Source organism: Furipterus horrens, unplaced genomic scaffold (assembly GCF_987537825.1).
Source record: "Furipterus horrens unplaced genomic scaffold, mFurHor1.1.pri manual_scaffold_6, whole genome shotgun sequence".
In the NCBI taxonomy this organism is placed as follows: Eukaryota; Metazoa; Chordata; class Mammalia; order Chiroptera; family Furipteridae; genus Furipterus; species Furipterus horrens.
Window position 1 is genome coordinate 42721214 of NW_028327176.1, and position 267529 is coordinate 42988742.

Sequence of the window (267529 nt, forward strand, 5' to 3'; positions counted from 1 at the left end):
ACATAATAATGTAATTCATAGCTATCTGCAGTGGGTCCATTCAGAGAGTTATCTGATGCTCATAATCCTACAGTTTTGATGCTTGTGTGGACTCATTGATTGTCCCGGTTCTGATCCTCACTCAGCCTTCTTCACAACATGGCAAAGTGGATCAGGTAAGAGAGTATGAATACTTCAATGAAAATCTATCTTTCTACTGGATAAAAAAAAAAAAAAGAACAATAATGACAACAAAACTACACTCATCAATTCTTGAGAGTTGAGCCATAATGTTGCACTTTTATATAAATATAATAGTTTAATAATTTTTTAAAGGAATTTTAAGATTAAGATTCTTTCCCCTTATTGCTAGAAGACAATACCTCATTAAGAAATAGATTTCTCACCCTGACTGGTGTGGCTCAATAAGTTGGGCATTGTTCAGCAAAGCAAAAGGTTGGTGGTTCGATTCCTGCTCAGGGCACATGCCTGGGTTGTGGGTTTGGGCCCCAGTTGTTACCTTAAGGAGAAGCAATTGATTGATATTTCTCTTCCTCTCTTTCTCCTTCCCCTTCTATCTATAAATAAATAAATACACAAACCATAGATTTCATAGATTTCTTAGAGAATTGTCTGGAAAAAGTCCAACCATTGTTAATATAACAACAACAGTTTCCACAACATCAATGTAACCGGGCAGCTAAGGAGAGTGGACTGGAATGTGCATGTGTGGGCAATGATGACTTCACTGTACCAGTGAGTGGGGGCAGTAGATGCTATTGAGTGAGAATGTGTACTGTGTGGCTGTCACATTCAAAATGACTGAGAGAATAAAGCAATGATTTTGCATAAAATTTTGCATTAAACTTGAACATCCCTCCGCAGAAACTATTTGGATGATTCAGAAGGCTTTCAGGGGTGATGCAATGAGTGCAGCACAAATAAAAGGTGGCACAAATGCTTCAAAGATGGTTGAGAATCTGTTCAAAGTGGTCCACATTTTGGAAGGCCTGCAACAAACAGAGTACCTGACAATGTTGAACGTGTACGGGCTGCAGTCAACAAAGATCAGCGATTGACAGTGCGAGAACTAGAAGTTGATCTGAGGATTCCAAAAACTACTGTATCCGAGATTTTGACATAGGATCTTGGCATGAAATGTCTTGTGGCAAAATTCATTTCATGGCTTCTGCTACCAGAGCAGGAGCATAGTGCTTCAGTTGGGAGAATTGTATGAGGTCCCACGGTGCCTATTTCGAAGGGAACTGAGGTGTCATTGTCCTGTGTACGATGTTTCTGGTCTCTTGATTCTTCTTCAATAAATGTCTCTATTTTTCATGTTACATGGCTGGATAGTTTATGGACAGACCTTGTATAAATTTGAAGTTAAATTCTGACCCTTTTTCAAGGCCTCAAATGCCTTTTAAATAGATATATCACATATGTTTTTATCATTTTTTCCTCTCAGTTATAGTTGCTGGGTATCAAATCTCTAATAACCTGGAATTGGTTTAATATGATCTGATAGTACTATTTGCTCCCATCTTCCTTTTTTTGTGGTCACTTATTCTAAAGTAATTATAACTTTATAGATTCAGACTTACTGAGTTGTACTTCAAGCTACCTGGTGAATTACTTGGTCCATTAATAGGTGAATAGATGAAAAAAAAAAGTGGTACATACACAGAATGGAATATTACTCAGCTATAGAAAAGAATGAAATCTTGACATTTGCAACAACATGGGTGGTCCTGGAGGGTATTATGCTAGGTAAAATAAATGAGTCAGGGAAACAGAAATACCATATGATTTCACTTATATGTGGAATCTAAGAAACAAAATAAATGAACAAAGAAACAGAAACAAAATTAAAGATACAGAGGACATTTTGATGGTTGCCAGATAGGAGAGGATTTGGGAAGATGGGTAAAAAAGGGGACGGGAGTAAGAAGTACAAACTGGTAGTTATAAAATAGTCATGGAGATGTGAAGTACAGCATAGGGAACATAGTCAATAATATTTAATAACTGTGTATGGTGTCAGATGGGTACTAGATTCATCAGGGTGATCATTTTGTAAGTTATAAATATAAATGTCTGGTCACTATGTTGTACACTACCTGAAACCAATATAATATTGTATGTCAACTATAATTGAAGAACAAAAAATTATTTTCAAAAATAAATATAAAAAGATTCACTAGGAAAATACTAATGAAAAGATGGATATGACACTTTTATACCCATTATTCTACTTGAATATTATTTAGTATAACGCTTCAGTATTGTAAATATACAATTGTTTTATAGACTAAGCCACCTGAAGACACACAGATAATAGCAAGGACTTCCTAAACCCATTGTATCATCCTTGTGCGTTCCTACCCCATTACTTGTAGGATCCACCACAATTCCAGTTTCCTCAGTGTTTTTCCACTCATTCTCAATGGACTCTAGACACATTCCCTCAAGCCTCTACTTCAAAATGGAGCACTGAATAAAACTCACTACACTTGCAACTGGATCTCAACAAACTTGAAAATCAAAATCCTTAATTTTTCCCAAACCCAGTATATCTCTGCCCCAGACTGGCCCCTTGTAGGTCTGTCCATATCAGCTCCAAGTTGGATTCTATCACAGGCCCAAGCTCAGATTGAATCTCCACCCAATGAGAGGTTTCCCAGGTTCCTGGGTCTTCAACCCATTCTGTAGAGACCCCCAGACCTCGACTTCTGGCCTTACCACATAGGCTCTGAGCTTTCCCTCCTCTCTGCATCATTTAAGGGCTGGCCCAACTCAGGTAATCCTCTTCTCTCCTTTTCCTTTAACCCCAAACAATTATATTTATGCCCCCAGGTTTATTCCTTCTGAATATCATGCTGAATGTTATACTCTTATTCTGTTATAGGCACTAGGTCGCCAATCCTACTTTAAAAAAAATTTTTTTTTTACCATGATCCACAGAAGAAAAATAAATTTTTAATATTGTGGCAAGGTACACACAATGCTTTCCCTAAACAGAACTCAGTCCTTTACCACATGGCAACACAACCTGATATATATTTTTATTCTATTTTTTAAAAATTCAGCCACTAAACTGATTTCACTAACAACTAATAGGTCAAGACCCTCAGTGTGAAAGCCCTTGTTCTAGAGTCCCCAGTACTTTTTTGGCAGCTTGTTCATTAGAACCTGGTCAGGTAACAGAAAGGTATATTTAAAATAGTTCCTGCCGTATTTCCTGGATTTTCAAAGGAGGAATCCATTACCGCGGAAGAACAACAGTTCCTAGAATATAAAAAAGGTGCTTTTAGTTGTTGAAAATGCTGGAGAGTTATTTAAAGTCTTCTAGAAAATATCCACAATGTGAAATTTTATTAAAGAACACAGGATTAAAAGTCAGGCAACCTGAGTCCTTGACTTACACTGCCACCAAGTGTTAGGAGGTAAATCACTCAGCCCCTCTGAACCAAGGGGTATTGATCTAAAGCAGTGGTTCTCAACCTTCCTAATGCAGCGACCCTTTAATACAGTTCCTCATGTTGTGGTGACCCCCAACCATAAAATTATTTTTGTTGCTACTCCATAACTGTAATTTTGCTACTGTTATGAATCGTAATGTAAATATCTGATATGCAGAATGTATTTTTACTTACAAATTGAACATAATTAAAGCATAGTGATGAATCACAAAAACAATATGTAGTTATATATGTGTTTTCCGAAGGTCTTAGGCGACCCCTGTGAAAGGGTCATTTGACCCCCAAAGGGGTCGTGACCCACAGGTTGAGAACTGCTGATCTAGAAAATGAAATGTTAATCTGATGATATGGAAACCCTATAAATCTAATAATTCCTTCTCTCATTTATTCACTCATTCATTTGACAAATACTTCATTAAGTATGTATCAGGTGGGTCCCTCACTACACATCTGACAATTCAAGTTGGGAGGGCCAGTGTTATAAATTTATCATGCATCATATGTGATCATATGCCTGGATTCTTTCTCATTAAATTTATGCTTCATCAGGCACCATAGGGGAATGCGCTGCTTCAAATAATCACATTACCTAGAAAGTGATGCTCATTTATATAAACCACTTAATACAAATCTCTCTAATACGTATTAAAGATTATCCTGTACCTAATTTTATTAATGGTTTAATTAGTTAACTCTAATAGTAAGGAGCTTAATTTTAAAATTTATGAATCCTTATACAACTTTAATTTAAAGTGTCAAAAAATTAATTTTTTCTCCTAATTCCCTCCATTTTCATTTTTTCTCCCACCACTGTTTAATTCTTTTAGTTTAGTTTAACTGTCACAATATCAGGTGAGTTGACACAACCAGTGGTCAGAGTATTACTAAAATCCATTCATACACCAACATAGCAATCACTTAACTGTACACAAGAAATGATTGTGAACTACATAAAATATCACGCAAAACCCATATTAAGTTCCCAACCCCCCAATATAGCATAATCCCCAAAATGTCCACACCCACCCATATGCCCCATGATGTAATAGTAAGTATGATGGAGGACAAGCTGGACTGAAGAGACAGCAGTCTTAAATGATTGCTAATTTTACAAAGATATATGAGTATTGCCACGTGAACACATCCTTAGGTACCCCCATTCCCAAGGCTCTGGAAGGGGCTTATATAAATGAAGAGGCCTGAAACTTAAGCTTCACTAGTTCATAGTAAATTTGCTTATACAAATGTCAATTAGTGAAAGAATGAATATGGTGAGCCAGTTATAAGACACTCTGACGTTAAATGTATTTGTGTTTGATTTTTAAATTCACCATTTACTAGCTTGTGATGTGAACAAATTAATTTCTCTTTGTCCCTGTTTTTTAACCTGTGAAAAGATGATGATAATATCAAACACATAGGCATGTTCTGAGATACTGAAAGAGATAATGTATAAAGTGTGTAGTTTGGTGTCTGGTAGTGGTTAACGCTAATAAATAAGAGCAATACTTGTGTGATGGTGATGGTGACAGTGCTATATTGAATATAATAAGGTAGGCAGAGGATGTTGAAGTATATAATGCTTTTTGATCTTATAATAAATGTTTTCCAAACAACTGTGATTTAAAATCTTTCAAAATTTAAGTATAGTTGGTACCCTCTGATATTTTAAATTCCTTTGGCTAACTTGGTTTTAGTTTTCAAACTTTTTCAAGATCCTGCAATAAAATCTGATATAAAATGACCTAAAGAATTTTCTAATTTTAGTAGAACAGTAATATTACAGAGCAAACCTGGCTATAGATTCCATTAGTCCCATCTGGGCTCGCCAAAACTGTTACAGAGAGAAAGGGGGTTCTTTCACATGGTGTCATGGTACAAAAAACCAACAACTAGTGTTGAGGAAAACAGGTTTTTATTTACGGTATTCCAACCTGGGGAGGGCAGTGAGCACTTCAGCTCAGAGACCTGTTCTCCCACAGGACCCAGCACTTCCCTTGCTCCCCAAAAGGCTAGAAGCCAAAAACATTCCCAGAAGTTCCCCATCCCTTATCTGTCAGCTGTTTCCTTCAGGATCTGGGGTACGATGTCATCAGCCTCTGTATAACAGTCCAGGAAAGCATGGGCTTTGCCCTTTCAAAGCCACATGGTATTCTCCCTTTCAAAGCAGCATGGAGTTCTTCCTTTTCCTTTCCAAGCCGCATGGAGTTCTCCTCTGCCCTCCTTGCAAACCGCATGGTTCTCCTCTCTTCCCCTCTAAAATGGTTGCCATCTTATTGTTAAATTCCTGATAATGGCTTGTGACACAGTGGGAGTGGTAACCGGTTCTGACCATTCACAGAACCTTGCACAGGCTCTGTATGCTCTTTCTGCACCATTCCATGGTCAAAACCCCTCCCATCTCCTTGGGGCCTTGGAAGAACTAAATCCATTTCATAACTAAGACACTAGGTACTAGCCATAGTCATGCAAAGGCATCTTAAAAGCTGTTCCCTTTCCCCTATCCCCCAACCTGCAGGCTCTGGGGATTTTTGGAGACCCCCACTCTGTAACATTTTAAGAAGCTAAAGAAGTGTATTTACTATAAGTATTCTGTCTCTGACAGCATAGACGGAAATCTCTGCTTTGGAGAAAAGTTGCCAAATGAAACCTGCAAAATGCAAACAACAAACAGGTATCCATCAATTGTGCTTGGAGACAACTGTGAAGACAGCTGCAGTCAGTTGTAATAATTTTAAAGCTTAAAATGTTAAGCCTTTCGTTCAGGGATACAAACAGAGTATAATTAGCAGGGCTATGTGCTTTCCAAGTAAGAGAGCAGTTTCTTGTTTTTCTAATTGTGAATACAGGCTGGAGTGTCCTTGAAAGTGATGGCTCATGGAAGCCACATGTGTAGTTTTGTTAAAACATCGGCTCATGAGAGATTGCAAGACTAAACAGTACGTAGGATAATGTGTAGGTCTGAACTTCTCTCCATGCTAGAAGAGAAGCTGTGAAAAAGACTTACAGTGTATGAAATAATAAAAAGTATATATGTATATTGGTCTCTGTCTCTGGTTGCTGGCATAGCACTCCTAAAACCCTTGTAATTATCTAAGTGGTAGGAGTCTTTTTTTTTTCTAAGGCAGTGGTTGGTGGGCTCCTGAATGAAGGCTGATCACTAGAAAGACTAAGCTAAGCTTGGAAATTTCAATTTCATTTCCATCCTCCAGGAAGGGGAGAGAGGCTGGAAACTGAGTTAATGATCAATCATGCCTATGTGATGAAGCCTCCAAAAAAATCCCCAGAGTATAGGCTTCAGAAATCTGCCAGGCTGAGCACATAAAGGTTGGAGGTCCCAGGAGGGTGATGTGCCTGGCAAGGGCATGGAGGTTCTGCGCCCCTTCCCCCCTCTACCTTTCCTTATGTATCTCTTCCATCTGGATGTTTATCTATATCCTTTATCATATTATTTTATAATAAGCTGATAAATATAAGTTAAGTGTTTCCCTGAGTTCTGTGAGCCATTCTAGAAAATTATCAAACTCAAGGAGGAGGTCATGGTGATGGCGGCTCAAATGTTGGAAAATTTTAGTTTCAGGTAACAGCTGATAAGCTTAGTAATCAATGTATGTCAAAACTATTATTTCAGGAACTGGAGGTATGACCCACCTCGATTCCGAGAAACCATAAGTAGTTCCACCTTTGTGCCTCAGGAGGACTGCAAGCTTTTCTGATTTCAATGGGAGCCTTGATTTATAGCCAAGTGGTCAGAAGTACAGGTGAAACTTGCAAGTGGTAAAGGGACAGTCATGTGAGAATGAACTATTAACCTGTGGGATCTGATGTTATCTCAGAAGTGAGTTAAATTGTGGGACACCCAGCTAGTGTCAGAGAATCGCTTGATGTGTGGAACACACACACAAACACGTGGTGTCAGAAGTGTAATGAAGTGTGGTAGTAGTGTGAGAGTGAAGGAGCAACCCAGGAAGTCCTTTTCTGATAGAGTGCTTTTGCTGTAAGGACTACATTGTGGAGGGTTGGGGGGATGTCTGATACTTCAAGACTCAGTAATCAGCTCTGGAAATACTCTGTCATCCATGGTGATTGCTTTATCCTGGCCATATGGAGCCAGACCACATCTGGGAATATTCAGAATATAGAAAGAGCTCTCAAAACTCAATACTAAGAAAACAAACAACACAAAATATTCTTTAATGGGCAAAAGATCTGGAAATGAAATCAGAAAAGCCGGTGTTTGTGCTGCCTGTCATCTACCAGACCCAATAAACAGAGACCAGGATTGAATCTATGGGCGCTTTACTCAGATAGTCGGTGATCTGAGAAGACAGCGGGTTTGTACCCTAACAGACTGTCTTAAGTTCCATTATAAATGGACCCTTTTAATAAGGCAAGAAAAGTGTGGGTAAGGGGGTTGGAATTCAGGGAAAATGTTAATTGGATAAAATCTTCAGCATTCCTGGCCGGTGGTCCTTGTGCCCTGGGCACTGGTTGCCTCACCCTGGAGTACAATGGCTCAGATACCATCTTGATTGCTTGTGGTCCTCTGGAGGCACAAAGGTGGAAATGCTTTTGATCTCCTGGAATCAAGGTGGGTCATACCTCCGGTTCCTGAAACAATAGCTCCCCCCCCCCAGTTATTGTTAAGATTTTATTTATTTATTCGTAGAGAGAGGAGGAAACGAGGAAGAAAGAGAAGGAGAGAAAAATGATGTGTGAGAGAAACAGCGATTGGTTGCCTCTCACATGTCCCCAACTGGGGTCCTGGCCCACAGCCCACGCATGTGCCCTGACTGGTAATCGAACTGGCAACCTTTTGGTTCGCAGGCCAATGCTCAATCCACTGAGCCACACCAGTCAGGGCTGAAACAATAACTTTTTACATACATTGATTACTAAGATTATTAGCTGTCACCTGAAACTAAAATTTTCCAACATTTGAGTCCCCCATTAGAAAGACATTTCATAGAGAAAATAAAGAGATGGAAAATAAGCCTGCTTCATCATTAGCCACTAAGGAAATGTAAATTAAAATCACAGTGAGATTCTGCCACCCTTATTAGAATATCTAAAATAAAAGACTCACCATACTAAGTATTAGCAAAGATAGGGTCAACTGGAACTTTCATACATTGCTACTGGGAATATAAAATGATATATCTGACCCAGCCATTCTACTTCTAGGTATATTTACCCAAGAGAAAGAAAAGCAAATGTCCATACAAAAACTTATACACAAGTGTTCATAGAAGCTTTGTTTGTAATAGCCCCAAACTGGAAGAAAACCAAACACTTCTGGAAAGTTGAATAGATAGGCAATTGCAGCACATCCATAAAATAACACACTATTTAGCAAAGAAAAGAACAAAGTATTGATACATACAACATGGATCAATCTTAAAATAACTATTATCAGTGAAAAAAGTCAGATAAAAAGAAGTATGATTCCATTTATAGAAAATGCAAACTAACTTATGCTGATAGAAAGCAGATCAGTGGTTGCCTGGGGCTGGGGGTAAGGGCAGGAAGGAGGAATTACAAAGAGGCATGAGGAAGACTTTGAAGGTAATGGGTTTATTCATTATCTTAATTTGGTGATGGTTTCTCAAGCTACAGATAAGTCAAAACTTATCAGATTGTATACCGTAAATATGTACCTTTTACAGTATTGTCAATAACATGTGCCAAAAATACCTGACATTAAAGCTGCTAAAATAGCATATTTTTAACAATTTAAAATTTTTTTGTTTGAGGTACAACATATATAGTATTCATCTTCCCCTTAATCAGATCCTATAAAAAGGCCCACAACCACTCCAATACCACCATAGGCAGGGAGAGTATAAATGAGTGGGAATAGTAGTAGAAATAGAGGTTTTAATTGATTGCAATGAAAACTTTTACAATTTTTACAAAAACAGACACACATTTGAATACACTGCTAGGGCTTCTCCCAGGGACCTGGAGGGGGCCTACACAAGCCAGAGACTGATGTAAACGACAAGGAACTCCTGAGCACTCCTTGCATTTGGGTGAGGTGGGGAGGAGCACCTCCATGGGCTCAGGGCTGTGGTTTGGATATTAAGCAGGTGGCCTTGTTCTGAGGTCACAAGATAGTAAGGCCTAAGGACATATAAATTACACAAGTTTTGAGAGGTCACCAGCACCATCCTCTGGAGTTTATGCATAGTCACCCAGCACAGACCTGTCTAATCACTCAGGAGATGTTATCAGTGTGCTGAGGCAGCAGGGTGTAAGGCAAGACTCCTGGATTCTATTACTGCTGCTGTGACTATCTGCTGACCTGTGACTTGAAGCACATCATATAATCTCTGAGGTTGTTTTCAAAAATAGTAAAATAGAATAGCAAGAATTACCTATTGATAGCATATACTGAGATCTTCCCATGGAAATAATTTTATCCTGTCTGAAATCTGGCTGATCTTTTCCATTATCTGACGTTTCCTTTGCAGTTAAAAGAAAGAAAATAAGGAAGTTAAAGAGAATTAGATGGCCTAGGGAGGTAACTCCAGGTGGGCCACCACTCCAGTACTGGGCAGGGGCTACTGATATCCTCCCTCATGACAAGGAGACCTCACAGGGCCTTAGAACTCAAGCCTCATTTGCATCAAGTTAAATCTACCTCTGTCTAGAATATTTGTATTACTCTGCCACCCCCCGCCCCAGTTATTTGAAGTTACCATTTATTGGGTACTTACTTCGTGCTAGCCACACATATGCTTGTAAATATTTGCTCAGCCTCTTCAATACATTAGAATCACCTGGAAAGCTTTTAAACTATACCAACCTGGAACCAACTGAAACCACATCTCTAGGGATGGGGCTTGAGTACCTATCGTTTTTGTTATTTTTTAAAAGATTTTATTTATTTATTTTTAGAGAGAGGGGAAGGGAGAGAGAATGAAGGGGAGATGACATTGATGTGAGAGAGGAACATTTGGTTGCCTTTCCAATGCCCCCAACTAGGGACCTGGCCTGCAACTCAGGCATGTGTGCCCTGACCAGGAACTGGTGGCCTCTTGGTTTGCAGCACAATGCCCAACCCACTGAGCTACACCAGTCAGCACCTATTGTTTTTAAAAGCCCCCTAAATGCTTCTAAGGTACAACCAGAGTTGAAACTCTCGGCACACAATACTATTTTATATATGTTAACTTCTTAAACAAATCTGAGAGGTAGTCTTGTTATCCTTTTATGTGAATAAACTAAGGGGTAGAGAGGTTTAATATCTTACTTAAGATCAAATCACAGAGTTGTAATTCAAACCCAGATTGTCTGGCTTCACAGAACACTTTGCTATACCAGTTCTTAACTTTATATGCCTCTATGAGGAAAAAGAAAACACCTTTTAATTCAAACTTCTGCAATTGGCAAAATGCAGTGATGAATAAAATATCATGTAATTATTTTCATAGCACACATGACCTCCTTAACTCTAATCCTGTAAGAAGCAATATAGAAAAGCCATATTGCAGAGTTTAGTTCTGAGTTGAAAAAGTGCTTTGTATCCAACAAGATATCTGATTATCTTCATTGTAGAGAAGCTTGTTGGTGAGGAAAACCCCCAGTACCAGTTATGATTGGAATGAGTCTATTTATGTGGCTTTGGAGATCCTGGATACATGGTAATTAGTAGTAACCTAAAATAAACTGTACCTCAAGCCTACTCAGTTTCTCCCTCACATTAATTCTTAAATCCTACGTCTTCCTTTCTCTTGGATTCATTGCTCACTTTGCTAGAACATCGCCAAATCATTATCTCAATAAAGATCTAAAAGGGGAACTCTTTTTGAATTTTTGGATATGCAAAAGTAACTGTAATTTGTATTCTCACTTGAAAGCTAGTTTTTCTCAGTATCATTTTTCCTCAGATCTTTGAAGATATTGTTCTGTTGTCTTCCAGCTGTGTTATCAATGAGAAAACTGAGGCCACACTGATTCTCATTCCTTTAAGTTTAGCCTGTTTATCCCTTTGGAAGATTTTAGGATTTTATCTTTATCCCTGGTGTTCTAAATTCACCAGGACATGCCTAGGTGTTGGTCTGTTTCATTCATCGTGGTTAACATTTTTGATTTGAAGACTTGTATATTTCTTAAACTCTGAGAAATCTTTTATCATTATTTCCTCCTCTGCCTTCTCTCCTTCCTTTCTAATGCTCCTATCACATGGATATTGAAACTTCTGTATTTATTTACTTTGTCTTCTGAACTGCATTAAAGAAGAATTTCTCAGCTTCTATAGTCCACTCACTAATTTATCTTTCAGCTACCTCTCTCTTCTACTAATAGATCATCTATTGATTTTTTCAAAAAATCAAAATTTTAGTTTCCAAGTTAACTCTTTAATGTGGCTCTGGAATCCTTTGACTTCACACTGAAAATGTTAATTTTGCTTATGCACTCAGAGTCTTTGTTTGTTATATTAATTCTTTCCTTGAGTGTTTAGTTCTTCTGCTTCTCCAGGACTTTTCTTACATGGGGTTGGTTTACCACAAAATTTTAATGATTCTTCTATTGTTTATCATTGCATCTCTTAATCCATAGATTCCTGCTAAATTAATTCAGTATATGTGATGATAGTTTGTCTTTCATAATGAGAGGAAAGAGATATGCCACCAGAGGCAGATTAAAGTTGATTGAGGCCCCAGGCATAGAAGAAAATATTGGGCCCCTTAAAAAAAGAGAGAGACAGACTTCTGACCAAGATGGAGGGCTAGACTGATATGTTCCATTTCCCTCCACAACTAAAAAGGAATACAAGTACCGCAAAACCATAAATAACCAGAAGTTCCAGAAAATAAAGCTGCATGAAAGTCCAATGTATGAAGTTATAAACAAGTGGTGATCATCTGGACGGGTAGAAGGAGCAAAGCTAGCATGGAGAGGTCAAGCTGTGCTGGCGGCAGCAGCTGCAGTGACGGTGGAGAGATGGAGATAAGCACAGAAACCCATATTTAAGGGGAGGCGAGAAGTGCTTGGGGAGCACCCCCGGCTGCAGAACAGACCCATCAGCTTACGATTCCAACGCTAGGGAAGGCAGACCTCCATTGCCTTGGACTGTGAGGGCCGGAGGAGGTGGGGACGGAGGAGGAGGCTCCCTGTCTCTCAGCAGAGAGTGAACGGCAGGAATCCATCTTGGACCCCCACCCCCACACAAAACGACACAGCATGGTGAGAAGGGTCACCTGGTTGTGACCAGTGTACAGGGCTCTGCCCTCTATAGCGTAGGAGGTGTGACAGCCCCACCCAGGAAGCAAAGGTAAACATAAAACTGTCAGGATGGCACAGATCATGATAGAGATCCCAGTGACACAGCTGACCAGAGAGCAAATATATGATCTAATGGACCAGCACATAGGAAATCTATCTGAGGTACATTTCAGAGCTTTGGTTATAAAAATGCTTACAGACCTAACAGCAGATTTTAAACAAGACAGGGAAGGAATGAAGACTAGTCCTGCTGAAATGAACAAACACACATACAAAACTAGTGGTGAGGGAAAGAAAACCAGGGATCAAATCAACAAATCGGAACATAGGGAAGGAACAGTCAACCAGTGCAGAAAGAAACGAAAAGTGAAGAAAATGAGGAGAGGCTCAGAAACCTATGGGACAGCTATAAGCGGGCCAACATCTGAATCATAGGGTTGCCAGAAGGTGAAGAAGAAGAACTAGAAATTGAAAAATTATGTGAAAAAATAATGAAGCAGAACTTCCCTAACTTGGGGAAGGAAATAGACTTACAGGTCCAGGAAGCACAGAGAGTTCCAGAAAAACTGGACCCAGGGAGAACCACACCAAGACACATTATAATCAAAATGTCAAAAATTCAGGATAAAGAGAGAATCTTAAAAGCAGCAAGAGAGAAGAAGAGAATCACATACAAAGGGGTTCCCATAAGACTATCAGCTGATTTCTCAAAAGAAACTCTGCAGGCAAGAAAGGACTGGCAAGAAATATTCAAAGTAATGAAAAGCAAAAAGCTACAACCATGATTATTCAATCCAGCGAAGCTGTCCTGCTTCCAGGACAAAGTAAAACTGAAGGAGTTCATTAGACCCAAACCACTGTTATATGAAATGTTAAAGGAACTTGTTTAGAAGAAAGAGGATCAAATCTATGAACATTAAAATGAAAACTGTATCACAACAACCAACAACAGATGCTAGGGAATCAAAGCAAAGGCAAACTATGTAGGCAACAGGAGTGCGAAAAGAATTATAGGTATGGGGAACATTCTGGAGGAGGTCAGCAGGGAAAGGGGAGCGCAGAAAGGGAGGGAGATGTTACAGGAATTAAACATAGTAGGAGGAAGTGGAGTAGATAGAAAGATGTTGAGAAGAACTATATGCACAATCAGCGGGCATGGACTAAGGGGAGGGGGGACAATGGGAGGGAGGGGGAATCACTGGGAGGAAGGGAACAAAGGGAAAAGAAATTGGGACAACTGTAACAGCATAATCAAAAGAGAGAGAGAGAGACAGGGAAAATAAAAATATGTGTTAACTATATTTTTAAATAAATAAAAAAGATGTACTATTAATATTTTATTTCCAATAAAATTTGAATATAATATATGTATAATATAATTAATGATAGCATAATAATAATCATAAAGTTTTGAACTAATAGTTGAACATATGTACCTGGCTGCTGTGGCTCAGTGGATTGAGCGTCGGCTTGCGAGCCAAGTATCAATGGTTCGATTCCCAGTCAGGGCACATGACTAGGTTGCACATCAGGGCCCCAGTTAGGGGCGCGAGTGAGAGGCAACCACACAATGATGTTTCTCTCCCTCTCTTTCTTCTTTCCCCTCTCTCTAAAAATAAATAAATAAATAAACAAATAAATAAATAATTTTTAAAAATAATTGAACATATGTAAAAGTATAATTGTAATTAATGAGAGTATACGTATAATAGGAGTAACAATCAGAAATTTGAACAAAAAAATCATAGAATTTTACTTGAAATTAAAATTACAAATGTGAAAATAAATAAATTTTTTTCTTGCTTTTTGTTTTGCAAACTTGTTAACTATCTCATCACAATCAATAATTAAAATTGCACATATGAAACCAAACTTGGTGTCATTAGAAAAAAGTGTAAAGTTGGGGTTTTGTGGGGCCCTTCAGAAGTCGGGGCCCAGGGTGTGCACACAGTGCTATTAAATAGCTACTGGGAAGAGTGTGTTAATGACTTCTTTTCTGAGGTGGGGTCTCCTGTCCCTTCTGGTAGCCAGGAGCTAGCAGAGGCAGCATGGCCCTCTCTCTCTGGCTTCAGTTCTCATTAGCTTATGAACAATCATTTCTGCTGCTTGCTCTCTAGTAGAAGAGTGGGAGACAGGTTGGTGGTCACCAGCCTAGTTACTTCTCATATAGTCCTTCAATTAATCACTTTGATGAATGTCCAGGGCTTGTTCTTCTCACTTGTTTTATCATTGATTCTAGAGTTTGTATGTCACTGAACTCCTATCTCTATAGCCCTCCACTCCTGCAAGTTTTTGGACTGCAGTTCCTTTCAGTGTGCCCTAACAGGAGATCAAACCCACAACCTTTGTGTAGAGGGATGATGCTCTAACCAAGTGAGTTACCCAGCCAGGGCACTATTTCTTCTTTATGACTTGGTTAGCCAAAAGGTAGCAACCCTGTGGTCACTCCATAAACATTTTTAACAGGTTTATTTAGGTATAAAAGACTTACAATAAACTGCACATATTTAAAGCACACAATTTGTTAAGTTGACATATGCGTACATCTGTGGAACCAACACCACAATTAAGATACCAGCTATATTGAACATATCCATTACTCCTGCCCCCTCACTCCCACCCAGACATAGTGGATAGTGAATAGTACCATTCAGATATACTAAAGGTCTTCCCACTTATGGTGTGATTGCCTACATGCTCTGATTTTTTTCACATTTGTTATTTAGAAAGTGATTCTCAATCTTTATTTTAGTATGCATTGGAATCACCTGGATGGTTAAGCTTATTAAAATACAGATTGGTAGGGTCCTGCCCAGAGTTTTGATTCAGTAGGTCTGGGACAGGGCCTGAGAATCTTCATTCCTGACAAGTTTTCAGGTCATGTTGATGTTTCTGGTTCATGAACCATGCTTTGAAAATCACTTTTAGAGCATTTTTTAATTTTCCTCCCCACTTCACCTAATTTCTTGACCTTCAGTCCTTCCCTCACCCCAGAACATGGTGTTCCATGACACCATGTATTTACCCTATCACATAACTTATCACAAGATAATGTAATGTCTTTTATGTGTGCATTTCTCCTACCGGACTATTATCCTCAGCACTTAGCACAGTCTGACAGACTAAGCACTCAATGTACAAGATGACTGAATAGGTTCCTTAATTTTAATACTTTAGAAGACTCAACTGCAACAATATCATTACAGTCATAGGATATTTAGAAGGGAGTGCTCCTATGTGCTAGAAATAAAAGGTGAAAACATCAAGGATTCCTTTATTGATAGGTTGAAGGAAAAATATGACAAATTATTTTTAGTTTCTTTAATTTTTTTTTCTATTGTTGTCCTATTACCGTTGTACCAATTTTCCCCCATTGCTCTCCACTGCCCCATCCCCCCACTCCCACAGTCAATCCCCACCCTATTGTCCATGTCCATGGGTCATTTATACTAGTTCCTTGACTAGACCCCTCCACTTCTTTCGCCCCTTCTCCCCCTCCCCCATCCCCTCTGGTTGCTGTCAGTCTGTTAGCATTTTCTAGGAAGTGTGTTTATTGCAATTCTTTTCAACCAAAACACCACACGTTGAAATAATGACTAACAACAAAGGTCAAGAATGCAAGCTAAGATACTTTACCCAATACTTTTTCAATAATTACTTCAAAGTCTGTACTTTGTTTTTCTAAAAGCATACTCTTTTCCCTTCAGACTAAACACTCTAAACCACAAAACTATCTCATATAACAAGGCCTTCAAGTAACTCTTAAATTGACTCCCAGAGCTGGCCAGATATTGAAATCTGAACATATTTGCTTTCATGGGTCTATAAACCATTATCTAAAATTACAAAATCCAAAATAGCTCTAGAAACATAAATTTTTCATAAGTTTAAGGCAAACTCATTAGGCAGCAAAATATGACCTGAACAGGTATGTAGTTATTACATATGTTATATAATCTTTATTTATCCTAGTGAAGGTTAATACTAATGCATTTTTGTTGCATTAATATTACTATTACAAGATATTGCTCTAGACCCTGGTTAGGTATTACAGAAAATATGGTATATGTATATATTCCTATTTAAAAATCCCAACTCTGAATTCTGAAACATCTAGCTCAAAGAGTTTTGATAATGGTTATGTGCCTATATTGAGATATCAATTTCTCTTAATCTCTATTTATTTTTTGTTTACTGCATTGAATGTTTATCCAAATAATGCCCTCTCATTCTGTATCTGAAAAACTGCTCTTACGGAAAATAGCTTTCCTCATTTTATGTTTTAATATTAGTGAAATATTGCCTTGTTTGGGTGGCTCAGTTGGTTGGAGCATTGCCCTGTACACCTGAAGTTTGCGGGTTCTATCCTCGATCAGTGCACTTACGTGAGACAACCAATGTTTCTCTCTCACGTTCATGTTTCTCTCTCTCTCTCCCTTCCTCTCTTTCTAAAATCATATCCCTAGGTGAAGATTAAAAAGAAATAAATAAAAAATAAAATACTAGCCAAATATTGTTAAAAACTCAATGTTTCTATTTATAGATGAGGTTTTCTTTTTAAATCAGGTTATAGAAAATTCTGTACTTCTTTGGGATGCTTGTGGCTCATTTTCATCAGATGAATCATTGTCATCCTCACATGAATCATCACCAGAACAAGTACAGTTTAGAACTAAAATATATGTCTAGTGGAAAACATATTATTTTGAAACACATTTGAAAGACTAATGTCACATTTACAAGCCACTGACATTCAGCAGTCTCAACTGATGCAAGTAGAGTTGTTGTAGATTAAGATGTAAAGGGGGCAACAATAAGCAGATGCTACCATTGTATAGAGCAAAAAGAAAACCTAAAATATACTTAGGAATGAATTCAACAAAAAATGTACAGGATCTATGTGAAGAAAATGCTACCAGGAAACATTAAAAGAAAACTTGGGAAAATAAGGGGCCATGTGTTTTTAGATAACATATTTGATTTCAAAAGGAAGACAAGTCATTCAGGTGAGCTTAAACTAAAAGAGTTTATATGAAAGGTTTCCCTAAGAGCAGAAAGGGCAGTAGGGCCTTAGCGAGGGCAAAGCAGGACCTGGAAAACTTTAGAAGCCCAGGCAGCTAGCTATGCCACCACCTTCCTCTGGGGCCACAGGGCTTCTTAGCTTTGCTTCTCTCTGTGCCTCTGGCTCTCTCTGCAGGCCTGGTTTCTCCATGGGTCAAATGTCTCCCTGCTTTACCTTCTCTGTGTCATCACTTTCTAGGTCAAGAGACCAGGTAAAGCTATTCGCAAATTTCTAGGAGAGAAAATGTGATTAGGTGAGCCTAAATCAGTTTTCCACCTCGTCGTCGTCGTCGGCAGCCGTCCGTCTCGAGAGACGATGGTGTAGCTTCTTAAGAGTCTATCTGCACCGCCGAGAATGGCTGTGCAGGCTGTGCAGTCCGACTCGGGAGTGACATGGTATCTGTCTCCTCCCGTGTTGAATCGACATCTTGTGATGACGCTGAAGCTACAGAGCCTGGGCAGGGTAATATGGAGGGTCTGCTGTTGCCCATGCAGCAGACCCCCCCTCTCTTCGCAGCTGAAGGGTCCAAGGGAAAGACGGAGTCGATACAGCTTGGCTTCAGGTGCGCCGGAGGAGTTGCCGGTGTTGACTACAACGTCAAACCGCCTTAGGGACTCCGGCTCCGGATTTTCTGTCGGGGTTTACTCCCTTAGCCTTTCCCCTGAAGAGGTATGCCGCAAGGCAGCGGAGGTTTTTTGGAGTCAGAGTTTTCCTTCTCTGATGTACCCTGACTGGAAGATCCAACCAGCGACACTTAGCTCGCAGGCCGACGCTCAATCCACTGAGCTAAACCAGCCAGGGCAAATTAGCTATGGCAGGGGAGGGGAGAATCAAGTGGGTATTTGCTCATTAACAAAGGATAAGGATACAGATTCCATATTGTGAAAAGGTAATATAACATAGAGGTTAAAAGCAGGGGCTCTGGGGCCAAACTGCCTGAGTTTGACTTTTGACTTTGCCACCTATTAGTTGTTTGACCTTCAACAAGGTATCCAACCTGTTTATGCTTCAGAATCCTCATTTGTAAAATGGTGACAATAATAGAATTGTTGTATGGATTAAATATGTTAACACAAATAAAAAGTACGTATTTATTATTTTTATAAAGCTGCCCATTTCCCCTAAATTGATCTATAAAATTTATGCAATTCCAACTAAAATCACAACTCTTTTGTAATTTGACAAAATGAGTTTAAAGTTACTATGGAAGAAACAATATAGCTATGGAGAAGATGGCAGGAGTAGAAGGGGAAGAACACGTAGTTTGATGGAAGTTTTTGGCAATGTCCTAGATCTTAGGTTGGCAGTTTGTTTCATATCATGTCTTTTAATTTACACATATTACACAACTTTCTTTTATATACAACAAATACATTTTTTAAAAGATAATTCTTAATTGACTTGCAGTCAAGATGGTGGCATAGGTAAACATGGCTCACCTCCTGGCACAACCACATCAAAATTATAACTAAATTATAGAAAAATCATCACTCAGAACTGTCAGAAATCAAGTTGAATGGAAGTCTGAAAACTACAAAATTAAAGAAACCGCATTTATCCAGACTGGTAGGAGGGGCAAAGACAGGATTGGGTTGGTCCCACACCCACGTGTGGTGGATAAAAATTCAGGAGGACTATCTCACGAGCAAGGAGTCCCAGCCCCACATGAAGCCCCCCAGCCCAGGGTTCCAGTGCCAGGAAGGGAAGTCCTCATAATTTCTGGCTGCAAAAACCAGTAGGGACTGAGTCAGTGGAAGAAACTTCTGGAGTTCCAAGCAGTTTCTCTTAAAGAAACCCAACACAGACTCACCTACTCAGACTCACTCCCTCTGAGCTCCAGCACTGAAGTAGCAGTTTGAAAGGTGCCAGTGGCATACAGGGAAGAACTTAAGTATCTGGCAAAAAGGTGAGAGCTGGGCGATAGCCTTCTCTCACAGGTAAAGGTGGGCAGAGGCCATTTTCCCTTTTCTGAACCCTCCCATCACAGAGCCACAGAGCTGGTAGGCTGGTGTCATATCTGAGACTCCATCAACCTGGCTAAGACTATTTGTCCTGCCCTGGAAATCCCCTGAGACTCCATCCCACTCAATTTATGTGCTCACCCAAGCTTTTCCATATGAAATGGCTCATCTTGGTTCATGCTTCACAACTTCCTAAGTCCTCTCAAACAAGCAACAGCTGGCCTCAGTGAGCCCCCAGTCCTCATACCTCTTGCTAAGTGGCCCCAGGCCCAGAATTAGCAGCAGCCAGCCTAGATTCACAGCTTGGCTTCGCCTTGAAATCAGAATAGCTATGGGGATATATAGTATAGAAAATGGAGTAGCCAAATAATTTATACACATGACCCATGGACATGAACAATGGTGGGGGGATTGCCTGAGGGAGTGGGGGGTGCTGGATGGAGGGGTAGAAAGGGTGAAAAAATTGGGACAACTGTAATGGAATAATCAAAATATAATTTTTAAAAATAAAGATAATTCTTAAGGAAATACTCTGAATAAGACTATCAAGGAGGAATTTACTGCACTAGAAATCTTAAATAAAAAGTTTATTAAAACAATATTACTGTCCAAAAACAAAAAAAATCAATGGAACAGAAAAAAAGTACATATGGAAATTTAGTACTGTATAAAGTTACCATTTTAAATTTTTAGGGATGACTGAGTATTCAATGAATGGTGTGGGGCAACCAGCAAGTTGTTTAGGAAAAAAAAATTTTTTTAAATAAAATGTTAAAATAATCAAGCTAGATTTTTCCCTTCTTCCTCATAAATTTCAAATTGATTAAATGTTGAAATATTTTAAAAGATGCCTAAAAATGCTAGAAGATACACAAAGGTAAGCATAACGTCAAAGCTGGAAACAGAGAGACTACAGATATGCCTACCTAAAAATGAAAAAAATCACAATAACAGCCTATCCGTTTAAATTTCTGACTTTTAAAAAAGATTTTATTTATTTATTTTTAGAGAGAGGGGAAGGGAGGGAGAAAGAAAGGGAGAGAAACATCAATGTGTGGTTGCCTCTCGTGTACCCACAACCAGCGACCTGGCCCACAACCCAGGCATGTGCCCTGACTGGGTATCAAACTGGCAAACCCTTTGGTTCGCAGACTGGCGCTCAATCCACTGAAACACACCAACCAGGGTTAAACTTCTACTGATTTGTACTTATGAGTTTGAATTCTGATTAATTCTATATAAACATAGTTTTTACATAGTACAAAATTGTACATAATTTTATGGTATACATTTTATATAACCATATCACATACTTTTTCTTATACTTCTTATTGTCTATTTAATCGACACATCATGTCAGTATAGTCCATTCTTCTCCACTCTGCTTCCCTCTCCTCTTTATATTGGGTTGGCCAAGAAGTCCATTTAGTTTTATCCGTAAAATACACGGTTTTCATTTTCACAAATAACTTTATTGATTTGGACATTTTGAGTATGTCACCTATCTCCCCTGTGGTATAACGTTCATTGTTCTCAATTAATGTCTCAATCTGATTGCTATCAACTTCAACTGGTCAACCCGACCATGGAGCACTGTCCAGCGAGAAATCCCCAGCAGGAAACTTTGCAAACCACTTTAGACGTGTTCGATCAGTCACAGCACCTTCTCCATACACTGCACAGTTCTTTTTTGTGTGTTTCAGTTGCATTTTTACCTTTCTTAAAATAATAAAGCATAATACGCTGAAAATGTAGCATATTTTCTTCCATCTTCAGTATTAAAATGGCTACACAAAAATTATCCAATTTTGAAAAGGTTTTTAAAAAACGCATGCTGATATGACAGCTGTCACAATGCAATCCAACAATATTGTTTCAAATGACGTTAAAGACAACTAAGTGCTACTATAGCAATCTCATGGAAAAAAAAACTTTTTGGGAAACTCAATAAATAACTTTTTTTCAAAGTTATGACCATTTATTTTCTTCTCAAGTGAATTGTAACCTTTTCTTCAGGTCTATAAAATATCATTTTTTTGTCTTTTCATGGGAACTGGTAATATACAAATAACTCAGAGATTTTCTTTACTATTTTAGTCCATCTCATGTCACATGCTCTTCCTTTTTGCTAGACTTCCCTTTTTGTCTTCCAATAAGTCTTATTGAATGTAAGCTGTGAAAAGGAAAAGTTAAGAAAAATTTCCTTCAGTAAATAAAAACGAGCCATACTAGATGAATTTTAAAATAAAAAAATTTCGTTGTATTTCAAAGGTTAATATTAGTTACATATAAAAAGCATAATATTTAAAATGAAAATATTTTAATTAAAAAATAAGGAGTTATTATGAACTGGCAATTTACAAAAAAAATGAGCCAATATATGAAATATTTTGTTTTATACTTAGTCAACAAAATGCAAGTTAAAACAAGACAATAAAAATGATAAAAGAGCCCTCAGGTTGAGGCCACTTGGAGGGGAATGGTCTGCCTGCAGTACTGGGGATGCGTCAGCACTGGGACTGGGGCGGCTGCTCCTCCAGTTCTCCCCTCAAAGCCACTGCACCAAATTCTCACCACGCATCTCTAGTCCTCTCTGCCTTCCCTCTGCTTGAGCCCAGGGAGGAGGCAAGGACAGAGACATGCTTAGAGGATACAGAAGAATGACAGACATCTGAAGACGAAGGAGAGAGGTCTTCAAGAAAACCAAGCTTGCTGACAACTTAATCTTGAGTTTCTAGACAACAGAATGATGATAAAGTAAATTTCTATTGTTGAAATCACCCCCCCCAAAAATGATAAAAGATTTTTGAAAGGTGATAAAGATCACAAAGATTAACAATACTCAAGATTAGCAAGACACAGCTGTCATCCACATAAACTGTTGGTGAGGGCTGAGGTAAGGTGATCAGGATCAACACCCGGAACACGAAACATGCCACGTGGGCCCCGGGAAATTCTGGGTGACGTAAGACACCCCATTACCTCACGAAAAATAAACACCATTTAAAAAATACCTCTTCCCTTTAACACAGTATCTATTAATCTGATAAGGCCGTTTCTATCCTCAGAAGCTAGGAGGGGAGGTTGGGAGAGTGAAGGTTTTTTTCCTTTAAAATGAAAAAGCCTTCCTCACTTCTCCCCGCATTGTCCTTCCTCTCAACGCTGAGGGCCTTTCAAACTCCGTTTTGGGAAGACCGAAACGCGGTGAGAAAGAAGCGCTAAAGCCCACAATTGTAACGGAAGCCCGCCCTAACAAGTTTACGCACGCCCGGCAGAGCGGGGTCGTACAGGCGAGGCACGCTCTGATTGGTCCACGGCTCTGCAGTCCCGGCGCTCCACGGGAGGGCGTGGCGGAGCCATGCGCCTGCGCAGAGGGATATCTGCGCCGCGGCTAGTTCGGTTTACATCCTTGTATGTGCTCCAGTCTGGAACTGGGCGGAGCGAAGGGAATGGTTCTTGCTTGTCCTGGAAAAGCGTGCGGGTTGTTACTTCTTCTCGCAGCAGTAGCTAGCAGGCTTCAGGAGTCAGGCGAGGCTTTCCTCCGAGGCCTGGCCCACCGCGGGCGTGGGACTGAGGGAGAGGCGAGGCCCAGGCAGAAAGATCGGGTCAGCTGCGCGTAGCGAAGCGCTGGGAATGCTGTGCGAGGATGACTGTCCCCCCGCCCCCCAACCTCTGCTGTGAACAGTGGAACCGCTGAGATAAAATTTGAGGAGGCGAAGAGGCCTGGGAGATAACCAGGCCCACACTCTCTCATTACTCAGGACGTTCACTTATAAAATAGACCTGATTAAGCTTAAGATTGTGTTTGCAGTGGAGGTTGATAATCAATTTTTGAATGATTCATTTAAAATAAGTGGTCGTTGAGTTTGAGGTAGCAATAGGACATACGGGTGGAAATGTTTACATGAAGCCTTTTAAGGCAATTTTTGTGAATTACCTGTAGAAAACGGGTCCCTGATTTGTTACTTCAGGATATTAAAAACAATTGGTAATGTGTTGTAAAATTAATTATGTTCTCTTTGGCTAGTTACCTAACCGTATGGTGATTAATTTATAGCTTTACTGTCAATGGCTGACATTTTGAGTCCCAGAGAGTGGAGAAGAATTAGTTTTGGAAGAGTAAAACCTATTGGAGGCCTACAAACTGGGTAAGGCCTCCAGATCAAAGATTTCCAGATGGCACGGTGAATTACCTTCAAAGGAAAAATTGAGTATGCTAATCTATACAATTTAAGACTTAAGTTCCTGTTTGTCTTAAACACAAATTACAGAATGGTGGAAACTATGGTAGAGTATATTGACCCGTTGACTACTAATTATTATAATTTAAAACAATTTGTAACTATCAAAGAGCCTTTTACTATTTTATTCTTGGAATGATATTTTAAGTGAAATGAAAGATTCTTTTCTTTCAAAAAGAAAATGCATAAAGGAGAGTTTGAATATAATTACACATTTTAAGAGACACAAAGTATAATATTATAAGTAATTGGATGTTTTATTCAGTCATGTTAGAAAATATAGATACACATAAGGGGGGAACTCTATTAATCCCACTATCCAGAGTTAACTGCTGTTAATGTTTCAGGGTTATTTTTGTTTTTTCCTATCATATATCTTACAAATATAGAATCATCAAACAGTATATTCATTAGAGACCAACCTGTGACTTTCTCTAGGGCAGTGGTTCCCAATCTTCGTAATGCCACAACCCTTTAATACAGTTCCTCATGTTGTGGTGACCGCCAACCATAAAATTATTTTCATTGCTACTTCATAACTGTACTTTTGCTACTGTTATAAATCGTAATGTAAATATCTGATATGCAGGATGTATTTTCATTGTTACAAATTGAACATAATTAAAGCATAGTGATTAATCACAAAAACAATATGTAATTATATATGTGTTTTCCAATGGTCTTAGGCGACCCCTGTGAAAGGGTCGTTCGACCCCCAAAGAGGTCGCGACCCATAGGTTGAGAACCCCTGCTCTAGGGGTTAGGGCTATGAGAGACTTCACCTTTGTTATATATTACTGTATCATTTGGAAAATATTATCGTCAACATAAGAAACATCCAATGTGTAACCAAACTGATGACAATTACCCAGAAGTAAAATCACAGTGGATTGCGAAAATGCTATGGAGAATGGCAGTTTTGCAGCTAATTTTATACATTAGAATCACAAGAAAAGACATTAGGAGGGTTACATGAACTCCACTGGTGGTAGATTAAGGAGGTGGGAGAAAGGAAAGGGGGAAAAATCTCTGGGATTGGATATAAAGTAAAATTAAGAGACACGTGTTTCTATTACATTGGTGGGTACAAGATAGTTAATATTTAAAGCACACAGAAATGGTATTTGGGGAGCAAGATAACAGTGAGGGTGTTGGTTCTGGGGTCTCCTGCTCCAGTGTGGTGAGTGTTCCCTGCGGGGTCTGAAAGAGGGGATTTCTCCGATGTTTCAAAGGTTTGTTAGATGCAAAAAAAACAGGCTCACTTAAGGTAAAGATTGAGCTTTGTCAAGAAAGCTGTAGGACTAGGACGTGATTACCCTTCATGACCTGCTTTTAGTTAGAAATTTTTATGTTCAGACCATCCTAGGTGGGTTACTTTTCAGTCTCTGAGTTTGTAGGGCCTACAAAGGCCTGCCCTGAGTTTGTCAGGTTTAGTATGTGGCCCCTTTTTTGTCCACATCATAATAAGCAAACATCTTTTTTTTATCAGGGAAAAGATATTGAAAAGAAACAAAGGAATATATTATGAACATTTTGTTAATATCACTTAAGTGTTTTATAACTATCACTGATTTTAAAAGAATTCACGATTTTGAAAATAAATATTCTACAAAGTGACTTTACTTAAGAAGAGAGATTAAACATGTTTTATCTTATTTCCCTGTGAAACTCCTCTGAAATGAGAAAATGTAAAAAAACCCACAAGGACTAAGAGTGGGAAAGAAATAATAGAGAATGAGAGGTTGGCATGTTCTTATTGGAAGAAGAAAAGGGGATGAAGAAACTGTTGGAGCTAAGAAAGCTGAATGCAAAGGAGAATGCCAATTAGAATGAAAGTAATTCACACTTCAGAACTCCGAAAAGGCTCTGTAAAGGAAACTTTTATTTTTTTCCTCTGCTTTCAATGCTCTGACACCACATGTATGAGGGTTTATCCCACACCAAGCAATTCTCAATGGACACTAACAGTGTCCTACAAATTTAACTCAATTCTGACACTGTCTACTTGGAGATAGCATCAGATCCCTGTGAGGTTAAGGACAGTGATGGTTCATTTTATGTATCAACTTGTCTGGGATAAGGGATGCCCAGATAGCTGGTAAAACATTATTTCTGAATTTGTCTGTGAGGGCATTTCTGGAAAAGATTAGCATTTGATTAAGTAGACTAAGAAGAGATCTGCTCTCACCAAAGTGGGCAAGCGTCATCCAATCACTTGGGGTACCCAAATGAAACAAAAAGGCAAAAGAAGGGCAGATTTTCTCTCCTAGGGCTGGGATGTCCTATTCTTGGACCTTGGTGCTCCTTGTTCTTGATCTTTTGGGTTCTAGGAGTGTTACCATCAGCTGTAGTTAGACTTCTAGGTTTAGAGTTTATCCCTGGGATAAACTAGAATAATATTAGCTAAATTAGAATCTAATATTGTCCCTGGGACAAATAGCCAAGTAACTAGTTCACTCCTAGTCACTTCTGTGAAATAGAAGGATTAGTTGGTAGAGAGTTTGAATCAGAGGGGTCCCAGATTCAGGGATACCAGGTCAAGGAAAAAACACTAAATGGACAGTCTGTATACTGGATAGTGAGACCTACTCCAGCCCCTTTCCACAGCTTTCATAACACTAGTAGCCAGTGTTGACATAAACTTGAACATATCAATAGTTACATTACATGTAAATGACATAAGTGCACCAGAGAAAAGAGATTTTAAAATGGACACATACACATACAAACCTCATGGACCAACATGTGCTGTATATGAGAAACTCATTTCACATATCTAAGGATTAAATGTTAAAGAATGAAAGAAGACACACTTTGAAACCTGGAATAGCTGTATTAACATCAGACAAGGTAGACTTCAGAATAAAGAAAATGACCCAGGGATAAAGAAAGTCATAATAATAAAGAAATTAGTTCATTAAGAGGACATAAAAATTCTAATTGTTTATGTGCCTAACCATAGTGTTTCAAAATACATGAAGCAAAATCTATCAGAAGTTAAAGAAGAAATACACAATCCACCATTGTAGTTGATGACTTCAATACTGTCTTGTAGTGAAGTAGTGAACAGAAAGTCAACAAGGACATAGAAGATAATATTATGGAAAATCTTAACCATGTCAACTAGATTTAATTGACATTTATAGAACACCCTACTCCAAAAGAGAATACACAGTCTTTTTAAGTACTCAGGAAAGATTCATTAAGATAGACTATATCCTGAGTCATAAGCCTTAACAATTTAAAAGAAATGTAGGTAATACAAAGTATGTTCTTTGACCATAATGGTATTACATTGGAAATCAATAGCTGAAAGATAACAAGAAAATCTCCAAACACTTGGAAATTAAGTAGTATACTTTTAAATAATCCATGGGTCAAAGAGAAAATCTCAAAGGAAATTAGAAAATACTCTGATGCGAAAAAAAAATAGTATATGAACATTTGTGAGATGCAGATAAAGCAGCACTTAGAGGAAAATTTACAGCATTAAAATGCTTATATAGGGTCTCTAATCAATGACCTATTTTCATCTTAAGAAAACTCGGAAAAGAAGAGCCCTGACCTGTGTGGCACAGTTCGAGTGTCCTGCAAAGTGAAAGGTTGTTGGTTCAATTCCCAGTCAGGGTACCAACCTGGATTGTGAGTTCGGTCCCCGCTCTGAGCACATACAAGAGGCAACCAATCAATGTTTCTCTCTCTCTCTCCTTTTCTTCCCTTCTCTCTAAAAATAAATTTAAAAAATCTTTTAAAAACACTAAAAAAAAAAGAAGAGCAAAATAAGCCCAAAGCAAGCAGAAGGAAGGAAATGATAAACATAAGAGCATAAAAATCAATTAAATGAAAACAGAAAAATAGAGCAAATAATTCAAGAGCTGCTTCTTTGAAACAATAAAATTGATAAAACTTTAGCAAGACTGACAAAAAAGAACAATAATATGGCACATATTACCAATAGCCACACTAAAATAGAGATATGACTACAGACTCTAAAGACATTTAAAAGATAATAAGAAAATAATATGAACAACTCTCCACACATAAACTTAACAAGTTTGATGGAATGGCCCAATTCCTTGAAAACAGAAAACTACCAAAACTCACCCATATAGAAATAGAAAGGGAACAAGACCCAACTCACTTTATGGGGCCATCATTATTATGATACTAAAATCAAAGACATTAAAAGAAAACTACAGATCAATGTCTCTCAGGAACATAGAAAAATCTTCAAGGAAATATTTGAACATTGAGTCCAGTAATATAAAAAAAGAATACCATCCTTACCAAGTCAGGTTTTATGCAAACCTGGATCAATATTGGAAAATTTATGTAATCTACCAGCTTAACTATCTAAAGAAAAAGAAAGCACATCACTATATTAACTGATGCAAGAAAAGAATGTGAGAAGTTAAGTATCAATTCATGATAAAAACAAAACACAGAACTCTCAGCAAACTAGATAGAAGGGACTTTCCTCAACATGAGAAAGGCATCTGAAAACACTGATCATACTTAAATGATAAAAGGCTGAATACTTCTCCCTAAACTCAAGAACAAAGCAAAGCTCTCTCTCTACTCCAATTCAACATCATACTGGAAGTCTTAGCCAGTGGAAGCAAGAAAAAGAAATAAAAGGCATAAAGATTGGAAAGGAAGAAATGGAAACTTCCCTATTTGCAGATGACGTGACTGATCATCTACAAAGAAAACTCCAAGAAATCTAAAAAAACAAAGAAATCTAGAACTAATAAGTGAGTTGGACAAGATTGCAGGATATAGGAATACAAGGTCAACACCCAAAAATTAAATGCGTGTCTGTGTAGTACCAATACATTGAAAAACAAAAATTTAAAAATAATATTTATAATACCTTTAAAAATGAAATACTTAAGAATAAATTTATCACACATAATATCTTTGCTCTAAAGTAGCCACTGTTTTAATTTGTCTGAGTTCCCCTATGTAAATAGTTTTAGGATCATTGAATATTTATTTTTTTATTCATATTGCATTTACATTTTTCACATACATTTTATTTATATTGATAAAATTATCATATTTATTATTTTAAGGGCTGCCCAACATTCTATCATATTTGTATATTAGCATAATATAGAGAGAAGAAAGTGAGTTTTTTAAACAAGTCTCAATTTAAATTCTAGTTCCCCCAAAGCTAACAGTGTGATAGAGGTAATTAACCTTTCTCAGCCTTGGTCATCAATAAAATACCAAATAAACAGCAAAGTAGCTGTTAGTAATACCATAATTTTAAGAATTTTTAGGGTCTCGATTTTAGGATCTTGATCCTCAGGCTTTTAAATTTCTTTTTTGATGTTTATCTATGGTGATTAATTAAGCCTTAGGAAATTGACTTACAAGGGCTGGTTTATAAATAAAAATGCCAATTCATTAATAAACTGAGCAATACTTGTATTGGTTGCTTAGAATGCATTGTTCTTAGTATTTTGCCAAAAACACACTTACTGATTCTTGCTTTCTGTCTCTCTACCTTGAACACCGTATTGTTCATTTATCTTCAGTTTGCATTGATCATGAGTGATACAACCTTAGCTATAAAGTATTCCAGAATCCTATTGGCAGAAGTCCATGTAGGAGGCATGAGAGCTGGAAGAAAATTCACCCAATAGACAGCCTCCAAGAAGGGGCTAGCAGTCCAAATAGAAAATTCCAATAGAATCAGTGAATATGATTCCTATCTGAGGGATCAGGGTAGTGTAACAGAAAGGATTCTGAGACAGTTCTTAGGTTCAGCAGCAGGGCAAAAACAGTGACAAGGGGGTCCATTTTGGTGACATAGGAAGAAGCCAGTCACTGAAAGACTGGGAAAAAAGCAAATCTGCAGGGAAAGTATTGACAAGATTTACAAGGCTAGGGTTCAAGGTTAGGTTCCAGTCCCAGCAGGGAGTTGAATTTGGAAACCAGACAGACTGGCCACACCTTGAGAGAAAGCTATAGACTCTTTGTTTATATAAAAGTCCAGGGTCAATTGCCAGGATGAAAGAAAGGACTGTTCTCAATCCGTCTCGTTTGTGCAGAGACAGAAGGCATTTCACCTCAAAAGTCAGCCCAAGAACTTGGGAAGATTTTAGTCATAAAATAGCTATAAACAAGAAATGCCTCCATAATGTGAATGCTATTTATAGTCAAATTGTAATATAGAATAGTGTTTGAAATTTCTTGTTGAAAATCTATACCATCTGTATCAGTCAGGATTCAGGAAACAGATGGTACCATCAAAATGAGTAATTAAGGATAGTTTAATAAAGGGGTTATTTATAAAGGCAAGGTTTAGGAAAAATAAGGAAGGATGTTGTAGTACCTCTTGACTAGTAACAGCAGGGAGCTATTTCTGCCCTTAAGTTAGAAAGGGTGATTGGAAGGAATGGTGGCTGAACCCTTCAGAGAGACCTATGTTATGAGAGCCACCTGACAGTAGTGGTAATTTTAGCAGAGAGGAAAAACCAACCTATGGCTATGTGGCAGGAAGGGAGCCAGGGCAATCAACATCCCTTCCTCACTCTCTTACCAATTCCCTATCAATACCAGCCCCACTCCACAGTTTCTGAACACAACTAGAAGTCAGAGGGCAAGGGAGCCCAGTGAAGCAGTCCACATAGGTCAGCCTCTTAGGGCACAAAGTTAGAGAAGGAATCAAAAGGGAAAAATAGTGATCTATAGTGTGGGGGTTCTCATTAAATCTAATCAAAGTGTCACTATCCATGCCTGAGTATTTTGGCTTTTTCATCCTTTTTTGCATCTGTCAATTACATCCTGGATTTTAGGCTTACTTTTCTTTTGGGCAAATGGCTCTCTGTCCACTAAACTCATAGCCTCTGTGGAAGAGTCGAAGGGTAATCACATCTGTGCCTCTGACCCATCACTTCGTTTAATCAAAGCCACAGCTACCCCAGAAAAAGAAATTTGGTTTCTAGAGTGGGACAAAGTCTAACTGGAGCTCTTCCTACACTTTTAAGCATGGTTGCCAGTAATTTAGGTGAAGGTATAGGCAGTCCTATAAAGGCCTGTGAGGAAACAGAATCATAGCTCTAGGAGGCAGTGCTTCTCCAACTGGAGAAAGTGACTGAGCATGTAGCAAACCTACCAGAGGAACTAATAATCACTCAGCCTTATCATGCCCAACTAGGTAGGTGCTTCACCAAATTTCCAATAGAGTATAACTGTCAGAGAGTATTTAAAACTGGCCAAATGGAGGAAATACTCACCATTGGCAGCTTTCTGCTGCTTTTTGGACATTTACCTTCTTGCTTTTTCAGTTTTGCCCCTGGCAGAATAAGAGATATGGTCCTGTTTTGCAAGATGAATTTTGGTGTAGAGAATTGGTCTATAAAGAACAAGCTAAGTGTGTTACTAATACATTTAAATTGCATTTTTTCATTAACACTAAAACCCAACAGTTGTTATGATTGTGAAACAATATAAGTGTGATTTAACTTCTTCATAGCCTATGTGCACATTTTCTTTTTTTTTAAATATGCTTCATCAATTATGCTGTTATAGTTGTCCCAATTTCTTTTCCCCAGTTCCCCTAAACTCAGTGACCCCCCCTCACTCCAGTTGTCCCCCCCCTTAGTCCATGCCCATTGGTTGCACATACAGTTTTTCTCAACATCTTCCTATCTACTCCACTCCCTCCTACTATGCTTCTTAATTCCTGTACCATCTCCCTACCTTTCCCCACTTTCCTGTCCCTGCTGACCTCCCCCATAATGTTCCCCATACCTATAATTCTTTTCCCACTCTCATTGTCTACTCAGTTTGCCTGTGTTTCGATTCCCTAGCTTCTGTTGTTGGTTGTTGTGATACAGTTTTCATTTTAATGCTCATAGTTTTGATCCTCTTTCTCCAGAATAAGTCCCTTTAACATTCTATATAACAGTGGTTTGGATCTGATGAACTCCTTCAGTTTTACTTTGTCCTGGAAGCACTTTCTCTGCCCTTCTATTCTGTGTGACAGCTTCACTGGATAGAGTAATTGTAGTTGTAGGTTTTTGTTTTTCATTACTTTGAATATTTCTTGCCAGTCCCTTCTTACCTACAGTTTCTTTTGAGAAATCAGCTGATAGTCTTATTGGGACCCCTTTGTACGTAATTCTCTTCTCTCTTGCTGCTTTTAAGGTTCTCTCTTTATCCTTAATTTTTGACATTTTGATTATAGTGTGTCTTGGTGTGGCTCTCCCTGGGTCCAGTTTTTTTGGAACTCTGTGGTTCCTGGACCTTTAACTCTATTTCCTTCCCCAAGTTAGGGAAGTTCTGCTTCATTATTTTTTCACATAATTTTTCAATTTCTAGTTCTTCTTCTTCATCTTCTGGCAACCCTATGATTTGGGTTGACCCGCTTATAGCTGTCCCATTTTTTCTGAGCCTCTCCTCGTTTTCATCACTTTTCATTTCCTCTTTCTTCACTGGGTGACTGTTTGTTCCTTCCCTGTGTTCCGATTTGTTGATTTGATCCCTGGTTTTCTTTACCTCATCACTAGTTTCGTGTGTGTGTTTGTTCATTTCAGCAGGACTAGCCTTCATTCCTTCCCCGTCTTGTTTCAAATCTGCTGTTAGGTCTGTAAGCATTTTTATAACCAAAGCTCTGAAATGTACCTCAGAACGATTTTCTATCTGCTGCTTCATTAGATTAGATATTTGCTGTGTGGTCGGCTGTGTCACCGGGATCTCTATCATGATCTGTGCCATCCTGACAGTTTTGTGTTTATCTTTGCTTCCTGGGTGGGCTGTCACGCCTCCTTTGCTATAGGGGCAGAGTCCCATGCATTCGTCACTACTGGGTGACCCTTCTCACCATGCTGTGTCATTTTGTGTGGGGGTGGGGTCCCAGAAGGATTCCTGCCGTTCACTCTCTGCTGAGAGACAGGGAGCCTCCTCCTCCGTCTCACCACCCCCCTGGGCCTCACAGTCCAAGGCAATGGGGGGTCTGCCTTCCCCAGCATTGGAATCGCAAGCTGACGGGTCTGTTCTGCAGCCAGGGGTGCTCTTCAGGCGCCTTTTGCCTCCCCTTAAATACAGGTGTCTGTGCTTACCGCCATCCTGCCACTGTCGCTGCTGTCGCTGCTGCCACTGCTCTCAGCACACCTTGACCTCTCCGCCCCGGCTTCTCTCCTCCTACCTATCTGGACCAGCACCACTTCTTTATAACCTCATACGTTGGACTTCCATTTATTTATGGAACTTTTGGTTATTTCTGGTTTTGCAGTAGTTGTATTCCTTCTTCGTTGTGGAGGGAGATGGAGTGTGTCAGTCTAGGCCTCCATCTTGGCCAGAAGTCTCCTGTGTGTGTTTGCCTCTGTGTCTTAGGTAGAGCTCTTGCTCCTGTTACATTGTAAGGGGTGGAGCCTTAGGGATTCATCAGTGCAGGGTGACCTGTTTCACCACGTTGTGGCACTGTATGTGGGGGAGGAGTCTGAGAAGGAACAATGCCACTTGCCCAGCACTCGCCCCTTTCCCAGGCACGTCTCCCTCTTCCATATGGGACTGGTGTCTCTCTAGCTGTTGCCCTGGCTGTCATTCCCAGAGTGGGTGGGTCTGCAGACATTCTAGGACCATGGGGGCCCTTTAAATAAGTGGACTCTGCTGAGAGACCCGAAGTTTCTGCCTCCATCCCAACCCCCACTGGTTTGCACACTCAGAAGCAATGAGGCTTGATTTTCCCTGGTGCTGGGACCATGAGCTGTGCAGTTTGGTGAGGAGCTGGGAATGCTCCCCAGGTGTCCCTCCTGACCTTTTAGAACATGTGACTGTGCTTTGTGCTGGCTTGTTGCTGCCGCCTCTGTTGCCACCACCACACCACGTCCTCTCTGCCCCAGCTCCACCCCTCCTACCTGTCTGGATGAGTATTTCTTCTTTATATCTTTGTTTGCTGGACTTCTATACAGTTTGGTTTTCTGGAACTTCTGGTTGTTTCTAGTTTTCAGGTAGTTGTATTTCTTCTTAGTTGTGGAGGGAGATGCAGTATGTCTGTCTACGCCTCCATCTTGGCCAGTTATGTGCACATTTTCAATGAACAGAATGTAGAGCTTTGTAATTATTTTCCTTTTTCTCTATGTTTGTTCATCCTATTTATTGAAATGTAAACATGAAAGTCAACAGTTGATGTTGAATGAGAATTTTAAGAAAATTTTGAGCTGTATCTGACATCTCTTGAACATGTTGAATTGTTGGAATAGATTTCTAAGAATTTTAATTTATAAAGATAGATGTATTTCCAAAGACAGATTAGAAAAAGATAATTTTTAAGGTACAGTATTTTTTGTGATTTTATATTCCTGCACAGATTTTCACAGTGCTTAAGAGAAGAATACATTTCTCAAGTCATAAAGATTTACAGTACTATTTAGTGAGTGAAAATATTTTCATCGTTTAGTTTCTACATGTATATTTTAAACTAACTGTCCCTATTTGATTAGACATGTTTGTAATCAAGAGTGTTTGACTGGTCATTGATAGACAACAAATTTAGAACTAGCAGACTTGAAAAATGGTTTATCTGAGAGATATGATGGGTTTAAAATATGTCCACAAATGTTTGAAGTTCTTTTCTTTAAGAGGTGGAGACTAATTCTGCTCCTTTGAATGTAGGCTGGATTTAGTGATTCATTTCTAGCAAATAGAGTAAGGCAGAAGTTATGGTACACCACTTATAAGACTAGCTAATAAAAGGCATTGGGTCTTCCTTCTTCCTTGCTTTCCTGAGTCACTTGCTCTGGGGGAACCCAGCTACCACTTTGTTGCTAGACTAGACTAGAATGATATTCAGAAGAAATTATTTTGTCTATAGGCCAAAAAACCAGCAACACCACCCTTTCCATGCTGAGCAGTTAATTTCTTTTCCTTTTCTGAACTAGCAAAGAAGCAAATGGATATTTTATTTGCTGATATTTATGTATAAGAAATATTCAAACTTTTTATATTATCTCCACATACTAATAAAAATCTTTAAAACTAACAGCAGATATTATCATTTTTAAAGCATTAAATATTATGTCTTTACTTAGGCAATTTTAAATTATAGTTTCCCTGTGCACTCAAATATTTAGCACAAATAGCTCCATGGAGATGACAAAATGCACTTCAAACACAATTCAATTCCTTTCTTCTCCAGTGTCTGTGATCTGTTTCCATGGAAATTTCATGTTGACTGGGGACTGTAAAAACACTATATGCAAACAGATCTCAGAAGCAAACCTTTTTGGAGAATAATCATGATTTAATTTGAGTCGCTCCATTAAAATTAGTCAAATAATAGAAAAGAAGACTGTATTCTTTAGCAGAGACCATTCTGCAATTTCCCTTAGCTCAATATATTAGTCTAATAGAGATTATAGGGACTTTAATTTGCCTTTATGTGAGAGTAAAATTAAATCTTAATGATGTAGGTAAATTTATTCATTCAAAAAAGTTAAGAACTTAGTATGAGCAAGGTATTGTTGGAGTGCTGAAAGGAATAGAAAGGTGTGTACCAACACAATAATGGTGTGAAATGGGATTACAATGTTCTCTGGGAGTGCAGAGGAGGGAAAGGATGTTTCTGTTTGGGAAGATCAAGGACATCTTCTCGGAGAAAATGGCAATTGTACTGGGTCCCCCTGTGAGGGAAATTATCTAAGCGAAGGCACAGAGATGGGAAAGCAGAGGGTGTATTTGGGGAATGATGAGATGTCTACCTTGATGAGGTATAAGGGAAACTGGGGGAGATAAAATGGAAAGGTAGGCTGTGACTAGGTTTTGTAAGGCCTTGAATGCTATGTTAATTTGAATGTTATGCTCAACACCAGTAGTGTTCAGTTACGCTATAATCATCTAGACTGTTGACAGTTGAATATTGGGTGATGAGAGATTGAGGGAAGGAAATAACTAAGAGGAGTAGGAAAGCAGCAAAGTAGCTTGAAGAACTAACAGGCTTGAAAAATGGTATATTTGAGACATGTGGTGGGTTTAAAATATATCCACAGATTTTTGAAGTTCGTTAAGAGGTGGAGACTAATTCTGCTCCTTTGAGTGTAGACTGGATTTAGTGACTCACTTCTGGCAAATAGAATACGGCAAAAATGATGGTACACCATTTCTAAGACTAGCTAATAAAAGGCTTTGGGGCTTCCTTCTTCCTCACTTTCTTGAATCACTTGCTCTGGGAGAACCCAGCTGCCACATTGTGAGAAAACTCAACCTTGGAAACAGATTCTGCAGCCCCAAGTCAAGCTCTGAGTGACATTTTTATTGTTGTCTCACAAGAGACACACAGCCAGAACAACCATCAACTAAGCTGATCTTATATTCTACAGAAACTGTGAGATAAGTTTTTGTTGTTTTAATCTGCTAAATGTTGAGGTAATTTGTTATGCAATAATAACTAATGCAGGAGGTGTGGGAACAGCATAGTGGTAAATATTTGGGGGTTGAGAAGAAGGAGCCAATGAAGGGGAAATCATATTCCAAATTATGGAGGAAGTTTGTAGGGGAGCGGATCATCAGAAAAAGGTAAAGGTTACTTTTGGAAGGTAAGAGTGAGGATCAGAAAAAAATTTCAGATTGGAAGGACAGAAGGTGAAATTCAGCCTGATGCCTTTGATTACTACAGCAAAGGAGGTCACGTCACTTGCTGAGATGAAGGAGCCTCTGGGAGAGTAAGCAAAATTGGAAGAATTGTGAGGTAACACATAGAGAATCAGGTAAAGCAAAGAACATAATTCTCTCCAGCTATGCTTAGCCCCCTGGGAAAATAAGCTGAGAAAGCAGACAGTGAAATTTACTTAGGATTGGAGATTGATAAGGCAGATATAAGAGATCAAGTGGTCAAAGGATTCTGAGGTGCTGGTGTAATTAAAGTGTCTGGGCATGTAGTCTAGACTGGGTACAAGGGCACATGAAACCATAAAGGGGTTAATGAACTGAGAATATCAAAGGTGGGTCTTCTATGGCAACTATAATCTGTACCACACATTTTGCATTTTATTCTTTTTTAATTTTTATTTTGAGAGTACATTTATTAAAGCTGGGGGCAATGAAACAAGAAAGGGCTTAGGACAGAAGATGCAACAGAAGAGAGCTTAGGTGGGTTGCTTTGGGTCACTGGAAAGTCAGAGAATAGGGGGCCTCAGAGACAGGTTTATGGCGTTAGCCCCAGACAAGTGGCTGCTGCCCATCGTTCCCCTGGTTGCAAGTCTCTTGGAGTCCTTTAAAGTTTAGGAGGTGTATGACTGTTGGGGAAGGGAAAGGTGCAATATTATTCAAGGAGGGAGAGTGTGTCCTTACATTTTATTCTAAACTACCTTAAATTATCATGTAATTTTTGGGGGAGTATGCCTAGCTGCCCTGGTCAGATCATAAACTTAGGGTAGTGACCTGGTTTATACATTTTGTACTCCCTTAGCAACTAGTACATTGCTTCCCAGGGACTCATATATTTGTTGAATCAATGGATAAAATCATTCTAGCATTCTGTGTTGTTTCTTCCTTCACAATAAGCATCTGATTGGGGCTAAAGATCTCCTCCTTTTAGATAGTTAAGTATGTTCCCTCCTTGTCTCTAAGAGCCATGATTTCTAGATGCTTTTAAGAAGCATTCTATAATTATGAAGAGAAGGACAATACCTGGTTGGCTAAAAATAATAAGCCTTATTATGTCTATGTGAAACAACCTTGAAATAAACTTGGATGATTTCTCTTCAATGTGACAAAATCAGAATAAAAGTAAAAAGGTTTAGGGGGAGAAAACATACTAACATTCTCCTAGAAAATCAGGCAAAGCAGAGGCCTCCATTTAGAGTAGTCTCACAGAAGCTTAGATCTGGAGTGAGAGCTCTGAGCGGAGCATCTGGTTTCCCAAAATTACCAGAAAAAATATCTCCTTAGCCTAAGTGGACAGCTATGTGTTCTTTACCTGGTGCACTCTTCTTTCATTGTTTTCCTGGGAACCAACAGGCTTGTTCAAGTCTGATAAAACTATTAAAATTGAAAACGGGCTTCTAAACTACTGAAGAGAGTCACTGGTTGCAATTTTTACCACCTGCTGTTGTATGTACTTCACAGTCACCATCACACCCTAATCCACCTTCCCTTCAGTTCAGGTTTTTATGTATTAGTTAATGATATTATAATATTATGAAATATTATATGATGATACAACCAAGAGTTTCAATTCAGTTTTGACAGTCATTACCTTTGTTGATGAGCTTATTTCTATAATTATTTTAATATTTTATTACATTTTGCCCTTCTCATTACAATAAAGGGAAACAAAGATGAGAGTGCTGATCCCAGTGATAACAAGTTTAGGTTTCATACACTTAGTGCAATTAAGACAAAGATGAAAATCATTGGACCATCTAAAATGAACAGAAATTAGCCATAATCAGATGATTATTGTAAAGAAAACCAATGAAAGAACACATACGAAGTGCTAGTATTAAAGTACTGAAAATTGTGTCTGAAATTGAGGAGTAATTAGGGATTTTATAATAATTCTTAAGTCTTATATCATGTTAGCTCTACTTTCAGCCAGTCAAATATATTTGAAAACACATTATGTTAGAAAAAGATAAACTGCCTATATTATATTGTGCTCCAGGAGGCCAGGTAGAGTTGCCACAGAAGCTAGGGTCTGGACCAAGGGCCAGAACAGTTGGCCTCCCACCCTGTATTAGCTTTCACCAAAACGAAGTTCCTTTTGTGCTTTACATTCTGGATTCTGAAAAGAATTTCTTTCAAAGAAAAAGTTCCCATGTAACAGAAGTCTGAAAATCACTGCCTTACCCTGATAACAATATTTATATGAGAATATATAGTGGTTCAGCCCTTTAAAAAAATTTTTTTTTAAAGATTTTATTTATTTATTTATAGAGAGAGGGGACTGGAGGGAGAAAGAGAGGGAGAGAAATGTCAATGTGTGGTTGCCTCTCGCACCCAACTGGGGGAATCTAAATATTCGTACTGTTTGGTTAAGCAATTTCCCCTCTAGCAATTGATCTTACACACATAATCATTCAAGGTCACAAAGATACACTTACAGGATATTTATTGCAATATTGTTCCTAATAGCAGAACTCTGAAAACAATGCAGACACCTATAAATATGGAATTAGTTAGCATAATGATATTCATGCGTGGGATATTACAGTCTTTTAAAAGAATGAGATGGAAAGATGTCAAACTATATTGTTTGTGTGTGTGTGTGTTTCCTTTTTTTTCCCATTACATGGTCCCATTTTTTCCCTCATTGCTCCCCCCTACCCCACTCACTACCCACCACATTCAATCCCCATTCTGTTGTCCATGTCCATGGGTCATTCATACTAGTTCCTTGACTAGACCCTTCCCTTTCTACCCCCCCTTTCCCATCCAAAGTATACTGTTAAGTGGAGAAAGCAAGTTATAAAACATTTGTAGGTCAATAAGTCAATAAATAAAAGAAACCCATTATCTTTGATGTATGCAAATAGATAACTGCTACTTCTTAAAATTATTACTAAACTTCATAGGTTTAATTGTTTTAGTTTATATATTGGATGGTATGATATTTTTATTTATGTACATTATCTTTATTCAACTTTGGGGGTTTTCATAATTGCTCTATCTGAACATCTAATGTCTTGTTCTGAAAAGTAGTCAATTAAACTTATAGAATGATGGGTTTTAGAAAATAAAAAAATAGACTTAGAATTATGGAATTTAGTCACATGGTGTGACAGAAAAATAAGTTTGATCCTCAAGCCCCCACAAAACAAAGTAACTTTTTCACATTCAAGAGAAGACTCATTTTTGTATGTTAGTATAATATGGATTTCCATAATTTAACCTTAGAGAGCTATTCTCTCTTCATTTTTCAGTCATTTGTTGGGTAGGCCAAAGACAAAAAGATTGTTTATAACAAACATGTCACAAGGAGCTGTGAGATCATGACAGTTAGTGCTGTGTGATTGATAAGGTCTTTTACACTTCTATTTTGAAGTATCAAAGACTACAAGTGGATGTCACAATGGAGCACCTCCTTTCCTCTAGTTGATCTCAGCCTCAGTACCTCCAACAGATCCACAGAAAAGAAGGTGTTCAGCAAACTCAATATTTCTATAGATATGTGAGGCAGAAAATGTCAGGGAAAATTTAACAAATCATTTAAACCAGTAGTACCTAGATAAGAACAGAGAAATAAAAATTATAGATTTCTTCCCTCCCCTCCACACCCCCACTCTTACTAGGGATTTCTGGACCCAAGGATAGATAGGACGACAACCACGCCCAGCTTGAAGCAGCTAGAGGAGCACGAGACCTTTGCCCATTGTCCTTTATAATAATATAAAGGGTCTTAAGTCTGAGAGGGGGATATTGTTAGTTTTTATTGTTATAAAAAATTAATTAATTTAATTTTTAAAGAATAATATGGGAAAGGGTGAAGCCGGAGAGCTTGTATGCATGACCTAAGGATATGAACTAGGGGGGGAGTGGGATTGCTGGGGGAGGGGAGTACTGGGTGGAGGGGAGCAAAGGGGAAAAAAGTTGAAACTATTGTAACAATATAATCAATAAAATATACTTTTAAAAAATTATAGATTTCTTAAGTCTCATACCAAATCCTAACAGTGCTTTTTAAGCACTTTAAAGACATTCTACTAGAACACATCATGGTTTTACTTCCTGTCTTCTAATTAGAAAGACTGCTGTCTCACACTATATAGTGATGATTCCCTGAGAGATTTACAATGGTGAGACCATAGAAAGAACAAAGAATGCTCATCATCTGGAAAACAATTTACAGCATATAAATTAAAGCAACTTAAAGCATAGGTAAGAGAGCTCAGAAAAATTCACAATGTTACAAAGGAACAGGCTTTACTAGGAAACTTAGACTCCAAGAAGGCGCAGGGGACACAGTGGGGCCAGGGTGCTCTGTTGGACATGTTGAAAGTGAGCATCCCAGTGAAAGGACATCCTCTCCCCTTTTGCTTTCTCTTCTTCAAGATCAAAGTTGTGAACATCCTTGTCGATGGAGTCCACACAGGCTACTTAGAATCAGGGTTTGCATGTCAACTGTCAGGAGTTATCTGAGGGAACCAGATGCCTGTATCTGGACTCCTTGGCGGCCCATGGGAAGTTGCAGCCCCTCCTAGTGAGAGGGAGAAAGCCACCAGTGCTACGGGAAGGTGAATTTGGAAAAAATAGGGAGGCTGTTGGTTACAGTTAATTCATTGTTCTGGCAACCCAGAGAAACTGCTGGGGTTACCTACAGACTGTCCTGTCTGGCACTAATTAATAGCATCATCCTTTCTATATACATTTTTTATATAAAATTTAGGGTTCTGTTTTTATTGAAATTTTAAGATGCCTGCTTCTGCCATAATTGTTTGCAAGTCTTAGAATCATTTGTAGGCTTTCCGTTTTATGTCATTTACACAAAATTTAAATATTTTAAAAGTTGGTATTTTATTAAGAATTTTAAATATACCGTGCCCTTCTGGCTTTGACTAGAATAGTTCTTTGGAGTTACTCATTGCCACCTGCTGGAGAAGAGAAGAAGTGCAGTTGAACACTTCATTCAAGTAGCAGACATGTTACCCTTTCTCCTCAGCCATGGAAATCATATCATCTCCTCAAAGGAAGTGTTCCTTATTGCCTCAGGTGAAGACAGAGGAATGTGTGTGCTGGGGACTCGGAGTGAAGTAGGTTCTCTGATCTTTCCATTCCTGAGTTGTATCCTGCCACCTGAATCCGTCTCTTCACCTCAGGGGATAGGAAGTGTGAGAGGGGTGAGCTAGGGTAACAGGTTGGTTCACTTACTGATTCTGAGCTGGGATAACAGCAAGTGAATTTACCTACTGATTCTTGCAGCCAAGAGAAGTGCCTGTGGTGCTAATATTGGCTGCTTCAATATCTACCCCTATTAGGAGCAGAGTAGCTTGGATATGTTTCTATACTCCGTGGACATGTTAGGTTTACTTACTTATGCTAATGTTATATATAACCCGAGGAATAAAAATTACAGAACGTTATTTTCAAGCCCATTTCTGTAGAGATAACATTAGGTTTATAAGAAAGAGATTTGCGAACCATAGACCAGTGAAATATTTCATGGTTCCATGAAACTGTTTAAATTTATTGTTTCTCTTAATGTTACTTGGAGAAATTATTTTTCAGTCAGCTTCCTCACTGAGCTCCAGTTCAGGTAGGTACACTGTCCTCTGGACCTGTCTCACCCCATCCTCCTGACAGGTCAGTGCCTCCAGTCTTGTCAACCTCCAATCCATTCTCTTGCTCCAATTAGAATGATCATTATAAAATGCAGATCTGAGCATACCATTGCCCTTCTTTAAAATCTTTTAATAGTTTTCAAAGTCCAGATTCTTTAATAAGATTGGGGACTCAGGAGCAGGGCACGCCTCTTCTTTTAAACCTTTTTAACATCCTCACCCCAGTATATGTTTATTAGTTTTATAGAGGGAGGAAGGGGGAAAGAAAAAGGGATGGAGAGAGAGAGAGAAAGAGAGTGACTGGAAAGAGAAACATCAGTTGGTTGCCTCCCGTATGTGCCCTGACCAAGGATCGAACCCACAACCTAGGTATGTGCCTTAACCAAGGATCAAACTTGCAACATTTTGATGTACAGAGTGACACTCCTACCAACTTAGCCACCTGGACAGGGCATGCCTCTTCTTTTAAACCTTCCCAGTTACTCTCCATTCTTGCCGTTTTAAACCACCTCCATTTCCAGAGCACTATTTTTTCTCTCACTTTTGGGTCTTCACACACATACACAGCAGTCCCTCTGAGCAGCTGACTTTTACCAATTTTTTAGGCCTCACCTTTCTCTCACAAGGGGTGCCTGGAGTCCTGGAGGCTGGTGGGGCTCTGCTCTACCTTCGTGCCCTCTGCCAGCCCCAGCAGAGCACCATCACACTATGAGAAACCATGTCCTTGTCACCATCCCCTTTACGTTGCAGGCTTCCTGAGGGCAGGGACTGGTACTTGTTTACGTTCATATTTCCTAGTGCCTAGTATGTTCCTGGAGTATAATAGGTGTTCAATAAATGTTTCATGAATAAACAAAATGGCATATTTGAAGCATATTTTTAATTTGCAAGAAAAAATATACATGCTGTCAATTTTATAGACTAAATCAAAATAAAAGTCTCTCTTTAAAAATAGGTTTCTGATAAAAGAGAAATTCACAATTTACTTTCACAATTTTCTTTTTTAAAGTATTAATGCAAAAAAATAGTAATGCAAGAAATAAAATTAAAATGTTCCCCTGAATCCACTATAAGTGAAATAAGATTCAAAGAATCATTCAAATTTTTTCTTTTCTTAGACCTGACTTTATTAATAGAACATATTACTTAATAATGAGATTTTCTACAGGGGTAAAATACTATTATGAAAAATAGGTGTGACTTTACTCACTGATTAAATTTAATTATATTTAAATAAATCCCACTAAATAAATAAGAATACTCTTCAGCACTAAAGAAGCTGTGAGAATACTTTATCTGAATAAAGCATAGGATACTTCTCTCTTTTTAAGAGAGCAAAAAGCAGGTCAAGTTTAAATTCTGGGTCTCTATGCCAAATTTCAGAAAGGCTTAATAGTGTTAAAATGACCTTATTGTTAACGATGCCTGTTTGTCCCTTCACTGTAGCGGTTCCCACCATACCAAAAGCTGTGAGGCTTCAGCTCTAGCTGCAAAGCACATTACTCTGCTCAATGGCATTTGGTAAGGACCTTGATGTCACAGCCTAGTTCTGTGATATGGAGATAATGACTCTAAGTGAAGAATGGTAAGGATTTTATATTCTGTCTGCAAATCATGATGGGATCTCTTTGTAAAAGATATAAAACAAGCCCTGGCAGGTGTGGCTCAGTGGATTGAGTGCCGTCCTATAAACTGAAAGGTCATTGGTGTGATTCCCAGTCAGGACACATGTCTGGGTTGCAGGCCAGGTCTGCTGGTTGGGGGCAAGCGAGAGGCAATCAATCGCACACATCAATGTTTCTCTCCCTCTTTAAAAATAAATAAATAAAATCTTTAAAAACAAACAAACAAGTGATTTGTTCTCACATCTTGCCTTGCCACCTCCACTGAATATTAACTTAATTATCAATGGAAGACAATTACAGTTATGAATGAGTCACAGATGTTATTACATTGATTCTTTGGAAAATATAAGTCTATTGTTATATATGAAAATAAAGTCATTGTCTTTCTTAGTTTTCCAGAAAAAAACATATATTCCAAGGAGGGAAAAGGATGAAATCTGAAGGGAAAAAAAGATAACTCCTGGTAGTCCCCTGATAAAAACTTTCCTCCAACTTCACGAACATAGGTGTAGTAGGCTTAAATGATAGTCTCCAAAGATATCAGGTCTAATCCTTGGAACCTGTAAATATTTCCTTATTTGGAAAAAAGGTCTTTGCAGATGTGATCTTTTTCAGATTTCTTTTCAGAAAGAGATTACCTTGGATTACCCAGTGAGCCCTAAATGCCATCATATACATCCTTATAAGATAGATGCAGATAGAAATTTGACATGGACATAGAAGAGAAGGTGATGTGAAGACAGAGGCAGTGATTGACATGATATCACCACAACCAAGAAATGCTAGCAGCCACCAGAACCTGGAAGAGGCAAGGAATGGATTCTCCCCTCGATCTTCCAAAAAGAGAAGGCCCTGATAGTGTCTTGATTTTGGCCCAGTGATACTGATTTTGTATTTCTGGCCTCCAGGACTGCAAAAAAATAAATTTTTATTGTTTTAATTCACCCTGTTTATGGTAATTTGTTACAGAGCCACAGGAAATTAATATAACTAGGGTTTCATTAACATCCATTACAATGAGTTTATGGGGCATGATATTTATTTTAGTGGATTTTTATGATAATCCTGAGGATTCATTCGATTAATATTCATCAAACACTGTGTGTCACTAGAATATAAGCTCCATTAGGCAGAGATTTTTGTTTTGTTCACAGCTATACACATAAATATTCAGCATCTAGATCAGTGCCTGGCACATAGCAGATACTCAGTAAATATTTTTAAATGATATGTGGTAGCCACTCTTCTAGACCCTAGGATAAAGTAGTGAACAAAATGATGTCTCTGCACTTTTGAACTTACATTCTAATGGAGGAGAGACAATAAATAAGCAAATAAATACATTACATAATGCCTATTAATGAAAAATCTATGATGCAGAGTTTAGAACACTGGTTTATAAGGATGTTCAATGAACTTAGGGGAACTGTATATGAACTTAGTAAAAGTTTCAACAAAGAGATAGGAAACATAAAAACAGAAGTAGAAAACATTAAAAAGAACCAGCCAGAAATAAAGAATACATTAACTGAAATGCAGTATACATTACAGGAATCAACAGTGGAGTGAATGAAGCAGAGCATCAAATCAGAAATTTATAAGATAAGGAAGCAAAAAAACACCCATTCAGAAGAGTAAAAAGGAAGAATTTTTTAAAAATGAGGATAACTTAAAGAGCAGGTGGAACAACTTAAAGCATACCAACATTTGCATCATGGGGGTTCTGGAAGGAAAAGAGTGAGAACAAGGAATTGAAAACCCATTAGAAAAAATAATGACAAAGAATTTTCTTAACCTGGGGAAGGAAATAGACATATAAATCCAGGAAGCACAGAGAGTTCCAAACCATATGAACCCAATGAGGACCACAGCAAAACACATCATGATTAAAATGCCAAAGATTAGAGACAACAAGAGAATCTTTAAAGCAGCAAGAGAAAAGCAGTTAGGTACTTCAAGGGAGCTTTCATAAGAACATCAACTGTTTTCTCAACAGACACTTTGCAGGCCAGAAGGGATTGGCATAAAATATTCAAAGTGATGAAAAGCAAAACCTACAACTGAGATTACTCTACCTTGCAAAGCTATTGTTAGAATTGAAGGACAGTAAAGAGTTTCCCAGACAAAAAATAGCTAAAGGAGTTTCTCACCACAAAACCAGTATTACCAGAAATGTTAAAGACTCAAGGAGAAGGAGGAGGAGGAAGAGAGGGAGGAGGAGGAGAAGGTGAAGGAGAAGAAGAAAGAGAAGAAGAAAATGAGGAGGAGAGGGAGGAAGAAGAGAGGGAGGAGAAGGAGAAGAAAAAGGAGAAGAAGAAGAAATAGAATAAGAAGAAAATGAGGAGGAGGAGGAGGGGGTAGGGAGGAGAAGAGGAAGGAGAAAGATAAAAAATATGAACAATAAAATGATGGTAAATACAAATCTATAGATAATTATTTTAAATGCAAATTGATTATATGCTCCAATCAAAAGACACAGTGGCTGAATGGATAACAAAACAAGACTCTTACATATTCTGTCTATAAAAGACTCACCTTGGGTCTAAAGACACACATAGATTGAAAGTAAAGGAATGGAAAAAGATATTTCATGAAAATGGAAATTTAAAAAAATCTGGGGTAACCATATTTATACCATACAAAATAGACTTTAAGACAAAGGCTATAATAAGAGACAAAGAAGAACCCAGTAATTCCACTTCTGAGTGTTTATCTGAAAAAACCCCAAACACTAAATTGAAAAGACATATGTATCCATATGTTCATTGCAGCATTATTTATAGTAGCCAAGACATGGAAGCAACCTAAGTGTCCATTAACAGGTGAATGGTTAAAGAAGAAGGGGTGCATATATACAACAGAATATTAACTTAGCCATTAAAAAAAGAAATCTTGCCATCCACAATACTGAGAATATTGTGCTGAGTGAAATAAATCAAATAGAGAAAGAAAATGCTATATGATTTCACTTACACATGGAATCTAAAAAACACAATAAACGAATAAGCACACCAAAAACAGACTCATAGACACAGAGAACATTCTGACAGTTGCCATATGGGAAGCAGGTGAGGGAATGGGTGAAAAACTGGACAAGATTAATAAGTACAAATTGATAGTTACAGAATAGTCATAGGGTTGTAAAATACAAAATAGGGAATACAGTCAATAATACTGATAACTATGTACAGTGTCAGATGGGTACAAGATTTATTAGGGTGATCACTTCATAAGTTCTATAAATGACTAAGCACTGGGTTGTACACCTGGAACTAATATAACATTGTACAACAACTACAATTGAAAAATTTAAAATTATTTTTTTTAAAAAAAGGGAGGTTTCACATATCCTTCTCATCTTTTTCTTCTTCCAGCATCTAATTTTTTAACATGTTACTTAGTTTTATGGATGGATGGTGAGTTTAGGTTGTCTCTGCTAGTGGGAGTGGAGCTTGGACTTAGGCTGTTAGTGGTATTGTCTTTAAGTGAATAGTATTGTTGTTCATCATGACACAAGAAAGGTGCATGAAAGATTCTGCTCAGCCCATGCTTGTTTGCTTTGTTTAGAGACTATTTAAGGAGACAGGAAATAGAAAAATTTGCTTTATGGGGTAATTTGTTTCCAGAATTCATTGCAAATACATTTGGTTATTTGCAAAGGTGTAAAAATGACTTCCTTTATATAGGAAACACTACTATGCCTGCTGTGGCTCAGTGGATTGAGCGTTGGCCTGTGAGCCAAGTGTCGCTGGTTCGATTCCCAGTCAGGGCACATGACTAGGTTGCACATCAGGGCCCCAGTTGGGGGCGCAAGTGAGAGGCAACCACACAGTGATGTCTCTCTCCCTCTCTTTCTCCTTTGCCCTCTCTCTAAAAATAAATAAATAAACAAACAAACAATTTTTTAAAAAAGAAAACTACTATGCACAGACAAAAAATGATGTGGCTCAACTATTCACATCATTGTATTATTTCCATTATGCAGTGCCTTTGTTAAAAAGTTCTGAGACAATGTTGTGATCTACCCAGTGGAAGGGCAATAGGCATGTTCCCAGAATCCCCACCAAGCCACTGCTTATAAAATTGAGAATTGGCCAAAATCATGTTATGTAGAACCCATAACCAAAAGAGAGGCTGAGAAGTCAGTATTTTAACTAGGCACTCTGTACTCAGAAGCAATTGGGCAAATAAATCACTTGCAGTGTCTGCCAAACTGGCATAATATGTCCCTTAAGGATGCTAATTATAATCTAATATTTATTAAACTCTAGAATTTCTTAGGAGGACTTAGTGTAGAAGCTCACAGGAAACATTAAATCTTTTCTGTGGGGAAATATTGAAGAACTATTAAAGAACACCACTTCAGAAATTAATGGAACTCACCCTGGCTGGTATAGCTCAGTGGATTGAGTGCTGGCCTGCAAACCAAAAGGTCACCAATTCGACTCCCAATCAGGGCACCTGCCTGAGTTGCTGACCAGGTTGCCAGTGGGGGTGTGCAGGAAGCAACCTATGGATGTATCTGTCTACATCAATGTTTTTCTCCCTTTCTCCAAAAGTAAATAAATAAAATCTTTTAAAAATTACTGGAATACAGAATCTCTTTAAAAATGTTAATAAGGGACTTAGAATAGTGCTACCAGAAGGACTCTAGGAATGTAATACATTTTAAGAAACAAAACAATAAAAACTTGTATAATTTGTATTCCCTCCACACTCTTTGTGAATTGTATTAAACTGTATCAAAATATATAATATGCAGGCCCTGGCTGCTGTGGCTCAGTGGATTGAGTGTCGGCCTGCGAACCAAGTGTCACTGGTTCGATTCCCAGTCAGGGCACATGACTAAGTTGCATGCCAGGTCCCCAGTTGAGGGCATGTGAGAGGCAACTGCACATTGATGTTTCTCTCCCTCTCTTTCTCCTTTCCCCTCTCTCTAAAAACAGAGAAATAAAATAAAAATAAACTAACCTTGTTAAAAATTAAAAAGAAAATAAAAATATATACAATATGCATAAGTCAAATTTAACTTTCAACAAGGATAAAACTCCTGATGTATTCTTTTTTTTTTTTTTCTGATGTATTCTTTGGGTAAAATTTATTAATCCCTAAAAACTTTCTATAAAATGAATTGTTTGTTATAGCACATTCTCTTGAAATAAAAGCACATTTGATTTCAGGAGAGCTAGCTTTGAGTGCCAGTTCTTCCTGTTATTAGTTGGTGACTGTGGGAGACACAGTACCTATCCCACCTTCCTTCTTTCCAATAGCACACCAATCTTGTTCAGGCAGCTACCCTGTCCCATACAACCCCAGAACTTTAGAAGCAGCCCACTCCATCCCCAGTGCCATGAGTAATCCCCTCTGCTTTCCCAGTGGTTTGATCGGGAATGGGTATTTGTCAGTATACTTAGGATTTCCATTATTAGTGGCCCAAAATATTCTAACTTATAACACTAATTTTGGATAAGTTACTGTCCAGCATCCCAATGTTCTAATCCATAAAATGGGGGTGATATTGTCTTCCCTATCTATCCAATCTAATCACTGTAAAAGTGCTTTTATTTTGCAAAACGGACTATATCCAGAAAGTGGTATCATGTCAAAAGAAACAAAATTGAGTACTGTGGGGGCATTTCCTATAAACTATCAGATTATTGCTGTACAGTATTCCCTCATCGCGGGTATTACAGTCTAGACCCCCCTGCGATAGATGAAAATCCACGAAGTAGGAACCTTACATTTATTTTGGTATTTATATATATTTTAAGACTTTATAAACCTTTCCCACCCACTTATAAACCATTCCCAGTCCCTTATTAACCTTTCCCACTCCCTTATTAACCCTTTCCACACTTTTATAAACACTACTTATGTTCTTAAACATATTCTACACTCTTAAACCTACGTAACTTTAACAACATACATATACAGTACCGCAAAATCCTGCGATATAGTGAAAAATCCGCAATAAATAATTAAATATATATTTTAAAATTCCACGATACAATGAGGCCTCGATAAGTGAACCACGATAGAGAGAGGGACTACTGTATTTGCAAGTTATAGAAACTATTTTCTTCTAAAAAAAACTATTGCAGCCCTGGCTCAAATGTTTATTGAGCGCCCACTATGCAACACAGAGAAGGAAAACTCTGATTCCAAAAAACCTCCGCTGCCTTGCGGCATACTTCTTCAGGGGAAAGGCTAAGGGAGTAAACCCCGACAGAAAATCCGGAGCCGGAGTCCCTAAGGCGGTGTGACGTTGTAGTCAACACCGGCAACTCCTGCGGCGCACCTGAAGCCAAGCTGTATTGACTCCGTCTTTCCCTTGGATCCTTCAGCTGCGAAGAGAGGGGGGGTCTGCTGCATGGGCAACAGCAGACCCTCCATATCACCCTGCCCAGGCTCTGTAGCTTCAGCTTCACTGGAGAGGACACTCCAGCGTCATCGCAAGATGTCGATTCAACACGGGAGGAGACAGATACCGTGTCACTCCCGAGTCGGACTGCACAGCCATTCTCGGCGGTGCAGATAGACTCTTAAGAAGCTACACCATCGTCTCTCGAGACGGACGGCTGCCGACGACTATGCAACAATTACTACAGTAGGTGCTGGGGGCACAGTAATTGGTAAAATGGTCACAGGCCCTGCCCTCATGGAGCTGCAGCTGCCAGTCCTGCTGCTGTAGTGCCCAAAACACATTAGATACTACAGATTCATTTCTTTTTAAAAAAATCTTTTTTAATTTTTATTATTGATTTGAGAGAGGGAGAGAGATCAATTTGTTGTTCCAGCTATTTGTGCATCCATTGACTGTTTCTTGTATATTCACTGACTGGGGATCGAAGCAACCTTAGTGTATCAGAATGGTACACTAAGCCCCAACCAACTGAGCTACCTGGCCAGGTACAGACTCATTTCAGAAGCAGTTTCTGAGGAAGGCAAGAACACTAGTCTTTTTATTTCACTGCTAGGCTTTTATTGCTAAATCAATGCCACTAGTTCGATCACCTACCTATCTCATTGTTATCAAATTACTTCTGTCAGTTTTTTAAAAAATTAACCTACTATCAAGAAATATTTGGCACTGTTTATTCAAAAGAATAAAGCCCAGCCTCAGAAATCAACTTCAATTCAGAAGGATGATTCTAAATGTTTTGATCCATGGTGGCTCAAAATATATTGAGAAACATTCTTTTGAAGGAGCAATCACTTCTTAAATAAGTATATGTTAGAATCCCGTTTAAAAACTCACATTATTTTTTAGTCCCAGTTTAAGAATCTGGTATTATAATGAGCAGACTTCAGATGTGACAGTGACTGTGGCTGTCCTCTATTATTCTATCACTGGTATTATGAAATGTGTTCGTTTTAAGGGTTTTTTTTTTAAGATTTTATTTATTTTTAGAGAGAGGGGAAGACAGGAGATGTAAGAGAGAAGCCTCAGACATCAACCGATTGCCTCTTGTACATTACCTGACCAGAGAACGAACCTGCAACCAAGGCATGTATGTTGACTGGGAATTGAAACAGTGACATTTCACTTTGTGGGACGGTGCCCAACCAGCACTGGTCAGGGCTAAGTTGTTTTTTTTTGGTTTTTTTTTAAATCTTCACCTGACAATATGTTTATTCATTTTAGAGAGAGAGAGGAAAGGAGGGAGGGAGAAACATCAATGTGAGAGAGAATTATCGATTTGCTGCCTCCTGATCACTTGCCTCCTGTACGTACCCCAACGAGGATCGAACTCTCATCCTAGGTATGTGCCTTGACTGGGAATCAAACCTGCAACCTTTTGGTGTACAGGACACTGCTCTAACCAACTTAGCCACCTGGCCAGGGCTGTTCATTTAAAATACCTGGGGAACGAGAAAATTAACCATGCCTTAAAATCAGAAAAGTTTTAATACTAATTCTGATTTTATTTAGAGTTAATCTAGGGAAAGAAGACTTTATGAGTAATTAATATTGAAAAGTTTAAATCATGCATATATATTTTTCACATGAAAATAATTTCTTTAGAATTAAAAATATTTTTATTTATTGATTTTGAGAGAGAAACATCAATTTGTTGTTCCACTTATTTATGCCTTCATTGGTTCATTCCTGTTTGTGCCCTGACCAGATATGAAAACCACAATCCTGGCATATCTGGATGATATTCTAACAAACTGAGCTACCAAGCCTCACACAAAAGCAATTTGCCTTCCAAATCTTTTTTTTTTTTAAGATTTTATTTATTTTATTTTTAGAGAGAGGGGAAGCGGGGCAGAAAGAGAGGGAGAGAAACATCAATGTGTGGTTGCCTCTCGCACATCCCCAACTGGGGACCTGGCCCACAACCCAGGCACATGCCCTGACTGGGAATCAAACCAGCAATCCCTTGGTTTGTAGCCTGCGCTCAGTCCACTGAGCCACAACAGCCAGGGTTGCCTTCCAAATCTTATTTGAAAGAATCAAATCTCAACTCTGAATAGCCCCAGCAATCTTGAGAAAGAAGAACAAAGTTGGAGGAGTCATGCTACCTGATATCAAACTATACTACAAGGCCATAGTAATCATAACAGCATGGTATACTGGCATAAAAACAGACATATAAGTCAATGGAACAATAGAGAGCCCAGAAATAAACTCACGCCTTTATAGTCAATTAATATTTGACAAAAAATGCAAAAGAAAGTGCAATGGGGTAAAGATAGTCTATTCAACAAATGTTGTTGGGAAAATTGGACAGATACATGCAAAAGCATGAAACTAGACCACCTTCTTAAAATATAAAACCACAATGAGCTATCACCTCCAACTGTCAGAATGGTTATCATCAGTAATTCAACAAACAAGTGTTGGGGAGGATGTGGAAAAAAGGAAACCCTAGTGTACTGTTGGTGGGAATGCAGACTGGTGCAGCCACTGTGGAAAGCAATATGGAGTTACCTCAAAAAATTAAAAATGGAACTGCTTCCTGACCCAGCAATTCCACTATGATAATATATCCAAAAGAAACCCAAAACACTAGTTGGAAAGACTATATGCACCCCTGTGTTCATCACAGCATTACAATAGCTAAGATGTAAAAGCAGCCCAAGTGTTCATCAATAGATGAGTGGATAAAGAAGGTGTGGTGCATTCACACAATGGAATACTACTTAGTCATAAAAAAGAAGAAAATCTTACCTTTTGCAACAGCACGGATGGACCTGGAAAATATTATGCTAAGTGAAATAAACCAGTCAAAGACAAGTACCATATGATTTCACTTATATGTGGAGTCTAATAAAATAAACTAACAAACAAAATAGGAATGGACTCATAGCTAGAGAACAGACTGACAGCTATTAGAGGGGAGGGGCTTGGGAGGCTGAGTAAAAAAGGTGAAGGGATTAAGAAAAAAAAAACAACTTCATAGACACAGACAACAGTATAATGACTACTAGAGGGAAAGGAGGGTGGGGGAGGTAGAAGAGGGTAAAAGGGGGATAAATGGTGACAGAGACTTAACTTTGGGTGGTGAATACATAGTACAATATATCGTCGTCGTCGTCGTCGGCAGCCGTCCGTCTCGAGAGACGATGGTGTAGCTTCTTAAAAGTCTATCTGCACCGCCGAGAATGGCTGTGCAGTCCGACTCGGGAGTGACCCGGTATCTGTCTCCTCCCGTGTTGAATCGACATCTTGCGATGACGCTGGAGTGTCCTCTCCAGTGAAGCTGAAGCTACAGAGCCTGGGCAGGGTGATATGGAGGGTCTGCTGTTGCCCATGCAGCAGACCCCCCCTCTCTTCGCAGCTGAAGGGTCCAAGGGAAAGACGGAGTCAATACAGCTTGGCTTCAGGTGCGCCGCAGGAGTTGCCGGTGTTGACTACAACGTCAAACCGCCTTAGGGACTCCAGCTCTGGATTTTCTGTCGGGGTTTACTCCCTTAGCCTTTCCCCTGAAGAGGTATGCCGCAAGGCAGCGGAGGTTTTTTGGGGTCAGAGTTTTCCTTCTCTGATGTGCCCTGACTGGAAGATCGAACCAGCGACACTTAGCTCGCAGGCCGACGCTCAATCCACTGAGCCAAACCAGCCAGGGGGGAGTACAATATATACACATGATGTATTATAGAATTGTACACCTGAAGCCTATATAATTTTATTAACTAATGTTACCCCAGTAAATTCAATAAAATTTTCTTAAAAAATGAATCTCTAAGATGATTTTCACATTCTTTTGTGAAAGTCAAAGTTTTTAAGTTGTAGAATTTAGAAATGACAGTGGGATGTCCTTTCTTCCAGGAGAGCATTAACCATCCTCCTTGAAAGCACTCAAGCTAATGAGGTAACATAAGCCCAGAGAACAAAAATTAAACCAAACAAGTTTGAAACTCCTAGAACCCCAATTTGAGAAAAATAATCAGGAAAGAAATTAGAATACAAAAAAATGGAGCATAAGAGGTATTAAAGTATTTTTTGTTTACATATTTAGCTTTTTTTAATCCTCACCTCAGGATATGTTTTTAGTGATTTTTTTTTTTTTTTGATGGTGGGGGGGAGAAACATTGATGTGAGAGAGAAACATCAGTTTGTTTTCTCCTCTGTACACCCCAACTGGGGATGAAATCTGCAACATAGATATGTACCCTGACTGGGAATTGAACCTGCAATCTTCTGGTGTACGGGACTATGCTCCAACCAACCGAGCCACCCTGCCAGGGCTGGAAGTTTGAACCTTTTGACCAACTTTATTCAATTCCCCTACTCCCCATTTGATCCTTTTTGTAACATTTAAGACTTTGTGGGCTTTGGCAAGTTCTAAAATGAGTGGAGAGACACACTGGCATAAGGAATAGTAGCAATGATAATCAATGGTGGATAACAGCACAGAAGATCATTAGACAGCATATACTTCCTAATGGAAATGCACACCGTGACCTATACGTATTCTTGCCAAAAACATCATATTTGAATCTGATCATGCCTAGATCTAACTACTTATTATAGGAAACACAGAGAACAGGGGAACACATTAAATGACAAAATCCAGAGTGGGATGCTCTACAGGACAAAAGACCAGTTTCTGCAACAATATTGCAGGGAATAAAAAGAGACTTAAGAAACTTATTAATCAACTAAAATGTCTGGATCCTGATTCAAATGAACCATATAAAATGAGTATTTTTTTAGTATCAAGAAAAGATATAAATATTTTTCTCTTTTCTTGTTATCAGGATATATAAATCCATGACTAGAAAGTAGCTTCCAAGAAGGCTAAAGCCTAATTTATATTTTTCTTTAATATACACGTTGAAAAGGAAAAACAAAAAACTAAGTTTTCCATTGCTTACTACCAGACTCTGTCCCAGAGGCAAATTCTATTACTATTTTTTTACACTACCATCTTTTCCATTAGATATAAGAATGCATGTTATTCTTTGACTTTTGACAGTTATACACATTTTATTATTTTTCTTCTCAACTTTTATCTCCTCTTATTGTGTAATGTCACACACACTAAAGAAATCTTTCAGCTGTCAATTTGATGGCTTTCTAAAAATAATGGTGATTTTGCATAGATAATTTGAAACTGCCAGTGTCTTCTAAGTTTGCCTCTGTGTTTACCAGATCACTGTCTTCAAAAAGTGGTTCACGCATTTCTAACAAAATAATACTCAAATCACTTTGTATCTTATTTTAATAAAAGTGTTTAAAGTTAAAAGTTTCTTCAGGAATGTTTTGTTCTCTGACATTGTCATTTGAATAGCCTAGTTTGCAAAGGGGTTTTCCACACATCTAATCCTTCCTACCGCCACCCAAGATAGACTCTTCCCATTTTGAAAGAAAACTGAAGATTGCTCCTGAACCCAAGTCCCACAACTCCCCCATAAAACTGAGACGGAACAGAATGAGGAGCAAATCCTTGAAAGCACGTCACATTTAAAATATTATAATCTGTGAACTGTGTTTCACAGGTTCTCAATAAATTACATACTCACTTTGAAGTAATGATAAGTATAATATTAAAACATATTCATCTACCTGTTCATTCAAACCTTTATTAAGTACCTATGATATACAGTCCTAGGCAAAATATTAAAGGAATACAAAGGTGAATTTTAAAATGGTGCCAACTCTCAAGGAGTTTACAATCTAATGATAGTGTCAAATAGTATAACACAAACTATGGGAAAGGAATTACAAGTAAACACTTGCTCTTGATTGGGGAAAATCACCTTAGTTCTTCATTTAAAGCATAAACTTTAATAATTGGGAAAACACTGCTATTATATACACCTTTATTAGTTCATGCTCTTTAAAGGGAGTTGATTATTTTTATGAAGTAAAATGTTTCACCCTATCACATCTTTAGAACTGATTTGGATTCTTATAACAGAAATTTGCTTAAAGAGGAAAGATGACAGATTCATAAAATCAAATTAAAATCATGCACAGAAAGACAAAGTGTTTCTGCAATAATATATAAAAAGTTGAACACCTCTGGGTCTAGTATTAAAAACGTCTGAATTACTTTGGCAACTTGCCATGGACAAGTTATTATGCAAAATTTCATCACATTTAAAACAGGGTTGATATTTATTAATATTATAATTAGATGCTATAATTATTTCTACCTGTCATACAGGTTAAAAAATAGTATAAAAACTTTTCTAATAACTTATGTATCAAAAATAATTTGGAATAAAACTAGAGATAAAAAGATGATAGTATGATAATTTAATAGTAAACTTTCAGTGCAGAAATAAATATAAATTTGGAAGTATCTATTTTTTTCTGTATTTTATTACTTCTAAAAAATGGCTCAGATAAGAAACTTAACTAGTAAAAAGAGTTTGAGGATTCATTTGTGAGATGTGTTGCAGAGAAAAAGAATGGACAAATAGTATAATTTTAAAATATTTGATTTATACTTTCCAGAAAAAAATTTCCAACGTATCACCAAAGGCCAATACAGTCTCTCTGCTCTCAATGTTAAGCAATTTTTTCTACCGAAAAATAATGAGGTAATGTATATTTTTATGAATAATCAGTTTGTGACAGCTGTGATTCTCAAACCTTTTAAAAAATACAAGTAATCTCAAAGTTGCAAACTGACTACATGTAGCAATTTAAAAAACTGAATAGGCAAAGCTTTACTCTGACCAAATGACCAATCAGCTGGATTTGGACTTTGCTCAAGAGCCCTGCACACATCAGAGGGGTTCCCCCATGTTCCTAACATAAGCAGGGCTGCTAATGCTGGGTGCTGCAAACAAGAGCACAGGCACAGAGAGAGGCCCTGCTGATGGTTTTAATCTTCAACAGATTTCTTTTCTCCACTCCCTTCATTGGCTTCATCTTTTTCCATGCAAGAATCCTGGCTGCTGGTGTCAGTAAAATAATTTTCTTTCCCATCCTCTCTTTCTTCTACATTTTCTTCTTCATTAAAGCTAAAAGAAGAAATTTATCAATCTTTCAAAGGAAAAATGATTTGGTTTAAAGGTAAACAAACCTTTTGCAATGTATATCATCATGAAGTCAGTCTTCCTGAAGTGTATGAGCTCCAACTAATAAAACTATATAAAAGTACCAATTGGGAAAGTAAATATTCTTCTGAGAGTTAATTTATTTCAAAACTTGATTGACTCTTTAAACTTCATTTGAAAGCATGTTATTTTCATTATTTATTCCAGTCAGAAGCTTAAATTATTCTGCCTTAAAAACAAAATATTTCATCACCGTGTAACATTTTGAATATGTCAAACAACAAAATATCATTTTACAACGGTTCACATGTATTTCATTAGGAAAAGAGCTTTTAAAAATATTACAGAACAAAATTTTTGCTTTCCTGCAGGTATAAATTTTTGCAGAGGTATACCATTCAGATATCCTATAAATGTTACCTTTCTTTATCTTCAGTGAAACTTTTCATCTCTTGATTGCTGAAGGACTCAAATATTTTTCCACTTTGGCCTTTCTTTGAAACAAACTCATCAGATATTCCTAGTGCTTTTAGGGTGTTAGAATAATGTTTTTCTGCAGCCATTCTTGCATTTTTCTATAGGAAAGACAAACCTTTTTAGATGAGAACAGAAGGCTTTAAATTTCCATTTAAAATGTATGGGTGGAAATTAAATCCAATAGTCACAGTTTGTTGAAAATATGCATACCCTCTGACCAGCAATTCCACTCTTACTTATATACCCAGAGAAATTCCTACATGTACCCTGGGAGAGATGTTTAAAAATGTTCAAGAAAGTACTGTTTATAACAACCCCAAACTGGAAACAACCCAAATATCTATCAACAGTAGGATGGATAAGTAAATTGTAGTCTATTCATACAATAGAGTAAAATAGAGCAATGAAAAAGAATGAACTCTAGCTATAGAACACAACATGGATGGATCTCAGAAACATAATACTGAGCAAAAGAAGCAAAATACATATATATATATATGATTCATTTACAAAAAGCCCCCAAACAGGCAAAACTAAGCTATATTGTTTAGGGATAGATCATAGGTGGTAAAATTGCAAAGAAAAACAAGGAAATGCCTGTCTCAAAAGTTAGAATGATGGTTACCCCTGGGGAGAGGGACAGGTGCACAGGCCTGGGGTGCTGGCAGTGCTATTCGTTAACCTGGGTGGTGGCCATATGAGTTTTAATCTATAATTATGCTTTACACTGTACCTGTTTTTCTACAATTTAATAATGGCTTAAGGATATCTAGAAAAATCAGCAAGAAAATAAGTTCATGTGATAGTTGTCAGAGGGTTCTTTTATGTGCCTACTGTATTTTCTGCTTTTTATAAGTCATATCTCTACTCCATCAAAGATAATAAAATCATCAGTGTTGTTATCTTTACTCTGTGGAGGAAGCAATGGATACAGTAAAAAGAACATGAATTTAGAACTGGGTTCACATCTCCAGACTTCCTGGCTTTGGGACCTGTGGAAGTTATGATGACCCTCTCATACCTGAAGTCAGTCAGAAGTCATAATTCCTGAGACCACAGAATTTACGGAGCCACAAGATGACAGGTTTACACTATAGTAGTGCCTTGAATTTAATCCACTTTTAGCTCTTGTAAGTGGATATGAACTAGTATAGAGCCAAGAATTGCCATCTGGAACTCCAGCTGAAGCAAAGTGACTAGGAATGGCCCAGTTCCAGTGGCATCCTATCCTGGAAAGGCTGTGGGAGAGCACTCACTCTCATCTCCAAATTGAACAAATAAGGACACCAAGATACTCTCGCCAACCCCACCGAAGTTAAGTCGTTTGCTTAAGGTCACAAGAATGGTAAGTAGTTAAACCGAGTCTCTTGATCCTTTCCTGGGTCAAGCTCCATGCTGCTTTTATCTAAGTAGTAGTAGTCATCCTGGAGTTTGAAGGTAGTCTAAAGCCTAACGCCAGCAATGCACCTGTCAGGATATTTGCTCAATCCAGGTACTCCAGCGTAATGAGGGATCATGGAGTCTAGTGTTCCATTGGGGAAATCAGAAGAGTAAAGACTGATTACAATGGATAAAATTATCAGCAGTGCATTTTCTAACACTCTGGAAAACTAAAAACAAATGAACAGATAGACAAACAAACAAACAAGCACTTTTAACTGTTGCTAAAATGCACCCACTGTGAATAACAACACTTTTTAGAAAAGAAAGTGAAAAAGCATCCAGAGGCTATGAATGCCAACACACAAGCCTCGAGGGAACTAAAAGGCATGGCAAAGTAAGATGAGAACTATGCCCCAAAGACTGTGAAGCAGAATAAAGGAACCCCCAACTTAACTCTGAATGCATTGAGAATAGTATATTCTCATTTAAATGAATTAAATGTAAGAGTTTAAAATTATAATCAAAGTTAGTGCTTGTAAACCTTTATCTGAATTTAGTTTAAAATTCAATTTAACATCTGCTCAGTAATTTCCAGGAAACAGAGCATGGCTGTTCTGTACTGGATCACAGGCTTACTCTGTTAGGGGATAACTCGACAGCTGCCAAGACCACAATTACTACTTATGAATGGATAACGCATAAAGTAGTGAGAGAATTTATTACATAATAGCCCTTAATTAGCCCCAATAGTCACAGCAAAATAGAATGCAAGAAAATGTACTGATTCCTGTTAACAAAACCAAAGCAATGGTGAGTCACTGCCAATCGTTCTGTATATAGAATTACCTTTTAATATGTTATATCAAGGCAAATAGTGTGTAACTGTTCCTAATTGAAATATACATTTCCCTCTTGCATTTCACCATGTAAAAGAATTATAAATATGAGATAAACAAAACACTTAAAATAACTCCATGATTACTCATTTTACTATCACTTTGTTAAAAAAAAATTGGGCTTTGTTTCTGTGGGAAACTAAAACAGGTGATGAAAGCTTGTCTACTATCAGCACCCTAGACTGAAGGGAAAAAATACTTATTTTTTATAACTGTAAGCTTAGTTTATAGTAATTTTCATTTATTTAATAATTACTAAATATTCATTTTTTGACAAGCCCTCATGGGATGTAAGAGAAGTATTTTGGGCAAATGGAGCAGCATATGTGAGGACCAAAAGGAAGAATAAATATCAGCTATAAAACTTACCTATTTAAAATTTCTTTATGGGTTAAATTTCATACACACCCCTTGTTTTGCCACATTTTCTCTGGTGCATAGAAACAGCGGGAATTCACAGCATGGAAAAACTGCTTGTTAATGCTGAGACTCATTATTAATATGTCAGGATAGTGCTCTCAGCCCGTGCTAATCCCAGAAAGAGAATAACAGGTCATTACCTGGCTAATTTGATCATCATGATTCAGTTTTGGTTCAAAAAATGTTAATATCGTCTCTGTGCCAGTTGTTGTCCTATGTGCTAGGTGCTGGGAATATAAAGATTTGACCACCACCTTTAAAAGTAACTAGCTGGGCCCTGGCTGGTATGGCCCAGTTTGTTGGAGTGTCATCCTGCACACCCAAAGGTCATGGGCTTGATTCCTGGTCCAGGCAAATGCCCAGGTTGTGGGTTTGATGCCTGGCTGGGGCGAGTATGAGAAGGCAACCAATTGATGTTTCTGTCTCACATCAGTGACTCACTCTCTCTCTCTCCCCCTTCCTCTCTAAAAAGCAGTGAAAAAAAAATGTCCTGGGGTGAGGATTAAAAAAAAAAAAAAGAAAGAAACCAAAAACTTTAAAAGTAACTAGCTGGAAGAAAAGATCATTAAGATAATCTCCACACAACTGGTAGGAGCTAAAACAGAGGTAAGCAAAGGGTAACAAAAGAATGCAGAGGAAAGGGCACCCAATCCAACCCGGGAAAACAATGCAACAAGTGATTTTACACTGACTTGAAAGAGTAGGAGGAAAGATAGGAAGAGGCTCTAGGAGTGCTCAGAAACAGCATGAATAAAGATTTCAAGTTTGAAACTAGTGGTTTGGTATGACCTGAGAGTCGTCGTCGGCAACCGTCCGTCTCGAGAGACGATGGTGTAGCTTCTTAAGAGTCTATCTGCACCGCCGAGAGTGGCTGTGCAGTCCAACTCGGGAGTGACACGGTATCTGTCTCCTCCCGTGTTGAATCGACATCTTGCGATGGTGCTGGAGTGTCCTCTCCAGTGAAGCTGAAGCTACAGAGCCTGGGCAGGGTGATATGGAGGGTCTGCTGTTGCCCATGCAGCAGACCCCCCCTCTCTTCGCAGCTGAAGGGTCCAAGGGAAAGACCGAGTCAATACAGCTTGGCTTCAGGTGCGCCGCAGGAGTTGCCGGTGTTGACTACAACGTCAAACCGCCTTAGGGACTCCGGCTCCGGATTTTCTGTCGGGGTTTACTCCCTTAGCCTTTCCCCTGAAGAGGTATGCCGCAAGGCAGCGGAGGTTTTTGTTTTTTTGTTTTTTTTTTTTTTTACCTGAGAGTAAAGGGTGTACAAAGTGTGATTTGGAGGGAGTGCAGTGGTAGATGAACTAAAGAGGTTAACAGGGATCAGATAACAGGATTTTGTATGCCATGTTCAGAAGCCGCAGAGTTATCTTCTAGGAGAAAGCAGGACAGCTTAGTGGTAAGTGTTTGGAAGTAGAATGACTTGGGTTCCAGTCCTAGTTCCATTACTTAATAACTATAAATCTTATGAATTACTTACCTTCTTTCAACTTAAGTTTCCTCCTCTGCAATATGCAATAGGAATAGCAACCCTGAAGCATTTTTTGGAGAAGTCAATGACAAGTCCTCTGACACCAGTCATTGAAAATTAGAACGAATGGTTCTGTGAAGTCATGACTGCCACTGTTACAAGGGTTAGTAACTACCTCCACAGGGTTAACATTTTCGCAAGGGGATGGGAATGGCAAAATAAAGATATAACAGGTAGCTTTGCAAAGAACAGGACAGAAAAATCAGTCAAACTGCTATATTAACTCAGCTAGGAAATAATAAAGGTTTTACCTAGCATTTCTCTATCAGTAGAGGAGAAAGGCAGATCCAAAAATTATTTAAGAAGGAAATTTGTCAGTTCTCTCAGTGACAACTGAATGGGGAAGAAAAGTGGTTCCCAGTCATCTAACTAGTGACCCAAACAAAACAGGTAACCAATGAGGAGGATCTAGTTTGGGGCAAAATGAATGTAAAATGCCAATGGGAATTCTGAATTGATACATCCAGCAGATAAGAAGACACAAAAACCTGCAGTTGGGAGCTGCAGATAACTGCTTTGAGCCAAAGTCGATCACTTTATGCCGAGTAACGTAAAACAGTTTATGATGTTTTCCCCCTAAAGTTGAAACTGAGATGTTAAAAGAAACCGACACCTTAATGACAAGCACTACCTAAAATTGTATCCAAATCAGTCAGGGGTTCCCATAACTTTGAGAGATTATAGTATGTAGATTCAACCATAATACATGTCCCTAGTCCTCAATTAGTCACTGACAAGAACAGTCCTATAATGACATCTGTCCCAGGCACATGCTCGCAGAAAGCTCCAAATGTAACAGCCTGAAATCCACAAGACAGCACCTATGACTTCCAGTGAGTCTGTCTGCTGTTAAGCTATGTCATCTATAGGAATCTCTCCCTTTTAGGTACTAAAAAGATGACCTGAAATTGACAAATTAAAGGGAAAGATTGTAAAACTTACTGCAAATCTAGTTTTCCCCATAAAAAGGAAATCCTTTCAGTAATTATTGGTAAAGTTGAAAATTATAGACTCACTTAAAAACAACTGATCAACAAAATGAAAAGGAAACCTCCTGAATGGGAAAAAAGATATTTGCAAATCATGTATCTGATAAGTGGTTAATATCCAAAATTTATAAAGTACTCATACAGGTCAACAGCAATAAATAAATAAATAATAATCTAATTTAAAAGTTGGCAAAGGACAGAATAGACATTTTCCCAAAGATACTCAAATGGCCAACAGGTACATGAAAAGGTGCTCAACATGACTAATCATTGGGAAATGAAAATCATTGGGTGATATCTCACAGTGAGATATCTTACACTGGTTAAAATAACTATTATCAAAAAGACAGATAAATGCTGGTGAGGATGTGGAGAAAAGGGAACCCTTGTGAACTGTTGGTAGAAATGTAAGTTAGTACATCCACTATGGTAAAGAGTATAGAGGTTCCTCAGAAAATTAAAAATAGAACAACTATATGAGCCAGCAATTTGACTTCCGGGTATATATCTGAAGAAATCAAAATTACAATCTTGAAGAGATATCTGTACCCCACATTCATTGCAGCATTATTTACAATAGCCAAGAAAGAAAACGTAAAAGTACATTGAAAGATGAATGGATAAGGAAAACGTGGTATATATACACAACAGAATAATATTCATCCATAAAAAGAAGGAAATCCTGCCATTTGCAACAAAATGGGTGAACTTGGAAGGCGTTATACAAAGTGCAATAAGTCGGACAGAAAGACAAATACTGTATGATCTCACTTATATGTGGAATCTTAAAAAAAAAACTTCATGAAAAAGGAGATCATAGCCATGGCTAGGTGGCTCAGTTAGTTGGAGTGTTGTCCTGTACACCAAAGGTTGCAGGTTCTACCCCTGGTCAGGTCACATACCTACGTTGTGGGGTTCAATCCCCGGTTGGGGTATATACTGGAAAAAATCGATGTTTCTCTCTCACATTGATGTTTTTCTCTGTCACCCTCCCTATCTCTCTAAAATCAATTTTTAAAAAATTTCCCCAGGTGAAGATTCAAAAAAATTATTTTTTAAAAAAAAGGAGATCAGATTTGTGGTTATCCAGAGAAACTGGATGAAGGTGGTCAAAAGATACAAACTTCTGGCCACACCCCCACTCTTATTAGGGATTTCTGGACAACCATGTCCAGCTTGAAGCAGCTAGAGGAGCATGAGACCTTCACCCATTGTCCTTTTTAAGATTATAAAGGGTCTTAAGTCTGAGAAGGGGGAACTGTTATTTTTTAATGTTATAAAAAATTAATTATTTTTTAAAAGACTAATATAGGAAAGGGTGAAGCCAGGGAACTTACATGCACGACCCATGGACATGAATTAAGGGGGATGGGATTGCTGGGGGGGCAGTGCTGGGCAGGGGGGAGCAAAGGGGAAAAAATTGGAACTATTGTAACAAAATAATCAATAAAATATACTTAAAAAAAAAAGATACAAACTTCCAGTTATAAGACCAATAAGTACTGGGGATGTAAAGTAGAACATGATAACTATGTATGGGATATTTGAAAGTTGCTAAGAGAGTAAATCCTAAAAGCTCTCATCACAAGGAAAAAAATTTTTGGTAAATATATGAGGTAATAGATGATAACTAAACTTATTGTGGTAATTATTCTGCAATTTTTATGTCAAGTCATCATGCTATACACCTTAAACTTATCCAATGCTGTAGGTCAGTTATATCTCAATTAAAAAAAAAAACAAAACACTGGCAGAAATAAATATGATTCAATTAGCCATTTTGTTTCATTTTTTTAATTCTTCAAAGACCTCCAAATCATATCATGAAGCCTTAACTTAATATTTGGCCAAGCTGGTACTGAAAAAAGACCAGCCATTAAAAACAGGTTGTGAAACTATTATTTTGCAAATGATTAGATTAGCAGGATGTTTTTGTTTGTTTTGTTTTGTTTTTTATCAAGCTTATATGCCTCATCAATAAGATTCCATGTTCAGATTTTGGCAAAATTACTTATTTGACTGATTTGTTGAAACTATCACAGAAACAGTATGTCTTAATACATTATATAGCACTAAGAAAAATGGACTGTAAATTAAGAGCTAGAGATGTTAAAAAACAAACAAACATTGACAATAGTTCTTAAATTCCAACAAACACAACCTGAGCAACTCTTTCAAATAGTAGCGGCCTGGTTTTTAATTTTTCTTCTCTTTCTTCTAGTTCTCGTCGGTATTCTCTCATCCTTTCCTTTTCACTCTTTCTAAAATCAAAGGAACGAAATTTTAAAAAGAAATAAGAGCTTGTATATATAACATTTAGCTTAGATGACAGATCAGAAATTAAATTACGAGATCATTTACAATTTATCGCCATTCCTTTTCTAGACTGGTAAATTTTTATGGAACACAGAATAAGAAGTCTAGGTTCTAAGAGTACACATTTTACATCCTGGGAGCAGTCTTTGTACTTTGAAGTTCTGAAATCTTCAAGACATAATGTATTAAGGGGCTTCAAACTGGCCTGAAAAGATGAACACAAGCCTTCTTATCTCATACATAAAAGTATAGGTATCTTCTCTTTAAGGAATTTCTTCCAAAAACAAGACCTTGCTCTTTATTCCCTTAAAGGAGATTTGCTGTAAGTTGGTGGCAAAGTTAATTAAATGGGAACAGGTCAGGGGAGAAATGAGAAGTATGGGATTATACCATATAGAGGAATAGAAACCAAAATACATAAATTCACAGTAAATGTTATTGTTATTTGGGCAAGATCCTATAATGAATTAAACATACTATTTTCTCTATGTAAAATACACTAACTCTACCAAGATAAGGTTTCATGGATTAGAGAAAATAATTATACTATAAAATGATAATTATGCTTAATCATGTATGAGTTGGTATTTAAAAAATCCAGTTTACTTTCTAAGGATGAATACTGTATTTCTAACGAATTTTTGCTCAAGTTCATCAAATTAAGCTCCTTCTAGCAATGAATTACATCAACAGCTATTATAAGAATATATACATAACAGGTTATAAAAATATAATTATATATAATATACATTTAAAAAGAAAACTTATAATTAAAAGGAAATGTAGATTGGGAGATATTTATAGATCAGGTTAAAAATTAATAAATCATACTTACCCAGCTTTGGGGAGTTATTTTCCTACTTAAACATGAACATTTTTATGTTTATTTGCAACATAAAAATGTTGCTTTGGAACACTGGTTTTCAAACCTTGTTCTGCAGAATTCCAATGTTCTGTGAATATTTTTATTTATTTATATTAAAACTTTGACAAAATGCAACACATACCTCTAAACATTAATACACGTGTTGACACATCTTATAATTGATGTTAATTAACACCAATGCATTACCATAATTTGTGCTATCGAATTTCAGGCAAACCTTAGAACAAGGCTGACATTTAAGTTTATTAAAGAATATTCTAAAATTACATGGTAAGCTGTTAAAAAAAGATTTATCTGTGTCAATCAAGATTTTTCTCAATATTGTACTGTGAAATAAAAAATAATGTAAAAATAAAGATGAAATGCTGACATAAGATTATATTAACTATGGCCACAATATAAAACATTTCTGTTCATCAACATGACTTCATAGCCCTCACCATCAGTTGAGTATACATGTTGGTTCTCACCATGAGGTGAGTGAATGTGAGTGTGTGTTGAGTATAAATAAATGATAGTAACTTGAATCCAGAAACTAAAATACTAATACTCTTCCTTAATCTGTTCATATACTGGTATCTAATGATTGAAAAAAGAAAGTTTGAAAACCAGTGGTCTGGAGGGTCAGGATTTTTTCATGATACCTGAAATATTTTATTCTGGATTTAGACATCTGAGCTAAACTTTGATGTGAGTCATAAGCCTTAGCCCGGGTTGTCAGGAGTTTCTGCAATTCTTTCATTCTTTGCTTCCGCTTAGTTAGGATCCGATTTCGTTCTTCTTCCAACATTTTCTTTTCCTCAAGTGATCTCCTGAGGGCAACAAACTAAGGCTTAATTCACTTTAAGCCAATGAGAATGTTGCTAGCAAAGATTTAACACAGGATAAATCAAAGGTTGAAAAAGGGCAATCTTTTGAGAAGGATCTGACTTTTAAATTTGGAAATCAATAGGCTAACTATAACCTTTTCTATTTACATGGATTTTAAAAAAATGGAAAATACATTTTTAGCACTCCCTCTAGCAAAATGTTCTATATTACAAAGTAAAATATATTACCAGATATAATAATTTCTTCATATTTTCAAGTTCACCAATGTAAAATCAATAGTGCCACATACACTATGTTAGGAACCATAAGTCAGTCAGTACTGTATCCTAGTAATTTACCTGGTGGCTTGTTCTCTTCCTCTGGAAGATATTGTGGGCACTGGAAGGCTGCAGTTAAAAGGCATAGGCTTTGCATTTGGACTTTTTACTGGTGATTTGTGCCTTAGAGACACATAAGGCCAATGCATTTCTTTTAAATTTTCATCATCTGCTTCAAGATCTGCCAAAAATTTCTTTCTTTTAGTGGATGCATGTGAGGCTGCATGAAGATCAGATGGTTTTTTGACTGTTAAGAGTTTTGGACATTTCTGTTCTGAAAGGTCTTTTTGATTTCTCTCAGGACGTTCCCCAAAATCAGCAGTCTGGCTCCTAGACTTGAAGTTACACATCAGCTTCTCAGCCTGTTCAGGACACTTGGGCTTCTTTGGAGCCAGACTTCTGTGAGATGGTCTACAAGGCAGAGGGGATGAATTTGGTAAAAGTTCTTGGGCTCTCAGCTGTGTCTTAATGTTTCTATAGAGCTCTTCTTTTAACCTGTCATTGGTAGTTGAATTGTAAGTAGATTGAGGTATAGGTCTGGCTTTAAATCGATTTGTTTTCTTTTTAGACTTAAAAAAGTCTCTTAGCTGCTTTTCCCGGATTGCTTGCTTCTGTTCCTCCCTTGCAATAAACTTAAATGGCTTTTGTGAGGCCAAAAGAGCTTCTCTGTTTTTCTCCTTCATAGTCCTCCTTCGTTCTTCATTTTTCTTGACTATATCATGATAAAGGGGTAGAAAGACAAATGCTGGAACTGGGTTGGCTCGGAATTTTTTCTTACACTCTAAATCTTCTTCTTGTTTTTTGAGTAGTTTGCGTACCATTTCAATATCTGATTTAGATTTCATGTTCTCTTCTTTTTTTTTCTGTTCTCTAATCATCATTTGAAAAGGCTCAGGTACTGTAATCTTTGGCACCCACTCTTTCGGTTTCCTCTTTGTTTTTTCAACTGCTGGGAGGTCATCATCTTTACTCTGAATGTAATCTTTAACAGAAAAGTTTGTCCACATGTTGTTGATGAGCTCCTCAGCATAAGTCATCATTTTGTTTTTCTTAGGATACCCTTTCTCTAAGTTGGACAATTCATCTTCAGAGGAAGACACAATCAAGGAGGAACAAGGACCCAAATCAGGTTCTGAAAGCGATGTGATTACCGAGATAGGGTGATAGGAGTTCTTTTCTGATACAGACCTAGGTGAGAATAATTAGGTTACACTTTCAGTTGTATGTGACCAAATATAAAAATTAAGAACTATACATTTTCTTAGATCGAGGTATAATTAGTTAGAAGATAGGAGCTGGATATGGCTTATAAAAATTATCACTTTTATTTAGAATAGAGCTGGAAGATGCCTATAAATTATCTAATCTGACTCCCTCATTTTATAAGGGAGGGACATGAGATAGTTGAGGCTCTCTGTGTCTAACTTCTGAATTGAATTATCCACGTTTTCCAGACACCATCTTAAAATATACATCTAATTATGTCACTCTCCTTCTTGAAACTTTTCCATGATTTGACATTGTTATAAAGTCAAGTATAGATTACAAAGTGCTTGAATATTAGCCCTTGCTTACCTTTCCAGTTTTACCTCTCACCTCTCCTTACCCCAATCACCATTCTAAGTCATAATCACTCACATGAAGTTCCTCACACACAACATGATTTCTCGTGCCACCATGCCTTTGCATATGTGGTTTTGGCTGCCTAGAAGGCCACTTCTTGCTTCCTGCATTTGCTGCAGCTACCCGTGACCCCCCCGCCCCCAAAGATTGAACTCAGATATGACACTTCAGTAGAAAATTCCTGCTTGTGCCCACTGACACCCTGACATGATGAACTGCTTTTTCCTGTGTCTCTAAAACACAGGCAGTTTTGCAATTTTTGGTTATCAGCCAGTCTTTGAGCTCCTTGATGGCATCTCCATTTTGACTCCCTAGATTCCAGGCAAGATCTAGCACACAGGAGATGAGCAATCAGTGTAGGCCAACTGGATGAGTTAAGGGACGTGCCTCAAGTTTCAAAACAAGCAAGTTAATAAAAGAAATAGGTCTCAAAATTGAAGACTATTTTGAAAACTTGAACCAGATTTATGTCTTAGTCATAAACTCTTTGTACTATATCTTTAATGAGTTGTTAATCCACATAATATAAAGGCTTTTAAAATTAAAATTTAATATCCATCATTTAAAAATGGCCCAGACTAAATATTCTCATACATGTTCAATGAATGACAGGTCAGAGAGAAAAGACGAAATGGCCACCAAATGACCCTCAAAACAAGAAGCCACCTAGTAGGTTGATAAGCCATTAAACATTCTGAATAAAATTCCTCCTCCATATATAATTAAAAATACAAAAGGATATTTGAGAGAAAATACTCTGAAATAATTTTGTTTTGCGCTTTTAAGTTTACATTTTATTTTACAGTCCACGAATAACATTATGTACAAACTTACATGGAAGAGACACTAGAAGCTCCTTCCCTGATTATCACTGGCTGAACTTCCTTTAAATTTAATTTATTCTGATACATTTTCTCCAACTTAGCCATAGTTTCCATGTGGGCAGCCTTCAGCTCTTCTAGTTTTCTGAAATATTCTTTATTAGAGTGGTAAATATCAGAGAAGTCCAAAGGGTCCTCATAGCTTATACATGTTTGTTCATCCATCCTGGAAATGGTGTTAAAATCAGTCTGATAGAAGGGAAAAAAAACTGTTATATGGTGTTTGTATTAGAAGACAAAGTTGACACTGATTCTCAATGCTGCTTCTTATTCGTGGGCTACATACATATACTAATGGGTTATAAGTTATTTGAGGGCTATGCAGATTTCCCCCTCAGGACATTTTATTAAAAACAAGAGAAAGAAATCAAGTTGCCAGGAAATGCTGTACACTATAATAGGATAGAACCAAACTATCTTTTATAAAGAGTCTCCTTCAGAGTTGTAACTGATAAATGAGATGAAGAAGAACAAAGTTCCCCTTGCTGCAAACCAAGCAACCACAGTCCAACACCCTCCTGGAGCTGGGCTCCTACAGTGTGGGCCACAAGGGTGTGCCAGGGGAGAGAAGACAGGAGAATGGGGGAATGAGGGTGGAAGAACGGAGGGAACAAAGTTCTCACTGCTCATCAAGAAGCCCTCCTGGATGTGCAGGGAAGACCTCAGGAAAGGGGTGGGAATTACTTTCAGAACAGCCGCTCCTGGGGTCAACTAGAGCAGTAGCTCTCCTGGGTGAGGGACTTTGGGAGTGAAAAGAGAACAAGAGTAGGTAGTATAATATAGTATCATAACTACACAGTGTAGTTATTCTATATTTAGGTCATGCCTGAAAGAGTCCAGCGTTGTCCCCCGCCCAACCCCCACAAGATTTTATTTATTTTTAGAGAGGGTAATGGGGCGAGTGAGGGAGCACAGGGGGATGATGGGAAACAAGGTGAAAAGGGCAAGTCAGGAGCCTCAACCAAGGCAACAGGAACCCTGAAGGATGTGAGCAGAGGAGTGACATGATCAGTAATCCTCAGAAGGATTTTTCTGGTAGCAAATAGTGAAATGAAGGAAGAATGGTTAGCAGCAGTTAATGAGCTACTACAAAGGTCCAGGTTAGATATATTAAAGGTAGAATTAAGGGAGCAGCACCAAGGAGGCTGCCTTGGTAGGTTTAGGAGGCTGAATTGTCGACTCAATAATTGGTATTGTGGGCAAAAAATTGAAGATGTCTATTTGGTGTGCTGCCTGTCTGGGTAGATGTTGCTGCTGTCATTTATCCGTCGTCGTCGTCGGCAGCCGTCCGCCTCAAGAGACGATGGTGTAGCTTCTTAAGTGTCTATCTGCACCGCCGAGAATGGCTGTCCGACTCGGGAGTGACACGGCATCTGTCTCCTCCCGTGTTGAATCGACATCTTGCGATGACGCTGGAGTGTCCTCTCCAGTGGAGCTGAAGCTACAGAGCCTGGGCAGGGTGATATGGAGGGTCTGCTGTTGCCCATGCAGCAGACCCCCCCTCTCTTCGCAGCTGAAGGGTCCAAGGGAAAGACGGAGTCAATACAGCTTGGCTTCAGGTGCGCCGCAGGAGTTGCCGGTGTTGACTACAACGTCAAACCGCCTTAGGGACTCCGGCTCCGGATTTTCTGTCGGGGTTTACTCCCTTAGCCTTTCCCCTGAAGAGGTATGCCGCAAGGCAGTGGAGGTTTTTTGGAGTCAGAGTTTTCCTTCTCTGATGTGCCCTGACTGGAAGATCGAACCAGCGACACTTAGCTCGCAGGCCGACGCTCAATCCACTGAGCTAAACCAGCCAGGGCAGAGTCATTTATCAATACAATGATTATAGGGGAGGATGGTGTTTTATGAAAAGGAAACTAATCTCTCTTAGATATACTTGAGTTCAAGGGATAGTAGAGCGGCTGAATGTCCATGAAACAGGTGGGTAAATATATGTGGAGACCTGGTAAGGAGGCTGAGCTGAAGGTGTAGATATGGGGACCACTAATGCACACACAAGTGGCAGGTGCAGCCTTGCATGTGGATGAGGCTGCCTGGGGAAATTGTGGACAATAAGACAAAAATCTGAGGATGGAAATGTTGGCAAGCACCAACACTTAAATGAGCAGTGAGAAGAGGATTAATATGAAGCACAGAGAGTGGTCATGAAAAATAAAAATACCAAGTGATATCAAACAAAGGGAGCTTTGTTTGGTTTGAGTTTGTAAGATAACGGAAGGCTTCCTAAAGGAGGTGTTATGTAAGCTGAGTCAAAAAATGGAAGAATCTGGAGGATCAGAGTATAGGAGGAAAGAGGGAAAAGGTACTTCAGACAAAAAAATGACATTAACAAAAGTGGGGGGGATGGGAGGCATGTCGAGAGCAAGATACACACAGCTAGGAATTTTGGGAGCAAGGCTGAGAAGGAAGGTTAGGGCAAACAGGAGGTGGTTTTCGTGTTTTGTCACTATTGGCTCCTAACTACTCACAAGTCACTTGGTTTCAGCCCCCTTATGACCCTCCAAATATAAAAAGGTTAGATGGAAGTTAAGTAACTTTTCAGTTTACAGCATTCTGATAGCTTGGAAGAAAGATTACAGATACGGTGTCCAATTCTCATTCAAGCCAAGGTTCTGCACTTCTTAGCCATGTGACATGAGCACTAACTTTAGAACACCAACTTTACAATACATGAAGTACATATGCCAGGAGTTCAACTATTGTCTCTCAGATCCAATGCCACCCTTCCATACCCTGCTAGGTGATGCTGGGGATAGGACTGTAAACCACGTTTCTGCTTTGCCAGATGCTGCCGGGTAGACTCTGCCTGAAGTGGGGCTAGAGGGAGACTGCAGGACTAGAGGAGGAAGAAAGGACCTATTCCTTCCTCTTAGTTCTCTGTCCACTTGTCTGCTTGAGTCACCCTGGCAGTGGTTCTTCCCTTGAACAGCAGCAGTGGCTGATTTCAGTTTGCAGTTTTTCCAATGCTCACAGAATCGCAAAATCACCTCGGGGCCTTGACTCAAATGCCATCTTCTCAGCAAGGTCTTCACTAGCTACCTATTTGAAATTACAACTTCTCCACCCACTCATTATCAGTCTCCCTTTTCTGCTTTATTTTTCACAAAAGCACTCACCATTAACTGACACTCGGCATATCTTTATTAATTTGTGCATTGTATGCCTGCCCCTTCTGAAAAGGAAGCGTCACAAAGGCAAGGATTTGTCTGCTTTGTTCACAGTGGTGTCCCCAGTGCTTAGAAAAAGTGCCTGGCTAATGGCAGATGCTCAATAAATATTTGTTGGATGAATGAATGTACAGCTAAAAAAAAATATTATTTCTACCAAGAGGAGAGGTATCCCCTCACAAAGGACTCAATCCTTCTAAGAAATACTGGCTGCTCTAAAGATCTATATTCTACTAAGTATTAAGAAAGGGGCTTATTAAAAACAAACACTAAAACAGAGAGGATATTCCACAGGACTGTTTTTAGACAAAAGCATCCATATACTCTCCATTCAATCTCTTACAGCACCCTTAAAAGAAGGCCTTATAACAATCACTTTCCATTAAAGTGTAAAGTTTATTTGGTCCTAGAAAAACTGAAAAAGATACCAAAGGATGAGTAGCTTCTGAAGAGATGTGACAGGTCTGATAACTTATACTTATGCATTGACTTCGACAATATCTGCCCCATTTCTGTTTAATACTCTTAACACTAGCCTAAACTCTTCAGATAAACTGATTCCATAGTGTTTTACCTAAAACAGAAGAATGGTTAATAAGCAAATTCTGACTCTAATTTCATCTTTGTCTTTACATGGAAGAAAACATTTTAGTAGATGAAATAACCTAAACCAAGGACATTAATTTTGAAGAGCCAAAAAGAGCTTACTTTCCCTTTAAATGGGAATGTTGTACTTGCAGCCACTAGATTAGAGGATAATCTTCCCTAGTTTGGCTTGACCCACTTAGATGACGGCTCCTTCCAGCCCATGTGCTTCATGAGTAATCAGCACTCAAAATTATCTGTGGTATACTCTATCTAGTATCATCTGCAATTCTGGAATTTTTACCAAAAAAATTTTTTTTTGCACTTAAATAATTTGTAAGAAATGAGGCAGATTTACATGTACTAACATAGGTAAACACCCCCATAAGTGAGAAGAGAAAAAGCAAGTTTCAGAACGATATGTACATATAAAATGCTGCCATATGTTAAAATATTATGTACATAGGAGACAGGAAAAAGCCCAGAAGAATATTTATCAGTTTCAAAACAGTGGCTACGAATGGGGAGGGAGGAGGGACCAGACTTTCTTTTGGTGGGGAGAGACATTAAAAAGGCCTATGCCTTATTTGTACCATTTGACATTTTAAAAGGAGAACATGTTTGCCCTGACCTGTATGGCTAATTGGTTGGGTGTCATCCCACAAAGTGAAGGGTCATGGGTTCAATTCCTGGTCAGGACACATGCTGGGGTTTGTGGGTTGCAAGTTTGGTCTCTGGTTGGGAAGTGTATAGAGGCAACCGATCGATGTTTCTCTCTTACATATATGTCTTTCCCTCTCCTTCTCCCTCCTTTCCCCTCTCTCTAAAAATAAATAAATAAAAATTTTTAAAAAATAAAAGGGAAATGTGTTCATGTATTATTTTCATAATTAAAATTAATCTAAAAAACTAGAAGAATTTTTTGTGAGTATTAAAACTAAATTTAAAACTGCGCAATCTTTAATGACTACTTTGTCTGTCTGGCACCTGCCTCTCACACTCCCCTAGCCTTACTGCTTACTTTTCCTTTGCTCTTCTACCTGCTCCCACCCTCACCCTCCAACTGCCCATAATAGCTCTTCTATTAAAAAACCAGAAACCAGCCCTGGCTGGTGTGACTTGGTGGAGTGAGCACCGGCCTGCGAACCAAAAGGTTCCCAGTTGGATTCCCAGTCAAGGCACATGCCTGAGTTGTGAGTCAGGTCCTGGGTTGGGCCCGCACGAGAGGCAGCCCACCGGTTTCTCTCCCGCTCTTTCTCCCTCCCTTCCCCTCTCTCTAAAAATAAATAAAATCTTTCTTAAAAAAAAAAAAAATCAAAGAAAAGTTCCCTCATCTTTCATCTATAAAACCACCTGCTTTTGTGTCACTTTTTTCCCCCTCCTGCTTCTGGGATGAAATGTCCATTCTCTTAGCAGCATTTGACACTTTCCCTCATCATTAAAACCAATGAATGGGGGATTTCCACATGCTTGTCACAATCCTACCACTGTAGCTAGTCCTTAATCTCTTGTCTTTTTCTCTACCTGTTAAATGAGGGTTGTTTTTTTTCGAAGAGTTCTATACAAGGCCCCTTTTTTCTCCACACTCTCCCTAAGTGACTATTCATTCCCACTGTTTCAAAAGTGATGAAAACTCCTAGATAGAAATCTTCAGCCCAGACCCCATAGAACTATAGATTCATAGGCTCAACTGCTTCCTACATATATCTACTTGGTAGTTTCACAGACATCTCAAAGTTACCATGTTCAAAACAAACCTTGATTACCACCCAGCCTCTATACCCATTCCTCCCCAAGTTGTCCCCAGTTCAGTAAATGGCACTACCTTCCATTAGGCTGGTCAAGCCAAAAACCCGGGAATGAGCATTCTTGATTTCTTCTTCTTCTTCCTTGGCCTTCACATTCATTCTTTAACAATAAATCCTATCCATTCTAGAGAAATCTGTCCATTCTTGCCACCTCTCCTGGTCTCTAGGTCCAGCCACCAACTATGGCTCCTGAATTACTGCAACAGTCTCCTAACCAGTCCCTTACTTCTGCTTTGTCACACCCACCAATCATTCTCCAACAAGCTGTTATTTTTTTAAAAATGTGAATAGGGCCCTGGCTGGGTAGCTCAGTTGGTTAGGGCATCATCTGGATACACCAAGGTTGCCAGTGCCGTTTGGGTCAGGGCGCATACAAGAATCAACCAATGAATGCATAAGTAAGTGAAACAACAAATTGTTGTCTCTCTCTCTCTTTTCCCTTTCTTTCTCTAAAATCAATACATTTTTATTAAACATTTTTTAAAAATGTAAATAGGAACATGTCAGATCTCTAAGTCTTTCAGGGACCTCCAATGCACCTACAATACTCAAATCCTTATTTAGGTCTATAAGGCCCTGAATGATTAGGCCCTGCTTACCTCTCCAATCTCATCTCCTCCCCTCACCCATACTTCCCCTCTCTTTTCCAGTTCTTAATCACACAAAGCTCTTCATCTTCCTATCCTAAGGCCTCTGTATATGCTTGTTCCCTCTGCCTGGAATGTTTTTCCCACACCCACTCTTCAAACAGCTACTCTTTTTCATCTAGAAAGCATCAAATTAAATGTTAACTAATTCAAATAGGTAACCTTCTACTTCTTTTTAAAATCATAGTAGCCTGTTCATTTCTTTCTGAACACTTCCCATCTTGTAATCATTTGTTCATTATTTTGTCTAATCTCCTCACCAGACTGCAAGCTATGTCAACTTTATTCACCACTGAACGGTCAGTGACTAGCACTTAATAAATGCTCAATATTTGTTGAAAAAGAGAAGGTCACCCCATTAGGAAAGTCAGTGAAATTTTAATTGTGTTTTATAGAGTATTGCTTTACACATGTCATCATCAACCACATAACAAGGCCTATGAACAGATATCTCCAAATGAGGCTAGATTCAAGGAACATGCTTTAAAAAAAAAAAAAAAGGAATATGCTTCAGTGCCCAATATGAGCATAGTCATGAGGGTGATGGGGGTTGGGTGGAATAGGAAGAGAGGCTTTGGGAAAGGACTGACAGGGACCTACTGTGACTGTTGATTCTCTAATCAATCTTTTGTGGTGGGTATGCTATCTGAGTTGACTATATTTTACAGATGACAAAGTTGAGCCAAATTAACCTTTAAAAATCAAAGTGAAAGCCCACGCCAGTGTGGTTCCTGCAATCTCCTTCCCTTTAAGTGCTTTTTCCCACCGGTATCCTTGGGCGATCAGACAATGCATAGCAGTTTATCAGGTCTGCTTTTGGAAGACTCGGCTTCCTTTTATTTATTTATTTTTCCTTAGAATCCTGTCCCTTTGAAACTAGCTCATTAGATAAATTAATCTTTCCTAAGGTAATAGCTTTCTAATAATCTGAAGTTTAACAAGGCATTTTGGAAACATACTGCAAATATAGAAATGACAGACTCCTTTACCACAGCAAGCCAAAGTAGAATTTAATCTTTGGGCAGGTGGCTCAAATGGCAGTCCCATTGGCAGTGGTTATTATTATTACTACTGACTTACACAAACTGTTCTTTAGATATGATACACATACTCTCATTTGGTTCTCATAACATCCTAGTGACACAAGAGAGAGTTATTGTAGTTTTTTATAGACAAGGAAACATCATTATAGTCGTAATCCAGGACTCCAAATCTTCTTTCTCCATCACTTTGTTTCCTTTGTTGGCTACTGAAATTTGTATTGAGGGGAAGCTTTATCATGAATGAAACTGATCCTATAACTCTCACCCTGGGTCATGTTCGGGGTCTCAATAGGCCTTATCCTGGGTAACCTCAAGTAGTTTATGTGTGTTGCAGAAATGCTGACCATAAAAAGTGTTGCTACAAATTTTCTCATTAAAGAGATTAGAATCCCAAAATATTCAGTGATTTCTATTAGCCCTCGATGATAATGTCTTTTTCTTTTTCTATCTGAGAAGCTTGGAAAAATGGTATTAAGCATCTTTGGGGTTTATATCTGCAGAGTGATAGTTAAAATTCAAGGTTCTATCTCTTAAGGGAATAGAACAGATGGCAGACTCCGCCCTTTACCTGTTCACACGTGTTCACGACACATGTGACACTGAAGAGCCCTTTAGGAAATAATGGATCCTCAGTAATTTGCTTCTCTGGATGCTTAACTATACCTGTCTGATCTCTCTACTGAACTCTTGATGGTTTTAAATATTGCTTCTCATGCATCGTGTTAAAATGCACTAATAACCAAGACCTTCAGGTGACAACAAAACATACCTCTGACACATAGTATGGGTTATCCTTTATGGGGTAGGTAGATCAGTCTTCCCCAAGTTAAAAAATAAAGCGAGTATCTCCTTCTGACAGATGCTGATTCATAAGGAGTAAGGTTCTGTGCTTTGCACTCTCTAGACTAAATAGAGTAAAATAAATGCTCTACAAGAAAATTTTACAACAATCACTTCGATGAAAATTAAGACTTTTTAGTGACTCGGTTTTGAGTGTTTTCCACGGGGGCAGAGAGAAGGTGGTGGGCCAGAGTTACCGGGCAGGGAGGATCTGGACAGGGAGCCGAGTTTACTAACCGGTCTCCCAGCGGAGCGGGTCGCAGACCAGCGCTCAGCCTGCACCCAGCCTGCACCCAGCCAGAGTCCAGCCCCAGCCCACGCCCCGCCCCTGCATTACCAGCGCCTGCTCCCGCCTCACCGCCTTCGGCTCTTCTTTCTCTTCTTCCTCCTCCTCCTCCTCCTCCAAGGCCACCGCCGCAGCCGCCAGAGACTCTAAGGGGTCATCACGTTCGTACTGGGCGACCTGCGCCCCGGTGTTGGGATTTACCGGGGTTTGGAGACTGGAGGCCGCCAGCTTCGCCGCTTGGTGCGAGGCGGCCATCGCCACGCCACCGAGGCCTGAGCGCCAGCGCTGGCCCGGGGCGGGGAGCTGGCGTGGCCGCAGGTTACCCAGCGGCGCCCTGCCGGGGGCGGGGGGTTACTAGTGGCACGGTAACTAGGGACGCTACAGAGACCGAGAGGGGCCAAACGTCCTTCAAATCCTCGTACGCTGCGGGAAACCTAAAGCAGGCGCCCCCAGTACAATTGGGTTGGCAGGCGGAAAAAGGCACCTCTTCCCCAGCTTCGCGCCTCACTGCCTATTCTCAGACTTCTCACATTATAGACTAATGAAATAATTCGTTTTGTGGGGGGAAAAAGCACATTTTCATTCATTCAAATAACGTTAGGAGACAGTGGTGGCAGAAGAAAGCAAGGAATGTTATTGTGTGGCGACCTCAGAACAGTAACAAGGTTTGCCTCCTGCTACCTAACATGCCCCCTCCCCTCCGAGAAAAGAAAAAAGAATGTGGCACATTCTATTCTAATTGACTTGACAGCTTGCAGAAACCGATCAACCCAAAGGAAGCTGTTAAGTAGGCGTTTACCTTGGTCTGACCCATAAAAGCCCAGCGTTGACCCACCAGTGACAATTCAGATGGGTGTATCAACCGGGAGCTTGCTGGCTGGATTCGTCCACTTTACAGTGGTGGCGTTGGAAAGTACGAGCAACCAACAGTAACTACAGACACACCCCATCTCCACCTTACCCTATCAACATTTCCCATGCGAGATTCGGACGCTACAAATAGCATCTTTCTTCTACCCCACGTCTGTTAAGAGACCTAGCTTGAAAATAGGCTGGTGCAGTCTCAGCCATCTGCTACTTAAGCTCCTGCTTCCTGAAGCTGAGGCTGCTGCAACTTTCTCTCCCTATCCTTCATTCTCCTCTTGCTCCCAGCCCTACAGCCCGTCATCATCACCATAAAGTTAGGGTATGCAGGATGTGCTGTCTAGAACCCATTTCTGAGATCTGAACGGTTCTTACCAAGCCTTTGTTGTTCACAGGTCTGGAGTGTGAGCATCTGCAAAATTCCCACTCCCCTATCTCCTTCAAGCTGCCCTTGGTTTGAGCTGAGATTTGCTTTGCACACCGAACAAGTGTGGCCATAGAAGGGACTTTCAGTCATTCACTTGCAGCTAGTTCTGTGCCACCTGGGATTTGGTATAAACCTGACCCCAAAACAGTAAGACAGGCCTACATGTTGAAGCACAAAAGGAAGACAAGGCAAGGATAGGATAGAATAAAATAGGTTGAGTGGAGGACAAATATGTGTATGTTTTAGATCTAAAGTTTCCATTAATCAGCAATATTTAAATTTTCAGATACCTAATAACATAGCCTCAAAGTATTATATATAAAGCAGAAGTGGACAGATCTATAAAAAGAAAAATGACATCTTAAATCATCATAGGAAGAATTTTTGCATTTTGTATTGAGATGTAATATACACAGTGAAATGAGATCTTAAACGTATAGTTGGATGAATTTTGACAAATGCATACACTCATGAAAGCATAACCCTAAGATACAGAACATTTCAATCATCCCTTGTGCCCTTTTGAGTCTGTTCCCCATTTCATCCCCTTGACCATTCAGGAACTCATATAAATGGAATCAAATAGTATGTACTCTTTTTTGCTCTCAGCTTATTTTGCTCAGCATACTGTTCTGTGATTCATCCATGTTGTATATATTCATGAATAGGCTGTTCCTTTTTAATTGCCGAATAGTATTTGCTGAAATAAGTTTTCCAATATTGGCAGAATTTTCTTTTGTGTGGGTGTGTGTGCGTGCTATTCATGTGACAGTTACAGACAAGGGGCATACTCTTAGTCTACACTATATTGTCTTCATCACTTATCTTAAGTTTGTCCATTCACCAATTGATGATTATTTGGGTTGTTTCCTTTTTTTTTGGCTGTCATTTTGGGTCTGTCAGGAAGCAGAGGCCAAGAAAGAGAAGTGCAGACTTATTGGCAGAAATTTCTATGCAAGATAAAGGGAGAGGAAAGTCTTCAGGCCAAGGTACAGATACCTTATAAAGGAGAAAGGGGAGGGAGAATAATCCAACCTAATAAGAAAAAAACAAAACAAAAACAACCTAATAGAAAAAAGTACAGAAATACTCAAAGTAGAAAAAATAATAAGCACAAACATTAAAGAAAGACAATTGTGCAATAGAGAAAATTTGAGCCCTTCTTACCAAGTCTTGCTTGTTCACTGCTCTGCAGTATCTTCCCCAACAGAAAAGAATGAAGCTAAAATTATTTGAAGACTAATAGACTTTTGATCAAGATGGTGGTGTAGGTAAACACAGTACTCATCTCCTCCCACAACCACATCAAAATTACAACTAAACTACAGAACCATGATTCAGAACTGCCTGAAATCCGCTGCATTGAAGTTGTACATCTAGGGAATTATGTAAAGCCACATTGAGACTGGTAGGCTGCTGGAGATGCAGAAAGGTTTGTCCAACACCCATGTGAGGCAGATAAAAATTGGGAGGGCTATCTCAGCTGCAGCGGTTCCCCTGAGGAGAAAGGGGTATCAGCCCACCAGGCCCCCACAGCCCAGGGTTCCAGTCCCAATAACTTCTGGCCATAAAAAACCAGCAGGGAGTGTGGCTAAGACAGAGAGGGCTTCTGGAGACCCAGGCAGTTCCTTTTTAAGGGCCCCACACATGGATTTACTCAGAGTCTCTGTCTCAGAGGTCCAGCACTGGGGCAACAGTTTGAAAGCCACCAGACATATGGGGAGGACCTGATTGTCTGGTAACAGGGTATAAGCTAGAAGGTGGACAGCCTTCTCCAGACAGAAGTGCTGGCAGAGGCCATTGGTCTTTTGATAAGCCTTGCCTCCCACAGAGCCAGAGACTGGTGCCAGCTCTGAGACTCCATCACCCTGGCTCACACTGTTCGCCCTGCCCCACCCAAGCTGTTTCCAGTGGGCTTTTCCATACAAATGGCAGGTTGCAGCATCTGGCTTCCGCGCGTCCCATACCACTCACCAAGTGACCCCAGGCCCAGCACTAGAAGCAGCTGGCCTTGGTTTGCAGGTTGGCCTTGCCTGGGCACCTCCAAGCCCAGCAGTAGCAGCCATCTGCAGATTGCTTTGCAGCTCATATCAAGTGGCCCCAGGCAGAACACAGGTAGCAGGCTGACCATGGCCTGTACTTCAGCCTATACCTCAAGGGAGGCCCCAGAGCCAGTGCACCCAATGCAAATCACATCAAAGCACCACCCAACCACCTCCACAAGCAACACACTCCAGGGTAAGACTCAGCCAGCACCAGATCCCCACTGAAGTCCCACTCTGTGGGGTTGGTCCCTGTACAGCTGATCCTCCATGGTAGTCAAGAGGTTGGTGGTGGCAGCCAGTCTTTGCAGCTGATTGGCTGGAGGGGGGTGGTGGTGTAAATTCTTGCCATTGATATGCCAACAGCAATTAAGGTTCAACTACAAGGGGTACACAGCCCACATACTGGGGGAAAAGGTGAGGGGTGGGCAGTGCACCTGGAGTGCTCAGCATGGGTGATTGGGAAGGTTATGCCCCTAGACTCTATAGAACACTTACTATATTAAGGCCACTCTACCAAGCCCATGAGATAAAGCAGCTCTACCTAATACTTGGAAACACAAGGTTGCCAAAATAAAATGTCCCAAACAGAGCTCCAGAAGAAGAACAAAATGGAGACAAGAAATCTACTAGATTCAGAGTTCAAAATACTGGTGATAGGGATGCTCAGTGAACTTAGAACTTCAACAGCATAAAAAAGGATGACAGAAATGAAAATACACTAGCTAAAACAAGAATTTACAGAGAATCAACAGTATAGTAAATGAAGCTGAGAATCAAACCAGCAATTTGGAACATAAGGAAGCAAAATCACCCAATGAGAACAGAAAAAAAAAGAATCTGAAAAAAAATGAGGACAGTGGAAACAGCCTCTGGGACAGCTTGAAGTGGACCAACATTCAAATCATGGGGTGCCAGGCGCAAGCAAGCAAGCAAGCAACTGAAAACCTACTTGAAAAAATGACAGGTAACTTCCCTAACTTGGTGAAGGAAACAGGCATACAAGTCCAGCCAGTCTCAAACAAGATGAAACCAGAGGGCGGGGGAGAGAGAAAGAGAGAATGCACATGAGAGCCAAAGCCCTTCAAGAGAAGTGTGCTGGAATACAAGGTGGTGTGAGAGGGGTGGAGAGTGCCAACGAATTATTAGCTGAGGCAGAGATGAGAGCTTGGCTTATACCCTCAGTGAAAAGTCTTCCAACCCATGAACATGGGATGTTTCCACTGATTTGCCAATTTTATTCACCAATGTTCTGTAATTTTCACTTTGGAAGTCTTTTATCTCGATTCCAGTCTTTTTGATGCAATTGTGATTTCCTTTCCAGATTGCACAGATATGCAACTGATTTTTGTGTTAACCATGTATTGTTACACTGCTGTATTTATTAGTCTTGATACCTTCTTCTGTGTAATTTTTAGGGGTTCTATAAATCCACAACACACAGAACCCTGTGCTGAATGCCTGATAAAAATTCCAATATAAATAATTTGGAATACAGAAGTGTTTTGACTTATGATTTTAGGATATACCTCATTCAACAGTTTCATGGCAGCCAGAAAAAGCTTATTTTAGGTATCTAAACATATTAAGACTTACATTTCCCAAATGTTATTTTAGTTAATTACTTGAGTTGTTAGATACAAAAGAAAAGCTTCAGGCTGATTGGCCGAAATCCTCCACAGATGCAATGGAGAGGCCTAGTTGCTTTTGTTTACACTCCTTGTGAAATAAGAGAAGAAATGGTGGAAGTAATAACAGATTGTGTAGGCCCAATTTATGGTCCACTTCAAAGGTCTGGCCTTTATACCAAGGCAATCACAAGCCATGAAAGCTTTCATAGAGGTAAGTGCCTAACAAGTTTTTTAAAAATCAGTAGCTACAGTGTGCACAGAACTAACGGAAGGAGGTTAAATTGAGGGAAGAGATTACTGTGATTTTACACTATTCATGATGAGAGATATGCTTGATCACGGTAGTCAATGAAGATGTTTAAAATCACTGAAACAACATACTAGGTTAAGAATCCCTTTTGTATAAATAAGATCTGCTACTTATGTGTACACTTTTATTTGCAGAAGACATCTCAACGCAACGGTGCTAATTTTTGGAAAAAGGGATTAGGACTATAAAGTATATGGAACCTTTCATTTTTTTACCTTGTATCTTTCTGTAATTTTTAACTTTTCAAACAGCATATACATTCCTTTGACATCTTTATGTAAATGATGATTTATCAGATTGGTGAGCATATTAATTTGGCCATTTTTTCCCTCAATACTTGTTTAAAAAAAAAAAGGTACTTAGGATTAAGATCCTAAGGAAATCAGGTAAATATGAATCCACCTCAACCCCACTTCTTATATAGGTTTTCCAAGTGTCTGAAGTAACAATGTTGGGGGGCAGAGGGAGGCAATAAATTAATCTTCATTTTGAAACCAAATATTTAATATTTTCATTAAACTGTGTCAATACAATTTCAAGTAAATGCAAACAGGAAGACCAGGCCCAGGAATTCAGAGGAAACAATATTCGAGAAACAAGTAACACCGGTGACCTTCCTTCCACTCCAGCTGCAATATTAGTGGCCACAAAGTTGCCAGTCAGCAGTGTTATCCTGATTACCGAGTGTTTACCTGAGAAGAGAAAAACTTGAGTTTCAAAACCTGTAATAATCAAATTTTAAAGATGGAAGACATTTTAGGCAATTTTCCAAATCACCTATTGTTACAAGAGACTGTCAAAGTGTGAACTGTTTTCACCTTGATGACTAGCAATCTATTATTTACCACCGCCACTCAAGAAATTTCTTTAAAAAATACGCCTTTCTGACCTTGAAGAAAAATTCACAATCTATACATACTTACCACATCATCAATTTTCAGGATGCTCCGGACAGTTTCAGTCGCTAGAGTCAGTGCACTAACTGAAACCAACAGAGGCTGGACAACCAGTTCCTCCAAAATGTTGGAAATACCACCCTGCAAATTAGCACAAGTTGCTTTTAGTGTTTGCAATCATATACATCATCAACTACACTGTCATTAGTACAATTCAAGGCCTTTTCAAATGCTGTTTTCCCCCAGTCTAAGTCAAGAATAAGATATTCTCTATTAAGTAAGCTCTTCTTTACACCATGTTGTATTTCAACTAAAATTTGGGGGGAAAAAACCCAAAAAACTAATGCTGGATTCCCCTAATCCTAACTCTAAAATATTCATATATTTTAATTAAAAAATATCCTGACAAAAATTAGGTACAGGATCAGAAAGATTAAAAATTACTAGATCTTTAATGCTCAAATCATTTCTGAATCCTAATTATAACTTTGGCCAAGTCTGGTCTGCTCTGCCTTTATATCTCTCTCAAATCTCACATATATATGTATCTTTCAAGATTTTATTTTTTTAGGGGGAAAGGGAGGGAGGAAGAGGGAGAGAAACATCTATGTGTGGCTGCCTTCTGCACACCCCCAACCGGGGACCTGGCCCACAACCGAGGCATGTGCCCTGACTAGGGATTGAACCAGACTCTGATTCACAGGCTGGCACTCAACCCACTGAGCCACACCAACCGAGGCTCACTTTTATATTCTTAGCGCCACTATCCTAATCCTTCTCCAAAGTATTATTGCTGATGACCATAATAAGCAAACGCCTGTGTTATGCCTAAAAATACTTTGCATTATCTTGGCCTCTTGGTTAAGAAAAACTTCAGTGGCTTCCAACTATTGAAATAAAAAACAAATACCTGCCCTGATACTCTACGGCCTTCTCATTTTAGCTTTTATCTGATCCTTCCAATCTTAAAGTCCACAATATCACCAACATATAACCTCTGCTCTAGTGAAAACCATAACTTCTTGGTCCCTCTCACCTGTAATCCACTTGCTCCTCCCACCTGAATTTTCTTCTTGCCCTACCAATGAAAGCTGCATTTTCATAAAGCTTCCACTAAAACCAGGTAGTGCCCTCCTTTGGAGTTCTGTATTATTCAAAAAATATCACCTTGTCAGTTTTTCCCATTAAATATTAAGTCTCCTCAATAAAGAGACATTAATAAAACATTAATACAAAAGGGGAAATTACTGCTGTTCTACATGTTTACTTTAGATGACTATATTAAGGCTGGTGGTCATAACAGCAGCAATGGTTAATATCTACAGTGCTTATACCACACATATTTGTAAGAGCTTTCTTCTAACACATTTAATCCTCACAACCGGTCTATGAGGGATCTATTAATTGTCCCTGTTTTTAAAACTGAGAAAAGTGAAGCACAGTAATTTGCCAGAAATCACAGTCAATGATAAACTGACAGAGCTAATGAACAAATAATACCTTTTATTTGAAACATCTTAATTCTTACTCAGTGGCATAATTATCCTGTAAGCCTTATATTTAAATCCAAGATTACTTTAACTTTCAAAGCTTTTCATTCAATAGACAATCATGAAACTTTAAAAAACTTTATAATACGAATCAACATTTTCTGCAATACTTACAAGGTTAAATCATTACCTTTCGGACATTAATGCCCGTAGTTTTTTCTCCCTGTGCATGCCGGTTTCTCAACTCTGTTACTGTAGAAATGGGATTCAGGCCAGCATTTTCAGCTAGTGTAGATGGAATGACTTCCATAGCATCTGCAAAAGCACGAACGCAGTAGGACTCCATACCACTCAATGATCGTGAATATTCAGTTAACCGTAGGGCCAACTCTATTTCTGGAGCACCACCTCCTGCAATAAGAGCTCTGAAATTCACAAACATATTTTAGATTATTTTATCCAAGAAAAAGCTAGTTTAAATAATTTAGCATTTATACCTTTAAAATAGTCAAAAGTAGATAAGTTTTAATGTTCTGAACATTACTGAGCAATTTATATTACCTCTTCTTCACTAAACAGCGAATGACACATAGGGCATCATGAATGGAGCGCTCAGCTTCTTCAATAACCAATTTATTAGATCCACGAACAACAATTGTAACTGTTTTTCCAGGGCTTGTACAACCTGTAATCTTTAGTACACAAATTCCAAATTAGGGAATTTGGAATAATGATTAAAATAAACAAAACAAAACAAAAACTCAGGCAAATAAAGCTTAATTATAACACTGTTACCTTGAGCAGTTTGCCAGAACCATCTAAATTGACCTCCTCAGCTAACTCAGCTGATCCCAGCATGTCAGCAGTAAACTGATCAATATGAGCAGCTGGCTTGGTTCCAATTGTCTGGGAAAAATTGTCAAACCCAAAACTTAAAACAACATTTGACTACTGGATATTTTCACACATACAGATGTCAGGAATATTTTACCTTACAAATGAATTCAATATCTTCTCTTTCAATATCCTTAACCACCATAATCTTCATTTTATTCAGGAAATGTAATGCAAGATCACTAAGAGCATCTCTAAAATACAAAACCAGTCATTATGTCAATGCTAGGTTAAAAAAATTGCTGTTCAAACTCCATTTTAAGGTTTTCATTATTTTACTGTTGTTTAAATGACCAATGACTCAAATTATTTGTGAAAATGATTTAAATTATGAGCTCAAAATTCTTTTTAAAAAATATTCTTAAAAGACTTAATTTATTTAGTTTTAGAGAAAAGGGAAGGGACGGAGAGAGAGAAGGAGAGAAACACTGATGCAAAAGAGAAACATAGATTCGCTGCCTCTTGTATGTGTCCAACCAGGGACCTAATTCGCTGCCTGGGCATGTGTCCCAACCAGGAATCGAAATACTAACCTTTTGCTTTGTGGGATGACTAAACTGCCTAGAGCTCAAAATTCTTAAATTAAGATTTCCAATGGATATTAACATATACCCCAATAACACTATTTGTAAAACACACGATAATTAAGTCATTAAAATAAAATACTAAGTATATCTCTGATAATTAAAACATTACTGAACCCTGTCCAGACAGCTCCGCTGTTTATAGAGCATTGTCCCAATACACAAAAGGTGGTGATTTGATCCCTGGTCAAGGCACGCACAAGGAGCAATCAATGAATGCATAAACAAGTAAAAGTACAAATTGATGTTTCTCTTTCTTTCTCTAAAAAGCAATTTAAAACATTTAAAAAACTTTGATAGTTCCTGATTTGGAATGAAGTATGATTAATTCAAGACCACAAATTTACACCTTCCCACAAATTACTTGGAATGATCCTGATAACCAATTTGATACCAGATGGGGGAATATTATTATCATCCTTGTTTTACAGATAAGCTAACTGAATTTTGAGAGCAATTTATTCAAGGTTACTACCTATTATTACACAAGAACCACATATTCCAACTCTTCATCAAGGTTTCTATATAAAACTAGCATCCACAGTACTTTCTGGCATAACAAATTAATAAACAGTACATGGGAATGCCTCTACATATTAGAAGAAAACACTGAAAAAGAAAGCATTCTATTTACTTAATATTAAGGATCTTGGTATAGAAAGATTACACATCCCACAATTAAATGATCATAATGGGGAGAGAATCCACTGTAGAGGTTTATCAGAATGCCCCCAAATGCACATTCATTAGCTGTATAGTTGTTTACCCATCTCAAATGGTTCTTTAAAAATTACTAGAGGGTCCAAATAAATTAATTAATTACATTAAAATAGCTAGAGGAGATCCAAAATCAATTATTATTAAAAGGTGAACAAAATAAACAGAGCCACACCTAAGAATAGACTTCTGTATGAGAAGTACATTACATCCTGTTTTTTTAATTTGCTTCACCAAGTTTAGAATATAGGCTCTCTCCTCTCGTAGCACTCGGTCCATCTGGACATAGTCAGAAACTACTATCTGATTATCCATCTGTTTAGAAAAAGAACAACACATTAGTAATTTGCATATGGGAATTATAAGCAAAAGACTTCTAATGAAAATATTATTACCATATAAATTCAACCAAAATCATACCAATTATATATAAACATGCATCAAAAAGGTCTGGGAAGATGAATATACACCAACTTTAATGCAGGTCTTTTATGCTGCTCTATACACCTTGTGTCATTCATATATACTACATATATAGGAACAAAAAAAAAAACAGTATTTATTAAAAAAATTATGTATTTGTTCTTACACGTTTAAACTTCAGTCACCTTCTAAGTACTCTCTGTTTGATGCAATACACTGATCGAGACATTGTTTTCCACTGCTCAAAAGTTTTTGAACTCACCGACTTCAATGCTTTTTAGTGCTGTTGTTTTTTGTTTCACCTCTTCCATATAGGCAAAACACCTTTCCCTCTGAGGACTTTTTTTTATCCAGGGAAAACAACAAAAAAAGTTGCTTGGGGCAAGATGAGATGAATAGGGAGGGTGTGGTAATGGGGGTCTTGCTGGTTTGCTCATAAGTTGCTGAACACTCAGCTTGGTGTGGGCAGGTGAGCTCTTAAATAACCCAGCATGAAATGGGCAAATGTGTGAATCTTCAAAAAAAAAAAAAAAAAAAAAAACCACTGACACTGAATGCGTCATGACAATGCCAGCCAGTACATTGACATAGTTGGGTTCCTAACTCACCTAGCAGGGGAAGCCTGTACTACAAGGAGCAACCCCCTCATGTACGCACGCGCGCGCGCGCGTGTGTGTACGCATTTAGGCAGGTACATTTTTTTGCAAGTACATTTTCATCATCAAAAGGTATACAAAATGATTATCTTGTTTCGTGAGTATTCCAATTCTCTTTATACAAATATATTACTGAAATAATTTCTCTTGCGTCCCTGTTACTCTACAGCTTATTTCTTCAAAGCATGGGTATTAAACTGGCTTAAAGTTTCATTTGTGCAAACGTAGGAAGAAGATCTGGCTGCTGCTGTGAAGGTTTCTGTTCTCAGAAAGTTAGAAAGGATCTAGAAATTCCACTGTAACTTTTACATAAGCTATTTTTATTATTTCATAAACATCCTTATTGTTATGTCTCCATCTATGAAATATATCAATGCTCCATTTTACTGTCTAGCCAATTCATGCTGTATTTTGTCATGCTTTGGCATACAATAATTTCTACTTTTGTTTCAATTTTACTAATTCTTTTGAGATATCTCCTTTTTATCACTAGTGTCACTATTTTCTATTTTTATAATAATGAATACAAAGTCTGTTATTAGAAAGTTAAACACACAAAGAACCAACTTCATCTAGTTCTACTTACATCTGTTTTGGGAGCAGATAAGCAAAATTGAATAAGCCCAATCTTAGCCTTTTCAACTCTGGTTATACCGGAATTTGCCACCTTCTGAGTGAGAACCAGTCCTTCGACCAACTCACAGTCATCGATTGTTCCACTATGAAAAAATAAAGCAAGGGGATTGTTAATAGGGAGTAGAAATCTGTTTAATAGATGTCTAAAACATTAAAAATCATGAATCCAATAAAATGTGTGTCAGCCTAACTCACATTAGTGCTCCATTCCTGAACCTATTTGATCAGTCTGCTGCTCTGCCATCATAATACAAACAAATTCTTAAGATTCCCAGATTAATACAAGTTCTTGTGAAAATAAAAAAGAAAGCTTTGTGACTTTCACCTAGGTATTTTTCACTTCAAGTTATTTATCTTTGGCAATAGTTTATTTTCAAAATTAATTTTTATTCATTGAAGTTATAAATAGATGTGCTTACCCAAGTTTCTTGACTATTTTAATATCTCTAAGATCTACACTGGTGGCTGTGGCTGGGTCAATCACTTTCATCACTGCATTTACACTCATTGGAGAAAGCAGACTTGAATATTGAGAGACAACCTAGAATATAAAAGAAAAATCAGCTCCACAATAGAAAAAGTTCTAATTCTTTACTAACAAAGATATTCAAGAAGTAATCTTGCCCTGATTGGTGTGGCTCAGTTGGTTGGGTGTTGTCCTGCAAAGCAAAAGGTCACCAGTTCGAATCCTGGTCAGGGCAAATGACTGCAGCACTGGTCCCCGGGATGTGTGTGGGAGGCAACTGATCTGTGTTTCTCTTTCACATTGATGTTTCTCTCCCTCTTTCTCCCTCCTGTCAGAACATGGAAGCAGCTAGAATGCACACATGGACTTCTGACATATGCAAATCAACCTGGTCCTAGCCCACTACCACAGAAAAAGCTGATAGACTTAGCTCTTTCCCAGAGGAAATGTTGATGGACCTAGCCCGATAAGTTAACTAACCTGGGAGGGGGGAAGCAATACGATGCAAATGACCTACTGAATATGTTGATAAGCAAACTCACCCTCCCCTAAATGTGTGTTGGACAAGTATAAAAAGGTGCCTGCAGAAGTCCAGGCAGGCAATTCCTATGGGCCGGTGTGGTGGACTGGGAGTCTCCATTCCCCATTCCCCTTGCTCCTATGGGCCCTCGAGTCAGTTCGGGAGTTGCCTCTCCCCTCCACCCCCAGCCCCCTTTTCCCTCAATAAGCCCGTTGCCTGATCCCAGAGTGCCCTTCAGGTGTTTTCTCAGAGCAAGGCTGCCCTGACACTTCCCTTGGCCCCTCTATGAGTAAGTAAATAAAATCCTTAAAAAAGAGAGAGAAGTAATCATAATCACTTTTTGGGGGGTGGTGGGGAGGGTAAGTGGGAATATATGAGAAACATTCCATACACAGCTGTCCTTTTAACACAGGTTAGCCACCAAGGGAAAAAAAATACATGTTTTGGCTCTGTCTGGGTAGCTTAGTTGGTTAGAGCATCGCCCAGATACTCCAACATTGTGGTTTTGATCAACAGTCAGGACATATACAAGAAGCAACCAATGACTGTATAAATAAGTGGAACAAATCGATGTTTCTCTTTTCCCCTCCTCTAAAATCAATTTAAAAAAATACATGTTTGCTCTCCCTTTTTATCACTAACAACTCTATAGGAAATCCACAAAGAAAATTAATTTTATGGAGGTTTCCCATATAAAATGAATTTGTAATCAAATGCTATATATGTACACCCCTAACACCAAGGGGCTGGTAAAAATAGCCACTGGCTAACATTTATTGAGCACTTATATGCCAGCCAGTGGTCTTAGTAATTTACATTCATATATTCATTCAACTTTCAGACAAAGAAACTGTAGCTAACTAACAGCTTAGTTAAGTGATGGAGCCAGCACTGAACTCGATGACCAATGCTTGTAATCATTATACTACTGTCTGTATTACTTCTGGGGACATTCAAGAATATTATCTAGCTTTCCATTTAACATTTGAGGAAAATGAATGTATCAATATAATGCTGATGAAAAGGATAAAAGAATGAATGTGTGTGACACAGGACATGACAAAACACAGGAGGTGACATAATTTACCAAGAAATTTAAAAGAACATCACTGCTTTAAATGTGATAACTAGAAAAGCAGCACAGATATTAGTTAAGAGATGGACTGTGGATGGGCAACTCTGTCCTGATTCAAATCTCAGCTCTGATCCTTATCTATGGGTCTTAAATGAGTTAACTTCACTAGACCTATTATTCCCTCTGTAAAATGGGCACACAATTTATCTGAAAGCCTTGAAGAAGTAAATTTTACTTGAATCAGTTATACAAATCACTTAGCTAGTCACTCTTGAAACTTAACATATAACTGTACAGCATCAAATAAAACTCACAGCATAAGAGCTGCAGTTCTTGACAAACCTTAAGCCGTAATTTTAAAATGATCCCTTAGTGCTTGTCTCACCTTTGAGTTCAGTGAAGTGGTTGCACTATTTAACAAAGTTTCTCTGTCACTCAGTTCCACAGGTCGAGACATGTCAGTCAAGATTTCAACACCCTTTTCCAAAGCCTTCTGGAATGACTCGGAAATGATAGTTGGGTGAATCCCTGTCATTTGTGAAAATCTAGTTAATTATAACAGATAAACTAATATTTGACACACTTAGGACTTTTCAATTCATGAAAATTTCAAAGCATACACTTTATTTAATTTTTATTTTTTATTGTTTATGCTATTACAGTTGTTCCTGTTTTTTCTCCTTTTCCCCGTTTTCCCCACCTCTACCCAGTCTCACCCTCTCCCTCCCTAAGTCAACCCCCCCATCTTGTTTTCAACTATAGATTAACTTATGCTTTAATTATAAATATAATGCATTGAATAACCTTAACTGTTAACTATGGCTCAAAATTTATTTCCATTTAATTTGAAACAGGTCAGCTACACACACGTGATATTTAAAAGTAAAAGCAAATTTTATACGTGTGAATAAACAAAACAAAACAAAAAAACCACCCACAGATCTACATAATAAGAAATAGCCCTGGCTGGTGTGGCTCAGTGGGTTGAGCACCAGTCTATGAACCGAAGGGCCGCTGGTTCAATTCCTTGTCAGGGCAGTGCCTTAGTTATGGGCCAGGTCCCTGATTAGGGGCATGCAAGAGGCAACCAATTGATGTTTCTCAATGTTTCTCTCCCCCTTTCTGCCTCCTCGCCCCCCACCATAATAAATAAATAAAGAATAAGTGACTAGAGTCACAACTATGATTAAGCACTATTTACAAGAGCAAGAACACAAACTTTTCTCCCAAATCACCATTTTAATATAGAGCCTAATTAATAACACCACCCACCAATTATTTTTGAAAAGCAAATTCTATCAAGTTACATCAAAAAGAAACTTGGCAAAAAAAGAAAAAATATCCTAATTCATATAATAAACGTAGCAAAATTTAATCTAAAAATTCCTAGTAAAAAGATCATTCCAAATTAAATCTTAAATCTGACATTACTTAATACCTTTTTCCTTTTATACAGTCATGAAGTATTTCTATGTTCCACCAACCTTTCTGGAGAAGCTTGGTACAGGAATCTAAGAGAGAGCCAGCAATGATGACCACTGATGTGGTACCATCTCCTGCTTCTATATCTTGTGCCTTAGACAACTCCACCAGCTAAGTGAACAAAATACATTAAGTTGTTCAATAAGAAATGTTAAGAACCCAGTAACAACTAATTCAAATATAAAACAAATGGCCTTCACATCAGTGTCACAATTTATTACCAACACTAAAAGATTCACTATAATTCTGGACTCCCCCACCCCCCAACCCTGCCTCCCCGACCCCTGCTCTCCATAGGGACTTCCCCTTTTCCAGTGTCAAATTCTATACTTTTGATTTGTTGTCTACCTTGGGTTTTATTATAAAATGATGACCAACATATCTGTAGCATTAAATATTCTACCTATATACGCTGTAAGAAACTATATAATTTCTGCTTCACATCGTGGGTCATAAATATTTGCTTCCAAGCTACTTAAAAGTTCCTGTCAGAAAGCATAAATAACGTTCCAGTTACCCTGTAGCCTTGGAAGCTATGAAATGGAGGAATTCCAGGATGAGAGTACAGTGTCAGGTGAGAGTCCTTTGCCAAGTTTATCTGAACTGACTCTATATAAGCATAACCTGATGCTCTTAAAAAGTCATCTTTATGTAATTAAAAGGGACTTTTTAATAGACAGAAATTTCTTTTTGCTTATATGGTGACTTTTTTTTCTTAATAATTTGTCTTATTTATTTATTTACTTTTTTATTTTTTAGAGGGAAAAGGAGAAAGAGGGGGAGAGAAACATCAATGTGTGGTTGCCTCTCACCTGCACCCCCAACTCAGGACCTGACATGCAACCGAGTAATGTGCCCTGACTGGGAATCAAACCAGCGACACTTGGCTCGCTGACTGACGCTCAATCCACTGAGCCACAGCAGCCAGGGTGTATGGTGACTTCTTGACAATGAAATTATCATGCTTCTTAGCTAAATTGGCAGTTGTTCTTAAAAAATGTCATTCTAAGTTTAGACACATGATTTTGCACACAACTAAAATTATTTTGCTGTCATCCATCTAATACTAATTAAAGTAATAATTTATACAATTTCATGTTATCTCCTCTTTTGTTAAGTGCATTGCACTTAAAAGACAGGCCCCTTGCACTGAAGAGCACAATGTTAGGCACACAATGTATCCTAAAAATATACCTGTTTTGCCTAACCAAAAAAAAAAAAAAAATCACAACGCTTAAATTACATCACAGGATCAAATAAAACAAATTTAACTGTTTACCAAACATCAAACTATGCACTTAAAAATAACACCTCATCTAAAATTATACTTACCATTCTTGCTGCTGGATGCAACACTTGCATTTGTTTCAGAATGGTCGCACCATCATTTGTAATGGTCACATCGCCTTTCCCATCTTGAATCTGGAAAGTTTTAATTTTTTTAAAAAGCCGTGATTTCAAAATTGTTTTCTTTGCCTAGCATTACTGTAACACCCTAAAAGCTCTACTAATTTTAATACTAGAGAAGTTATGCTTGTATAACTTACCACTTTAATTTCAAACTTCATACTAACACAAATCATTGTATTAGTATAATGATTTAAGACTATGCTTAACAGTCCAACTTTACTTGTGAAACAGCTAGCTTTGTTCCAACTCTATTTTATTGTAAAAAATAATAGAAGGAATCTAGAAACAAATAGGTAAAAACAATACTATAAAGGATCACTATCATTCCTGGGTTCGAATCAATAACAATAATACCATGCATCCTCCAAAATATAGCACCATAAATGTGAACACAGTTTTCTTCATTGAATGTTATTATTTTTAAAATAATTAAAAATCTTCAGTTACAGCTGGCATACAATACATTAAGTTTCAGGTGTACAACATAGTGATCAAACATTTCTATAACTTACACAACGCTAGTCAACACAATAAATTATTTTTAGTATCCTCAGCAAAGAGCAAAAAAAATGCATTACTATCAGGCAGATACAAAAATATCCAGAAAGAATAATGATCCGTGCTTCATCCAGACAGTCCCCTATGTTGTTTCCTTGTCTCACATTATGGAAGTTAATTAGCACTAAATCTGAGAGTATATTACCTGAAAGGATTGAAATCTATCTGCTTTATGCTGCCAGTCAACAAAGCTAGAACTAGAGTTGCAATCTCAGACCTATGTCAGGTCACAGAACTACATCAATAAGGAACACTGAACTCAACACCTTACACCTAGCTTTACTATACTTCCTAACAGCACAACAGGTAACTTCCTCTGCATATATACTTTCATTATTTAAAAAGCATTAAACGAACAAAATATGAATTATAGTTAAGTCCTGTTCTCCTCCCCCCAAGTAAGTAATCTATCACTCTGCAAGTGCCTTTCTAACACTTTTTACTTTTTACACAGCAAATCTTAACACTCTATGAAGATCTTGCAGTGTGGACAGTATCATTCAATAAGTAATGAATAATTCAGTTTTTACCATTTTATCCATTCCTTTTGGTCCAAGGCTTGTTCTAATAGCATCAGCAACAGCTGTAAAAGAAGAAAAAGAAATCAAGACTCTTTAAAGAACAAAGTAGTTCTCATTTTGTCCTTATTAGGATAGTGTAGAACAGTTTGCTGTGTCCACTAAAGAAAATTCATTGTTAAATAACAATATGTGGAAAACAGAATAACTTACTCCTTCAATTGTATGACATACATTTAATGTTTTGTTGTTCGAGTCACTATACATAGTTCTTATGCTCTGCCTATGGCAAAATAAATTCTGAAGATTTATCTAATCTTCCTTTAAATATCAAAATGATACTATCTAGCTCTGAATGACTGTATTCTTTTCTCCATTGTTTAAAATAAGACAAAGAGCAACAGGACAGGCTTTCTACCATACATTTGTTTGATCCCTTCCTCCAAAAATAAAAAAACCTAAACATTAACTAAAAACCACAACTAAAATCAGAGCTTCCAGTCATTATCAATGTTATTAAACATCTCGGATATATAGTCTACCATTCCAAAGTTACCTATTCTTATTATCTGTTCATGAGACTGTTTCTATTTCATTAGGCAACTTATTATTTCCTAAGAGAAATTGGAACTGATGAACAACACTTGACCCCCTTTCTTTGACAAAGTTGGGACAACTGATTAAATCTTCCCCTTTCTCACATATCATCTTAACTCCATACACACACATACACACAGGGTTGAGATTGTGCCCTAATGGTTTCTATGTACTCCACAATTTCATAATGCCCCCCCCCAATATGTGTGAACAATAATATATAACCTTAAAGAGCTTAGGAGAAAGTATTTGGTATAATTTAAAGTTGTTTCTACCTAATTATTTCAGAGTTTTGGGCTGCTGTTCCTAATTATCTAGTGAATATTATATATTAACCTTCCAGGCAATTTTAGTGGACTCTCATGGCTACGATACACAAGGAGACCAGTTCACTTTGAGAACACTCTTATAGTGCCCTGATCATCATGGCTCAAAAGGTTCCTGGTTGATTCCTGGTCAGGGAACATGCCTGGGCTGTGGGATTAGTACCCAATCAGGGCACATGCCAAGAGGCAACCAATTGAAGTTTCTCTCCCTCCCTCCCTTCTCTCTAAAAAATGAATCAAGTTAAAAAAACAAAACAACCAAAAAAAGAAAAACGCCCTCATATTAATCTACATGAAGACAATAGAAAGATATACATTATCCAAAAAATAAAAATTTTATAGACTGCTTGCATCTCCCAGAGTGTCTGAAGTTTAACAGTGTGGCAGAGAATACTGTCTGTTAAATGACTCATACTGAAGAACTACAACTACTACCTACTACTTGTGTGTGTGTAGTTTTTCACATCAACCAATGATACTATTCTCTTTTTGGGGAACATCAAAATAGAAAACTGGCTCCCTGAATTAAACTAACGATGCTAATAGTAGCAGCTTCTCTTAATCAGTTTGCAGAATTTTGATTTGGAAAGACTAATTATGTCCTTTGGCTCGGAGCCCCTCCTCACATAACCTAGGTGGTCCCTCCTTCCTACATGCATACATACCTTCCTTGTCCAGTTTCAAGTCTCTGTTCCCTGCTGTTCCAAAGGTCACCACAGTACACCCCCCCATGCTGTACCTTCCTGTTTGTTGAGAATCTATCATATAGCTCTTGTGACCCTCCAGGTGAGCCCAGAATTTATCTTAACATTTTGGTCCTAATGTAATAAACCTAAGTTTCCAAATGCCTCCTTGCCAGGAATAGTCTCTCCTGAATTTCCAAATGACTCCTTAAATATACTCCTTCGGTCATTCTGACCTTTCCAACTGATTTGGCCCAAGTTTGAACCTATTCTCTTATTCCATCATCCTTTCTCCAGTGTACAGTAAGACTTCACTTACCACCACTGACACATTCTTGGAACTGTGGCCAAATAAAACCAATTTTACCACAGGCTAATCAATACAAGAGTTAAGTTCCCAGGGCATCTTATTAACAATATAAAGTAACCACGTGCAACAAAGATGTAAAAGACATAATTTGAGGACCTGTTGTACCTATTTCTTTCAGCACTATCACAGCCTCAGTCACGTGGGATGATGGCCTCAAATATTTGCAAGGCTGTATTTTATATATGCGGCTCTTTATATGCTTTCTTATTTAATCCCTACAAGTTAGCTATTAATTCGTTCTACTGAAAAGTGATCTCTAGCCAGGGAGTTATGCCAAGTCCTTTCTAAGACACCAGGCTTCAAGACTTGGCCGGAACCTACCCTTCCAATCTAACCTTCATGCTCATCTTCTAACCTCAATGAAATACTCATTGTACTCAATACACACAGGCAAGACCTCTAAGCCTTTGTTCTCACCTTTCCTTCCAGATCTAGATGAGCTAAATAGATTTCTCTGAATCCTCAACAACTCTACAAAGAAGCGAACATTTTCCTCAGTTTTATAGGTAAGAAAACTTTGGCTATATGTTAAAGGTTACAAAGCCACGAAGTAATGGCAACAGACACTAAAACTCGGGTCTTGATTTCCACCATCACCAACGTGTTCTACAAAACCCCAACTCCAGCAAACTGTCCATGTTTCTTGATTTGCTTGTGTTTGGTTTGCACACGCAGAGGACATAAAAAAGCACAATGCAGTTTCCCACAATCATTCTCAATCTGTTCCGCACAGCCCAATACAAAGGGTTCGCCCCAAATTAGGAAGAGTTTTTACAGTTCAACTGTTGTGCGAAGAAAGCTTATTTAAAGGATATTTTTATAAGATCAAGAGGACATAAAAGTATCGTGTAAAAACATTCTACTACTGGCACCAAAAAGCAGATAAACGACAGGACTTAACGGTCAGAACGCAAGGGACCCCTGCAGGCGGGCGTTGGTCACTTTCTGGAGTACGGTGAGTGACCATGAAGAAATACTAGAGCGACTGAGACCCAGAATGGGGAAATCCAAAACCCTCCGTACTAGGGATCGAGAATTATCGCTAGAAAACAATAAGGGCCCCTCCACAAAGCTCCTTCTATTTAAGGACAAGAGGAGAATCATCTGAAAAAGCAAAAAAATAAGCCAGGCCCTCCCAAGACCAGAGCGAGAACGCAGGGCTAAACGCCGTAGGGCCGCGCGTGAGGCCCGGGGCGCGATACCTTTGGCCGCGGAAATGTTGCTGAAGCGGATCTGGGCCGGCTTATCGCGGTCCTTATAGGCGCTTTTGTTGCGGCCGCCGGCAGCCCCAACAGGCGCCCCGCTCCGGGGTGCCACGTTCTCGGGCATGGCTACCAGGGCTGGGTCTGCGTGGGCTCAGGAAAAACGGATGGACACGGATTTCGGGCGGCTGCGGTGTAAGAGTACGCGCCCAACGTCTTCACGAACCTTCCAGAAAGCGACGCCGGCTGGGGGCGGGGCGGGGAGAAGGAGAAGGAGGTGGAGAAAGGGACCCGCCTGGCCGCACGGCGCTGACATGACGTAGAAGGCTGCCCGCCGCGTGCCGGGTAAGGGGACGGCGCCGTGGAACTTCGGGTTCGCTGGAGTTATTGGCCCAGGGCACTTGTGCTGAGGGGTCGGGCAGCGGCAGGGAGGACTCGTGCGGTGGAAAGGACAACTCGATATTTTAAAGGCGGGCATTGGGGCACCCACATCTCCCACTTCCGGTCCCTGTCTGTGAGGTCCCTTAAGTAGGTCTGCTGGTTCCGTTTTCTGTCAAGCAGCATAGTTTTGTACTTTATTTTGAAAGGGACTGGGAAGAGAGAGATTTGGAGTGTATGTGTGGTTTCCTTTGCTTGAAGTGTTGGGGTTGATTGCCTCCCACTGATTGATACCAACTAGTAGTTATAGTTTTAAATACACTCTCGTTAAATACTAGAGATTAAAAAAAAAATCATTGATGACAGAGAAACATCGATTTGTTATTCCACCTGTTTATGAATTCATTGACTGAGTCTTGTATGTGCCCTGACTGGGGATCAAACCTGTAACCTTGGAGCATGGGCAGTACAGCCCTAGAGAATGTTAGAAGTTTTGGAGCTGTGGTTGCCTGCCCAAATAGGACTGCTTTGGTAGTTAGTGTAATGCTTTGGTTTTGTAAGAACAGAGTCACTCAGAAGGCCATTAAGACGCAGCGAGCCAGAAAAAAGTTTATTGGGAGAATCAGCAAGCGGGGAGGGAGCCCTACTGCGGGTGGTTAGGACTGCTTCTCTAGGGGAGAAGGGGTTTCTTTTATAGGGGGAGAGCGTAGAGGGGGATTTTTTTGTGTGTGAGCCTTGTTAGCGGTCTGGCCTTCTGGCAGCTGCGGCTGCGAGGGGCTGGTCAAAGTAGAACACGGTTTTGTTTATTTTCAGTTTGAAGCACCCCGTTATCTCCAGGCAGCTGTGGGGGGGCGGGGGGCATGGGAACCGGGGATGTAAGGTTTTACACTAGTTTCTTTTTTATTTTACTTTTTAAAAAAGATTGCTTTCCTACATGCTGAACCTACAACCCAGGCATGTGCCCTGATCAGGAATCAAACCCGTTACCTTTCCCTTTGCAAAGCGGCACCCAACCAACTGAGCCCACATGTTTAGGTCTAACACTTGTTTTTTCCACCTCACATAGCTGTAAGCATTCAGTTGAGCCCAGTTCTAAACCCTTTACATGTTTTAGCTCTTTGAATCCTCACAAAAGCCTATGAAAAAATCTCTTCTTTTTGTTTTTCCCTCATACACAGCCTCCTAATTTTACCATTTTTTTTTTTAAAGAGAGGTTCAGACTTTGTACACTGGGAGCTTAGAGACCGGCACGTAGACCACTATAGGCTTCACGAAAGATGCGCAGGTGGTTTTAAGCTGGGCTTCAAGAAGGGACAGATTTTTATTTATTTATTTTAAATTATTTGTTTTTTTGTTTGTTTTTAGACAGAAGGGAAAGGAGAGGGAGAGAAACATCACTGTGTGGTTGCCTCTCACTTGCGCCCCCAACTGGGGACCTGACGTGCAACCCCGTCATGTACCCTGAATGGGAATCAAACCAGCGACACTTGGCCTACAGGCCGATGCTCATTCCACTCAGCCACAACAACCAGGGCTTAATTTTACCTTTTTTATGTGAAGAATCTCATTCTCCAACCTAAGTGCCACTGCCTTAGACCTACATCATCAACTATTTGATTACTGTTATAGTTTAGCTTTTGGCTTCCCCCACTTCCTCCAGTATGTTTTCCACACTGCCACCACAGAGGAATCTTTTAAAAACTGAAATCTGATGTTATTATACCCCTGCTTAAAACCCTTCGGTAACTTCTCAATAACTGAGTATGAAAATAGGCATTATGTGTAAAATACGACCCAGGCCCTGTTTATCTTTTCAGCTTTATGACCCTATACTTCTGGAACCAGTTACACATTTGCTACTGTAGGACAGAAAATATCTTTTTTTTCTTTCATCCTTCTAGTTTCTTGCCTGGCTCTCTGTAATAAAAGACATATTAACAAGGAAAAGCATACAGATTTATTTAATGCAAGTTTTATGTGATGTGGGAGCCTTGATAAGGAAATGCACACCTGAAAGAGTGGTTAAACCTCAGCATTTTTACGCTAGATTTGATGAATAGAAAGTTGTGGGAAAATGAGATGGGACACAGATATGTGCTGAAAGTAGTAATCTGGAAAAACTTAGGCCGGCTTGTTTGTTCAGCTTACTCTTGGCGTCCTTTGTCTTTGGAGATAAGAATGCTCTGGGTATAAGAAGGGCATTTTTCACGTGAGGGTCTTATGACCTGCAGGAGAGAAGGGGGAGGTCAAAAAGTGCTTGCACCTGTCATTTCTAAAATTTTGTTTCTAGTGTTCCTTCAAATATTTAATATGTCATAGTGCCATGTTTTGGGGTACTGTTTCTGAACCCCATCATAGTGTACCTCAACACACTACTATTTTTAATGCCTCCATACATAGGGACATGCTCCTTCCCCTGCAACATATCCAGTTGTTTGTTTGCAACTGCAGGGGGGTCCTGCGTGAAATCTGACTCCAGCAAAACCCCCACCCCCTTCCCACAAGGAGAGCAGGGTGAGACCACTCCAGATAGGTAGGTGGCAGCTTTAATAAGCAAGGGGATTTAATGAAGCTTATCTAGGGCTGTCATAAGACAAGTAAACTCCACTAGATTCTTAACATTTATATAGAGGTTTTAACTGGGCTCAGTCATGTATCTTGTCCAGATGGTCTCATCACCTCAGTTTCGGGGCTGTGTCCTTGAATCTGCTCCTACTGTGGGAATGATAAACAGAGCATACGTTCCAAGGACTGAGAAAGGCATGATTGCCCTGGACCAGCTTGAAGGCCAACCAGTGGTCCCGTTCTCTCAATTACATTCTCTAACTCTATTCACAGTTAAAGCCTCTCTTTGACTTACTGAAGCTGAGTTCATCGTTTTTCCTTCTTCCACGACCAAATCTGAGAATTATCTCTAGGTACTAAGTAGTAACAACCATTAGTTCTTTGTTTTTAAATATTTTATTTATTTATTTTCAGAGGGAGGGTAAAGGAGGGAGAAAGAAAGCGATATAAACATCGATGTGTGAGAGAGACATCGGTCACCTCTCCCATGCTGGCAACCTAGACATGTGCCCTGACAGGGAATCAAACCGGCAACCTTTCGGTTTTCAGGCTCAATCCACTGAGCTACACCAGCCAGTTATTGTATTTTAATCATTTGTTTATGTAGCGGAGAAAATAATTTTCTCTCTACCCTTCTGAATGCTTGGCTGGGACTTTCTGTAACAAAAGACAGATTAACAAGAAAAACAAGTCTATTAACATGTATACCTCATGTATACATGCAAAGATCACTACGGAAACAAAACGGTGGTTTAGAAATCCAATTTATGTTCCATCTTCAGCCAAAGAGGAAAGAAAGGTGTCAGGAAGACCAGTGATGGGGAAGTAACCAGGAAATGCAAGGTAAATACAAGTAAGGTTTGTTATGCAGATTTAAATTAGTGCCTTTTCCATTGATAAGAGTTTATAGTTGTATCCAGGGATTGACTTCTGTTCTTGGTAGGCGGAGCAGGAGAGACACTGAAAATTTATGTCCTACTTTTAAGCAAATAGGAGGGCATGGAGTTTTTCCTGTATATGCTTCTTCTCAGTCGCCTTCAGGTCAAAAATAATCCATATACCAAAATGGCATACTTTAGGGTGGGATATTCTGCTACCTTTCATTTACATATTATTTTCCCTTGCCAGAATGTAAGATTTCAGGGCAGACTGTCTTTTTCGATTTTGTACCTCCTGGAGCTTAACAGAATGACTGGCCCGAAGCTCTCAATATCTGTTGAGTAACTGGTTGAGTGGAGAATGAATGGTAATTAAAGTGGAATTGGAAAAGTTGGACTAGAGATAGGGAGCAGGGAGAGTTTATTGCAAAACTTTGGGGACCCTGTGTTTGCAGATTATTTCAGTTAACAAAAATTTAATGTTTTCAGATATGGAAAACCTCATTAAAAAACACTTGTTGCTGGCCTGAGACCAAAGCCTGTGAGCCATAAAACGGTAATTGAATAGGGGAAGCTACCAGTTGTTTAATGGGATGTTAAATGGAAATCTATTTGGCAACAATGAAAGGAAACCTGTTTTAACAGGAGGGCTGCTATTAGGTGCTTGTAGTTTTTCTTTGCGCCAGGGTTTCAAGGTTTTTTTCTTTGCTGTTGCCTTAAGGCAAACAGTCCTTTCAATAGGCCTGTGCCCAGGTTTGTTGTCAGTGAAACAGTCTGTGTTTTGAGATTTAATACAGTTTTGTCCTCTGATCCTTTTGTTTCAAAGGCATTCTAAAAATGCAGCTGTTACCAACCTTGAGCAGTTACACAGGCAATAGCAGCCCCTGGTGGCACAGGATGATTTTCTTTTATTGATCACTGGTGTTTTGGAATTTGCTGTAGGCTCAGGCAGGCAATATATGTCCATGTATTACATACATTGGAATAGGAGTACAGTAAAACGATGATAGTGATGTACAGGATTGCCCCCCACTTCTGAAAGAATACTCTATTTCCCGTGATGATTAATTAGCACTGGGAGTGCTGAGAGGGAGTTCTTAGGGCAAGTAGAAAACTAGGAGGCTTACAGAAGGACTTCAGAGAGGTGTATTAACCCCTAGATGTAGTATATTTGCATTTTGAGGTGAAAGTATATGAGATTTCTATGAGATTCTGAAAGCATATGATGTTATCAAAACGTTTAAGAAGCCCTGACTGGTGTGGCTCAGTTGGTTGAGCATCATCCCACAAAGCAAAAGGTATCCAGTTTGATTCTTGGTCAGGGCACATGCCTGTGTTGCATGTTTGGTCCCTGGACAGGGCACTTAAGAGAGGCAGCCAATCCATGTTGCTCTCTCCCATGGAGGTTTCTCTCCCTCCCTCCCCCTCTCTCTAAAATTACATAAATAAATAAAATCTTTTAAAAAATGTTTAAGAAACAGTACGTAAGGTGCATAGCTTTTCTCAGCCATGTAGAACATATGCTCTTTTAAAGGTTTTCATTAAAAGAAGTTTTATTTTAGGATAACTACTTATTTTATGTTTTCATTACAATAGTATTACATGTACACTGTAGACATTAGAAAAACTAGGTAACCAGACAGAAGAAAATATAAACCATCCTCAATTACTCAGAGATATACTCTATAACCATGTTGGTGAGTAAACGTCTATACTTTTTCTATGCAGCTTGATAGGTTCAACTATATGAGGTCTGTCCAGAAAGTATCCAGTCATGTAGTATGAAAAATAGAGACTTTATTGAAGAAGATACAAGATACAAGATACAAGATACAAGAAACATTGTACATGGGACAATGATAGCTCAGACCCCTCCAAAGTAGGCACCTTGGGGCCTTACATAGTTCTCCCAGTGTCTCTTCCACTGTTTAAAACACTGCAAAATCCTTTGTTGGGACTGTAATCAGCTGCTCCATCGTATTTTCCTGAATCTCATTGATGGTCTGAAATCTCTTCCCTTTCAAAGGTGATTTTAGTTTTGGGAAGAGCCAGAAGTCACAGAGTGCCAAATCTGGGCTGCAAGGGGGCTGAGTCACCTTGGTGATTTGATGTTTCACCAAAAAATTCTGCATGAGACGTGATACATGAGTGGGTGTGTTTTCACGATGAAGCTGCCAATTACCAGTTGCCCAGCTGTGGCCTTTTTTCATCATATTCCATCTCTCAACTGACAAAGAACATTGGGGTAGTACTTATTAATTGTTTGTCCTGGAGGGGCGTACTCGTGATGGACAACCAAAAAGCACAATTAACATGGTTCTTAGGTTCGTGTCCAGAAGAAGGGAGGAGTCAGGTGTTCCAGTTCAAAGCCATTATTGAAGGATGTTCAAACAGGCAGGCTGAGTCTGAGCAGACTGCAGCCCCAAGGGACAGAGGGATTTTTAAGGGCATGGAGCAGACCCTCAGGGGGATAGGTCACCCTGCTGGCCAGCTCCAGAGTTCAGGGTATAGGTGTTTGCAAAAGAACAATGTCCTTAATTAGGGGTGGCTGTCAGGAGACTAATGGTCCTTGTGTCTGGGAAATGATTAAGGGAGAGCGAAAGGGGCAATGGGGTTGTAACTAGTTCTCAGCAGGATGCCGGTGGCTATGCCTTAGTCGCCTCTGTTAATAGGGAACCTTGTGATTAGGTGCACAGCCAGTGACACATACTCTCTGTTTCAGCACAGGCAGTGGCTTAGGTCCTCCAAGTCCCAGTACATTCTAACAATGGTCTTGATATTGACTGCAACTTTGCCGCACCTTCTTCTGGCATGGAGAACCAGCCTCTGTTTCCAGATCATAACCATAGACTCACCATTCATCTCCTGTTGTGACCTTTTCAGGAAATCTGGTTCATTGGTAGTGATTTGAATCAGGTCATTAGCAACTGTATAACAATGTTCTTCTGCTCTGATAGCAGAAGCCTTGGAATGAATTTTGCCACAAAACGTTTCATGCCAAGATCCTGCATCAAAATCTTGGATACAGTAGTTTTTGGAATCTCCAGATCAATTTTTAGTTCTTGCACTGTCAGTCACTGATTTTTGTTGATTGCAGCCCATACATGTTCAACATTCTCAGGTGTTCTGCTTGTTGCAGGCCCTCCAAAACATGGATTACTTTTAACAGATTCTCGACCATCTTTGAAGTGTTTGTGCCACACTTTTATTTGTGCTGCACTCATTACATTGTCCCCGAAAGCTTCTGAATCATCTGAATAGTTTCTGTGGAGGAATGTGTAAGCTTAAGGCAAAATTTGATACAGATTTGTTGCTCTGTTTGCTATCATTTTGAATGCGATGACCACACAGTACACATGTTCACTCAAAGGCCCTCACTGACTAGTACAGTGAAGTCATCATTGTTTATGCTAGTGCATGTGCATTCCAGTCCACTCTCCTTGGCTGCCAGGTTACATTGATGTTGTGCAAACTGTTCTTGCTATATTAATAATGGCTGGACTTTTTCCTGACAGACCTCATATACACCCAGGGAAAATATTGAAATATAGGTGACAAACATTAATATTCTAAGTGTATAAGGAGTTCTTAGAGATCACTCAAATGACAGAAACCCCTATAGAAAATTGTCAAGAAAATGGGAAAAAATACAAGCAGTTAATAAATGTATATAAAAAATATTCACTTTCAAATGTTAAGAAATACAAATTAAAACAAGATAATATTTCTCATGTATCAGATGGCAAAAATTATAAAGAATAATACCAGTCAATGTTAGTAAAGTTTCTTGGAAATAAATGAATACAACCTTTCTTTTTTTTAAACAATCACACAGCATTTATTGTCATTTGGTAATAACAAAAAGGCAATCAAAGTGATATAAATGAATGTTCAAGGACTACATCCACAACAAAGAACACCTAAAAAACACAAACTGTATTGCTTCTCAACAATTTCTTGCTTCATTAGTCACTTCTAGTTGGAGACACTTTGGAGGAGAGTAATATTATCTCCTTTTAGCATGATCCGACCTAGTTGTTTTCTTGACTTTGTTTTAGAATGAATTTCTTCTGCATCATCTAATACAAGGTTCATATATTCATCAAAACCAATGATACAGCCCTCTATCCGCATATTCACTTGCTCATAAAGCCACACCTGAATCCGAGATCTATTTTGCAAGTATCTGAAGATGAGGTTGATGGGCTGCACCATCACCTTCTGCACTTTTTGGCCCTGGCCGTGGTACGCCATGCTTGAAGCTGACAAAAGACCTCACTACACCCCACGTTACCTCAAAAAGCTACTTCTGGAATAAAGAACCGGAAGCGGAAGTGAATCTGAATACAACCTTTCTGGTGGGTAATTTGGGAATCATGTGCTTAATAGTGTTTCTTTCCACTCACAATCCTTTAATTTTTCCATTATGTTGCCCATTCTCTGCAACTTCTTTAGGCACACTGAACACAATGTATAGTTTAGCTCTAGGTTTGCTTTTATTGAAGTCATAAAAGCATCTTTTAATTTGCCTTTTAGAAAATTAATTCCTTTAAAAATATTTTATTTATTTTTTGAGAGAGGGGAAGGAGGGAGAAAGAGAGGGAGAGAAACATCAATGTGTGGTTGCCTCTCACACCTCCCCAACTGGGGACCTGGCCCACAACCCAGGCATGTGCCCTGTCTGGGAATCAAACTGGCGACACTTTGGTTTGCAGGCCAGCACTCAATCCACTGAGCCACACCAGCCAGGACTAGAAAATTAATTCCTTTAGGGGAAGAAATGTCTTATATCTTTTCCATTATAAAGAATGCCTCTTGACTTCAGGCTAACGCTGGGTAAACATGAATTAAAGCAATCTAGATCAGTGATTCTCAACAGTGTAACAAGGTGGACTACTTTGACAGGGTATTTCAATTCTCACAATAATAGGGGAGGACTGGCTCAGGCTGGATAGGGGCCAGGGATATAACACATGCTGCCTTTGAGGGGGCATTAATGCAGGTGAAAAATCTACCTGTTTGTTATTGTCTGAGCCTTAAATCTAACTGCAACATAAATATAAATACAGTGTATTTTTAGCATGGCTTTAAAATAAACAGAACATTCCTGGTTTGCAATTACTGGGTAAAGTGAGGGAAGAATGTTTTTTTGTTCTGAATTTTACAACCATTCTTCACATTTCAGAACAACATGTTACCAGTAGCAACCTGTCTCTCTATTTCCCCCCTCCCCTGGCGCCCCCAATATAGCACACCTGTGTTTATATTGTGGAATTCACAGGTGGTTCTACATAAAGATGCAGGCATTGGGCTACATCATATGTCTCCTAGTCACCTAGTGTAGTTGTGGCCAAACACACACTGAAATACATATATTATAAATTACTTTCCTTTTATTTTTATCCTAAATTACAATTAGTTCATTATATTGATTTTTAGATTGAGAAATAATTCACATACTCTGAAATTTTTCCTTGAAAGTGTACATTTCAGCGGATTTGAGTATATTCACAAAGTTGTGTGATCATAACCAGGACCTAAATTCTAGAACATTTTCATCTCCCCCCGCCACCCCCCCCCCAAAAAAACCGGTACCCATTAACCACATTCACCATTTCTCCAGCCTCTGGCAATCATTGATCTACTTTCCGTCTATATGGATTTGCCTATCCAAGACATTATATATAAATGGGGTCATATAATTTCTGTCCTTTTGCATCAGCCTTCTTAGCATGTTTTTAAGGTTCGTTCACGTTGTAGCATGTATCTGTACCTCAATCCTTTTTATGAGTGAATAATATGTTGAATTTTGGGAATTATATGGGTAGGCAGTTATATTATCTAAACATGTCATTTCAGGACAGTAAAGGTTGACAATTTGTTATGGAAAGGAGCATTGGATCAGAGCCACTGATTTAGCTGGAAAGACAAGTCACATGTATATGAAAAGCAAACACATTTTGTTATCAGGGGATATATTTTCTTGGACAAAAGGTGGACAGGCAAGGATTAGGCAGAAATTAAATCCGAATGATAGATCCTATTCAATCAGTGGATTGATTGGTAAAGTCTGGAATGGGATGCAGACGTCCAAAAATTAAACTGCCACTTTTATAGGATGCCATCCTATCCCAAGTGATCAATCACCAAGTGTTCTTTCCTCTGAGTGTGCCCTGGAGTAATGAAGGGAATCAGCAGAAGCAAAATGATCCTTCTGGAACTGAACTGATAGTTCAGTGGTGGCAGCCGAAGGGTCGGATTTTGCAAAGCAAACCTGCTAGCTGCCAATATCCGCCCCGGCTGCAACTTCGCTTCCACTTTCGCTCGCGCGCCTCTACCCGGGCTATTTCGGCCCATCTAGGCTGCCGTGGCGGCTGGTGCTCGGCTATCGAGGGGCGGGGCGTCCAATGACAATGGCGGGCGAGCTTGATAGTTGCAAGCACCTGAGCGGGTTGCTGAGCGGCCTGACCCAGAAAACTTTCTACGGGCACCCGGGTATTACCGAGGAGCTGCTGCGGAGCCAGCTCTATCCGGAGGTGCCACCCGAGGAGTTTCGGCCCTTTCTAGCGAAGATGAGGGGGATTCTTAAGGTACCGTTCCTCCCTTGAGCCTCCGCCTCAGAGCCCAGCCCCATTCACGCTTCCCTCAGAGTTGTTTCCCTAGAAGCCTAAAAGCTTTCCTTCTCAGACTTCTACTCTATGGACTCCTCATTACACTCCTTCAGAATCGGGACGCTCGCTCCGTCGCCTCTTCTCACTTTCTTAAGGGTGACCCCTTTCTGCTTGAGCTCCTAACCCCTCCAGCAGTGCTGAGCCGACATCCACGGCAGGGGCTCTGGGTTTTTTCTGTAGATTTTTCTCTATTGTTGTGTAGGTAACAATTGCGAATTGCCTCGGCGGATCTGCGGACTTCACACTTTTAAAAATTAAGAGCGATTAAGTCGTCAGTCGTGTCGTGGAAGTGGGGAGCGTTCCAGTGAACTTGGATAAGGGGTGCACTGGCCGGATTGAAACCATCAAGCAGACCTGTTATGGTTAAGGGAACATATTTACCAGCTTGAAGCCAAAGGATAAGCCAGCCTGTCCGATAGAAAAGTAATGAGAGTTAAATACATACTTTTAAATTTTCTAGTAGCAACATTAAAAAGTAAAAAGAAACAGGTGAAGTTAATATTAATGTTTTATTTAATCCAGTACAGTATATCCAAAGTATTCTCTCTTTACATGTAATCAGTGTACAATATTAATGATATTTTAATATAAATTTTTTCAGTGAGTCTTTGAGATATGGTATGTATTTTACACTTAAAGCACATTAATTCGGACTAGCCACGTTTCAAACGCTCCATGGCCACCGTGTTGGATAACACAGGTTTGGACATGACTATTCATAGGAATGAATCTAGTTCCAAAATGTAGAGATAAGACTGTAAAAAGATTTTCGATTTTTGTGGGCCTCCTACATGTTAGGAACTGTAGTAGATGTTTTACATTTTATTTAATTTGTTTCATGCAAAAACCATGTATGGTGGGCACCCATTTTAAAGATTAGCAGACAGGCTTAGGAGTCTAAGCAGTTAGACTAAAATCACACTTGGATTAAAGTCAATGTTAAAGTTTCATCTGCTATACTTTTGCACTCATTTGTTTTAAAACTGCTTATGCTTTAAAAAGGCAGTTCTGTTTTTCTTTTTTAAACTGCTTTTGTTTATAGAATTTGAATACAGAAAAAATAAATTATTTCACAGGAAGTAAATGGATTGTCTCACGGAAATATAAGGAATAGTGATCCTAGACATGCTAAGTAAGTTGAGTTGATATCATAAATCACTAGTGAATGCCTTCTGTTTCTATCAAATCTTACTCTTCGAGTGGTCAGAAAAGGTTTCCTAGAGAATTTGACATGTTACTTGGGTTTTTGAGGTATTTGGTTGGCCAAGAAGGAGGTGAACATAAGGCACTGCAGGCCAAGGAGTTAGAATAGCACATGTGTAGGTGTTGTCTTAGGATCTCCAAACATTGGGGGCTACTTCTTTCTAGAATTACCATATTTTTGATTCTTTTGTTATGAGATAAAAATTGCAGGATACTCAAAGAAGAGATTGCTTGGAAACTCTCCCATATTTTCTTTTAAATACATTTCTGAATAATATCCAGGTATTAGTCCTTTGCCAGAGGATGGAGTACTTAGGTTTCTGAGTGATTCTTATTGCAAGAGCGGGCATGGCTCTCTTGGTGTTGGGAGTAGAACAGAAGATTTGCTTGTGCTGGGCAGTGCAGCATCTGCACATGTGACTGGTCTGAGGTAATCGAAGGAGAAAGATTTTGATTGTTTGACTTAGCACTGAAACTATAGTCTCTAGATTACATCTGATTCCCACCTTCATTAACCTTATAAGCAACACTGAGGGGTAAACCTCTCTCTAACACTTATGATAACCTGAAAAGAAGCATGATTTTATTTTATTTTTTTCAATTACAGTTTACATTCAGTATTTTATTAGTTTCAGGTTAGGCATTTATATAATTTATGAAGTGATTCCCCCCTATAAGTCTAATACCCACCTGGCACCATACATAGTTATTATAATATTGTTGATTATATTCCCTATGCTGTGCTTTACATCACCATGACTTTTGTAACTGCCAGTTTGTACTTCTTAATCCCTTCAGCCTCCAACAAACATGATTTTTAAACCAAAGGGCTTTGAACAGAGATAGAATATCCCTCTGCAGTAAAAGAGAACATACACAAAAGAGCATGATTCAAGGAGGCTGTAGTATTTGGAAATAGAGGTCTGAGCAAGCTACTGTGGTCAGAAGAGAGACAGTTCTTTTTGGCAGGTTTCTTGGAGATGCAATTTTTGCTGTTCTTGAAAGTGTAAAGTATTTTAGACTACAATAAGAGGCAGAATATAGGTTATTCTAGGTTAAAAAATAGCAAGGGAGGGGCAGGAAAATGTAGAGCAGATTCATGAAGTGGTGAATAGTCCTATTTGACATGGTGGTATCCAATATGCAGTATTGTTGGAGGTGGCAAGAAATAAAACAACATTTTATTCTTTTATTCATACTAATTTTTATTCCTGCTCTTAGGCAAAGTATACATTGTTTTATTTTTCATTTTTTAAAAATTGTGGTAAAATACACAATAAAAATTATCCATTTTAAAATGTACAATTTAGTGGTATTAAATACATTCATACTGTTTTGCATCCATCACTCGCACTTGTATATCTAACTCTTTTTATCTTGAAAACTAAAACTTTATACCCATTAAACATTAACTCCCATAACTACTCCCCCAAAGCCTCTGGCAACCACCATTTTACTTTATGTTTTATGATTTTGACTACTCCAACTATTTTAAATAAGGGAAAGCATAAAGTATTTGTCTTTTTTGTGATTGACTTATTTCACTCAGCATAATGTCTTCAAGGTTCATCCATGTTGTAGCATATGTCAGAAATTAAAGGCTGATGATATTACATTGTATGTATATACCACTTTGCTTATCCATTCATCTGTCATTGGACGCTTGGGTTGCTCCCATGTTTTAGCTATTGTGAATAATGCAGCTGTGAACACAGGAGTGCAGGTATCTCTTTGAGACCCTACTTTCAATTCTTTTGGGTATAGGATACCCAGTGGTAGAATTGCTGGTTCATACAGTAACTCTTTTTAATTTTTTGAGGACCCGCCATACTGTTTTCCACAATGGCTGTACCATTTCACAATATATTCCCAGCAACAGTGTACAAAAGTTCTGATTTCTTCAGCTCTCTCCCCAACACTTGATTTTTTTATTTTCTAATAATAGCCGTCCTCGTGAGTATGAGATAGGTAGGGTATGTATATTTTTATATATAGAATATAACAGAGGTCCAAACATTTTTTTCTTTTGTCTTTGTGGAGTCTCAGGAATCTTGAATTCGAACTGCAGGCTAGAAGAAAAGCAGGGAAGAAAATACTAAATAAAAATGCAGGAGTCTAAAAATATACAAAAATAAAAATAGAAAAGAAAAAGAAATACAGGAGTCAAAGCAAAAGGAAATGTACTGAGGATAAAAATGGAATAGTACATCAATTTTCATTTGGTGACCAACCACACCTTTCAATCATCTATAGAAAATTAAGTTCTGTGAAGAAAGTGAAAATGAAGAGGGACAACAGTGGTAGGAAGGAAATAAAGAAGGGATGTGTAACTGTCAGCAGGAAATACAATGGATACACATGTTAATAGGCTCCTTATTGCTCACTACCTGCATTCATTCATAGACTGTTTCAGGTAGAGATGCTCCCCGAACTTCAGCCTGTCTCTCTAACCTTCACATTGTGTGACCAAGTATAATGTAGTGATTGCTGGCATTCGTACTGTTGCCTGTTTTCCATTTGGAATGGAGCTCTCCAGTCCTACTTGGCTGGGACATTGACCCCTTCTAGCTTTGTCTAGTGATAACAAAAGGGCAGCCTTTCATCTGCTTGTAGATAAAAGAAGCTGGCCATTCACTTGCTCTAGTTTTATTTTTGATAGCTCCTGAGAGACAGTGAAATCTTTGAATTTATAGAGTATTGTGTTTAGTTAGGGAGATGACATCCTATATAAATGCTCTTGTCATTTTTATCTAATTTTTTTGGCTTACATTTATAATTTCAAGTTTTTGTAGATATACGTTCACATACTCCCTATTTCTTGCTCCAGCTGTGAACCTTAAGAAGCATAACCTGGGTATGCTCCTTAATTCCACCAGACTAGAATTCTAGAGAAAGATCTTCACTGTGAGGCTAGATTGCCTTTTGTACTTAAGTTCTCTATTCACTACTGCCCTCTGCTGGTGATGATTTTGTGTTTCCTTACTGAAACTTGATTAAATAAAATATTTAATAAAAATTATATTGAATTTTGTTTTGTCTTTTGTTGATATACTCTTATATGCAGTTCTGTCAATTAAAATCTAACTTATCCATTTCTCTCTTTTCTATAATTTGAATTAAAATATATTTGGATTCTATTTTAGAAGTCTAGAAATACATGCAACACTTTATGGATTGCTCTTCCTGTTCACTTCTTCCCCCTCCAGTGTATTCTCAGCACAGCTACCAGTGATTCTTTTTTTCCCTAGGTTTATCTTCTTGTCTTTATTCAAACATCTTAAGTGCTTTCTGAATCTCTCCAGGGCCCGTGTGTTTGCTCTTCCATATTCCTGCCATGCTTTCCCCCCAGATATTATATGGATTATTCATTTGCTTCATTTTCTACTTAAAAGTGATTTCTGGTTAGGTATCCCTGCTCTATCCAAAGAGCCTCAATTTTTGTGGGCTTCCTGTGTGTTAGGGACTGTACTACTCTGCTTTACTTTTCTTCATCCTTAACACTACCTGAAATTTTATTATGTACTTACTAGCTTGTTTATTTGTTGACTTTTCTGTTAGAATGTAAGCATTAAGAGGGAAGGACTTTATTGCTGTTTTTTTTTTTTCTTTCTTTATCCCTAACACCTAGTGCGGTTTCTGCCATGTAGTAGGCACTTAGTAAAAATCTGTAGAATAAGTGAATGAATTGATAGTGACTTATTGCCATTTTAATGGCAATCTCCACATTTAAGCAAGGGAGAAAACCTACACTACTTTTGTATGGGCAGAGTTGGAAGGTATAATACTCTTAACTCAGGTGTCAACAAACTATGGCCATGGAATGCATCTGGCCTGCTGTTCTTTTTTACAAATAAGGTTTTGTTGGAAGATGGCCATACACTTACTCATTTACGTCTTGTTTATAGCAGCTTTCACTACTGTAATAATAGAGTTGAGCAGTTGGGACAGACATCCTGTGGCCTTCAAAGCCTAAACCTTTGAACCTTTACAGAAAAAATTTCAAAACTCTTAATGTTTAATATTTGGAAACAATATAATATAAAAATTATGTTTAGAAGTTGGTTACTTGATGAAAATCTAAGAAGTGGAAATAGAGATTGTTTGCTGTTACATCCTCTTGAGGGGTATCAATAACTTGTTCCTTAAGCTTATGAGATCTGTGGTAAATAAATGAGCTTTAATGTTTCTGTAGTGTTACGGCTACATAGGCGAGATTGAACACTCTGAAGCGGTGTATAAAGTTAAGCAAAGGATTTTTAATATTGGCCAGGAGTTGGGCAGACCCTGAGCAGGTCTCTAACATGCTCCAACCTACAATGGAGTCTAATCGCTGGGCTTTTATACTGGTGCAGTCTCTTTGTTTCTTCTTTGGCGGGAAACAGCCTTAGGAAGAGGGGGCTGGGCAGGACTGCAGGAATGTCTTGGCAGTAACAGGAACAGAAATTCGCAAGGCTAAACGTTATCTTCGAGGGCAGCATAGCTCTTCAGCCAGGGACGAACTCCCTGTGAGGCAATTTATTTTCAAAGGGCTAGACATTCTGCAAAGCACAACCTTCACAAATGCTATAAGCCAGACACAAGCAAGCAAATGGGAGGTGATAGAGGCTGAAGTCCTTTTAGCTTGTAAATCACTAATTGCTAAAACACTCCTTCTTACATTCCTTTTTCCAAGGCCTTTTAGCAAGTCCTTGCTACTTCTTACAAAGAACATTTAAAGCCCTTACATACTTACATATTGAAACTTTTTACAGGGAATATTTGGTGCCCCTACAGTAGTACTAAATGATATCTTAGTAAGAGAGAGAGAGCATTTTAAAAATATGCTTTATTGATTATGCTGTTACAGTTTTCCCTTTTTCCTTCGTTCCCCTCCACCCAGTGCCCCCCTGCCCAGTTTAGTCCATGCTCATTGGTTGTGCATATAGTTCTTCTCAACATCTTCCTGTCTACTCCACTCCCTCCTACTATGTTTCCTAATTCCTGTACCATCTCCCTCCCTTTTCCCCCTTCCCTCTCCCTGCTGACCTCCCCCCAATATGTTCCCCATACCTATAGTTCTTTTTCCACTCTCATTGCCTACTTAGTTTGCCTTTGTTTCGATTCCCCAGCTTCTGTTGTTGGTTGTTGTGATACAGTTTTCATTTTAATGTTCATAGTTTTGATCCTCTTTCTCCTAAACAAGTCCCTTTAACATTTCATATAACAGTGGTTTGGATCTGATGAACTCCTTCAGTTTTACTTTGTCCTGGAAGCACTTTCTCTGCCTTTCTATTCTGAATGACAGCTTTATGGACATTTAAAATTTTTATACTCCCAAAGTTATATGAATATTTTGATACCCAGGAATACACTATACCAACTCAGTCTGGAAGAATAAAATGAAATCCTGCCTTTCTTGGCGACAAAAATTCCATAGGGGACAAAAATAGCAGCAGGCCTCTAGATAAAGATATTGGCAGAGTTACAACTGAAATACTGCATTCCCTTAATGTCCAATTAAAAATGAAACACAAAGCAACAGAGTACACAGAGTATAATGCTTCTAAGATACTTCATTATGTTATTTTAAAATACTAGCAAGGAGTCATGTTTCCACTGAAATACTTACAGTGTATTCCTATAAACAACCAAAAGAAATGCACACACATCAGTGGTTATCAGCACAATGTAAATATGAACACGTCCACTTGTATCCCTTCCTCTATCCTTCCTTCTGCCCCTCTGCGGCAAGTCTAATGAACAAGTCCTGACGTCCATTTCTGAGATGGTTTAACAATTCCATGTCTAAGATGCCTCTTTTCTATCAATTATACCAAAAAGATATTTACGAATTGGTTAATTCACTAGCTCTACTTTTTTATCATATATTGTCACCTCAGGACATTTAGAAGTTCATGTTGCAAAATAAAGAGCAAACCTTGTCCACAGTAAACACAGGTACTTTACAAAAATGCACTTAGAGATCTATGGTTATAACCTAAAACTGTCTTCTAGATTTGGAGATACTAGCATAGAACCACTCCCTTCACCCTTCCTCCTCTTTTTCCTCCACCATTTCACTGACTGAGTACAGGACTACATCTAGCTCCGAGAGGTAGATTAACAAAGACACTCCCTGAAAGACAGTCCTTCCTAAAAATGAATAAACAGGCACTTACAAAGGGATTATCTTACTACTTCTACCTATAATATATTTTGGGCATTAGTATTTGTTTAAGCCCTGGCTGGTTTAGCTCAGTGGATTGAGCGTCGGCCTGCGAGCTAAGTGTCGCTGGTTCGATCTTCCAGTCAGGGTACATCAGAGAAGGAAAACTCTGACTCCAAAAAACCTCCGCTGCCTTGCGGCATACCTCTTCAGGGGAAAGGCTAAGGGAGTAAACCCCGACAGAAAATCCGGAGCCGGAGTCCCTAAGGCGGTTTGACGTTGTAGTCAACACCGGCAACTCCTGCGGCGCACCTGAAGCCAAGCTGTATTGACTCCGTCTTTCCCTTGGACCCTTCAGCTGCGAAGAGAGGGGGGGTCTACTGCATGGGCAACAGCAGACCCTCCATATTACCCTGCCCAGGCTCTGTAGCTTCAGCGTCATCGCAAGATGTCGATTCAACACGGGAGGAGACAGATACCGTGTCACTCCCGAGTCGGACTGCACAACCATTCTCGGCGGTGCAGATAGACTCATAAGAAGCTACACCATCGTCTCTCGAGACGGACGGCTGCCGACGATAGTGTTTGTGATAAAGTTTGAATAGGTTGCTTTTTTAAATTTTTTGATTTATTTATTGTTTTTCTATTACAGTTGTCCCACTTTTTCCCCCATTGTGTCCCCCCACCCAGCCCACCCCTTCTCCCACAGTCATTCCCCATCCCATTGTCCATGTCCATGAGTTATTTATACTAATTCCTTTACTAAACCCTTCCCCTACTTAACCCCCTTCTCTCCGTACCCCCCCCCGATGTATTTTAGGATGTATTTTAAATATTTAATATTTGAGTTGATTTTAGTTATAATCCAGGCCATTTGTGAAGTCTTGGTGACATTTGTTTTTGTTAGATACACATTTACAAAATATTTTCTTAAACTTAATAATTCTTCACTCTGTGTTTGATTAAATTCCAGAAATAGGGCAATTTGAAAAGAAATGGAATGTAAGCTACCATGGATTTTAGTCACTTTGTATATTTAAGACATTAATGATGCCTAAATTACCATACCACATAGGTCTGTAATTCAGATTGTTCAATGATTTCTCACCTTAAAATTTAAAAAATTCTTCTAAGTTCCTTTGAAATTTGACAGATGTTTTCCTGGATTGTGTTATCCCTCAAAGAAAGTAAGAGAAAGGCTTAAAAACAAATTATGTCAGCAGTGTGTTAAGTTGTGTAAGAGAAAAAGACCACAGATTGAAAATATAAAAATAAAGATTTTGCTATTATAAGAACTGCATTCCAGGAAGGAGAAAGGGGAGTGCTCACTAGTTAAAAGGGTGAGGATTATTTCCCCAGTTCCTCATTAGAACATCGAAATTATATTGAGTTGGCGAAAAAGTTCATTTAGGTTTTTTCGTATGATGGCTCTAGTAATGCTTAGTTGTCTTTAATGTCATTAAAAACCAGTTTTGTTGTATTGTGATCTGTCTTATCAGCACGTATTTAAAAAAAACATCAAAATTGGTGAGTTTTTTGCACAGCCATTTTAATAATGAAGATAGGCGATATTTTTGATGTATTATGTTTTATTATTTCAAAAAAAGGTAAAAATGCAACTGAATAGCAAAAAAAAAAATTTGTGCAGTGTATGGAGAAGGTGCTGTGACTTATCAAATGTGTCAAAAGTGATTTGCAAAGTTTGCTGGTACTATTGACATTTTGGCCAAGTAATTCTTTGCTGTGGGGCTCTCTTATGCATTGGAAGATGTTTAGCAGCACCCCTGGTCTCTACCCACTTTAGAAACCAATAGTGGGAGACAGCTGACATACTCAAAATATCCAAATCAATAAAGTTATTGGTGAAAATGAAAAATGTGCCTTTTATGAAAAAAACTAAATGAACTTTTTTGCCAATCCAATATTTTTCTTTTTTATAGGAAACCTTTTGTGTGTAGAGGGGGTATAGATGAGTATATTGACTTACTTACTGTCGGCAGGGAGGAGGATTCTCATGACCCTCAGGTAGGAAAGAAGATACTTGAATCTTAGGTAGAGGACATGAGATCTTGTGACACTGTCTTGGAGAAGGAACAGAGATGGAGCTGATAGTCTATGTTAGAAAACTTCAAAAACACGACTTTCTGTGGCTGAGTAGCTCAGTTGATTAGAGCATCATCCTGACAGGCCAGAGTTGCAGGTTCAATAGTTGATCAGGTCATATACAATAATCAGCTAATGAATGCATAAATAAGTGGAACAACAATTGTCTCTCTCAAATCAGTTTTCAAAAAAAGACTACCTGTTAGACGGATAAAAAATCTTTGAAAGGGAACACTGTATTTATCCCTAAAACATTACAGGTTCATTGTTTGATTCATTTTCAGACTATTCGAATGAAATGTAGCCTTATTTTGGAGGATCCGTTTTCTTCATATAAATGAAAGAAACTCAAAGTTTGTTCCACAGAATATCAGTCCCTCAAGTTACTTTTTTTTTCAAGTATATTTTATTGATTATGCTGTTATAGTTGTCCCAATGCCTTTTCCCTTTGCTCCCCTCCTCCTTGTACCCCGCTTCCCTCCAGCAATCCCACTGCCCTTAGTTCATGCCCATGTGTTGTGCATATAAGTTCTTTGGCTTCACCCTTTCCTATATTATTCTTAACTTCCCCCTGTCTATTTTGTACCTGCCAATTATGCTTCTTAATCCCTGCATCATTTTCTCATTTCTCCCCCTTCTGCCTCCTAGCTGATAATCTTCCAAATGATCCCCATACCTATGATTCTGTTCCTGTTTTGGTTGTTTGCTTAGTTCGATTTTGTTTTTATTTTCTTAGGTTCTGTAGTTCATAGCTGTGAGTTTGTTGTCATTTTAATGTTCATAGTTTTGATCTTTTTCTTAAATAAGTTTCTTTAACATTTCAAATAATAAGGGCTTGGTGATGATGAACTCCTTTAGCTTTACCTTGTCTGGGAAGCACTTTATATGCCCTTCCATTCTAAATGATAGCTTTGCTGGATAGAGTAATCTTGGTTGTAGGTCCTTGCTTTTCATCACTTTGAATAATTGCCTGCAAAATTTCTTTTCAAAAATCAACTGACAGTCTTATAGGAACCCCTTTGTAGGTAATTCTTTTTTCTTGCTGATTTTAAGATTCTCTCTTCATTTTGAACCTTTGGCATTTTAATTATGATGTGTCTTAGAGTGGGCCTCTTTGAGTCTAGCTTGTTTGGGACTCTCTATGCTTCCTTGACTTGTATGTCTATTTTCTTCGCCATATTTGGGAAATTTTCCTTCATTACTTTTTCACATAAGTTTTCAATTTCTTGCTCTTCCTCTTCTCCTTCTGGCACCACTATGATTTAGATTTGGCATGTTTAAAGTTGTCCCAGAGCTTCCTAAGCCTCTCCTCGTTTTTTTGAGTTCTTGTTTCTTCATTCTGTACTGGTTGACTTTTATTTCTTCCTAATGTTCCAAATAATTGATTTGAACCCTTGTTTCCTTCCCTTCACCATTGGTTTTGTGGGGATTTTCCTTCATTTCACTTAGCATAGCCTTCACTTCTTCCTTTCTGCATTTGCTGTACTCAAGCATATCTGTCAGGTCTGTGAGCATCTTTTATCATCAGTGTTTTGAAATCTGCATCTCTTAGATTGGCTATCTCCTCATCTGTCAGGTTGGCTATCTCCTTGTCACTGGAACCTTGATCCATTCCCTCTTTTGGGCCATACTTCTCTGTCTCCTTAACTTGACAGGCTCCTGTGTTTGCCTCTGTTTCCTAGGTAGAGCTGTTGCACCTGTTACATTATAAGGGGCGAAGCCTTAGGTATTCGTCAGTGCGGTGTGACCTGTTTCATCATGTGTGGCTTTATATGTGGGGGAGGGTTCTGAAAGGGAACAATGCTGCTTGCTAAGCGCCTGCCCCTTTTCCAGGCACTTTTCCCACTTCTTGTATGGGACTGATGCCTCTCTAGTTGTTGCTCTGGCCATGGTTCCCAGAGTGGTTGGGTTTGTGGACATTCTAGGACCGTGGGTGCCCTCTACACAAGCAGACTCTGCTTAGAGACTGTTAGTTTCTTCCTCTGCCCCAACCCCCACTGGTTTCCAAAATCAGAAGCAATGAGGTTTTTATTTTCCCTGGTGCTGGAACCGTGAGCTGCGTGGTATGGTCTGGTGCTGGGAGTGCTCCTCAGGTGTCCCACCCTGCTGTATAATGTGTGACTACATTTTCCACTGGCTGACCACAGCCACTGCTGCTGCCACTGCAGCCTCCACACTGCATCCTCTCTTCCCCAGCTCCGCCCCTCCTACCTGTCTGAATGAGTATTTCTTCTTTATATCTTTGTTTGTTGTACTTCCATGCAGCTCAGTTTTCTGGAACTTCCGGTTGTCTTCAGTTTTGAGGTAGTTGTACAGCATTCCCTCACTTATCGTGGGTATTAAGTTCTAGACGCCCCCGTGATAGGTGAAAATCTGCAAAGTAGGAACCTTACATTTATTTTAGTATTTATATATATTTTAAGGTTTTATAAACCTTTCCCACACACTTATAAACCGTTCCCAGTCCCTTCTTAACCTTTCTCAGTCCATTATTAACCTTTTCCACACTTTTATAAACACTACTTTTATTCTTAAACATATTCTACACTCTTAAACCTGCGTAACTTTAACAATATATGTATACAGTACCACAAAATCCCGCAATATAGCGAAAAATTCATAATAAATAATTAAATATAATATTTTAAAAAATCCCGCGATACAGTGAGGCCGCGATAAGTGAACCACGAGTCCCTTGCTATATCGCATATGTTGTTAAAGTTACGTAGGTTTAAGAGTGTAGAATAAATGTAAGGTTCCTACTTCACGGGGGTGGGGGTGGGGTCTGGAACATAATACCTGCGATAGGTGAGGGAATACTGTACTGTATTCCTTTTTAGTTGCGGAGGGAGATGAAGCATGTCTACTTATGCCTCCATCTTGGCTGGAAGTCCCCTCAAGTTATTTTTTAAAAAGCGTTTAGTGATCAGTTAAGATTGGAAAATGCTGCATACTATATTTCTTTTTCAGAGATGGGCATTAACATATTAAAAACACCAATGTAATGGGGTAGGTCAGACCAGAGATGATTGGAGAATGGTAGACCCAGTCTGGGGGAGCCCCAATCCAGCTCAAGAGGCTGCTCCCTCCTGCCAGGAGCAGGCAAGGAGCAGGGAGAGCTGCCTCTGTGGCAGATTGAAGCAGCCTGCCTCTCCAAAGGGAGGGGCCACTGGAGCAGAAAGATTGCTTGAGGCAAACTGTAAACAAAGGCAACTATCCACTGTAAACAAGCCATTGCTGGAGGCAGAGGCAGCTGGCAGCTCATGACTCAGCAGAAGGGAGCACGCATGACTGGAGGCTTTGCCCCATTGCTAAACATGGTGGTGGGAAGATGGGCAAAGGCAAATATGGCCAACCCTGGTCCTCATTGGTCGAAAAGCTGGACACTCCAGCTGGCTCATGGAGCTCATTGAATTCTGGGAGAGGAGTTTTAAACAGCAGGTAGGCAGAAGCTCACTCTTCTTTGGTTTTTTGGGTTCTTGCTTTGGCCTGCACAGATGGGAGCACTTCTGGGACTGGCAGATGACCAGGCCCACCTGGGGCTTAGGCCCCTTATGGTTGGGAAGTCAGCTCCCTGGAGGCAGGGTCCCACGCTGGGATGCCTGCCTTGCTGGGCTCCAGCCTTTGGGTAGCTACAACCGAGTGCAACACAGCACATGGGTCCTGGACTGCTTCCTCTCTCTTGCCCTGAGCAGTGCAGAGACTGAGAGCAATACACGGAGGTATGAACTGGGAAATTCCTTGTGTATGGAGCTTCCCCTGCATGGCCGTCTAGAGTGATCTGGCAGCACACCCCATACCGAGAGACATAGACAGAGACAGAGAGACTGTGAGATTTGGTGGCCAGCTTTAGCTGCAAAAGGACAGATAAAAAATAGTGGAGAACTTCTGGGGTGGCTTTGGTTTATGATCTTTTTGGGAGCAAGAGAAGGGTTCGGGTAGGAATGTTCCTAGCCCCCCACCCCTCATATTGGGAACCCTGTTAATAACCTATTTCCTTTCACACAAATCTTTGTGTTATGTGTATACACGGTGACAAGCGGCCAGACGCCATGCTGCCAGGTTACACTAAGACATTCTGCATAAAGAAACATGTTTAACTTTCTTTGACGCAGGGTTTCTCAAACTTATTTATCCATGGAACCTCTCTGCTCTTTCCCCCACATAGCAACCGTAATAGTTTTCTGTGGAATAAATGGTCTATAATAGTTAACACTTACATAGTTCTTACTATATGCTAGACACTATTTTAACTGCTCTACATATATTAATTTGTTAATCTTTGCTATACCTCCTATCTTCTTTTTTTCCCACTCCAACTACTAGTGCCTCACAAACATTGATCCCTAGAATAACAGGCAGTATGGTACAGACGCTGAGAAGCCAGACTTGGAGCTACGCTAACTTGATTAGATTCCCAGTTTGGGATCCTGAGCAAGTAACTTAATCTGTGCTTCACTTTTTTAAAAGATAGAAACAAACTTTCTGAGTTATTATGTGTCAGGGAGTGGGAAAATTCCCTCTACTGTTCTTTAATTCGTATGGCTGGGTAATAAAATTGGCATGATAAATGGTAATGGAAAAAATACAACCCCCCCCCCAAATCCTATAATATGAAATTGGCACAAGACCAGATTAAGAAGAGAAAACTGATTAAATATGTGGGTATGGGATAATAATGAATAATGTGCTCAGAAATGATAAACTAGCCAGCTTTTTGTACTTTTTGAACAACAACAAAAACCCCCCATTACACTTGTGAAGTGTTTTTTCATTTTTATTGAAATTTATTGGGGTGACACTGGTTGACAAAATTATACAGGTTTCATATACAAATTCCAACTACACATCATTTGTACACGTTATTATGTGTTTACCACCCCAAGTCAAGTTTTCTTCCATCACCATTTATATGCCCTATACTCTCTCCAACTACCATCATCTGCCATTCTCAGCAGTTACCACACTGTTGATCCTGTCTATGAGTATTTTTTCTTTGTCTTTTTTGCTCAATCCTCCATCCCCCATCTCAGTTGTCAGCCTGATCTCCTTTATGAGTCTGTCTCTATTTTGCTTGTTATTCATTTTGTTCATTATTTCCACATATATATGGTACTTTTTCTTTCTTTTTTTTTGACTGGCTTATATCACTTAGCATAATCCTCTTCAGATCTATCCATTGCTGTCACAAAGGGTAAGAATTTCTTTTTTCTTTAAAAAAATTTTTTTATAGCCGAGTAGTATTCCATTGTGTAAGTGTACCACAGGTTTTTTAATCTACTCTTCCACTGATGGACACTTGACCTGCTTCCAAATCTTGACTATTATAAATAACACTACAGTGAACATAGGGGTGCATATATTCTTTCAAATTAATGTTTCAGGTTTCTTTGGTAGGTTTCCAGACGTGGAATCACTGGGTCAGGAGGCAGTTCCATTTAAAAAAATTTGAGGTAACTCCATACTGATTTCCACAGTGGCTGCACCAGTCTGCATTCCCACCAACAGTTCACTAGAGTTCCATTTTTTCCACATCCCCTCCAGCACTTGTTGTTTGTTGATTTATTGATCATAGCCATTCTAACAGATATGAGGTGATATTTCATTGTGGTTTTAATTTGCATTTCTCTGATGATTTGTGACATTGAGCATCTTTTCATAAACCTATTGGCCATCTGTATGTCATTGGAGAAGTGTCTGTTCAAGTCCTTAGCCCATTTTTTAATTGGATTGTTTGTTTTTTTGATGGTGTGTTTTCTAAGTGCTTTACAAATTTTGGATATTAATCCATTATTATATGTATCATTGGCAAATATGTTCTCCCATTTAGTGGGTTATCTTTTCATTTTGTTGATGGTTTCCTTTGATGTAGACCTATTTGTTAATTTTTTTTCTTTTTTTTTTACTGTATAGTTCTATTTATTAAACTTCTAGAAAATGCTAGCTAATCACTAGTGAGAGAAAGAAGATTACCTGCGCCATGCCTGTGGGAGGAGGTATCTTTTTTTTAATATTTATTTTACTTATTTTTTAATGTGTTTTACTGATTATGCTGTTACATTTGTCCCCATTTCTTTTCCCTCTGCTCCCTGGATGTCATTCCCAGAGGGGGTGGGTCTGCGGATGTTCTAGGACCATGGGGGCCCTTTAAACAAACAGACTCTGCTGAGAGACCGTCAGTTTCTTCCTCCGTCCCAACCCCCACTGGTCTGCACAGTCAGAAGAAATGAGGCTTGATTTTCCCCGGTTCTGGGACCATGAGTTGTAAGGTCCGGTGAGGAGCTGGGAACGCTCCCCAGGTGTCCCTCCTGACTTTTTAAAATGTGTGACTGCACTTTCTGCTCGCCTGCCACTGCTGCTGCCAGTACACCACGTCCTCTCTGCCCCAGCTCCGCCCCTCCCTGTCTGGATGAGTATTTCTTTATACCTTTGTTTGTTGGACTTCCATGCAGTTTGATTTTCTGGAACTTCTGGTTGTTTCTAGTTTTGAGGTAGTTGTATTCCTTCTTAGTTGTGGAGGGAGACGTAGCACGTTTATCTTCACCTCCATCTTGGCCGGAAGTCCCCTACTATGCTTCTTAATTCCTGCATCATCTCCCTCTCTTTTCCCCCTTCCCCCTCTCCGCTCACCTCCCCCCAATATGTTCCCCATACCTATAGTTCTTTTTCCACTCTCGTTGCCTATTTAGTTTGCCTTTGTTTCGATTCCCTAGCTTCTGTTGTTGGTTGTTGTGATACAGTTTTCATTTTAATGTTCATAGTTTTGTTCCTCCTTCTTCTAAACAAGTCCCTTTAACATCTCATATAACAGTGGTTTGGATCTAATGAACTCTTTCAGTTTTATTTTGTCCTGGAAGCACTTTCTCTGCCCTTCTATTCTGAATGACAGCTTCGCTGGATAGAGTATACGTGACTGTATCTTTTTGCTTTTCATTACTTAGAATTTTTCTTGCCAGTCCCTTCTTGCCTGCAGAATCTCCTTTGAGAAATCAGCTGATAGTCTAATTGGGACCCCTTTGTACATAATTCTCTTCTTCTCTCTTGCTGCTTTTAACATTCTCTCTTTATTTTTAATTTTTGACATTTTGATTATAATGTGTCTTGAAGTGGTTCTCCCTGGGTCCAGTTTTTCTGGAACTCTGTGCTTCCTGGACCTATAAGTCTATTTCCTTCCCCAAATTCGAGAAGTTCTGCTTCATTATTTTTTTCACATAATTTTTCAATTTCTAGCTCTTCTTCACCTTCTGGCAACCCTATAATTCTAATGTTTGTTCTCTTACAGCTATCCCAGAGGTTTCTGAGCCTCTCCTCATATTCCTCACTTTTGTTTCTTCTTTCTGCACTGGTTGTTCCTTCCCTATGTTTCGATTTGTTGATTTGATCCCTGGTTTTCGTTTTCTCACCACTTGTATGGGTTTTCGTTCATTTCAATAAGACTAGCCTTCATTCCTTCCCCATCTTGTTCAATATCTTTTGTTATTTCTATAAGCTGCCTTATGAGGATAGCCCTGAACTGAGCCTTAGAAATATTTTCTATTTGTTCATTGATTAATTCCCGTATTTGCTTTTTGGTTAGCTGTGTGATTGGTATTTTAATCATTATTCCTGCCATCCTGACCATTTTCGTTTATCTTTCCTTCTTGGGCAGGGCTGTCACACCTCCTATGTTATCGGGTGCAGAGCCCTGTGCATTCGTCACTACCTGGCAACCCTTCTCACCAGACTGTGGTGCTTTGTCTTGGGGCAGGGGTCCAAGATGGATTTCTGCCGTTACTCTCCGCTGAGAGACCAGGAGCCTCTTCCTTCATCCCCATGCCCTTTGGGCTTCACAGTCTGAGGCAATGGGGGTCTGCCTTCCCCAGCGTTGGAATCACGAGCTGATGGGTCTCAAACTACAGCCGGGACTGCTCCCCTGGTGTTTCTCGCAGTCCCACTGCCTGTCGCTGCAGCTGCTGCTGGCAGCACAGCTTGATCTCTCCACCCTGGCTTCGCCCCTGCTACCTGTCCGGACAAGCACCACTTGTTTATAACTTCATACATTGGACTTCCATGTAGTTTGATTTTCTGGAACTTCTGGTTATTTCTGGTTTTGTGGTAGTTGTTGTCCTTCTTAGTTGTGGAGGGAGTCAGAGCGTGTCAGTCTAAGCCTCCATCTTGGCTGGAAGTACAGGAGGTATCCTGATTATTATTTTTTTTTGTTTCCCTTGCCTGAGAAGACATATGAGAAAAAATACTGCTATAAGAAATGTTTGAGATTTTATTATCTATGTTTTCTTCTATGATTTTTATGGTTTTGGGTTTAATATGTCTTTAATCCATTTTGAGTTTATTTTTGTGTATGGTGTAAGAAGGTGGTCTAGTTTCATTTTCTTGCACATCTTTCCAATTTTTCCTACACCATTTATTGAATAGACTATCTTTACCACATTGTATGTTCTTGGCTCCTTTGTCAGATGTTAGTTGACCATAAATGTATGGGTTTATTCTGAGCTGTCTGTTCTGTTCCATTGATCTATATATCTGTTTTTATACCAGTACCATGCTGTTTTGTTTACTATAGCCTTGTAGTATAGATTGATATCAGGTAGTATGAGTCCTCCAACTTTGTTCTTCTTTCTCAGGACCAGTTTTGCTATGTGGGACCTTTTGTGGTACCATATAAATTTTTGAAATATTTGTTCTAGTCATGTGAAATAGGTCATTGGATCTCGACAGGAATTGTGTTGAATCTATAGATTGCTTTGGTAGTATGGACATTTTAATGGTGTTAATTCTTCTATCCATGAACGCAGTATGTACATTCACTTACTTGTATCTTCTTCAGTTTGTTTCTTCAATGCCTTATAATTTTCCAAGTACAGGTTTTTTACATCCTTGGTTAGATTTAGTCCTAGGTATTTTATTCTTTTGTAGCAATTGAGAGGGGGATTGTTTTCTTAATTTTACTTTCTCTTAGTTTGTTGCCCTTGGCTGGTTTGGCTCAGTGGATTGAGCGTCGGCCTGCGAGCTAAGTGTCGCTGGTTCGATCTTCCAGTCAGGGTACATCAGAGAAGGAAAACTCTGACTCCAAAAAACCTCCGCTGCCTTGCGGCATACCTCTTCAGGGGAAAGGCTAAGGGAGTAAACCCCGACAGAAAATCCGGAGCCGGAGTCCCTAAGGCGGTTTGACGTTGTAGTCAACACCGGCAACTCCTGCGGCGCACCTGAACCAAGCTGTATTGACTCCGTCTTTCCCTTGGATCCTTCAGCTGCGAAGAGAGGGGGGGTCTGCTGCATGGGCAACAGCAGACCCTCCATATCACCCTGCCCAGGCTCTGTAGCTTCAGCTTCACTGGAGAGGACACTCCAGCGTCATCGCAAGATGTCGATTCAACACGGGAGGAGACAGATACCGTGTCACTCCCGAGTCGGACTGCACAGCCATTCTCGGCGGTGCAGATAGACTCTTAAGAAGCTACACCATCGTCTCTCGAGACGGATGGCTGCCGCCGCCGCCGACTTTCTCTTAGTTTGTTATTGGCTTATAAAAATGCATCTGATTTCTGAATATTAATTTTGTATCCTGCTACTTTGCTAACTTTATCAGTTCTAGTAGTTGGTTGGTGGATGCTTTAGGGTTCTCTATATACAGTATCATGTTATTTGCAAATAATGACAGTTTTACTTCCTTTCCAATTTGCGTGGCTATTATTTATTTTTCTTGTCTGATAGCTGCGGCTAGGACTTCCAGTACTATGTTGATTGAGAGTTGTGAAAGAGGACATTCCTCTCTAGTTCCGGATCTTAAGGGAAACACTTGTAGTTTTGACCACTGAGTATGATTTTGTCTGTGGGTTTGTCATATATGGCCTTTATTACATTGAGACATACTTCCTCTATTCTCACTTTGCTAAGAGTTTTTGTCATAAATGGGTGTTGGGTTATATCAAATGTTTTTACTGCACTTATTGATATGATCATGTGGTTTGTATTATTCATTTTATTTATGTGGTTTATTGATTTGTGGATATTGTACCAACCTTGCATCCCTAGAATAAATCCTGCTTGATTGTTTTAACCAGGCAGACTGGCATCCCATTGCTTGTTGCTATGTACACGCATAACTTAAAGATTTGTACGGAAGGAAATAGATTTTTTTGTTAACAGGGTACTTATTTTGAAGAAACTGGGAGCGTTCTTACTCTGAGCTGGCCTCATCCACAGAGCAGAGAAAAACAGCAACCCCTAGGAAGATTAAAGGACAAATCCATGCCCAGAAGTTCCCATTATTACTTATCTGTGAAGCCATCCAGTCCAGGGCTTTTGTTTATTGGGAGTTTTTTTTATTACTGCTTCAGTTTCACTACGTGTAATCTGTCTATTCAGATTCTCTCATTCTTCCTGATTTAGTTTTGGAAGATTGTATATATCTAGAAATTTATCCATTTCATCCATATAGTTCATATTTTCTTACAGTCCTTTGTATTTCTTTGGTGTCAATTATTTCTCTTTCATTTCTGATTTTATTTTCTCTTTTTTTCTTTTTTTAAAGTATATTTTATTGATCATGTTGTTACAGTAGTTCCAATTTTTTTCCCCTTTGCTCCCCTCTGCCCAGTACCCCCCTTCCCTCCAGCACTCCCACCCCCACTTAGTTCATGTCCATGGGTTGTGCATATAAGTTCTTTGGCTTCACTCTTTCCTATATTATTCTTAACTTTCCCCTGTCTATTTTGTACCAAACAATTATGCTTCTTAATCCCTGCACCATTTCCCCATTTCTACGCCTCCCTCCTCCCAGATGAGAACCGTCCAAATGATCCCCGTATCCATTGTTCTGTTCCTATTCTGGTTTGCGTAGTTGGATTTTGTTTTTACTTTTTAGATTCAGTTGTTGATAGTTGTGAGTTTGTTGTCATTTTTAGTATTCATAGTTTTGATCTTCTTTTTCTTAAGTAAGTCCCTTCGATATTTCATATAATAACAGCTCGGTGACGATGAACTCTTTTAGCTTTACCTTGTCTGGGAAGCGCTTCATCTGCCCTTCCATTCCAAATGATAGCTTTGTTGGATAGAGTAATCTTGGTTGTAGGTCCTTGCTTTTCATCACATTGAGTACTTTTTGCCAGGCCCTTCTTGCCTGCAAAGTGTCTTTTGAGAATCAGCAGATAGTCTTATAGGCACCCCTTTGTAGGTAACTCTCCACTTCTCTCTTGCTGCTTTTAGGATTCTTTCTTTATCTTTAACCTCTGGCATTTTAATCATGATGTGTCTCGGTGTGGTCCCCTCTGGGTCCAGGGGATTCTCCATGCTTCCTGGTCTTTTATGTCTATTTCCTTCACAAAATTTGAGAAGTTTTCCTCCATTATTTTTTCACATAAATTTTCAATTTCTTGCTCTTCCTCTTCTCCTTCTGGCGCCACTATGATTCGGATGTTGGCACGTTTAAAGTTGTCCACAGATTCCCAAGCCTCTCTTCATTTTCTTCTATTCTTGTTTCCTCATCCTGTACTGGTTGACTGTTGTTTTCTTCCTTATGTTCCAAATCATTGATGTGAACCCCAGTTTCCTTCCCTTCACCATTGGTTTTGTGTGGATTTGCCTTCGTTTCACTTAGCATAGCCTTCACTTATTCTTCTATGCGTTTGCTGTACTCAAGCATCTCTGTCAAGCCTGTGAGCATCTTTATCACCAGTGTTTTGAATTCTATGTCCTTTAGGTTGTCTGTCTCTTCATCTGTTAGGTTGGCTATCTCCTCATTGCTTAGTTCTCCCACTGGAACCTTGATCCATTCCTCCTTTTGGGCCATACTTCTCTGTCTCCTCATTCTTTCAGGCTCCTGTGCTTGTTTGCCTCCACATCCCAGGTAGAGCTGCCACTCCTGTTACATTGTAAGGGGCGGAGCCTTAGGGATTCATCATACAGTGCGACCTGTTTCACCACGTTGTGGTACTGTGTTGTGGGGAGGGGTCTGAGAGGGAACAATGCTGCTCGCCCAGCACTGGCCCCTTTTCCAGGCATCTTTCCCACTTCTATATGGGACTAGTGCCTCTCTAGCTGTTGCCCTGGCCGTCATTCCCAGAGTGGGTGGGTCTGCGGACATTCTAGAACGGTGGGGGCCCTTTAAACAAGCGGACTCTGCTGAGAGACTGGCAGTTTCTGCCTCCACCCCAACCCCCACTGGTTGCACAGTCAGAAGCAATGAGACTTGATTTTCCCTGGTGCTGTGACCGTGAGCTGTGCAGTTTGGTGAGGAGCTGGGAATGCTCCCCAGGTTCCCCCCTGACTTTTTAAAACGTGTAATTATGATTTCTGCTGGCCTGCTGCTGCCATTGCTGCTGCCACCAACACACCACATCCTCTGCGACCCGGCTCCGCCCCTCCTACCTGTTTGTAAGAGTATTTCTTCTTTATATCTTTGTTGGACTTCCATGCAGTTTGATTTTCTGGAACTTCTGGTTGTTTCTAGTTTTGAGGTAGTTGTAGTCATTCTTAGTTGTGGAGGGATATGCCTCCATTTCTCTTTTTCTTGATGAGTCTGGTGAAAGGTTTGTCAATCTTATTTAACTCTTTAAAGAACCATCTCTTGATTTCACTGATTTGTTTTTTTTTAAACTATTTCATTTCTGCTCTTATCTTTATTATTTCCTTCCTTCTACTTTGGGCTTTGTTCTTTTTCAAGTTCCTTTTAGTGTAAAGTTTACTTGAGATTTTTTTCTTGTTTTTTGAGATAGGCCTGTAATGCTGTGAATTTGCTTCTTAGGACTGATTTCTCTGTGCCCCATAGATTTTTGGTTGTTGTATTCTCATTTTCATTTGTTTCAAAGTAACTTTTGATTTTCTAGATCTCATTGTTAACCCATTCATTTTTTAGTAACATGTTATTTAGCCTCCACATCCTTGTGTGTTTTTCAGGGTTCTTTTTCTTCTTGTAATTGATTTGTAGTTTCATACCCTATGGTCACAGGAGATGCTTGATATAATTTCAATATTCCTAAATTTATTGTGAATTGTTTTATGTTTTAACATGTGACCTATTCTAGAAAATGTTGTGTGTGAACTTGAAAAGAATGTATATCATGCTGCTTTGGGGATGAAATGCTCTGAAGATATAAATTAAATCCATCTGATCTAGTATGTCATTTAAGCCCACCATTTCACAGTAATGTTACTGTGAATGAACTATTTGGCTGAAAATGGTCTACAAAGCTAAAATAATGCATTCATTTAATAAAATTTACTTAGTGCTTCTTATGGACAGGGCATTATACAGTTATTGTATGTTAAATCAAGCCTTACTTTTAGGCACTGTGAAATTGTCAGGTTTCATCAGAGAGCTAATTAATTTTATTCTCTTATTTTATTTTAAAATTATTTTATTATTTCTCCACCATATTTAAAAATTATAGAGTGTAGTTATTGATAATAGAATTTGAGTCACATAGAACATTTAAAATTTTTTTTAAATTTAGTTTTAGAAAGAGGGAAAAGGAGGGCAAGAGAGAGGTAGAGAAATGATGTATTACTTTTTTCTGTCATTATAGTCTATTGCATCTGCAGACATGGATTTCAACCAGCTGGAGGCATTCTTGACTGCTCAAACCAAAAAGCAAGGAGGGATCACATCTGATCAAGCTGTTGTCATTTCTAAATTCTGGAAGAGTCATAAGACAAAGATCCGAGAGAGCCTCATAAACCAGAGCCGCTGGGACAGTGGGCTTCGAGGCCTGAGCTGGAGAGTTGACGGCAAATCACAGTCAAGGCACTCAGCTCAGATACACATCCCTGTTGCCATAATGGAGCTGGAAATAGGGAAAAACGGACAGGTGAGTTTAACTTCAATAAATTTCCTTTTGTAACCTATATTTTCCCTTACATATTAGCAATACATTCAAATTGATTTTATGTAATAGGCATCTTTGCAGAAATAGTGAGAGTAATGGGAAAAGACCCTGTTTCCTAGAATCTCACTTAAGAGATGAAATTATCTAAAAATTTGGGTATTACCAATTGTGTATATATAGTGTCTGGAAACCAGCCTAAGCATTTTGGCAGCTATCTCAGTAGAACAAAACGAGTCAATAAGGTGATTGTCCAGAAGTTGGCCATTTTTGTTCTATCTCAGAATTCTTGGCATTTGGTTAGAATCTCCAAGGCAGTGATAGAGATGCTAAATAAAGACCAGGATTTGAGATTAAACAACATAGACCAAAACTATCTCGCTTAGTCATATTTACAGGCAGTCAGGGACAGGAGACAGTGTATCTTAAGTACTATAATGTATTGTTCCTAAATACCCTAAGTGTGGTATCTCTGTCCTTGAGCCCACAAGTAATTTTTTTAAAAATATGTTTTATTGATTATGCTGTTACGGTTGTCCCAATTTCCCTTCCCTCTGCTCCCCTCCATGCGGTGGTCCCCCTTCCTTCAGTTGTCCCCCCCTTTTAGTTCCCACAAGTAACATTTAATTTGATCTTGATTATTTACATGACACTGCTGCCTGTTTTTGCAGTCATTATAGCAGATGATCTTAGCATCTACATGATTTTTCTTGAAGTCATTTGGTTTATGCTCCAAAGACTGCCAGATCAGACTTTTAATGACCTGGTGTGTATGTCTTTTGGGGGGAAAAACAGCAACTTGTAATTAGGAAGAGAAAACCCAGATTACTGAATTAGCTAACCAGATTTATTTTCAGGTAAATAATGAAATATGTGCTTCTGTTACATTCTATAGTAGAAATGTATTGTTTTCTTCTAATGATGAGAGCATTTTTTAGCTGGCACATTTCCTCATATGTTCCTTTCTTGAGTTTCTTGGGGTTTTTCAGTGTCTGTAGTTTCATAATGACTTTAATTTTAATTTAAAATGTAATTCCTTTTTAAAAATATAGTTCTTCTTCAAAATACATTTGGAGGATTTTTTATTCAGTTATTGTAAAACAGTGCTAATTGCCTTTATTGACTTTGGGTTGTCTGACCCTAAAGTCCATTCTCTTAACCATTGTGTTTTATGGCCTTCCTCCTTTTGTTTCTAGACCAAAAGTCTGGCAGATTAGCAAGGTGCTAGAAGTACACTTAGGTATTTCACCAGTAATTTGTACTGGCTATTCATTTTTTATTATAGCAGTAGCGATTATTTTATTTTGTCTTAACAATTTATCATTTGATTGGGAATATGGAAACATACATATCTACTTTACCTTTCTAGAAAGCTATTATAATATTTCCTAATATTTCTTGAACTGGGGATTATATTAAAATGTGCCTTTTGATTTTAGTAATTTACACACCATCTGAACTTGGGGGGTATTGCCACAGGGATTTTTAAATCTGCTTTTAAATCTCTATGGTTTTTCTTTGATCTTGTTAGCCAAAGTGGCAAAAAACATTTTTTTAACCAGAATGATTTTTGGCAAATCAGTAAATATAAACATCAGTACAATGATGTGCCAGCTGGCTCCCAACAAATTTATATCTCCAAACTGGACTTCTCTTCTATAGAGAGAATTCTACTTAAATGTGAAAAAGGTATCAAAAAATTGAATATGCCCCAAACTAACTTCCTCATATGCCTCCCAAACCTACTTCTCCTGCATTTTTTTTTGTCATCTCAGTTAGTGGCACCTCCATTCTTCCTGTTCATATCCTATCTTTTTCTCACACCCACATTCAGGTCATCATTAAGCCTTTCTGGGTTAATTTAACAATTTACCCAAAATTTGACTGCCTCTTACTACCCTTCATTATGTTCAGATCACCATCACTTCTCTCCTTCATTTTAATAACATCCTTCTAAACTTAGATAATGCATTCATGGTTCTCATCTCTCTCTAGAGGCTTTCTGTTTCTGTTCAGGTTAATGCGCTCTCCCTTAATCAGTCTACTTGAGCTAGACCCAGTGTCTTCCTTGCTTATTCCTGGAACATGCCAAGAATGCTTCCCCTGTAGGGTTGGTGCATTAGACCTCCTCTCTCCTGATTGTTCTTGCCTTAGATATCTGCACAGTTAGATTTTCCACTTTCCGGATATCTTTTTTTTTTTTTCTTCAATTTATCTTCTCAATAGGGTTGTCAGTGACCACCTTTCTAAAGGTTTAGTTCTCTACTTCCTGCTTTATTTTTAAAAATTTTTATTAAGGTATAATTTTCATACAGTAAACTGTATCCATTTGAATTGTCCAGTGTGATTAATTTTGGCTGGTACATACACTTTTTATTTTATTGTATTTTTGCCCATTATCATTTATCTGCCTTATACCGTATTCCCCCTGCAATCACCACACTGTTGTCCATGTCCTTGAGTCCTTTTTCCTTTTTGCTTGATCCCTCCACCCTTTAACCCCTCTCCCAGAGCTGTGCCTGCTCTTTGAGTCTGTCTCTATTTTGTTTGTTGGTTTAGTTTGTTCATTAGATTCCACATATGAGTGAAATTACATGGTATTTGTCTTTCTCTGACTGGCTTATTTCACTTAGCACAATGTTCTCCAGGTCCATCCATGCCTGTCGCAAAGGGTAAAACTTTCTTCTTCCTCTTTTTTATTTTTATTTTATTTTTTTATGGCCAAGTAGTATTCCATTGTGTAAATGTCCCACAGTTGTTTATCCACTCATCTACTGACGGACACTTGGGCTGCTTCCATATCTTGGCGATTGTAGATAACACTGCAATGAACATAGGGGTGCTTATGTTCTTTCAAATTAATGTTTCAGGTTTCTTTGGATAAATTCCCAGAATTGGAATTGCTGAGTCATAGGCAGTTCCATTCTTAGGTTTTTTTGTATCTCCATACTGCTTTCCACAGTGGCTTCACCAATGTGTATTGCCCCATCAGTGCAAAAGGGTTCCCCTTTCTCCACATTCTCACCAGCACTTGTTTGTTGATTTATTGATGGTAGCCATTCTGACAGGTGTGAAATGGTATCTCACTGTGGTTTTTATTTGCATCTATCTGATGGCTAGTGATGTTGAGCATTTTTTCATGTGTCTACGGACCTTCTGTATGTCCTCTTTGGAAAAGTGTCTATTTAGGTCCTTTGCCCATTTTTAATTGGATTGTTTTTTGGTGTTGAGTTTTGTAAGTTCTTTATAAAGTTTGGATATTTACCCCTTATCAGATGCACTGGTGAATATATTTTCCCATTCTGTGGGTTGTCTTTATTTTGTTGATGGTTTCTTTTGCTGTGCAAAAACTTTTTAGTTTGGTGTAGTCCCATTTGTTAATTTTTTCTTTGGTTTCCCTTGCCTAAAGAGATATATCAGATGGTATATACACTTTTGAAACCACCACTACAGTCAAAAGACAGTGTTCATCACCCCCTAAAATTTTCCTTGTGCCCTGTTACAGTCCATCCTTCTCTTCACCTCAGTTCCTTGGCAGTCATTAATCTACCTCTTATCATAAATTAATTTTTTCAGCTTTATTTTTTTCTTAGTGTCATTTATTACTACCTAGCATGTTATATACAGTTGACTCTTAAACAGCACAGATTTGAATCTCAAGGGTCCACTTACACATAGATTTTTTTCAGTAAATATATAGTCAGTCCTCCACATCTCTGGGTTTTGCATCCATGGTTAGGAGTCTACAGATGTGAAGGGCCAGCTGTGTACGTTGTGCATGAGAAGGGGCGCTTGACACTTGTAACATTGTTCAAGGGTCAACTGTATTTTGTTTTTCTTATTAATCTTGTCAGTGCTCCACAGTAGCATATAAGGGGGGCAAAATTTTTGCTGTTTTGTTCACTCCTGTATCCTTACGGTGTAATGTCTCAAATGCTGCCTGGCAAATGGTGTTGAGTAAATATTTGTAGAATGAATAAATGAATCACATATTTCACTATTTACTAAGCATCTACCATGTATCAGGCACTGTATAGGTGTTGCAGATATGTCAATAAACAATACAGATAAGTCCCTTATCTTATGGAGCTGACAGTAAAAGAAAAATAGTAATTAGTGTAAGAAAGTATACCAGAGACTGAAGAGCCATATCAAATCTCAGAAGAGGGAATGGCTCTTTACCCAGAAAATTGAGGAAGGCAGTTCTGAAGGGGTGACATTTACATTTGATTTAACAACTTCAGCTCTCTTATTTGGAGCTGAGTGTCATGAACAGTCAAAAAGTTGGTACATGCAGTACTAATTCTCTAGAGTTTATAAATATAACTCTTGCACGGTACACATAGATGTGACCTTTGGCAATGGTTTAGTACAGGTTCCTGGTGATTGCCGTTTCTTTTTTAGTTTAACCACTTTCTACGTGTTGGTCTTTCAGTTTTTCAACCCACAGACAGTAAAAAGTATCAAGAAGTAAATTGGCAGAAAAATTGTTGCAAGAAAAAGCAAGACTCATTTAGTGCAGTGGTTGTTAGCATCCCTTATATTATACTCACCTGAGGAGCTTTAAAAAGTTATGGATGCTCAGACCCCACCTCAGAGTAAGGGGCTACCGCTTTAGTTTTAGTGAGGAAGACTTCTCTAAGGAGGCAGGCTGATCTGGCAGTGTAAAATACAGGCAGAGGGAAGAGCAAAGGCAAGAAGTTGGCCTTGGTAAGAAATTTGGATTTTTATTCTAAGTATAAACAGGAAGCCATTGGAGGGTTTCAAACAGTGCATGATGCAGTGTGATTTATGTTTGCATAGGATTACTTTGATTCACATATGAAGGATGAATTATAACATAGTCAAAAATGAGACCACGGTACTAAGATCCCAGGAAAAAAATCACTGAGGTTGGAATTGTTTGCACACTAAAAGCAACTCTCTTTTACTTCCAAATCTCTGTGTGATAGTAGTTGAAATAGGATTTCAAGATAAAAACCGAAAAAACAAAATTTTTTTTCTTCATACCGTTAGCAATGTTAAGTATCCAAAATGGACAGAGCCAAAATTAATAATCCACTTCAAAATAGGGTTAGGTTCAAAATAGAGTTCTGTTCAACAATTATGAAAATTCCATTTCTTTTTAAATTTTATCATAATGTCTCAAAATTTGTTTGTCAAGCCTAGGGATAACTAATAAAAGTCAGAATTGTGCTAAAAGGGAAAAAAAGAAAAGTGAAGCTAGGGAAACATGTAGAGGGAGCTATTGTAGTGGTTTAGGTGAAATAATATTAGCAAAGTAGATGGAAATGATTTTAGCAGTCAAAGTGGAGAGAAGTGAGCAGATAGAAGAAATGTTTGAATGTAGATGAGTTACTCTGAGAGGAATTGGAAGGGATGTGGAAAAATGAAAGTGAGAAATTGGTGATAACTTTTTTTTTCATGATCGTTAGTATAAATTGGTAATCCTAATCTTTTAACAGTTTTATTGCTAAGTTTCCCATCTAATATACAGCTTGAGTTTTTTGATAACTATAATTAGCCTTTCCACTTGGGAAAAAAATAAATCAGAAGAAATTATTTAGCATTTGGCAGTTAAAATGCTGTTTGTCCTGAAGTAATTTTATTTTTAAACTCCCAATCTATAGCGTTTATTAGCTTAAGTTTTTCCTAATAAGGCTTAAAATTTTTTTCTTACGATGTGCCCTTTTCTGTATGTATATTATACTTAAATAAAAAATATTTAAAGAGGAAGAGAAAGATATGAGTATCTTAGCAAACTTGTTGGCCCTCTGAGAGAGAACAGGGCTTTGGCACTGCTGAAGTCCTGAGCTTCTGCCTAGTGACCTGCCAATAGGCAGCCCCTTGTTTTGGACTTCTTTCCAATTTTTGCTGTTCTGGCTCTCTGGTTCTGCTCTTGTGGACAGATGGGGGTGATTGAGAGGAAGCCAGGGAACTAAGCCCTAAAAGGACTTGGAAACAATTTTTGGATGTCAGTATTTTTTGTTAAACGTAGGGTGACAGTATATCTTGCCTAGCAATGTTGAAACTGTTTGTGAAGTATTTGTGTACTGGCTGGTTGACTGTTGGCTTCATTCCATGCCACTGCTCTACTGCCAAGATGCATGTAGAAGGCCTCTGGCCCAAGCCCATTTGTAGCATTTGCTTTTTTTTTAATAAGTATATTTTATTGATTATGTTGTTACAGTAATGCCAGTTTATTTTCCATTTGTTCCCCTCTCCCCAGTACCCCTCTTCCTTCCAGCAATTTCACCCCACTTAGTTCATGTCCATGTGTCATGCATATAAGTTCTTTGGATTCACCCTTTCCTATATTATTCTTAACTTTCCCCTGTCTATTTTGTACCTAACAATTATGCTTCTTAATCCCTGCACCATTTCCCCATTTCTACCTCTCCCTTCTCCCAGCTGAGAACCCTCCAAATGATCCCTGTATCTATGATTCTGTTCCTATTCTGGTTTGCTTAGATTTTGTTTTTATTTTTTAGATTCAGTTGTTGATCGTTCTGAGTTTGTTGTCATTTTAATGTTCATAGTTTTGATCTTCTTTTTCTTAAATAAGTCCCTTTGACATTTCATATAATAATGGCTTGGTGATGATGAACTCCTTTAGCTTTACCTTGTCTGGGAAGCACTTCATCTGCCCTTCCATTCTAAACGATAGCTTTGCTGGAAAGAGTAATCTTGGTTTAAGTCCTTGCTTTTCATCACATTGAATACTTCTTGCCAGGCTCTTCTTGTCTGCAAAGTTCCTTTTGAGAAATCAGCTGATAGTCTTATAGGCACCCTTTTGTAGGAAACTGCTTTTCTCTTGCTGCTTTTAAGATTCTCTCTTTATCTTTAACCTCTGGCAGTTTAATGATGCTGTGTCTTGGTGTGGTCCTCTTTGGGTCCAGCTTGTTTGGGACTCTCTGTGCTTCCTGGACTTGTATGTCTATTTCCTTTGCCAAATTTGGGAAATTTTCCTTCATTATTTTCTCACATAAGTTTTCAATATTTCGCTCTTCCTCTTCTCCTTCTGGCACCACTATGGTTTGGATGTCGGCATGTTTAAAGTTGGCACAGAGGTTCCTAAGCCTCTCCTCATTTTTTTCAATTCTTGTTTCCTCATTCTGTACTGATTGACTGTTGTTTTCTTCCTTATGTTCCAAATCATTGATTTGAATCCCGGTTTCCTTCCCTTCACCATTGGTTTTGTGTGGATTTGCCTTCGTTTCATTTAGCAGAGCCTTCACTTCTTCACTTATGCGTTTGCCATACTTAAGCATATCTGTCAAGTCTATGAGCATCTTTTATCACCAGTGTTTTGAACTCTGCATTTGTTAGGTTGGCTATCTCCTCATCTCTTAGTTCTCCCACTGGAACCTCGATCCGTTCCCTCTTTTGGGCCATACTTCTCTGTCTCCTCGTCTTGACAGGCTCCTGTGTTTGTTTGCCTCTGTGTCTTAGATAGAGCTGTTGCTCCTGTTACGTTGTAAGGGGCAGAGCCTTAGGGATTTGTCAGTATAGGGCGACCTGTTTCATCGCATTGTGGCACTGTTTGTGGGGGAGGGCTCTGAGAGAGAACAATGCTGCTTGCTCAGCACTCACCCCTTTTCCAGGCACTTCTCCCACTTTGTATGAGACTGGCGCCTCTAGCTGCTGCTCTGGCTGTTGTTCCCAGAGTGGGTGGGTCTGCGGACATTCTAGATCCATGGGGGCCCATTAAACAAACGGACTCTGCTGGAAGACTGGCAGTTTCTTCCTCTGCCCCAACCCCCACTGGTTTTCACAGTCAAAAGCAATGAGACTGTTTTCCCCAGAGCTGTGACCATGAGCTGTGTGGTTTGGTCTGGTGCTTGGAGTGCTCCCCAGGTGTCCCTCCCAATTTTAAAAAATATGTGATTGCGCTTTCCACTGGCCTGCTGCTGCCGCCACCACACCACATCCTCTCTGCCCAGGCTCCGCCCTCCCTGCCTATCTGGATGAGTATTTCTTCTTTATGTCTTTGTTTTTTGGACTTCCATGCAACTTGATTTTCTGGAACTTATGGTTGTCTCTAGTTTTGAGATAGTTGTATTGCTTCTTAGTTATGGAGAGAGACACGGCGTGTTTATCTAGGTCTCCATCTTGACTAGAAGTCCAGCATTTGCTTTTTATGTGTAAAATATCTCGTATGTAACATAAAATTTACCATTAAACCATATTTAAGTGTACAGTTCAGTTGTATTAAGTATATTCACCATGTTGTGTAAACATCGCCACTCTCAATCTCCAGAACTTTTTCATCATCCTAAATAGGAACTCTGCACCCATTCCCAACTGTCTATGGCCCCTGGTAACCTTTGTCTACTTTATGTGTTTGTGAATTTGCATATTTTAGGTACCTCATATAAGTGAAATCATGCATTATTTGCCCTATTTTATCTGGCTTATTTTGCGTAGCATAATATCTTAGGATTTATTCATATTGTATTATGTGTCAGAATTTTATTACTTTTAAAGGCTAAATCACATTCCATTGTACATTTATACCACATTTATTTATCTGTTAATATACTGATGGACATTTGAGTTGTTTCTGCCTTTTTACTATTGTAAATAATATTACTATGCACATGGATGAACACATGTCTGTTGAGTCTGTGCTTTAAATTCTTTTATGTGTATACTTAGTGGAATTGCTGGATCATATGGTAATTAATTTTGTGTTTAACTTTTTGCGAAACTGCCAAACTATATTCCATAGTGGTTGTGCCATTTTACATTCTTTCTGACAACACATGAGAGTTCTAATGTCTGCACATTCTTACCAACATTTGTTATTTTCTGTGTGTGTGTGTGTGTGTGTGTGTATATAAATTGCCATCCTAATTGGTGTGAAGTGGTATCTCATTGCAGTTTTGAATTAAATTCCCTAATAATTAGTGATGTTGACCATCTTTTCATTTGCTTATTGGCCTTTTGTAATCTTTGGAGAAATGTCTATTCAATTCCTTTATCTATCTTTTAATCTGGTGGTTGTCTTTTGTTATCATTGTTGAGTTGTAGAATTTTTAATATATGCCTGAATATTAACCTTTTAATATATGCCTGAATATTAACCTCTTATTGGATATATGATTTGCCGATAGTCTCTCACATTCTTTGGGTTTTCTTTTCACTCTCTAGATAATGTCCTTTAATGCACAAAAATTTAAATTTTGACATAGTCCAGTATATCAATTTTTTTCTTTTGTTTCATGTGCTTTTGGTGTCATATCTAAGAAACTGTTGCCAAATCTGATGTCATAAAAATTTCCCCCCATGCTTTCTTCTAAGAGTTTTATAGTTTTATCTCTTACATTTATCTCTTCGATCCATCTTAAGTTTTGTATATGGCGTAAGAACATGCTTAGCACTTTCGTATGGATTTTTAAAAATGATTTCTCAATTGGGGAAACAGAAAGTGGGGCTTTTGAACTTGGAAGTTAGTTTCACGTTTATCATTTAACCTAAGTAGATTAGAGGAAATCAATAATAGAGGAAGTATGTAGGAATTTTAATACATCGTTTGTGGATTTTCTAGGTGTTGCAGATACAGTAGAGAAGCATGAACAGAATTATGATGATAAAGCTACTGAGAGTGGTGACATCTAACCAATATTCATCACAAAATGAATTAGACCTGTCATACTATGATACCTCCTCCTTACAAACTCCCTTAATCTAGAGAAAACAGCCTGGCCTTCTAAGAATATAATTTAAGGCTTCTGTGCTCTGTCACCTATTTATATAGTACCAAGTGGTACTGTATTTTTCATACATGCATATCCTTTCCTGTTGATACTTGGAAAGTTCTTTATCCCCATTTTCATTCACTAAAATCCTCTCTCCAGAGTCCATGTTACTACCATGAATTTCAACCTCAGTTATCTCAACTGGATCAGATAATAAAAATTCTCAGGATATTTTGAACTTTTCTTTAGCATTGGATACAACTTAGATTTAAAACAGGCAACAAAGCATCTGTATTAGTGTCTAACTTAATCAAAAAAGGGGTCAATGGGATATACAAGTATATTTAGGAAGCCCAAATGTGGTTCCTGGTTTCAGATATCTCTCGGCTTTCTCTGGCTCTGTTAATGTTATTCTGTAAACAAGCTTACCCCCTGTTGATGTAAAGTAATGGCTATCAGGCCCATACCAGTAGAAAGAGGTGCTTCTCTCTTCCCAACTTACGTGTATTGATTAAAGACTAATTCTTATTTTCCCACCTTAGAATACATGGCTACTCATGGAGAAGTCACTGTTCACAGGAATTAGGGTAATTTAAGCTTGCAGTATTTGCCCAGCTCTTTCACCATGGCAAGATAAGATGTAGATTGACTACTGATACGATAGGGAAGGTGAGGAATTTCTCAAACGAATTAGGTATATTGGACAAACAAAACCAATGTGTGTCCACTACAGTGGCTTGTTAGTTTATGCCTCCAAGAAGGCTACAATTTATCATTAATATTTTTATCCCTTAAACCCTTCAAATATTAAAGTAGGTGTTTGATAAATTTTGAGTGAATTAATAAAGGAGAGAATCCATATATTAGTTAACTGTTGCTACATAACAAGTTTTCCAAAAAATTAGGGGCCGAAAACAAATTTTTATTTTCTCACATAGGAGTTGGTATATGAATTTGGGAGCAGCTTAACTAAGTGATTCTAGCGCAGGGTTCCTCAAGTTGTACTAGATGTCAGCCAGGGCTACAGCCATCCCAAGCCTTGACTGGGGCTGGATGGTCGGCCTTCAGGCTCACTCATTAGCTCTTGTACAATAAGAGGCCTCAGTTCCTTTCTGGTTGTTGACCATACAGTAATATAGCAACTGGTTACTTCCATAGTGTGATACAAGAGAGAAAAAGCAAGCAGGAAGCCACAGTGCCTTATATGACCTAATCTCTGACTTGCACACCATTACTTCTGCTTTTTTATTTTATTTAAAGATGTTATTTATTTTTAGAGAGTGGGGAAGGGAGGGGGAATGAGAAGGAAAGAAACATCAATGTGAGAGAGAAACATCCATCCATTGCCTCTTGTAAGCACCCTGATCAAAGATCAAACCCACAACCCAGGCATGTGCCCTGACTGGGAATCAAGCCAGTGACCCTTCATTTTGTGGGACGATGCTCAATCAACTGAGTCACACCGGTCAGAGCTACTTCTGTTTTTCTTTCTTTTTTTTTAAAAAAAAGATTTTATTTATTATTTATTTATTTTTTAAGAGAAAGGGGAAGGGAAGGAGAAGGAGAAGGAGAGAAACATTAGTGCGCAAGAGATATAGCAATCGGTTGCCTCTCACATGCCTCCAAAACTGGGGACCTGGCCTGCACCCAGACGTGTCCTGACTGGGAATTGAACTGGCAACCTTTCAGTTTGCAGGCTGGTGCTCAATCCACTGAGCCACACCAGCCAGGGCTACTTCTGCTTTAAAAAAAAAAAATAAAAAAAGTAAATATATGTCCCAGTTTATTTTTGTTGGGAAATAATGAGGAATAGAGCAGTATAACAAGTATTGAATTAATGAAGTTAGCTCATACTGGTTTGTTATCATATGTTTTAGTTTTTATCTATTTAGCAAATATCTATTAGTATTTAACATAAAAATAATAATAGCTATTATTTATTATATCCTCACCATGTCCCAGGCACTGTTCTAAACATTTATGCATTAACTCATTCAGTCCTCTTATCAACCCTCTGAAATATAGGTATGATATTTTTTGCTATAGATGAACTTTATTTTTGAATAATTTAAAATTTACACAGAAGGTCCAAAGATAGTACAAGTTCCCTTATACTCCTCATCTAGTTTTTCCTGTTAACATCTTACATTACCATGGTATATTTGTAAAAATAAGAAACTAACATTAGTATATTGTTACTAACTAAACTACAGGTTTTATTTGTATTTTAACAGTTTTTCCGTTTATGTTTTCTTTCTGTTCCAGGATCCAAGCCAAGGTACCACTAAATTGCCAACTAAACCAATTAAATTGCATTTAATTGTCATATCTCCCCAGTCTCCTCTGTTCTGTGACTGTCTCTTATCTTTCATTATTTTCTATGAGCATGTCTGTTTTTTCTTTTTCTTTTCTTTTTTTTAAAGATTTTATTTATTTTTAGAGAAAGGGGAAGGGAGAGAGAGAAACATTGATCTGTTGCCTCTGGCACTGCATGTTCCCTAATCGGGAATCAAACTGGCAACCTTTTGCTTTGCAGGAGGACACCCAACCAACAGGGCCACACTGCTCAGGGCCATGACCATAAGTCTTAAAGAATCGTATCGTATCGGCAGCCGTCCGTCTGGAGAGACGATGGTGTAGCTTCTTAAGAGTCTATCTGCACGGTCGAGAATGGCTGTGCAGTCCGACTCGGGAGTGACACGGTATCTGTCTCCTCCCGTGTTGAATCGACATCTTGCGATGACGCTGGAGTGTCCTCTCCAGTGAAGCTGAAGCTACAGAGCCTGGGCAGGGTGATATGGAGGGTCTGCTGTTGCACATGCAGCAGACCCCCCCTCTCTTCGCAGCTGAAGGGTCCAAGGGAAAGACGGAGTCAATACAGCTTGGCTTCAGGTGCGCTGCAGGAGTTGCCGGTGTTGACTACAACGTCAAACCGCCTTAGGGACTCCGGCTCCGGATTTTCTGTCGGGGTTTACTCCCTTAGCCTTTCCCCTGAAGAGGTATGCCGCAAGGCAGCGGAGGTTTTTTGGAGTCAGAGTTTTCCTTCTCTGATGTGCCCTGACTGGAAGATCGAACCAGCGACACTTAGCTCGCAGGCCGACGCTCAATCCACTGAGCCAAACCAGCCAGGATTCTTAAAGAATACTGGCCTGATATACTGTAGAATGTCCCCCAGTCTAGGGTTGCTTTTCTCATGGTTAAGCTGGGGAAAGAAGACAACAGAGGTGAAGTTCCTTTCTCCTCACACCATGTTAGGGGATAGATACAATCTATGCACATGACTGTTGGTGACAACCTTCATCACATGTTAAGGTAGCATTTACCGGGTTCCTCGATTGTAAAGTTGCTGTTTTTCCATTTGCCAATACTGTTCTTTGGAAGTTACTCTTTTATTATTGTTAGAAATAAGTCACTACGTCTAGCACACACTCAAGGGAAGGGGAACTAGGCTCTCCTCCTTGAAGGAAGTGTCAAAAAAATTAACATATTTTGAATCACCACAGTACACTCTAGCCAAAATTATTGACATTGCTCTCAAGACAAAATACACTTGCCCTCTCCCAATACTGTGCAAAAGTTTCTCCTTTATAACATCAGCTTATAGTCCAGGATGTCATCATCTAAATCAAGTCTAGGTTTGGATGAGGTTCTTAGGTGTAGTTCCTTAATTTCAGCTCCTTGATTACATTACCTATCTATCTGAAGACTTGTGAAACTTAAAAGAGGCAACTTATCTGCTCCCCACACACTCAGGAAACAATGGTTGTGCAGGAATAAGATGACTACAATAGGCACTCTTGTTCAAAAAGAGGGAAAAGACTGACAGAAACATGTCATTACTTCGTATCACTTCCGAAATTCAGCTGGGCACAGATTAGTAGTTCCTTGATTAGAATTCAAAGTTTGGGAATAATGCTCCATGGTTCTTAGATCCATCTCCTGGGCTCCCCTCCCCCCCAACCTGAGGACATTTTTTTTTTAATTAATTTATTTTTTATTGCTTTGAGAGAGAGAGGAAGGGAGAGAGAGAAACATCAATGTGAGAGAGAAACATCAGTTGGTTGTCTCCTGTACCTGCCTGGACTGGGGATCGGACCTGCAACCTAGGTATGTGCCCTGACTGGGAAGTGAACCTGCAACCCTTCGGTTGTGGGATGACACTCCAACCATCTGAGCCACACCAGCTAGGGCATCCTGAGCTTTTGATTCCACATGAGTTATCTTTTCCTGTGTATGAAAGGTAGCCTGTATTTGCAGTTGCATAGTTTCCTCTACCCACTTCCTGCTTATAGATGTTTGGTAGTCTACAGAACTCTTCATTTTGTACTGTTTTTGTTCCTTGCAGTCCAAATGGGCAGTGTTTCTGCCTATATAAGTCTCTTAAAAACTTTATGGATCTCCTAAAAATCTTGTTTGGGCTCACCCCATTAGATAAAAACCATACTTAAAAAGTCTCTATTAAATAAGTCATTTTCTGTCTTGGGATTCTGCTAAGGGACAATAGCTTTTAGCTTGTTAGGCCTCTGGTGTTCGATCAAAAGATTCTGTGAGTCATACTTTTCAAATCTAGAAGGCCTCTGTCTAACTGAATAGTATTCAGAGGCTCCACCTTAGAGCTTTCTGAGGTTCTAACAAATAATTTTATAGCTATGCTCTCAACGTCATCTTTTAGATCTTGTTTTCTTGGCCAATGCCTTGGATTTGACCTTTCCTTAGAATCCATTTCTTAATTTAGTATTGTTTGTGTCTGAAGAAATTGAGAATTTTCAAAACCAAGTTCTGGTTCCTTTTGTTGAATTGTTCTTGAATGTTTATTAGGAATTTGGAAATTTGGGTCTGGGTTTCAGTGGTGTAGACTTGACAAAAAGAGATGTCTGAGAGCCATGAACATTTGTTCAGTGGTCATTGGTTCAAGATATTATCGGGGAGCTGAAGGAAGGCCAAGAATGGAACTTTGAGAAATGTAGACCTTTAATGGCAAGTGAATAAGACTCTGTGAAATGAAGAGTACAGGAACAGAGAAGTATTGACAGTAGCACTGCCTCACTTTACATGCTGGGTTTGGTGGAAAGTTTTTCAGTTTCCTCTTTATGTAAACTCTTTGAGTCAAGGACATTAATACTTTTTATATATCATAAAGTTTATGACATTAACCTTTATATGAAGATGAAGCATGAAAACACTACCAGAGATGCAAAGTATCTTTTTTTTTTTAAGTGGGTTGTCTTTTTGTTCTTGAGTTTTAAGAGTTCTTATATTCTTGATATTAAACCTTTTACAGATATATGATTTACAGATATTTTCTTCCATTCTGTAGGATATCTTTTCACTTTCTTGATACTGGCATTTGATGTACAAAAGTTTAAAATTTTATGAAGTCCAGTTTATTATTTTCTTTTATTGCTCATGCTTTTGATGTCAGATCTAAAACTCCATTGCCAAATATGAATCATGAAGATTTACTCACTATGTAGCTTTTATATTTAGGTCACTGATTCATTTTGAGTTAATTTTTGTATATGGAATGAGGTAGAGGTTGAATGAAGTTTTCTACACAGTCTACCTTTTCTTTGTAGTCTTCTGGCACTTTAGTTTGCATAACACAGTCTAACACTCAATTATATGTTCCTTTATAATATGCAAGATTTTCCACAATATGGTTTCTTATTTCCTCAGTTAAATTAAAAATTTTTTGAGTGCAGAAATTATACTGAACATATGTTGTCTGGTATCTTACACAGAACATATAGAAAATACTCAGAATAGCTCTGGTCGGTGTGGCTAAGTTGGTTGGAGCGTCATAGGGTAATTGAAAGGTTGTGTGTTTGATTCTTCGTTGGGGCACATACCTGGGTTAGGGGTTCAATCCCCCATCTGGGCAGACAGTTGATACTTCTTCTATCTCACATCAGTGTTGCTCTCTTTCCCTTCCTCTTTCCCAAAAAAGCAGTGGAAGAATGTCCTCAGGTGAGTTAAAAAAAAAAAAAGAAGAAAATGCTCAGAATATGCTTATGAATGATTGGCAGATAATTAAAGACTGCCCAGACTGTAGATTTGTGAATTTTTTTTTATAAAGAACTACTTCAAATTTTACTGTGTTGGAAACCATTGCTTATAGAAATAAAAGTTATATCTACTTTTCAAAGCCCTAAGTGTGCTCTGAAATTGAGAATTGTTTACTTTAGTGGAACCTAATATGCTCCTTGTAGACTTCCCCTTTGCTCCTCTTTTTAAAAAAATTGTATTTTATTGATTATGCTATTAAAGTTGTCCCAATTTTCCCCCCTTTGCCTCCTTCCACCCAGCACCCCCACTTCCTTAGGCAATCCCCACACCATTGTTCATGTCCATGGGTCATGTGCATAAATTCTTTGGCTACTCTATTTCCTATACTGTACTTCACATCCCCATGGATATTCTGTAACTACCTATTTGTACTTTTTAATCCTCACACCTCTTTACTTATTCTCCTACACCCCCCTCCCATCTGGCAACCATCAAAATGCTCTCCATCTCCATGATTCTGTCTCTGTTCTTGTTTGCTTAGTTTGTTTTTTTAGATTCAGTTGTTGAAAGATTTGTATTTTTTGCTATTTTATTCATAGTTTTGATCTTCTTCTTAAATAAGTCCCTTTAACATTTCATATAATAATGGTTTAGTAATGATGAACTCCTTTAGTTTTTTCTTGTCTGGGAAGCTCTTTATGTGCCCTTCCACTCTAAATGATAGCTTTGCTGGGTAGAGCAATCTTGACTGTAGGTCCCTGCTTTTCATGACTTTGGATATATCTGCTGTGCAGGGGCAGGGTGGTGGTTCTCCAGTATGGTCTTTAGCTATCTACTGGGTGCACAGGCCCTGGGGTTTCCTGGGTAGTCCAGACTAAAGTCAGCCCCCACATGTGTTCTGCCTAGGGCCACCCTGCCTGAGTTATAAAGCGGTCTGAGGTGGCTGCTACTTGTGCTAGGCCTGGAGATTCCCAGGTGAAGCCAAGCTGTGAATCTAGGCTGGCTGCTGCTAGTACTGGGCCTGGAGTGACTTAGCAAGAGGTGTGGGGACTGGGGGCTCACTGAGACTGGCTATTGCTTGTTTGAAAGGATTTAGGAGGTTATGAAGCATGAGCGAAGACCAGCCATTCATATGGAAAAGCCACTTTTAACAGCTGTAAGTTGGGTGGGACGGAGCCTCATGGGATCTCCAGGGCAGGGCAAACAGTGTAAGCCAGGTTGATAGAGTCTCAGATAAGGCACCCACCTGCCCACTCTATGACTCTGTGGGGGTAGAGTTCAGAAAAGGAAAAATGGCTCTACCTGCCTTTCTGTCTGGGAGAAAGCTGTTCCCCAGCTCTTGCCTTGCTGCCTGACACTTCAGTTCCTTCCTGTATGTCACTGGTGCCTTTCAAGCTGCTATCCTGTTGCTGGATCTCAGGGGGAGTGAGTCTGAGTAGGTGAGTCAGTGTGTGTGTTCTTTAAGAGGAACTGCTTGGGACTTAAGAAGTTTCTTCCACTGACTCTAACCCTGCTGGTTTTTGCCGCTGAAGTTGTGGGGACTTAACCTTCCTGGCACTGGAACCCTGGGCTGGGGGCCCTGGTGTGTGGCTGGGACTCCTCACTCTCAAGATGTCCATCTCGAATTTTTATCCACCACACGTGGATGTGGGACCAGCCTATTCCATGTCTCTGCCCCTCCTACCAGTCTGGATGGATGTGGTTTCTTTAATTTTGTGGTTGTCAGACTTCCATTCAGCTCAATTTCTGACTGTTTTGAGTGATGGTTGTTCTATAATTTACCTATAATTTTAATGTGGTTGTGCAAGCAGGTAATCCATGTTTACCTATGCTGCCATCTTCACTGCTCTTTCCTCTATTGGTTTAGCCGCTTTAAGACAAAGCAGAAATATCCTTCTATCACCATTTCTCCCCCCATGACCTCTTCTGTGTCCCCCCACTCACCTTCCCCTCTGGTAATCACCATACTGTTGTCTGTGTGTATGAGTTTTTTGTTTCTGTTTTTTTGCTTAATCCCTTCACTATTTTTACTCAGCTCCATAACCCCCCTCCCTTCTGATAGCTGTGGGTCTGTTCTCTTATCTATGAGTCTGTTTCTATTTTGTTTGTTAGTGTATTTCATTTATCAGATTCCACATATGAGTGAAATCATATAGCACATCTTTCTCTGGCTTATTTCATTTAGGATAATGCTGTCCAGGTCCATCCATGCTGCCTCAAAGGGATAAATGGTGATGGAAGGAGGCTTGCCTTGGTGTGGTGAACACACAATACAGTATACTAATGTTGTATTCTAGAATTGTACACCGGAAACCTATATAATTTTATTAACCAATGGCACCCCAATAAATTCAATAGAAAAATAAGGCAGAAATAAAAGTATATTACCTTAAATCTTTCTTTTAGATTCCTGGCCTGTTTATGACTTTTCTATATTTAGTTTCTATTTTTTACTAACATTAAAAAGAAACATGAATATTACAGGAAATGGTTTACTTCGTTGTTTCTTTGAAAACAAGAATATGTGGTATAAGGAGTAATTTAACAGATGAGCAAGGAAACCATAGTTTTTAGATGATTTCTCATGATAAGATATGTATTAATTATACTTCTACTCACCTTTCTCCTCAGTTATTAAATAAAGGCAACTGTGACATGCTTTTGTCAGTAAAAATGTTGAATTGGGAGTGCTTGGGAGAGGCAAGAACAGAAAAATAATCTTCTTTAAAAGCTATGTCTTAAAAAGAAGTGCCTTACATAGTAAGAATTCACATATTTGCTTTTTAAAAGTTGCCCTGCTCACAAGTTAGCATATTTAATTGTTTAATTTGAATTGTAGGTGATCAACTAGTAGATATAGTAGATATCACATTATAGGAGGGACACCCATAAAAGGATGTGACCACTCACCTCTGCAATTTATGATGGAAACTGAAACTAAAAATGTATCAGAAGAAGCCCTGGCTGTTGTGGCTCAGTGGATTGAGGGCCAGCATGAGAACCAAAGGGTCGCCAATTTGATTCCCAGTCAGGGCACATGCCTGGGTTGCGGGCCAGGTCCCCAGTTGGGGGTGCTCGAGAGGCAACCACACATAGATGTTTCTTTCCCTCTCTCTCTCCTTTCTCCTCCCTCTAAAAATAAATAAAATCTTAAAAATATATATATATCATAAGAAATTATGAATTTAGAAATTCAGCCTGTTGGGGTGGAAATATCAGGTAGGAGACTGTGATTTAGTTTGGTCCTTCTTGTTTTTATTAACAGTCACACTTAAATTATGTCAAAGAATGGAAGATTTATTCCAAGGGTGCACGTATACTGCAACTGAGGCTGGTTAGCCCCAGGATTGTTCCAGGGCCCAGTCTCTCTTTGGCCCTTTGTGTTTCTCTCTCTCTCTCTCTCTCTCTCTCTCTCTCTCTCTCTCTCTCTGTATCTCTTCTTCTTTCCTCTCCTTTCTGCATGGTCACTTTCAGCCTCTCCCTTTGGACTGGCTGTTCTTGCCTGCTCCATCATACTTGCTGTATGGGTAATTCTCATGTCTTTTCCTGCCCTTTCCTCCGTCGTAACCTTTTGGTTTAACCTCTCACTATTAACTAACAAACTCTTTTTTAATATTTCCTAAATGTTTCCCTAAGTTCAGGGCTCAGCTTATCATTTTATAATTGGGCCATATCTATCTTGACCAGAAAGTTGTTAGAGTATAAAATACATATATACATATACATATACATGGATCACTGGTAAAATATTCTCAATGTACAGAACACCAGAAATGTCTACCCTTAAATTTCTAAGGAGAAACAGTAAAAACAATAACAAAAAACTCTCACCCTGTTTTTGAATGCTAGACTATTAGAGCTTCCCCTTAGTCCCATTTTAAATAAGGAAACCAAAAGATACTTCTCTGTGTAATTAGTACATGAAGCCTAAATTACATACCTTATCATCATCTTTGTTCTCAAAACAGCCAAAAACTGTTACTGAGTGCCTGTTCTGTGCAAGACATTATTTTACATTAATTCTTTCAGTTTTTCTAGCAAGTAGGAAGCTTAAAATAACATTTCAGTATTTGTTTTAAATAAAATTTGTGTTAAACTGTTTGCAGCTCCAAGCCACTACAGCACAAACATCTGCAGCTCAGGGCCTTGGACAGAGAGTGGAGTAGGCGTTCCCTGTATGTTTAAATGATCATATCATTTTTGTATACTGATACATTTTCTTTCAAAAAGCATAGCTCATGTCTAAAAGTTTTCACAATATCTCTCCCTGCTGTTATTTTAGTACATGATTTATGTTAGAATTCAAAGCTCAACTGAAAAATTGCTCAGGCAATTGAAATACATTTTTATTGACCAAGACCTCTCTTTGGTAAAGGTTCTCAGTTCTGTATCTGTAATGTTGAGAGAGAGCCAGAGATTGTGTATTATCCGTGGCTATCAAAATAGGATAGCTTCTCAGCCTAAAGTGTAGGGAATTTTCTCCTTGAATTGACAATAACATATTAATAGGGAATCTTTTTGTTAACAAAAATAAACCTATTTGCTTTGAGTAGTAAAATGGGTCTTTCACAGCATGTAAGTTACACAATATTTAGTACTTTAGGTCATACCTCAATGTATATTATTTTATTAGATAACTACAGCAATATTGTGAGATGTAGTCTACCTATTAGATTCCCTTTTTAACCAATGAAAAGGCTAAGAAACAAAAAATCACTTGCTTTAGCTCACGTGGGTAATTTGTAGCATGGCAGGAAGAAAAAGTAACATTCCATTTTGCTATCCTTTTCTGAAACCCACCTAATCTTTAGTGTTTGGTAGTAAAAAAGGAGTGGAACTGATAATGGCTTCTCTGGAGCTGATGCAAGGGTTGTCGTTGGTTTGGGTTTTTTCCCTTGACTTTATATGATTTAAACTTTGACATCCACTCTGACTTTCCTGATGCTTTTTATAGGTGCAGTTTCTCATTGGTAGTTTTCTCTACACAGTTTTAATTATTTCCACCCTGGTTCTCTTCCAAATTCAAGGTTTATTTTCAAAGGTAAATTAAGTTTGAGATTTGTTTCTATTTGGCAGTTGGGAATAATAAACTTGACCTGCTGGTTGATTACTGCTCAACCCTGGAAAGTTTGTGCTGATATTAAAAAAATATAATACTTATTTGTTTTAGGAGCCTTGTGCCTGCCTATGGCAATAGTTCTTTGACAGAATCACAGAGTTATTATATTTTTATGGTTAACTGAGGTGGTGTGGACAGGAAGTTTATGCTATACTTTGCACTCAGTACAGTTATTTAAACCTATTAATCAAATGTTGTTGCCTCTGCTTCTGCTTCAGATGTCAGTCCATTAACAGCATATGCTGCTCACCATTTACATTCCAGAAACTGCTCAGAAACCTTGAAATAATCCTTTACTTTTGCCAACTGTTTTTCCGTTTTAGGGTTCCTAGAGCCTTGGGCTGCTTTGGAGAGGTTTCACTGACTCTTCTCTTGGCACCATCCCCCAACCCTGCTCTATTTAACTAGGACAGTTCATAAGATGCCATTCATATGAGAGTTTATTTAAAGTGTATTTGAAAACAAATTATTTGAAGAAAGGTATCTATATTTAACTTTGGAAATAAATGTTCTAGCTAATATTTTTATGTCAGAAATGTAAATGAGGTGATAGCATTACTAAAGAAATGAATATCATTTTACATATTACATAGTGCATGGGACTAGTTCATTAATTAGTAACTCCTTTGTGACCAGGATCTTTGGAATGGCACATATGGAATGTAACTTTTACTTCCATCAATATGTATTTGTGACTATTGAAGCGGTTTCAAAGAAGACTCCCCATGATGTGCCATTTTGATATGTGAACTATTTTGAGCTGAAGGCAATTGAAACCCTTCAGACTCACAAGAAACTTCTACCTCTCCCTTAAAGGGTTTAAATTGGGGAACTTGCCCAAAATAAGAAAGAACTTTTTGCGACCTATCTCTAAGGCATGGCAGACTTCTAGTGAATGAACACCTGATTTTGTCTTGAGAATTACCTTCCTACTCTCTGAAATCCCAAAGTGCCTTACTTCATTTTTAGCTTAGAGTGTCATTTATACCTCATTTTCCATTTTATCTATTTAATTTGTGGGGTTCTACAAGAGATTTATTGAAAGAGGATTCTGGGGCTAAAATTCAAAACAACCAGGTTAGCAGAAAGACCTAGGAGTTAGGAAACCTAGGATCCAGTTCTAGCAATCCCATTAACTAGTTTTGCAGTGTTAGGCAAGTAATTTTAACATATGTCTTAGTTTTTCATATGTAAAATAGAACTAATTCTGTGTACCTCATAGAATTGTTTTCAGATAGTGTAAACAATAGTAGCAATTCCCAATAACAGATATTCAAAGTGGTTCTGAATTACTACAGGCTTTCCTTTTCCAGTTTTTAAAAAAAGATGTGTTGGCATATTTTATCAAAACTTGATTTCTAATGGTAAATTTTGACTGTAAACATATACATATGCATATACAAATATACATATAAACGCAAATGCGTGTATATGTATCTTAAAAAATTTATATTGACTTTTGTTCACAGTTTCTAAGAACATAAGTAGATAAGTGAAATTTAGCGTGGAAAAAAACTTTAGCTTTCCCTGCATTCCTAAGAGAAAAAGCCCAGGATGCTTGTATTTCTTTTCAGTCTTTGAAGGGCCAGAAAATTGTGCCTAAAACTGTATTAACACATATCTGAACCTGATGTTAAACTACTCTGCTTAGTAGTATTGATGCCATTTCCTTTCTTTCTTCTTTCCTTCAAGCAGAGAATACAATCTCCATGTTTTCTTTAGGAAACCATTCCTTGCCTGTATATTTATTTAAATTCCACAGCCTGTGAAATCACAGAGACAAGCAGAAAGAATAGATCTTATTTTTAAAAAAGGCTCAATAATTGTGTTCAGCCTTAAAGAGAAAAAGCCTGAGCTTTTCTCTTTTTACCTGATTAGAGTATTAGAATGGCTTCGCTTGAAGGAGTTGATTAGCCTATTTGAAGCAGAGAAGAAATGAGAATAGCACTATGGGGTTAGGTGGTATTTGCCAATTACCCAGCTCTTGCACAGCATATGCATTTTAAATATTAGGGAAATTAAGGCACTCCTTGCATCACACCACCCAAGTTGGATAGTCCAAGTTACAATTTTGAGCAGAGCTGGCCAGTTTCTAGCAGGTAGTTATGGACTTCTAGGAAAACACAGTCCTGTCTGACAAATAATATACCTGTCGATGGAGTATTAAATGTGAGATATGCCAGAAGGGTAGTATTTGCCTATCTTATGGAAGTTAATAGACTTAAATATCTGGAAGAAAAAAGTTCTTTTTTTCCTTTGTTAAAACTTTCTACTGAACAAAAAAATTCTTAGAACCAGGAATTCCACAGGAATTAGGAAGTTAACTGGTTAGGTATTTTCTGGCACAGTAACATATTTTATTGACCAAATAATCCTCTTGGGAAAAAAGTTTAAATTCCATGATAATTATAACATTTATTGAATATCTCTTATATGCCAGTTTTTAAAATAATGTTTTTAGGTACACAGATGAGGAGGAAGGTTCAGAGATATTAAACAGTGTACTCACAGTCATACAACTCAATTCGGAGGGTTAAAGGGTTGAGCACAGTTCTCCCTAACGGTAAAACTCATTTCCTTTTCCTGACCATGCTCTCTCAGTCAAGAATCAGTAATGAAATATATCTTTTACTTTTCAGAGTTATAATTTCCCTTTACAGTTTATGTCAAGTAGATCATACTTTAATTTTTTTTTCTGGTGACATTAGACACAATATACCTAAAAATTAAAATCCAAAAGACTAAATTAAAATATTTCAGGGAGAAAGTTAAGGTTGGAATCTTTGGAATTATATGTCACCAGCATTGACTTGTTTTGCTGAGGCTTTTAGTATACTCCTGTCAGCTTGCTTTTTGTGTTATATTCTTTTTCTTTAAATATTTTATTTATTTATTTTTAGAGAGAGGGGAAAGGAGGGAGAAAGAAAGGGAGAAAAACACCAATGTGAAACATTGATCAGTTGCCTCTTGTACACATCCCAACAGGGGACCAAACCCGCAACCTGGGCACGTGGCCTGGCTGGGAATTAAACCAGCAACTTTCCGCTTTGCAGGATGATTCCCAACACTGTGAGCCACACTGGTCAGAGCTGTATTATATTCTTTAGTATGGGAATTTTCCTTGACCGTTTATCACCATTTTCCTCTTCACACTGCTATACTCCCTACAAGTAAGAGATTATGAGAATTTTTTGGTCCACACCACCAGAAACTTTGCTCTCCATGACAAATGTTGGATGCTGTATTACCTTAAGTCAGTAGGTGCTGTCATCTAACGTGATGTACTTCAGCCTGAAACTTATTCATGGCTTTTGTTATTTTAAATGAGTTCATTTTTACTCGCTGGATCTAAAATTTTGCATCCCTGATTTGTTTTTAATGAAAAGTACTTCTAGTTTTCTTTGGTAAATTACATTTGTAAAGTTGATTTATGTTTTCTTCGACCTGTTTTATTAATAAGAGAAGTTGAGTAATTACTGAACTTTTAAAATGTGTTTTATATGCTGGTGCTGGGGTAATGGTGCCACTGGTAAAAAAAAATCCTTTGATGAATATGAGATATCAGGCCAGTTAATGTTTTTACCTCTCAAAGTATTTATGAGAAATTGAAATACCTTGTCTTATTTTTAAGGCCAAACAATACTCCAAATGTATTTTTCCTGTGAATATTTTGATACTTGAGAAGATTTGTTAAGTATCTGTTAGGTTTGTGCCTGGAAGAGGGGAGGAGTCGAGTGGACCAGTTCAAAGCCTTTACTGAAGGATGTTCAAACAGGCAGGCTGAGTCCAAGCAGACTGCAGCCCCAAAGGGGATTTTTAAGGGCATGGAGCAGACCCTCAAAGGGATGGGTCACCCTGCTGGTCAGCTCCAGAGTCTGGGGTATAGGTGTTGGTGAAAGAACAATGTCCTTAATTAGGGATGGCTGTCAGGAGACTACTGATCCTTGTTTCTGGGAAATGATTAAGGGAGAGGGGAAGGGGCAATGGGGGTGTAACTAGTTCTCAGCAGGATGCTGGCGGCTCTGCGTCAGTTGCCTCTGATAATAGGGAACCTTGCGATTGGGTGCATGGCCGATGATGCATACATACCCTTTTTGTTTCAGCACAGGTGGTGGCTCAGGTCCTCCAAGTCCCAGTACGTTCTAACAGTATCTTCTAAGGAACTTTAGACGAAGGAACACTTAGTGCACAGTCTTTCACTTATTAAACACATTGTTTTATTCAAAGAGGTTAAGCCCTATCATCATCTTGAGGTCTGTCTATGAGTCATAACCTTTGGAAATACCAGCTAAACCCATGAAACTGGGTACAGCTTTAGGCAAAGGGAATAGCTTGTATCTTGGCCAGCTGGAGGTTAAACAAGAGAGTAGCAGTTACTGTTCACGGAACATGCCTCTGCTTAATGGCTGGGTGGTCTAAGGGGGGATCTCTAAATTCTCAGACTTGAGTTCACTGCTTTATTTCATATTTCTTTGTTAGCTGTCCTCTTTGTAGCTCTTTATAATTTTATTTTGTAAACTGAGTCTCTTTGGAATTAGTTTTTAATCTTGTAAGGGAAGGTTTTTAGATTTTTGTCATTATTTAGTAGTATCCTATATGCAGATAGTATGTCTGTATTTGCTCTGTCCTTACCTCTAAATTTGATTAACCTGAACTTTACTTCTGGAAATTAGGTTCAACTAAATCTATCTACCACATGATTGGAAATAGTGGCAGAATAGACTATTCTATAGTGTTCTCTGCCCTGCTCATATACAAGTTATTCAGGATATCCCAAGGTCTGAAATACAATGAACCTGAAACAAAGATGGCATCCTGGTATAGAGAGAAGGTGAAGGAGTACTATGTAATTCTTCAAATGAGTAGCAAGGAAGAAGTTTAGTTACTTAACCTGGGAAACTTAACCTGATTCCTTTTCATCCTTTTTTTTCAAGTGTTCCTTGATTATGGAAATTTTCTCCTTGACTTCCCTTTTATACTTCCCCTATTATACTGCCTTCTATATATACTTCTCTCTTCCCTTTTTTATAATGCCTATCCCATTTGTAGTTGTTTGTCTGTTATCTGTTCTCTGTTTTACCAGACTTTAAGGTCCACAGAAGTAGGAATTATTCTATTATTCATTGTTGAAAAACAGGTGCTTATGACAGTATCAGGTATAATGATACCAAATATAAACTTGTTACATTAGCAAATGAATGGTCAGTTGTTATGAGAGGCTTTTAATTCTGGGTGAGGACTTGCCTGACCATTCTCCCCAAAATTTTAGTTCTCCAAATTAAGAACTTTCCTCTAAAATCCTTGAAATAGCCCTGGCTGGTATGGCTCGGTGGATTGAGTGCTGGCCTGCAAACCAAAAGGTTCAGTTCTCAGTCAGGACACGTGCCTGAGTTGCAGGCCATTTGGGGGTGTGCGAGAGGTAACCGATTGATGTATTTCTCGCACACTGATGTTTCTTTCCCTCTATTTCTCTCTCCCTTTCCCTGTCTCTAAAAGTAAATAAATAAAATCTTAAAAAAAAAAAAAAGACTTCTTGCCAACATGGAGGTGTAGACAGACAGGCTGCATCTCCCTCCACAACTAAGAAGAAATACAACTACCTCAAAACTAGAAACAACCAGAAGTTCCAGAAAATCAAACTGCATGGAAGTCCAGCAAACAAAGATATAAAGAAGAAATAACTCATCCAGACAAGTAGGAGGGGCGGAGCTGGGGCAGAGAGGACCCGGTGTAGTGGCGGCAGTAGCGGGCAGGCCGGCAGAAAGCGTAGTCACATGTTTTAAAAAGTCAGGAGGGACACCTGGGGAGTGTTCCCCACTCCTCACCAGACCTCACAGCCCATGGTCCCAGCACCAGGGAAAATCAAGCCTCATTGCTTCTTACTGTGCAGACCAGTGGGGATTGGGGTGGAGGCAGAAACTTCTGGTCTCAGCAGAGTCCGCTTGTTTAAAGGGCCTCCACGGTCCTAGAACGTCCGCAGACCCACCCACTCTGGGAACAACGGCCAGGGCAGCAGCTAGAGAGATGCCAGTCCCATACAGAAGTTGAAGAAGTGCCTAGAGAAGGGGCGAGTGCTGAGCAAGTGGTATTGTTCCCTCTCGGACCCCCCCGCCCCCGCCCCAGCACCACAATGTGGTGAAACAAGTCACCTGTACTGACGAATCCCTAAGGCTCCACGCCTTACAACGTAACAGGAGCAGTAGCTCTACCTAAGACACAGAGGCAAACAAACATAGGAGCCTGTCAAAATGAGGAGACAGAAGTATGGCCCAAAAGAGTGAACGGATCAAGGTTCCAGTGGGAGAACTAAGGGACGAGGAGAGAGCTAACCTAACAGGTGAAGAATTCATAACACTAGTGATAAAGGTGCTCATAGGCTTGACAGATATGTTTGAGTATGGCAAATGCATAAGAGAAGACGTGAAGGCTATGTTAAGTGAAACGAAGGAAAATCCACACAAAACCAATGGTAAAGGGAAGGAAACCGGGGTTCACATCAATGATTTGGACCATAAGGAAGAAAAAAACAGGCAGCCCGTACAGAATGAAGAAACAAGATTTGAAAAAAACAAGGAGAGGCTTGGGAACCTCTGGGACAATTCTAAACATGCCAGCATCCAAATCATAGGGTGCGAGAAGGAGAAGAGGAAGAGCAAGAAATTGAAAGCTTATGTAAAAAAATAATGAAGGGAAACTTCCCAAATTTGGTGAAGGAAATAGATATACAAGTCCAGGAAGCACAGAGAGTCCCAAACAAGCTGGACCCAAAGAGGACTACACCAAGACACATCATCATTAAACTGCCAGAGGTTAAAGATAAAGAGAGAATCTTAAAAGCAGCAAGAGAAAAGTAGAGAGTTACCTATAAAGGGGTACCTATAAGACTATCAGCTGATTTCTCAAAAGAAACTTTGCAAGCAAGAAGGGACTGGCAAGAAGTATTCAAGGTGATGAAAAGCAAGGACCTACAACCAAGATTACTCTATCCAGCAAAACTATCATTTAGAATGCAAGGGCAGATGAAGTGCTTCCCAGACAAGGTAAAGCTAAAAGAGTTCATCATCACCAAGCCATTATTATATGAAACGTTAAAGGGACTTATTTAAGAAAAAGAAGATCAAAACTATGAACACTCAAATGACAACAAACTCACAACTATCAACAACTGAATCTAAAAAAAACCCCAAAATCCAACTAAGCAAACCAGAATAGGAACAGAATCATATGTATGGGGATCATTTGGAGGGTTATCAGCTGGGAGGGGGAAAGGAGAGAAATGGGGAAATGGTGCAGGGATTAAGAAGCATAATTAGTAGGTACAAATAGACAGGGGGGAGTTAATAATATAGGAAAGGGTGAAACCAGAGAACTTATATGCATGGACCATGAACATGAACTAAAGAAGGTGGGATTGCTGGAGGGAAGGGGGCTACTGTGCAGAGGGCAGCAAAGGCGAAAAAAAATTTGGGACCACTGTAACAATATAATCTATAAAATATACTTATAAAAAAATGAATGAATATGGAGGAAATCAGCTGTTTTAAAGAAGGTCTTTTATAGTTTTTCAAGGTGGGTGGTAACTTATTTTTTCATAACCACAGGCACATTTAACCATTTATTTGTAAATTTATTGTGCTGGTTTTTTTGAAGATGTATATTTTGTTTTTCTACTTCTTTCTGATTAGGCTCTACATCAGTATTTTCTTGAATACTATGTCAGCTTATTATCTTTGTGCATTCTTTTGTTTGATTTATAAAAGGAATTACAGATATATAAGTTTTTATCATATTAGCAGATGTGTGAACATTTGTGTGTGAGTAGAGACTGAAAGAAGGGAAAGAAAACAAAAGTTATTTGAATGACCCTTTAAGCCATTTTAAAAATAATAAATGTTATTGTTCATCATAGTCCTGTACCACTTACTGTGGCATTTAGGAGTATTTGCTATGTAATTTGCAGAATATTTTTGTTTCTCTAGGCAGAAAGGGGACATCAAAACATGCCCACAGAAAAATCATGTAGTAGAGTTTTGTTCTTTGCTGTCTTTATGGCCTTCCTGCTGCTAAACTCCAGGTGTTCCTTTTGGTTTTGGCTTCCTTCTTGTTGTATTAAATATAACAATAATTAAAATCTAAAACCTTTGCAAATTTTGGCAGCAAATTTGTAATCCATTTGTTTATGCTTTTTCTTCATTATGATTAACCAAAACTAGGTTTGAATTTGCAGATTTACTTGAATTTGTGGCTTGTGTAACAGATCTTCATTCTGTCCAATTAGTCTTTGTAATATTAGGTAGAGAAGAGATGTTTTCAAGGCAGAGGGCTTTATTTTATTTTGATCACCTTCTAACCTACTGCCTAGTTAATCTCTTGTTTTTTGTTTATTTCATTTTTCTGCTTTGATCCTTTTTATAACTTGCATGTTGACTTCATTTTTTAAAACTACCAATTTAAACTGGATATTATGCACAGATTTTAGAAATGTGAAAGCAGCTCTTTAATATATTTTCTTTGCATTAGCGCCTTTCCTCCAAAGTGCTTCCCGTCTTCTTGGCATTTTGCAAAATAGATTTACTTGTTTCTTTTTAAATATTTTTTCCTCAAAGGTTAAACCAAGCATTGTAGACTAGCAGCAAGTGTCAAAGAAAAGTGATAAGTGAAAAAATAGGACTTTGGGGATTGGAGTTCCATTCCTAATCCCATCACCAACCAAAGAAACAATCTGGTGAGAATGGGCTTTTGTTCATTTATATGTAGGATCTCCAAGCTCCTGACCATGAAAAGAATGACCTCTTTTTTTTTCCCCTTTAGAAACTATTAAAGGGCTTCTGTTGACACATTCACTTTATTTTGATCTGTTATACACACTTCGGGGAACTAGGATTATTAGTATCATTTTTATAGAAGACAAAATTGAATCCTGGGCCAGTCATATAACTTCATTCTATTTCAGATATCCTTTTAGCAAGTGCTAAATGTGTAGCTAATTCTGTGCTACACAGACATGCTACACAGAACTTGGTCTGGATTAAGGAGACAAGACAAACAATGTATATAGTTCTAACCAATCAAGTTTATGATAATGAGACCTGAAGTGAAACTGGAAAAGCTGGTGTTCATGCTGCCTGTCATCTACCAGACCCAATAAGCAGAGACCGGGATTGAACCTTCATGGGTGCTTTTTTCAGATGGTCAGAGATCTGAGAAGACAGCAGGTTTGTACCCTAACAGACTGTCTTAAATTCCATTATAAACGGACGCTTTTTATAAGGAGAAAAAAGTGTAGGTAAGGGGTTTGGAATTTAGGGAAAAAGTTAAAAGCTGTAGCATTCTTTCATCTGTGTCCCGAACAGTGGTCTTTGTATCCTGGGCATTAGTCTTAGTGTCCTGGGTGGTGGTCGTCCCACCCAGGAGTACAATGGCTCAGATACCATCTTGATTGCTTGCAGTCCTCCTGAGGCACAAAGGAGGAACTACTTATGGTTTCTTGGAGTCAAGGTGGGTCATAACTCCAATTCCTGAGGCAATAGCTTTTTACCTACATTGATTACTAAGTTTATTAGCTGTTACATGAAACTAAAAATTTCCAACATTTGAGTCTCCCATCAGTATCTAAAATTTCTTTTATCTTATTTAAATAGTGCCCGGAGCTGTTAAATCTTCAGCACAGATTCATTTCTTTCTTATGCTAATTTTCCATGCCAGTGTTCCTACTTCCCATTGTTATCCCATGTGTTCCAAGAGTCATAATTGGTTTGGATATAGTGGTTATTGGTTACATCATAGGTCTTAATAATTAATTTTTAGATATGATTTAACTAGTAAAAATTTTTTTCTAGTTAAAGTGGGTGAGAGAAATATATTTAAGAAATGACAACATCCCTGATCAGTGTGCCTCAGTTGGTTGGGCATCGTCCTGCAAAGAAAGGGGTTCTTGGCTCAATTCCCCATCAGAGTACATGCTTGGGTTGCAGGCTTAGTGCCCTGTTGGGATGCATATGAAAGACAGCCAATCCATGTTTTTTTCTTTTTTTCTTTTTTTTACTGTGTGGTTGCCTCTCACTCGTGCCCCCAACTGGGGACCTGACATGCAACCTGGTAATGTGCCCTGACTGGGAATCGAACCAGCTACACTTGGCTCACAGGCCGACGCTCAATCCACTGAGCCACAGCAGCCAGGGCTCCATGTTTTTTTCTTTTAAAGAAAGAAATGACAATACATGTAGTAGAAGTGATGATAGTTTAACCTAAAATTGAATACTGAAGGTATATAGTATCTCCATATTTTAGCTTATTTAAATAACATTGTCAAACACTTGTCATGGGCCAGAAGCTGCTCAGAATACAATAGCCAGAAAAAACAGACCAAGCTCTTTTTCTCATTGAGCTTTTAAAACAAAATGTGTCTATAATTTATAAACTTAGTTATACACTTAGATGTTTCTTTCTATGAAAATCCCAAATAAGATCATTGACCTATTTTAACAGGACCCTTTCTGATGGTTGTCGTCTTTCTCCATTAGTGGTTCTCACTAGGGCTTGCAGGGGACCACTCTCCAGAGTACATTTGGAAATGTTAGGGAACAGCTGAGGAGATGCTACTGGCATCTAGTGGAGGTGAGGGATGCTGCTAAACCTCTTCACTCCAGTGGCTGTAGTTGAATGTAGTAGGGGATGGTGGCTTGGGTTTGAAGTTTGGAACTATTCTTTTTTTTTTAAATATGTTTTATCGATTATGCTGTTATAGTTGTCGCAATTTCTTTTCCCTCTGCTCCCCTCCACCTGTTGGCCCCACTCCCTCCAATTTTCCCCGCCCTCCCATTAGTCCATGCCTATTGGTTGTGCATATAGTTCTTCTCAACCTCTTCTGTCTACTGCACTCCCTCCTACTATGCTTCTTAATTCCTGTACCATCTCCCTCCCTTTCCCCCTTCCCTCTCCCTGCTGACCTCCCCCCAATATGTTCCCCATACCTATAGTTCTTTTTCCACTCTTGTTGCCTACTTAGTTTGCCTTTGCTTCAATTCCCTAGTTTCTGTTGTTGGTTGTTGTGATGCAGTTTGCATTTTAATGTTCATAGTTTTGATCCTCCTTCTTCTAAACAAGTCCCTTTAACATCTCATATAATAGTGGTTTGGATCTGATGAACTCCTTCAGTTTTGCTTTGTCCTGGAAGCACTTCCTCTGCCCTTCTATTCTGAATGACAGCTTCGCTGGATAGAGTATTCGTGGCTGTAGGTTTTTGATTTTCATTACTTTGAATATTTCTTGCCAGTCCCTTCTTGTCTGCAGGGTCTCCTTTGAGAAATCAGCTGATAGTCTAATTGGGACCCCTTTGTATATAATTCTTTTCTTCTCTCTTGCTGCTTTTAAGATTCTCTCTTTATCTTTAACTTTTGACAATTTGATTATAATGTGTCTTGGAGTGGTTCTCCCTGGGTCCAGTTTTTCTGGAACTCTCTGTGCTTCCTGGGCCTGTAAGTCTATTTCCTTCCCCAAATCTGGGAAGTTCTGCTTCATTATTTTTTCACATAATTTTTCAATTTCTAGTTCTTCTTCTTGGCCCTCTGGCAATCCTATTATTCTAATGTTTGTTCGCTTATAGCTGTCCCAGAGGTTTCTGATCCTCTCCTCACTCTTATTAGTTTTTGTTTCCTCTTTCTGCACTGGTTGACTGTTTGTTCCTTCCCTATGTTCCGATTTGTTGATTTAATCTCTGGATTTTATTTCCTCACCACTTGTCTCGCATGTGTTTTTGTTCGTTTCAGCAGGACTAGCTTTCATTCCTTCCCTGTCTTGTTCCAAATCTTTTGTTAATTCTGTAAGCCACCTTATGATTATAGCTCTGAACTGAGTCTCAGAAAGATTTCCTATTTGTTTGTCTGTCAGATCCCGCATCTGCTGCCTCGTGAGCTGTGTCACTGGGATTTCAGTCGTTGTCTGCTTCATTTTGACAGTCTTGCGTTTAGCTTTGCTTCCTGGGCAGGCTATAGGGGGTGGAGCCCGATGCACTCATCACTACGCTACCCGGCGACCTTTTTCGCTGCACTGTGGCACTTTGTGTGGGGGCAGGGGTCCAAGATGGATTCCTGCCGTTACTCTCTGCTGAGAGACCGGGATCTGTCCCCCCGCCCTCTGTGCCTCACCGTCTGAGGCAATGGGGGGCCTGCCTTTCCCAGCTTTGGAATCGTGAGCTGCGGGGTCTCGACTGCAGCCAGGATTGCTCCCCTGGCATTTCTCGCAGTCCCACAGCTATCCCCACTGCTACCATAAACAGCACTGTGGTTTCTCGCCCCTTCTACCATCCGGATGAGCACTGCTGGTTTATAACTTCATACGTTGGGCTTCCATTTAGTTTTATTTTCTGGAATTTCTGGTTATCTTTTGTTTTGAGGTAGTTGTATTCCTACTTAGTTGTGAGGGAGACCAAACGTGTCAGTCTAAGCCTCCATCTTGGCCGGAAGTCCTGAAACTATTTTTTTATAGACATTACCCCAAATGTTGTGATATTATTAATACGTTATTATTGTCTCTTATTTCAGTATTTCAAAATATTTGGGTAAATCCCTGAACATGATAATGGTAGACTGACATATAGGGAGGGCTTAGAAAGGAATCAATATAGGTGTTTATTCCTAGGTGAATACTCTAGAACAGTAATTTTTAGCCTTTTTCATCTCATGGCACACATAAAGTAATTACTAAAATTCTGTGGCACACCAAAAAAAATATTTTATTTTTTGCTGATCTGACCAAAAAAAATAGGTGTAATCTTGATTCATTCACACTAGACAGCTATTTTTGTGTTGGCTGCCGTCATTTTATTATTTGCCAATCCAAGAGAAAAGAGGTCAGTGCCCCTGACTTAATAGTCAGGTAGTGCATGTTTTAAAAATTCTTGCAGCACACCAGTTGAAAAATCACTGCTCTAGAATAGCGATTTACTTTCTTGATGTGCATTTGAAATACCTGGAAATCTTACTAAAATACGGGCTCACTACATCTGAGGTGAGACCCAAGATTCCATTTGGTGATAACACTATTCTCTGACCAAAGAGGAGAAGGTTAATTTTTAAAATGCTTTCTGCTTTTTTACTTCTGTAACTTCACTTTTTAGATATAAAAGAGATAAAGCTAATATTGGAGAAAATTTGAGAAACACAAAAGAAGGCAAATCTCTAGTACTAATCTCTACCACCCCAATGAAGTTGCTAGTACTTTATGTATTTTCTTTCAGTTATTTTAAAAATATATCCTTACATATAATCTATGCATTATACTATTTTTTAATCTGCTTTTGTTGAATAAAAAGAAAGAGAAAAATTTCCCACCTTTTTTTCCTCACTTTTATTCTCTTCTCTAATACTACATTTAACTTATCACTTAGGAAGAGCCTTGCTCAGAGGGATAGAGGGTCACATGGCTTGCTGTGAAGACTTCTTTTTGTAAGCTTGACTATGTCATGTAGCAGTTAAAAATATATTTCTCATAATTGGGAAAAATGAAGCTCAGGAAAGTCAAATTAGATTTTCTTTTTTTCTTAGAAATACATAACGGATATTCTGAAACTTAACCTCATCAAGGACACCATTTCTATTTGAAATTGAACTTCTGTTTTTCTTAAGGAAATAATTTTTCTTCCTTATAATTAGAAGCTCAGTGACAAATGTGCACTGTGATTTTTCAGTTACTGAAAATCTGGGTGAGTTGAATTCTGTGATAGTGAAACTTGTTTTCCATTTCCTTATCTTACTGGTTCAGAAATGCCCTGTAATGAAATTATAAATAAATTTACAGATTGTTAGAAAAAATTACCCTTTGCTCTATGCTTTTGTTGTAGCTTCTTTATTACCTGCTCACCTCATTTGGCCTAGTATGTCTCCTAATAGGCTTCTAGATGAACAAGCAATTAGTTTATACTCTGGAGTTTTTGATTATTTTTAAGGTCCATTTAACTTAAACCATCTGAGGTCTCTGAAGTTTCATCGAACCATATATACTTCTCTAATCTCAACTAATAATCTGTAGAAAGCATCAAATTTTAAAAATAGTTGTCGCTGTAGTTTTAAGAGATTTTATTGCTGTGCTGAAAAGTGTAACATTTTTTCATATTGTGTCTTAATTGCCAATCTAAATCAGTGATTTATAACAAATTTTCTTCTCATCTTTGATCTTTGTCTTCTATAGCATTGAAATCTTTCAAGCCTCTTGATACTTTTTTATTTTTATTTTTAAGATTTTATTTATTTATTTTTAGAAAGAGGGGAAGGGAGGGAGAAAGAGGGGGAGAGAAACATCAGTGTGTGTGAGAGAGAAACAATCAGCTGCCTCTTGCATGTGCCCTGATTGGGAATTGAACCAGCGACCTTTAGGTTTGCAGGCCGGCACTCAATCCACTGAGCCACACCAGCCAGAGGGATACTTTTTTAAATTGACAAATTTCTAAGAGTGATTATATAATGTATCCCATTAGTTATTTAGCCTTGTTTTGCTGTTGAGAGTGATTGTTTCACAGATTTTTTTAGGTGTGACTCTTAAAAGGATTTTTAAGTCTCCTATGGTTATATCACAACTGATACCATTTGGGCCTCCTGGAATTCATTGAGAGTTACACTGCGAATAGTCCAAAGATTTTTAAAGCCATATGTTCAGTAAAGCATATTAATGGTTTAGTGAGCTCATGTAGTGTTATCAATGTGATTAGGCTTCATAGCAACTATCAGCATTCTGTGAATATGCCAAAGACTTAGCTCATTCACTCAGCTGGGTTAACTCTTATTTATACTATACAAACAGCTTTTAGACCTGCCTCATTATATTTCCTTTCTCAGAGAATGTGTCATCCTCTCTCAGTCTGCTTTAGTGAGATGATTTTACAGTTCATTCAAAGAGAATCTTTTTACCATCCTTTTTTTTTTTTTTTTTTTTTTTTTTTACTTATTTTATTAGTTGGGATTATGTTCAGCTGCTAGTTACAGAGATTCAAATTAACAGGCTAAAAAGACAGAAATTTATTTCTCTTTTACGTGAAAGTTCAGAGGTTCCACACAGTGTCAGAGTCCTAGAATTTTCCATAGCAGTTACAGGACAAAAATGCCACAAATTGTGTTAAATAGAAAAGTTTTTCTGGTAATTCAGACAGGATGCTTCATAGAAACAGAACATGAAACGATGAGAAGTAGGGATCCCTGGAAAAGAAATGAACACCAAGACCAGCTATGGGATTAATAGGGTTTTATACAATGAGAGGAAATGGAGTGATGTGTCTACCTTGCTTTTTCAGCAGATGGAGAAATAATGTTCTTAACTCTTAACAATCCAAATGCATTTTTGAGGCTAATGAATTGAATCTAAGGCTGGAACTTTGAGAAAAAAAGTAAAGAGAAGGACAGTTCCTTCTTTTCAGTTGTTTGAATGAGCTCAGTGAGTTTTTTGGGGATTGACTGACTTCAGCAATTGAATTTCAGGGATGACTGAAATGGTTGTCTTGGCCATAATGCAGTCCACCAGAACATCTGGAAAAACATTTGACCCAATTGCAAGGAACACTGGGCATGTCCATGGATATCACATTGATATCATGTCTTTTACCCCAGAGAAAGGAGCTTTTTATGAATGAGTTATTATGGTTGACATATTTTCTGTGTCCATAGAGTGTTTATATACTGCTGAATGTTTCATTTTAATTTTTGTCCATTGCTTTTTTAGAGGGAGAGAGGATGGTGGCGGGCAGAGAGAGAGAGAGGGAGAGAAAGAAAGATTGGTTGTCTGGTTGCCTTCAGTTCCTTAAAAAAAGATTTTATTTATTTATTTTTAGAGAGGGGAAAGGAGAGAGAAAAAGAGGGAGGGAAACATCGATGGGTTGCCTGTCACATGCACTCAACTGGGAACCTGGTCTGTAACCCAGGTGTGTGCCCTAATGTGGAGTCTAGCCTGTAGCCTTTTATTTTCTGGGACAATGCCCAACCCACTGAGCCACATCAGTCAGGGCCTTGGTTGCCTTCTTGTACACACCCAAACCAGGGATCAAACCTGCAACCGTGTTATGTGCCCTGGTTGGGAATTGAACCCATGCCCTTTCTGTGTATAGGATGATGCTCCAACTGGGCTTCACTTGTCAGCGCTCATACGGTATTATTAAAGTTATTCTGTACTGGATGGAAGCAAATATATATTCAAGGGAACACAATCAGTCTTATTATATCAATATTTGTCATTGTGAAAATATTCTATTTTTATATGGTAAGTGGGTTATGAAGTTTCCTACAACAGTACGATGTAGAAATTCAAAATATATGAATCAAAACTAACTACAACTCCAGACCACCATGATTCTGAAAATTACAGTAGTGATATTTTGTATGCAGTTACTTTAAAGGGAATCTGGAATTTAATTATTTTTATTTCAAATGCTCTTTTAAGAGTACTACCATTAGATGATGAGGACATGATGCTTACTATACTTCTTAATTTGTTTTTCATGAAAGCCCTCAGTAAAACTTTGATAGATTATAGTTCAAGGCAAAAATTAACCGAGCTGTTTCTGTACAATTCAGAGAGGAAGAACCATTTAACTGGAAAATTCTTTGTGATGACTTGAATTCTGTTATGAAGTTTGATTATTAAATTAGAATTAGAAAAGCTGTGGGGGAAAAATGAGAGAAAAAGAGAAATAAGAATGGGAAGTAGCACCCTGGCTGGTGTGGCTCAGTGGATTGAGTGCCGGCCTGTGAACCAAAAGCTTGCTGGTTCGATTCCCAGTCAGGGGACATCCCTGGGTTGCGAATCAGGTCCACAGGTGGGGGTATGCAAGAGGCAACTGATGGATGTATCTCTTACACATCGATGTTTCTTTCCCTCTCTTTCCCCCTCCCTTATCCATTCTCACCAGATTGTTTCTTTGGTTGGTGATGGGAGTAGGAGTGGAGCTCCAATCCCTAAAGTCCTATTTTTTCACTTCTTCGCACTTTTCTTTGACATTTGCTGCTAGTCTACAATGCTTGGTTTAACCTTTGAGGAAATAAATAAATAAATAAAATCTTTTAAAAAAAAGAATAGGAAGTAGCTAGTCATATGGAAGAAATATGTGACAAACCCAGTGGACTTGGTACGGTGGTTGGGTTTTCCACTTACCACTCTAGAAGTGCATCTAAATTAACAGTGATGTTTCCTGGTTAGCTTGGCTGGTTATAGGTTGTGAAACTGACATTAATCAGACTTACTTTGACTTGGTTAAGGGTTCTTGTCCCCATTTTTTTAAAGATAAAGTTGGAGAGGGGAGAACTAGATTCTTGAATTATTTATTTATAATTCCATAATTATTTCCTGAAATGACCAGCAGAAGAGAAACACCCACCTCACCTTTTTTCTTCTCTTTACTATTGGCCTTTAACTTTTACAATGATCTTTGTGTAGGATTTCAGTACCTATACCATAGATTGAGGGAGAAGAGGGCCATAGATCTGCATGAAAGTCATTATGAAAATACCTAAATTTCCAGGGGACAGTGAGGGGAAATTTTGACTACAGCTGCTTCACTCCTATAATGGCTGATCAGGGATGCAAATCAAGGCCAACTTTATACAAATTTAATGGGCTAAGTTTGTTATTGGTAAAATCCTAGGTTTAAGTTTTAATATCCAGATGTGGAGAAAAAGATGGAAACATATTCATGAGTTCTTAAAATTAGACACCTATATGAAAAATTAGAAAAAAAACATTTTATTTGTAATCTATTCAAGGCATTTTTCTATGTTTTCTCACTTGACCTTCAGTGATCATATATAGTAGTTGGTATTTTTATTCCCTCGGCATATGGAACTTTGCGACTTCAGTTCATTGATGATAAGACTTTTACTAGAATTAATTTCCATTGATTTTTAGTCCCATGTTCTATATGGGATGCTGATTACTGTCTCAATTCCCAGTTAATAAAAAACATACTGATCACAGTGTAGCACCAAATCAAAGTCATTTGGTTTAGGGTCTGTTCTTACTCCACACATGAATGAATTCAAAATGGATTAATGACTTAAGTGTTAGACCCAAAATCTTAAAAATCCTAGATGATGAGTGGAAAAAACAATGATAGGATATTTACATGATGGAATACTACTCAGCTTAAAAAAAAAATTTACCCTTGCAACAGCATGGATGGATCTGGAGAACATTATGCTAAGTGAAATAAGTCAGTCAGAGAAAGACAAATGCCATATAATTTCACTCATATGTGGAATCTAAGAAGCAAATTTAACAAGCAGACTGACTCATAGATAGAGAGCAGATGACAGCTATGGGGGTGGTGGTAGGTAGGGAGTAGAGGGATTGAGCAAAAAGGAAAAACTTTGGTTTTTTTTAATATGCTTTATTGATTATGCTGTTACAGTTGTTCCAATTACTTTTCCCTTTGTTGCCCTCCACCCAGTGACATCCCTCTCTCCAGTTATCCCCCACCCTTAGTCTATGCCCATTGGTTGTGCATATAGTTCTTCTCAACATCTTTCTGTCTACTCCACTCCCTCCTACTATGCTTCTTAATTCCTGTACCATCTCCCTTCCTTTCCACCCTTCCCCCTCCCTGCTTACCTCCCCCCATAATTTTCCCCATGCCTATAATTCTGTTCACACTCTCGTTGCCTACTCAGTTTGCCTGTGATTCGATTCCCTAGCTTCTGTTGTTGGTTGTTGTGATACAGTTTTCATTTTAATGTTCATAGTTTTGATCCTCTTTCTCCTAAACAAGTCCCTTTAACATTTCATATAACAGTGGTTTGGATCTGATGAACTCCTTCAGTTTTACTTTGTCCTGGAAGCACATTCTCTGCCCTTCTATTCTGAATGACAGCTTCGCTGGATAGAGTAGTCGTGGTTGTAGGTTTTTGTTTTTCATTACTTTGAATATTTCTTGCCTGCAGAGTTTCTTTTGAGAAATCAGCTGAAAGTCTTATTGGGACCCCTTTGTATGTAATTCTCTTCTTCTCTCTTACTGTCTTTAAGATTCTCTGTTTATCCTTAATTTTTGACATTTTGATTATAATGTGTCTTTTTTTTTTTTTTTTCGCTGCTTTTAGGATTCTCTCTTTATCTTTCACCTTTGGCATTTTTATCATGATGTGTCTTGGTGTGGTCCCCTCTGGGTCAGCTCCCCTGGGACTCTCCATGCTTCCTGGACTTGTATGTCTATTTCCTTTTCAAAATTTGGGAAGTTTTCCTCCATTATTTTTTTCACATAAGTTTTTAATTCCTTGCTCTTCCTCTTCTCCTTCTGGCAGCCCCATGATTTGGATGTTGGCATGTTTAAAGTTGTCCCAGAGGTTCCCATGCCTCTGCTCATTTTTTTCAATTATTGTTTCTTCATTCTGTACTTGTTGACTGTTTGTTTCTTCCTTATGTTCTAAATCATTGATTTGAACCCTGGTTTTCTTCCCTTCACAGTTGGTTTTGTGTGGATTTTCTTTTGTTTCACTTAGCATAGCCTTCACTTTTTCTCCTACGCGTTTGCCGTACTCAAGGATACCTGTCAAGCCTGTGAGCATCTTTATCACCAGTGTTTGGAATTCTGCATCTGTTAAGTTGGCTATCTCCTCATCTGTTAGGTTGATTATCTCATCCTCACTTAGTTCTCCCACTGGAACCTTGATCTGTTCTGCCTTTTGGGCCATACTTCTCTGTCTCCTCATCTTGACAGGTTCCTGTGTTTGTTTGCCTCTGTGTCTTAGGTAGAGCTGTCGCTCCTGTTATGCTTGCATGGTCAAAAGCAGTGAGGCTTGATTTTCCCCAGTGCTAGGACCGTAAGCTGCGTGGTCTGGTGAGGAGCTGGGAACACTCCTCAGGTGTCCCTCCTGATTTTTTAAAATGCGTACTGTGCTTTCTGCTGGCCTTCTGCTGGCCTGCTGCTGCCGCTGCTGCTGCCTCCACCACACCACATCCTCTCAGCCTTGGATCCGCCCCTCCTACATGTCTGGATGAGTATTTCTTCTTTATATTTTTGTTTGTTGAACTTCCATGCAGTTTGATTTTCTGTAACTTCTGGTTGTCTCTAATTTTGAGGTAGTTGTGTTCCTTCTTAGTTGTGGAGGGAGACACAGCGTGTCTATCTATGCCTCCATCTTTGCCAGAAGTACTATATAAATATTTTAGAATAAAAAGCACTAAATGTTAAAGTCATTCATGAGATTTTAGTTTAATATTAAAACAATGACTTATTTATCATAGCAACAGACATTCTTTTTTAATATATTGACACAGGGTATGCGGCAGAACAACCGCAATCAGTAGAAAATACAGAAACTGTCAAGAAGAAGGAAACCACCGCTCCTGATTATAATGTGTCTTGGTGTGGTTCTCCCTGGGTCCAGTTGTTTTGGAACTCTCTGTGCTTCCTGGACCTGTAAGTCTTATCTCCTTCCCCAAATTTGGGAAGTTCTGCTTCATTATTTTTTCACATAATTTTTCAATTTCTAGTCCTTCTTTATCTTCTGGCAACCCTATGATTCGGATGTTGGCCCGCTTATAGCTGTTGGATAAGTTTCTGAGCCTCTCCTCATTTTCCTCACTTCTTGTTCCCTGTTTCTGTACTGGTTGACTGTTCCTTCCTAAATTCCGATTTGTTGATTTGATCCCTGGTTTCCTTTCCCTCACCACTAGTTTAATATGTGTTTTTGTTCATTTCAGCAAGACTAGCCTTCATTCCTTCCCTATCTTGTTTAAGATCTGCTGTTAGGTCTGTAAGCACTTTTATAACCAAAGCTCTGAACTGTGCCTCAGAAAGATTTCCTGTCTGCTGCTTCGTAGGATTAGAAATTTGCTGTCTGGTCAGCTGCATCACTGGGATCTCTATCATGATCTGTGCCATCTTGAACAGTTTTGTGTTTACCTTTGCTTCCTGGGCAGGGCTATCACACCTCTTATGCTATAGAGGGCAGAGCCCCATGCACTCGTCACAACCTGGTGACCTGTCTCACCACACTGTGGCGTTTTCTGTGGGGGTCGGGGTCCAAGATGGATTCCTGCTATTCACTCTCCGCTGAGAGACCGGAAGCATCCTCCTCCATCCCCACCCTGTCCGGGCCTCACAGTCCAAGGCAATGGAGGTCTGCATTCCCTGACTTTGGAATCGCAAGCTGACGGGTCTGGTCTGCAGCCGGGGGTGCTCCCCAGGCGCTTCTCACCTCCCCTTAAATACAGGTGTCTGTGCTTACTGCTGTCCTGCTGCTGCCACGGACAGCACAGCTTAACCTCTCCTCCCTGGCTTGCCTCTCCTACCTGTCCAGATGAGCACCACTTCTTTATAAGTTCATACGTTGGACTTCCATTTATTTTCTGGAACTTCTGGTTATTGCTAGTTTTGTGGTAGTTGTATTCCTTCTTAGTTGTGGAGGGAGACGGAGTGTGTCAGTCTAGGCCTCCATCTTGGCCAGAAGTCTCCTGTGTTTGTTTGCTTCCGTGTCTCAAGGAGAGCTGTCGCTCCTGTTACATTGTAAGGGGCAGAGCCATAGGGATTAGTCAGTAACGGGCAGCCTGTTTTGCCACACTGTGGTGCTGTAGGCCGGGGAGGGATCTGAGAAGGAACAATGCTGCTTGCCCAGCACTCACCCCTCTTCCAGGCAGTTCTCCCACATCCGCACCGGACTGGTGCCCCTCTAGCTGCTGTCCTCGCCGTCGTTCCCAGAGTGGGTGGGTTTGTGGATGTTCTAGGACCTTGGAGGCCCTTAAACAAGCGGACTCTGCTGAGAGACCAGCAGTTTCTGCCTCCACCCCAACCCCCACTGGTTTGCACAGTCAAGAGCAATGAGGCTTGAATTTCCTCGGAGCTGGTACAGTGAGCTGCTCTGGTGAGGAGCTGGGAACGCTCCCCAGGTGTCCCTCCTGACCTTTTAAAACGTGTAATTGTGATTTCTGCCGGCCTGCTGCTGCCATTGCTGCTGCCACCAGCACACCACATCCTCTCTGCCCCGGCTCCGCCCCTCCTACCTGTTTGGAAGAGTATTTCTTCTTTATATCTTTGTTTGTTGGACTTCCATGCAGTTTGATTTTCTGGAACTTCTGGTTGTTTCTAGTTTTGAGGTAGTTGTATTCCTTCTTAGTTGTGGAGGGAGATGCAGCATGTCTGTCTACGCCTCCATCTTGGCTGGAAGTCCAAGAAAAGTGTTAATTCTTCAGCTGGGCGATTGGGCACCAATTTTTTAAACTCTTATTTTTTAAACTCTTATTTTTTTTAAACTCTTGTTATATGTTGCATATGTTCTTAAATACGTGACTAAATTTATTGAGAAAGACAAATGAAAGTTAATTGACTTTGAAAAGATACTGAAGAAATTTTGAAAAAACAGAGTACTGCTGTCAAAACCATTCAGTCCAACCTTATTAAATAGTTTTTGTGTAAAGCTGTAATATAAGGTAAACGTGGCTTTGTATAACAAAGGACAGATATTTATTTTATTCTTTAAGGCACTCTAAAATATGGGTTTATTTAGTCTTTATATCCTGAGAGACAGATACAATCATTTCTACTTTTTACATAGGAGGAAACTGAGATTCAGGAAAATGAAATAAGTTACTAAATAAAGGTCAGGAAGAGAATACTTGTCAGTAATAAAAATCCAGACTCTTCCTACATATCTTTCCATATTTCTTGGAGTTCTAACTTAGCAGAAACTAATCTCATAGCCTAATGGAAGAAAAAGGTTCAGTAAGAGATCTTTGAAATATGTTTAATAAAAAAAAAAAAATACACAACTAAACATAGTGAGGAAAGTACCCTGTTTTGGATACCTGATTATAATTAATTTTGGAGACTGACTAGAAACGAAGACAATTTTTCCTCTTTTCACATTTTACCACAAATAGAAAGCCTTCCGCAGTCTTAAGGGTTAAGTGTCTGAGCTCATTATCCTGAATAAATGAATGTCAATAAATATCTATTGCATAAGAATTTGTCATGTGGTTTAAAGATTTCCTTAAAACTAAGGAGATCCTTAAAACTAAATTTGTCCAATTTTTATGCCACGAGCTTGCACTGAGGGATCATGGGCAACAGGTTATTCATTTTATCTCTGCTCCACTTTTCAGTTTGTCAAATTCTGTATTATACAACACTGTGGACCCAAAGGGTTAAATGGTGTTCAAGGCCTTTGCTTTCTATGTCTTGCATTGTTCCTGAACAGCAGTATTTTAATTTGTCTTCTCTGTTTTCTCTATTACCATTTTTTTCGGCACACTGAAAACGAAGAAAAAAACCATTGCCGTCCACCCTCACCAAGTCTTTGAAGCCTCTAGTGAAGGAACTGTATTTGCTGCTTCTTCCTTCCCTCTGAACCATTAAGGCATAGATTGCAAATGGATAACATAGATTTTAGCTGACAGATATTTTATTTGGTGCACACTTTAAAAAAATTTTAAGTTATATGTCAGTGTTTAAAAAAACAAAACAAAACTGGAGCATTTACATTAATTTGAACTTTCTGGCTGTCTTAAAATCAAAGCATCATTGGGCTTGTATTTTATATAGCAATATTTGGCCAGTCCTTACCTCTCATCCCCTATCTCCATCCCACAGCTTGATCTTTAAGGAATCTCTGAGTAAAAAAGAAAAAAAAAAAGAGTTTATCTGTAATGCATCAGCCTCTGGATAGAGCCCTTTATTTGCTGTCTCAGTTAATTCTGGATATCGTCAGGTAAAGTAAACATTGTAACTCCCATTTTGTAGTTGAAAAAATGAAACCTGCTAAATGAATTTCCCAAGGCTTTGTAAACATGGAAGAACAAGAATTCAAATCCCATTCTTTATTGGTAGTAGTTCTGTTCACCTGACCCCATACCTGGTTCCCAGCCCATTCTTAAAGACAGGTTACTCTTCTTTATATCACCATTCACATTAGCCCAATGCCTATAAATATAGTGAGTGTTCCACAAATGTTTGTTGATTTCAACTGGATTTATCCAGGCAGAACTGAAAAATATTTGACAACTAGTTGGATGTTAGCCATGAGGGAAATGAAGACATTGAAGGAGACTATGGGATTTAAAGGTTAGTGACTGGAAGTAGAGTGATACTCTTTGGAGAAATAGAAAACAAAGGATGAAGAGCAAATGTGAGAGAGAAGGTGGCTAATATATGTATATTCACTGATTTCTGTGTGCTTAGGTCTTTACATGCCTTATCTTATTGCCAAGGAACTACTCTTATCTGCATTTTACAGAGAAGAAAATAGTTCAGAGAATTTAGATAATGTACCACTGTCTCAGAGTTCATAAATGTTGGAACTAGAATTTCAACTCAGGATTATGTGGCATTAGAGTTCATTTTAGGTGACAGATTAAAGGCACTAGCAGAATGGCTTTGTGGTGACATCTAGCATAAAGTTGCTAATATAGAAACTACTCAGGAGATATGTCAGGGCAGAAATTATTAATCTGAAGGTAATCTGCAGAGTTGATTGTCATAATAATGAGTTGGTTCACATTTACGTAGTGAAGGAATAAGGAAGATAAGAGATGTAAAGCCAAAAAATTGAGGAGCATCTGTTTACTGAGTGAGAAGATGAAGTGAAGATTTTTTTTACCTTTTAGGAATAAAAATAAATTTGTGTGTATTATTTGTTAAGAATAATTCTTATGCCATGACCAGTGTGGTTCAGTTGGTTGGGCATCGTTCTGCAAAGTGAAGGGCTGTCAGTTCAGTTCCCATCAGGGCACATGCCTGGGTTGCAGGTTTGGTCCCAGTAGGGATGTGCACTAGAGGCAATTGATCGATGTTTCTCTCTCACATCATTGTTTCTCTCCTTTTCTTTCTCCCTCCCTCCCCCTCCCTCAAGTAATTTTTAAAAATGTCTTTTAAAAATAAAAAAGAATGATTCTTATGAGACAGGTTCAGTTTCATATTGTTTAAACACTAGCTAGTGGTACATACTTAATTTGGTTTAAGGTAGGGGAAAATATTACTTATTGTTCCAATTTTGTAGTAAAATTACAAAATTAATTTTATTTTGTTAAGTATACTTATTAGAGTTAATATTGTAAAAGGAACAAATAGTGAACTTTAAACAAATAACTTCAGGATTAACCAAATCAATCCCTCCTTTTTATTTTGAGAAGTGACTGGTAGAGGGTAAAAAACCTCAATTGAAGATACTTATCTCTCTCAAATGGAGACTTTCTGGTATTAATGGCAAATTAGAGTTGGCCTACCAAACAGAGTTGACATTGCCATCCATGTCACAGGTAACTTGTACAGCCTTCTGCACAGATCCCTATTATTATATTTTAACTTTTGGACAGGGTCTGTTTCCTCTAGGAAACTGAAAATTCTGGGAAAACAAAGACCTAGTCTTTGTGGATGTGGTAGATGTTCAGAAACAAATTTTTTCCTTCACACTACATTTCTGGATCCCTCATTAAAAAAAAAAAAATCTTTCCAAAGAAAAGTTCTGTCTGTTTATTCCTTTGTCAGATCTTAACAGAAGATCAGTGAGAATTGACACAAGGCTTTTATGCAGCATTTAAATAAGTAGGGAGTGGTATAATATGAAGTGCTGAAAAATAAAACCTGTCTATAATCTTTTCAAAAGGACTAAAGTAAGCACCCCAAACAATTCTACATCCTGTGAAATATAAATAGTTGTGAGCCTCAGATTTCTTTGTCAAAAATGGCTGGCATTTTGTGTTATTTGCTTTTTTAAATCTACCTATCGTTTAAAGAATATGCTCCTAAAGAATGTCCTCAAAGAAGGCCAGGATGAAGATGAAACTAGCACTGTGTCTGCCTTGCTCACTGTTCTGTCCCTAGTGTCCTGTAGAGTTGGTTGTAAATAAGTGTGCTTTGATTATGTGAATAACCTGTGCACTTGGTGCATGTTAATTGGTGCCTAAGATGTACATTTGGGTTGCATTGTGGTCAGGAAAGAAGTTGGATGCACAGCCTGACAACAGTATCAGTGGAAGTTGTGTGCAATAGACTTCTAGCAGAGGAACAGGTTTATATAGTCCCAACTCTCTGTAAATAGTCACTCAATGGGATGAAGAACTCCCTTCTCAAGTAAATTTTATTTTTTAAGCTCCCTTTTGAGAATTACAAAAGAATACTTGCTTATAAAACTAGTGAAAAAATACAAAAATATTTGTTTTTAATAAGATATTCTCCAATTCTACCAATGGTCATGTTCTTTTACATTGCTTTCCTTGAAAATACAAACATAAGTATACTTACAAGGTTTTAAGGAGTGGTTGGATATTTTTACCAAAATTGGGCTATATGGTTCATATTACTCTTGACAACTTGCTTTAGCACTAAATAGATTATGGAAAACTCTCCAGTCAGTAGATATAGCCATAAATTATTCTTTTCTTAAGAGCTGCATAATCCTCACTTCACATCATAATAAACTGTTCTATTTATTGTACATTTGAAATGTTTCCACTTTGCTTTTAATTGCTGTCTCTGCCACTCCAAACCCGCAATTTTCAACTGGTGTGTGCCGCAGCAGGCACACTGGTATGCCGAAAGAGTTTTTAAAGTATGCAATACCCGACTAGTCAGGGGCACTGACCATTTTTCCCTTAGAATGTCAAATAAAAAAAATGACAACCAACACAATAGCAGTCCAGTATGAATGAATCAAAATTATACCTATTTTTTTGTTAGATTGGCAAAAAATATATATTTTTGGTGTGCCTCAGAATTTTATTAATTAGTTTATATGTGCCATGAGATGAAAAAGGTTGAAAATTGCTTATCCAAACAATCTAGCAAAAATATATCTCCTTCTCTACTGGTGCCTTTGTCTCTGTTAATAGCTATTGCTGAATCACTTCTCAGATGGTTGTAATATTTCGCACTTCTGCCAGCAATGCATAAAATTGTTCCTTTGTCTACATCTTTACCATCCTTGAATGTTACTGTTTTTTTCTTAACCTGTGCTTTAAAAAATGATACACCGTGTTGCTTTACCCTGCATTTCCTTATTCATTTGTGAGGTTGAGGCTGTTGTCAGTGTGTCCATTAGCCATCTATCTGGATTTCCTATTACCTGCCTATACACATCCTGTGCCTGTTTCTTCTATTGGATTGCTTATGATTTCTTTATCAACTGTAGGGGCTTTTTGTATTATAGGAGTTTAAAATGTATTATGTATTGCAGTTTATTGCTCTGTTTTACTTTGTTAATGGTGATTATTTTCCAGAAAGATTTTAAATTTCTATATATTCAGATATGACAATCTTTTTCTTTATGCTTTTAGGTTTCCAGATTTTTGTTAGAGCTCATTAAAAATTATTCTCCTGTTTCAGGTTTTTCTGTTTATGTTTTGACGTTAACATTAAATTTGCAACCCATTTGGTATCTGTTGGTATATAGTATAAGTTGGGCATCTCATTTCCCTTTTCTAAAGTGTCATTTAAATATTATACACCTATCATTGGACCTCCAAATTGACAGCTTATCCAGTAATTTAATATAATTTATCACTGGATGGATGAGTAAGAATTGGATATAAGACCCACCCTAAATGACCAAATTCCAGAAGTTCGTTCCATAAATTTTTGATTTGTGATGTTGAATTTTTTATTTCTCTGTTTACTGAAGAACAGAACAAATACTTTTTTTCAGTTCTGAATGCATATATGCTTTGTCCTTACTTGTACCAAGATCAAATAAATGTCCTGATATTGCATTGTTTTTTATCCCTTTAATCTAGAGCAGGGTCACCAAATTTTCTCTGATAGTAAATATTTCAGGCTTTGTGAGCAATGTGGTTTCTGCCACCCTATTCAACTCTGACATTATAGTGTGAAAGCCATACACAACGTGAAAAATAATGAGCCTATTTTCCATTAAAACTTGAATGAAAACAACAACTACTCAGAGCAAACTACCTTTGGCCCATGGGTTGAAGTATGCCAGTTTCTGATTTAGAGCTGCATTACCCTCCTGTTTTTGTGTTTGTTTCTTTGAAGAGTCTAAGCCAGCGTTCTTGTAGGATGTGTCTTCAGATGGCAACCATTTTATACATACCTTATCTTGCTAGTATTCTTTTAAATGGTCTGCATAGGTTCTATAGTTGTTGTAACTGGCCTACATCTAGATTAGACAAGCCAAGATTTATAGCTAAAGTTATTTTTTTCTTCTTAGTTTTGTAGTCTCTTCCAAGCACACACTTTAGGTAGACCTGAGGTAGGAAAAATGGCATTAGAAAATTTTCATTTATCATTGATAATTAGGATCTTTTATCTGTGCATTTCAGAGAGCTATAAGAATATTATCTCATAATTCTCAAATCACTCTCTGCAGGCAAATACTGTTATGCTAACTTATAAATGTAGTTGTGGTCTTCAAAAGGTTAGAGAGCTGCTTCACATAAGTTAAAAGCAAAAGTAGAGGTGAATTTTAAAAGCTGTTACTTAATCTTGCTAGACCACTGTAAGTCCATAGTTGCTCTTATTAGAATTATGAAGATTATTATGATGTAGTTTGAAATTTTTCTAGTCAAAAGATAAGATGAAATGGCAGTTTCAGTCTGTTCTAATTAGTGCATTTTATGCTTAACTAAACATTTCTGATGGGTGCTTATTAAATAGTTAATGATAATGGTCCTTCTTATCAAAAATATTTAAGCGTTTACAGAGAACAGCAGACACTATCTTTATTATTTATCACCTAAATGTCCTGTGAATAACATTTTGTTCTGATAGGTTCTCCAGGACTAGACAGTATATCTAGCATTCTAAACTAATTTGGCGTTCAGAGTATTAATCTTGTTAACTTTTGGATAGAGACATTACTATACATGAATGTGTGTTATTTTTACTTCAGACATATTTCTTCCTCTCATTTCCTGTTTCAGTTAATGGCATCTTATGACCCAGGCTGGAAATATCGGTGATCTTCATAACTTTTCTCTCCCTTATCTCTAATCCATTTGGTTACTTACTCCTTTATGTCTGCAGTATTTTATGTGCCCATTCATTCATTCCCATGGTCACTGCCCTAAATCAGTTCCTTTTCTCCTGGGCTCTAATCTTTACCTTTCTAGTCTTTCACACTGCTTCCTGCAATACACACCCAACCATTGAACTCTTCTCAAATGGCTTCCATTATCAGAAGTCCTAATACCTAAATATGAAATCTCACCTTGACTGTATCTCATCTACACTCTTCTTCTATTAGAATAGACTTTGAAACTTTATACAAATAATCTCTGCACTACTCCAGTTGTTCCCTCTACTCTGAAATATCCCTTCCTCTGTTTTTTCCTATAAAAATCTTAGTACAGATGCCATTTTTTTCATGAAACCCTTTAATTCTTCCCATCAGAATATTATTTCTCTTGTACATGCATTCATAATACCAGGACCAATCCTTTTATTTTTTAAAATATATTTTACTGATTATGCTATTACAGTTGTCCCAATTTTACCCCTTTTACCCCCCTCCACCTGATGCCCCCATTCCCTCCAGCAATCCGTCCCCCCCACCCCCACCCTTATTCATGTCAATGGGTCATGCATATAAGCTCTCTGGCTACTCCATTTTCTATACTGTTTTTAACATCTTCCTGTCTATTTTGTATCTACCAATTTGTACTTCTTATCCCTGCACCTTCCCCTTCTTCTCCCCCTTTCACCTCCCATTTGATAAACCTCCAAATGATCTACATATCTATGATTCTGTTCCTGTTCTGCTTGTTTGCTTAGTTTTTAAAATTTAGTTGTTGATAATTGTGAATTTGTTGCCATTTTAATGTTCATGGTTTTGATTTTCTTTTTCTTAAATAAGTTCCTTTAACATTCCATGTAATAATAGCTTGGTGACGATGAAGTCCTTTAGCTTTACCTTGTCTGGGAAGCACTTTATCTGCCCTTCCATTCTAAATGATAGCTTTGCTGGGTAGGGTAATCTAGGTTGTAGGTCCTTGCTTTTCATCACTTTAAATTGCCAGCCCCTTCTTGCCTGCAAAGTTTCTTTTGTGGAATCAGTTAATCTAATGGGAACTCCTTTGTAGGTAACTCTCTGCTTTTCTCTTGCTGCTTTTAAGATTCTCTCTTTATATTTAACCTTTAGCATTTTAATTATGATGTAACTTGGTGTGGTCCTCTCTGGATCCAACTTGTTTGGGACTCTTTGTGCTTCCTGGACTTGTATGTCTATTTCCTTCGCCAAATTAGGGAAGTTTTCTTTCATTATTTTCTTTCAAATAAGCTTTCAATTTCTTGCTCTCCCTCTTCTCCTTCTGGCACCCCTGTCATTCAGATGTTGGTACATTTGGAGATGTTGCAGAGGCTCTTTAGTTCTTCTTTGTGTTTTTGAATTCTTTTTTCTTCTTGCTGTTCTTATTGAATGCTTTTTTCTTCCTTATGTTTCAAATTATTGATTTGATTCTCAGCTTTATCCCCTCCTTTGTTGGTTCCCTGTAGGTTTTTCTTTATTTTACTTAATGTAACTGCCTGGGTCTTTTTATGCTGTTGCAGTACCCAATGAGTTTTTTGAGCACCCTGACCACCAGTGTTTTGAACTCTGCATCTAATAGGTTGCTTATCTCCATTTTGTTTAGCTCTTCTTCTGGAGTTTTATTCTGTTCTTTCATTTGGGCTATATTTCTTTGTTGCCTCATTATGCTAGGTTCCCTGTGTTTGTTTCTGTGTATTTAGTAAAGCTTCTTTGACTCCCTGTCTTAACAGCATGCCCATTATAGAAAGTGCACCTGTAAGTTGTATGGGGCAGAGCAACCTGTGTCACCACTCTGTGGCTCTGTGTTGGGGAGGGTTCAGAGAAGGAATAGTGTCTCTGCCTGAGCTCTGGAGTTTTGCCCAGGAGGAAGCTGTCTCCAGGCACTTGCCCTGTTGCCATTTACTTCAGTTTCTTCCCATATGCCACTGGTGCCCTTCCAGCTGTTGCCCTGGTGCTGAATCCCAGAAGAGGTGGGTCTGCATAAGTCCTAAGACCATTGCAGGCGCTTTAAGAGGAATCTCCTGAGAATCCTGCAGTTTCTTCTGCTGACCCAATCCCCACTGGTTTTTACAGCTAGGAGTTATGGGAACTCATCTTCCTGGTGCAGGAACCCTGGGCTGGGTGGTTTGATCAGGGACTAGGATTCCTCACTTCCAAGGTATGCCTCCTGATTTTTATCTACCGCATGTGAGTGTGGGACCACCTGTTTCACATCTCTGCGCCTCTCCACACCTCTCTGCCTCTCCATGCATCTCCATGTCTTTTTACCTCCTTCTTGTCTGGATGAATGTGGCTTTAAATCCTTGGTTGTCGGACACCATTAGCTCAATTTTCTGATGAACTTGGGTGATATTTGTTTTGTAGTCTAGTTGTAATTTTTGCTATAGTTGTGCGAAGCAGTGAAGCATGTTTACCTATGCCTCTATTTTGAGAGGAAGTCAGGACTAAACCTTTTCAATTACATCTTTGACATTTTCTTTTGAATTGTAGCTTATTGTATACATACATCTCTCTTCTGTACTACCATGAACTTGTTGTAGATGGAGACTGTATGTAGAACACAGTCATACCCTAATAACTTTGCATGTAGTAGTCTTTGCTTTCAATTTTTACTTGAATTTTATAACTCATTGAGCAGATCAATTGAGCAAGTTTAAGAATTGATTCATTTTCACGCTTATCTGAAATAGCCAACACGTCTACCTGGCTTTTAAAAGTTCTCTGTGCTCTACCTAGGGAAGCTTATTTTTCAGCTCTTCCTGAACTACAGCAAGAGGACATAGAGATGGCCAATAGATGCTCAACAGCACTAATTATCAGAGAAGTGCAAATTAAAACCACAGTGAGATATTACCTCATACCTGTCAGATTTGCCATCATCAACAAATCAACAAACAGGAAGTGCTGGTGAGAATGTGGAGAAAAGGGAACCCTTGTGCACTGTTGGTAGGAATGTATATTGGTGTGGCCACTATGGAAACAGTATGGAGATTCCTTAAAAAATTAAAAATAAAACTACCATATGACCCAGCAGTCCCACTTATGGCTATTTATCTGAGGAAATCCTAAATCACTAATTTGAGAAGATATATGTACTTCTGTGTTAATTGCCACATTATTTACAGTAGCAAACCCTGGCTGGTTTGGCTCAGTGGATTGAGCGTCGGCCTGCGAGCTAAGTGTCGCTGGTTCGATCTTCCAGTCAGGGCACATCAGAGAAGGAAAACTCTGACTCTAAAAAACCTCCGCTGCCTTGCGGCATACCTCTTCAGGGGAAAGGCTAAGGGAGTAAACCCCGACAGAAAATCCGGAGCCGGAGTCCCTAAGGCAGTTTGACGTTGTAGTCAACACTGGCAACTCCTGCGGCGCACCTGAAGCCAAGCTGTATTGACTCCGTCTTTCCCTTGGACCCTTCAGCTGCAAAGAGAGGGGGGGTCTGCTGCATGGGCAACAGCAGACCCTCCATATCACCCTGCCCAGGCTCTGTAGCTTCAGCTTCACTGGAGAGGACACTCCAGCGTCATCGCAAGATGTCGATTCAACACGGGAGGAGACAGATACCGTGTCACTCCGGAGTCGGACTGCACAGCCATTCTTGGCGGTGCAGATAGACTCTTAAGAAGCTACACCATCGTCTCTCGAGACGGACGGCTGCCGACGATTTACAGTAGCCAAGATATGGAAACAACTTGTGTTCATCAAAGATAAATAGATAAAGAAGATACGGTAATACGTATTACATAATGGAATATTACTCAGTCATAAAAAATGAAATCTTACCATTTGCAACAACATGGATAAACCTAGAAAGGTATTACACTAAGTGAAATAAGACAGACAGAGAAAGACAAATACCATATGATTTCACTTATATGTGGAATCTGAAAAGCAAAATAAATGAACAAACTCATAGATACAGAGAACAAATTGATAGTTGCCAGATGGAAGGGAGTTTGGCAGAATGGGTGAAAAAGGTGAAAGGGATTAAGAAGTATGAATTGCCAATTATAAAAAATAGTCACAGGGATGCATGTACAGCATAGGGGATATAGTCAGTAATATTGTAATAACTATGTATGATGTCAGATGAATACTAGACTTATCAGGGTGATTGCTTCATAAGGTACTTAAATGCCTAGTCACTGTGTTGTACACCTGAAACTAATATATTGCATGTCAACTGTAAATGAAAACTAAAATTATTAAAAAGTCTTTCATTGACTTGCCTTACCAATTGACCTGAGAGATGCACTTTTCCCTGCTGGTCCCAGCTAATTGGATCAGAGAGAACCCTGAACCATGGTAGCTCATCAATAAGCTAAACATATATATTTGTAACATGGTTAGGTATGACAGTCTCAGCTAAGGCAGAGATAATAAGTTTGGAGTAAGATAGAGTCTTTTCAGGACTTTAAGCTTTTTAATGTAGGGAAGCTGCCAAATGGTGATGAGCACTGTAGCTGAGAGGTTACATGGAGTTTGTGTTAGGGTAGTAATTACTGGCCGTCTGCTTATTGCAGTTTTTTGAAAAGAATAGAACTGATAAGCTGAAGTAGTGACACTGTGTGTGGGATGTGTGCATGTGTGAGATTGTCTGTGTGTATGTAAGAGAAAGAGACATACCTGAAAGAGTAACAGCAGGTCCATATAGTATCCTAGGCTCTTGGAGGCCCAGACTGGCCTCACTGTCCTGCAGACCTACCATGCTCATCCCAATTCTGTGCATTTGCTTAAATTGGTATTCATTCTTTTAGTCCTTCTCCCATCTTCAAGCTGTCCTGAATATTACCACCAGGTTAGTGTCTTAAAATCTCCTCTGATCATGCCATGTATCTGGTCAAAAATCTTTAATGATTCCTTCATAATTAAGTTCCTTAGAAATGTGTGCAACTCTACTTCTGGGATATTTTCTCTAAAAGAACAAAGTCCATTTAATTTGGTATTTTTAGTATCACAGGTTATGATGAAAGTCACTAACTGTTCTCTTGGCTCTTTGTTTCAAAGAATTTTACTGAGAGTATCAGCTGGACTGGAAGACCCAGAATCATTTGGTGCAGGATGAAACAGAAATGGCTCTGCGGCTTGTGTCTCTCTACCTGGTGAAGGTGGATGGTGGTGTGTTCTGGGGCTTGCACTCTGGTGGAAGACTTTCATGAGGCCAGCCTTCTGCCACCCAGCTTCTTGCTGACAGATACTCTGATGAGAACTGTCTGATGATGAACCTGACAATGTTTAAAACTGTCCAGTAACCTTTTCTGGGTTTTAAATTCTAAACGTTTTTATTGATCAGAAAGAAGTAGCCCTTTAGAGATCATTTAATTTTTGCTTTGAAAGCCTTGACCACCAGTGCCAACAGAGTTGACTTATAGTGAGTGTGGTTGGTTAAACTGGCATTCATTTGGGAATTTTTTAGAACTTCAGGTTTCATGGGTCCATGTTCAGCCTTATCCTCTATTTCAGAAAAAAAAAAAAAAAAAAGAGAGAGAGAGAGAGAGAGAGAGAGAACAGCAGTATACAACTCTTGGCAGGATATGAAACGCAATGATCTCCCTCATAATGGCTCTCCATTGTCTATAGGACTTTTTTAAAGGTTAGCTATAAAAATCTTAACTCTTTATTCTAGAACTTAGTGTCTTTCACACTTTTTTCCTATCTGTGTCCCATTCCTTCTCTAAAGGAATTCTCTTTTCTCCAAACTGATCTATTCATTCTCCTCCCCATAACATGCTGGGCATACATTTTCCTCAATGTCTTTGCACATGTTTGTGTAGCCTGTAATGTTCTCTCTCCTGTATCCTGCTTTCAAGGCCCCCCTTAATATTTACTTCCTCAAATCAGAACAATGACAAATTATATATCAGCATTAATAAGTACTTTTTTAAAAAATGACTTGCCTTTTCACCGGCAGAAGAAATTGCACTGTGAATCTATAGTTGCCCCTGGTTACTATGGGCATTTTAAAAATAAAATAAAATTTCAGAGGTGTTATACAAAAAATGTGGTTTTTGGAATCTTTTGAAATAACAAAAATCTATCAACATGGAGCCCACTTTTCTACAAACAATAGACTAAAGCTGAGAAGTGATTATTCCTTTGGATAATTCTTGTACTAACCTCTTCAGTCTCACCACTCCTCACTCTCTCTCCATATTGCCCCAGCCTGCTTTGGCTCTGTACTTGGCCCCCCTGCTCCACGGACGATTGAATTTAAGATGGTGGCTATACCGATACCAAAGGAAAATGAAAGTGTAGTCTTTCAAGGAGAAAAAAGAGAGATTATGATATCATAGTCCTTGATAATCTATGTTTTAACAACTAAGAAAGGGACTTGATACTTACTTCCTGCTTCCTAATTGATAATGATCAGTGAGAATAACTTATAAATGACATTTAATCATGGGGTCATCGGCAGCCGTCCGTCTCGAGAGACGATGGCGTAGCTTCTTGAGAGTCTATCTGCACCGCCGAGAATGGCTGTGCAGTCCGACTCGGGAGTGACAATCCCTGCCGCACTTGTTACAGGTGAAGGCAGATGGCTGTTGTTGCTGCTGTTGACGTTGCTTCCACCTCGATCTTTTCTGGACCGCCTCCTCGTTGCGCGCAGCCTCTGCGCGTGACGTACCTTGTCTGACCTCGAGCCTCCAGGCTAGGCGGTCGTCTGCTTGAACTTCCCATGTGTTGAGATTGATGGAGCATTGTGCCATGTCCTTTTTGCAGATGTCTTTGAACCGCAGTTTTGGGCGCCCTGTCATCCTCTGGCCTTCTGCTAGCTCGCCGTAGAGGAGGTCTTTGGGAATACGGCCTGCATCCATTCTTTTGACATGGCCGAGCCACCTGAGGCGTCTCTCACTAAGAACTGCATGCAAACTGCTCATGTTGGCTCGCTTCAGCACCTCGGTGTTGGGAACCTTATCCTGCCAGGCGACATGCAGGACGCGTCGCAGGCACCTCATGTGGAAGCTGTTGAGTTTCCTCTCGTGCCTTGTGTAGGTGGTCCACGTCTCGCTGCCATAGAGGAGAGTGCTGAGTACGCAGGCTTGGTAGATGCGCAGTCTGGTTTTCTCAGTGAGGCTGGAATTGTTCCATGCTCGCCGGTTCAGTTTGGCCATAACTGTGGCTGCCCTGGCGATTCTCCGGTTGACCTCCAAGTCAACTGACAGAGAGCTCGAGATGGTGGACCCGAGGTAAGTGAAGTCGTTGACAACCTCCAGGGTGTATCCGTCGATGGTGATGCATGAGGGAGTCCCCGTGCCTTGAGCCATAACGTTCGTCTTCGTCAGGCTGATGGCTAGTCCGAACTCCTTGCATGCGTGGGAAAGGCAAGTGACTAGCTGCTGGAGTCCCTCTTCGGAGTGTGATGTCAAGGCTGCGTCGTCGGCGAAGAGCATCTCACGGATGAGCACCTCTTTGACTTTGGTCTTGGCTCGTAGACGGGCCAGGTTGTAGAGCTTGCCATCAGATCTGGTGTGAATGAAGACACCCTCGCTGCAGTCCTTAAAGGCGTATTGGAGGAGCATGGAGAAGAAGATTCCAAACAGCGTAGGCGCGAGGACGCAGCCCTGCTTTACTCCGCTGCTGACTGGGAAGGCCTCAGAGGTTGCGCCGTTGTAGGACACCGTGCTGTGCATGTTGTCGTGAAAGGACATGACCACAGCAAGCAGATGTGGTGGACAGCCAATCTTCCGTAGCAAGCTGAAGAGTCCGCTTCGACTGACCAGATCAAACGCCTTTGTGAGGTCGATAAAGGCGAGGTAGAGTGGTTTATGCTGCTCGTGACACTTCTCCTGCAGCTGGCGTAGGGAGAAGATCATGTCCACTGTTGATCAGCCAGCTCTGAAGCCACACTGGGACTCTGGGTAGACGCGGGAAGCAAGGGTCTGCAGGCGGGCAAGAGCGACCCGGGCGAATACTTTGCCGACGACGCTGAGGAGAGAGATGCCCCGGTAGTTGTTGCAGTCGCTGCGGTCTCCTTTGTTCTTGTACATGGTGATAATGTTGGCGTCTCTCATATCCTGGGGGATGTAACCCTCCTTCCAGCAGAGACAGAGTAGATGGTGGAGCGGCTGTAGCAGGACTGGTTTCCCGCTCTTTAGGATTTCTGGAGGGATTCCGTCGCTTCCTGGTGCTTTCCCACAAGCGAGGCGGTCGATGGCTTTGCCGAGCTCTGCCGCAGTAGGTGGGGTGTCTAGCTCCTCCATGACTGGTAGGTCTGGGATGGCGTTAAGAGCAGTGTCTGTTACGGTGTTCCTCGTCGCGTACAGCTCGAGGTAGTGCTCGGTCCACCGCCGCATTTGCTGTTCCTGGTCAGTGATGACCTCACCTGTCTTGGACTTAAGGGGGGCGATCTTGGAGGGGATTGGGCCTGTTGCCTTCTTGATACCCTCATACATTCCTCGTGCGTTGCCTATATCGGCGGCTTCCTGGATGCTTCTGCACAGGTTTAGCCAATAGGTGTTGGCACAGTGGCGGGCGGTCTTCTGGACTTTGCTCCTGGCAGCCCGTAGAGCTTGAAGTGTACTGGGAGTGGGCGTGGCCTTGTAAGCCAGTAGGGCCTTCCTCTTAGCCTCGATCACGGGTTCCATTTCTTCCCAGTGAGCCTCGTACCAGTCAGCGTTCTTCCGCTCTTTCTTCCCGTAAGCAATAATGGCGGAGTTGTATATGGCGTCGCGGAGACGTGGCCAATTGGATTCGATAATGTCATCTGCCACCATTCCCTCGCCGAGTGCATCTTCCATCCTGTTGATGAATTGCTGGGTCTTAACTGGGTTGCTGGCACAACTGGTGTTGATGCGTGGGCGACCCTTCATCTTGGAGTGGTGCAACCTCTTCGGCATTATGCGCACCTTGCTTACCACGAGGGCATGGTCCGTGTCGCAGTCTGCACTGTGGTAGCTGCGGGTGAGGAGGGTGCTGCCAATATCCGTTCTTCTGGTGATGATGAGGTCAAGCTGGTGCCAGTGGCGGGAGCGGGGGTGCCTCCATGACACCTGGTGGATCTCTTTGCACTTGAAGAATGTGTTTGTCACGCACAGGCCGTGGTGACACAAAAGCTCAAGCAGTCGCTGACCATTCTCATTGATCTTTCCTCTCCCAAAGTTTCCGAGGCAGGTGGGCCAGGCCATGTGGTCGGCTCCTACTCTTGCGTTGAAGTCTCCAAGGAGATAAAGAGCATTACTTCTGGGGATCTTGGATAACGCTTCGTCCAGTGCATGGTAGAACTGTTCTTTCTCTTCGGTGGTGGCGCAGAGGGTTGGGGCGTACGCGCTAAGAATGCTGACTGGGCCGAAAGTTGTTGACAATCGGAGGGTAAGTAATCTCTCTGTGCCTCCTGTGGGTGGCTCTATGGAGTTAACAAGCATGTTCTTCACAGCGAACCCAACACCGTGCTGTCTTGGTTGGTCCGGAGACTTCCCTTGCCAGTAGAAGGTGTAGTTGGTTTCTCTGATAATTCCGTTGTCGGCCAACCGGGTCTCCTGTAGAGCCGCAATGTCGATGTTTAGTCGTGCCAGTTCCCTGTCGATGACGGCGGCTTTCCTGGCACCATTGATCCACGGAAGGTGTGCAGTAAGTCCAGGACACATGGTCCTGATGTTCCAGCTAGCGAGGCGAAGAGCTGGAGGCTTCTTTCTTGTTGTTTGCTTGGAATTGCCTGGTGCGAGTGTTTTGTGGCCCACTTTTCAAGAGACGCCTCTCTGATCCCCACGCACCCAGTGGGGCAGGTGAGCCATGGCGAGACGGCACCTAATTGGCTGGGGGCTGCCCAGCTTGAGGCGGGCGGTAGCTGTCCAGTGAGGTGCGATGACCTCTCCCACCGTCAGAGGAGACCCCTGGCGCTCGTTTCCTTCGCCAATCGGATGAGCTTATAACCGGTATCTGTCTCCTCCCGTGTTGAGTCGACATCTTGCGATGACGCTGGAGTGTCCTCTCCAGTGAAGCTACAAAGCCTGGGCAGGGTGATATGGAGGGCCAGCTGTTGCCCATGCAGCAGACGCCCCCTCTCTTCGCAGCTGAAGGATCCAAGGGGAAAGACAGAGTCAATACAGCTTGGCTTCAGGTGCGCCACAGGAGTTGCCGGTGTTGACTACAACGTCAAACCGCCTTAGGGACTCCGGCTCCGGATTTTCTGTCGGGGTTTACTCCCTTAGCCTTTCCCCTGAGGAGGTATGCCGCAAGGCAGCGGAGGTTTGGAGTCAGAGTTTCCCTTCTCCTTAGCCTTTCCCCTGAAGAGGTATGCCGCAAGGCAGCGGAGGTTTTTTGGAGTCAGAGTTTTCCTTCTCTGGTGTGCCCTGACTGGAAGATCGAACCAGCGACACTTAGCTCGCAGGCCGACGCTCAATCCACTGAGCCAAACCAGATAGTATTATATGTATACTATCATTAATTATAATTATAATCATGGGGTAGGATACCAAGAAATAAAATACCTTTCAGAGAGAAATTTTCTGATCTTGGCTGAGTGTGGGGAGTAATCACTAAGAAGGACTGTTTGAATCCTGACATCACTTTTTAGGATCCATTTTCCCCAAAGGGTAAGCTGTTTGGGACAATAGAATGGAAACAGAGGTTTCAAAACAACTAATATACAAGAGCAGGGATTCATTTTGGTCTTTTTTTTTTTTTTTTTAATTTTGTAACTTTATTTCAAGTTATTTTATTTTTATTATTTTTTTAATGTGTTTTATTGATTATAATGTTACATTTGTCCCAATTTCCCTTCCCTCTTCTCCCCTCCACCCGGTGGCCCCCCCTCCGTCCAGTTGTCCCCCCCTTTTAGACTATGTCCATTAGTTGTGCATATATTTCTTCTCAACCTCTGTCTATTCCATTCCCTCCTACCATGATCCTTAATTCCTATACCATCTCCCTCCCTCTCTTCCTTCCCCCTCTCTGCTGACCTCCCCCCAATATGTTCCCCATACCTATAGTTCTTTTTCCACTCTCCTTGCCTATTTAGTTTGCCTTTGTTTCGATTCCCTAGCTTCTGTTGTTGGTTCTTGTGATGCAGTTTTCATTTTGGTGTTCTTAGTTTTGATCCTCCTTTTTCTAAACCAGTCCCTTTAACATCTCATATAACAGTGGTTTGGATCTAATGAACTCTTTCAGTTTTGTTTTGTCCTGGAAACACTTTCTCTGCCCTTCTATTCTGAATGACAATTTCACTGGATAGAGTATTCGTGGTTGTGGGTTTTGGATTTTCATTGCTTTGAATATTTCTTGCCAGTCCCTTCTTGCCTGCAGGGTCTCCCTTGAGAAGTCAGCTGATAGTCTAATTGGGACCCCTTTGTACATGATTCTTTTCTTCTCTCTTGCTGCTTTTAAGATTCTCTCTTTATCTTTAACTTTTGACATTTTGATTATAATGTGTCTTGGAGTGGTTCTCCCTGGGTCCAGTTTTTTTGGAACTCTGTGCTTCCTGTACCTGTAAGTCTATTTCCTTCCCCAAGTTTGGGAAGTTCTGCTTTATTATATTTTCACTTAATTTTTCAATTTCTAGTTCTTCTTCTTCGCCCTCTGGCAAACCAATGATTCTTATGTTGGGCCTTTTATAGCTGTCCCAGAGGTTTCTGATCCTCTCATCATTTTCCTTGCTTCCCGTTTTTTTCTCTCTGCACTGGTTGACTGTTTGTTCCTTCTCTGTGTTCTGGTTTGTTGATTTGAACTCTGGATTTTATTTCCTCACCATCTGTCTCGTATGTGGTTTTGTTCCTTTCATTATGAGTGTTTTTCGATTCTTTCTCATCTTTTTCCAGATCTTTTGTTAATTCTGTAAGCCACCTGATAACAATGGCCCTGAACTGAGCCTCTGACAGGTTTCTTATTTGTTCATCTGTCAGGTTCTTCATCTGTTGCCTGGTGAGCTGCGCCACCGGGATTTCTATAGTTGTCTGCCTCATTTTGACAGATGCATTTTGTTTTCTTGGGCCGGCTATAGGGGGCAGTGCCTGTGTACTCGTCACAACCCAGCGACCGGCGGCGATCCGCAACCTTTTTTGCTGCGCTGTGGCCCTTTGTCGTCACAACCCAGCGACCGGCGCCGTTCAGCAACCTTTCTCGCTGCGCTGTGGTGCTTTGTCATCACAACCCAGCGACCGGCGCCTGTCCGCAACCTATTTCGCAGCGCTGTGGCGCTTTGTGTGGGGGCGGGGGTCCAAGATGGATTCACACAGTTATTCCGCTAGGAGACCGGGATCCGTCCTCCCGCCCTCTGGGCCTCACTGTTCAAGGCGATGTGGTGGCTGCTTTCCCCAGCGTTGGGGTTGCAAGCTGCCAGGGTTCGACTGCAGCCGGGATTGTTCTCCCTGCCGCTGGGATTGCTCTCCCTGCTGCTGGGATTGTTCTCCCTGCCGCTCACCCTGGTGCGACCACAAACAGCACCACCCACTTTCGCTCTTCCTACCTGCCCAAAGGGTGCTGCTGGTTTATAACTTCATACGTTGGGCTTCCGTGTAGTTTTATTTTCTGGAATTTCTAGTTATCTTTTGTTTTGAAGTAATTGTATTCCTCTCTAGTTGTAGAGGGAGACCGAGCGTGTCTGTCTAAGCCTCCATCTTGGCCAGAAGTCCTTCATTTTGGTCTTAAATATAGTTAGTCCTGTCTCTTCCTACAAATACTTTGATTAGGCAATAATGGTTGGTATTTGTCCAATGTGTTAACTATTTTCAAGTTCTTTTATTGTATTGCCTCATTTAGGTTCTCCTAAAACACCCTTCAAAGTGGGATAAAACAGATGAAGAAAGTCATGCTGTAGGAGTTTAAGTGACTTACCCAAGTTCACGTGAATAATAAATGAAAGAATTGGAAGTAGATTCTAGATCTTAGGATTTCTGGTCTTGTGCTATGTAATTTTATACTGTCTAGGTCTTCATTATCTTCCTATGAATGATCTCATCTTGCTTTTGTATGTGTTCCAAAGGACAGAGGCGATTACGCCAAGTCCATAGCAAGGAGACAATAATGTGAAAATTGAGTTTTGGAACTGGGTCAGCCTGTATCTGTAATGTGTTCAGTTTTCTTTACCTCCTTGAATAAACTACCTGGGAGGTACTTAACAGTTTCTCATGACATCATAAGTTTTGATTTACACGTTTACTATAGGTCAAAAATATTGATCTACTGAAATTGCCTAAATGAAAGTTTAATTTTTGTTTTAATCTTCCCCCAAGGACATGTTTATTGATTTTATGGAGAGGGGGTGAGGGAGAAAGAAAGAAATAAAACATTGATGTGAGAGAGAAACATCCTAACTGGGGATCTAACTCACAACCTTTTTGGTGTACCGGATGACATTCCAACCAACTGAGCCACCCAGCGAGGGCTATAGTGTTTTAATTGATTGTCTATATTTTTTTCCATTAGAATGTAAGCCCTTAAGGGCAGAGACCCGATCTTGCTACAGCTAAATCCTTAGGGTCTAAAACTATACCTGTCCAGTATAAGATATTCAGTATTTGATGCCTAATTCGCTGACTTAGTGTTTCATTGAGAACATGCTGCCCCGAATCAAATGTTGGGTGTGTTTCTGACATTCACTTTCTCCTTTAGAACTGACAGGGGTGATCAGCCCAGTAAAAGATTGTGGACATTGACCCAGAGCTGCTTGGAGTTGAAACAATTATGTTTATGTGGTGAAAGTCTCGGAGTCAGGTGGCAAATAAGTTTATCTTTGTATAATGTTTCTCTCGATGCTGCTTGTACTTTAATCCTTTGTAGCCATTAATGCTTTCAAGTCCCTTTACTTCACAGGTGCCATTTGTCAAGGTCTTGCTGTACCATGAAGGGGGAAAGGTCATGAAGCATTGCTTTATTAGATAGTAGGTAGAGTCTGAGATTGTGGACTTCAGTAAGAATTCCTCTACATGCTAAGAGTTTTGTGATAATGTAGATGAGGGAAATACACAGACATGTTTGAACCAGTACATCGGCAAGTTGCTTTTTCCAAGAAGGGAAAACACAAAAATCCAGGTTCTAAATGGTTAATAAAGGCTAGCTGTCTTCCTGAGACTTAGCCAGTTTTTTCATGGTTGAAACTGGCCTTTTCTGATTCCTACTATTTGAATCCATTGGGTGGTCCTACAGAATAAGCAGCTCTGTTAAGAAAGGGAAAGAGGGCAAGTAATGTGCTTGATCCTTGCAAGGGAGAAAAAACTGTTGAAAGAGCACAAAGCTCTCAAGATGTAACACTGTAAAAACATTCAGAAATTAATTTGCTACTTGGGGCTTGTCTAGCCTGAAGCAGTTGGTACTGTTCCCCCATATGAGCACTTCTTTGTTTCCCCCGGGGCAACATCAAGCCCCAGGAGTCTTTCACGTGACATTTATTGTCACTATAAGAGTCAAGTGCCTGTTTTGAAAAAAACAACTGGTAGTTAAGTGTTTAGCAGAATTCCTTTTAAAGTGTGAGGGGACAGGATGTGTGAGGGGACAGGATGTGTATAGCAGTAGAAAGAAAGCCTAATATTTATTGAGTCTGTGTCACACTAGATATATGCTGGGTGCTTGCACATGTGCTACCTTATTTAGTCTTTATACCTTTCCTATTAGGTATAATTTTTCTGTTTTCTAGATTTGGTTACCAAGACTCATCAAAAGGCTTTCCCAAGGTTACACTGCTAATAATAGTGGAGCCAGATCTAAATCCAAATAGTCTAACTCTGAAACTAATGATTTATTTTTTTTTTTTAGCCTCATAATACTGCTTTGGGTTCCATGAGTAATGATGGATTGGGTTCACTTCCTGATCTTCCTATAAAAGTTCGAGTATAAAGTGTCAGAATTTACATACTCCTTTCTAATCCTAACCGTCAAAATGTTTTAAATATATTGAAATTTTAAACTTAATACTGAGATTTCTTGCGTGTTGCAGTGGAATGAGCTGAGAAGTATTTATCTCCCCGAATTAAAGATGTTTACAAAAGTATATACAGTAGTCCTCTTTTTATTCATGGTGTTGCTATCTGCAGTTTCAGTTACCTGAGGTTAACTGTAGTTCTAAAATATTAAATTCCCTCAGCCATCAACATTGTCTACTTCTGATATCCAGCCATTGACATCATCATGGCTCCATGATCCAGGATCACTCAAAGCTGATGACTCCACCTCTGACATACTGCTCGAAAGCCAGTAGTAGCCTAACTCTAGGTCACAGTGCCTACATCATTCACCTCACTTCATCTCATCGCATAGGTATCTTATCATCTCACATCACTAAAGGAAAAAGAAGGGTGAGTACAGTACAGTAAGATATTTTGAAAAAGAGAGCGAGAGACCACATTTATATACCTTTCATTAAAGAAAAGTGATTCAAAACAGGCCTCCTCAAGGTGTGCCACTTTGGCCTGTGTATCATTTTGAGCTGAAGGCAGTGGTGGCTTTGCAGGCCCAAAAGAAACTTGGCCTTTTCTGTAAAATATTTAAATTGGAAGCCTTGCCCATAATAAGAGTTACTACCAGAATAGCTTGTTTTGACTTATCTCTAAGCAGGACAAACTTCTAATTACTAAATAACTGATCTTCAGATCATTGTTTCAATGACCTTCCCTCCCCATGAAGCCTTCAGTTGTCTTACCTCATGCTTAGCTCAGAATGTCATACATACTTCATTTTCTCTTTCTGTCTCTGAATTTTTCCTATATGTGGGATTTCTAACTCCCTAATGTGTATATGTATGTAATTAAATTTGGTTATTGTCTCTTGTTAATCTAACCTGTCTTATGAAGATTTAATTATTAGACTAGCTGAAAGTTTAGGACGATTCTTCTTCACAACAGTATATTGTTATAATTGTTCTATTTTATTATTGTTGTTAATCTCTTAACTGTGACTAATATATAAATTAAACTTTATTATGAGTGTATATGTATAGGAAAAAACATATATATAGGGTTCAGTACTATATGTGGTTTCAGGGATCCTCCGGGGGTTCTTGGATGTATGCTCCATGGATGAGGGAGGACTATTGTATGACTCTGGAAATTTCCAATAGAGCTATTATGTCCTGACAAACAGTGGCTAATAGTGACCTTTGAGGTATAGCATCTTCATTGTCATCTATTTATATTTAACCTCCAGTTTATAATTCCCATTTATAAAACAGTTCATTTCAATCTAAGTATTTCTTGAAGGGAGACCCAAATTTAGATCCTCTAATCCCTGTAAATGACAGAATTAATGGATGTTCTGTCTTAATGTTCATGATATAGTATTTTTACTTTTCATTTATGAAGATAAAAATAAAGATTTGCATTAGAATTTTCTTTTCTCTTTTCAGACTACAGATGTAAGCCCTGATTTCAGCACAGTTATGATAACATAATTTTCCATTTGCTTTGCTAAATGACTTCCTCAAAGTTTGAAATCTGGGACTCAGGAATTTTTTTCTTTGTTTCATTTCATTTCACTTTCTTTTTTTCTTTTTCCTTATTTCTTTCTTCCTTTCTTCCTTTCTTTCTTTCTTTCTTTTTTTTTTTTACTCCAAGGGTTACTTTGACTTTCATTTGAAGTTCTAAATGACAGAGGGGGAAAAAGAGAAAAATGATGAAATATTTGAGTTAAATAACATAGAAAAACCCAATTAAATTAGACTCCAAATCTCAAAAGTGGGTTTGTACTTCTGCACTTAGAAGAATTGGTACAGCTGCTATCATCCTTTTTTGTTTTGTTTTGATCTCTGAAAGGATTGGTTTAACATAGAGTAATTTTATTGATGTTTTCTAAGAGAATGTAGGGAGTATTAAAAAACAAAATACAGCTGAGTAAACTTGAAGGTATAATTGGCTCTGATTAAGTGGTTCATGGATCCTGCATCATCACATCAAACAACTAGAAGGGCTCTCTGTGGGCTGTTCAAAATAGAATATTTTTATGGGAAGAAGGATGGGGCTAGGAATCTATTGACAAAAGCAAAGAAAGAATTATTTTCTGGTGGACATCTTTTCTTTGAGGGAAGAGATTGGGAAGAGTTTTTTATTACACAGAATGCCTCTTCTTTCTATGGGACATGGAGAGAGGTCATGTGACAGATTACTTTAGTGGTGCTTGACCCCAAAATTTTCTACTGGTCGATTAAGATTATGTCTCTGGAAGAGGTTGAAACTGCAATTAAATCAGGTGTTAAATCATGGGCTTGTAGCAATAGAGACACCACTTTGGGCCTATGTTTTTTTTCTTCAACAGGAGGATATTATCACACTAAAACAATGGATTGGAAGTAGTCTGTATACCAGTGCCCTTGCCCTCTCACTCTGTCTCTTCTCCTTCTGGCACCCCTATGATGCAAATGTTGGTTCACTTGAAGTTGTCCCAGAGTCTGCTTATACTGTCTTCATTTTTTTGGATTATTTTTCTTCTTGTTGCTCTGCTTGGTTGTTTTTTGTATTTGATTCTTAGCTTCACTCTATTGTTGAGTCCCTGTTAATCATTCATTTCAGTTAGTATATCCTTCATTTCTGCCTGGCTCTTTTTTGTGCTGTTGAAGTACTCACTGAGTTCTTTGAACATCCTTATAACCAGTGTTTTGAATTCTACATCTGATAGGTTTCTTATCTCCATTTTGTTTAGTTTTTTTCTGGAGTTTTGTTCTGTTCTTCCATTTGGGCCATGTTTCTTTGTCTCCTCATTTTGGCAGCCTCCCTGTGTTTGTTTCTGTGTATTAGGTAGAGCCACTCTGACTCCCTGTCTTGGTAGCCTGGCCTGTAAGCTCCAATGGCATAGCCTTCCCTGTCACCAAAACTGGGTACTCAAGTTGCACCCTTGTGTGGGCTGAGTACACCCTTCTCTTGTGGTTGAGCCTTGTTTGTTGGCAGGGCTATGGTAGGGATTTACCCAGGCCAGTCAGTTGCAAGGATTGGCTGTGACCACTGACCACCAACCTCCGCCCTCTGTGGAGGATTAGCTGTGCTGGGACAGGGTGGTTGTGCACCAACATGTTCTGTAGTTGTCCACTTTGTGCAGGCTCTGGTGTTTCCTGAGTGGTACAGATTAGGGTCAGCCACCATCTGTGTTCCCCCCAGGCCACCATCTGTGTTCCCTGCAGGCCACCCATCCTGAGCTACAAAGCAATCTGCAGATGGCTGCTACTTTTACAGGGCTTGGAGGTTTCCAGGTGGAGCCAAATTCTGATCCAAAGCTGACTGTTTCTAGGGCTGGGCCTGTGACCACTTAGCCAGATGTATGGGGATAAGTTGGGTGAGGCAAAACCTCTGGTAAATGTCAGGGTGGGGCAAACAGTGTAAGCCAGGTTGATGGAGTTTCAGAGTTGGTTCCTGCCTGCCAGCTCTGTGGCTCCGTGGAGGGAGGGCTCCAAAAAGGCACAATGGCCTCTTCCTGCTTTTCTGTGTGGAAGAGAGCTGTCCCCGAGCTCTCACCCTGATGCTAGACACTACAGTTCCTCCTCGTAGGCCACTGGTGCCTTTCAAGCTGCCATCCTGGTGGTGCTGGAGCTCAGAGAGAACACATCTGAGGAAGTTTGGCACAGGCCCTTTAAGAGGAACTTTCAGTGAGTCCAGTAGTCTTTTTCACTGACTCTAATGTCACTGGTTTTTACAGCTAGAAGTTATGGGGGTTTCTCATCCTGGCACTGGTACCTTGGGCTGGAAGCCTGGTGTGCGGCTGGGATCCCTCATGACCCGTCCCGCAGATCGAGCAACGAGGACCCTAGGGGGGGAGTGAGGATGAAGAAGGGACAAGAGACACAAGGAGAGGAGACAAGACAGTGCTCTGATCAAGTCTCATTTATTCTTAGTCAAAACAGCATTCTTATAGCTCAGGAGAAGAGGAATTTTTCATTCGGTGGGAACGCAGCTGCAGCTTGGGCGTTATCTGGTAGATATGAGTTAAACTGCAGGACAACAATCCCAGGAACAGAAAGAGGGTCGTTGCCCTAGTAAGGATTAAACAACTATTATGGGATGGTGAGGTCATGCCAAGCAGAACTTTAGGATGTCAGTTAGTAAGACTTCAGCTGAGGAACTTTTTAGTTCCCCACACCCTCACTCCTGAAATATTCCTCCCAAGCCTTCATCCACCACATGTCGGTGTGGGACCCGCCTGTCCATGTCTCAGTGTCCCCCACCAGTCTGGATGGATGTGGTTTCTTTAGTGCCATAGGTGTAGGATTTCCATTCAACTTGATTTCTGACAGTTCTGTAGTTTAGTTGTGATTTTGATATGGTTGTGCCAGGAGACGAGCCTATGTTTACTTATGCCTTCATCTTGACTGGCTACAGTGTTATTGTTGAATATTTTATCGTTTAATTTGAACTAGCAGAAAATTACTTGATTCTGGATGTTCTCTTCTTTCTTAGGATTGACAGTGATGGGTTGACAGGAAGACAGAGTTTGCACCTGAGACCCTGCCCCTGCTTTTAGTCAGAGTACTCATCATCAGTCCCCTAAACAGGTTCACCTTCTTGGTAGCTCTAGCCTGAAGGCTTCCTTATATTTGTTGCCTTTGTTATACTCTTCCACCCCAGTGCACTGGCCAGTGTCTCTGCAAGAGCTCAGCAGGAAGGAACAGGCTCACTGTAGCTCCTCTGGTATTCTTTCACTAGCCAGTGCTTGTGTACTTCCTGGCTAGTACTGGCAGTGGCAGGATAGCTGGAGGCAGCCAATAGGAAGCATCCAGGAAGTGAGATGCTACTGCCAGTTTCCAGCTGGCAGTGAAGTGCTTTGGCCAGACTAGAGTGCTAGAGGCAGTGTGTAATGTCAGAGTGAAGGACTTCTTTCTCCCTTTGGGAAAGTTAACCCTTTGAGTGGCAATGTCACTGTGACTGACGCTGACAAATTTTCCCAAGAGTGCCAGCGTCGCTCCCAGCGACTTTTCGATGACTATAAATGTAAATAACAATGGAATGACTCCTATTTTATGTTTTGTTCTCTTTTTTTGTACCTCAGGTTATATATTGATATAATTTTTTCTCATGTTGATCCAAATTTCAAATTATGCATGGCACTCAAAGGGTTAATAGAGATGCTGTGTAACCAAGCAATAATATTTTAATGCTGCTGGGTGTGAGATACTGTGACTTAATCAGAGAGGTGTAAAATACAGTTTTGCCCACTCCCAAAAAACTGTGTTAAATTGCTTTAGATACATTATCTCATTAAATTTCACAGCAGCCTTACCAGTTAAATCTGTTAAATCATCATTTCACAGATTAGGAAGCTAAAACCTAGACAGTCTCACAGCTCAAAAGTGGTGTTTTGATTTAGATTTGAATTTAAGTTTGTATGACTTCAAAGCCTGTGTTCACTAATCACTGGAGCTATAACGAGTAAATAGATTAGGCATGTGCACACACACATAGAATCTAATTATGAGGAAACATCAGACGAACCGAAGTTGGCATTCTGTAAAGTAACTAGCTTGTATTATAAAAAATGTAGAGTTCAATAAACACAAGAAAGGCTGACTGAGAAACCTTTCCAGATTAAAGGAGACTAAAGATACATCTAAATGTGTGTGGATTTGATGTGGGAGCAAGAAAAAACTTCATAAAGGACAATATTGGGGCATTTGGTAAAATTTGAATATGGACTGGATTAGATGACATGACCATACAAAAGAATATCCTTGTCTTTAGGAAGGACATACTAAAGTTATTAAGGATAAAAGGGTCTGATATCTCCTACTTACTCTCAAGTGGTTGTGTGATAGAGAAAGAAATGACAAAGCAAATGTGGCAAAATTTTAACAATTGAACAAATGGTTCATCTGAAAAAAGAGTATAAGAAAGTCATATTTTTGTCATATTTTCTGTATACTTGAAATGATGTAACAAAACATTTTAAGTGCCTTATAGTCTACAAATTTGTTTAAAATTCTTCAGGAACCAGCAAAACCCAGCTGAGGCATGGTTAAAACCCAACTCAGCCAGGAGTTAAGGACCTGTATTCATCCTTTCTCCATTGGCAAAGAATTTGACAAGCCATATTAAGGAGATAAACATAGACCGCAATTTTACAAAGGAAATATATGTCATAATGTCAAGATGTTTTTCTTATAATTCCATTATGGAACATATTGGATTGGCCATAAAGTCTGTTTAGTTTCTTTTCATAAAATAAAAGGCACATTTTCATTTTCACCAATAACTTGATTGATTTGTATATTCTGAGTATGTCGGGTATCTCCTGCAATTGGCTTCTAGTGGCCAGGGGTGCTGCTAAACATCTTCCAATGCATAAGACAGCCCCACAGCAAAGAATTGTTTGGCCAAAATGTCAATAGTACCAAGACACTTCACAAACCACTCTTGGCACATTCTATCAGTCATAGCACCTTCTCCATACCCTGCACAAATCTTTTTTTGCATTTCAGTTGCAAATAATAAAGCATAATGTGCCGAAAATGTTGCCTGTTTTCTTCCATCGTCAATATTAAAGTGACTACACAAAAATTCACCAGTTTTGATGTTGCTTTTAAATGCACACTGATAAGACAGTTGTCACAATAAATCCAACAAAATTGTTTTGAATGACAGCTATCACAGTAAAGCCAACAAAATTGTTTTGAATGAAGTTAAGACTACTAAGCACTACTAGAGCCATTATACAGAAAAAAGTAAACAAACTTTTGTCCAACCCAGTATTTCACTTTTCTTCAAAATACAGTATTCCCTCCCTTATCGCGGGTATTACGTTCTAGACGCCCCCCGCGAAATAGGAACCTTACATTTATTCTACACTCTTAAGCTTACATAACTTTAACAACATACATATACAGTACCGCAAACTCCCACAATATAGCGAAAAATCTGCGATAAATAATTAAATACAATATTTAAAAAAATTCTACGATACAGTGAGGCCGCAATAAGTGAACCTCAGTATAGAGAAGAACTCGTCGGCGGCGGCAGCCGTCTGTCTCGAGAAACGATGGTGTAGCTTCGGGCTGTGCAGTCCGACTCGGGAGTGACACGGTATCTGTCTCCTCCCGTGTTGAATGATGCCTCATTGGTAATTCATATTTTTGGATTATTGACATAATCTTTAATAGAGTGATAAATGTGTTTGTAATGCAGGAGCTCCAAACCAGGGAGCTACCCTGCATTTGTATTAATAATATTCCAAAAGAAATCACCTGGAGGACCAGCAGATGTGAACATTCTATGGACATGCCATTTATTACCCATATTATAGGGAAGTGCACTGATGGTGGTGGATCGGGGTGAGAGTGGCCATACCCTACCTCTCTAGCCTTGGTGCTACTTATAGGTTAAGGAGGGAACAGTGATAGTGAGGAGGGAGCTGCAGTAGTGCATGTGAAAATGCTACAGGGTTGTGATAAACACAGGGGCCTTGAGAAGCCTGGGACTCTAGGTACAGGCTGTTTTTCTTGTTCCTTATGGCTGCTGTCCAGGCAGCCACCTGTTCTCTGAGGTGGAGGGGCCATGTCTTGAGCTATCCCACAGTGTTCTTTGTCATAAAAAGATAGACTACAAAGTAGAGCAAGCATTATTTACTTTTTACCAATCATTTGTTTGCTTATTTTTATTTATAACAGTGTACATGGCTGCCAGTCAGGGCACATCAGAGAAGGAAAACTCTGATCCCAAAAAACCTCCGCTGCCTTGCGGCATACCTCTTCAGGGGAAAGGCTAAGGGAGTAAACCCCGACAGAAAATCCTGAGCCGGAGTCCCTAAGGCGGTTTGACGTTGTAGTCAACACCGGCAACTCCTGCGGCGCACCTGAAGCCAAGCTGTATTGACTCTGTCTTTCCCCTTGGATCCTTCAGCTGCGAAGAGAGGGGGCGTCTGCTGCATGGGCAACAGCTGGCCCTCCATATCACCCTGCCCAGGCTTTGTAGCTTCACTGGAGAGGACACTCCAGCGTCATCGCAAGATGTCGACTCAACACGGGAGGAGACAGATACCGGTTATAAGCTCATCCGATTGGCGAAGGAAACGAGCGCCAGGGGTCTCCTCTGACGGTGGGAGAGGTCATCGCACCTCACTGGACAGCTACCGCCCGCCTCAAGCTGGGCAGCCCCCAGCCAATTAGGTGCCGTCTCGCCATGGCTCACCTGCCCCACTGGGTGCGTGGGGATCAGAGAGGCGTCTCTCGAAAAGTGGGCCACAAAACACTCGCACCAGGCAATTCCAAGCAAAAAACAAGAAAGAAGCCTCCAGCTCTTCGCCTTGCTAGCTGGAACATCAGGACCATGTGTCCCGGACTTACTGCAGACCTTCCGTGGATCAATGATGCCAGGAAAGCCGCCGTCATCGACAGGGAACTGGCACGACTAAACATCGACATTGCGGCTCTACAGGAGACCCGGTTGGCCGACAACGGAATTATCAGAGAAACCAACTACACCTTCTACTGGCAAGGGAAGTCTCCGGACCAACCAAGACAGCACGGTGTTGGGTTCGCTGTGAAGAACATGCTTGTTAACTCCATAGAGCCACCCACAGGAGGCACAGAGAGATTACTTACCCTCCGATTGTCAACAACTTTCGGCCCAGTCAGCATTCTTAGCACGTACACCCCAACCCTCTGCGCCACCACCGAAGAGAAAGAACAGTTCTACCATGCACTGGACGAAGCGTTATCCAAGATCCCCAGAAGTAACGCTCTTTATCTCCTTGGAGACTTCAACCCAAGAGTAGGAGCCGACCACATGGCCTGGCCCACCTGCCTCGGAAACTTTGGGAGAGGAAAGATCAATGAGAATGGTCAGCGACTGCTTGAGCTTTTGTGTCACCACGGCCTGTGCGTGACAAACACATTCTTCAAGTGCAAAGAGATCCACCAGGTGTCATGGAGGCACCCCCGCTCCCGCCACTGGCACCAGCTTGACCTCATCATCACCAGAAGAACGGATATTGGCAGCACCCTCCTCACCCGCAGCTACCACAGTGCAGACTGCGACACGGACCATGCCCTCGTGGTAAGCAAGGTGCGCATAATGCCGAAGAGGTTGCACCACTCCAAGATGAAGGGTCGCCCACGCATCAACACCAGTTGTGCCAGCAACCCAGTTAAGACCCAGCAATTCATCAACAGGATGGAAGATGCACTCGGCGAGGGAATGGCGGCAGATGACATTATCGAATCCAATTGGCCACGTCTCTGCGACGCCATATACAACTCCGCCATTATTGCTTACGGGAAGAAAGAGCGGAAGAACGCTGACTGGTACGAGGCTCACTGGGAAGAAATGGAACCCGTGATCGAGGCTAAGAGGAAGGCCCTACTGGCTTACAAGGCCACGCCCACTCCCAGTACACTTCAAGCTCTACGGGCTGCCAGGAACAAAGTCCAGAAGACCGCCCGCCACTGTGCCAACACCTATTGGCTAAACCTGTGCAGAAGCATCCAGGAAGCCACCGATATAGGCAACGCACGAGGAATGTATGAGGGTATCAAGAAGGCAACAGGCCCAATCCCCTCCAAGATCGCCCCCCTTAAGTCCAAGACAGGTGAGGTCATCACTGACCAGGAACAGCAAATGCGGCGGTGGACCGAGCACTACCTCGAGCTGTACGCGACGAGGAACACCGTAACAGACACTGCTCTTAACGCCATCCCAGACCTACCAGTCATGGAGGAGCTAGACACCCCACCTACTGCGGCAGAGCTCGGCAAAGCCATCGACCGCCTCGCTTGCGGGAAAGCACCAGGAAGCAACGGAATCCCTCCAGAAATCCTAAAGAGCGGGAAACCAGTCCTGCTACAGCCGCTCCACCATCTACTCTGTCTCTGCTGGAAGGAGGGTTACATCCCCCAGGATATGAGAGACGCCAACATTATCACCATGTACAAGAACAAAGGAGACCGCAGCGACTGCAACAACTACCGGGGCATCTCTCTCCTCAGCGTCGTCGGCAAAGTATTCGCCCGGGTCGCTCTTGCCCGCCTGCAGACCCTTGCTTCCCGCGTCTACCCAGAGTCCCAGTGTGGCTTCAGAGCTGGCCGATCAACAGTGGACATGATCTTCTCCCTACGCCAGCTGCAGGAGAAGTGTCACGAGCAGCATAAACCACTCTACCTCGCCTTTATCGACCTCACAAAGGCGTTTGATCTGGTCAGTCGAAGCGGACTCTTCAGCTTGCTACGGAAGATTGGCTGTCCACCACATCTGCTTGCTGTGGTCATGTCCTTTCACGACAACATGCACAGCACGGTGTCCTACAACGGCAGAACCTCTGAGGCCTTCCCAGTCAGCAGCGGAGTAAAGCAGGGCTGCGTCCTCGCGCCTACGCTGTTTGGAATCTTCTTCTCCATGCTCCTCCAATACGCCTTTAAGGACTGCAGCGAGGGTGTCTTCATTCACACCAGATCCGATGGCAAGCTCTACAACCTGACCCGTCTACGAGCCAAGACCAAAGTCAAAGAGGTGCTCATCCGTGAGATGCTCTTCGCCGACGACGCAGCCTTGACATCACACTCCGAAGAGGGACTCCAGCAGCTAGTCACTTGCCTTTCCCACGCATGCAAGGAGTTCGGACTAGCCATCAGCCTGACGAAGACGAACGTTATGGCTCAAGGCACGGGGACTCCCCCATGCATCACCATCGACGGATACACCCTGGAGGTTGTCAACGATTTCACTTACCTCGGGTCCACCATCTCGAGCTCTCTGTCAGTCGACTTGGAGGTCAATCGGAGAATCGCCAGGGCAGCCACAGTTATGGCCAAACTGAACCGGCGAGCATGGAACAATTCCAGCCTCACTGAGAAAACCAGACTGCGCATCTACCAAGCCTGCGTACTCAGCACTCTCCTCTATGGCAGCGAGACGTGGACCACCTACGCAAGGCACGAGAGGAAACTCAACAGCTTCCACATGAGGTGCCTGCGACGCGTCCTGCATGTCGCCTGGCAGGATAAGGTCCCCAACACCGAGGTGCTGAAGCGAGCCAACATGAGCAGTTTGCATGTAGTTCTTAGTGAGAGACGCCTCAGGTGGCTCGGCCATGTCAAAAGAATGAATGCAGGCCGTATTCCCAAAGACCTCCTCTACGGCGAGCTAGCAGAAGGCCAGAGGATGACAGGGCGCCCAAAACTGCGGTTCAAAGACATCTGCAAAAAGGACATGACACAATGCTTCATCAATCTCAACACATGGGAAGTTCAAGCAGACGACCGCCTAGCCTGGAGGCTCTCGGTCAGGCAAGGTACATCACGCGCAGAGGCTGCGCGCAACGAGGAGGCGGTCCAGAAAAGATCGAGGTGGAAGCAGCGTCAACAGCAGCAACAACAGCCATCTGCCTTCACCTGTAACAAGTGCGGCAGGGATTGTCACTCCCGAGTCGGACTGCACAGCCGTTCTCGGCGGTGCAGATAGACTCTCAAGAAGCTACGCCATCGTCTCTCGAGACGGACGGCTGCCGACGACGACGACATGGCTGCCTGCACTCTCTTTACATTTTTAGTCAGGCAATTATGTATGACTGAACTATGCTACTTGGGGCATTATCAAGAGCTGTCTTTCCCTTTACCTATTCAAGTTTATCATTGGCTTGGCCAGAGAACAGGTATGGGCCAAATATGAAGGCTGTTAAAAGTTTAAACTCACAATTTAATGTATTTATCTTTTTTTACACTGAAAAATTCCTATAAATGCTGATCTGATTTTTTTCAAGTTGAATAATTTGGTGTTCTTAGGTTAGAAAACAAGGTAGAATTGGGAATTCCTTCTGATTATGGATGGGAAAAATCCCATGTTGAAGCAAGGTATTTGGGTTCTGATGACTGTGTTTTGGGTTAGTGGGAGAAAGAGTCTCAGGGAGCTCTACACATTAGTCCATAGAGCAACAAAGATAAACTTCTGTGTCCAACTCCTGGCGACGGGACAAGCAGCTATGTATATACAGTCACACCTTGGTGTGACTTCAGAACTTGTCAAACGCTGCACTTGTTGCATTGTGACAAGAAAAAAGTGTTTCAGCACTTGGTGCTTGCTCAAGACTCGCTGCACTTGCTAGGACTTGTATGAGTCACAATGCAGCCCTGCAAGAGAAAATGCTTCATCACTCATCATGTCCAGTACTCACTGGTTTCTGCATTTCTCACGAGTTCCAGAACAAATTAACAGTGAGTACTGAGGTACCACTGTAACTGAATTCTCCCTGCCCATCCCTCCCCCACAACATCTCAAACACACAAAAAGAGAAAGGGAGTAAAAGTCTGTCTTTCTCATAATAAGAATTTAGTCTCTACGGTTTGCTTCCCTGCCTGGGTCACATGCATATATTAACTTAGATGTACTATCCCCATTACACTTAAAATAAAGCTAGAAATCTTTCTATGCAACCAGGATGTATTTATTGCCTATCCAAATGTTTTGTTTTTAAGTGTGTGTGTGTGTGTGTGTGTTTTATTATTTGTCTGAAGGAGACTGGCAGCATTACTATTTAGTTATACTGCTAATTAACCTTCAAGTATTTGTATAGCACATGAGAAATAATACTGCTCACATATATGAGAAAGTAGTATCCAAATGTTTTTATAGGCCACTTTAGATTGACTTCAGGTAATCAATCATACTGTCAGCACTCAACTTTCCTTGGAGTCTTTGCTAAAGTTAACTAAATCCTAGAAGAGCTTTCACATGTGGATACTTAGTGCCTATTGATGATGTTTATATTATATATGAAGGTGAGTCAGGATTGTGAAATGGTTAAGTGCTCTGGGTTTAAAATTGGCTCTGGCACTTACCTGTGGCCTGACATAAGTTGATAATTCTTCCTCACTTTTGTCATCTATAAAATGGTATAAAATTATCCTCACTAATGTTAAATGATGCATGTAAAGCACTTAATGTAATACCTGGCATTTTTTTATGTGTTCAGTAAATCTTAGCCATTGTTAGTTATCATTGTTACTAATATTATTATTGTAATTTCTGATTCCCTCTGAATTTGCTTATGTCTTCAGATTTGTTACTTTTCCCAGAATCTCTCCTACTTCTTTCTTGCAGACTGACTTTTTTTAAATTGTGGCATTTCATTTTTCTCCAGAGCCTAGCAATCATCTTTGAATCCCCCTCAAACTTTTGTATTCCCTCCACTGATTCCAAACTTTACTGAACGAATGGTGGTCAAATAAGGAAGTCTATTTCTTCTCCAGTTAGGACCTGACTACCTGCTCTGTTTTTTGCAAAGGACTGAACTTTTAATCTCTAGTTTCTGGATTTGTGGACTCTCTTCCCACATAAATTGGATCAGAAGTATGTAAAAACCCATAAAATCCATTGCATTATCTGATAAAGTCTTCCTGCCAAATATAGATGAAAAGATATACTTTGGATCAAATTGACCAGGTCTGTGAGTTCTACAGGTGTTCAAAGAAGCTTACCTGAGGCTTGGACTCTTTCTAGTTAACTGTCTGTTCTAAGGATCAGATAAGGTCATGCATGTGAAAGTGTTTTCTAAACTGTAAAGCACTGGGTTAATGTGAGGGTTGATTATTGCATGTGAACAAAGGCCAAACAATTTAAGTGATGTTAGAATTCAACCCTATATCATAAAAACGCAGTCTCCTCTCTTCTGCTACCTCCAGAAGTTTGCACTAAGTCATTTGAGCTAGGGAGGTTAGTGACTAACTTCATGCAGTGACTACAGATCCTTTCTCTTTCCCTCATCCCCATGTTCTATCATAGAATGGTGTGCCAGACCATGAGTCAGTCTTCGGGGCAGGATGTTGGGACGGAGCATGGTAGGCAAGGTGCATAATAGGCTCTGGGAGTGAGGATTATGAAAGTTTTTTAAAAAAACATTTTCCAATCCTATTCCTGGCAGCTTTTATTCTGGCAGCCCCGTAGATTAAATTACATTTTAAAATCAAGTTCAAGCCCTGGCTGCTGTGGCTCAGTGGATTGAGCATCGGCCTGCGAACCAAGTATCCCTGGTTCAATTCCCAGTCAGGGCACATGACTAGGTTGTGCGTCAGGTCCCCAGTTGGGGGCGCGAGTGAGGAGGCAACCACACAGTGATGTTTCTCTCCCTCTCTCTCTCTTTTCCCCTCTCTCTAACAATAAACAAACAAATAAATAAGTGAATTATTTTAAAAAAAATCAAGTTCAATGAGGATGAAGCCAGATATGGCTTCTGCCAAACTGTGCTGGCAGACCTGAGCAATCCTCAGATAGTTTTTTGTATGAATCCCCTTTTTTGGGGGGGTGTGGGGGTTGGACTGTTAGAAATTCTTGTCTGTAAGATTTGAACAGCAAGCCTAAAATCATGTGTGTGATCATCATTAACTGCAAACACTCAGCAGATGCTTGATAAACACAGGATCCTCCAGGCACTGGGAATTGAATAGTCTCCTTTGCAAATTGATATGTTAAAGTCCCAACCCCTAGTAGTACCTCACAATGTGACTGTATTTGAAAATTGTTGGAAATGAAACAAAATTATTCCCCTTTCCCCATAACCCCAGAAGAAGAAAAAAATTTAACCCTCAATTAGCATTTTCTGAATTTGAAACTCCTACTCTTAGTAATTTCCACTTTTGCCCTCTTTATCTATTTGCTTCCTCCAGAGAAGGGCCAAGGGAAATGCTGCTTTCTTGCTATGCCTATTTCTGCTTAATTATGCTGTCATTAGTGACTTAAAAGAAACCACAATGAGAAAGCTGGGAACAGAGAGATGGTGCTGTTGGCAGAGCAAGTTGGTAATCGCTCTAGTTGGAGAAAATCTGCAATCCCAGAATTGGTTTGATTAGCACCATGTCTCCCCTGCCAAGGAGTTTGTCATTCATTGCCATATTCCTATCTTTTTATGGGATATATTAAGATGTTCCCCCCATCTTAATCTGTACATTACCAAGAACCCCAGAAAGCAAAGGCCATTGCATACTTTGTACCTGCCTAAACAGGTGATATTGCCTAAACAAGCAACTCTAGATGAGTTTTTTGTTTGTTTTTTTAATCTCCTCTTTTCCTGTCATGTAAATATATTTTAGTTTGTTTGTCAAAGTTGTTTGCAAATGAGTTTGCTCCGGAACGTACCTCATCAGGAATGAGGAAGGCACCAATTCGAACTTCAAAACTAAAATGAGCAACACACTTTTCCCTCCAAGTGCTAGAGTTTTGTCATTTGATTTTTCTAAGATTGAAGTGAAATTTCTCCCTCCTTCAGTGTAGTTTGCCTTTTCAGCTTTTTAGCTATTGTTCTTTTGGTTCTTTGTCCATTTTCACGTGGGAGCTAGTTCTTAGCCAAAAGCTAGTATGATTTTCTGCAGATCCAACCAAAGCACCTAAAAATAGTTTTCTACCCAAATGTTTTTCAGCCTAAATTTTTCAAAATACAGAAGATCTTAATAGCTAAACATTAAACCTGCCAAAAATGAAAAGTCATAATATGAACTGGAGCACGTTGACAAACACAGAAATCAGCCAATGATCTAATTGTGTTAGCCTTTTGTGTTTATGTAACTTGTCTCCATTTTATTTTCTTTTGTTGGGTGGTTCTGAAGTATCTTTGTAAATGCTTAAGTCTTGGTATTATGTAAATCAGCATAAAACCTGGCATTTTTAATCCGCTTCCATCTACTCTGTTACATGTACTACACTAATCATGTTTAAAGTGCCCAAACTCAGAGTCAGATGTGTTAGTGGGCAACAGTTTAAATCAAAGATCTGGGAATTCTGGTCTTTGCATAATTAGCCATCGTCTGTGAGTTTCTTTTGTTTTCTTTTCTACTGAGAAAATGAAGATTGATGGTACCTCTACAGTCCACTATCCACTGACCTGTAATGGGGAGCAGAATAATGTCAGGCTGCTTTGAAATCTCTGGGGCCCGAGGTGGGAAAGGTGGGGGGGGGGGGGAGTTGGGGAGGATAGTGATAGTGTTCTTTTAGCAACATCATTCAGCCAACGAAAGAACTGCTCCTTCTTGCAAGATCAAAATTATTTCCTCCCTTTCAGAAACAAGTCAGGGTTGCCTGGGCCAAAATTCATGTTCCTTTTGACCACATAGTGGCAGGACAAGCATGTATAGTTTTCTTATAAATCATGGCTCTAGCTTTTTGTCCATCTAAGAAATCTTAAACCAAAAAAATCTCAGGGTCCTGTTCTTGGCATACTCCCGCTTTCTCTCTTAGAAATTCAAACAGCTTTGAGTGAACAGTGTTCTTGGAATCTTATTGCCTTGATGGCTTACATGCCCTGAGTCTGCGGATAAAAATGAAGGCACAGCATAGGAAGGATATGTTTGTGTTTGTGTGTAAATTCATCCTTTGATTTTCATTGAAATTATCTTACCAGTGCTCCCTTTGTAAGATTCCCTAGATTTCCCTGGTGCCTGGCAACTTCTGTGATCAGGTGATTAGAAAGACATGGAGAGGATGGATCAGGGATCTGAGTTACTTTAATATACTTCACCTACAGGTCTGTGCATCTGATATGGGTTATGGGGTAAGGGGAAGGATTTGCCTTTGTTATTTTCCTAGTTCCTTTATATTTTGTACCCTATCTATACTTCTTAATGGTAGTGTGAGAAACGCTCACAGTAAAAACACTGGGACACAAGACTTCAGCAGTAGCCAAGGCAGTTGTTTATTCACAGATCTGCACCTCTGGGCGCAGCCAAAAAGCCAAATCAAAAGTGCACGCCGAAAGGGCGGAGCTGGCTGTTTTTATCCTAATGGGAGTAAAGCCCCCTTTCTGCCGAGTTTTTCCATACTGGATACTCCGGAGTTACAATCTAACATGATTCACTAAATTAACTGAGAGTGATAATTAACTCAGGGTGATCTGGTTATAGGTCTGTCTCCAGCTGTTCTTTGAAATGTTCCTATATTGTTTGCTGGGCTGTCTAGCTACATTTTCCCATTTCCAGGTGTTTGGTGATGAGTATCTCCCCCACTTTGGTCTCAGATATCCTTTGTCCTCAGAAGCTTTGTGCTGAGCTGCGGAATGCCCCCTTCCTGACTTGTGTGCTGATACTGTTAACTCTGGCTCGGAGACCCTCTGATTCAGGATTTAATTACATTTGTCCTTTGCTGCTAATTATTTTCTACTGGTTTGAGTCACCATTTCCTTACCCCTTACAATAAGTACCTTGTGTTTTAAGGTAGGCTACCTGGGTTTATTCCTCTTGGAAGAAAATAAATCTCCTGATTTAAGTAATAGAAAGGTGTTAATAACTGTATAATACCTCTCCTGGGAGTAGTTATGTTTTAAAGCTGTCTAGGCTGAGAACAATAGTTCTGGTTACGAAATGAAATATTTGGAATAAGAAGATCTTTTTGACTTAAATTACACTATATGGGTATGATTTTCAAAAGTAGTTATGAGAAGTCAGGACTAAAGTTTCTCCCAATAGCTATAATCTCCTTTTCTGTAAAACATATTTCAGAGCTGCTCTGATTTAGTCTAACCAGTTTAATTATTTTTTTCACTTTGTGGAAATAACTTAAAAGATGGACCAAAAAAGGAGGAAGAAGTGAAGCAGCAGAGACACATATAGGACTATGAATAATTAAGATTTGATGTTATTTTACTTAAAACTTTTGCCACTTTTATATAAAATGTGTGTGTCACTGGTGAAGTTGAAGTTAGTTGTCTCAGCTTTCGTTAACAGTGAATTAACATCAGTGGTAGGTTTGAAACTTCCTAGATACCCAGTGTCTCTTTTCACCCTTGCGTTTCTAGTTAACTGATTAGAAGTGTATTTTCCCATAGAGTTTATTTTTTAATAGAATTTATGGCAGTGGGGGGGCTTTTTTAAAAACACTTAAAGCACTTTAATTTCTGTTGTCAGGTGTTCTCACAAAAATCTCCAGAAAACTCAGTACTTGCTGTCTAGTAATTTTTAATGCTTTTATACTACACTGGTAATACCCTGCCCCTTTCTAGCAGATTGTGGGAATATGGAAAACACTTCCTCTAGAAGCTGGTCTGGCTCTGAAAGCACCTGGTATGTGCTTAGATGTTGCTCTTTTCGTTTATTATAGTAAATTGTTTTAGTTCTTGGAGACCCTATCTTAGTCTCACATCATTCTTAGAACATTATGGACACCTCTTGAGTTTTGTGGTGAGTCATTTTACTTAGTCATTAAGTTGCAGCTTTAGAGCTCCGAAAGAGTCTGATTTCAGTCTCTTTTCACCCTCAGTAGGATGATTTGCTTTGTGATTTACAGTAAAATTATTTTTCCCTTTTGGAAAATTGGGTTAGCCTGTTCTTTACACAATAGATGTAGGACTTGTTGGTTCTTATATTTGAAATGAGGATTTCCTTAGGATAAAAATGGCCTGTAAAAATCACCAGTTTTCTTTTTTGAAGTATTGTTTTAAGCTACAGCTGAGCTATCCCTTGTTTTAGATATAGGCTATAAGAACAGGTTATTGATAGAGATAAGGCCATGTTTATGGTATTAAGATCTTTGATGCAAATTCTTAATGAAATCTAACCTTCCACAGTTGTTATTGCTATTGTTATTGTTGTTCTTTAATATCAAAGTGCTACTATATAAGATTTTGACATCAAATGATAAGGGAAAAAAATAAAATACTAGTTCTGATTTATCCTGTCATTTACACTTGAAGGGAAGCCTTTCTACCAACTTAAGCATGATGAAAAGCCTTGCTTTGCTCATTTTTGGAGTTTTTATTGGGTGAGTATGTACTTCGGCAGTCTGAAAAAGCTCATCTTTATGTTTATACTGAACTAGTGATTGAGGCCAGAAAGTAAAGTGAGAAATGAAGAAACAACACACCCACATAGCAAATATTGGAAATGGTAGAGAGGAAGAAGTGGGGATTTGGAAATAAATATCCTTCCCTCTCTCTCCTCTTGCCTGAACCCAGCTCTAAGCCAGAAAACAAGGGGTGAGAGACCAGCTTAACAGGGCATGGAATAAAGCAGAGAAGGGTGGAGAATAGATATGAAAGGACAAGTGGAGAATAATCACAGTTTTCAGGGTACTATAAAATTTTAATTTTGGGTAAATGGTTCCTAAGGAAGGAACTTGGAAGGTCCTTTGCCACAGAGAAGCTATTTGAGATCTCCTGAAGGAGTTAGGGAACAGTATCCACGATAGTTCTGAGAAAGCCATAGGAAGTATGGGAATGAGTGGTGAACACAGGTTTACTTATGTAGATGTTTTGAATTTCCCTGGTGGACAGTGTTCAAAACTTTTGGGTATTTATTATATAATTGCTCTTTAAGAAGCTATTGCCAGTTTTGACCTTTACCACATGTTCTTATTCTCTCTCCTGTTGTTAAACACAGAACACACAGAGTGGGTAGAGCAGCAGATCAGAGGGTTAATTGAAGTTTATGAAATAGTGCAACTAGGGGGATAGACCTCATGACTAAAGTTTTTGCTCAGCTAAGAGTCCCTTTGTGTCAATAAATAAAACTGAGCAGGATAGTAAGAAGCCAGGAAAATTCCTTGGCAAGTGGAATGAGGACACTGAGACAGCTGATTCAGACTTACCCTATTCAGGACCCTGACTCACCTACTTCCTCCTCCCTTGCTTGACCACTCCCTTAAGCATTAAGCCCTCAGGACAGTGAGGTTCTGATCAGCATCAAATAATCCTAGGAATTTTAATCAAACTAGAGATAACATTTAGGCCTCAGTTGTGTTTTAGCTCCAGGTCTAGAAAGGCAGCAAAACCAGACAAAGCGACATCCTGGCTGACGTCAGGACCAGATGCAATGACCAATGACCTCCATGCCCTAGTGCTGACCAATCAGTAGAGACCACGACACCGACCCTATGAAAAACCCTTAAGACAAAAGGACTCAGTGTTTTTTCTCTCTCCCTCTCTCTCTCTCTCCTCCTCTCCTCCCTGTGCCTCACCCCCTCTCACTGCCCAACTTCCACCCCCACCCCCGGCCCTATCCCTTCTTTCAGGTGTGTATTATTGTTTTCTTTCTCCTATGCTCCAAGGGCCCTACTTTTGCCTCTGTAATTTGTTTCTTAAATCCATGCAACCCAGCTGGCTCACCTCTTCTGCCTCTGTGACTTTCTAAAAGGCCAAGCCAGCCCTAACTGGTACGGCCCAGTGGGTTGGGTGTTGTCCTGCGAGCTGAAAGGTCACCAGTTCGATGCCTGGTCAGGGCACATGCCTGGGTTGAGGGCCAGGTCCCCAGTTGGGGGCGTGTGAGAGACAACCAATTGATGTTTCTGTCACACATCCATGTTTCTCACCCCCTCTTTCTGCCCCTCTTCCCCTCTCTCTAAAAATAAAATCTTGGAAAAAAAAGAAAAAAAAAAAAAAGCCAAGGCTGCTCTCTGAGCAGTCCTCTTGATTCTTAACTTCACATGACTTTCACTTTGCTTGCTGAATAAACTTGATACACTAGTGTTCTTGCCTCTGAATTCTTTCTTTGCTGAACTCAAGAACCAAGAGCCCACATCAGCAGTAACAGAACCAAAAGGAAAACCTTGGGAATAGGCCTTATGAAATCTGATCAGCTGTATGTGGCCTTCTTTTTTTTTTTTTTTTTCTTAAATTTGACAAAGTGTAAGTTATTGTTGATAGAAAAAATTCAATTTTTATTGCTTTTTGGTTACAAATTTTATTACTAATTTACTCTTAGAAAAAAAGTGAAAACAAGGGTGTTCAAATTCTGGCCAACTCATAAGTAAAGCTTATGTATTTAACTATAAATAAAGCTAGAGAAAGAGTCAGTGATATAGATTGTGAATTATATATTATAACTTCCTATAAGAAATATATTTACAATATAAATGTGAAAAATATTTTTACAGGACATTTTAACAAGTCATTTCTTATAACTAGTTTTAAAAGTTTCAACATTTATATTCACAGTCTATAGAAACATTAAAGCAATCCTTTTAGCATTATTTAAAGCTCTTTGCTTTCCTTAGCAAACATCCGTAGAAATTCAACTTTATGAAGATACAAAAAATATAAATTTAACTTAAAATTTATAGGAAAAAGATATACAATGGCTTGATAATTGTTTTATTCCATTATATTGATATATATATATATTAAATATGTTTTATTGATTATGTTGTTACAGTTGTCCCAATTCCCTTCCCTCTGCTCCCTTCCACCCAGTGGCCCCCTCCCTCCAGTCGTCCCCCCTTTTAGTCCATGTCCATTGGTTGTGCATATAGTTCTTCTCAACCTCTCTCTGTCTATTCCATTCCCTCCTACCATGATCCTTAATTCCTGTACCATCTCCCTCCCTCTCCCCCTCCCCGCTGACCTCCCCCCAATATGCTCCCCATACCTATAGTTCTTTTTCCACTCTTGTTGCCTACTTAGTTTGCCTTTGCTTCAATTCCCTAGCTTCTGTTGTTGTTTCTTGTGATGCAGTTTTCATTTTGGTGTTCATAGTTTTGATCCTCCTTTTTCTAAACCAGTCCCTTTAACATCTCATATAATAGTGGTTTGGATCTAATGAACTCTTTCAGTTTTATTTTGTCCTGGAAGCACTTTCTCTGCCCTTCTATTCTGAATGACAATTTCACTGGATAGAGTATTCGTGGTTGTAGGTTTTGGATTTTCATTATTTTGAATATTTCTTGCCAGTCCCTTCTTGCCTGCAGGGTCTCCCTTGAGAAGTCAGCTGTTAGTCTAATTGGGACCCCTTTGTACATGATTCTTTTCTTCTCTCTTGCTGCTTTTAAGATTCTCTCTTTATCTTTAACTTTTGACATTTTGATTATAATGTGTCTTGGAGTGGTTCTCCCTGGGTCTAGTTTTTCTGGAACTCTCTGTGCTTCCTGGACCTGTACGTCTATTTCCTTCCCCAAGTTTGGAAAGTTTTGCTTTATTATATTTTCACTTAATTTTTCAATTTCTAGTTCATCTTCTTCACCCTCTGGCAAACCAACGATTCTTATGTTGAGCCTCTTATAGCTGTCCCAGAGGTTTCTGATCCTCTCATCATTTTCCTTGCTTACTGTTTCCTCTCTCTGCACTGGTTGACTGTTCCTTCTCTATGTTCTGGTTTGTTGATTTGAACTCTGGATTTTATTTCCTCACCATCTGTCTCGTATGTGGTTTTGTTCCTTTCATTATGAGTGTTTTTCAGTTCTTTCTCATCTTTTTCCAGATCTTTTGTTAATTCTGTAAGCCACCTGATAACAATGGCCCTGAACTGAGCCTCTGACAGGTTTCTTATTTGTTCATCTGTCAGGTTCTTCATCTGTTGCCTGGTGAGCTGCGCCACCGGGATTTCTATAGTTGTCTGCCTCATTTTGACAGATGTGTTTTGTTTTCTTGGGCCAGCTATAGGGGGCAGTGCCTGTGTACTCGTCACAACCCAGTGACCGGCGGCGATCCGCAACCTTTCTCGCTGCGCTGTGGCGCTTTGTTGTCACTGCCCAGCGACCAGTGGTGATCTGCAAGGTATTTCCCAGCGCTGTGGCGCTTTGTGTGGGGGCGGGAGTCCAAGATGGATTCCCGCAGTTATTCTGCTAGGAGATCGGGATCCGTCCTCCTGCCCTCTGGGCCTCACTGTTCGAGGCGATGTGGTGGCTGCTTTTCCCAGCATTGGGGATCACAAGCTGCTGGGGTTCGACTGCAGCCGGGATTGTTCTCCTTGCTGCTGTCCCTGGTGCTACTGCAAACAGCACCGCCCACTTTTGCTCTTCTTACGTGCCCAAAGAGCGCCGCTGTTTTATAACTTTGTATGTTGGACTTCCGTGTAGTTTTATTTTCTGGAATTTCTAGTTATCTTTTGTTTTGAAGTAGTTGTATTCCTCTCTAGTTGTAGAGTGAGACTGAGCGTGTCCGTCTAAGCCTCCATCTTAGCCGGAAGTCTTGATTGTGCATTGTATGTGGCCTTCTTGAGTCAGTATCCGTTCATCAGGATCCTAAGGCACCGTATCCCCAACTTGAGCATTTTTAAGGAAACCGCAGCATGTTAGAACTTGCCAACATTGTATTATAATGCTAAATATGGCCAATGAATTGAGAATAAAGCTTTGTGAAAATTATGCATGGAAAATTATAATAATACAGAAAAGAGATTATAGGATTTCTCTTCTATGTTGAATTCTAAATGGTTCTATAGGTATTTAATAAGTTGTCCTTTTAAGGGTAGGGAAGCACCAAGGATGGCATAGGAATGGCAGCTGCAAACCAGTGACAGTTGCCCTGACAGCCAGGACAACAACGCAGCTACTTCCAGTGCGCAGTGGGTTCTGGGGGCATCCTTTAAAAATGGGAGCTTGCGGAAATGCTGCACTCTTTGTTCTCCTCTCTATCCCAGCTGCTGGGGGAACGGGGGGTGGGGGGGCTAGAATTCCTGGGACCAGGGCCATGAGGACTGTATAGTCTGGGAACATTCAGGTACCTCTCCTCCAGCGCTCCAGGGCCTGCCTGGGGTACAGCAGGCGCTAAGCTGGTAAGAGGGGATGGGAGGAGACTCAGGCTGGCAAGGCCTGGGAGCCACAGGGCAACCCTCCGCTACATGGGAAGCCATCTTGGGGGCTGCCTACTCTCCACCCTTGCACTCCTTCAGTGGGGACCATAAACAGCAGCTCCCACCAGGGTAGCCACCTGCCATGGCCCACATGCTCCTCCAACAGGAGGGCTGTCAGCAGTGGTTTTCCTGTCACTGATCCTCCACCCACTCCACCCCAGTGAAGGCCTTGGACCCACTGCACAAATGTGCGGGACAGGGCTTAGTGGACCAATCAGTGCCAGTCCTGGAAGCCACGTGGCCAGGTGACAAGCTCTGTCCCCTACCCCTGCATGAGAAGCGGCAGCAGCACTGATGACTGGAGCTTGGCTGCGTGGGTCCTGCTCAGCCAGGCACACAGACGCACCGGAGGGCAGCGGCAGGAGGAAGTGGACAGACAGCATGCTGCAAGTAGGACACCTGGAGGCAGACTCCAAAGGATGCCTGAAGCTGACAGTGACTGGAAACCAGCAAAGCCACATGTATTTCTTAAAGGATGGTGCCTTTGGGTGGGAGAAGAGGTTCCTGGTGCAGCCTTGAACTAAATAGGCAGAGTGGCAGGGTGATTTTCTTTGAGTGTCTTAGAGGAAACAGGCTTTGAGGCAGAAACCTGCCATTATTTCAAACTTTACATACTTTAAATAAAAAGATTCCTTTTCCTTTCCACCAAACTGTCTCCAGAGTTTTTGCCTAGTGGCAGCGAGCTAGGTAGGATCCCACTGGTTGTTTGATCACAGTATTGTCTTACCAAACAATTGCTCAGAGTATGCTTACGGGCCAAATAAAGAAGTCATCTAAATGGACATCCTACACAAAGCTGTGAGATGGGGAAAACCAAACACTTGTTTAATAACAGTCTTTAATTATTATATAAATTAATAATCAGTTATACTCTCTGACCCTGCTAGGAAATGAGCTTCAAATAAAGCATTAATGACTTGGGCTTGACAAGCATGAGCTTCGTGAAGAATGTTAGAGTGGTTACCTGAGAAAGGAGTTTCTGAGGAATCTGTGAGATGTCCTTCTCTGAAGTAATTAAAGCTAGCTTGTTTTTTGTTTGTTTCTTTTGTTTTGTTGGTTTGGATGGGTGATTTCTCAAGGATCTCTTCTTATAATTTTATAGCATTTGCACTTGGAAAAAATATTTTACTAGTTTGCCTCTGCTTTCTTTTCTAATTTAAAAGTTATTTAAACCCTTGAGTTTAATACAATGATGTAGTCCACATGATTGCAAAGTACCGTATTTTTCACGCCATAAGATGCACCTGAGCATAAGATGCACCTAGGTTTAGAGGAGGAAAGTAAGAAAAAAATATTCTGAACCAAATGGTGTACTAAAATATTTAATAAAATATAACAATAATATATCAACCGTGTAAAGTGAACAGCAGTCAACAGTGGTATTAAGAACCATCATCACTGTCATTAACAAATGAGAGACTTTAAGGTTCAAGTACTCTTCTAGTTTTCTGGGAACCCCAAGAACTCATCATCGCTAGTATCAGAATTTATGAAGCTCAGTTGCTCACAGTCATTGATATCACTTTCTTTGCTGTCTTCATACTGACCAGACACCCTGAGATTCAGCAGTAAAGTGGGACATTCAAGTGTCCCCAGGGGTTTCACGTGGGCCCACCGCTTCCTCTTTTAACAGCTGTCGCCACTGCTGATAGGTCAGGTAATAAACATCATGGTCTGTGACGCAATAGTCACTCCATAAGACGCACAGACATTTCCCCCCCACCTTTGGGGGAAAAAAGTGCGTCTTATGGAGTGAAAAGTACGGTACATAGTTCTACTAATGATGTGCTTGCTTTTTCATCTGCTAAACACTTTCTGACTCTATGCTGTATCTACACTACTGAAAAGAAACAGGTTCTAAATCTTTACTCAGATATATAAATACAGAATTTAATCTTGTCATCTCTCATTATTATGATCATTTTAGGCCCAGATCAAGGTGGATGACTTTGAAAAAAAAACTAGTGTTTCTGATTGCTCTGTACTTTCTCCCTCTGGCTTTATAAGTTATCACCTGCGTTTCTAAAGATATTTTCAAGTGTGTTAAATGTACTTTGGGTAGGGTACTCCAGTCAAATGTGAAATTTGAAAAAAGCCCCATGTGTTAAATCCAGTTTAAAGGCTCTTTAATTCCTGATAAAATATTCATGGCATAACTAGATGAAGGTAGGCATTAATAATACAGTTTCCGGTAAACTGTTTCTTCAAGAGTCATGTATGGTTGGTTATATATGTCTTTCTAAGACTGTTAGTGTGCATTGTTTCAAGGGGTGAGAGGCAAAGTCTAGGAGAGGATAGAAAATATTTGTTTAGTTTTTGACTCTCTTTTATTCTGCTATTTCTCTTTAGTACTTGATTTCCTTTAAAAATAAACTGAGCTTTATTAATACGTAAGAGAGCTAATAAAAAATCATGTGAGTACTAAAACTTCTAATAAATTAATGATCCCTGCTCAGAAAAGATTCTGACTATTCATTAATAAACTCTGCTGAGGTGTCCCTATCTCTATGAGCATTGTCCTTGATAATCTCTCCTCCTATTAATGGAAATTTATCATTGTAACAAACTTTCTCTCACTGAAGTGAAACAAGGATTACATCATCTTTTCTGCCAATTTCCTAAATATATGTTACACTCTGCCAATTATTATTTTCCAGGCCATTGTTTCAAAAAGCCAAATGTTTTAAAATGTTGTAAAGTCAATCTAAACATCTTAGTGAAATTGAACAAATAATAAAAAGCTTTCAAATTCAAGATCTGTTCTTAATTTAACCAACTGAACTAATTTGTTATAAATTTGCTCCTCCTGAAGCTCAAACACAGCAAGCTTCCTTCTTCTTTTCTTTTTTTAATTGTTTTTTGCTTTCGACTAAATGAAAACCTGGCAGTTTCTAAGTTCATATATGAAAGACTGTTCCCCTCTCCTACCCAAATACATGTTTGAGGAGTAAGTTCCCTGTCAGGGAAAGCTGCTTTCCCTTTCTTTGGCAGACTTTCTTCTAAGGGGCCCCTTATTTTTCCTCTGCATTTTTTTTTCCCCCCGGGGAATGTTCAGTGCCATCAGTATAGACTCAGCACAGCAGCTTAGCAACAGCAAAGATACTCTTTCAGAATTAACTCCTGAAGGTTCTTCCAGCTGATGACAGAGTAACTCCCTCCCTCTGAAGAAGCTGTGGTCGTCTTTACCTTCCCCCTTGAGGATAGAGGTGTGAAATGCCATAGCATTTACAGAGGAAAATGTAGAGAAGACCGATAACCTGGTGACTGCCATCAGCAGAGGGATGGACAATATGCATGCGATTTAACATGCTTGGAGCCTCGACTTCATTATCTAAAAAGCAAGGCAGTTGGATTATACAATTTCTAATAATTCATAGTGCTCTAAAATTCTGTGATTATTGTTCTTAAGAATCTTGAATATAGTCCCTCTTGGATATAAATAATTTCCTCTTGTCTCTCAAGAGTGTGCACCTAGGATTTGTTTAGTGCTCATGAAATTTCTGTCGCCATACTTCAAAGGCCTTTTTCTTTGATATCTACCTTATATAGAGTTGACTGACTGATCCTTAACAGTGAATAAAGGGAATGTGTTTGAGGGAAATTGGGAGAGTTGGCTTGCAGCAAGTAGAACAGCCCTAGAAATATTCAGGGCTGTTTCAAGATCTGGTTATCTTTCAATTATCTGATGGATGCTTCCCAAGGAATGTGGTTGCCGCTTGTCACAATGTGTAGTATAACACATTAGGCTAATTCCCAGGGTAACACAGCTAAACCAAATCCTCCTTTTATTTTATACTGTGTAAGCAACATGGACCTTGGAGTTCACAGTCTGACTGCCTTTTTCTGATTTTGTGATACAGGTTAAACTCTCTGGGCCCAGGGTCGTATCTGTAAAACAGCAATAATTAAGTACAATAATTAAGTACTTACTTAAAAATCATTATCAGAGCAAATGTGATGACAGATAAGAAGCTCTAAGAACTTCTTATGTGGCTCATAATGAGAACACCTGGCATTTGAATTCCCCCTTACCATTTAGGAAACACCCCAGGGAAGGAGTGTCATTTAGGGCGGTGTGCTGGATTTGCTGTGCTGGGCTTGAGTCAGGCTTTCTGGGTAAGGGTACTCGTCCTTTAGAGCTGGGTCATACCAGATACAGATCCAGAGCTTTGGCTATCTTGAGGGCGTCTTCTATATAAAATACCCTTTTATGTTTTCCAGGAATCTGAATTTCTGTGTTTGGAATTTGATGAGGCCAAGGTCAACCAAGTCCTGAAGAAGCTCTCAGAAGTAGAAGAAAGTATGAGCACATTGATGCAGGCAGCTAGCTGAAGATGGAGTTGTTGAAGCAAAGAGTTCCTGATCCCTCCCTACTGATGTGTTTTTTTAAAAAATATTATTCATCAATTAGTATTAAATCCTCAAATTCAAATATTGCATGCCTCTGCTTGCTGAGACTTATTTCTTCCATTTATTCTTATAGTTGTTCTACTGCAAGGGTTCTTATACTTCAGCATATAGAGGCACTTGACTTTAACAGCATTTTTCAAAAAAGGAAGCATCCAGGACCCTCTCTGCAGAGACTGGATTCAGGTGGACTGGGCTGGGGTGAACTTTAGAAACCCTTGCTGCGGTGGCTTGTTCCTGGGTAGGATTTTAGGAATTTATACATGATAAATTATACAAGAATTAGAGAACGTTTTACTCATACAGATACAAGGCTGACCAAATACCACATATCTTGAGCTGAGGCTTAGAGATTTACTGACCCTCATCAGTAAAACCAGAGATGCTTCTATAACTGATTCAGGTATTTGAATTAGTTCTGCCCAAGTCTAGGGGATCTGGTTTGATCTGAGCTACTGAGAAACATGGCTTTTCTAGAACCTAGAAATAAACTGGCCTCATCGCAGAGGGACTCCCTCACTTACCTCAAGTCAGGATTGTGGGTAGAGAAAAATGTCTATGGAGATGATGTGAGGTTTTTACCTCAGAAAATTTTACTTGAGTAATCAAAGCCTCTTCAAGAAAATGTCTTAAAAACACTAGTGTAAAAACTAGATCCTAGTAAAGAAGTTATATGAAACACCAAGATTACTCTAAGAGGAAGCTGCTGTCAACCAGTCTATTAAGGCGATGGTCCTTGTTGAACAGGTTTTGTCATCTGATATTTATAAAATTTAGAAGCCTCAGTTGCCTTTGGGATATAATGTGTTCAGAAAATGTAGTTATCTTGATCTGTGGTTATATCATCTGTCAATTCTAATGAGTTTATTCCAGAGCAGGAGTAAGCCCTCTTCTTTAAGCATTTTCTCCTAAATAAGTTTGGAGACATTTTAGGAATTCTTCCAGCACTTAAGCTGAAAATATTGGCTTCCTCCCTGATTAAAACCATCCCAACAGTTAGCAAACAATAACCAGAAGGTTTTAAATATAGCCCCTGAGGACCCTTCAGGAAACATCTTGAAATGGTAGGGTAGTGTGGTTTGGCCAAAGAACTGTTAAAACTTGCTCTGTTCCCAGGGCTACTGTCATGTGATCCAGAGGAATTTAGATAATGTCTCTGCTGTAAAATGGAGGTAAACAATATCTCTTTAGATAATGAGATTCCAGTGTCACTGGAGGGAAGAACTGTAGCTACCACATTATTATTGGTTCACATATCCAATGAGAGTTTTTTTTTAAGTATATTTTATTGATTATATTGTTACAATAGTTCCAATTTTTTCCCCTTTGCTCCCCTCCGCCCAGCACCCCCCCTCCTACAAGAGTCCCCCCCCCCCAAGTCCATGCCCATGGGTCGTACATACAAGCTCTCCTGCCTCACCCTTTCATATTCTTCTTCTTTTTTTAAAATTAATTAATTATTTTAACAATAAAAAATAACAATACCTCCCTCTCAGACTTAAGACCCTTTATAATCTTATAAAGGACAATGGGCGAAGGTCTCGAGCTCCTCTAGCTGCTTTCCAATGAGAGTTTGTGGAAGCCTAAAGGAACAGCCAGCCCATGGGCCCACAGGGAGAGCTCTGTTTAGATCATCCTATGAAAGTAATAGCCACAAAAGTGGACACGGGCTTTTCTATTATATTCCCAAACCATAGATCATTGGAAAAACTGTTACTATATACAAAACAAAAAACTCCCCTTCTTGCCTAATTGTATATTAGGTATTTTGTATTTTCTGGGACTAACTTGTTTTTATAAATTTTTGTAAGGAACACTTCCTTAAACCAGGACATCTCCCTGGGGAAAGAACCAGGGAAGGAGAAAACTGGCATAAGGGTCCCAGCAGACTCCACCAGGTTTCCTACCTCTGTAATCCTAGGTTACAACCACTTTATTTTGAGTTCAGGAAATGTGGGGCAAAATAAAAATAATCCTCAGCCTGAATTAGGCCTTGTAGAAATTGTCCCTGCTTAAGCAATAAGCACTCTGACTTGTCTGTTGAGAAACAGTCCAGGCAAGCCAAGAGTTGCTTTCAGAATAAAATCAGACAGAAACTCCAGACTTCAGTAATTTAACATCAGTAAGCAAAGGATTGGCCCTATCCTCAGGGCTGGCTTTCCTGGGAAGCTCTGGTTCTTATCAGCTTCATCAGTGAAGCCCTAAATTCCACCATTACATCCTCCCCGTTCCTTTTTATAACTCTCTCTTCCCTCAGTCTTACTTTAATGATGATTTAAAAGAATTACAGTATTTTAAAATTTAGTTGAACTTATTCTCCCCCAAATGCAAGAAGGCAATGAAAAGCCAAGGATGACATTGAGTCTCTGAAATCTTAAATAGCTGCCATTGTGTCAAGCTATTAGTTACTGAAATTCTTTTTTAGATCTGAATAAAATTTTGGAATTCAGTATATAAATAGAAATTAAATCAAAATAAATGTTAAACAGAATGTTAGGAAATATTTTTTTCTGAAGTGCACAATAAATATCTAACCAGTAAAGAGAAAGGAAGGATATAGAAGAAAGTTATCTAGTGTCAGCTCAGAAGTAAGTGGGTATTTTTCTAAAAGAATAGGATGTTGGCAGGGATGGGTCTTTGCAGGACAATTACCATGTTATAATTCTTAGCTGTCCAACTTTCCAGTCAAGATTTTCAAATATTTTAGATGATGATTTTGCCAGCAGAAGAGAAAATCCAAATAGAACATAATCAATTTGAGCTTAATTCTAGTTGCAAAGTTTTTACCTCAAAATTTGAGAAATACCAATATTTATGTAAGTGCAGTCAATTCTCCCTTAACTAGGGTTGGCCATAATTATTAGTCGTAGCATCACAGCTGTATGCAGCATTGAGCTAGCCTTTGTTACAAAGGAACCTGCTTATGCCTGCTTGTCAAACAATGGTGCCAATTGACATAAGTTACTAGTTAACTACACATACTGTCAGAATAAAATACTCAACTTATACATGAGCAGATAGCAAAATATGGGTATTTACATCATTTTACTCACCAAGGACTACAGTAATCCCTCTCTATATCACGGCCTCACTGTATCACGTAATTTTTTAAAAAATATTATATTTAATTATTTATTGCAGATTTTTCGCTATATCCCAGGATTTTGTGGTACTGTATACAAACAGTTAAAGTTATGTAGGCTTAAGAGTAGAATAAATGTAAGGTTCCTACTTCGCTGGGGGGGGCGGGGGGGTCTAGAACGTAATACCCGCGATAAGTGAAGGAATACTGTATCAGTAGGCCTTTTGTTTCGTTTTTTGCTCACTCTTGGCTAGTTTTCTGTTTCCTGCTGGTTTTAGGGTTTCAAGTTTCTTTGAGTCACATGATGTAAGTAGGGAGAAATGGAAAGGGGGATAATAAGTATTTGAAGGCAGAAATAGAACAAGAGATTAAACTATTAGTTTAAAAGAAATTTAGCCCTGGCAGTTGTGGCTCAGAGAATTGAGTGCCAACCTGTGAAATGAAACATCACTGGTTCAACTTCCTGTCAGGGCACATGCCTGGTTGCAAGCCAAGTTCCCAGTTGGGGGCATGCGAGAGGCAACCAATTGATGTGTCTCTAGTACCTGGATGTTTCTCTCCCTCTCTTCCTCCCTTTTCCCTCTCTCTAAAAGTAAATAAATAACTAAATAAATAAATAAGTAAAAATTTAGATTGAAAGGTGAAAGTAGTTAAAATCTTTAATGCTGTTATACTATTTTTATGTTAAAAATAAAAATAAATTGGGGGATTTCATGTGATTCATATTCTGGGTATTTTTAGAACCATGGCAAAAATTTGGCACTGATCTCAGAATGACTGATTTTCAGGCTTTGGTAGATGCTATTTTCTCATCTCGTGAAAATGGGGAAACATCTGGACAGACAGGGGAGAGGACTCGTACAAGGCCATGGTCAGAAAGAGGCCTCAGGGTACTTTCAGCTCTATGTTCTACCAGCCAGACCCTCCAAAAGAATAATATGTATATGTAAAAAAAAAAAATCTTTGTCCTTGCTCGTTGTTTTTAGATGATGACAGTTCCTACAGTGATGATATTGTATGCACATGTGACCTTGGGGGCAGTGAGGTCCATTTTTACTTGCAGCCTGCATCCATGTTAAACCTGTCACTGTGCAGAGACTGCTGATGCTTTTTGTAGAGCCTGATGCTATTTCTGATGGCCTTGACCTTACCTTCCGTTCAATGGCATCCATCTCTGGGTGTCATTTGCAAGATGAATCTGCTGCCGTATGGGGCTTCCTGGCTATCGACAGTACCCCAGTAGGCAGCAATTTATCATTATCCCAGCTGGGCAGCCATGACCCAAGCTTGCTGAATACAGCATAACTCTTGGCCATTAATTCATTGTAACAATGTTTATTATAAATTGTATAGCAGCTACTTTCTCACCATTATGGTTTTCTCAACATGGTCTACCCACAGCACTATAAAACATTTTTTTTTTACATTTTAATTATAAAAGTAATACATGCACATTAAAAATTATTAATTATTTAATTTTTAAATCAGTACAGAATTCTATGGAGCAAAAATGAGTCTCTTGCCTTCTGCTTTGAAAAGAAATTTTTCTTCAGAAGTAGTTGCTATTAACAGTTTGATGTGTTTCCTTCCAGACACTTTCACTACACACAAAAATAAGCGTGTGTGTGTGTGTGTGGTTATGTATAGTTATATGTTCAGGCATACCTTCAAAGTATCCTTTTAGTGGTTCTTCACTTTTGGATGACACTGTCTTAGAGTCCAGTAAAAGTTTTGGATTCTCTTTCCAGAAAAAAATGCACATATTCACTGGATTTTTCATTGTGTCAGGAGTTTCAGAATTCCCAGAAGGCAATCTGTGACCACATTTACCCACTCCTTATGGAACCTGGGGCAACGTAGAAAGTAACAACACTTTATAACGCATTGGAAGGATATTATTATGCATAGGAGGAACTAATGAACCAGAATACTTAAGGTGCTCTTAGTTGAATTTTCTGGTCAACAGAGTTTATCACAAAATCTTTTTTTATCACAAAACCTTGGGTTAAAAACTGCAAAAAGTCTAAGTTCATTTCCTTATGTGACAACCCGAGGATCCCTCAAATCCAACCTCATCTCTTTGTGCCTCCAAAATTTTCACAACTTCCATCACAGCACCCACATTTTAGTATACCGCCTTGTCTACGACCTTCTTTCATGCATCTTTGTATTCTTTCTCCTTCCCTGCCTGCAAATGTCTCTACCATTGTGCATGCAATGAGCATCTGAGGTACAAAGCTAATCAAGTCCATGTTTTTCATTTGGTGGTGGAGAGAAAGCATTAGATCTAGATTTGTATCATAGCTGTTCACAGGATCAGGCAAGTTTAGTTTTCTCATCTGAAAGTAGAGAGGATAAATTAATTCACAGGGTTAGGTGCTATGGAGTAAGTAGGACTTAGGGGTTAATGTAAAAGACATCTTTTAGAGACCTAATGGCTCTTCAACTTGGGTTAAAGCCTGGCTTCTTAATTTAGTATGTGCAACCTGGAAAGACTTATTTAACATCTTGGTGCCTCAGTTTCTTCAGTTGTAGGAAAAAAAGGGAGGGATGATACTATAGTAATACATACCTCAGTAGGATATTGGAGAAATAAAATGAGTTAACATGTGGAAGATAATATCTGCACGGAGTCAGCCATCTATAAATGTTTGCTGCTGCTATTATTACCATCATTACTACTGTTAGGAGCTGTCTCCTTAGGAAGCTGAAACCAGTAACATGAAGCAGTTTATGAGCAATACAAGTCACTCCAAATAGAGGGCTAAATTAAATGGTGCAAACAACAATTGCTGTGAGAGTCTCAGCAAAGAGAAAGGTCAGAGGGGACTGGAGTCATCAGAAAAAGTTATAAGCCAGAGCTGCTTTCTTTTTTTTTTCTTCAGTTTTTAAAAAGAATTTATTTTCCAATTATTGTTGACATAAAATATGATATTAGTTTCAAGTGTACAACATAGTAACTAGACATTTATATATACAATATGATATTAGATTCAAGTGTACAACATAGTAACTAGACATTTATGTACCTTAGGAAGTGATCACCTTGATAAAGAAGTCTAGTGTCCATATGACACCATACATAGTTATCACAATATTGTAGCCAAAACTTTTAATACATTTTAGAAGATTATTTACTTTTGGTCAAGATGGAGGTGTAGGTAAACATGCTTTGCCTCCTCACACAACCACAGAAAGAATTACAACTAGCCCTCAAAACAAATAGCACCCAACACTTTCAGAAAATTGAACTGTATGGAAATCAGACAACCAAAGATTTAAAGAAGCCACGTTCATCCAGATGGGGAGGAAAGGCAGAGAAGGGCGGAGAGGTGTGAGGATGCAGTGTAGTGTGGTGAGGAGAGGTGGCAGCGGCAGAATGGGCGGTCCCACATTCACATGTGGTGGATAAAAATCAGGAGCGATACCATGGGAACGAGCGATTTCATCCCCAGGCCAGACTGCACAGCCCAGGGTTCCAGTGCCAGAAAGATAAATCCCCATAACTTTTACTGTAAAAACCAGTAGGGGTTGGGGCAGCAGAAGAAACTGCTGTATTTTCAGAAGACTCAGCTTAAAGGGCCCACACGGGCTTAAAACATACACAAACCCATTCCCTCTGGGATTCAGCACCAGAGCAACAGCTGGAAGGGCACCAGTTGCACAGGGCAAGTGCTGGGCAAACCTCCAAAAGCCAGGTAGCTGCATTGTCCCTTCTCCAAGCCCTACCCCCATACAGAGCCACAAAGCGATGACCTAAGGCTCTGCCCCACACAATTTATAGGTGCCTTTTCTACAATAGGCCATGTTACTAAGGGAGTAAAGCAGCTCTACCTAATACACAGAAATAAACACAGGGCTGCCAAATTAAGGAGACAAAGAAATGTGGCCCAATTGAAAGAACAGAACAAAACCCCAGAAAAACAGCGAAATGAAATGCAGATAACCAACCTGTTAGATGCAGAGTTCAAAACACTGGTGATCAGGATGCTCAAAGACCTCATTGAATATTGCAACAGCATAAAAAAGACCCAGTAAGAAATGAGGCTTACATTAAATGAAATAAAGAAAAACCTATGGGGAACCAACAGTAGAAGAGATGAAGCTGGGATTCAAGTCAACGATTTGGAACATAAGGAAGAAATAAGCATTTAATCAGAACAGCAAGAAGAAAAAGGAATTTTTAAAAATGAGGATAGTATAAGGTGCCTCTGGGACATCTCCAAATGTACCAATATTTGAATCATAGGGATGCCAGAAGGAGAAGAGGAAGAGCAAGAAATTGGAAACTTATGTGAAAAAATAATGAAGGAAAAATCCCCAAATTTGGGAAGGAAACAGACACACAAGCCCAGGAAGCACAGTGAGTCCCAAACAAGCTAGACCCAAAGAGGACCACACCAAGACACATCATAATTAAATGCCAAAGGTTAAAGATAAAGAGAGACTCTTAACAGTAGCGAGAGAAAAGCAGTTACCTACAAAGGAGTTCCCACAAGACTGTTGACTGATTTCTTGAAAGAAACTTTGCAGGCAAGGAGGGTCTGGCAAGAAGTATTCAAAGTGATGAAAAGCAAGGACTTACAACGAAGATTACTCTATCCAGCAAAGCTATAATTTAGAATAGAAGGACAGATAAAGTGCTTCCCAAACAAGGTAAAGCTAAAGGAGTTCATCATCACCAAGCCATTATTACAGGAAATGTTAAAAGGATTTAGTTAAAAAAAAAAGAAGATAAAAACTATGAACATTAAAATAAAAAGGCGATGAATTCACAACTATCAACAACTGAATCTAAAAAACAAACTAACCAAACAAGCAGAACAGGAACAATCATAGATAGAGAGATCATTTGGAGGGTTATCAGCTGGGAGGAGTAAAGGAAAGAATGGGGGAAATGATGCAGGGATTAAGAAGCATAATTGGTAGATACAAAATAGATGGGATGTTAAGAATCGTATAGGAAATGGAGAAGCCAAAGAACTTATATGCATGATCCTCGGACATGAACTAAGGGGGTGGGGGTGATTGCGGGACGGAAAGGGGGTTCTGGGCAGAGGGGGGCAAAGGGGAAAAACGGGGACAACTAATAGCATAATCAATTATATATATATATATATTTTTTTTTTTTTAAAGATTACTTATTTTTAGAAAGAGGGGAAGTGGGGAGAAAGGGACAGAAGCATTGATATATGAGATTGCCTTTGCACTTGGGGACCTGACCTGCAACCCAGGCATGTTCCCTGACTGGGGGATTTGAACCGGCAACACCACAGTTTGTGGGACAACACCCAGCCGACTGAGCCACACCAGCCAGGACAAAGCCAAAGCTTTTAAATGTACCAACTTGTGAACTTTTGAAGGATAGAGGAGTATGTCTTTGGATCTGGAGGTGGAAAGGGGACACATTTCCAGAAAGGAGTGGGATCACATCTCTTCATGGAAGGGGCCTCTCTTTTGGTAGATGTTTACAAAACCCAGATGGTATTCAGCTCATCATCTGGGGCTCAGGTCCTTGGTGATGAGTTGTTATAAACGGAGAGCTGAGAAAAGTTGTGTTCCCATGGAAGACAATCAAAACAAAGCTAAACATAGCTGGAGTAAGAGAACCTATGACTGCTAACAGACACGCAACTGAAGAAACCACAAGGCTTACTCCCTCCCCGGGGAGTTGAGGCCAGAAGCCGTTTTTGTAGCTTCTGTGGCAGAGATGTGGGCCCATTCTCGCTTGAATGGGAAGGAAAGTGAAGTTTGCAGTTCTTTCAAGGGTCCCTTACCTGCCTCCTGAAGAGAATCCCCAGGGGCTATAGTCTGGAATGGGAAGGAAAAGTGAGGAGAATATATAAAAAGAACCCTTGTCTTGTTAACCCATGAAAATTCATATTCAAATCTTCCAAGCAGTTTGCGGAAAGGAATGAGGGTTCCTTAAAAAAAAAAAAAAAATCTCCTTCCACTGTTTTCCTCAAATCTGAGCTCAGTGGTGGAAGACTTAAAGGGGGTGAAGGCTGTTACTTAATGTACAACTGAACTTTGCCTAAAGGGTTTGTAATTAGCTATCAACCAATACCAGTCAAAGAATGGACAAGAAGGCAGACAGGCCATATAACTTTTCAATCTTCCCCAGAGCTCCAGTCTGACAGTTTGGCTGGCCAGGGTGGAGGCTAGAAGTAAGGTGCCAAATCCTCTGGGCACAGAGGGACCACCTGGCGGGACCTCATAGACCAAAGATGTGCCTTTTCCCAGGTCATCTCTGAACTCGAAGAAAGCAAATCACTTCATAAGTTACTGTATGATCCATTAACTCACAGATGTAGCCATTTGCTGGATAGTGTGCCCCCACTTCAAATATGGTCTGTAGGGAATTTAGAGAAAAATCTTTTTCCCCACTATCAGGAAGAAAGTAAAGTAAAAAATATTAAGTAGATAATCTGGGTCCAAGAGTATCCAGTGGGAGACTTAACAGACCCACTCAATTCCGTTGCTGAGACAGGTGGAAAAGCTGATCCTTCCCTTCATCAAAGTGTATGCTTGTAATTTTAACGAATGGGAAAGGATAATGCAACAGTTTAATAAACAGTGTCTTTTCCTCTCCCTGTGCACATAGGGAGGAGATATTAAAAAGCTAAGGGAATTTGATTTTGTAGGTCCCTAAAGAGCTGAAGAAATCTCCTTACTAGAGACCTGACCCTGAGAGAATCAACTTGCAGCCCCTGTGGGTGAGCAGGCCAGGAACCATTGCTGGCAGGTCAAGACCCAGCAAGTCTCTGTTGTCTTGCATGAGCCCCGAGAGAGAAGTGGTTGCTGAGTAACCAGGAGCCATTCTTTGTAGATCAAGCGCCACGCCTAGTTTTGCACCTGGAAGCTTAGCCAATTAACTGTGTATGGCTTGTTAAGGAGCTGGTTTGATGAGACAAGCAGTGATTAAATTCTTGTCCTTTCCTTCCATTCTTTTATCTTATCCTTGTCTTGGAAAAGGACTATGAAGACTGCTGATGACTTGTTCCATTTTTCATTCTTGTATTGCCAGGTGCTAAATCACCCAGTTAGAATTAAGCACATGCTTTCAGCTAAGTCAAAGTTTTTTGAGAGATTTAAAAAATTTCAAATATCAAAAGTATCACCATAGTCATAGGAAAAAAATCGTAACTTTGTAGGATTTTTTTACTTTCATAGTATTTTTATGTTGAATTATAAATGCAGATAAAGGAGGAGAATCGTTATCTTTTCAGGGACTGTTAAGGGTTTTAATCAGGGCTGATGTCCCCACAAAGTTTCCTGAATGCCCAGAGAGAGGTGTAGGGATTCCCTGAGGCCCCAGCCACTGGAGGAGGGACTGTATTCCAGGAGCAAGAAGGTGCCTCCCATTGCAGGAGCTAAGGACACTGACCTAGGTATTTTGGGTGGGAGCTTCTGGACATTTCTGTCTTCAAGAGGCTGTTTTGTTTTGGTTTTAACTTTACACAAATAATACATAAATACACTGTCCTTGAGAAGCATTTAAACCTTACAATTACAGTTGAAGTCCCCTATGACTGATATGGTCCATCCTGGTTCCTTCCTCTTCTTCCCCAGCAGTAACCAATGTGATCACCTTGAAAGTATCTCTTTCCAGGTTTTACGTATTGTTTTATGCATTCCTGTAATATATGTACATCCATACTGTATTGTCCTGCAAATTGCTTTTTCCCTTAACAATATGTCTTGAGACTTTACAAATTAGTACTGCAGAGACCAACAACTCACCAAACTGGTATAGACAATACTTAAAAGTGGAAACACCTGAGCTATAGAAGATACTGAAAGAAATCTCATCTGAACTTCCCTCATAAGATCAGAACAGAGCTTTACTAGTGTCAGTGGCTGGCACCCTCCCCTCCTACCCCCTCATGTCTCAAGTCAGGGAGGCACTGACCATAGGCACTGGGACATTCCAAAAACATTGTGGAAACAAGAAACACCAGAACCTTCCATTCTTTGAATCCCCAATACCTCCCCACCCCATACCGCGCCTTCCAACAGTATAAATATATGTACTTAATTTCTTTCAACTGCTGCATAGTATTCCACAGACACATAATTTTGGTGATTTTCAAAATTCTCTATTAGTGGATTTTTACATCATTTCCTATTTTTCCTCATTGCAAACAATGCTGCAGTGAACATCCTTGCACATGCCTTTCTGTATACATGTGCAAATCCATCTTAGAAAACTGGAATTGCTATATTATGGGTTTTGTGCTTTTTAGATTCTAGACTCTGGTAAATAGACTATGGAGTATAAAAAATTTTTAATAATTAGTCTTTAAGAAAAGGGGGTAGGGGCTCATTTGTAGTATTTGCCTATTTCCAATGTGAGTTCTCTCCTATGGCCAATTTCAAACTTCTGATGTGACCTTACTAAATTTGAAGTTGAGAAGAGATGCACACTATTGACTCTTGCAAGCTGATATGAACTGGCTCCAGCACAGTACCCAGAATCCCTTAAACTCAGGATGCAAATAGATATTGGCAAATAGCCATCGAAGGTAGCTCAGCCAACTTACACTTTCACAGGCAGTGTATGAAAGTATCTATATGACAGTAGCATGATAATATCACACGTTTTACTAATATAATGAGTCAAAAGTGGTATCTTCTTTGGCCTGGCATTTTCCCATTCATCAGTGAGGTTCAGAATCTTTTCATGTCTTTGCTATTTTTATTGCCTCTTCTGTGAAATGGTCCATAGCCTTTGCCTGTTTTTCTTTTGAGTTATTTGTCTTTTTCTTATTGATTTGTAGGAGTCCTTGATGTAGTCTGGAAATATATTGTCCATCAAGGAGTTTTCCATCTTTTCTGGAGAATGAAATTGGAGGAGTATTCCCAAATTTTATTGAGCACCTGCTATACGAACATATCCATTAAGGACTGGGACTGAGAGAGGAAAGTACACACTGTGTACATCAGACTCTATGTGTACTTGTTTAACATTGTGGTAGGGCTTGTCAAACATACACAGGAATATGAGTCGTCGTCGGCAGCCGTCCGTCTCGAGAGACGATGGTGTAGCTTCTTAAGTGTCTATCTGCACCGCCGAGAATGGCTGTGCAGTCCGACTCGGGAGTGACACGGCATCTGTCTCCTCCCGTGTTGAATTGACATCTTGCGATGACGCTGGAGTGTCCTCTCCAGTGGAGCTGAAGCTACAGAGCCTGGGCAGGGTGATATGGAGGGTCTGCTGTTGCCCATGCAGCAGACCCCCCCTCTCTTCGCAGCTGAAGGATCCAAGGGAAAGACGGAGTCGATACAGCTTGGCTTCAGGTGCGCCGCAGGAGTTGCCGGTGTTGACTACAACGTCAAACCGCCTTAGGGACTCCGGCTCCGGATTTTCTGTCGGGGTTTACTCCCTTAGCCTTTCCCCAGAAGAGGTATGCCGCAAGGCAGCAGAGGTTTTTTGGAGTCAGAGTTTTCCTTCTCTGATGTACCCTGACTGGAAGATCGAACCAGCGACACTTAGCTCGCAGGCCGACGCTCAATCCACTGAGCTAAACCAGCCAGGAATATGAGTAATACTGCGAAAAGGTAATTATTGTAGAATAAATAAATAAATTGTATTTTTACTCAGTCAGCCTATTTGTCATTTCACAAGTATCTTATTGATCCTCACTTTTATTGGGGTTACGTAAGTCACTGGACCTTTTTTTTGAGGGAATACATACAGCAGCACTTCCTAGTCTCACTTAAGTCTCCTCTGAGCCTTTCTGTGAGGCCCCATTTGTCATCTGCTTGTCACTGTTGACCCTGGTCTAAAGGTAGAGTGTTTTTCTCTCCAGGCTTTCCCCCTAAAAACGACTGGCTGCTACCAACGTGCGGTCCTCTGGGATGAATTAGGAATTCACAGTGTTTTTCTCTGGGGTGGACTTTTCCCAGAATCCTTCTAATGCACATGGTCTGTTCTTACAAAGGCAGGACTGTGTAGGAGAAAACAATAGAGATATCATTGTAGGTGGAAGTGGTTATCTGCAAAATGCAATTTTGACCGCTTTTAATGTGCTGCTCAAAGAGATTTCATACTTGAACCAGACATGAAATAGCACGAGGTGTTAGGAAAAGCAACAAATGAATCCCCCAGTTCCCTGGTATTCTTACCCTTCCTCCTTCCTCCCACCACCATGCCCAAAACTGGTTTTACCGATTTCACCGATTTCTGAAAGAGTATCTTGATTCTCTGAAGTTGCACCAAACTGAAAACAGTAGCTTTGGCAATATATTAGAGCAGCAAGTAGTTCTTACCAAGGGATGGATATCAGAATCCCCTAAGGAGGGTCTATCAAACATGACAAGTCTGCTGAATCAGAGTCTGAGAGGAGGGCAGGCACATAAATTGAACAAAAGTTCTGGAATGATTCTGGTATACCCTCATGGGTAAGAATCACCACTCTAGTGCCATTCTGTGACAAGATTGGTACAAAATTCAAAGTAAAAGTTTAGAAACATTTACAGCAATTTCAGAGAGTATGTCTGTTGAATGTATTAAGTTGGGGGCTTGTATTGTACATATCATTTTGTATTTTACAAAATTAATGTATCTGAAAAAATTATCAGGGTATGATAGATTGGAAATTTAAAAAACAAGTGCTTCCTCACAGGTTTAGAAGCACTGTCTTAGGGTTGTTTAGCTATGTCCAAGTCAGACAAGTGCGACAAAAAATCCTCTGGTTTGGTAGCTTTGTGATCTTATGTGACTAAGTCTCAATGACCTCTTCTGTTGGGTCGTTGGAAGGGTTAGAGATAATAAATGCATCTAAAGTACCTGGCACAGTACCTGAAGTTAATATAAGTTATTGGAAGCCCATCATGGAACAGTTTCTAACAAAACTATATTCCAGTTGGTTGTTGAACACATAGAATCATGAAACATGGTGACTGAATCTTTTTATTCAGGATCATGCATGATAGCCTAACCAACTTAGAGTGCATGGCATAACAGAGATTTGAGTGGCCTCTATAAGCTGTTCAACCATGAGTAAGGGGGCTTAGTGACCATGGCACTTATAGGCCCAACCTCCAGTTAGCAGACTTCCCCTCAGCCTCTCCTTCCTGCCTCCTCTTTCACACCCCCACATAGTCCTACTCTCTATTGCTTCCCCCAGATATCCCAACTGCTTTTTAAAAAATCCTCACCTATGGATATATTTATTGATTTTAGAGAGGGAGGGAAGAGGGAGAGAGAGAGGAGAGAGAGAGGGACATCGATGTGATAGAGAAAGATCTATTTTTTGCTTCCAGTACACAACCTGACTGGAAATTGAATCCGCAACCTTTTGGTGTATGGGACCACACTCAAACCAGCTGAGCCACCCAGGCAGGGCCTAACTACTTTTTATTTCTTAAAAGCATAGTCATTTTCTATTCCTGGTGGAGGATAAGGAGAGTAGGGGATGAAAATTTCTGCCTGTGTGCTGGCCTCCTCTTCAAGCATTAAAAACAACTATGCACCCATATGTTCTTTGCAGCATTATTTACAATAGCCAAGACTTGGAAGCAGCCCAAGTGCCCATCAAATGAGTGGATAAAAAAGCTGTGGTGCCCTGATTGGTGTGGCTCGGTGGGTTGGGCATCATCCTGCAAAGCGAAATGTTGCCAGTTGATTCCCGGTCAGGGCACATGCTTAGGTTACGGGTTCAGTCCCTAGTCAGGGTGCATATGAGAGGTAACCAATTGATGGTTCTCTCTTGCATAGGTGTTTCTCTCCCTCTCTTTCTCCTTTCCTTCCCCTCTCTCTAATAAATAAATACATAAATACATAAATAAATAATAAAATAAAGCTCCCTATGAAAAAAGCTATGATGCATTTACACAATGAAATACTACTCAGCCATAAAAAAGAAGGAAATCTCACCATGGATGGACCTGGAGAGTATTCTGCTAAGTGAAATGCCAGTCATAGAAAGACAAGTGCCATATGATTTCACTTATATGTGGAATCTAATGAACAAAATAAACTAATAAAATAGAAACAGACTCATAGATACAGAGAACAGCCTGACAGCTGTCAAAAGAGAGGGGGGCTGGGGAGCTGGGTGAAAAAGGTGAAGAGATTAAGAAAAACAAAACTCATAGCCTCAGCTAGCAGTATGGTGATTACCAGAAGGAAAGGGAAGTACGGGGAAGTATAATAAAAGAGGGGAAAGGGAAGATAAGTGGTGATGAAATGAAACCGCTTTGGGCGGTGAACACACAATATAATATACAGATGATGTATTATATACTTGTATACCTAAAACCTATGTGATTTTATTAACCAATGTCACCTCAATAAATTAAATTTAAAAAAATAACCAGACCACTCATACTGGACCAATTAACCTCCTGCTTGCATCACTCCCATGTCCATATTGTGCTGAGATTCTGTCCCTTCCTTTGACTTATATTACAAAAAACCTCCTTCTCTTACCTTCACCTTAGAAGTTACCATTGTCATTATTACTTGGGGCAGTGCTATGTGATAGTTAAATATAGGGGCTCTGGAGCCAGCAATTTAGGATTGAATTCTTACTCAGCTACTTGTTAGTTGTGTGGCTTAGAAAAAATGTATTTTTAAAAGTTATCATAATCACTAGTAGAAGTAACAATAGCAGGGCTATTTATTCTAATAGATAATGGATTTGAGCCATTTGGCCTAACCTGAATATTCAGAAAAGATGAATAAAGTAAAAGGCTTTAACAGATCATCTTTCCTTCCAGGAGCTACCATTTTGGGGGGATGACAAAACAGAGCACTAGTTTGGTCTGACTATAATTCTGAACTTCTCTCGTAGGGTTTTAAATTTCAAGACAATGTGATTTTAAAATCGTCTTTCCCCAATATTTCCTGTAAATCAGAAGTTAGGCCTAGAGTCTTGATTAATTAAATTAAAAATTTTGGCAAAAATACTTCATAGTTTTCTTAAACCTAAATTCCTACACAGAATTTTTTTAAATCCTCACCTGAGGACATTTTTCATTGCTTTTAGAGAGAGGGAGGGAGAGAAACATCAATGCAAGAGAAAACCATTAATTGGTTGCCTCTCATAGATGCACTGATTGGGATTGAACCTACAACCTGGGTATGTGCCTCGACCAGGAATCAAATCCACAAACTTTCGGTCTACGGGATGACTCTCCAACCAAGCCATGCTGGCCAGGGCTAAATTTTTACACAGATTTAAGTCTAGTCACTAACTAGTTAGCTGTTAACCTCCCCATGATTCCTTTGTTTATCTCCACTGACTCAGTCACCCTTCAGACCTCAGCTTGGACCACACTCTCTCAGGGAAGCTGCCTCTGTCCCTCCACATCTAGTACATGGGCTCCCTTCAGGGCCTCATCAGAGAGGGTTGTAATTACCTGTTTGTGTATCTGGATTCTGCACCAATCAGTGAGCTGCTTATAGCCCACCTCCTCTTGCTCCATCTCCCCTGCCTTTCTCCTTGTTGATATCTGCTCATCCTTCAGTCCTCGGCTGGAATGGTACACCCTCTAGGTCAGCTTTCCCCATTACGCAGAGCCATATTCTCCTGTGCTTTTCCTTCATAGCGTTCATCACGTTCTCTCTGGGTTTTCTTTTTCACGAATGCCTTTCTCAGTTATTACATTATAAACTCCTTGGAGGCAGGGCTCATGTTTGCATTTGCGTAGTGCTGTATCCCCAGCACCTAGCATGGAACTTAGCTCCTTGTAGTAGTTACTAAATATTTTGATTATTGATGGTTGTGGCTTCAGTATCTAGCTGGTACACCAGGCCCTCCACAAGATTTTGTTGCACAGGTAGGTACACAAATCCTTCATGGTATGAGACAGAAAGGCAGGGAAATATGTGTGCAAGGGGGCCAACAAGATGGAAAAATAGGTTTCTAACACCTGCGAATTGCTCTTGCCAAAAATGTTTAACTTGAATTTAATCAAGCATCCAGACCTAACTTCCAGTTTACAGGAAATAAAGAGATAGAAAAATACTTCATAATGCCATGAGGAAGCAATCAAAGACAGAAATTGCAAAACATTCTGTAAAACAACTGGCCTAAACAAGAGGTCATGAAAACAGAAAGTCATGAAAACAAAAAGATGAGAATTATTTTAGATTAACAGACTGTAGAGACATAACATCCAAATGCATTATATAATCTTTGAATCGTGGTAGAAAAAAGGCAATTACAAAAGACATTTTCAGTACTATTGGAGAAGTTAGAATAGAGACTGTAGATTAGGTGATACTTTGGAATTATTGATGGAAGGTATACAGATGGTTGCTGTACAAGGTTTTTTGTTTATGGTTTTTGACTGGCAGCTGGGTCAGGTTTAAAGAGATATTCAAAAATTTTAAATTTACATAGTGTAATATATGACTGACAAACACATGCAATTGTGTACCTCTCATCACAATCAAGATCTAGACTATTTCTATTATCCTCAAAATTCTCCCATGTCTCTTTGTATTTAATCCCTCATCCTACCCCCACCCTCTGGCCCCACAGATCTGTTCTCTACCCCTATAGTTTTGCCTTTTCCAGAACATCATATAAACGCCCTTTGGGTCTGGCTTCTTTAACTTAGTGTAATAGTTTCTTAGGGTTGCTGTAATAAAGTACCACAACTTGGTGGCTTACACAAGAGAAATTTATTATCTCTCAGTTCTGGATGTTAGAAGTCTGACATCAAGTTGTCAGAAGGGGCATGCTCTCTAGAGGGCTCTAGGGGAGAATCTGTTCCTGCCTTTATCTCTGTGTCTGGTGTCACCAGCAATCTTTGGCATTCCATATTTTACAGCTACATAACTCCAGTCTGCCTCTATCACTGTATAGCATCCTTCCAGTATGTTGCCTCTCTCATTGTATGGTTCTCCCTGTGTGTCTCTTACAAGGACACACCACTCATATTGGAGTATGGACCCACCCTATTCCAGTACAATCTCATCATAACTAATTACATCTGCAATGACCCCATTTCTTTTTTTTTAAATAGTGATATCACTAGCACTTACTTAGTACTTATAATGTGCCAGGCACGTGAGCTATTTTCCTTATTTTGTACAATGACCATGTTAAGTAAATATTATCTCCATTTTATACATGAGAAAACTGAGACTTGGAGAAGTTAGTGGCAGCCAATGGGCATGCATCTAAGAGTCCTAGAATCAGGTAGTTGAGTCAGTGCTGCAGTCCAGTGCCTCTTCTCTTTCCTTACCAGCAATGACCCTATTTCTAAATAAGGTCATATTTTGAGGTTTTAGGACTTTACTTTTTGGGAGAGAGGCATAATTGAACTCATGTCATATAGCATAATGCATCTGAGATTCATCCATGTTTTTGCATGTATCAGTAGTTTGCTTCTTTTTATTTCTGTGTGCTATCCCACCCTATGGACGTAACACATTTTATTTGTTCACTGATCAGTGGAAGGACATTTGAGTTGTTTACAGTGTTAGGCAATTATGAATAAAGCACTATAAACATTTGCATATGGAGTTTTGTGTAAACACAGACTTTCACTTCTCTTGGTAGATAGTAAGAAGGGACATATTTAATCTTATAAGAAATTGTGTGACTTTCCAAAGTAGTGATACCATTTTCCATTCCCCTCAGCAGTATGAGAGTTCCAGTCATATACATTTTCACCAACACTTGATATTGTCAGTTTTTCTGATTATAGCCTTTTCTTTTTTTAGCAGAAGACTTCAGACATTTTTACTTAAAAAAAATATTGGAAGAGAGCTGTATGTAAAGTTATTTTAGAACCGAACATGAATCACTCATTTACTCAATATTTAATGAGCGTAAAACACAAGTTATAGCTATGAAAACACCTATATACAATTTTTTAAAAAATTTTATTTACTTTGTATGTTTAATTGATTATACTATTATAGTTGTCCCAATTTCTTTTCCCTTTACTCCCCTCTGCCCAGCTCCCCCAATCACTCCATCAGCCCCCTCCTTAGTTCATGTCCATGGTTCATGCATATAAGTTCCTTGACTTTACCCTTTCCTATACTATTCTTAACTTCCCTGTCTATTCTGTACCCTCCTACTATGCTTCTTAATTCCTGCACCATTTCCATCCTTCTACCCCCTTCCCCCTCCCAGCTGACACCCCTCCCAGCTGACACCCCTCCACCTGTTCCCCATACCTATGATTCTGTTTCCACTCTGGTTGTCTGCTTAGTTTGTTTTTGCTTGTATTTTTTTAGATTCTGTTGTTGATAGTTGTGATTTTGTTGTCATTTTCAATTATAGTCATTTTAATGTACATGTAGTATCTCATCGAAATGCTAATTTTGCATTTCCCTAATTACTTATGTTCAGCATCTTTCCACATGCTTATTTGCCATTTATATATCTTTAGATTATTTGTTTTCTTTTTATTTAGTTTTGTGAATTCTTTGTATATTCTGGATACAAGTCCTTTGTCAGGTGTATTTTAAAAATATTTCTCTCAGTCTGTGGCTTGTCTTTTATTTTTCTTGACAGTGTCTTTCAAGGAGAAGCAGCTTGTATTTTTGATAAAATCCAGTTTACTTTTATGGATTGACTTCCAGAATGGCAGAGTAAGGAGCTCAGCTGTCCTCCTTAGCAAACAAATTGATGAAAATTATTTTTTAAAAAAGACTTTGGGAATTGTCCTAAGGGCATACTGCAAATGAATAAATATTCATTGAAGAAAGTCTTTATCTCAAGCAGACAGAGCTCCTCCCCAGAGCTCCAAGTGTGAGATGACAGTCTAACCCCAGGAGGGGCAGGCTGCCAGTGTTCTCATCGCTCTTCTATAGTGCCTTGTTGCAAAAGCTCTATTGCAGGCAAGCATAGTAGGGAGGCCCAGCTCTCCCTTCTCCCACTCAGCCTTCATTCATAGAAACTGGATCATTCATACACTGCTGGAGAGAATGTGAAATGATACAGCCACTTTGGGAATCAGTTTGGCAGTTTCTTAAAAACCTAAACATACAACTACCATACAATCCAGCAATTGCAATCCTGGGCATTTATCCCAGAGAAATTAAGACATATGTTTAAATCAAAACCTGAGCACATATGTTTATAGCAGCTTTATTTGTAATAGCTCAAAACTGGAAACAACCCAAATGTCCTTCAATAGATGAATGTTTAAACAAATTGATATATCCATATGATGGAGTACTCCTCAGAAACAAACTATTGATCATGCCAACAACCTGGATGAATCTCCAGAGAATTATGCCAAGTTGGAAAAAAAAAACTCCCAAAAGGATATATACTGTATTATTTCATTCATATAACATTCTTGAAATCACAAAATTGTATAAGTGAAGAACAGATTAGTGATTGACAGGGGTAATAAGGGGTGGAAGCAGGAGGGAAGTAGGTGTGGCTATAAAAGGCCACTGGAGGGGGATCCTTGTGGTGAGGAAAAGTTCTATATCTTCTATGTATCAATGTCACTATTCTGGTTGTGATATTGTACTACAGTTGCAAGTTGTTACCATGGGGAAAACTGAGTATAGGATACACAGACATTCTCTATATTATTTCTTATAGCTATAAGTAAAGCTACTATTATCTCACAATAAGAAGCTTAATTTTTTAAAAACTGAAAAGGATTTGAATAGACATTTGTCCAAATGAGATATACAGATAGTGAATAAACACATGAAAAAATGATTAACATCATGAGTCATAAGGGAAATACAAATCAAAACCACAATGAACTTCCAGCCAAGATGGAGGCCTAACCTGACATGCTCCGTCTCCCTCCACAACTAAGAATGAATACAACTACTGCAAAACCAGAAATAACCAGAAGTTCCAGAAAATAAAGCTGCATGGAAGTCCAACGTATGAAGTTATAAACAAGTGGTGCTCGTCTTGTCAGGTAGGAGGGGCGAAGCTGGGGCAGAGAGGTCAAGCTGTGCTGGCGGCGGCAGCTGCGGCAATGGTGGTGGGACGGCGGTAAGCACAGACACCCGTATTTAAGGGGATGCGAGAAGCACCTGGGGAGCACCCCTGGCTGCAGACCAGACCTGTCAGCTCAGGATTCCAACACTGGGGAAGGCAGACCCCTATTGCCTCGGACTGTGAGGGCTGGAGGGGGTGGGGATGAAGGAGGAGGCTCCTGGTCTCTCAGCAGTGAGTGAATGGCAGGAATCCATCCTGGGCCCCCGGCCCCACACAAAATGCCACAGTGTGGTGAGAAGGGTCGCCTGGTAGTGACAAGTGTACGGGGCTCTGCCCCCTATAGCATAGGAGGTGTGACAGCCCCGCCCAGGGAGCAAAGGTAAACACAAAACTTTCAGGATGGCACAGATCATGATAGAGATCCCGGAGACATAGCTGACCAGACAGCAAATATCTGCTCTAACAGACCAGCAGATAGGAAATCTTTCTGAGGCACAGTTCAGAGCTTTGGTTATAAAAGCGCTTACAGACTCAACAGCAGATCTTAAACAAGACTGGCAAGGAATGAAGGCTAGTCGTGATGAAATGAACAAAAACACATACAAAACTAGTGGTGAGGGAAAGAAAACCAGGGATCAAATCAACAAATTGGAACATAGGGAAGGAACAGTCAACCAGTGCAGAAAGAAACGAAAAGTGAGAAAAATGAGGAGAGGTTCAGAAACCTATGGGACAGCTATAAATGGACCAACATCCGAATCATAGGGTTGCCAGAAGATGAAGAACTAGAAACTGAAAAATTATGTGAAAAAAATAATGAAGCAGAACTTCCCTAACTTGGGGAAGGAAATAGACTTACAGGTCCAGGAAGCACAGAGAGTTCCAAAAAAACTGGACCCAGGGAGAACCACACCAAGACACATTAGAATCAAAATGTCAAAAATTAAGGATAAAGAGAAAATCTTAAAAGCAGCAAGAGAGAAGAAGAGAATCATGTACAAATGGGTTTCAATAAGACTCTCAGCTGATTTCTCAAAAGAAACTCTGCAGGCAAGAAGGGACTGGCAAGAAATATTCAAAGTAATGCAAAGCAAAAACCTACAACCACGATTACTCTATCCAGTGAAGCTGGCCTGCTTCCAGGACAAAGTAAAACTGAAGGAGTTCATCAGATCCAAACCACTGCTATATGAAATGTTAAAGGAACTTGTTTAGGAGAAAGAGGATCAAAACTATGAACATTAAAATGAAAACTAAATCACATGAACCAACAACAGAAGCTAGGAAATCAAAACAAAGGCAAACTAAGTAGGCAATGAGAGTGGGAAAAGAATTATAGGTATGGGGAACATATTGGGGGGAGGTCAGCAGGGAAGGGGAAATGGGGAAAGGGAGGGAGATGGTACAGGAATTAAAAAGCATAGTAGGAGGAAGATGTTGAGAAGAACTACATGCACAACCAATGGACTAAGGGGGGGGGACAACTGGGGGAAGGAGGTTCAATGATGGAGGGGAACAAAAGGAAAAGAAATTGGGACAATCATAACAGCATAATCAATAAATCATATTAAAAAAAACAAAACCACAGTGAGATGAGATAGCTATAACCAAAATTTAGACAATAACAAGTGTTGGGAGGATGCAGAGAAACTGAAATCCTTATACATTGCTGGTGGGAATATAAAATACTGTTCTTCAAAATCATTAACAGAATTACCATATGACCTAGTAATTCTATACCTAGGTATATACCCAAGAGAAATGAAAATATAGATTCACCACAAACTATTTTTCAGCAATAAAAAGGAATAACTAATACATACCACAACATGGATAAACCTTCAAAACATTGTAAGTAAAAGTAGTCAGCCACAAAGACCACACCTTACATTTACAATTATTTTGTATGAAGTATTCAGAATAGGCAAATCTAAAGACGAAGTAGATTGGTAGTTGCTTGGGGGCAACCTGTGTGATTGCTAATGGGTATAGGATTTTTGTGGAGAGAATGAAAATGTCTAAAATTAAATTATGGTGACAGTTGTACAACCCTGTGGGTTTACTAAAGAACACTGACTTTTACCCTTTACATGGGTAAATAGTGTGGTCTATGAATTATATCTCAATAAAGCTAAAAGAGAGAGAGAATCAAGCTTGAGTCCAAGCTATCTTTCTCTGTATTTTTTAAAAAGCTTTATTTGGAAAGAATTTCAAGGTTACAGAAAGTTGTAAGATTCACCAATTACCAACATTTTTTCCTGTTTTTAAAGTTAATCCCATCTGCTTTGGTCTGATATATTCATTGGCTTTTTTTGTAGGTCTGGATTTTAGATTGTACTGCTTATTCTACCCCAGTAGTTCTCAATGGGAACATCTGGCAATGTTTGAAGACATCTGGAGAGTGGCTGCTGCTTGCATCTAGGGAGCCGGGTCATGGGATGCTGCTCAGCATTCTACAATGCACAGGGCAGCACTCCCAACAAACACTTATCTGGACCAAAATGCTAATAGCGTCCAGGTGGAGAAACCTGCTGTACTCTGTTAGTATATTTATCAAAAAGAGAAATATTATAGTCTGGTTAAATAGGATAGGGATTTTACTCTCAATTTAGGGAGAATTGAGTGTGTGTATTTCATATGGTTTGTTTATTAGCTGGTCTTTCATTTGGTTCTCCCACCCTAAACATTTGCCTGTTGCCTGAGAGGGCAGGAGCCAGACATAGGGTGCTAGAGCACCTGAGCAGTGCTATAAACTAATGGGCACTTAAGAATATGGAAAAAAGGATAGAGCAGCAGCTGGGAAGTCAGGTGGCAACATTAACAAAGCCAAGGAGGGCAGTAAAGCCTGTGGTTTGGGAGATCCGGTCCCAGATTGAGGTGGCCCTGTCATGGCACTGGGATAAACCACAATCACAGAACTTAAAGGATCTAATAGGTCATTTCACATGTGACTTCTTGCTAGTGTGTTTTCCTCATGAAATGGTAGCACTGAATCCATAATTGGAGGTTGAGGGAATTACTACATGCTAGAATATCTTTTATTCTTTAATATAAAAACATTTTATTGAATTTATTGGGGTGACAGATAGTTAATAAAATTATATAGGTTTCAGGTGTACAATTCTATGACACATCATCTGTATAATGTATATTGCATGTTCATCACCCCAAGTCAAGTCTCCTGTCCCCAATTATCCCCACTTTACCCTCTTCTACATCTTCCCACACCCCTTCCCCTCTGGTAATCATCATACTGCTGTTGTGTGGCCTATGAGTTTTTATCTTAATCTCTTCACCTTTTTCACCCAGCTCCCCAACCCCCCTCTCCTCTGACAGCTGTCAGTCTGCTCTCTGTATGTAGAGTTTGTTTTTATTTTATTTTGTTCATGAGATTCCACATATAAGTGAAATCATATGGTATTGTCACACCCTGACTGGCTTATTTCACTCAGCATAATACTTTCTAGGTCCATCCATACTGTGGCAAAAGGTAAGATTTCCCTCTTTTTTACAAGTGAGTAGTATTCCATTACGTAAATGTACCACAGCTTTTTTATCCAGTGCGACATTGATGGGCACGTGGGTTGCTTCCAAATCTTGGTTATTATAAGTAGTGCTGCAATGAATGTAGAGATGCATATAGTCTTTCAAATTAGTGTTCCAGGTTTTTTTGGATATAGTCCCTGAAGTGGAATCAGTGGGTCATAAGACAGTTCTATTTTTAATTTTTGGAGGAAACTATACTGTTTCCCACAGTGGTTGAACCAGTCTGCATTCCCACCAACAGTGCACGAGGATTCCCTTTTCTCCACATCCTCACACTTGTTTGTTGATTTATTGATGATGGCCATTCTGACAGGTGTGAGGCGATATCTCATTGTGGTTTTAATTTGCATTGCTCTGATGATTAGTGACTGTGAACATTGTTTCATATGTCTATTGGCCATCGGTATGTCCTCTTTGGAGAAGTGTCTATTCATGTCCATTGTCCATTTTTAATTGGATTGTTGTTGTTTTTTTTAGTGTTGAGTTGTATAAGTCTTTAAAAATTTTGGATATTGATCCCTTATCAGAAGTATCATTGGTGAATATGTTCTCCTTTTCAGTGGGTTGCCTTTTCATTTTGTTGATGGTTTCCTTTGCTGTTCAAAACCCTTTTTAGTTTGATGTAGTCCTCTTTGCTTTTGTTGTTGTTGTTGTTGTTTTTCTTGCCCGAGGAGACATATCAGAAAAAATATTGCTACAAGGAATGTCTGAAATTTTATTACTTAAGTTTTCTCCTAGGATTTTCATGGTTTCAAATCTAACATTTAAGTTTTTAATCCATTTTGGGCTTATTCTTGTGTATGATGTAAGAAGGTGGTCTAGTTTCTTTCTTTCTCTTTTCTTTTGCATGTACCTAATTGTCCCAACACCATTTATTGAATGGATTATCTTTACCCCATTGTATGTACTTGCCTCCTTTGTCAAATGTTAATTGATCATAAAGATGTAGGTTTATTTCTGGGCTCTCTATTCTGTTCCATTGCTCTGTATGTTTGTTTTTATGCCAGTACCATGCTGTTTTGATTACTTAGGCCTTGTAGCATAGTTTGATATCAGGCAGTGTGATTCCTCCAATTTGGTTCTCCTTTCTCAAGATTGCTATGGCTATTTGGGGTCTTTTGTGATTCCATATAAATTTTTGGAATATTTGTTCTAGTTCTGTGAAGTATGCCATTGGTGTCTTGATAGGAATTGTGTTGAATCTATAGATTACTTTGGGTATGGTGGACCTTTTAATGATGTTGATTCTTCTTATCCGTGAATGTGGTATATGCTTTCCCCCATTTGTATCTTCTTCAATTTCTTTCTTCCGTGCCCTATAATTTTCCAAGTACAAGTCCTTTATATCCTGGGTTAAATTTATTCCCAGGTATTTTATTTTTTTAATATTTTACTTATTTATTTTTTGAGAGAAGGTAAGGGAGGGAGAAAGAGGGAGATAAGCATCGATGTGAGAGAGAAACATCGATTGGTTGCCTTTTGCACGTACCTACAACCCAGACATGTGTCCTGACCAGGAATTGAACTGGCAACCTTTCACTTTGCAGGATGACACACAACCAACTGAGTCACACCTGTAAGGGCTAGTTTTCTTTTCCTTTTTCTTTTTTTTGAAGGGGTTGTGAATGGGATTGTCTTCTTATTTTTCCTTTTTGATAGTTCATTATTGGTATATAAAAACGCAAATGATTTTTGGATATTTATTTTGTATCCTGCTTCTTTATTGAATTAATTTGTCAGTTCTGGTAGTTTTTTTGGTGGGCTCTTTAGGGTCCTCTATATACAGTATTATGTCATCTGCAAATGATGACAGTTTTACTTCTTCCTTTCCAATTTGGATGCCTTTTATTTCTTCTTCTTGTCTGATTGTTGTGGCTAGGACTTCCAGTACTATGTTGAATAAGAGTGGTGAAAGTGAACATCCCTGTCTTTTTTTCCAATCTTAAGAGAAACTATTTTAGTTTTTGCCCAGTGAGTATGATGTTGGCTGTGGGTTTATCGTATATGACCTTTATTACATTGAGGGATGTTCTCTCTATTTCCACTTTGCTGAAAGCTTTTTCATAAACAGATCCTGAATTTTATCAGATGCTTTTTTGAATCTATTGATAATGATTGTGTGATTTTTATCCTTCACTTTCTTTATGTGGTGTGATTTGCAGATATTGTACCAAGCTTCCATTCCTGGAATAAAGGCAAGTTGATCACGGTGTACAATCTTTTTAATGTATTGCTGGATCTGGTTTGCTAATAAATGGTTGAGGATTTTAGCATCTATGTTTATCAGGAATATTGGCCTATAATTGTTTTTCTTTGTAGTATCCTTATCTGGTTTAGGAATTAGGATGATGCTGGCCTCATAAAATGAGCTTGGGAATTTTCCTTCCTCTAGAATTTTTTGAATAGTTTGAGAAGAATAGGTGTTAGCTTTTCTTTGAATGTTTGGTAAAATTCACCTATGAAGCCATCCGGTCCAGGACTTTTGTTGGGAGTTTTTTTAATACTGCTTCAATTTTATTAGTTGTAATTAGTTTATTCAGATTTTATTATTCTTCCTGATTCAGTTTTGGAAGATGGCACGTTTCTAGGAATTTATCCATTTTGTCCAGATTGTCCAATTTGTTGTATATAGTTGTTCATAATATTTTCTTATAATCCCTTATATTTCTGTGGAGTCAGTTGTTACTTCTCTTTAATTTCTTATTTTATTTAGTTTGGTTTTCTCTTATTTTTTTCTTGATGAGTCTGGTTAAAGGTTTGCCAATGTTGCTTGTCTTTTCAAAGAACCAGCTCTTGATTTAATTGTTCTTTTGTATTAGTGGTGTTCACCAGGTTGATAAAGGTTCAAACTCAGTGCCAGTTTCTTGGTCTGAGGCCACTGAGCAAATGTCCCAGGATATACCAAGTTTAGCTGCCATTCACCAGGTGCCTGAAGACCTTTGCTGTAGGGCAGGATCTCAGGGAGTTATCAGGGTGAGGCCAGCAGACTTTATAAGGCCCAACAGACCAAGATATGGCAGTGTGAAGGGAGAGCTCTGTACCGATCAGCCGTGTGAGGGAAAAATGACTCCCATCTTACAATCACACAACTCAGTCTGTCCAAGATTCTGCCAGGAGCTGGAGCTCAACAGGGCAGGGCTGATAGTATCTCTCTCTATACAACTAGACAAGGCTTCTCAGTGGATAGGCCCCTCCCAGTTTCACATGCTGGGTCTGTGCTGGGTTTTGTGGTCTCCAGAGAAGACGGGAACCACAAAGGGGATCTTGGCTCTTCTGAAAGACCTTTGCATAGAAGTTGAAGCTTTTGTCCATCATTAGTTTTCTGTACTATGATGGGTCTTGGTGGGTGTGGGTGTAAGGTGCTGATAATGAACTCCTGAATCTTTTATTTCTGTATATTCCCAGGATGTCTGAGGAAAGTATCCTGCTCAGAGAGGGCACTCAACAATTTCATTAAATATTTGAATCTGTATTATATCCCAGGCACTGCATGAGGCATATTAGTGGAGAAGAGATCCCTAACCTCAGATAGCATATATTGTATTAACAGGAGTGCTTCAGTATATATTTATTCAGCAGCTGATGTTTCTCTCTGAGAAACTGGTCTTATCACATCTTTCCTCATTATCATCAGAAAGTTTTCAAGATCAATAATGCTTGTCCATGGAAGCAACAGAGGAGCCAACTGTTGAATTTTCTAGAAGGGTTAATAGCCATCAGCTGGAGTCTTAGACTACTGAAAAATATTTCTTAGGGTGCTAATTTAAGTGGATAAGCCACTAACAGCTCAGTGATTGAACAAAATAGTAAAACAGAAAATATGTAAAAATTAAATTGTATGTGTATTAATTGAACATAAAACTTTGAAGATATCATATGGGAAATTCAGATGATGGCTTTGTAAAAGAGTATAGTTGCATTTGAGTATTAGAAGCTAAGAACATTCTTGAAAGCAAAATATAATCATTGTGGATGGTGAATACTATTTGGCTATACCTATTTTTCTGTTCCTTTTAACTAGTTTTGGTCCTATTTTCCTTTTTGTTCTGTTTTATGTAGGAAAATATTTTATTTTTAAATTTCTTCAAAGCTTCTTTTGGAGTAGGGTGGGGTATATTTTTTTGAAAAATAATACCAAAGTGTAGACAATAGGTGTTCCTGTGGTGAAGGTCAGAAAGGGCAGGGGTGGAGAAAGAATGCCAGGAAGGACAGCAAGTCCCCTGATAGCATTATGCCTCTATGAGTTCCGGAGCACAATGTTCTGTCATTCCAGACAAAACTGACCTTTGTCTAAAGAGTTATTTTGTTTAAAGCCAAATATTTTTGATACATCAAGGCCCCCTGCTCCTCAGGTAACTGAGACCCAATTGAACTATACAGTATAATGGCTTTATCTATATTCACAACTGTCAGTGAATGGGACTTAATGCCCTGGCTGGATACAATAGACAATGGAAGAACCAAACTTGGATAATAATCTAAGAATCTACTTTAAAAAAAATCCACTAAAAAGGGATAGGGTACTCTCTCAAGTTGGAAGTTAGTCCCATTTGCCACAGTGGGAAGGGGGCTTTGTAAGCTTTGTCTTATTTCTTTTCAAAACACGGGCAGAATCTGAATCTCTTTTTTGGAGACCCAGAGAGTAAATGTCATTCCTTTACCTGGAGTTTCAAACAGCGGACTTTGAGCCTCTGCTGGATCAGATAGTGATTTCCTTCCTTACCCCTTCGACAGAGTTGTTTGTTTATTTGTTTTTAACCTCTGGGTGCCACAGAGATTTCCCTGACAACAGGTTCTTGTTAGGGGCTCAGGGTTTATCAAAGAAACACACATCATTACTGGTCAGTCCATAGGGTTTATAGTGATGACTGGGGGAATAGGCTTCCTCTCATGCTTTAGTCTTGCTTCTCCATGCTCTTACATGCAGGAGCTGGGTCTCCTTCACACTCAAAGAGCCTAACTTGGACCAGGCATACAAGATGTTTATGGCTTTCCAAAAGAAAGCATGTACACATCTAGCAGAATGGCTAAAACAAAATTATTGAGAACACCAAATGCTGACAAGGATGCAGGGAAACTGAATCATTCATACATTGCTGGTGAGAATGTAAACTAGTACAGCTATTCTGGAAAACAGTTTGGCAACTTCTTACAAAACTAAACACTCATTTACCACATGATCCAGCAATTGAACTCCTTGGATATTTATCTTAGACTAATTAAGAAACCTATGCTCACACACCCACACACACACACTTGAACATGAATGTTTATAGCAGTTTTATTCATAATAGTCAGAAAGCAGAAATAATCTAGATGTCCTTCAGCAGGTGAATGGTTAAACAAACTTTGGTAGCTCTATATCATAGAATACTATTGCAGCAATGGGAAGGAATGAACTATTGATACACAGAACAACTTGGATGGAACTCAAATTATGCTGAGTCCAAAAAAACCCCAGCCCATCCGAAAAGATACACACTCTACATTTCAATTTATGTAACATTCTTAAAATAATGAATTGTAGAAATAGAGAACAGATTAGTGGATATCATTGATTAGGGATGTAGGAAGAAGGGGCAGGATGGAGATGGGTGTGGTTATAAAAGGCAACATAAGAAATCCTTATGCTTATGTAACTGTTCTGTATTTTGACTGTGGTGGTGACTATAAAACCTAATCAAGTGATTAAATTGTATAAACACACACACACAAATGAGTACAAGTTAAACTAAAGAAATCTGAATAAGATTGGTGGGTTGCATTAATGCCAATATTCTGGTTGTAATATTGTTTTTCAGGCTGTTAGCATTGGGGGAAACTGGGTAAAAAGTACATGGATCTCTCTGTATTCTTTCTTACAACTTCATGTTACAGTTAATTAAAATTTCAACAGTCGTTCATGATAAAAACTTAGTAAACTTGAACTTCCTCAAATTGACAAAGACTACCTACAAAAGAACTACAGCTAAATCATCCTTAACAGTGAGAAGCTGAATACTTTCTCTTTGTGATTAAGAACAAGGCTTCCCTGGCTGGTATGGCTTAGTGGATTGAGTGCTGGCCTGAGAATCAAAGGGTTGCTGGTTTGATTCCCAGTCAGGGCACATGCCTCAGTTGTGGGCCAGGTCCCTGGTTGGGAGTGTGCAAGAAGCAATCACACATTGATGTTACACATTGATGTTTCTCTCCCTCTCTTCCTCCCTCCCTTCCCCTCTCTCTAAAAATAAATAGATAGCCCTGTGTGGCTCAGTGGGTTAAGTGCTGACCTGCGGACCAGAAGGTTGCCAGTTAAATTCCTAGTCAGAGCACATGCACATGCCTGGGTTGTGGGCCTGGTCCACAGTTGGGGGCATGCAAGAAGCAACCAATCCATATTTCTCTTGCACATTGTTTCTCTCCCTTTCTTTCTCCATCTCCCTTCTTTCTAAAAATAAGTAAATAAAATATTAATAAAAATGAACAAGGTACGGATGTTCTCTCTCACTACTTCTATTTTATTTATTTTTTTTTTTTTGGTTTTTCAGTTATAGTTGTCACTACTTCTACTGACCATTGTACTGAAATTCCTAGCTAGTGCATTACGACAAGAAAAGGAAATAAAACATGTATAAATTAGAAAGAAATAGAACTCTTCACAGATGACATGAAAATCCAAAACAACAACAAAAATACCTCCTAGAGCTAATACGTGAGTATAGCAAAGTCATAGGATACAAAGTTAATGTACAAAAGTCAATTGCTTTCCTATATACCAACAATGAACTACTGGAATTCGAAATTTCAAAAAGCAACTCCATTTACAATGGCTCCCAATAAATGAAATACTTAGGTATAAGGCTAACAAAATATGTGCAGGACCCACATGGAGAAAATTAGAAAACACTGATGAAAATAAATAAAAGAAGATCTAAATAAATGAAGATACATTCTTTGTACATAGCTTGGAAGACTCAATATTGTTAAGATGTCAATACTTTCCAACTTAATCTGTAGCTTCAATACAATCAAAATAAAAAATTTCAGCAAGCTATTTTGTAGATAACAACAAATTAATTCTAAACTTTATATGTAAAGGCAAAGGACCTAGAATAGCCAACACAATACTGAAGAAAAAGAACAAAGTTGGAAGACTCACATTACCCAATTTCAAGAGTTATTGTAAGGCTTCAGTAATCAAGACTACATGGTATTGATGAAAGAACAGACACATAGATCAATGAAAAAATACAGAACCCAGAAATAGATCCACACAAATATGGCTACCTTATTTTTGGCAAAAGGCCAAAGGTGATTCAATGGCAAAAGGACAGTCTTTTCAAAAAATGGTGACTGAACAAATGGTGATGGATGTCCATATGCAAAAAAATGAACCTAGGCACAGACCTTACACTTTCTATTAAAAGTGACTAAAATGGATCATAGACTTAAATATAAAATGTAAAACTATAAAACTTCTTAAAGATATAGGAGAAAATCTTCATGACATTGGATCTAGTTACGAGGTTCTTTAAAAAAAAATTATTTATTTACTTATTTATTTTTTAGAGAGAAGGAAAGGGAAGGAGAAAAAGAAGGGGCAAAACATTGATGTGAAAGAGAAATATCAATAGGTTGCCTCCCTTACATGCCCCGAATGAGGACTGAACCCACAACCCAGGTAGGTAATTGAACTGGTGACCTTCTGCTTTGCAGGATGACACCAACTGAGCTACACTGGTCAAGGCATGAGTCTTTAAATATAGCAACAATAACATTATCCAGGAAAGAAAAATTAATGTTTGACTTTATTAAATTAAAAATGTCTTTGCAAAAGACACTTTAAAAAAATGAAAAGATAAGCCAAGAACTTGGAGAAAATATTTGCAAAACACATACCTGATACAGGACCTGTATATAAAATATACAAAAAAACTCCTAGAACTCAACAATAAGAAAACCCAGTTAAAAAATTAACAAAGGAACTAGACAGATATCTCACCAAAGAAGATCTACAAATGATAAATAAGTATGTGAAAAGATGCTCAACATAATTTGTAATTAGGGAATTTCAAATTACAACAAGGTGATACCACTACATACCTATTAGAATGGCTTAAAAAAAAAATCCAACACTGAATACCAATTGGTGGAGAAGCTAAGGAGAAACAGGAACTCTTGTTCATTGCTGGAAATCCAAAGTGGTAGAGTCACTTTGGAAAACAGTTTAGCAGTTTCTTACAAAACTAAAAATAGTCTATCGTATGATCCATTAATCATGCTCCTGATTTGAAAACTGGTGTCCCAAACTGCTTCAAAAATTATTGGCACACAAAAGCTTACATGTAAATACTCGTAACAGTTTGATTCATAACTGCCAAAAATTGGAAGCAACTAACATGTCCTTCAATAGGTGGATGACTAAACAGTGGAACATTATACAGCAATAAAAAAGAAAGAAGCTGTTTAAGACATGAATGGATCATAAATACATACTGCTAAGTGAAAGCAGCCAGTCTGAGAAAAACTCAACATACTGTATGAATCCAATTATTATGACATTCTGTAAATGTCAAACTATTTAGAGGTAGTAAGCAGATCAGTGGCTGCCAGGGGTTCAGGGTGGGAGAGGCTTGGAAAGGTGAAACATGGGGAATTTTTTAGGGCAGTGTAATTATTCTGTATGATGCTGTAATGGTGAATACAAGACATTAGTATTTTTTCAAAACCCATAGAGCTTTGCATTACAAAGTAAATTGATGTATGCAAATTTTAAAAAGTCATTTAGGAGTTTAGAGATCCCATCAGGGAATACAGAATGTGACTAAAGAATATAAATGTATTCCAAATGTATGGAACAACTTCACTAAAGGAGGTAGGGAAACAAAGTACTGACCTAAGTGATTCTGGAAATGAGATGAGTCTATGAGACTAAAAGCAAAGGGAATTGTATATAAGCACTGTTTCCCATGGGTGTATGGGTTAGCAATTCTGAAACCACTATGCATTACTTTACTGGAATTGAAGAATTAAATAAATTAATGATGGATGCGAGGAGCCAGATTGTTGTTGTAGTGGGAGGTTACAGATAAGCAGGGAGAAGAGGCTAGAATTATCCAAATATACAAAAATATACACGAATACTTCTAGAATTCAACAGTAAGAGTTGGAAATATCAGTACAAACTCATGTTTAGCTTAATATAGGTACAACTGGTTACTTTAGGTAAAAAGATATATATGGGTTAGTATACACACCTATATTCATTTGCTTTGTTATCTGGGAGAACCTAAAAGAACTGAAATCCCAGTAGCAATAAACATACCTAGATCCAGCTCTTGGTTTCTAATACCATTCTCCAATAAAAGGAACCAGGGCTTCATGGAGAAAAGGTTGATTCTAAGAACAGGACAGAAAGGATACAATTTGAGCCTAGAGCATTTTCTAGTGCCAGGAAGTGGGGGGACGAGGGGGAGGCCCCTCCCTCCCGCAAAACACCAAAAATTAAAAAAAAAGAAAACATAGTGATGGTCATGTCAAAGGGATATAGGAGCCAATGAATGAGCTCCTAATGGTGAAAGCTGGAACAATTTGAGCAATAAAATGAATAAAGTAGTATTGTATTGTTACCCTAAGTATAAAATAAATATTCATGAGTCCATATTGATATAAATAAATGATTGAGGCCCTGGCTGCTGTGGCTCAGTGGATTGAGCATCGGCCTGCGAACCAAGTGTTGCTGGTTTGATTCCCAGTCAGGGCACATGACTAGGTTGCACGTCAGGTCCCCAGTTGGGGGACTTGTGAGAGACAACCGCACATTGATGTTTCTCTCCCTCTCTTTCTCCTTTACCTCTCCTAAAAACAGATAAATAAAATTAAAAAAATAAATAAATAAATGATTGAATAAATGAATAAATTGGTGAGTTTAGATATATCTCCACGCAGAAGAATTGCAAATAATTGATGTAGATATTCTGCTTGTAAAAGGGTAGAACAAAATTCCCCACTCCTTAAATGTGGGCTGTGCATGGTGACTTTCTTCCAAAGAGCACAGTATGGAAAGAGTGAGAAAAAAAAAGAGTAACTTTAGAGTAGAGAGATCTGACAAACACTGTCTCAGCCAGGTGATCAAGAGTAACATCAGCAGTGATAAGTCATATTGATAGTATGTTCCCTTGTTATGATGTGAGGAGGATGGGACTTTACCTCTCTGATGTTCCTCCTCAAAACACATCACCCCAGTGTAACCATGAGGAAAACATTAGACAGATCACAACTGAAACACATCCTACAAAATATCAGAGCAGGACTCCTCAATATTCTCAAGGGTCATCAAAAAAAACAAGGAAAGTCTGAGAAGCTGCTGCAGCCAAGAGAAGCCTAACTACAAACATAATATGGTATCCTGCATGGGATCCTGATAAAGAAAAGGGATAGGAGAGGCAAAATGAGGAAATCTCAAATATGGATTTTAGTTAATAAGAATGTATCATAATTGTGAGTACCATCTTCACAATAATTCTGTTAACCTAAAACTATCCTAAAAATAAAAGTTTATTTTAAAATAAAAGGTTTGGGCGTGGTCCCTCCACAGCCCTAGAAAGGGTCCCACACACCTGTGCCCAGAATGGAGGCACCATTGCGCTTTGGCATTTCCCTCAGCGTTTTCCTCCCCACCTCCACCCAAGTGGTGCTTGTGCAGAGGACTCAGTGCTAAGATTGTTTAAAGTCACTGGGAAAACTGTGGGATATTTACCATCATCATTACCAAAAAGAGCAATTTATGGCTTTGTTCTTAAGCTCTTAATTTGACTTCACACTGTATTTCCTGTGGGCTTTTATTCCAGAATCTTGGCTGAACCCTTTAGGCTTAAATTTTTGGTCTCAAAAATATTGGGCAGTTGCATTCCCTGTATACCTCCTTTTTTCTATAGTAATTGGTTACAACCAGCTATGTACTCTTATGTAGAGTTAATGAGATGAGTACCACTTCAGTCAACTTCATTCATAACGGTCACAGAGAACTATGCTAAAAATACAGCAGGAGAAATAAGAGAGGCCATCCCAGCATTATGAGAAATTCCTATTAGTGAAGTTAACCAAATGTTTTCTTTTATACAAAGAACTTAACACCAATATCTGAGTTATATATAGACTTACTGACACCATGCATTCATGTATAAGTTTTTGAAATAATAATTTTGACCATAATTATTTTGACTATCTCTCTTATTAATACCTAGTAAAAAAAGAAAAGTTGAACTCCTCTTAGATTAAGTTATATTTACATCGTAAATCATCTTAAATATTAGTTATTAATGGACAGGAAAAATAAAATACTGCATACAACTTGGATGGATCTCAAGGGAATTATACTGAGTCAAAAAGGTAAACTCAAAAGGTTATATTTATACCACACTGGATATAACACGTAACAGTTTATATTAAAATTTTGAAATAAACTAGAGATAGAGAACAGATTAGTGGTTGCTAGGGTTTGGGGATGAAGGAAAAAGGGAGGGCGTGAATACAAACAGGTAGCAGGAAGGAACCATGTGATGATGAAACACTTCTGTATCTTGACTGTAGTGATTACACAAATATATACATATGATAAAATTACATAGAACTACATGCTCACACACACATGGGTAAATGCAAAGCTGATGAAATTGGGAGAAGCTTTATGGATTGTACTGTCATTTTCCTAGTTGTGATTTGGTTCTGTAGTTATGGAAGCTGTTACCACTGGGGAAAATAAGTAAAGAGTAAATAAAATCTCTCATTAAATTAAAAAAAAAGATTTTATTTATTTATTTTTAGAGAGATGAGAAGGGAGAGAGAAAGAGAGGTAGAGAAACACATTAACTGCTTACCTCTCCCTAACACCCAACTGGGAACATGGTTTGCAGCCCAGGCATGTGTCCTGACCGGAATTGAACCAGCAAACTTTCAATTAGCAGGCCAGTGCTCATTCCACTGAACCACATCAGCCAGGGCTCTCTTCACATTTTTTTAGAAGTATATTTTATTGATTATGTTGTTACAGTAGTCCCAGTTTTTTTTCCCTTTGCTCCCCTCCGCCCAGTACCCTGCTTCCTTCCAGCAATACCACCCTGCTTAGTTCACGTTCACTGGTCATGCATATAAGTTCTTTGGCTTCACCCTTTCCTATATTACTCCTAACTTCCCCTTGTCTATTTTGTACCAACCAATTATGCTTCTTAATCCCTGCACCATTTCCCCATTTCTCCCCCTTCCTCCTCCCAGCTGATAATTCTCCAAATGATCTCCATACCTTTTATTCTGTTTCTGTTCTGGTTTGCTTAGTTGGATTTTGTTTTTATTTTTTAGATTCAGTTGTTGATAGTTCTGAGTTTGTTGTCATTTTAATGTTCATAGTTTTGATATTTTTTCTTAAAAAGTCCTTTTCACATTTCATATAATAATGACTTGGTGATGATGAACTCCTTTAGCTTTACCTTGTCTGGGGGGCACTTTATCTGCCCTTCCATTCTAAATAATAGCTTTGCTGGATAGAGTAGTCTTGGTTGTAGGTCTGTGCTTTTCATCACATTGAATACTTCTTTCCAGTCCCTTCTTGTTTGTAGAGTCTCTTTTGAGAAATCAGCTGATAGTCTTATAGGCACCCTTTTGTAGGTAACTCTTTTTTTCTTTTGCTGCTTTTAAGATTCTCTCTTTATTTTTCACCTTTGGCATTTTAATTTATGATGTGTTTTGGTGTGGTCCTCTTTGGGTCTACATTGTTTGAGATTCTCTGTGCTTCCTGGACTTGTATGTCTATTTCCTTCACCAAATTTGGAAAATTTTCCTTCATTATTTTTTCACATAAGCTTTCAATTTCTCGCTCTTCTTCTTCTCCTTCTGGCACCCCCTATGATTCAGATGTTGGCACATTTAAAGTTGTCCCTGAGGTTCCTAAGGCTCTCCTCATTTTTTTCAATTCTTGTTTCCTCATTCTGTACTGGTTGACTTTTTTCTTCCTTATGTTCCAAATGATTGATTTGAATCCTGGTTTTCTTCCCTTCACTCTTGGTTTTGTGTGGATTTTCCTTTGTTTCATTTAGCATAGCTTTCACTCCTTCCCTTATGCATTTGCCGAACTTAAGCATATCTGTCAAGCCTGTGAGCATCTTTCTCACCAGTGTTTTGAATTCTTCATCTGTTAGGTTGGCTATCTCCTCGTCGCTTAGTTCTCCCACTGGAACCTCGATCCGTTCTCTCTTTTTGGCCATATTTCTCTGTCTCCTCATCTTGACAGGCTCCCGTGTTTGTTTGCCTCTGTGTCTTAGGTAGAGCTGTAGCACCTGTAACATTGGAAGGGGCAGAGCCTTAGGTATTCGTCAGTACAGGGCGACCTGTTTCACCAAGCTGTGGCGCTGTATGTGGGGGAGGGGCCCGAGAGAGAACAATGCCACTTGCTCAGCATTTGCCACTTTTCCAGGCACTTTTCCCACTTCCGTATGGGACCAGTGCCTCTCTAGCAGTTGCCCTGGCCGTCGTTCCCAGAGTGGGTGAGTCTGCAGACGTTCTAGGGCTATGGGGGCCCTTTAAACAAGTGGACTCTACTGAGAGACTGGCAGTTTCTTCCTCCACGCCCAACCCCCCCTGGTTTTCACAGTCAGAAGCAATGAGTCTTTATTTTCCCAGGAGCTGGAGCCATGAGCTGTGTGCGGTCTGGTCTGGTGCTGGGAGTGCTCTCCAGGTGTTTCTCTCTACTTTTTAAAATGTGTGACTGCACTTTCCGCTGGCCTGCCACCGCCACCACTGCTGCTACCACCACACCGTGTCCTCTCCACCCCGGCTCTGCCCCTCCTACCTGTCTGGATGAGTATTTTTTCTCTATATCTTTGTTTGTTGGACTTCCATGCAGCTTGATTTTCTGGAACTTCTGGTTGTCTCTAGTTTTGAGGTAGTTGTATTCCTTCTTAGTTGTGGAGGGAGATGCATCATGTCTGTCTAGGCCTCTATCTCCATATTTTAAAAGTCATTAGCTATTGCTATTACGCATTCTTTTTTCTTATGGACATACAATCCATATATCCTAAAACTCACCCTTTAAAGCATAAAATTCAGTGGTTTTTAGTATAGTGAGTTATGCAACAATCACCACTAATTTCAGAAAACTTTCATCACCCCAAAAGAAACCCCAAATGCATTAGCAATCACTCCCCATTTTCCCCTCCTCTGTCCTCTAGAAACCACTAATCTACTTTCTGCCTCTGTTGATTTGCCTATTGTTGATATTTCATATAAGTGTAATCATATGTGTTCTTTGGTGTCTGGCGTCTTTCACCCTGGCATGTTTTCGAGAGTCATTCATATTGTAGCATGTACTGGTACTTCATTCCACTCAGTGGCTGAATAATATTCCATTATGTAGATATGCCACATTTTGTTTATTCATTCACTAATTAGTGGACATCTAGGCTGTTTCCATATTTTGCCTATTATGAATAATGTTGCTATGAATATTATGAACAAGCTTTTTTTGAACGTATGTTTCCAGTTTTCTTCAGTATATACATATGAGTGCAATTTTGGGGTCATGTGGTAACTCTATGTTTAACCTTTTGAAGGACTGATACAATTTTCCAAGATGCCGTACCATTTTACGTTCCCAGCATCAGTGCATGAAAGTTCTGATTCCACCACATCTTCACTAACACATGTTATTGTCTGTCTTTTTGATAATAGCCAACTGCTGTGAAGTGATATCTCGTTGTGGTTTTGATTTTCTATTTCCTATTTACTCAGTTTCAGTAGCTTTTGTCTTCCTAGAAATTTTTCCATTTCATCTCTGTCATCTAATTTGTTGGAATACAATTGTTAAGTTTTCCCATATAGTCTTTTTCATTTTTGTAAGGTTGATAGTAATTTGAGTCTTCTCTCCTTTTATCTTTGTCTGTCTAGTTAAGCACTTGTCAATTTTGTCGATCTTTCAAAGAACCAACTTTTGGTTTTATTGATTTTCTCTATTGTTTTTCTATTTTCTCTTTCTTCTTTCATTCATTCTTTTTTCCTTTCTTTCTTTGTATTATTTTTTCTTCTTTTTCTTTTTTGTTTCTCTTTTCTTTTTTTCTTCTCTAATCTCCCCCGTCTTGTTCCTTCCATTTGCTTTGGATTTAGTTTGCTCTTATTTTTCTAGTTATTTACTTAAGACTTTTCTTCTTTAAAACTATAAGCATTTAAAGCTTGTCTGTATATTTTTTGCAACTTCATGTGAATCTATAATTATTTAAAAATAAAAATTTGTGAGGGTTTCTGGACCCACAGTCCCCCGATCACAAATGAAATTAACCCAGAGATGAATTGCCTGGGGAGAAAGGGAGAGCACCCCTCGGAGGAGAATGCTGCTGATCCCTTTCTCAGTAGAGCTTTTATTGAGTTAGCTAGGTGCAGAAATGCTTGATTTGCAAAAGCAGCCCTCTACCCAACCATAAAGAGGATTATCAAAGAGGAGCATAGATCAATACATTGTAACCATCGGTTAGACTTTCTGGTGTCAGAGCACATTGCAAAAGATTAGATTGTACTCCTTGAATTAAGCATTCTGTTGATAGTTAAACATCCTACTGATACAGAATTAAAGTTGGATAAAGCAGGACAGGCCTCAAAAGATACATCATGTTCCTATTCCTTCCCCCTAGTGCCTGACTAGTGGTGTGGTAGTTGGAGCATGCCACCAGCTGCTTCTCATTTTTGGTCAGGTCTTACAGTCCTGTTTTCCAGCCTGGCTTATGCAGCGGTTATAATTTCCTATACTACACAAAATTGTCTTCTACAAAAACTTAAGAAGAAGGTGTGTATTATGCTATGCCAGGAAGCTGTGTATGTCTATGAATCAGCCATTGTACCTATCCTCAAGAAGCTTAGTTTCATGGAAAAAGGTAAAAATAGAACCATTTGGAGAATGAGGAGATGGTTGCCTGCTGCAAAATGAGCAAAAACACTGACAGTTGTCCAGGAAAATCATGAAGGCACAACTGAGGGCTTATATGATTTGAAGAGTGAGGCTGTCATTATGGGAGTTCCATACTCAGTGAGGCCAGTCCCTCAGGAGGCTGTCACTTATTTCTCCTCAGACCTTTAGGGACCACAACTGAAGCTACAGTATTTGAGACATGGATGGAACTTCACTCTGATTAAGGCTAATGGTCCTAGCTGAGGGCTTTTCTCTGCAACTCAAAATGCTCAAAGATGCCACCATCTACCAAGCCACTCAAAATGTTCAAAATGTGCAGATTGACCCTCTTCATTAAAGATAGCATGAATGATGTTTAACAGGAAGGAAAGGCTTAAAAAATTGAAGGGGTTGCTAATATTGAAAACATCTTTTAACTTTGATTTTGAAATAATTTCAGACTCACCAGAAAAAAGTTACAAAAACAGTGCAATGAATTCCAGTATACTCTTTACCCAACATTCTCAACACTGCCAAACATTAAAAACTAGCATTGGGTTTCCAACACTTATTTAATTTTTACTTTTAAAATTTGTTTTTTTAAACTAAATAACACACAGGTGAAAAATCTTGTTCTCACCTCTATCCTTTCTATTCCATCACTTTCAGGCCTCACAAACACTCACAGGTGGCCACTTGTATTTTTCTTTATGCAAATATAAATAAAATATTTTCCTACCTTCCCCTGCCCCCTGCCCCACTCAAAAGCTAGCATCCTATGTGTTCTGTTCTGGACCTTGCATTTATTATTTAACAATATGGTTTTAAAAGATTTCCAAATCAAAATATAGTTATGTTTTTTTTTTAAGGGACATCAGTATTTATCTCATCTCAGCCCTCTTGCCCTTCAGTATTACCTCAGACCTTGCTCATGCTCTCTCTTTTTTGTCTAACCTTGATTGTTTGAATCTTTAATTCCCCAAGCATATTTCATTCTCTGTGCTGACAAGCTCAGGGGTTATACAGACCCCATACAGTGTGACTGGAGCAAAGTCACCAATCCTCTGTGCCATCAGGACCACAGGGACACATTCAGAAGCGATAGCAACAGTGTAATGATTGCCTTAGCATGAGCAACACCCCAAAGAGATCACTCTGGGCCAAGGAGAAGAGATGATCTGGAACAAGGCCTTGTTGCCAAGCAACCCCAGAGGGGATGAAATTAACGCAATCTGTTTTTCATGTAACTGCATCTCAAATGAAAGCTGAGGCCAGAGTTGATCCCATGCAAAATTAATAATTACCACATGATTCTTTCTTTTAAATGCCTGTTGCCAAATGACTTGGGACTAAAGAAAACAGTATATCCTTTTCTTAAAGGGATGAGAAAAAGGAGGGAAAAAAAGAAAACAAATAAATTCAGATCCTGTCTTTTTTTTTTTTTTTTTTTTTTAGAGCGAGAAAGGGGAAGGGAGGGAGAAAGAGAGGGAGAAAAACATCAATGTGAGACAGGAACATCGATTGGTTGCCTGTCAAACAGGCCTGGACCAGGGACCAAATCTGAAACCCAGGCACATGCCCTTGACCAGGAATCGAACCGGCAACCTTTTACTATGCAGGACGATGCCCAACTAACTGAGCCATACTGGCCAGAGTGAGATCCTGTGTTTTTCCACTTGAATCTAGGTAGGAAATAAGGCATTTCTCTTATACTTCTGTTGAATCTACCCATTGGGAAACCTGCTTTAAAAGCCAGATTCCAAGTAGACAATATAATACGCATCAAAGAGCTGAGAGAGGATATTTTTCTTAGAGGTGAGAGACAGC

At 39.3% G+C, this 267529-nt stretch overlaps 3 protein-coding genes, 1 non-coding gene and 1 pseudogene across 7 annotated transcripts; 1 reads left to right on the forward strand and 4 right to left on the reverse strand.

Moving 5' to 3' along the window:
• Positions 1 to 55482: 55482 nt before the first annotated feature.
• On the reverse strand, positions 55483 to 78521 carry FAM161A (FAM161 centrosomal protein A). Of its 2 annotated transcripts, XM_090281356.1 has the most exons (7): positions 78250 to 78521; positions 69776 to 70011; positions 67340 to 68506; positions 66815 to 66982; positions 65130 to 65229; positions 57693 to 57847; positions 55483 to 57236 (listed from the first exon to the last, which is right to left on the reverse strand). In XM_090281356.1, the coding sequence occupies exons 1-7, from the start codon at positions 78451 to 78453 to the stop codon at positions 57098 to 57100; spliced, it is 2169 nt and encodes a 722-aa protein (XP_090137482.1). In that variant the 5' UTR covers positions 78454 to 78521; the 3' UTR covers positions 55483 to 57097. The 2 variants fall into 2 exon arrangements, with proteins under 2 accessions (XP_090137482.1, XP_090137483.1); XM_090281357.1 differs by lacking the exon at positions 66815 to 66982.
• A 5433-nt stretch (positions 78522 to 83954) lies between these two features.
• On the reverse strand, positions 83955 to 99246 carry CCT4 (chaperonin containing TCP1 subunit 4). The gene is made up of 14 exons (XM_090281358.1): positions 98976 to 99246; positions 95810 to 95862; positions 94644 to 94733; positions 93314 to 93422; positions 92215 to 92357; positions 90188 to 90309; positions 89719 to 89851; positions 88229 to 88368; positions 86850 to 86946; positions 86654 to 86764; positions 86420 to 86550; positions 86049 to 86283; positions 84396 to 84509; positions 83955 to 84164 (listed from the first exon to the last, which is right to left on the reverse strand). The coding sequence occupies exons 1-14, from the start codon at positions 99100 to 99102 to the stop codon at positions 84150 to 84152; spliced, it is 1620 nt and encodes a 539-aa protein (XP_090137484.1). The 5' UTR covers positions 99103 to 99246; the 3' UTR covers positions 83955 to 84149.
• Positions 99247 to 106674: 7428 nt separating this feature from the next.
• Positions 106675 to 107130, reverse strand: LOC150006036 (small nuclear ribonucleoprotein E pseudogene; annotated as a pseudogene).
• Positions 107131 to 109162: 2032 nt separating this feature from the next.
• Positions 109163 to 225304, forward strand: COMMD1 (copper metabolism domain containing 1). Of its 3 annotated transcripts, none has more exons than XM_090280261.1 (3): positions 109163 to 109386; positions 132442 to 132723; positions 173812 to 173875. In XM_090280261.1, the coding sequence occupies exons 1-3, from the start codon at positions 109204 to 109206 to the stop codon at positions 173839 to 173841; spliced, it is 495 nt and encodes a 164-aa protein (XP_090136387.1). In that variant the 5' UTR covers positions 109163 to 109203; the 3' UTR covers positions 173842 to 173875. The 3 variants fall into 3 exon arrangements, with proteins under 3 accessions (XP_090136387.1, XP_090136386.1, XP_090136388.1); XM_090280260.1 differs by lacking the exon at positions 173812 to 173875 and adding an exon at positions 225094 to 225304 and having other exon boundaries at positions 109166 to 109386; XM_090280262.1 differs by lacking the exons at positions 109163 to 109386; positions 173812 to 173875 and adding exons at positions 122169 to 122359; positions 225094 to 225304.
• LOC150006038 (small nucleolar RNA SNORA19) lies at positions 209833 to 209958 on the reverse strand. The gene has a single exon (XR_016512156.1). It is a non-coding gene; the product is annotated as a small nucleolar RNA SNORA19 (small nucleolar RNA).
• Positions 225305 to 267529: the final 42225 nt, after the last annotated feature.

What these genes read in the sequence shown, in the direction of transcription:
- FAM161A (XM_090281356.1), bottom strand. Translation starts at nt 78,453, where the DNA reads ATGGCCGCCTCGCACCAAGCGGCGAAGCTGGCGGCCTCCAGTCTCCAA. An exon ending in TCCAGAATAAAATATTTCAG is followed by an intron (nt 65,230 to 66,814) that starts GTATCATGAAAA and finishes CTTTGATTTTAG; the next exon opens with AAAGAGTGAAAAGGAAAGGA. An exon ending in TTCACTGAAGATAAAGAAAG is followed by an intron (nt 57,237 to 57,692) that starts GTAACATTTATA and finishes TTCTTCTTTTAG; the next exon opens with CTTTAATGAAGAAGAAAATG.
- CCT4 (XM_090281358.1), bottom strand. Translation starts at nt 99,102, where the DNA reads ATGCCCGAGAACGTGGCACCCCGGAGCGGGGCGCCTGTTGGGGCTGCC. An exon ending in TGCATCCAGCAGCAAGAATG is followed by an intron (nt 93,423 to 94,643) that starts GTAAGTATAATT and finishes TTGTTCACTTAG; the next exon opens with CTGGTGGAGTTGTCTAAGGC. An exon ending in ATACAGAAGTCTATTCTTAG is followed by an intron (nt 86,947 to 88,228) that starts GTGTGGCTCTGT and finishes TTTGTATTTTAG; the next exon opens with AGATGCTCTTAGTGATCTTG.
- COMMD1 (XM_090280260.1), top strand. Translation starts at nt 109,204, where the DNA reads ATGACAATGGCGGGCGAGCTTGATAGTTGCAAGCACCTGAGCGGGTTG. An exon ending in AGATGAGGGGGATTCTTAAG is followed by an intron (nt 109,387 to 132,441) that starts GTACCGTTCCTC and finishes CTGTCATTATAG; the next exon opens with TCTATTGCATCTGCAGACAT. An exon ending in AAATAGGGAAAAACGGACAG is followed by an intron (nt 132,724 to 225,093) that starts GTGAGTTTAACT and finishes TATGTTTTCCAG; the next exon opens with GAATCTGAATTTCTGTGTTT.